The sequence below is a fragment of the Carassius auratus genome, chromosome 48 (genome assembly GCF_003368295.1).
Source record: "Carassius auratus strain Wakin chromosome 48, ASM336829v1, whole genome shotgun sequence".
NCBI classification, from domain to species: Eukaryota; Metazoa; Chordata; class Actinopteri; order Cypriniformes; family Cyprinidae; genus Carassius; species Carassius auratus.
In genome coordinates this window covers 7,042,472-7,290,480 of record NC_039290.1, presented here as the reverse complement: position 1 = coordinate 7,290,480, position 248,009 = coordinate 7,042,472, and the positions used below count along the sequence as shown (strand labels likewise).

At 36.3% G+C, this 248,009-nt stretch overlaps 15 protein-coding genes across 30 annotated transcripts; 9 read left to right on the top strand and 6 right to left on the bottom strand.

The window, feature by feature from the left end:
• The first annotated feature begins 3,005 nt into the window (after positions 1-3,005).
• LOC113065689 (arf-GAP with coiled-coil, ANK repeat and PH domain-containing protein 3-like) lies at positions 3,006-56,137 on the top strand. 2 transcript variants are annotated; one of them, XM_026237154.1, is made up of 26 exons: positions 3,006-3,177; positions 27,216-27,273; positions 30,104-30,223; positions 31,391-31,444; positions 36,003-36,061; positions 36,212-36,395; positions 36,503-36,547; positions 36,632-36,727; positions 37,759-37,833; positions 39,281-39,292; positions 43,523-43,635; positions 44,269-44,320; positions 44,780-44,880; positions 44,987-45,098; positions 45,795-46,003; positions 47,942-48,011; positions 48,125-48,219; positions 48,304-48,521; positions 48,687-48,788; positions 49,728-49,829; positions 49,935-50,155; positions 50,315-50,424; positions 50,919-51,029; positions 51,567-51,628; positions 55,150-55,252; positions 55,457-56,137. In XM_026237154.1, exons 1-26 carry the CDS (start codon positions 3,131-3,133, stop codon positions 55,461-55,463), a joined length of 2,538 nt encoding a protein of 845 aa, XP_026092939.1. In that variant the 5' UTR covers positions 3,006-3,130; the 3' UTR covers positions 55,464-56,137. The 2 variants fall into 2 exon arrangements, with proteins under 2 accessions (XP_026092939.1, XP_026092940.1); XM_026237155.1 differs by having other exon boundaries at positions 3,007-3,177; positions 49,737-49,829.
• A 743-nt stretch (positions 56,138-56,880) lies between these two features.
• On the top strand, positions 56,881-60,913 carry ube2j2 (ubiquitin-conjugating enzyme E2, J2 (UBC6 homolog, yeast)). 2 transcript variants are annotated; one of them, XM_026237153.1, is made up of 8 exons: positions 56,881-57,078; positions 57,589-57,719; positions 58,054-58,094; positions 58,186-58,288; positions 58,838-58,976; positions 59,132-59,212; positions 59,317-59,455; positions 59,543-60,913. In XM_026237153.1, exons 2-8 carry the CDS (start codon positions 57,589-57,591, stop codon positions 59,599-59,601), a joined length of 693 nt encoding a protein of 230 aa, XP_026092938.1. In that variant the 5' UTR covers positions 56,881-57,078; the 3' UTR covers positions 59,602-60,913. The 2 variants fall into 2 exon arrangements, with proteins under 2 accessions (XP_026092938.1, XP_026092937.1); XM_026237152.1 differs by having other exon boundaries at positions 56,882-57,078; positions 59,317-60,913.
• Positions 60,914-62,313: 1,400 nt separating this feature from the next.
• On the top strand, positions 62,314-77,806 carry LOC113065687 (homeodomain-interacting protein kinase 1-like). 6 transcript variants are annotated; one of them, XM_026237148.1, is made up of 17 exons: positions 62,314-62,600; positions 63,516-64,252; positions 65,744-66,117; positions 66,860-66,983; positions 67,299-67,418; positions 67,520-67,606; positions 68,778-68,959; positions 69,076-69,226; positions 69,876-70,080; positions 70,187-70,305; positions 71,445-71,585; positions 73,130-73,284; positions 74,166-74,318; positions 74,459-74,617; positions 75,387-75,580; positions 75,947-76,056; positions 77,127-77,806. In XM_026237148.1, the coding sequence occupies exons 2-17, from the start codon at positions 63,518-63,520 to the stop codon at positions 77,532-77,534; spliced, it is 3,417 nt and encodes a 1,138-aa protein (XP_026092933.1). In that variant the 5' UTR covers positions 62,314-62,600; positions 63,516-63,517; the 3' UTR covers positions 77,535-77,806. The 6 variants fall into 6 exon arrangements, with proteins under 6 accessions (XP_026092933.1, XP_026092930.1, XP_026092935.1 ...); XM_026237145.1 differs by having other exon boundaries at positions 73,127-73,284; positions 77,127-77,534; XM_026237146.1 differs by lacking the exon at positions 62,314-62,600 and adding an exon at positions 62,643-62,725 and having other exon boundaries at positions 73,127-73,284; positions 77,127-77,534.
• A 5,279-nt stretch (positions 77,807-83,085) lies between these two features.
• LOC113065686 (E3 ubiquitin-protein ligase MARCH9-like) lies at positions 83,086-93,253 on the bottom strand. Its single transcript, XM_026237144.1, has 4 exons — positions 91,449-93,253; positions 84,991-85,146; positions 84,669-84,861; positions 83,086-83,640 (listed from the first exon to the last, which is right to left on the bottom strand). The coding sequence occupies exons 1-4, from the start codon at positions 91,788-91,790 to the stop codon at positions 83,306-83,308; spliced, it is 1,026 nt and encodes a 341-aa protein (XP_026092929.1). The 5' UTR covers positions 91,791-93,253; the 3' UTR covers positions 83,086-83,305.
• Positions 93,254-98,770: 5,517 nt separating this feature from the next.
• Positions 98,771-105,717, bottom strand: tspan31 (tetraspanin 31). The gene is made up of 6 exons (XM_026237143.1): positions 105,523-105,717; positions 103,397-103,564; positions 103,197-103,277; positions 102,955-103,095; positions 102,530-102,640; positions 98,771-100,526 (listed from the first exon to the last, which is right to left on the bottom strand). The coding sequence occupies exons 1-6, from the start codon at positions 105,583-105,585 to the stop codon at positions 100,452-100,454; spliced, it is 639 nt and encodes a 212-aa protein (XP_026092928.1). The 5' UTR covers positions 105,586-105,717; the 3' UTR covers positions 98,771-100,451.
• Positions 105,718-108,134: 2,417 nt separating this feature from the next.
• Positions 108,135-127,871, top strand: LOC113065684 (arf-GAP with GTPase, ANK repeat and PH domain-containing protein 1-like). 5 transcript variants are annotated; one of them, XM_026237139.1, is made up of 19 exons: positions 108,135-108,461; positions 116,799-116,857; positions 117,276-117,363; positions 117,475-117,560; positions 119,125-119,266; positions 119,357-119,491; positions 119,582-119,697; positions 120,621-120,764; positions 121,230-121,310; positions 121,509-121,613; positions 122,428-122,611; positions 122,735-122,842; positions 123,410-123,547; positions 123,800-123,859; positions 124,108-124,256; positions 125,234-125,324; positions 125,439-125,661; positions 126,591-126,858; positions 127,121-127,871. In XM_026237139.1, the coding sequence occupies exons 1-19, from the start codon at positions 108,299-108,301 to the stop codon at positions 127,325-127,327; spliced, it is 2,547 nt and encodes an 848-aa protein (XP_026092924.1). In that variant the 5' UTR covers positions 108,135-108,298; the 3' UTR covers positions 127,328-127,871. The 5 variants fall into 5 exon arrangements, with proteins under 5 accessions (XP_026092924.1, XP_026092927.1, XP_026092921.1 ...); XM_026237136.1 differs by lacking the exon at positions 108,135-108,461 and adding an exon at positions 111,897-113,873; XM_026237142.1 differs by lacking the exon at positions 123,800-123,859.
• Positions 127,872-128,629: 758 nt separating this feature from the next.
• LOC113065683 (zinc finger and BTB domain-containing protein 39-like) lies at positions 128,630-134,442 on the top strand. The gene is made up of 4 exons (XM_026237135.1): positions 128,630-128,870; positions 130,115-131,301; positions 132,264-132,588; positions 133,289-134,442. Exons 2-4 carry the CDS (start codon positions 130,148-130,150, stop codon positions 134,180-134,182), a joined length of 2,373 nt encoding a protein of 790 aa, XP_026092920.1. The 5' UTR covers positions 128,630-128,870; positions 130,115-130,147; the 3' UTR covers positions 134,183-134,442.
• Positions 134,443-134,830: 388 nt separating this feature from the next.
• On the bottom strand, positions 134,831-138,737 carry ackr5 (atypical chemokine receptor 5). Its single transcript, XM_026237134.1, has 2 exons — positions 138,564-138,737; positions 134,831-138,070 (listed from the first exon to the last, which is right to left on the bottom strand). Exon 2 carries the CDS (start codon positions 138,065-138,067, stop codon positions 136,991-136,993), a length of 1,077 nt encoding a protein of 358 aa, XP_026092919.1. The 5' UTR covers positions 138,068-138,070; positions 138,564-138,737; the 3' UTR covers positions 134,831-136,990.
• Positions 138,738-142,171: 3,434 nt separating this feature from the next.
• On the bottom strand, positions 142,172-152,281 carry LOC113065681 (phosphatidylinositol 5-phosphate 4-kinase type-2 gamma-like). The gene is made up of 10 exons (XM_026237133.1): positions 151,889-152,281; positions 149,322-149,419; positions 148,971-149,067; positions 148,587-148,733; positions 147,207-147,353; positions 144,935-144,973; positions 144,736-144,849; positions 144,384-144,648; positions 144,156-144,259; positions 142,172-144,050 (listed from the first exon to the last, which is right to left on the bottom strand). The coding sequence occupies exons 1-10, from the start codon at positions 152,048-152,050 to the stop codon at positions 143,970-143,972; spliced, it is 1,254 nt and encodes a 417-aa protein (XP_026092918.1). The 5' UTR covers positions 152,051-152,281; the 3' UTR covers positions 142,172-143,969.
• A 3,571-nt stretch (positions 152,282-155,852) lies between these two features.
• Positions 155,853-158,987, bottom strand: LOC113065680 (insulin-like growth factor-binding protein 6). The gene is made up of 4 exons (XM_026237132.1): positions 158,370-158,987; positions 157,493-157,527; positions 157,018-157,137; positions 155,853-156,626 (listed from the first exon to the last, which is right to left on the bottom strand). The coding sequence occupies exons 1-4, from the start codon at positions 158,737-158,739 to the stop codon at positions 156,513-156,515; spliced, it is 639 nt and encodes a 212-aa protein (XP_026092917.1). The 5' UTR covers positions 158,740-158,987; the 3' UTR covers positions 155,853-156,512.
• An 8,265-nt stretch (positions 158,988-167,252) lies between these two features.
• On the top strand, positions 167,253-205,975 carry LOC113065679 (SPRY domain-containing protein 3-like). Its single transcript, XM_026237130.1, has 11 exons — positions 167,253-167,372; positions 169,109-169,245; positions 173,328-173,403; positions 176,234-176,358; positions 176,561-176,696; positions 177,700-177,888; positions 189,823-189,972; positions 195,527-195,584; positions 203,103-203,222; positions 203,371-203,516; positions 204,328-205,975. The coding sequence occupies exons 2-11, from the start codon at positions 169,118-169,120 to the stop codon at positions 204,460-204,462; spliced, it is 1,263 nt and encodes a 420-aa protein (XP_026092915.1). The 5' UTR covers positions 167,253-167,372; positions 169,109-169,117; the 3' UTR covers positions 204,463-205,975.
• Positions 205,976-207,435: 1,460 nt separating this feature from the next.
• Positions 207,436-223,544, bottom strand: LOC113065678 (LIM domain and actin-binding protein 1-like). Its single transcript, XM_026237129.1, has 11 exons — positions 223,355-223,544; positions 220,395-220,546; positions 219,065-219,107; positions 217,079-217,414; positions 211,444-211,489; positions 211,096-211,202; positions 210,480-210,557; positions 210,102-210,147; positions 209,838-209,881; positions 209,589-209,722; positions 207,436-209,011 (listed from the first exon to the last, which is right to left on the bottom strand). Exons 2-11 carry the CDS (start codon positions 220,514-220,516, stop codon positions 208,069-208,071), a joined length of 1,899 nt encoding a protein of 632 aa, XP_026092914.1. The 5' UTR covers positions 220,517-220,546; positions 223,355-223,544; the 3' UTR covers positions 207,436-208,068.
• Positions 223,545-225,191: 1,647 nt separating this feature from the next.
• Positions 225,192-229,133, top strand: LOC113065677 (uncharacterized). Of its 3 annotated transcripts, none has more exons than XM_026237126.1 (4): positions 225,192-225,287; positions 226,383-226,776; positions 228,000-228,068; positions 228,144-229,133. In XM_026237126.1, the coding sequence occupies exons 2-4, from the start codon at positions 226,407-226,409 to the stop codon at positions 228,422-228,424; spliced, it is 720 nt and encodes a 239-aa protein (XP_026092911.1). In that variant the 5' UTR covers positions 225,192-225,287; positions 226,383-226,406; the 3' UTR covers positions 228,425-229,133. The 3 variants fall into 3 exon arrangements, with proteins under 3 accessions (XP_026092911.1, XP_026092913.1, XP_026092912.1); XM_026237128.1 differs by lacking the exon at positions 225,192-225,287 and adding an exon at positions 225,925-226,017; XM_026237127.1 differs by lacking the exon at positions 225,192-225,287 and adding an exon at positions 225,931-226,101.
• A 3,360-nt stretch (positions 229,134-232,493) lies between these two features.
• On the top strand, positions 232,494-238,863 carry LOC113065676 (cysteine sulfinic acid decarboxylase-like). The gene is made up of 14 exons (XM_026237125.1): positions 232,494-232,640; positions 233,664-233,794; positions 233,884-234,010; positions 234,162-234,252; positions 235,566-235,788; positions 235,894-235,973; positions 236,057-236,111; positions 236,576-236,692; positions 236,834-236,898; positions 237,005-237,086; positions 237,244-237,443; positions 237,574-237,625; positions 237,732-237,821; positions 237,915-238,863. Exons 1-14 carry the CDS (start codon positions 232,625-232,627, stop codon positions 238,086-238,088), a joined length of 1,503 nt encoding a protein of 500 aa, XP_026092910.1. The 5' UTR covers positions 232,494-232,624; the 3' UTR covers positions 238,089-238,863.
• Positions 238,864-239,130: 267 nt separating this feature from the next.
• On the top strand, positions 239,131-246,766 carry LOC113065675 (zinc finger protein 740-like). 3 transcript variants are annotated; one of them, XM_026237122.1, is made up of 7 exons: positions 239,131-239,210; positions 240,248-240,794; positions 241,544-241,735; positions 242,579-242,713; positions 242,816-242,945; positions 243,053-243,171; positions 244,634-246,766. In XM_026237122.1, exons 2-7 carry the CDS (start codon positions 240,750-240,752, stop codon positions 244,802-244,804), a joined length of 792 nt encoding a protein of 263 aa, XP_026092907.1. In that variant the 5' UTR covers positions 239,131-239,210; positions 240,248-240,749; the 3' UTR covers positions 244,805-246,766. The 3 variants fall into 3 exon arrangements, with proteins under 3 accessions (XP_026092907.1, XP_026092908.1, XP_026092906.1); XM_026237121.1 differs by having other exon boundaries at positions 239,167-239,210; positions 240,633-240,794; XM_026237123.1 differs by lacking the exon at positions 240,248-240,794 and having other exon boundaries at positions 239,160-239,210.
• Positions 246,767-248,009: the final 1,243 nt, after the last annotated feature.

The following is a 248,009-nucleotide window of genomic DNA, read 5'->3' as shown; positions in this document are numbered from 1 at the left end:
AATAAATTGGGAGTCTTAGACCTTTCCAACGATATATAGTTTGTCAAGATTAGATTAGATTTGATTATAATATAGTATAGTCAACGTAGGCGTCCCGTATACGGGACGGGGTGACATTTAACAGGTTAAAGCCATTTTTTTCAGTGTGGTTTTAGCATATTGCTATTTGCTATACAGTTGCTAGCATGTTGTTGTCCATTGCTAAGGCATTTCTAGGTTTCTAATTGCTTATTTCTGTTCCCTCCTTCAGTGTAAGTCCGTCCAAACGTTCAGTGATGAATTATGCTCTGATGATTAAGACTTTGAGCTAGGCATTTGTTAGACACTCTCACTATGAGCAATAACGTGACTTAACCTTCTAGCCCACCCCAAACAAACTGTCATGGACAGGCCAAGGGCTATTCTGTCATCTCAAGTGTGGAGAAAAAAAAGGGAATGACATCATTCCAATTTACGGGCTTGGCTTTCCCTGCATGGGAGCAGACTGAACAATAGCATTCTATAAAGGCCTGGAGTAAAATCCGCGTGCCTGTCCCTCCCCCAGGCTGCCCCATTTCCTGTGAATTAATAATGCCCTCTATTTTTGGCTTCAAAAAAGGAAATGCAGGCTGTTGAAATGCTCTAATTAGATTCTTGACATAAAAATGCACTTAGGACAATTGGCATGTTCATTTATCTAAATGCTGGCCATCTTCTCATGAACGACCTTGTGCATTACACAGAACAATAGAGATGATTATTAAGAACCCATGCCAAATGTGACAATTAAAATATGAAGATGCTGAATTGTCTTAGTGGATTTTTTGTTTGGTTTTCAAATTTATGGCCTTTTGTTTTGTTTCTTAACGTTTGGTGTTAAAATGATAGTGTGAACGCAAAGTGAAACAGGACTAATTGTATCATCATCTTTTTTGGTCTGGACCACAAACCAGTTACATATGTAACTTTCATTCTCTGAAGAAGGGAACGGAGACGCCACATCAGTAATGACGTCGAATCGGGAACTCAATTTGTCAGTCATTACCGACATGACGTTGAGAGTGACTCACTGAAAGGGAAAGATTTTTAGATTCCCAGAACATTTTGAGAATGTTAGTTTCAGGTTCCCAGAATGTTCCAAACGTTCTCTATTAGTCAGCCACCAAAGTTTTCTTTACATACTGTAAATACGAAATTCCCTGTTGATTTTAAAAAAGGTTTCCCTAAGTTTCCCAGGATGTTCTTATTTGTTTTTCATAATAATTACCAAATGAGAACATTATGTGATTGCCGGGAAGAATCAAGAGAACTGAGTTGATTAAAATACATACTGTGCATTAAAGGTCATGGGTTTGATTCCTAGGGAATGCATGAACTGATAAAATAATGTCTAACTTGAATGCAATTGATGCATTTAGATTTGCTCTGGATAAAATCATCTGTCAAATGCATTAAAGTAAATCTGATGTAATATTAATGATGCTCATCCGGTTCTAAAATGCAGTGCTTTTTCGATCAATATAAACAACATAATTGCCTTTCCTTTATTTATACTAGCTTGTCCAGTGATAAAATATGGGTGGCTAATGTTTAAAGTTTCATTGAGACTCATATTTGCTTTATATTTGCTCTTAGGGAATATTATTAGACCTCTAAAATGTATTTGTGACTGATTCAGCAGTTTTGACCATGGAGGAAAAATCTAGCAGCTCAATTTTGTTACATTTAACCTGTGGTTTGTGCTAAAGATGGCAATGAGCATTGCAGGTTATCCAAAGTCAGCTGATCAGAATTCATGTCCTCAGTTAATGTGTTGCTGGTGGTCAGCAAGATGCTAATATTCCCAGCTGTTGTCCAGGCATTATATGTGAACTGGTGCTGCTTTCCAGAGCTGGATATGAACTAAACATTTTAAACAAGACAGGAAAGAAAGAAGCTGTCAGCAAAGTTCAAACATATGTTGAAAGATGTCTTCTATGCTGCAGTAAGATTTCCGGAAAGAGAAGAATGGAGAATTCATAATCTAAACATTCTTGTAGGATGAAAAAATGACTTACTGCATGTTTACACGTTCAAAGCATAACTTGAAACCATTCTTCAATGCAGTTCAAGGTTCATTCTTACAGTCTGCATCTATTTTCACACCATTACTTACATTGTCAGACCAGTTTGCACATTTACAGACTCCAAATACATAAATAACATATAAATTTACGAAAATAAAATCATTATATAACATGTAAAATAGCACATGACCTTTTACAAATGACTACCCTTTTCTTTCATGCAAAAACAAGATTGACAAGTGGGTGTGTTGAATCTGAATAGACTAAGGGATCATCTCAAAAGATTGTGTCTGCTCACACAAACGCTTTCCTTATGTTTGTATATTATACATTGATTCTGTTACTTTCATTTATTTTCTCTCACAGACACACATGCACATATACAATCATAGGCTATGTTCAGAATAGCATAATTTTTTTATGATGTGTTATTAACAAAAAGCAGTGATGATCTTTAACATCTAGATTGAGTTCTTATTAAACTTTGATTAGATTAAAAAGTATTCAGATGAACAGAATTTGATTAAAAATTCTAAATATATGTAATGCAAATGGCAACAACAAAAAAGTGATAAAAGATGATGTGTACCCAATTTATTAATACATTTTGAAATGTTACATTATTTATATGGGATAACTCAAAAAGTTATTGAACTAAAAATTCATAAATAACTTCAGTTAGCTATTGAGCTAAAAATTCATAACCAGTATCAGAGGTTGCATGATTTAACACTGTAGTTTGAGTTTGGTATGTTAAAAGTGCATATGAGAAAACGTAAACACATTTATTATTTTATTTATTTATATGTTTATTTGTTGCAAAATTACCAAGCATGATAAAGACAACACCCATGGTCTGGAATCTAACGGTCGCTTCACGCTTTTACGCGTTTTAGTCAGAGTAGAGAAACTGTTGACAGTCCCTTACTGTAGCATTAGGAGCGAGTCTTTGAGCTCCGTGCATTGATTCACTCTCTGCCTGTGGAGGGAAGAGGTTATAGTGCGCGGGATCTCCTACTTTTACGCTCTTGTTTACTGAAGGCGATGAAATTTCAGTTTTAATCGTTGGAAATAAATCGTCCAGGATGACGGTGGATTTTGAAGACTGCATTAAAGATTCACCCCGCTTTCGGTAAGCTGAAATATCTGTTTTTCACTTAAACGTTTGCGATGAGAGGTTTACATTGAGTTAGTTGTGTGACATTAAGCGCTGTGAATAATATCATGTTGAGAATGAAATATAGTTTTCTTATATTTCCAGCAACAAGTCTTTCAGTTATTTACCATTCTGTTGTTCACTCTATTTAATTTTCGGGAATGATTCAGTTGATCAGTGAGTCAGTGCGTTACCATGGATGAATTCATTATGTGCCAGTCCTAGTGAAGCTGAATAATCTATGTAATTTAAATAGAATTGCTTTATTATTATTTTTATTTACCAGTGAAAACCTGTTTGTAAGGCTCACTTAGTCTTCATACAGTGCTTAAAAATCTGGTTTGAGAAGTGAAGGTAGCAGGTTTGAGTCTCAGGAGTGATTCTTCATTGTTCACTATTGTTGTCTTAATCAAAATGATGACATAATCTACTATTCTGTTGCTAAAAAGAGTTGAGTTGATGTTTTCCCCCTGTAAACACAAAATAAGATAGTGAGCGGACTGTCTTGAGTGCTCTTTTCCATGCATTGAATGTTGACTGACCGCAGTGTTCAAGCTGCAAAATGGAAAAAGCACCAACATATGTTGTACACTGTTAAGTATGCTAAAGTGTTTGTTAAATTAAAATAAGTTTTTATTCACTTGATTCACTGCTGTTGTGCTCAAATCTTGTTTACATAATACTTGATCAATGTGAGGGTGAGTGGAATAATATGACACATTTTTAATTTTTAAAGTGGGACCTTAAGTAACTTAGGATAAAGCCTCTAGTAAATGAGTATTTAGTCTGCAATTCATTGCTTGGGTCATTGATTTTACCCTAATTACCTGTGAAAATCGGAGGTTGGTACTTTGGTGGTGCTGAACATTTACTGGCTTAATGACTGACTTAATGGTCAGGATTTACAGAAGTACAAAACCAAATCTGTTTATGGAAAGACCTTCTATTGATGTGATGTTGATTGTAGTTTCCACCATGTGTGAGAGGGATGTTTGGCCAGCCGTCCAGTGCCCAGCAGTCATTGATTTTCCATGATTCACTCAGCGTGGCTCATATGCACTTATGTCCTGATGTTCCTCCCAGAATATTTTTTTGGCTGCGATTACATGGGCACTTAAGGTTGAATCATGCATAGCATTTCTTCATACTGTAGTTGTTTCCTTGTGTTTCACTGAGTTGATGCTCATGGCAATGCCTCTTTGTACTGGCTTTAAAAATGAAGTGAAATTTCTATGCGCCAGTAGCGTCTATGGATCTTTAGCTCATCAAAGCTGCATTTATTTAATCAAAATTACAGTAAAAATAGGAATATTGTGAAAATATATTTTAAATATGATGCAAAGCAGAATTTTCAACATCATTACACACACACACACACACACACACACACACACACAATAATATATACAAATAATAAGTATAAAACAAATATAAATAATACAAATAATTTTTAATAATTGTATTTTCTGGCAGTCCTGAAAATGGTAGTTATATTTAAATAATACATGTTAATTGCAGTTAGTTCTCAGATCATGTTATCTTTGAAGCAGAGCAGCTTTGTGAAGTATGAATGTAGAAGAGAAAATTCCTTCCCATCCGATGGCTCTCTTGGCAATATATTCCGAGAGGAAAGAGATACGCTTGCCCAACATCATAGTGAAACATGGGATCTAAAAAATTCTGAATGTCCCACGCACTGACTCTAACTGTGACTGTGGTAAGCACCGAGATCCAGAGGTTAGACTAATAAACCAGCATTCCTTTACACCCACTCCCCACGTGAGCGTGTGTTTGAGTAAATGCGTCGGAGTGAGAGTGTGTATTTGAGCGGGCGGCATACATAATCCCTGCTCCAAATCAGAGACTTCCAGACAAGCAGCACCTTAATGGATGCCATCTGGCTGTGTGAGTCAGGTCTCCTGAATCTGTTCAGGGATTTCCAGAAACCTTCTGTTTATGAAGAAACTAGATTATTCAATCTTCTCAAGAAGCCACAATATTTGAGGTGGCATTCATTTCTGTAGTACATGCGTATGTTAGTTCTTTGGGTGAGGGGTCTTTCTCTGTGCAAAGGAGCAATTCGATCACAACCAGTTTGTAAATTAAGTGATTTTATTTTTTTCTCAAGGCAGTTGGCTGTTTTACAATTAGAATTATAGTATAATTTATTTTATAAAGAAAAAAAAAAAATATATATATATATGTATATATATATATATATATATATATATATATATATATATATATATATATATATATATATATATATATATATATAAATATATATTAGTATTTGTTTTTATTACAATTTATGTTTCATTTAACTTTCATCATTAGGTATCTAAACATTTTTAAACCCAACAATAAAGAAAACACTCGTCTTCAGAACACAATTTAAGATATTTTGGATGAAAACCTTGAGGCTTGTGACTGTCCCATAGACTGCCAAGTACGTTACATTGTCAAGATCCAGAAAAGTATGAAAAGCATCATCAGAATAGTCCATCTTCCATCAGTGATTCAACCGTAATGTTATGAAGTGACGACAATACTTCAGCCGTGCCACAAGGATGCGCATGAATTTAAGCTTTGATTTGAAAGAAAACAGCGCATCCTTGTGGCGTGGCTGTCACAGAAGAGCGTAGGCAGGTTTAATGATATGGAGAGACACAGAGGAGACTGTTGACAAAGGAATTGTTAAATAAAGTCGTTATTTGTGTTTTATTTGCGTACAAAATGTATTCTCATCGCTTCGTAATGTTAAGGTTGAATCACTGATGGCAAATGGACTATTCTGATGATACTTTTCATACTTTTCTGGACCTTGACAGTGTAAATTACGTGGCAGTCTATGGGACAATCACAAGCCTCCCAGTTTTCATCCAAAATATCTTAAATTGTGTTCCGAAGACAAGCAAAGCTTTTACAGGTTTCGGAACGATATGGGGGTAAGTGATTAATGACAATTTCATTTTGGGGTGGAGTATGCCTTTAATAGCCTTTGTATGGAGGTAAAAGCTAATCTGTAAGATCCCAGGATGTTTCTGTTATTTTCCTCCTTTAAAACATTTAATACCATCTATTTCCTTTAACCTACTTGTTGCTGCATGCAGCGCATTACCTCTGCATGGCTAGTTCCACACACTGACTCTTCACATGGATCCACACACCCTTTACAATTATCCTTCCCTGTCATCTGGTGCATTTCTATTCCTGACAGTTTCTGGCAACCATCAAAGAGCTTGTGCTTTGAACGCAGAGCCATCCAGTCACTCTGTGAACGGTAGTTTGAAAGCTCAAGACAGCAAAAGTGCTAATATGTTTTGCATTAAAAAAAAAAAGTCTAGAATGTGTTATTTTCTTTGTACTCAATAAAAATGTAGTTGATAATGGAGGTTATCTTGATCATTTCTGTGAAGTTATACTGCTAATAAATATAGAGCGTTGAGCAGATTGTAACCACCTGACTAAATATTATTCATCATTCCTGACTCAAGTCTGCTGTGTCACCTTCCTTTCCAACCCCCGCTGAGAGCGAACTGATGCATCCCAGCGCCTGGACTGAAGTAACTAATTTCATTACACTCCAGAACTTTCATTTCCAATCTCCGGTTTCATTTAAGGCCTTTTACCGTCTGGGGAAACACACAGCACTGTTGGGGTGCAAAGCCTAATGGTTCAGTCAATAGCGAACATTACGTAATGAATTGCTACAGAACGGAAAGTTTTTCTTTTAGAGAAGATCCCTCCTGTGATGTTTTTCAAGTTATTTTTACTATTTCGTTTAGTATACTGCTGGCTTTAGCTTACTTATAATAGTTATGAGAGGTCACTGCGGATATATTTGTCCATGACCACTGAAACCGTCTCTAGACTGCATTTACAGTAGCTAGAAAGAGACCTATCATCATAAAAGAGCATTTATTATCATTCTTATAAAAGATGTTGGCATAAAACAATCATGGACAGTGACACAGTGCAGATTATATTTATTTGTGAGTGTTAAATTTTGATCCAAGTCATTTTAATATCAAGGATGCATAATATATCAGCACCATATCATTTTATAAAAAATTATTGCATATATTTTGGCCTACTGTGCTTGCTCATTCTTCCTATATTTACAACTGTTTTTTTATTATTTTACTTACTTGTAATTTACCTGTAGCTCTTGACTTTTTAATATTTTATGCCTTTGTTTCATGTTTTAGTTTTATATTGTACTTCACTCGTCCTGTTGCTGTGACCCGCTGCGTAAGTACAGTTATGATTGGCATGTGTCGTCTCCAGCTTGCTGCAGAATGTTCTCATTGTTCAGGATGCCTCTCTGTCACACTGGCTCCTTTCACTGAGACCGATCAATTGGGTCAACATGATTGGAGACCAACAGCTGGCTGAAGTATGGTGGCTTCTCATGACCATGTGAGGACTGGAAGGCCCAGTCACACCACTTCTGTACACATTTAATTACACTACTAGATCAGCTGAGTTTTGTTCGATTTGAAATTACAAAGACCTACTAAAACATGAATGCATTACACTGTTATTGTACATATTTAATGTTGATACTTCAAAGGCTATCAACAAAGTGAAAAAGTTTGTTTATAACTACCTGTAAAAAATAAATAAATAAATGCAGGCTTGATGAGCAGAAGAAACTTCTTTCAAAAACATTAAAAATAGTCATGTTTCCAAACTTTCGGTCTGTACTGTATATATGTTAATGGCCGCTTAACTGCTATTAAATGGCAATGATTATTTTCATTCTATAACTGATTAATTATATTACAAATCTACATGATTATTTTGTCAATAATGGTTTTCTATATGAATATATTTAAATATAATTTATTCCTGTGTGACCAGAGCTGTATTTTCAGCATCATTCCTCCAGTCTTCAGTGTCACATGATCCCTCAGAAATCATTCTAATATACTGATTTGCTGCAGGGTTTCTTATTATTATCAATGTTGAAAGTGTTTGCTGTTTAACACTTTTGTGGAGTTTTATTTTATTATTTTATCTGCTTTATGGGTCACTTTTTCACTCTCCTTGCCCATTACCGTTTACAGTCTGAACTGTTTCATGTTGAATTGTTGACTTGTTTAGATCCAAGTTTAGACGATGACCTAATTAATCTGTGATTACAGATCATTTTAACCCTGCTTTAGAGTGATTTTAAGCAGATTAAGTGTGTTATTTAAAGGTGTCTGAGATCCTTAGACTTATTACAGACTGTAATTTGTGTCAGGAGAATATACCTGCTGAAGAAAGCTGACCAAAGATGGGGACTGGATTGGCTTTGTACAAGCTACTCTGAAAGTATGAGTTAACTAAAATTAAAACCATAAAAAAATAGTTGCCACTTATAAAATAAACTCTAAATCTAAACTCTAATCATTTGAAAAATCAAACTGTTTGGCTGAATTTGAAAGAAATCTTGCAGCCCGTCTGGCGATTGCTTGTTTTTCAAGTTGTTCCTGAAGAGTTGCTGTTGCTTTGAGCTGGAAGGCCTTCTGTTCTGAATGTGTGCCAGCAGGCCCAACGTCAGACCCACAACATCACAAGCCAGATGGGCTCCGACACCCCTCCCGTCATTGGGCTGGCCGTCAAGCAATGTGGTCATAGCACGATGCATACAAGCCCTTATAGCATGATGCTAATATAGATAAGAGTAGCTGGGCTTTAGTGTTGTCTAAAGACCCGGTACTTCGGTACCAAGGCGGTACTAAAAAAATGTCACGGTACTGTTTTATTTTTTAAAGAAATAAATCACACAATATTTCTTCCATGTTTAAATTTTAATAGAAAATCCCCTTTATTTATAAAAAAAAAAAAAAAAGTTTACATTTCATTAATTACGACAAATGTATCAACAAAAAAAAAACTTTAAACATAATTGTAAATAAGTATAAAGAATGGCATTGGTTTTATTTTTAGTGATAAAAAGTTTTTTTTCTTTTTTTAATTAGAATATTTTTGTGTTTTGCTTTGGTACCGAAATTGGTACCGAGAATCGTGGATTTTCACTAGTATCGGTACCGAATACTGAAATTTTGGCTTATTAAATTAATAAGTACACATAATGAATGCGCAGTTTTGAATTTGAATCCATGTGCATTGCCCCTTTAGCTCTGTGTAATTAGATGCCCTGCACGTCTAGTTTCTGGCTTGCCCTGACTGCCGCCCCGTTAATTTAATCGTCCTATTTTTACATGATTAAATAAGACCATGTGGGCGTGCCATTGAGACCGATGGAGATGTTCTCCTCTTCTCTCTTTAAGTGTCACTGATTTATCCTGCCTTGTGGGACGAGGGGCTCAATGTGAAACAAACAACAGGGATTAGGTCAGCAGTTTGAACGTTTCTGCTAAAAACGGATTAGCCCACACACCCCCCACCCCCGAAACACGGTCCTATAAATATATAGCTGCATATAGGTTGCATTTATTTAATGAAATATTTTAAAAAATTACTACAACTTAAAGGTGAAGTAAGCCAATGCAGACTTGTCACTGAGCTTTTTTTGACTTGGCCAGTGAGCAGCCACCCAGAGCAACATGCTAAAAATCATTCAGAACACCTTAGTAACCTCACGGCAGCTCTAGGTTGTTTGCTGCTGTGATAAACTGCTCCAGTGCCGACCGCATTCCTTCCTCTTCAGGAAATGGGATGAGCCTGTAGATCTTAGACAGTCAGAGTTTCTAAAGCTGGCCAAGCTCAGCACAGCCGTCGGAGGATTCCTTCCACGTGATGATAGGGCTGTGTGAAACAAACCAGTCCCAGGACGTGCAGTTACAGTCCACTTCAGAGGAAGATTGTGGAGGAGTTCACTTGGTCTCTTTCTCAGATCCTGAGCCATAAAAACTATGAGATTCCAGTTTTTTTTCTTGATTTGGAAGGATTTAGATATTTGTAAATTGGTGTTTTTTTTTAATGCATAGTTTGGTCCCACCACTTTGCCATTTCCATCATATTCCAAATCTTCTGTTGTGAACAGCAAAGTGAGATCAGTATCTTTTTAGAATTATTTATATACTATTATATTATTTATTACTATTTTGAAATTCTTTTATTTTTGTATTTTTAGTGTTCATTTTAGTAACTTTTTTCTTTTATATTTATTTTTATTTCAATTTTAGTTGAATTATTTCAGTACTTATATTAATAGAAGTTATTTTCCAAGCCAAATTTTTTAAATCTAAAATTTGTATTTTATTCTATTTCCGCTTAATTTTATTTTATTAACAATAACAACAACATTTGTAATGGGAATAACTGCATACTTTAGCAAAACTAATAAAGAATAATACAAATATTTACCTTTTAATTTGTCTATATTCTGTTAAATTTTTCATCTCAATCTCTTCACTGAATATTTGGTAAAAAAGTACAGTATAATATTTTTTTAAGAACTATTAGAATCAGAATTGTTCATTGAGGTGGAAATGACATATTTAAAGTATTTATTTATAACAATTCATTTTCATGCAATAAATATTGAAATTGTTTATTTCACTCTTTGTTTAGAATATTACAGTTTTAAATGTAATAATTAATATACTTCTATGGTGTATTTTAGACTTTAAGCTGGGGAAAACAATAAAACAGTAAAAGACATTTGTGGTTGCATATTTAAACAAATTCCCAAGACCATTCTACTATAATATAACAAAAATAAAACATTTGAAATCTCTTGAATATAATAAAAATCAACCTAGGACTTAGTTGTGGTGCAAACTGTACTTTAAATATTGGCTGTGATCTTGAAACAGTTAATGTCTCCCATAAATCATCAACAGAACAGCATAAAGGTGAATGAGAGCACTGAGATCCTCTAAGTCATGTTAAATTGACTTCACTTATGAGGCTGAGCTGATGTCATTACAGGCTTTTGTGCGCACGGCTCTGTGTGAATCCTGGCAGTCGTTCCCGTCTACACAAGCTCAACAGCCGCTCCATTCACACCACCACACAAAAGCAGGGCACTTTGAGCAGTTTGCAGATCTACTTTTATGCAACATCCTTGAAGAGACGCCACCACGAGTGACCCTAAGAGAGTGTGAATGTTTTATTAAGTGAAAGGAAATCTAATAACACAGTCGTATGACTCAGTTTGCTTCCTCTGAGCCATTCTGCTGTGGTTTGGCTATTGATGTAGGTTTGTTTTGTTGAATCACTACACAGTCCTTTGTTGATGGATGCGCAGTGCACAGGAAAGGGAAAAATGGGGTGAGATGTAAAGCTGGGAAACCTGAAACCAAAGGTGAATTAGCAAACATGTCATTCTTAAACCTCAAAAGAATGTATGCAATTCACATTTGATCTCAATTTCTGTCTGTTAAGAGGCACTTCCACTATTTTTACACTGTAAATACTGTACAAAAAAACGATTACATTGAAAAATAATTTTTACAGTGTACTTCAAAATGTTACATTTAATTCAATGTTACCTGCAATTTCTTTGTAATTAACTGTAAAATATCTGAGTTTTTTTTAAACACCAAATTTCGTTCAGTACGTAAAAAAAGAAAAAAGTTTTTAAATAAAACAGATTATTAGAGTACATTAGCAAGAAAACAATTCACATCCTATTCAATCAGTGTGTTACTTTGTTGCCGTCTCCGCAGGAAGAACAACATGAAGCCCTTTATTCAGTGCTGGATTAATAGTAAACAACCTAAAATCCCTGAAAACACAGCTAAAGCAGGTAAAAAACCCTACCATGACCGACAGGTGGATGTAATGGTTTTTAATTAGGATTGTCGTCCACACACTCCCATTTTCCCATTCTGGGAAATTATGCCGACACTCTTATCTTGTGTACTTAAAATATGAAGGGACTTTTTGCAGTGTGGTGTGCAGTTCTTGTTAATAAGATTCTTTTTTTTTGATGAATCAGTTGATGAATCATGAGATTTGCTCATAGGAGTCAGAGGTCTGAATCATGGACTGAATCAACTCACTGGACCACAGGATATTGTCTGACTGCAGCTGAGAGCCATTTCTGTGTTATTTGTATGTTTTGAAATGATGAAAGCCAAAACAAACCAAAAATTGTAAGCAAATAAAATACAGAATTAAATGTGTAGGCTTCCAAGGTGTAGGTGACTTTGTTTCTTCAGTAAAACACAAACCAAGATTTTTAGCTCAAACCGTTGCAGTCTATCAATCTTATAATGTAAGTGGATGGGAAACACAGCTAAAACGTACAATAAACCAAAACCATACATTGATGTGTAAAGACACAAAACGATCGGTCTGTGCAAGAAACTGAACCGTATTTATATACTTTTTTACTTCTGATTTATGTAATGTCCGAACTGTTAGAACTTCCCCGAGCATCTCCTGTTGTGCGCATTCTCAGCAGCAGACACGTGAGGCATCTCCTTGTCCTTTTTGCTTTATGGCGGATCACAGACTTATGTGCATTACCGCCACTCATCTCTCAAATTTGCAATGAATTTATTTGGGACTGTGGATTAGAACCAGCTTTAACCGACTGTACTTTTCTGATGTACTTGAAAAGTACCATATAGTTAAGAGGAACCACTTTGGAGGAAGTCCAGAGAGGGAACCTGGTATTAACCAGACTTCTTTATTTTTTTTTATTTCTTCCGCCTGAGTCTTTGTGCTATGTCTAACGCTTCCTCTCCTGCTGGTGTGTTCATGAATCATGGCACTCCATCTGGGTCTGTTTCTGGGATGTTACTGACTCACATCTGGAGCTCTAACAGGAATCTGGTTCTGATCAGCCCCAACCCAGTTGCTTTCTCAGAATGTTTGGGGTCTTTCCTTCTGCACTGCTCCGTCCTGTCCCTTTGAAGCACAGGAAACGCATGTGGATGATGGTGGCTTACTGGAATATTAAAGTGCCCCTATTATGCCATTTCCAATATTGCCTTTCACGCAGTGTTTAATGTAGCTGTATGTGAATGGAAATACTCAGCAAAGTTGTAAAGCTGAAAGTGCATGATAAAGTTATTGTGCCTAAACAACAGCCTAAAGGAGTCGTTAGTAATTCGAATCCCACTTCCGTGACGGCTACACGTCAGGGGTAACACATTTGCATAATTTGCGCCTATGTTCTACGTTGGCTGGCAGACCAATCACAATAGACTAGGCCATCTGACCAATCAGAGCAGGGCAGGCTCAAGGAGGGGTTTAAAGAGACTGAATCTTTGAATTGCTACAAACGAATTGTTTGAGAATCGCTGGAAAATGAGGTGATATTAAATGCATATTTTCGGAAAACAAATGCATGTAATCTTATTGTAGGAGACTCACAAAACAATATTAGGAACCATAAAAATGGCATAATAGGGCACTTTAACGAAGGTTCGTCAAACTCAGCAGGGGGTGTGTGTGTGTGTGCGTGCTTTATTCACAGCACCCAAAACTCCTTTCAAACTGAGTGAGCCAGGTTTTTCAAAAGCAGTACAATAGCACATTGTGAAATACAGTTGTTGTGAACAGCATGCATTAAAGTTTAATAATACAATAGTGCCCAACCTCGAGTGTCCTCTTGCTTTAAGAAAATAATACAAAGTACCAATGTTCAGTAGTTACGAGTATTTCAGTAGTTACAAACAATTTACTAATAGAGTTGTTCCGATTCCGATACTAGTATCGGAAATATCTCCGATACCACAACAAATTCTGGCATCGGCATCGGCGAGTACATGAACCCATATACCGATCCGATACCATTTTCTTAAAAAATACCTAGTTATGACCGCAAGCTTTGCCTAACCGCTGCACGGTTCTTCTTCGCTGCTCAAAATGCATTGAAAACACAGGAAGTTGTGCTGTGTTGCCACAAGCAACCCCTGTTTAGAGCAGCGAAGAAGAAATGAAAACGCGTTAGCAGCCCTGATCTATATATGACTGGATCACTCATCACATTCTAAACTGCCAAAAGACAGTGAAGCCGCTTCTATATTATAGATCAGTGGTTAGCAGTATGTCTCTGTAGTACCGGTAGTTACAGACTCTCAAGTATATTCAGTACCGGCAGCTGCGTTCAGTCGCTTCCGTGTAAGTCAAAACGCAGGGCTCCAGACAGTAGCCGAATATATACTAGTGTCTGTGAATATTAAACTGCAAAATACTATTTAAATATTACTCCCGCAAAATCTACATCTCTGTGGGTGACTGGCACAGATGCGCGAGAGCTCGCTGTTTTGTAGTCTCTGCTGTGTGTCATGAGGACACGAACGCATAAACCGTCACTTCATGAGAATTTACCGTTTCATTTGAGAATACTGTCATATCATAAACACAGACACTCAAAGATCTTCATGGCAGCCCATTAAAATAAATGTTTGGTTTACATGAGTAAATTGACAATATATAAAGCTACTGTTGTAGCCTACAGTAATAATAATACGTCTCTATAATAATAATAATTATGCCTAGATGGTTGCTTGTTTTTTACTTGTTTTGTTGTAAAGAGATTATCTGATTAATAGATCTTTTTTTATATTCCTAGACTTATTTGTTGCAGTTTTTTTATACAGTTATATTGTAAAACTTAAATACCTTTTTTAGTTTGCGGTGTTAGATTTTTGGCTGCATTTGAAGTTCTTTTTTGCATAAGAAAATAAATAATACTGTCAAATTCATGTTAGATAATAAAAATACTGTAATAAATACAGTAGTTCACCATGTATTTGTTCATGTTTTATTGAGGGATCTGTCTGAAGCACACCATAAAAAGAATTCTAGCAATTTACACAGGGCTAGTAGTATATACAGCTGTATATACAGATACACACCCAGGTATCGGATCAGTACTCGGTATCGGCCGATACCCTGAGCCCAGGTATCGGAATCGGTATCGGGAAGAGAAAAAGGGTATCGGAACATCTCTATTTACTAATACAGTCACCACATTTTAATGAGTATTTATAAATCATTTATTTTTACATTTAGTTGTTCAGTGTAAGTATATGCCATTTTCTCACCATTGTTTTATTGTCCACTAAGATTGTATAGAAATTGTATAATTTTTTTTACTTGTTTATTTTTTGTTTGTGTACGCAAAAACCTTAACAGATTGCAAATGTCTTCCATTCTTTGTTTTTTTTCAAAGTGTACATATTTTTCATTTTCAGAATGGGTCATTCCTTCAGAATGTAGCTGGAACTATATTTGTATAATAGTCTGCTTTCATAATTTTTTTTTTTTTTTTTTTTTTTTTTGAAGTTTATGTTCACCAAGGCTGCATTTATTTGATCAAATATACAGTAAAAACAGGAATATTGTGGGATATTACCATTTAAAAAAAAACTGTTTTCTAACATTTCATCAAACATTTCTTAGTGGTGTTTATTTCTTTATTTCTTTATTTTAGTGGAAATTATTATATATTTCCCCAGAATTCTTTGATGGATAGAACGTTCAAAAGAACAGCTTTTTTTTTTTTTTTTTTTTTTTTTTTTTTTTTTTTAAATGGAACTATTTTGTAATATTATAAATGTCTTTAATGTGTTCTTTCTGAATAAAAATATTTCTTTGTTTTTAATAAAAGAAAAATAATATCTTACTGACCTGAGCTCTTGAACATAGTGTAAAATCTAATTAGTGGCATCATATAATCAATTCTGACATTAAACCTCAGTTAATGCTCATGTAAATGTTGAAGGCTTTCCCTTCATCAGTGGTACTGCGTCAGTGTTGCATTGATGGCTTCTGAGTCTCAGTAGAGTCTGTGGTTTACATTTAGGCTCAATGAGGCATGAGGGAACTTCTCTTCCCGCTGCGGGCCTGTTTGCACACTGATGCAAGCTTGAATCCCAAAAGACCTGCTGCCATTTCCAAGACCACTGAATATACACTGTCCAAATCCATCAGTGTAATGTCTTCAAAACATCCTGTGTTGATGTATTTCTTGTTCTTGCAATCAATGACTTAGAGTTTAATATTCAAACCCTTATTTATGTTTCAGTTTTGTCATTCACAGTGCATTATGGAATGAGTAGATAATTTTCTTACAAAAGATGTTCAAAAGTTTGAAATGTTTAAACTTTTAATTACATACTTCCCTGAAATTCCACCTGAAAAAATCCTTCTAGAACAAAGTGGGCGTCCACCGTTGTGCCTGTATAGTCTGTGATGAGTCTCCGTGTGTATAGGATGGACTCCACTAGCTTCCTGTCACGGTGACTGGCGTATGTTTACATCACATACTATGGAAAGTATATCAACATCCTGGTCCTGGTCCATGGTGACGTCTAGAGCTTATTATTGTACCCAATTTTCAGGAAGCATCTGGAGGTAGGAGAGATGAGCATAACCTGTGACCTGTGACCTCGCTCTGGTTTTGTTTGCGCGATTATTTTGGACCGATCATGGTGTCATTATTTGCTCTTCCTAGAATTCGTGCAAAAGCTTTAGAGCCTCAGTCCTTCCACTAATGGAAACCAGAATGACCAGAATGAAGTCTTGGAATGCACAATATATTGAAGCCATGTTGATACATCTACTGATTCAGACATTTTTAATGACATTTGACATTGGCAATTTATCAGTTATTGTCAATAACAAAGATTAACATCTTCAGCTATTTGTGATTTTGCAGTGTGATGTTTTTTTCAGTAAAAGAGATGAAATCTCAAAATGAAAATCTTTTGAAAATGTCGTCATGGCTAAATTCACTTGTAGCATTTAAAAATGATTGTTTTTAATGTTTTGTTTTTAATTTAAATTATTATTCTTGAATTATTATTTTGATATCGGCCATTTATCGGTTATTGGCAATAGCATAAAGCTTATCATCTTGTCAGCTGTTTCTAATCTTGCAGTATGATTAAAAGAGATCTTGGTTCCAGGTGGCGAAGTCACAGCAATGTGCATTTCAAAAGTCATTAGAGATAACAAAATACATATTTTTGTGTCACAGTGGAACTGTTTAACTGCTCAGTTTGTTCTGAGCCCGGTTTAGCAGCTTTTTACAAGATGCATTTCCAGGAACAAAACCTCCCCGTGTCTGGTATGTTGTTCCAGAGCCCATCCAAACTACAAGTGCAGCCCACAAAAATTTAAGCTCTTTCCACATCAATCAGAGCCAAGACTGCTGGAGTGTCAGGAGATGCTTTTTTGTGCACGTTTTCTCTTCTTCTTTTTCTCGGATATGGTCAGAAATGGCATCATAAATCCTCATTCCCTCGTTTTCATTGAGCTTTCTCTCTCTCTTTTGTCCCTCACCCAAGCAGTGACACATTGTGAGGTCTTTTTCCCCAGCCAGCGTCCTCGGTCCATCTCAGCCCAGCCATGAGGAGTGCGTCTGTGTATGTCTCTCTGCATCTCCATTGACATTTTTGCATGCTGGAGTCACGACAGACCACCCTGAGCTAATATAAACCAGCCCGGCGAGCCTAGATGCTTCACATCCTGAACACTCACTGTCTGCCCTCCGTCTTCGCTCCTGGACCTACATTTGAGTCTGATATTTAACTACATCACGTCCTTGCCCCTAGTGTTATATCTAGCTGTCACGAACATCTCACATTCCTGATATTCCAAGTTGCTTGACATTTAAATGAGACGCTGCAATGTGGACAAAAAAAAAAAGATCTGAGCGATGTTTTATTAGGAATGTGCACCGAGTGCTTGTCTGTAGTTGTAGGTCTCAGTGGCGGGAACAGAATGCATGGGGGTATTGTGTGAGAATGAAACGCGTGACCTGAAAGGGTTAATTATACCACTTCTTCCCTGTGATGGTCTTTGTTTGGTTGCTGGGCCTCATGTCTGAAGTGTCTGTTCCCCATCGGGGGGGTCCTAATCGCAGGCCACACGCAAAGAAAAGGCTGTTGGAGGGCCGTATACTGCAACCGCCAAAACTGCAAATCAATGAGTCTAGCTCCGATTTTTTGCCACAAATTTGCCTTTAATGCGTAAAATGCTGTATCCTGGCACTTTTATTAATTATGTAATATCTGTTGATTCATGAGTTAAACACCATATGCAGTTAGTTTTATTAATTTTTATTGTAATATGTTACTTTATAGATAGATATATGTAGAGAGAGAGATGTGTGTGTGTATATATATATATATATATATATATATATATATATATATATATATATATATCTATATCTATATCTATGCGGTCATTTCCATTCTTGACACGTCACTAAACTGCATTGAGCTTGATGTATTGTCTTTTTTCAGGACTTTCTCCTTTCTTTTTCCTGTTTTTATTAGGACCCTGAAAACCACTTTGTCCATTTCACTCGTCATCCACTAATATCATTTCTCAGTAATGTCACATTACTTAACAGTTTGCTGACATTGCTGGAACCAAACCGTGGGATTTTTTTTAAAACAGCATGGAAAATGACGCCTGTTGCTAATTTGTCCAGATTGTAGCCTGGCTCAGGAAGGATGTCACAGGTCAGTGCTTTGAGTCCGGCTGGCGTCTGTCCCTCTCAACCTCAAAAGACCCAAGCCTGGTCTGTGGCCCTGTCCTTCCTCCAGTCAGGCTTAAATCCCAGAGGATTCCCCCATAAGCCCCTGTGCTGGCTTCTTCCAGGGTTTAGCATCGACTTTAGGACAAACATGTAGCAGTAATGAAATCCCACTAGATTGTGGCAGAGAATACATGGATAACAGCCTCTGATGGCTGAAATATAACAAAGCTGGAGAAACAATGAATGGTTTGGTAAAGAAAAAAGTAAAAATTATTCTTTAGCAAATCAAAATTACAACATAAAGGGCACCTATTATGCGAAGGCTGGTAAAAACAACCACCCCACAATGATAAAGATCCACCCATTACTAGTTTTTAAATCCCCAGAAAACACTTTATCAGAAGTTTAAACTACAATGGCTTTAAAACACACAATTTCAGCTTGAGAAGATCTGATATTCACAACCAAACGGATGTTTTTTGAAAGAGTATTTGAGGTGATATTTTCTGAGAAAGAATTCTCACATCTCATACATTTTAATGTGTGGATAAAAGCCATCCACTCCTGAACATTTACAGACATAGTTCAGCAAAAAAAATAAAAGAAAAAAAAAATAAAGTTGTTTCATCATGTATTCACTCCAAACACCGTATGAAGAATTTCTTCTGTGGAACATAAAATAAGATGTTTAGCAGAATGTTCATGCTGCTAATTTTCAGACAATGGAAGTGAATGGAGACTCAGCAAAGCATCATAATATTCATCATAATAGTCTTCTGAATACATATGACAGCTTAAAGTTGTGTAACCTCTACTTTTATGGTGCTTTTCTGTTTTATTTTTTTATTTTATGAAAATGATGGGCTTGGAATGATGTGACGAGATTTTCATTTTTGAGAGGACTGTTCCTTTAAGATGGTAAAGACATTTTCTTTCTGCAGTTTTAGGAAATCTATCTGAAATTCATGAATCAATAAATGCACCTTTTATGTATATATTTTATTCTTAACCCATTTCAGTCTTTGGGACTCTTGTTTAGACTATAGTCGTTGTTGGCTAAACTTTACTCTTTTTCTATAGCCGGTTTTATTGTTTTAAACACTACACATGCACAGAAACTAAACCTTCATATTTTATTTTTCCATAAGCTCAGAAACTTTTGTTTGTTTTATATTAACTCCATAAATCCATTTGACACATTCGTGTTTGAATGCTTAAATTTACCACTGTAATATAGTGTTTACTAGTGTAAAAACTTCTAAGTCTCTGCTGTGTTAGTTAAGACTGTCTATCAACATCTCTGTTTATTTTCTAGTCATGTTGAGGGATGGTTTGGGCAGCTGCTCTCTCTCCAGGGGTCAGAGGTCAGGCTGGAGTCACAGGGTCACGCTGCGATTTTTGGTTGCATCAAAGCCCATTGGTGGCCTGCAGTCATTGGCTGTTCAGGTAAATTACTTGAATAGCATCCATTGCTTCAAATGATGTTGACAGTGAAATAGTTAAAATAGCTTCTTGGTTTATTTTTGCACCAGTAATTTTGATCCGAACAGATCGGGTCAGAAGAGCCAAGAATTTATTGCACTACTTTTTTAGCAGCGTGTTTCAGAAAAGCTGCATCAGTCTGAGCCATAGAATGAAGTGTGCCTTCTCAGCAGTTTTGGTTTAATGTTTTTTCAAAAACATGCGATTCATTCGGAAAATCTCAGAATCGATGTGGAATCACAATGCACTGATTTATTTTCCCAGCTCTAGTTAAAATGTCTGCCTATTTTTTTCATCTGCCTTTGTTCCATAAGGAATTATTCGTTCATTCATTTTTCTCATAGGCATTAATAAAAAAATATTTTTGGAAAAGTTGTAAATCATGAACCAAACAAGCCAGCTGAAAAAGACAATCAACTTAAATAGTTTTCTATTTCTCCATTTATTTTTAATGATGATGATTTATTAAGATGATGAGTTCTTTTGTCGCAATTTTTGTTTTGATTCTCTGATTGGTGGACATTTCACTGCAGAATCATAGTTAATGTAGATCTTCATTAAGAATTGCTAATGTGATCATTTTAATAACAAGTAGAAATAATGCATAATGTTTCAAATTATCATTAAAAATAAATTCCTTTATGGAGAAAAAGAACTCAACTATTGCTGTTTATACTCATTTGTGTGTAATCAGAATTTCTGATTTCTTCGGAGTTGTTCTCCCTGTTTTCTGCCATTGATTCGGTCAGGTTGCTGTCAGGTGAGTTTGTAATTATCCCTGCAGAACCCACTGTGGTCTGGTGTTCAGTGGCCGAGCGACAGGAAGTGACCCAGAGCCTCCTGCCAGTGCTGCTCAGAGAGGGGTGACAGAACATTCCTCCAGCGACGGTTGTGAAGATACTGTGTCTCAGCTCCGTCTGATAACATGCTGTGAGCTGTGTGGGGTTGTGTTAGTGCTGGATTCCCGGCCAATTTGAGAAGTGAATCATTGCGTTCATTCGCTGCAATAAGTAGCTCTGACTGCACTTTAAGTCAAGTATGCATCAGACTTATCTTTAAAGACGACATCCGCCAAGCTGTTTCAATTTGCAGCCAGTTTCTATGTAGATAGCTAGCAGTTTGAATAAGACCACCTTCGAGTCATATACGGAGTCCAAAGCAGCACTTCACATTTCTTGTGTCGACGCCCCCTGGAAGAGAGGGGTGGAGAGAGCAGTAGCTCATTATCATTTAAAGAGACATGCACCAAAATGGGTCGTTGTGAACAGAGCTGATCTTGACAAGGTAACAAGGTTGTTGTTTAACACGATCATTGAGGAATTTTAACAAAAGTATGTTGCAGACATTTCATGAAAACCCTAAAGAATCATATTAAGTTGTGGAATGGGCATCTGATGTCCCCTTTAAGATGTTTTTAACTTGTGACATCTTCATGACAGTTGGTCACTTTTAACTCTTCACTGAGAATATTTTTACTTGTTCTTTAAATTCTCGTTGAATATAATTGATATTTTGTGAAAATAGTGTCAAAGTAGAGGGAAAACTGGCCATACAACCAGGGTTTATTTATTTATGTTTCATTTCGAAAAGCTACTTCTAAATCATTTTTAAAGTAAGTAAAGTTTCCCACAGAGTTGAGGTGTGTATCAGATGGAGTTGAATCACTGAATGACTTCTGATGTTTGTGTCGTCAGGAGTGTTGGCTTCATCTGCTCTGGCCTTAGTCAAAAATCTCCCACACTGCACTGCACAAACCCCTCGGCCCTGGACACATTAGCACCTCAACACGTCTGGAGACACTTTGTGACATCACCTCTCAGACAGCAACAGCTTTTTGGCGGGACAGTGTCCAATAAAGAGAGGAATGCTGTGTTTTCTCACACATGATCCTCGCAGGCCGGTTTCAGAGCGGCGGATAGGGAATTGTTTGCACGCACACGCCAGCTGGGTTCACTTTGCACTGCCAGAATACACCTAAACACAGATAACTCATGCTGTATCTGGCCACGGTGGCCTTGTGGGGTCTGCGTTGAGGAGGGGTCCGGGTCGGCAGCTCTCCTCTCTTTTACTCATGACACATTTCCGATGCTTGACTGCATGCTGACCCCTACAAAACCAACACACATTCGCTGAGAGATGTCTGCGAGCTGACGTCTCCAATGAGCTGAACAGCCCTGTCTGCTTTTGGCCCGTCCTCCACACGCCACACACCCATAAAGCAGGCTAGAAAGGAAGCCCGCTTGGGTTAAATCCGTCTGTGGCTTTTTAGGTTCCTACTCTCACAAGAGACTAAAACCAGACCTGAATTACAAAGCAAACACAGACGCAGGAGTAATGCAGCTGCAGAGAAGTAGCGTCACTGATAAATGTTTAAGCAGATAATGTACTCTGTAGTCATTATCACAAAAACCAGTTCGCCATAAAGCAAGAGTGATACTTGCTATATTTTATTTTATATATTTTTATTATGTTTCCATTCATGCATCACTGCATCCTTGCATGAAATCAGAGGCTTCAAATAAATGAAGAAAAACAGCCAATAATGAAGCAAACTGACACAGTCATTATAAAATATAATGGCTAAACAAAACGTGCAGTAAAAACATTTTGATACTAAAAGAAATTGTCTTTTGAAATGTGATGTATTTTACAATTTATTAATTGTATATGCACTCTGGACATTGATGCAAGCATTGCTCTTTTCTTTAAAATTTTTTTTTAACTTTTTTCAGTGGCCATGAATTCAAACAGACAAACAGATTCAAAATGTTAAAGCAATTAGTTGTTATTATATAGTTATAATTTAGCCCCCCCCCATCCTTACTTTTCAATCAGGAGTATGCAAAAAGTTTTCCACGTCACTGTTAATAAATTTATTCTCAATATTGGCCACAATGATGCAAATTCATGGATCATTGTTTATTAATACGCTGACATTGTTCAAAGCAATAGGTTAAAAAACATTTTAAAAAATCAAAAATATGTAATCATATTTTAAAATCTTCCTGTATAAGACTTTTGCAACCAAAATGTGTAATTAAACCACTGTGGAATTAGCCACTAAATTAAAATGCATTTTAATATGACACTAATGTTGCTTTATCAAATATATTAAAGATTCAAATATATATATATATATATTTTTATGCATTTCAAACAAATGTATGTGATCTTTTTTCTTCTTCTTTTTTCTAAATGCTCACACATAACAATATAAGGTAACAAACCACATTTTAAAAAATGATAAACATATTCACAGAATTTGCTTTAGAATTATAATGCAATTTAATATTCCACAGACTTTTTGTTAATTCAAGTTTTGTTGTGTTTCTGATCACCGGCCATCGATTCGATGACATCAAAAAATGTTTAAAGCAGTTAGTAAAGTACATTCGAAGTCTAATAAAAAATAATTCATGTTTTCCACACTGTTAAAGCAAGAGGAAGTGATTTTTTTTGTTTTTATACACCAATAAGGCAGTTAAAAAAACACTATTTGAAAGCATAATGTGCTTAACTTTTTGCAGTATTCACAATTGTATTTGAATTAATAAAGCAACATTAATGGCATAGTAAAGTGCATTATAATTGAATTATTCTGCACACTGGCCACGCTAATGCACAGTTCGCTCTGCTTTTGGTCAATTGCTGTATAGCTGGAGGCTGCAGGAGAATTAAGGCTTTTACTGAATTTAAAAGGTCCAGACAAGAGCACTAAGAGGCGTACAGTCCAAGAATAGACACACACACACACACACACACACACACACACTTCTCTCTGGATGACTCACTCAGACACTGTTAGAAAAGGACTGTCTCCACTAGAGCACTCTTAGCAATCAATCAATACTCCTCATCATCAGAGTCCCATGCTGACCTAATCCAGATGAAGACCCTTTTAGCAAATCTGTTTGAAAAGGGGTCTCGCTACATGCAGTGAATATTGCTGTTACAATATAAGAATGAAAATGTATTCCCTCTGAAGTGACTGTATGATTTTGAGATACATCTTATCACACTGAGGACATTTGAGGGACTCAAACACAACTATTTAAAAAGATTCAAACATTCACTGATGTTCCAAAAGGAAACAAGATGCATTAAGATTGGGGGGGTGAAAACTTTTGGAATTTGAAGATCAAGGTAAATTGTACTTAATTTGTGTACCGGGAAACATACAAGTATCTTCTGTTGCTTATGGAGGGCAGAACTAAATGGGAAAAAATTATATTTCAACAAAATAAGACAAATTTGGCCATCTTCATCGTGTTCAAAAGTTTTCACCCCCCAGCTCTTAATGCATCAACAAAAACAACAGGGGACAGTTGAAACCGTCTCTAAAAAAATGTATATTTATTTTGCCCTGACCACATATATATATGTATACATATGGATTTGGTTGGGGAATTTTTTTTTTTTTTTTTTATAAAGTGTGTAAGGTTTGATGTTAATGGTTAGTATTTATAAAAAATTTAATTTATGCATTCAGCAGACACTTTTATCCAAAAAACGACTTACAGTAAATTAAGGCTAACATTTTTTACCTAACATGTGCTCCCTGGGAATCGAACCCACAACCTTGCGCTGCTAATGCAATGCTCCACCACTGAGCCATGGGAACATGTTACATGGAACATTCACATGGAGAACATTATAAAGAGCAAATTCAAACATGATTTCATGTCGTCCTTGAACCATGCTTTTGTGTTCTGTTCATTTGCAAGATCAAGTGATCTAGTCAGACATAACAGGGTTTTAAGTGTGGGGTCAGCCCCCACAGCGGTGGCCATGGTTACAGGCCTGGGGGCAAAGTGGGCATCCATCCTGGGAGTGCCATGTGCAGTGAGCTGGCATGATTCACGGGTGAAGGAGAGAACGGGAAACACATCAGGAGGTCAGAGAGCTGCTGGAGCTGCCATCCTGTCACTCTCCACAGAAACGCTCCTCATGAAATTATTTAAACTGGACCTGGGATTGTTGTCAGGGCAGGATTCCCAGAATGAGCAAATGTTTTTGTAGGGATAAGATTGTACAAAGAATGAACAAAAACTGTTGAATTCAATGATAAGTAGCACTTTAAATATCTTTGTGACACCATTTTGTGATAAAAGAGTGATTAATCATTTTCTGAAGAAGTGCTTGTCTGTCTAAAACCCGCCACCACTGTGATGCTGGGAGTTTTAGGTGGTTGCCAGACATAGCTGTGCAGTTGTAAAGGTGTTTAGAGTGGCTTTTAGGGTATTGCAATGTGGTTACAGGGATGTTCTGGAAGCTTTCAAGGCAGTTGCTTACTGGCACAAAAAGTCCCTCTTTTAATGTAAGTTTAGGGGATCTTTTTTTTTTTTAATCTACAAGACAAAATTGTAAGTCAGTGCTTTGTTACTGTCATGTTAATTCTGGACATATTTGGCACTCGTTTCTCACTTGACATGTTTCATGTAGTGTCTTTTGCGTCGATGGTATATCACAAATATAAATAAATAATAATTTTTGAAAAAGTACACATTTTGTGTCTGTGTGTGTATGCTTTTATATATATATATATATATATATATATATATATATATATATATATATATATATATATATATTAGTCAGGTGCGACTTATTTATCAAAATTTATTTGACATGAACCAAGAGAAATGAGCCAAGAGAAAACATAAATCTGCAGCCGAAAAAACGGTAATCGAGCAGCAGAAAGAAAGTTTGGAGTGAGATAGAAACTTGTGAGTGACTGGTGTAAAACAGAGGTTACTCTAACTCTAATGAAATTTGTTAATTAAATTTAGTTAATATGAAATTAACTAAATTTAGCGGGTTGGTGTAGCGCGATAGAAAATACGGTCTGTACAGTATAAAAACCATTACGCCTATGGAGAGTCCCCACAAGGATAGCTGACCAGATGTGTGAGTGTGTGTGTGTGTGTGTGTGTGTGTGTGTGTATGTATGTATGTATGTATGTATGTATGTATGTATGTATGTGGACTAGTTACCAGAAGGTCGCTGGTTCGAGTCTCGGTGCTGGCAGGAGTTGTAGGTGCATCAGTGCAGCCTCCCTCAAACACATCACACACAGAGAGACAGAGAGATGACTGACTGTATAAGAGTCAGAAAAATAGTTCAGATCTCAGTGATAGAGCTTTACGAAAAGCCTGAGGCTTTAAAACAGCCTCACAGTTCAGAGGAAAAGGCTTTCTTATGCAGGAAGACTGCATGATGGAAAAAGGGAGGAGACTGCAACATGTAATTTCGGCATTTCTGAAAAGAGAAGGCCAGATCTGATTGGTCAGTTGTCTTTGCGGAGGATACTGGTGTGTCCAGGTCTCGTCAGGATGACCATAATTACAAGATTAAAGACTTGACCTGTTGAAGCTGCTGTCATTTTGGTCGGTTTTACATGAGGGAGCTGCCTTAAAATGGCAAATTGTAATTTGAGAGATATTAAAAGTTTTCACTGTTCAGAAGCTCATAATTACAGTAAACCTGATGTTTAAACCCCATCAAGTCACACAATAGCCTTATTTGAGTATTTTAGTCGTGCTACGGTATGCACTAAAAAAAAAGTGTACTTTACTGGCGGTGGGAAAGAACATCATTTTTAGTGTGCAGCCAGAATTTGGAGAAAAATAATAATATCCCGATAAAAGTTTTTTGCATATTGTTTGTGTTGGAATCTCATCTTAGCAATGTCCTATTAATTCATACTACACATTTACATTCATACTAATAAAAACTGCAGCTTCAGCCCTGTTTTTTCCCCCCTACCTTTTTACAATTAAAAAATCTGGTTCTTCCCTTTTTATTTTCCAATTAAATATTTAATTATATGTTTATATACTTCAGTTTCACTAAATTGACAAAAAAGCATTGCATTATGGGATACAGTTTTGTATGCAGTGTATACTGCACATTTTAGCAAATATAGTTTTGCCGAGTGTGCATACTATATACTGCAGATATAGTAAGATAAGTGTGACAGGATGATATTGCAACTGAATACGAAATGAAATGTAGATCCCATGAAATCTACTGTTAATCTGTTTCTTTCTTTGTCATTCATCAAGTTACGATTGTCGAGCCAAAATAATTCACATCATCATCTGGTTTGTGTTCCAGGGCCAATATTGATGAGGTGGAGACGGAGGTGGTGGAGATCGAAGCCAAGCTTGATAAGGTACAGTAAGGCGCTTTGAAGCTCTCGCTTGACCTTCTAAACCCTGTCAGAGTGCATTTACGCCGTATGGTTGAAAATCACAGCTTAGATTTGTTAGAAATCACATCTAATACCTTCCAAGACTTTTGTAGCCAAACACTGACATCAGCTGCTTCCACAACAAGGTCAATCGGTCAACCCCAGGCTTTACGGATCATCAGTGTGCAAATGCTGGTGTAAATCCAGCAGAGAAAGCAGAAAGAACATGTGCACAACCATGATCAGAAAGAACATTTCTAATATATGAGATAAGAGGAGTGTTGTGGATTAATGTATAGAGATGGTAATCCTTCTTAAATGCTGTAAAGATGGCTGGACCTCATCGACAGGACGATCCAATACTGTACTACAGCAGTCTAGTCTAGTGCTGCCAAGACACTAGCTTTTGGGCAGTTGACATGACATCAAGGTGTTATTTTATTTTATTTTACACCTGTCACTTTAAAGGTCTGCTTTGGTATTTACTTATTTCTTCCTAAATTATTAAGATTTTAAAACAAATTACTTAAAATGAATATTAGAAACGATTTATTTTTATATTATGTTTTTATGTTTTATACTTGGTGCAATGAACTGATTAGCATATATAAGGGCTGTGCAAAAAATCGAATGCGATTTTCATGCGCATCTCATCAGTAAAGACGCTCCTGTAATTAGAAGTATATATCCAGCACGTGCGTTCAGATCAGGGTTGCCAGGTTTTTACAACAAATCCTGCCCAGTTGCATCTCAAAACTAGTCCAAAACTAGCCCAATCGCGTTTCCAGGAGGTTCCCCGATAAAAAATAGCTTTCCGGGGTTAAAATTTAAGTTTTATGGCATGGTTGCCTTGGTAAAATTAGCATTTTAGGGGCTAAATATAAAGTTATTGGTATTGTCGCTTCGACCCGCGGACATGAAAAACAACCAAAGACTTGGCAACACTGGTTGGCATTTACTACACAGAGCCGTAATTCACTGACAATCTACACAAAATCGATGTTAAAATCGCAGTTGATTCTTTGTCGATTTTGAAAGCGATTTTGTGTTAGTTGTCGGTAGACTACGGCTCTGTGTAGTAACTACCTGAACCAGTGTTGCCAAGTCTGCGGTTGTTTTTCATGTCCGCGGTTTGAAGCGACCCCAATACCAATAACGTGATATTTAGCCTCTAAAAACCCTGATCTGAAATCACGTGCTGGAGATCTACTTCTAATTAAAGGAGCGTCTTTACTGATGAGATGTGCATGAAAATCGCATTCAATTTTTTGCACAGCCCTAGCATATATGTATGCATCAAAGTGTGATATGCATGTTTTTAGGTGCAGTGATGCAGAGAAATGTATTGGTCTCCTCATGCATTTGGTTAAGCTGTTTGTTGTTGTTTGGGGTTTCCATGCAACTTAATCATGACAACGTGCAGCTTTTGATAAGTTCAGCAGAGACCTATGGTCTCATGGGATTTTTCTCCAAGAAAATGTTGGGGAAGTCGCACTGAAGAGGAATCCAAGGAAACATAGACTGGACTAACAGTAAATGATGCATTTCGGTCTATTTTTGCAAGACAATTTCTTGTAAGTTCTTGCATCTGGCTGTTCAGATGTGGGTCTGTTCAGCAGCTGTCTAGAACAAGGCTCTCTATGTTTGTTAGTTTAACTCATGAGGAGTGTGGGAAATTAAGAGATTTTTCCCGAGCTGATATTTTCAGCTGGCTGCATGTGTGGACGCACTCGAAACGGCAACTGAGATTAGAAAGAGGAAGATAAAATACAGAAGAAAGAACAATAGAGGAAGAATAAGGAACTAAACATTGGGGTCTGGTTCGGGCTCGAGTCCTAACACAGGGACAGACACATGCAGCCCATCTGAGTATGTGTCCCATCAGGCATAAAGCAAACACACAACCACATGTGAGAGCCCTCCGCTGAGTCTGGGATGTGAGGCTTGTGTGAAAGTGGGACATTTTTGCCTTGGCTTATAAATGTGGGAACTAGTAATTGGCACATTAGTGAAGAGAATTACTGCACACATGAGACCGCACCTGCTCTGTGTGTGTGTGTGTGTGTGTGTGTTTGTGTGTTTGAGTGATTTCAAGAAATCTTTCAAGTTTTGGTTAACCAAATGTTTATTTAAATGCACTGCATGGATCATTTTGACTCCTCACAGAATTGCGTGAATACAGTAATGAAGTTATAATAAGACCACATGCTCTGAATTATGATTTAGACAACTTTACAGCTTCAGTAACAAGTTTTTTATACTGAAGAATGAATTCCCTTGTTTCCACCTATATATTAAAATTGTAATAAAATGATAAGGCTAATTTATAACATAAAAATACTTTAATTTGTCATTTTTGGCATCTCACTCACTGAATGAATCTTCTGCATGAAGATAAATCAAAATCCCACCACTAATGAAACAAAAATATTAGTTTTTAATAGTATTAACTAAACATTGTTAAATATTAGCATTATTAACTAAAATTTTTGTTTTAATTTTAACCAAAGATGGATGGGAAAGCATACTTTCCATAATAATAATAATATCTAAAAAAAAATATTAAATACTAATTTATAAATTAAGTAAATGTATAGAATATGAGGTAGTAACGCTCAACATGATCAATATTTCATTAAATAATTGTGTTTTGCTGCTAAATGTGAAGAGGTTTTAATATTCTGCTTGGGCAGCACAGTTGAGGTTATGATTAAGACTTTAAGTTTCTGCTTATAATTTAAAACACATTATGCATAGATGATTTATTGTGTCTTATGCTAAACTCTTTCTCTCTCTGGTTGTCTTTTGATAGCTGGTAAAGTTGTGTGGGGGTATGATTGAAGCTGGGAAAGCATATGTGACCGCCAACAAGCTCTTTATCAACGGCATCCGTGACTTATCCCAGCAGTGCAAGAAGGACCAGATGATATCGGTAATATTTTATCATATACATGTGTGTGTTTTGTCTATCATTTTGCTTTTATCCATTCAGATAATGAGGCTCAGAAGGGGAATTGTAATGTTGCATTCACACGGGGCTTCGACATCAGTGCTTGACAGAGGGTGTCTGAAGATTCACGCGAACGTCATTACATTTCTGGTGTTGCATGAATGCGATTGGCTAGCTTCTGCACTAGGGTATTTACACAAGGCGATATGATTGGCTGATGCCTTCGTTGGTGTAAGCAATGCCAGTGACGCGACACAATTTTTTAAATCTATTTTTAATTTAATTATTAATGATATATTAATTACTTTTATTAAAATTGCTTTAATTTTTATTTATTATGTGTTATATATTTATATAATTATAGTAATAATTATTTAATAAATTTTTTTTTAAATAATATTAATAAAATCCATTTTCTTAAATGTATTATTTCATTTATTTATAAGTAGGCCTACCATTTATTTAAAAAAATTTAATTTGCAATAGGCAAATGTATAAAATAGTATTTTGTCACTCACTATTTCATTTGCTGTGTTGCTGTAAAAAAATGATTGTAGTCGTTCAAGATGAACAAATCTGTGCACAATAAATCACTAGTAATTTTTTTTCTTGATTCTCAGCCCTAGACGTGCGTCTGCTTTTAATTGTGAGCTCTTTACTGGCAGGCTCACTGGCATGAGGGCGTCAGACTGCTGTTTTGAGTGTCTCAGACACTCTTTGACCCTGATTAGACATGGATTTAGTCAAAAAGAAGCAGGCCGGGGCTCCGGTACTCTCGCCCTTTCTCTCTGTCAGTAGTGCCTGTAGGGTTAGACTCATTGCCGCCATCTGTAAATGCTGTTAAGAGTCTTTCTGGCTTCTCTTCTCTTGTATCCAGCTGACTAATGTTGAGCATCTTATTAAAACCTGCTGCTATTTGCATTTTCCACTGTAAAAACATCTAGTCAGACCCACAATTACATTTCCATTTTGACAAAAGCCGTTGCGCGCTCAGCGGGACTTGTTTTCCTTGTCAGACGGACTTTACGTGGATCCAGAATATTAATAGATGTTGATAAGAGAACAAACGTGAGATTGAATTACCAGTCCCAGATAATGAAAACCTAAATTGAATTATGATGATTGTGACGTGTTCTTGTGTTTTTACAGGATTGTCTGGAAAAGTGTGGCGAGAGTTTGCAGGAGATTGTCAACTACCACATGGTACGTCTGGTCTTATTCTCACTCGTTTCTCATCACATGAGTGATGGGTCCACATAGTGTCATCATATCGTGAAATGTTCATGTGTTTTCCCTCATGTGTTGCTCTGCTCTGGTGAAGGAAGGTGCACTGGTTGTGATGTGCGTGAATGATTGATGTGCTACGATGCTATGAATCATGAATGATCCTCGTGTTGCATGTAAATCATAAATGATGCTCTTGTCTGTTGTTGTGAATGCCTTTTCTGGTCATCGGAGATGGTTTTGTTTCAGGACCTACATTTTACATCTGACATCAAGTGGCAATGCAAAACAGCAGAATGGAACAAAAAGAGATAGATTAGAAACTTTTTTAATCAATTATATTTTTTAAGAAGATTGCGCTTAAAATGAGTTTTTTTGTAGATAAATATAAATAGTTTTTTGCAAAAATACTATACAATTTCATAGTTTTACATGGAAATGTATATGCCCATTTGAATAGTTAAAATGTAATTTAAAAATTCAGTTTTGATGACTTTATTATTTTGTGTGAATAAAAGTAATAATTTACTCCATCATTTTCTTTAAGTGCGTGCACTATCTTACACGGCTTATGTTTAATGCCTTAAACCATGTTTATTATCAGACTAATAAACAAATAATAGATAATAATAAATGTACATTTTGCTATGCATGTAAATAGCTTTTACTTTTAAAGTTTGTTTCTGCTATATTTAAAATTTCATATAAAAAAGAAAAAGGTGTTTATCTGTAGTACACATTTCTGTATTGTATATTGATAGAAAATACATTTAAAATCTTACTGAATGGCTTGTTTTTCAGCATCAGAACAGAGAATAGAATTAATAGAATTGAACTATGGAATTTACCTGACTTCTAGATAACGTGTTTATTAAGAATAGGAAGAAATGAAACTGGAAAATCCACAGTGATGTGAAATGCTGTGATATATGTGAAGAGGAATGTCTTCGAAAGAAAAAGGGGGGGACTAGGGAGTTGTTTGGGAAGTTATGTCATGAGAAAACTTCCTGAACTCTGTATCCAACAATACAGGAATTGTTTGGAAAGTGGGTAAAGGGTTTGTAGGGTGATTTAAGGAAATAAGGGGCATTTAGCATGTTGGATTGGTTTGATGAACCCCTCGTTGTTTCAGATTGTCCTAAATCTCGTGCAGAGACAAAAGCCACTAACCCACTCACATATCAGTGTGGTTACTTGACATTTTGCTGTTGTGGGTACAGTAACCTTCTGGTTAGCCCTTCATAGTGTTTTGTGAAGAGAGCAGGAAATGCAGGGGAATTTAGCACAAGAAGAGCACACGCGACAGTAAAGCACCGTCCAGACATCATTCAGCATAGCCACATGCTATTGACATTCAGAAAAACAGTACAAGATGAGCAGGAAAAGAAAATAGGACACAGACACATTACCATTACCATTAATGCATGAAATAACCCTTCTTTTAATAATAAAATGTATAATAATAATAATTATTATTATTATTATTATTATTATTATTGTTGTTGTTATTACATTATTTATAAATTATTTTTTATAAATTATTAAAATAATAAATGAATGTAAATTTAAATTAATAATAAATTTGATTTAAGTAATTAATAGGTAAAATGTATTTATTTTGTATTAAATTAATTTTTATTTTCAAACTTTAATTCATACAAATATATACATTTAAAATGTTATTATTAATTATAATTATTATAATATTTAATACATGTTATTATATTGAATAAATGTAATTATATATAAATTCATATATAAATATAAATATATAAATATAAATAACTATTATATTATTTAAATATTACACATTTAATTATTTTAGATAAATGTATAAATTGTTTTTATTATCAAATTAAATTTTCTGGTAACAAAATGAAATGTGTGTTATTAATTTTATTTAGGGGCTATGCATTCTTTTTTGCTTTTGCACTTCTGAAACTGGTATCTGTGTGTGATTTTCATACAGAGCTCAGATTAAATAATCACTTAGCACTTGGCAATGTATTAAACCACAATATGTCAGTCCATGGACCACACACAGGGCATTTCTCTCTCTTCCTGCCAAAGCACAAGACTGGCTTTGCTGCGGCAGACAAGCGGTTGGTTGGGTTCTTGGTTTCCCAGAGCCGGCTGCTTCATTTAAAGGCTGTTTGGATGCAGGATAAATCACTGACATTTATTAGAGCTCTGTTTAGTGATGAGCATCTCGAAAAACAGTCTTGTGTTTTATAGAGGGATTTTTGTTACTGTAGGGGATGCCGTAAACCTTCACATGAGGCACAGAGGACCACAAAAGCATCGCCCTTCATTACCAAGCACCTTATTTGGGCCCTGCCAGCGTTAATGGCCCTATAAACCGACCCGCACTAAGAAAGAGTGAAGTGAACCGCTTAGATTTAAATGTATTCATCTGGGGCGTAACATCAGAATCTGGCTTTACAGCCCTACTGACATTTCAGATCATATTCCTGTGTGTGTTGTCGGAGTAAAACGAGGTAATGGGATGTAATTGTAATTGTTGAAGTGGGATTATGTTTGCATCATGGATAGAGTTCTGCAGGAAAAGCTTTATATTTATTTATATTTTATTTATGAATTTTTTCAAATAAACATTTATTCATAAATGTATTTATATTGTATTGTATTTAGTTTCTGTTATTAAAATTAAATTCATACTATATACACACACACACACACACACACACACACACTTCTATTTATTATTAATTATATTGAATAATAAATGTATACTTTTATTTAGATTTGTATTTAATTTATGTTTTCAAATAATATATATATATATATATATATATATATATATATATATATATATATACACACTTTTATTATGAATCATATTATTTAAAATATACATATTTTTTATGTTTACTTTAGGATAGTAGGTCTGCAGGTGTCTTCACTTTATTAATGTTCAGTCTAGGCCTTTTATTTTGGAAATACTCTTTTGGATTTTTTCAGAATATTTTATCATGTGTATATATTATACCATGTGTATAAATGTACAGTTTTATTGACACACAAAGTGTACAATCACAGTTTAATTTGTTTTCATGTGTAATTTAGGGGCTGGTTTATTTGAAATAGTTGGTACCACAATAATAAATTGACAAAACATTTTTTATAAAAATAATTTGAGTCCATCTGTATAGCAGAAAAACACTTTAAACATTTAACCCTGATCGCCTGATGTGGGTTTGACTGAAGTAATGCACCGATTGACTGCCCGGAGACCAGAATTAGATGATTTTCTACAAGATCGGCACGGACAGATTCCGAGCCAGTATGTTTTTTCATCAGATCTATGCTCGCATCCGCATGCAAGCATGTCATCAGTGTGGAAGTTCTTCAATTTGAGTGAAGAACACTCAGAGTTTACAATTTATAATGCGTGTAGTGCCAAAGTAAACCGCGGGGAACCACAGGGCTCGATTAACGGCTTACTAGATTTTTTTAAAAGGGCAAGAGAAAGAGAATTTTACTTGGTGTTACTTGGAATTTGATGTGAAAGATGACACATTTAATAAGATTGGGGGGGGGGGATTATAAACAATGGGAAATTGCTTCTGTTTGGTTATATACCACAACTCATTTCTACCTCTTTCCAGTACCAGAGCACTCTAGTTTTAGAGTTGTTTAAGTGAGAGAACCTCTGTAACAGTACAGGTTAGGAAAATTGTAATGTTTAATCATTTATTTTATTATTTACATTTTTATTTGTAATTTTTACAATTTCTTTTTTTTTGTATATGCTGTCAATTATAGTTATAGTAAATTACAGTAAAATCTTTATCGACAGGTCACACTTACAAAAAAATCGGCAATCGGAATCGGCCAATAAATTTGCAGTTGGCTGAAGCAAATTATCTTGCATCACCTCCCTTTGTTTTTTGGTTGTTTCCTTTGCTCCTTCTCCTCTCTGTCTCCTCTTTCATGTTGCTCCCACCCTGCCCGAGTGACCTATTTTTCCTCCGCCGCTGCAGCATGGCATATGAGATCAGCTCGGTGTCCTTGTGCAGGATGAGACTCGAGCTGAATCTCAATGAGGTGGAGGGCTGTGAGGATGGTGAAATGTGTGTGTTTGGGAGGTCATACAGGGTTACATCCTCTACAGCTCAGATTAAACAAATCCTGAGCACCATCTAGTGTTGAGAGTGGAGCATTACATGCAAGATTCCCATTTCCCATTTTTCTCAGGGTAATCAGTCATTACTTCATGATTTATTTTTAGGGGTTTGTTCTAAAATAGTCCAAACTTTACCTCTTGAATCATAGTACAGTCATTTGCTATATCATATTTTATAAGAATGCTGTTTCTGGATTATTATAGGACGTTGACTGTTGAACATTTCCTAATAAATGTTGTTAAGCTTAATCTTGAGCTATTGCCCCCTTCAGAAATAGACTTGTTTGTTGTTGCACATACTCAACTGGATAAAGAGATACTCAGATGTCATTGGTTAAAACTAGAGAGGTATGATTATTCATGTTGTTTATTTTTATTTTCTGTTTTCAGATCCTGTTTGATCAAGCTCAGAGATCAGTGAAGCAGCAGTTGCACAACTTTGTCAAAGAGTGAGTTTAGACTATATTATTTACATATACATGTTATTTATATAAAAACTTCCATGAGGTCCCTAAAGCATTCATTGCCTAAAGCCTCCATATCGGCAGCTTTGTATTCATTAGACTACTCATGTAATGAATGTCCATCTGTACTTTCAGTGACGTGCGTAAATTCAAGGACACGAAGAAGCACTTTGATAAGGTGAGGGAAGATTTGGAGATTGCACAGGTGAAGAACGCCCAGGCACCACGAAACAAAGCCCATGAGGTGGAGGAAGCCACCAGCACCCTCAACTTCACCCGCAAGTGCTTCCGCCATCTCGCACTGGACTATGTGCTGCAGGTAACGTATGAACACTCGGCTGCTCCAGACTGAACACACGCCACATATACACAGTGTATGTAAACACATAAGAGTGTTTTATATCAATCTGTTTTCCCCCCATACAGATCAATGTCCTTCAAGCCAAAAAGAAATTTGAGATCTTAGATGCAGTAAGTATATGAAATGTATTTGAATCTGGTGAATGTGGTGATTGTGGAATCTGCAGCATCATTATCTGTCCTGTCTTCTTGCAGATGTTATCCTTCATGCATGCGCAGTACTCCCTGTTTCAGCAGGGCTACAACCTACTGGATGAGATTGACCCCTACATGAAGAAACTGGCTGCTGAGGTGAGCAGTGTTCTCCACGTACGCTATTGATTTCTGTCAGAGCACCGGCAGCCAGATTGGCCATCGATTCGGTTAGAAAAACCGATGCAAATTCATGTATTACTGTATGTAAAAAAAGAAATCCAACCCCATGGGAAGGGATTGCGAAAGCATGTGCACGGATTATGAATTTGTGGGAACTGATTGAAAAACCGAAGGTACGGTTTACAAAATCTGAGTGCATGGATTGGAAAATAATGGGTGCTGTTTATTAATCTGTGAGCATGATTTGTTAAACCGAGGGAATGGTTTAGGAATTTGTGAGTACGGTTTATAAACTGAGGGGACGAAATGCAAAACAGTCGCTGTGGATTGTTTTTGTTTCTTTTACCTACAGGTGACTTCCCGCGCTCCATACTTCAGTGTTTTTCACTTGAGTGTTGTTTTATTTGTATTTATTTTTTATTTAGTCTAGTATAATTTTTTGGGTGATATAGACACTAGTGACAAGAATTATGACATTTCAACAACAACAAAAAATTATCGTAAAAACGTATTTTAAAACAAAAATGTCTTAACGATGAAATAAAATTACTTAAATCGTGATATAAGATTCTGTTTATATTGGCCACCCATAACGTGTGCACTGTGTATATTTATATGTTTTATCACACAAATGTGTTATGCAAGCACAAACTTATTTTGGATGCGAATTAATCGATTTGATAAAAGTTTGAAACAAGTTTTCATGACAGAACCAAATTATTTTCTGAAAAAAGAAGTTTGTTAATCCCAAATAAATTCTTCAGCATCTAAACAACAAAAAACCTACCCTCTAAAATAAGAAAATACTGTAGTATTCAAAATGCACAAATTTTAAGCCACATTACATTACAAACCTTAGTACTACACTTCCCATCCCTTCTGAAAGTGCAGTGCTATAATGGACAGACAGATAGACAGCCAGTGCCTGTGGATAATAAACACATCATGTTTTCTAATACAAGAGATGACAACAAACGTCCAATAACTGATTGTTCATCTCGTCATAGCTGGATCAACTGGTGATTGATTCAGCGATGGAGAAGAGAGAAATGGAGCATAAACATGCCACGATTCAGCAGCGGGTAAGAATACACATACTGTACAAACATGACATACCCTTGACTGTCACTAAAATACTCTGACAAACACCACTCTTGACTCGCGTCTAATGCTAGAATTAGGTTGTTAAAGATAGAAAACCTCCAAAGAAAGTTAGAATTCTGCTTTCTTCACACTGGAGTTGATTGAGGATTATTCATGCTTTAATTGGACGAGTCTAGTTACTAAAGACTATCTTTAATTCCTTTTGGTTGCACAACGTAGTTTGATTCAATTAGGTTAAATTCGAAGAAGTTGAGTCTGAGTGCAAGTTGAGTCTGGCCTGCATTGTATTCCTAATTTCGTCATGTTTTCTTTCCATTTTCGAAACATTAAAAAGAAAGACAGAATGTGGACTTTAGCCCAGAGTTATATAAAGAGACCTTTTCACTTCCCTTCAGTGTTTGTCCTCCTGTTCTTCTGGCAGGAGTAGAAAAGATCTTCTGTCCTCTAATGTTTCAGTGTTTAATGATGTTGAGCAGTGAGGAAGTGGATCTATTTTGGCCGAACAGAAAATAGAGCTCGCTAAAGTTTGGCTTCTGACACCTAGTTCATCATCTATCTGTAAAAGAAAAACAAAAAAACATTTATAGACATATGTCTACATTTATTTGCTCCTGCCTCAAGAGTCCCACAGATACCTAAACTCAGACTTAGCTGCTAAACAGATGTTTGTAATGATTTCTGTATTCTGTATCTGTTGTAATGTAGCATTATTATTATTATTATTATTATTATTATTAATTATTATTATAGACAGCAGTGACATTTTAGTACTATTTACTGTATATACTGTTATAGTTTTTATTAATATTTTGATTCCGCTTTTTATTCTTTCAGATTTAATTTAGATTTTAGTTATATTTTTTTGGAAATGTTGTTATCTACATCTATAATTTTTATTATTATTATCATTATTTAAAAAATTGCTATTCAGGTTTCATTTATTTCATTTATTTATTTTAGTTGCATTTAAGTTTTTATTTGATTTAAAGTTTTTAGTGCTTCTACATACTTAAAGTCATTACTTAAAGTCAAGTTTTTCATCTAATTTTATGTTTTAATTTATTTCAGATTTGCTTGAATTAACAAAAATGTTAGTTTTAGATTTGGTTAAAGAAATTAGCTCTGAAAAAAATGGACTATTTTTAGTTGCCTTGACAGATGCTTTGTGAGAGCAATGCTGCAAAATCTTTTATGTTATTTGTGTAAAAATATTTTCGGGTAATTGATTTTTCAGTCTAGGCAATTAATGGGAAACACTGTGTATCCGCTAAGCACTGTTAAAAACAACCTTGAAAATTCTAAGCACTCTATTCTGCAGTTAAGCATGTTTTTGTCACAGTATAACATGTCGAATTGTTACTAATCTTCATTTTTTTTCTGCTTTCCTCCGTATGGCGCTCTGGGATTATCTTCATCCTGATTTAGACACTGTTACAGGTGAGCCTTTTACTCTAAACCCCATCAAACATGGCTTCTAAAAGTCTGTAAACATTTTATGTGACTTTCCAGATGGAGGCTATAAATAATTCATCTGCACTCTCACATTTCCTGATGTTTTTTTATGAGGAAAAAAGTGTAGCTTGGCTCGTGATTCTGACCCGAATTTTGTGTTGTGTAACGGATGATATAATTCCAGTTCAGTGAGACTGATTGATTTGTCCCACAAACGCATCCGTCTTATGTAACCGCTGATGGCTGTCCCATCATCCTCCACTCAACACAACAATTATTCAGTAGATGTTTCTCCCTCAGTGGATTATTTTCAGCTCCTTATTGTGGTTGATGAGAAGAGCAGACATTTATCTTTGTGCTTTGATTAAGAAATGCTTTCTGGGATTGCTCTGGATGCGGTTGATCTGAAGAAACACTTGCAATCCATCACAGCAGTTACCCACAAACCATTGTGACGGTATTGGGCTGATGGGCAAGAGTGAGGAACGTATGGTCTCAGAGCCACTTTAAGAAGAAACTTACCCATAATTACATAATGTTGTGATTTTTAAACCACAGAATCTTGTTGTGTTTCTGGGTAATTGGCTAAGCTCATATTCTCCTGTCTGTCTAAAATCCTCTGGTAGTTCTTATGAAGCTGGTTAAAGACATCTTTTACACCCATTAACATCAGTTTAAACTCATTATAGACCCACAGGAATCACTGGAAAGGGCAGATCTTGGTTTCTATGATATTCTGAGTTCTCAATTTCAAATAAGCAGAAGCATCATTTCCTGTATTGATTTGGTTGTGACTGAATATATTTGGTAGCACCTACAGTCTTCCTGGCATGATTAACAAACTATTACTAGTGTTTTTGACACATGCACTGCTGACTCATTACCATAAATCAGGTCCGTGTGTTATTTCAAAATGAAAGAGATTTATGTGTGAGTGCCAGCTTGTGTTGCAGGATCGCAGCCAGCCGTCTCAAAGGGAAGAGTGATGTGAATGTGAAGATTAATGAGGTCTCACTGATTGATTAATTATATGGGTTTTCTGTAATTACAGTAGATAGAGATGGTATTTTTTTGCAGTATGGGATAACATGAGCACGACGTTCTTGAAGTCTCCATTGACGCCCAGCAAGTCAAACTGCAAATAAGATTCCCTAAATTAGAGTTGTAATATTTGATCCTGTGATTTTGATGGGCTTTGTAGTTCAAACAGATGATGGTTTTTATAAGCTCCCGCGTCATCGGCTGCTCCTAAAATAGCACTGCTAGTCTTTTCTGCAGTCTTACAATGTTTTGTGAGATGCTGCACAGAAGATTCTTCACCCACAGCTGACAGGTATTGAATTTTTTTGTTTTATTATTAAATTTTTTTAAATTAATGAACATACATATTTTTGGGTTAATTGCTCTTTTGTATGATAATGAGTATAATGTTTACCTTGAGGGGTTAAAAGAAGCATAGTTTAGTTGTGACAGACATGATGGGTCATGGACTGAACATTTATTAAAACAATTGATTTATTAAAGAAAATTTAAGAAAATAATTGTCATACTTTTAGATATAGCTTCGTGACATTTCTAACTGTTTACAAGTACATAATGATTGCAGTTTGCTATAATAATAATACATAATATTATTAAATAAGAATTATATTTTATATAATGTGTTCGATATTTTTATATATTTATTGTATATAATATAATATAATATAATTGTACAATATAATATATATATATATATATATATATATATATATATATATGTATATAATATAATATAATATAATATAATTTTACAATATAATTTTTAAATAGTTTAAGGACATTTCGAACTATTTGCGTGTACTTAATCTGTTTGCAGTTTATTATAATAAGTGTTCTTTTATGATATCAATTTTGTTTATACTATACAATTTTTACACATTTATGTTCTATTTCATATATAATAATAATAATATTATTATTATTATAAAAAGCTCTACCTCCTTTAGTGGACACCAGCATTTTGTGACCTTAGGGTGCGTGATGGGTTGTAGCGTGGTAGAAGGCTAGTTAGGTACGCTGGAGCTAAACCATTTAGGGCCTTATAGGCAAGTAATGATAGTTTGTAACTGATACAGAACTTAATAGGTAGCCAGTGCAGAGACTGTAAAATTGGGGTAATATGATCATATTTTCTTGACCTTGTAAGGACTCTAGCTGCTGCATTTTGGACTACCTGTAGCTTGTTTATTGACGAAGCAGGACAACCACCTAGAAGTGCATTACAATAGTCCAGTCTAGAGGTCATGAATGCATGAACTAGCTTTTCTGCATCAGAAACAGATAACATGTTTCGTAGCTTGGCAATGTTTCTAAGATGGAAGAATGCAGTTTTTGTAACATGGGAAACATGATTTTCAAAAGACAAGTTGCTGTCTAATATAACACCCAGAATTTTGACTGTAGAGGAAGTAACATTAAAGAAGGCGTGTATGTTAATGAGCTGTAGCTCAGGCAGTGGAATCGCACATGATGGATCCTGCTGAAGCTCCACGGCTGCGTGACTCACACAGTGCATTGACTGCATGCTCGATTGGGCTGCGCACCCGTTTAGTTGAGCTCCGCCGCTTCCAGTGGATGCAATGATTTTAAAATACATCAAACATTTAAGGATAAAGATATTCAGCAGGTTGGACCTCACTTTGGTGAGTTGCTGCTTTAATGCAGTTAGCCATTCTCTTTACATTTTCGTTTTGATTTGTACCTATTCATCTTTTGAATATTCATACAATATAAAGGCATGCACTTGTTTTTTTTTATAGTATTTTTAAAGTTAAGCTTCGCTAAATATCAGTCTAAATTGCTCTTGTAGACTGGTGTTTTATATTCACAATCACATTCTGTTATATTTGTTAGATTGTGTGTGAGTTATAGTATACAACGTATACATTTTGTACTATTTTATTATATAAAATATATATGCTGCATGAAACTACAGAAAATCCTATATTTTTATTTTTACTAATTTTATTTGATCTTTTTCTATATGATTTTTTTTTTTAACCCTAATCGTTCAACTTCAATCGATTTAAAGGTATGAGAGCATAACTGCATGTGTATTTAAGTGTGTGGGAACATTGAAGATCAGCAGAGCGAGTGAAAGGGAGGGTGTTTTCTGTAGCATTTAGTCTCTGGCTGTAAGGAGACACAACTGAATGAATGTGAACGTTTGAACAGTCACCCTGCTGTGGATTTGGGTAAAATGAGTGACTATAAGCAAATGTACCACACTACAATGCTGAAGTGCTTTGGGGGTTTGTTAAGCGGTCACTGCTGTATTCTGGATGGTGGTTGTTTGCTTTTGTTTCTTACGTGATTATATTAAAGTATACGCAGTGTCTCGCGTATTTAATCAGGGAGCATCGAATGATGTTGTGCAATCTTGTTTAAGATGCAAGAGCGCAGTGATTGTGTTCAAAGAGCTCTTTCAGCAGAACGTTAATTCTCTGTCAGGCCTGCCGCTGAAGTGTTGAAGCAGCTTTATCTTGAAGTCTTCAGAGGGTTCCAGAGAGAACAGAACACTTTGAAAGTTTAACAATGCCACAGACAGATAGGCAACTGAGGGCTGAAACTTTTTAGGGCTGTTAGTTTGGGTTGTGAAATGATCTAGTGAAGAAGACGTGTTGAATGACTCTGTTTACCCTGGCATCAGTGCATTTTACAACACAACATTTTAGCCCAGCTGACAGCATATCACTCCTCCACTCAATAATCAATATAAATGACCTGAACGGAGGAGGTTGTTGCCATAAGGTCCTCCTATGATGATTCACCTCTCAGATACAAAATTGAGAGCATTGAGTGTGCTGCGATAAAACAGGAAGAGGAACATTATTGTGAATGGTGAGTGTAAATATGTGAAGCTCATCGCTGGTAATCGCTTGGATATGCTCGCAAGCTTACGCAACAGCTTGCGTCACCGTCTCTAGTGGGACATCTGAGAGCGTCGGATGACTCACTCTTAGTGTGTGTTATGGATGCACAGAGATAGTGCTGTGCATGAATTTGTGCATCGGCTTCACTTACACCCTCCTGTTTAATAAGGAAGCATTACCACAGACAGAATGTAATGTATTTTGTTGCATTGGTGGTTTGAGCTTATTTCATATACTGTATATAATATGGCCTTCACTTGATGTTTATCTCTTGTTCTAACGCTATTGTTTTGTCATTCAGGACTTTTCGTATGACGACCCAAAGTTGGAGTTTAACGTGGATGCACCCAATGGATTGGTGATGGAGGGCTATCTGTTCAAAAGGGCCAGTAACGCCTTCAAAACATGGAACAGGTAGGATAACAGATGTGCAGGACTGGGTGGAACCAAATGTAATTATATACACACACATTATGTTTTAATGTATTTTAATCAATTAAATTTGTTCATTGAAATTAATCTGCTTTCGTAAATCCCATATCGCTTGATCATGAGTTTAAATATGCCTGGTTTGCTTTTAATAAGGCATGCAACTAGGTCATGGTTGCATTTTAGATATGCAATGATATGCAAGAAAAAAAAAATCATTAGGGATGCACTGATATATTGCATAAACATTCTGGCCTGATACTGATATTATTTTAGTATTATAGATATTAGAATTATATGACGTTAATGAACTATTAAATATCCAATATCAGTATCCATTAAATAAACTCTAATATTTCAATGAATAGTGTCATTACAATGTTTTTTTAAGATCAACTTTGAGTTTGATGACAGTAGAGGTGATAAAAGTAAAAATTATGGAAATGACCATGCACTATTAAATACCCAATATTGATATACCTATTAAAAATCTCAGTATATAGTCATTATATAGTAAAAATATGTATTATTTCAGTTTATGAAACCTAGCAGGCCAAATATGAGTTATTACATTTTTTAAAGTATTTAATTCATAACAAATTGCTTTGTTTATTTCAGGCGGTGGTTTTCCATCCAAAACAGCCAGCTGGTTTATCAGAAGAAACTAAAGGTGAGTTCAGATCAGCATTTAGCAAGATGACACATAAGTCACAGCAGTTTAGACAGCGTAAGTAATCTGTCTTTGATTTAAACGAGCAGCTTCATTATACAGTACCTCGAGCGAATGTACTGAGTTTGTGTCAATGACATGTATCAGCAGAATTCTTCAGCTCACAGGTCACCGAGCTGTTAGATACACTAGTTGTAGTTTAGCGAGCAAGCATATCTCTTTCTGAAGATAACTAAATCATTCCCTGACAAATCAATGCATGCACACAGTGCTGCCTGCTCTTCATCTGTTTGGAGAATGTTCATTTATTTCTGCCAAAGTGCTTGGTCAGGCTGTCTGTTTAAATTACTGTGACACCGTGCTGTTTAATGCATATCAGAGTGAAATGGCTTTATTAAGAGCACCTATCTTCAAGCCAGCAAATGTACAGGCCTATTGAAGCATCTTCACCTTCCACAGGACTCGCTGACGGTTGTTGTGGAGGACTTGAGACTCTGTTCTGTCAAACCATGTGAAGACATCGAGAGGAGGTTCTGTTTTGAAGTCGTATCGCCCACCAAGTGAGTCTTCTGTCCAGTAAAGCTCAGACTTTAGATGGTAATTTGGCTCTTAAAGACTTTCGGAGCTGCATAACTGGTAGTAATAATGTCTGGATGTATACTGTAGGAGCTGTATGCTACAGGCAGAGTCAGAGAAGCTCCGGCAGGCCTGGATCCTGGCGGTTCAAGCCAGCATCGCCTCAGCGTACAGAGAGAGTCCAGACAATTATTACACTGAGGTTTGTACAGTCAACATGCTAAATCACTATAACATAGGATGGGCCAATACAATATTATGATCAAGAAAAAAAAGAAACTGAGTCACTGTATACTCAAATAAGCCTGTGTAATAAAGCTTAAAAAAATATGCATCCCTATTTTTCAACTTTTTTATGATATTCAATTAGAACTGGCTTAAAAACAACAAAAGCAAGCATAATTCCACTGTTGTCAAGTAGAATAAAAATGCAAGTAAAAACTGTTTAAAAAGAAAGCATCACATATATTGTTTTATAATTTTTTATAATAGTTTTATAATTTTTTACTAATCAAATGTTGCAAAATGAACTGTTGATTGAGTGTTCTGAACTAATTCCTTAAAATATTAGATCATTATTAGACTACAATAAAATGTGTAAACAATAATGGTAATATTAATTATTATTATCACAACAAGTAGTTTTCAAGTGTAGAAAAAAAATTACAAATTATAAAAATAAAAACTAACTGGAGGATTTTTTTTTTTTTTTTACATTTTTTTTATGAACACAACAAAATCAAGTGAATTAGTGTTTTGAACCGATTGGTTGTAAACCACAGTTCAGAAAAACATTCACATAAATGATTCAGACTTCCCGAGCCTGTTATAATTTTTACTACTGACATGTTATATTTCCCTCAAAGAACTCTGTGCTCCTTTGTGTGTCTGTCTGCAGCGTTTGGACCGGACCGCTTCTCCCTCCATCAGCAGTATAGACTCAGCAAATGAGCCCCGAGAGCGTAGCGGCAGGGGCGAGAGCATTCTTCAGCGGATCCTGTGTCTGCCGGGAAACCAGCAGTGCTGTGACTGTGGGCAGGCTGAGCCGCGCTGGGCCAGCATCAATCTGGGCGTCCTGCTCTGCATCGAGTGCTCCGGCATTCACAGGTAAGGCATGGAAGGGAACAGACCCCACCACCACCCCAAAATAAAATGTCTGGGATATCTGAGTTTAGTGTGTCCCGTGAGCAGCCACTGTAAACACGTGGTGTCGTCCATCCTTGGCTCAGCCGGGTTTCCTAGGTGGATTAGATCAGATTTGATTAGATCTCATTTAGAGGCGAGAGTTGTCAGGACAAGAGAGAAAGTCAGCGACTGCAGTTACTCTCCTCCAGACACACAGTGATAAATTAATATCAAGGCATCATCATCATAATAATGATATTAATAGCAAAGATGAAAATGGCTGAATATATGTGACCCGTGCTGGGCTAATTTTGAGCTACAGGCCAAAAAAGTGTTGATTTTGAGGTTTTCACAAAAATTTGCCCTCGTCTAGCAATCCTAATGCTTACGGTATATGATAATTAATGCAATAATTGTAGATATTTAATTACTTTTATTTGCTTCTCACACTGACTGTCATCCGAAGCGCGCATCCGACAGCACGCAATCCTGATAAATATACACATATACACCGAATTACAGTATTTAAGTATTTACACAAACATAATCTGTTATGTCTTAAGTGAACGTTTGGGGAACTGTTGGGGAAGAACTTCTGATGTGTAACATTATATTAGATCATTAACAAATGATATATTAGATGCATTACAGTAGGGCTTAATATAGACTGCCTTATTAATGATAATCTAACGATAAAAGAAAAGAGAGAGTCACTCACTGCTCTTGATTGAAGTGCTTTTATAGTTGTAATAATCAATTTATTTGTAATTAACAGACTAAAGGGATCTTTACATTAAATTATTAGTTTTTCTTACTTGAATGCATTTGCTTAGATGTAAAATGGTAATGCATCATTTGTTTTTTCTTATATTTGTTCTACAGTTTTTCTGCATCTGTTCTTATTTCTAATAACAAAGATAAAATAAAAAAAAATTGCTTTTTTTCAAAAATGACTTTGGATGTACTGGTGGAGCTCAGTCATTTTTCATCTGATTCCAACAAATCATCATTCTGAAGGATTTATAATGGAAAGTGTTAACAAAAAAAAATAACTAATTTTGCCAGCACTGGTCACATATTAATAGTGAAAATAATAATAAATAATTATTATTATTACCAATTTTATGCTAAATTGTTTTACAATTGAAATGGTAGAATTCTAAGAATCTAATAAAAATAATAATTCTATTTAATGTTGTTGTCAAATTATTATTAATATTATAAAATAATGAATATTAGCAAATCATGCAAAATTGTTGTGCAATGGAAATGGTGGAATAATAATCTAATAATAATATTTAAATGTTGTTGTAGTAATAATAATAATAGCAATAATATTAAATATTAGCAATTTATGCAACATTGTAACAGAAATGGTCGAATAATCTAATAATTCAATATTTTTTTATTATGATTAATATAAAATTGTTGAATAATATTAGTAATAGTATAATAATTATTAGCAGTTTATGCAAAATTATTATGCAATGAAAATTGTTTATCATGATGATGATTATTATTATTATTCAGCCAATCTCTGATTGTATATTTAAACAGTTTTGCAAAAAGAAAGTCTGCTAAACAACAATAGAGATAATGATTGTCATTATTTAAATTGTTGTTTTGTAGTCAAAATGGTTGCAAATGTGATTTCATTTTTTTTTAGGTTGTCTGTACAATTATTTAGCATTATGTCAGCATTGCATATATAATTTGTGGAGAAAACAATCCCTAAAATGCTCTGTGAAAAGCATTCAAAGATGGCAGATAGAAATGAGAGAAATATACTTGAAATCTTTACTTTTTATTGATAATGAAACATGTGGATAACAGTTCTTTCTGATTTACATTTGACTGGAGTTGCGGCATTTGTGTTGTAAAACGCAATTTTTTGATGGATGTTTTCCCATGTTTTCACAGGAGTTTGGGAGTTCATTGTTCAAAGGTCCGTTCTCTCACCCTAGACTCATGGGAACCAGAGTTACTGAAGGTCTGCTCAAATGTCTAGATTGTTTTCCTCCTAATATCTTTTGGATGACCTTTATCTGTGACATGAGCAAACACGCTCTGACTATAACTGCTGTTTGTTCTGTTGCAATGCAGCTGATGTGTGAACTAGGAAACAGTATCATCAACCACATCTATGAAGGCAGCTGTGAAGATCAGGGCCTGAAGAAACCGGGACCCAGCAGCTCCAGGTGAGTGATGAGGGACACACATACAGGTGGCTCTTTTTCTGTGCATCTGAATGTTGAGTGTTTAATTGTTGCCTTGATTTTAAGGCAAGAAAAGGAGGCCTGGATCAAAGCAAAGTATGTGGAGAAGAAGTTCCTGAAGAAGATGATTTCGAGTGAAGTTCTGGTCAACGGCGGGAGAAAATCAGAGCGCAGATGGAACTCCAGGAAATGCAGGAGACATAACAGTGCCACCACCGTCCCCAAAACACACCGCAAATACAGACTGGAGCCAGGCAGTGCATCTCCTGCAACCTTTTCCTTAGGTAATCAATAAACATTTTTACTATGCAAGAAAGTACAATGATCGTATCATGTTTTCTTTACCATGCTGTTAATACCATGGTATTATGTGAATTTCCATAGTAGATTTGTTTAATGGTAAGTTTTTTAAAAAGTGACATTTTCCTATTTTTTCCTGCAACTTTCAGCAACTGCTGCTCTGGAGAGAAAGTTCAAACGGGAATCTCTCTTTTGCCCGGATGAGCTGGACACCCTCTTTTCATATTTTGACACTGGTTCAGGGCCTCGCAGTAAGTATTATATTCTGTCCAAAAAACTTTTGGGGTTCAATCTTTGGTTTAATTGCTTGTTCCATGCATTATTTTGCTTTGCTTTTTTAATGTATTTTTTTTATATATACTTTTGTTGTTTATGTGTGTGCATGTGCATGTGTGTGTTTTATTTTGTTTTAAATAGCGTTGGTTTTGTATGCTTTTGTTGTTTCGTTTTGCTTTGATTTGTTTTTGTAAACATTTGTTTATTTGTTTCGCTTTGTTTTCGTTTACTTTTGTGGTTTTACATTGTGTTAATTAGCTTTGATTTAATTTGTTATTATTGTATACTTTTGTTTTGTTATGGGTTTTTTGCTTTGTTTTGTTTAGCATTTTGCTTTGCTTTTGTTTGATTTTGTTTACTTTTGTTTGTGTTTTATCCTGTTTTGCTTTGTATTGTTTTTGTTTACTTCTGTTGTTTTTTATTTGGGGTTTTGTTGTGCTTTGCATTTTGCTTTGTTTTTGTTTACCTTTGTTATGCATTTTGTTTTGGTTTAGTTTTTTTTTTTTTTGTCTTTTGCTATTAGAATAACTTTTTGTGGGTTTGCTTTTTTAATTTGCTTTTTTTTTTTTATGTATTTTCGATTTGTTTTAAAATGCTTTGCGATTTACATTGATTTGTTTTTGTTCACTCTTGTTGTTTTGTTTTGTTATATTGTTTGGATTTGCTTTGCTCTTTATTTACTTTTGCTGTTTTGTATTTGTTTTGTTTTTGCTTTGATTTGTTGTTGTTTACTTTGTTATGATGTTTTTTTTATTTTATTTTTATTTTTTTGCTTTATTTTGTGCTTTCCTTTTCCATTTTTTACTGTTTTTTTTTTTTTCATCTGTTTCATCATGTTGTCATGTTTGCTGTAAGTGCACATTGGGTGTTATTGATGCACTAGAGTGTAATGTGCCCGCGGTGGGCTTGTGTCGGTCCTGCAGGTCTGAGCAGTGACAGTGGGTTAGGTGGCAGCACTGATGGCAGCACTGACATCTTGGTGTTTGAGTCTGTAGTGGACAGTGTCACAGAGGAGGGTGAGTGAACCACTGTGTGACTTGATGCTGTTAACCAGGAGTTCATTTTCTATACTGACTGTTGAAGCAGATGGGTCATGTTACATGTGTTTTTGTAATGTTCAGAGTGTGAGGTGTCTGAAGACTCCAGTAATGAGGCTGAATTGGAGCCGGAGGCGTCAGATCCTGAGGATCTGAGAGAACTGGATCCCGGAGCATTACTCTGCAAGGCCTGTCAGGCACGAAATCTGCCCGTCATGGCTGAAGCTCTGGCACATGGAGCTGATGTCAACTCAGTGAATGAAGAGGATGAGGGGAAAAGCCCCCTTATTCAGGCTGTGATTGGAGTGAGTCTTTACAATAACATGCATTGCACATGCACATATTAAAAGTAACCTAGATAAGAATTGATTGTAAACTTCCAGCTCACTTCAATGAAATGTTTAATAATCAAATGCTGTTTTGAGGTTGTAATGCCCTAATCCTCTGGTTTTCAACATATATAGGGTTCTTTGATAGCCTGTGAGTTTCTGCTCCAAAATGGTGCAGATGTCAACCAAAGAGATCACAGAGGAAGAGGCCCATTGCATCACGCAACATATTTAGGTCACACTGGGTGAGTGCATGTTCACACACTCTTTACAGATGTACATACAGATGCCTTTTGCTGTCTTTTGGTGCATTAGCATGCAAAAAAAATTGTATATGAGTTGAACAGACATGAATGTAACCACAAAGTCATAATTATGAGAAGAATATATATATATATAACAATATATGGTTAAATTTAATGCAGAAATAATATTTTATCTTAATCCAACCAGTTATGTGAATGCACCTGATGTTGTAACTACAACCTCCAAACCCATAAAATACAAACTTCCCAGGAGGACTTGTTATACTTTTATAATGTATATTGTAGTACTGAATATTTACTATATTCATATACTGTGGTATTTATGAGGTACTCTAGATGCTGTAGCATTTTAGCAGGTCTTTTACTGCATTTGCAGCTTTGCATTATGCAAATTATTAAATATTCAATGCTTGAATATTCAAATGAAATTGAAGCTTTTCCACAACTGCATTTTCTTTGTCTTATGTTTTCAGTCAAGTGTGTTTGTTCCTGAAACGAGGAGCGACCCAGAATGATGGTGATGAAGATGGCCAGGACCCACTGAGCATAGCGGTTCAAGCCGCTAACGCTGACATAGTTACTCTGTAAGTTAAAAAAGTTCCAATGCATGTGTATTTGCTTCTGCAAGTTTAACCCAGACAGTATTTCCACTACCGTTCAAAGGTTTGGAGTCAGAAAGATTTGATTTTATCAAAGAAATTAGTCCTTCTATTCAGCAAGGATGAAAATTGATCAAAGAATCCTGAAAAAGCACAACATTTCCACCAAATATATTAAACAGCACAACAGCAAATCAGCAAATTAGAATAATTTTGTGTGAAACTGAAGACTGGAGTAATGATGCTAAGAATCTTTGCATCACAAGAATAAATCACATACTAAATTATATTCAACTACAAAACTGTTATTTTACGTTGTAATTATTTCACAGTAGTACTTTTTTTTACTGTATTTTTGATCAAATAAATGCAGTCTTACTGAGCACGAGATACTTTTTTCAAAAACATTACACATCTTACTGACCACATATGTTTGAATGGTAGTGTAAATAGACAATTGTACAACGTTTGATTCCAAACCAAACCTCTCTTTGTTTCTTTTCTCTATTTCTCTCTTGACAGGTTGCGTCTAGCACGTATGAACGAGGAGATGCGCGAGTCGGAGGGTCCGTTCGGTCAGCCAGGTCAATATTCTAGCAACAGTCCCACAGAGCAGCAGTATAAGAAATGCATACAAGAGTTTATCTGTCTCAACATAGCCGAGTGCTAGAGAGCCCAGCGTAGCGCTTCTTTCCCATCATTCCCACCAAGAACTGATGTGTTTGTGTTCATCTGTAAAGACGGGCCAGTCTTGATGGGAATTCCAGCTAAACCAGCTTCAGGTGGTTTTAGATGGTTGTAATCTGGTTGGACCAAGCTGGTATAGGTGGTTGATATCTTGAATCTTTCTCAAACTGGTTAGGTCTAGTTTTCCATGTCCCAGATCTGGTTACCTTGCTTGACCAGTTCACATGCTGCAGACTTCAGATTAGTCACAAGACTGACTGGCCATCATAGTTTGGCCTAATAAGCAGTGAAGTTACTCATTTCAAGAGTATCACTCTTTATAAAATGAAGGTTACCTGTAATTGTGGTGGTATTGGTCAAATACCAATTACACACCATCACACTCTCTAATCTTACAGAGCCCTTACTAGTGTTTCCTAGTCGTTTAATGAACTAACCTGCAGCTGTCCATCTACTCTAACTGTGTTCTTCTAGTGGCATTTTTCTTCACATGGTTTAAACAGGGATGGGGCGCTTAAAACTGTGTTTTGTGCTTGCAAACGCATGAGAGAGAGTGGGATCAAAAACTGTGATGTATAAAATGTCAAATGTATGTCTAATCTTCTAATCTACTAACTGAACTTTTTGTTGACTGATAGGCCACTGTTATGCACTTTTTCTTCACTCCACTGTCGTTTCTGTTTGCTTTTTTCGGATGATGGTTTATAAAATGCTTCAAAAACTGGATTTTTATGCTTTTTTTGAGAACCGCCCAGAGCAATAGTGCAATGATACAACATGATTTTTATTTATTTTTTATTTTTTTTGTACTGTGGAAACCGATTGTATTTTTGTCATTTGAAATACTTTATTAATTTTACCGTTCACAACCAAACTTGAGTTCAGACACCAAAATCCGAAAGGCCAATTTAATTAATGAGGGTTAAATTCAACAATCACTGTTCAGAAAGTTTGGGGTCAGTAAGACTTTGTAATGTTAAGTCGCTTATGCCCATCAAGGATGCATTTATTTTATGAAAAATACAGTAAAAATGTATGTAAATTATTATTACAGTTTAATATAACTGTTTTGTATTTTAATGTATTTTTAAATGTAATTTATTCCTGTGATTAAAGCTGAATTTTCAGCATCATTCCTCCAGTCTTCATTGTCACATGATCGTTCAGAAATCATTTGAATATGCTGATTTGGTAATGTTTTATTATAATCAATATAGTAAACAGTTTATATTCTTGTGGAAACCATGATGCATTTTTCAGGGTTTTTTGATAAATAAAAAGTTAAAAGCTTTTAACAGCTTTTTTTAAATATAAATCTTTCATAACATAAAACTTTTGCATCCTTGCTGAATAAAAGTATAAAAGTATATTATTAAAAAGAATCATACTGACCCAAAACCTCAATGGCAGTGTATGTTAATGTATTTTAATTTTGTATTGTTATTTCTGTTAGCTTCACTGCATTGATTTGCTGTTGCTCTGGTTTGTTTGGTTTCCTGCAGCTTTTTTTCCCCCTTTATACTCACAGTACAGTCTCACACTACGCCAAAACTTATGAATAAAGGAAGAACTCCCATGATATACATCTTAACTATTGGATGACATCATAAATTAATGTCATATAAACACTATTTATTCCTGGGAGTCATAAATACTCTAGAGCCCAACCATAGACAACAGACAGAAACAGCACTTGTTGAGAGACAATTCATTTCTACATGTGTTGTCTGTAGTTTGTGAACAGAATAGAGTACTGTAAAGTTTTCCCTGAAATGTTTGGGGTGAAAGCTCATTGCTTGGTGCATCGTCTGTCTTTCTGTCTCTGGCCAATGAAATCATAGCACTTTCTGTTTCACATAAACATTTTGTTTTGTGAATATCAAATGAGTATTACTCCTGAAGTGACAAACATACTGAAATATGTTTCATACTTTTCTTTTCATGTGGGTGTCATTTGTAAAATATGTCTGAATATTGTATAACTGTGCATTCTTCTGTAAATTAGAACCACTGCAACTTCTGCTTTTCTTTTAGCTCTGATTCTGCCCTTTTATCTGTTCTCTACTCCTAAACAGAAAAGAGTCCTGACAATAAATGAAACGTGACTGAAGTACTAACTGCTTGTGCTTCTCTTCTCCTGCCTCTTTCTTCTCTGTAGTGCTTTGTCCAATATTATATAACCATCTATATTAACTCTTAATCAGCTTACTGATTTTGCTGCTGTAAGTGTTTCTGAGTCAATTCAGTTTTTCTTGTAATGTCTTGTTTAAAAATTTTTTTTTTTTTTTTTTTTACCCTCAAATTCTGTTCTTGTATTTGGGATCCTAGTGACCCTGACCAGTATTAATTTATTGAATAATTAAATAATTGTAATTAAAAGGTCCTCTGACTGAATCAAACTCCAGATCATAAGGGTTAAAGTTATATATTATTTAATAACTGTATAATACAAACACACATTACTGTTCAAAAGTTAAAGAGTTGGTAAAATTTTTATTTTGAATGTTCCTTATGCTTACAGTACATAAGGCAACATCTACTTGATTACAAATGTAGAAAAATTAGTAATGTGAAATATTACAGTTTAAAATAGCTGTTTTCTATTTGAATATATTTAAAAATTAAATTAATTCCTGTGATCAAAGCTGCATTTTCAGCATCATTCCTCCAGTCTTCAGTGTCACATGATCCTTCAGAAATCATTCTGATATATTGATCTGCTGCTCAAGAAACAATTCTGACTATTATCAGTGTTGACAACAGTTATGCTGCCTAATATTTTGTGAAAAAAGTCACTATTTAATGCATCCTCGATGAATAAAAGTATTAATTTATTTAAAAAAAATTAATATATCATTAAAAAAAAAAAACATTGACAAAAAGGTTGTCCTAGACTTTCATCGTAAGTTTATAAAATCCAATAGAACTTCTGTTTAAACAGAAATGGGACAGAACTCAACTTTTATTTAGAATCTCTCTTTCAATGGTTGTTGTGCAGACACTGGTCAGTACCCATCCTGGGAAGACAGGCACAGTCTCCTCATTGTAAATCAAGCAAGAGAAATTCAGAGTTTAGTAAAGTGTTCAACCCCACTCTTTGTCCCCTTTGAAGTTTCAGTTGTTGCCATGGTTACCCAGACAGTACAAATACCCTATACAGCACAAGAAGGCTCATTTTGATGGGGCTGCATAGTGCTGTTTCTGTCCCTTTCATTTGAACTCTAAATCCCCCAACCCCCCCCCCCCCCCCCCCACCCCCTCCCCAGGAAATGGATTAGATCTCCATACTTGACCATTCAGAGAACTGCTTCTGCTTTAGTAAGACTTCTAAAATAATACAAAAGCATCCATTCACATGACCGCTGCATTTCAGGAGTTATATGTACAGTTACATTAACTGTGTTTGATCCCATTTTAGGTGACACCACATACCTGGATATTTTCCGAGAGTTTTCCCATATGGCATCCCACAATCCTGAGAAGCTGAAACGGAGGAGTGTTCACTTCCGTCACTCCTTCAGGTAGTTAGATGATATCCATTGGGCATCTGTAAAATAAATGTTATATATATATGTTGTATATATATATATATATATATATATATATATATATATATATATATATATATATGTTATGTGTATATATATATATATATATATATATATATATATATATATATATATATATATATATATATAAAATATGTTTTTCTTTTTTTAATCTAGAGTGTGACCGATCAACTTTGGACACCAATCAAGCTGGAGCAGAAGACACTTTGACTGGCTGATATTATAAGTGTAATGTGGATGAGTGTGAAGGACTTTAAACAATAATTTTGGTTGTCTTGAATGTTTGCAATGATTTTAATGCTATTTTGTATCTTTATGGGGTCAGCTGGTCTAGTCCCCAATGTTTGGTGTTTATTAACCATTGACAGTAACTGGCACTTAATTAAGCACTAAATGTCAAAGCATTTGTCATTTATGGTTTCACTGTTAAAACGTATAATCAAACAAATCATGCATGAATGCTTTCTCGTTTTATATTTCATCTCAATGCTATTACAAACATCACTATTATTATGCTCTATAATGAAAATTATCCAGTGCTGGTTATTGTTTCTGTTTTATAAAGCCGTTGAAGTGATAAGGAAGCTGTTTTTGGAGAATCAGCAGTGATATTGTCTGTTGCTGTAGTGATGAATGTACTGTTTTGTATTCGACTATGCTGGTGTAGTCTATATATTTACAGCCACTATAAATCATTGCAAATTCAAATACAGATATTGTATATTGTCTTTTCAGATGCAATTGATAATATATCATAAAAGTATGGTATTTTGTTAAAAAATGCAAAAACATTGAGTGGACCTTTTGTGGTTGGAAATAAATATGTCAGAACAACCTGCTGGTTTTCTTGGGATAAATAAATGTACAATTTTGTTGCATAATAACCCTGGGTTATTACATGTAACACATCAGTTAAGGGAGATAAACTTTTATATAATTGTATTGTTACAGTATATCCTCCATAAAAAATGTCATTTTCAGTTTCACAATTTCATGTATTTTGGCTGAAAAAAAAGTGAGTTTGGCCATTAAGATGGACCAGTCATTTGACAGACAATAAGGACTGAGAGTTGCCTTAGGTGTTCACATGAAGTTAGGTTTGATATTTCAGCTATTCCAGACGAACGAATCACTCTTGTGAACCGATTCTTTTGTAGTCCGATTAACTGTTTCTTCATAGTGAATTAAATACTGTTCGACAAGTAAACCAATTCCAGAACGAATGAATTGTGTGAGTCGGTTCTGAAAGTGAATCATAAAATTATAGGCCTATACAGTAGGATTCCTAAACGAGTGGCTCTTAAGAGTCGGTTCTTTATAATGACTCTAACAAACAGGTTAAACTATAAATGTTATAATAGTAGTAGCCTATTATAAAGTATTACTTATTCGGCGAGATACTGCATACATTTTTTTTCTTATTTCAAACATTTCTTCATTTTAAAATCCCATTCGTAATTCTAAATCCATATTACATTTTACACGTGAGTCCAACTCGCTCATGTTTTTTTATCGGCCCAATCGTTTAAGACATTTATTTTGAAAGGCGTCCGAAGCGCTCTTCAGAACTTTTATTTGCTCCTTTACCTCATCACTTCCTGGTTTTGCGGCCGCCATATTGGCATGGGGAATAGATGACAATTTCACCTTAGCCGAAGAGCTACGTTTTTTGTTATTTTAGAAAGTTTATCAGGAGCGTATTCACTCTGAAATAAAAGGGATATCGATATATCATCCCAGTTTGACCGTGGTGGATCCCGTGGAGGGCGTTGAAAGAGGTGAGACTGAACCGTTAAAAACAAAAATCCACTTCCAGTGTCCGTGCGAGGCTGTGTTTTAAACCCTAGTAAACTATCTACCTAGACAGCATTTGTTGTCATAATGTAAAACTGAACGTTTAGAATGATGATGTCTTGATATGCATCTCACTAGTGTTTAAAACACACTTCTTGTCTATGTTTGAGCGCCCTGTTTACTCCTATCGTTGTTGTTTAGTCATATTTACACCCGTTTTTCAGTGTTATTGTCTTATTTTTGCTACAGATGCAGACTATTAAGGTGTTAATCGCGCAGTAAACACATTTCACCATGTTGTTTTAAATGACAGTTTTGTTAACAATGTGTTTGCAATTCATGTTAACAGTCATGATCTATTTGTTTTTGTTTTGATGTATCTCAGGCTTTATATAAACTTGTAAATCTTCTGTTTGACATATTGGTCTCATTTATGAGCACTAGGAAGTGTTCAGACTGTATTGTGTAACTGAGAGTGCCATGTAATTTTACAGATGAGCAACAACTTAAACAAGAGGGCCCCAACCACAGCAACACAGCGGTTAAAACAGGATTACCTGCGCATCAAGAAAGATCCAGTCCCGTACATCTGTGCTGAACCTCTGCCCTCCAACATTTTGGAATGGTACATTTGATTTGGTACTTTTATTGTGCAGGGACATATTCAATTGACCAAACGTGTCAATAAAGGCATTTATAATGTTACAAAAGATTTTATTTCAACTAAATTATTTTAAATGTTCTATTCGTCAAAGACTGTATAATGGTTTCCACAAAATAGCAAGCAGATAAAAAACTGATAATAATAAGAACTGTTTATAATAATAATAAGAACCATTATTAATATGTACCAAATCAGAATATTAAAAAGGACTTCTATCACATATTATAATCTACATGAAAGACTTTATATGATTAGATACTACGATGATCTCATCTCTGGCTTACTTCTCTTTCAGGCATTATTTAGTGCGTGGCCCTGAGAAAACTCCATATGAAGGTGATTTCTTACTTTCATTTCACATTAGTGCTTCCTTTTATCAAAATGTGCAGTTTCTGCTTCATTTTGACTTGTCTTTTGTATTTCATAGGTGGCTACTATCATGGCAAACTCATTTTCCCACGGGAATTCCCATTCAAACCACCAAGCATATACATGATCACACCCAACGGCAGATTTAAGTGTAATACAAGGTACACAGCCTCAAACTTTCAGTTTCTTTGTAAGACCTTTATTTAAGCACTAAGGTATGTAAGCTTGGTTATTTTTAAGCTTAAGCTCCTTGTTAAGCAAGGCACAGCCGTCAGTGCCTTACTGCTTGTATGAAATATTTACAATATTATACAATTATGTCCTTAAAACATTCCTTTATGAAGCACACTCATTAAGTGCCATGTCCAGGGTTCAATGCGCTGCAGAGTTTAGCTCTAGCCCTGTGATTTTATAATGATCCTGAAGACGTTGATGAGCTTGCTCAGGTGTGTTTGATTAGGGTTAGAGCTAAACTCTGCAGGAAAGTGGATCTTCTGGGCTAGGTTTGAGGATCCCTGATGTAAACTAATGTTGGCGTCTGTGGGTGCTACTGCTTCTCGCGTTTTCCTTCATGGTTGTTACTGTATTGTGAGTTTTTGCTTAGTTTGAACTCTGAATCGATCAAACAGCATCAACATCTGTTTCTTCAGAAGTCAGAAGAACAATACAATTCCTTCATAATGACTTGTGGCTTTCTCTTTCGCTTTCAGGTTGTGTCTTTCCATCACAGATTTTCACCCTGACACGTGGAACCCGGCGTGGTCCGTATCCACCATCTTAACCGGCCTCCTGAGCTTCATGGTTGAAAAAGGGCCGACTCTCGGCAGTATAGAAACCTCTGACTTCACAGTGAGTGTCACGCTGATTTCCAATCACACCGAAGTGCCATTTTTAACTTTTTCTTAAAGGAATAATTGATCCAAGTGAATAAATTATCACAGATTTGTTTTATTTTATTTTCAATTTTTGAAAAGCCGTGTTTGCTTTTAATATGTTCCCTGCAGAAAAGACAGTTGGCCTCGCAGAGTCTTGCTTTCAACATCAAGGACAAAGTCTTTTGTGAACTGTTTCCAGATGTTGTTGAAGTAAGTAGATTGCCAGACTTCCTCACAGATGAATACGTGATCAGTAAACACATTCTTTTAACAAATATATTAACACTTGATCCCTTTCACCCCTCTTTAAACAGGAAATCAAGCAGAAGCAGCGTATGCAGGAGGAGCTCAGGTCCCGCTCGCAGGCGCTGCCTCTCCCCGATGTGGTGCCGGATGGCGAAGCCCACCATGCGCAAAACGGCCACCTTCCCCTGAACGGGCATCTGCCCCCCGGTGCGGCACACCCACCCGACCTCCAGCAGGTCAACCGTAACCATGGACTCCTGGGTGGAGCGCTCGCTAATTTGTTCGTCATTGTAGGTTTTGCTGCTTTCGCCTACACGGTCAAGTACGTTCTGCGGAGCATCGCGCAGGAATGAATCGCCCAATGAGAAACACCGACCTGAGGAACGAGAGGCTGGTGCTGATCTCACGACCAAAATAGGTAGCGAGAAATCAAAAGGGTTTTCTCACAACCAAATAAAATGAAGCAGTGTCCCGTTAATGAAATTGAGAGCTTGGTGATTTCCTCCACAGTGGCGACGACCAGATCTTGTGTGTAACGGCCACCTAAAGGGCAAGGTCACGTGAAATGATGGCTTCATTAACATCTAAGGAAATAAAATTAAAAAAAAAGCAAATTTTCTACCTTACCCAATTCCCAGAAGAAGCCAACTTCATATGACTGAAGTTAATCCAAGTGGGCTTTTTTAGGGCCTGAATCAGTGTTTGTTGTTTTTCACGTTTCTCATTGATCTTTAACATTTTAGAATCTGTGCATATAGGGCACAGAGTTTTTAAGATTGAAAGAGAAAAAGCCCAATCTTTCCTTAAAAACGACACAAGATCATTTCTGAAGTGTCACAGCAATTATTGCTGTGATGAAAATCACTCTTTTATTTAATGGAAATGGCTCAACTGTAAACATGCTTTACCAATAGAAATTTGTTCTTAAATGCATTTGTGCTCGCTTGCGCTACGCCGACAGTAAAAAACAGTTAGGCGAGGAAAGACAAGATGTAAAATGATTTATTTGTCTTTTGTTTGTTTGTGATTCAGCGCTCCAGGTGAACATTAACTTTCTTTTAGAAGGGGGCACTGTTGGCCAAAAGAAAAGCTTTTTTTTTTTTCAGGCCATGTAACACTATAAATTGTTTTTGTGCAATATATAGTATTGTCAGGACTACTTGGCTTTCTTGATACACAGCACTTCTTTTCTTTTCAAGGGTTGTGATTTATGCAATAATTCTTAAGAAATCTAAATATCATTTACATTTTTGTTATTAAGCAGGCGAATATGCATTTAATTCTTACCTTCCCTGTTGTACTGTGAGATCTTTGGTTGTGTTCATTAGGACAAGTACTTTGAGTTGCACAAATAATTGACATCAAAACTTGCAAGTCTAAGTCCAGTTTGCGGAGATCTACATGCACTGCAAAACATCTCTTTCTGGGTCAGAATGGTTGTATTGCTGCTCATTCGGACTGGTGGGGAATTAATGCTCTCTTTGTACCAGTGTGTTCTGGTCTCCCAAATTCAAGTGTTCTAATGCCCCCGAATTCTAGCAGTAATATTTTTTTCAGCACCTCCATGAACAATGTTGATCGATATCCTTTCCTTTAGAGGGGTGTGTTATCAGAGATAGTCATGTTGTGTTTACATTTTGAATAAATAATATTCTGTTAAAGAAAGCAGTCCTTCGTGTGTGATTCAAATCCAGTTCTTGCCATTTGACAGAAGACGGTAATGCAATGTCAACTGCAAGCCAATTCAGTTTTAATAATTGCACTGTCCATGGAGCGGACCTGACTTACATTTAACTTCTGGTTCTATATGCTTTATATAAATGTGTATGGGGAAAATAAAATGATTGAATCTTGAATTCAGTCAAAATACCTCGAGACAAATCAATTCTTAGCCTCATACACTTTATAAACATGTCTTTCATTGAGATTAAATTGCTTTTGAACACTCCTAAGCTCCTTAAAGATGTACAAAAAAAAAGTTTATAAAAATTCCCTAAAACTGTTTTACACATGCATACACATGCAAATACTAATTATCCAAAATTTATATAATGTATGTAATTTTATATTTATATCACTTTAAAAAAAAAAAATTTGAAGAACTTTACCATATGAATACAAAATGCGGAAAACAGTAATGCCGCAGCTACAAGACTGCATCGCTGGCATTTCCCCTAACTTGCATTATCTTGTGAAAGTACATCTCAGGTATAATTCAGCTGTCTGACAAATTCCAAATCGTGTTATTGGAGGTATATCATGGATATTAAGTGTAATAACTCCCATATTAAAAAATGTCTTACTCGTGATGTCATCTGTTTTCCAGAAGCACTCATAAAGGGGAAACAATTTTGTATTATACCTTCCACTGAGAAAATATGGTTGGCAACTAATAAACTTTTACTGCCAAATAAGGCAAAGGAAATACATTTTAAGATACTGCATAGGTACAATCCTTGTAACACATTTATTAACAAGTTTAGAAAAGATGTCTCACCAAAATGTTCTTTTTTTAATTTAGAAAATAAAACGTACATATTTATTTTGTAATTGTACATATTCTGAAGACTTTTAGAAGCAGGTATCTTTAATGGTTTTTACAATAATTAAAATAGATGAATCTATTATCCTTTTTTTTAATTGAAATACTGGATCAGGTGTAGTTGATAACACTTTAAAGTTGATAATTCTTCTTGGGAAGTTCCATTTACATAAATCATAAATGATGTCCATTACTCCCTTCTTTAAGTTTTTTTTTAAAGAACTCAAAATATTTTATGACTCATTGATTTGAATTACTAGGAACAATAAATGTATAAAAACATCCTTCATGTAAAAGAACTTTATTTGTAAAAAAAATAAAAAAATACCGTCCATCATGTATATCTATGTTATATGTATCCCCCTTTTTTGTTTATGTTGTGTTAGATTTTAAGTATCTACGTATGTTTGCTTTTGGAAGAGAAAAATAAAACGCAAAAAAAAAAAGAAGAAGAAGAAGACTGGATCGCAAATTTATGCATCACGTGATACGCGTTCGGCCAATCAGCACTCGATCTCACACCCCCGGAAGTGGAGTCTGTTGGTTAATGTCCTACATTCCTCTCCAGGTCTCAGTGATTCTGTGCGTTGCTCTTGCAGAATATTAATGTGTAACGATGTTGTTGACTGCGCGTTGGACTGTGTCGAACAGTATTAGACACCCGGAAGCTCGTCGGTTCGAATAAAGCGACGTTTTTACGGAGGGACATTTCTATATATGTATATATATATTTAAAAAAAGAGAAAACAATGAGGCCTAATAGGAGAAATGAGAAGCAAGTGTCAAGTTGAGGAGTTCAACACAAAGCAGGTGAGCTGCAAAGATGTAATACTGCACAATGACAGTCGATGTGAGGGTTTGTGAAGCGTGTTGCGTGTATTACAGCGCGTCAGGTTGTGTTTGACACTCAGTCTCGGTTTGTGTTGGCTGCTAATGTAAGTACATGTTAATACATGTTTGAAAGATGAATAGTTTGTTTGTGAAACATTTGTCTCCGCCACACCTCTTTTTTTTTATCACACATTAGCAACCGTTGCCATGACAACCTCTCCCAATTAACTGGCTACATCCATTTCTATAGCAACCAGCCTGGATCAGCAGCTAGAGCGGTTGCTATGGAAACGGAGTTGTCTGGCTTTATTCAGGAATTCAGAAATGTATAATAATTACATGTGACGTGTCTTTTATGATGATCATGTTTTCATTTTTGGATTAAAAGTGATTCTAATATTATTATGGGGCTAAAAGTGCGAAATAAGTTGTTTTATATCTATATTTTATCTATTTAATTAGATATATCTATATCTAAATGGCTAAATGTAAAAAAAAATCTAATAAAAGTAACTGAAAAATGTTATATAAAATGTTTAAAGTTGACTGGTATTTTAGAATATTTGTTATTTATTTAATTAATAAGCAGTGCAGTTAGCTCAGATTGGCTCAGATTGAGTTAAGTTGTCGAAAGTTTTTCATATTTGTATTTTTAATTTTTTATTATTATCTACATTTATAACTATTATTTGTATTATATCACCTTTGCATCAAGTTACAAAAAAACAGTTAACGTTAATGCGAGGGTGTTTCTTAATGCAGCTTCTATGTGAGCGATGGTTATTTATATTTGTTCTCAAAAATTCATAATGGTTTGTAAAAGGTTTTTAAAATGAATTAAATTGATCAAGCCAGGTTAAAAAAAATATATAATTTTCACTTGATCTTTTCTAGGCATGTCTTCTCAAATGCAGGTGTTTTCCTCTCCCTCCGTGTCCTCCAGTGGCATGTCCCGCTCCAAGAAACTGAAGTTGGAAAACCATGCATGGAGCGTGAGCAGCCAGTCAAGTGAGAGCAACTACTACCAGCACAGTCCGAACCAGCTGAATGGCTCCTCCCCCTCCACATCTGGATTCAACCCCAATTACAACTCCTCCAGCCTTGTCTTTCCTGCTTCTGGAGGCTCGCGGGAGCAGACAGTGCTACGTGCTGCAGACAGCACCGGCAGCGTCCCAGAGCCTTCATCCTCCTCCTCCTCATCATCCACATCCAGTCAACGTGGAAAAGATGTGGGCTCCACCTCTCTGAGATGTGAGGGCTATCAGAAGCAGGGCAGCCTGAAGCGGAAGAGCGAGGAGGTTGACAGCAGCGACAGCGTGCAGATTTTGGAGGAGCTGTCGGCTCCTGTGCTCCCCAACCGTGTGGCTGGAGGTGGAGGCAATGCCACGGCTCAGTCCATCGCTCATTCCACGTCCACCACCAAAAGCAGCAACTCCCACAGTGAGGGCGACTACCAGCTGGTGCAGCACGAGATCCTCTGCTCCGTCTCCAACAGCTACGAGGTTCTGGAGTTCCTCGGCCGGGGAACATTCGGACAGGTGGCGAAATGCTGGAAGCGTGGGACTAATGAGATCATGGCCATAAAGATTCTCAAGAATCACCCGTCATATGCCCGCCAGGGTCAAATAGAGGTGAGCAGTTATTAACCAGTATAAAAACCTTTCCCAGTCATTGTGTTTTTGTGATCAAGTGCTGTAAATGACAAATAAGAAATAAATAAGAGATATTAAGAGATATAAAGCTGCAGTTATGAGAATTAGTCAGAATTGTTAGATCAGTCCCTCCAGAAAAACGCAGATTTTTTTTGTGATTGTTGTGGGCAAAAATCCTTGATTTTGCGGCACGTTTTCATAAAAAATGCGATGGAATATGCCGGATATTTTTGCAATTTTATGCGATGAAATTGCGTGAACTTGCAGAAACTGCGGTTTGATGAAAAATAGAAAAAAAGGTGCTTCCCCCAACACCTTTTTCTCACTAGGCTACTACCTTAATGTAAAGAGTAATTTCTTATTACTTTCTATGATAAGCGAGCATACTAAACCACAGAGTATTTAAGTTGCAATGTCTTACTGCAATGTAAATTATTTTACATACTACTAATATAATTACAACTGTAAGTTTTTGGTACTGTTCTGTAACAAAAAAGTGCAATCTTACAACTGTAAAGTTGCATCAACTTCTGAATGAAACTACAACAGTGTTAGTAGCCGAGTGAGAAGGGGGTGTTGGGGGAATCACCTTTTTTTCTCTATTTCATCAAACCACAGTTTTCGCAAGTTCTCACAATATAATTTGGCTCCATTGTCGTGTAACAAATCGGCAAAGTGCTTTGCGCGTTCTTTTTTGTTGGCAAATAAGAATATTTTGCTCGCTTCAAGTTTCAGCCTGGTTTCACCGCGGGGTTTGCAGATGATGTTCATGTCACGTAATGTTGGGATGAAAATGGCGCTTTACTTGTGTGAAGTAAACGCAACATTTTTCAACTTTCTGCTAATATATATGTGAGATTTCTGCAACGAAAATACAGGGATTATGAAATCATGCTAGCCCCACATATTTTGCTTTCTGAAATCGGCAATTTATGCGGCAAAAGAGAGGTGTATTTGAAAAAATGCGACCCCACTTAAATATGTGGCCTTTGGCTGATTATGCATTAAATCCATATCACATAATCGCGTTTTTCTGGAGGGACTGTTAGATATACAGTTGCAGTAAAACAAAAACATACAGTTTTATAAAACAATATTCAGTTGTAATTATGGGAAACCGTTTTAGTTAGGATATAAAGGTGCAATTTAGAGAAATAGTCACATTACAATTGGATGTATGAAGTCACAAATAGCAGTTGTGTGATTATACAATTTCTTATGAGAAAAACGTTTAATTGTGAGATATACAGTCCGAGTTGTGAGATATGATGCTTGCAATTGTAAGATACACAGTCACAATTAGGAGAAATAGTTGCAGTGGTGAGATGCAATCGCTATTTTGAGAAATAAATAGTCACAAATAGTGATAGATGTCTACTGCACGTATTTCTAAGATTTGAATCAATCATTGATCATGTGCTTTATACAAATTTGTTTAAATCTATTGAACTCGATCCTGTCCCGTTAAAGGTGAGCATCCTCAGCCGTCTGAGCTCAGAGAACGCAGACGAGTTCAATTTTGTGCGCTCTTACGAGTGCTTCCAGCACAAGAACCACACGTGTCTGGTGTTTGAGATGCTGGAGCAGAACCTCTACGACTTCCTCAAGCACAGCAAGTTCAGCCCGCTGCTCCTCAAGTGCATCCGGCCGGTCCTGCAGCAGGTTGCCACAGCGCTGATGAAGCTGAAGAGTTTGGGTCTCATCCACGCTGATCTGAAGCCTGAGAACATCATGCTGGTGGACCCCATCAGACAGCCCTACAAAGTCAAAGTCATCGACTTCGGTTCAGCGAGTCACGTCTCGAAGGCGGTGTGCTCCACCTACCTGCAGTCTAGATACTACCGGTAAGGAATGTTTGATGTCAAAAGGAATGGACAAATGGATGTAGGTTTACATTTATGCACTGTAACAATGTACAACAATTCTGAACTGATTAAAGCGAATGCAAGAGAATTATCTTAATGTTACAGACATGAATTTAAATGAATTAACTTGATATTAATATGATACTATTACATGTTTAAAAACTATTATATGTATGAAAAACTCTCTTTAAGCCTAATACAGTTTTATATTTACATTTAGGCATTTGGCAGAAATTTAGTTTTAGGATTTTAGACAGATACAGAGTTTTACATGCTTCCAAAGTTGTATTTATTCATAAATAGCTGTTCCTTTCTCATATTAATGGCTACCAATATTGATCAAATGTTCCTAACAATTTATACAATTGGTAATACAGTGGGTATATGTATAAAAGAACCTCCCCCCTTTAAAATGATCACATTTTGTTGCCTTTCAGCCTGAAGTGAAGACAGACACAGTTTTTGTTTCATCCAACATTTTTGGAAAATGACACAAATAAAAAATTGCCAATAGATTTGAATAATAATCAAATATTAATATATCTGTCTATCACTGATATATCCTTCATCCCTAAATAATTTGTTTATAATAAATCATATCGATCTCATATATCTCTCTACCTGTCATACTTTACATCTTATACACCTCATAAGAAAACCTGTCAGTGCAATGAAGTTCATTTATTAATTCATTTATTTCCCTTTGTCTGTTGTGGTGCAGAGCTCCTGAGATCATTCTGGGCCTTCCGTTCTGTGAGGCCATTGACATGTGGTCACTAGGTTGTGTCATTGCTGAATTGTTTCTGGGGTGGCCTTTGTATCCGGGAGCCTCGGAATATGATCAGGTCAGTAATAAGGTTTTGTTTGCCTGAATTTAATCAGTTCTCTGCTAAATCAATTAGTTTTATTCCAAATTCAATTGAGACGGCTATCAGTAGATTTGGTAAGTGAAACACATCTGCTGAAAAGCCATGCCAGTGGCATTATTCTTAAAACTGACATCATTGGCTGATATATTAGTTTATTGTTAGCAAATAATCTTATAAAGCAACTAGTCACCTTTCTCTGCATACACTACTTGGCTGCAAACAACTGTCCACAATGTGTCCATCTGTGAAGAATGAGTGTATAATCTACATTTCATGTATGTATGTCTGCAGATTCGGTACATTTCCCAGACTCAAGGTTTGCCAGCTGAGTATCTCCTGAGCGCCGGCACTAAAAGCAGCCGTTTCTTCCACAGAGGCCCAGACTCCAGTTACCCTCTCTGGAGACTCAAGGCATGCCTCGCTTAAAGCACTGCTGGCTATTTTATGTTCTAAGGCATCCGCTGTCAATGGATGATAGAACGCTTTGCTCACTGATGTGTTTCTGTTTTTAGACCCCCGCAGAGCACGAGGCAGAGTTTGGGATAAAGTCTAAAGAGGCTCGCAAGTACATTTTCAACTGCCTTGACGACATGATGCAGGTAGTGTTGTGTGTACAATAATGTGTGAAGAACTCACTGATACAAATGATAGAATGAGTAAATGTTTACAGACTGGATTCAAAACTAATGAGGTAAAATATAAAGGTGAAAAGTTGTGTATTTTCAGCCAAGACTTCTGTCTTATTCAACTCAACAACATCACAAAGAATCAGAAAAATAAGCATTTATTCTGTGACCACCAATTTTTAACGGCAAAAAACCTCTTAAAAAAATGGATGAGATTTCATTTTATTTCTAAATAACTTAACATAATAATAATATATATAGAGAATTTGAGTGTGCGGTTAAAAACAAGCCTAGAGTGCCATCTGGTGTTAAAAAACCGATTCGAGAGAGAATCATGATGCATTCTGAAAACCTCAGAACCAATCCATGGATCGTGATGCATTGATTTATTGTCCCAACCCTAGTATATATAGCAGTGCCTATTTAAAAGATACCTATTATGCAAGAATCACTTTTATAAGGTTTTTAACCACAGCTGTGTGGCCACAGTGTGTGAAAACAACCAGCCTATAACGGTAAAAATCCACCCACTAATTTTTTATAATCCCAATAAATCATAAACAGTCTTTCAAAATGAAAAGTTCCTGATTCCTCCCTAAATTGATGTCATGCTAGGGAAAGTCCCACCTAGACCCCGCCCTGCATGAGAAGCAGCAGTCTGCCATTACTGACAAACACAAAAAATGGCGCGTTTTGGCTCATACCCTAAAAGTGGCTATTTCAACAAGCTATAAAAAATGATCTGTTATGTATTTTGAGCTAAAACTTCATATACACACTCAGACACTTATTTTGCATCTTGTAGAAAGGGGCATAATATGTTGCTTTTAATATTCAACACCTTGGTCATCCAATCACAAATTTGCATATTACATTCGAGGTACAGCTGCTAAACAGCCTGTCAGTTTTTTCTAGGTTTCTTTTTCTTCATTATGACTGAAACCTTGACTAACATTATGAGTAGACTCACTGTAACATGTTAACCTAAGTAAACTGGATCAATGCCACTGTGTTTTTTTTATTAGTGACCTAAAAAATAGTGCAGACTTTTAAATACTTCCTTATGTCACATGACGTCTTTTATTATTTATTTATTTTTAATATTTTATTGCCTGGTGTAAGTAAGTTCTCTCTCACACTCCAGGTGAACATGACTAACCTGGAGGGCACAGATATTTTGGCAGAGAAGGCTGATCGGAGGGAGTTCATTGACCTGCTGAAGAAAATGCTAACTCTAGACGCAGACAAGCGGATCACGCCTACCAAGACCCTCAACCACCCATTTGTGACGATGGCTCACCTTCTTCACTTCCCACACAGCTCACAGTAAGCCCTGTTGTTTATTTGTTGATTATAAACATATAATGTAGATATACTAGCCAAATCTCTCCCTGTACTCCTCTGAAGCACTAACACCAGTGCTGCCCTCTCTTGTTTTGTAGTGTGAAGTCCTGCTTCCAAAACATGGAGATCTGTAAGCGCAGGTGTACTGCCTTCGACAACAACAAGAACCTGTTTGCCAGCCACAATACGCCCAGCGCAGCCGCCAACCTCACCGTCACCTTCAGCAGTCAACTCAATCAGCACAGTCAGGTGTGTGCTACTGTACAGATGCATGATGGTCTATTTCTCATAAAGACTTCAGAAGACCTGCACTATAGCTGTGTTATTTTAGTATTATTCCTATGCTGTTGTAGTATTTATATGTAGTTTTTATTCAATTATTTTCAGGTCTCATTTTAATTTGACTTTAATTAATTTTAGTCAAAAATACGTATTTTGTTACATGCTTTTTATGTTTGTTTGTTTGTTTTTTGCTTTTTAAGACTTAAACTTATTTCAGTTAATTGCCAAGGCACGTTTCTGTTTTGAATGTAATTTTTGGTTCTTGATCTAATATTTATATTTCATTTTATTTCAGCTTTATTTCAGTTACCAAAAATGATTATGAATACTTTTAGTTAAAACACTGGAAAATCTGCAACAAGTCGGATGAACTGCTTATATGGGGTTGATTTAGTTTTTTTCGGGGAGCTTGACAGATGTGGTCATGCATGAGTTGTCTGCATAAAGAGGTTGGAAACAACATGATGCTGAGCTGCTTTAAACAACATTAGAATTGTCATTAATAGATGAACTATTGCTTTAAAGCATAGTATGCATGCTATATTAAGGTATTTAGTGATGTTTCTGTGCTTAGTCAATGTTGTTAAGAATCTCCCTCTCTTTCCGTAACTGCCAGATGGCCTCCACGGGTGGCCAGTCCCTTTCTCTTAGCAGCAACGTCCCTTTACTGAACTACCAGCCTGGTCTGTACCAGCAGGCCACTATAAATATACCAGGCTTGGCTCAGCAGAGTGTGCCATTGCAGGCTCGCCCTACTCAGCTGTGTGCCCAGACTGAGCCCTTCCAGCAAACCCTCATTGTGTGCCCTCCTACCATCCAGGGTGAGCCTGTACCCGACCCCTTTTACCCAACCCCACCGCTTTGTCCTTTAGACTCTTGCTGCTTCCAAGTGCATTTGAACTGAATCACTCATGTTTGATTCACCAGGGCTGCAGACCTCCAATAAACACGCTGGATATCCAGTGAGAATGGACAACTCTGTACCCATAGTGCCCCAGAACCAGTCCACCCAGCCTCTACACATTCAGCCCAGCATGCTCACACAGGTAGGCATCATGTTTGTGTGTTATCTATTTTATATGATCCTTGTTTCTCTGTTCTTGTGAGTTCCTCCCTGTTAGCACATTGGCCTTTATGAGTATTATGTCAAAATCCTTTTGAGTCTGTATTTCGTTAGCCGATATTCAGAGTGGGTGCATCATGAACTCCAAACACAGACTCGTTCCAGGAAAATACCGTCGTCCGCTGGCATTTATAGTAAATATGATTAAACCAGGATCATTTCACATGCACGCTGCACTTAACAAACACCAAATATTGAAAATGGGTCATCTGCTCTGTTGAAGTTACAGTTTCTGTTTACGCTAACTATCTTTTGAAAATTCGGGGTTGGTAAGATTTTTTAAATGCTTTTAAAATAAGTCTCTTATGCTCACCAAGGCTGCATTTATTTGATCAGTGATACAGTAAAAACAAGAATATTGTTAAATATTATTTTAATTTAAGACAACTTATATTCCTTTAATGGCAAATATAATTTTTTTGTGATCCTTCAGAAATCATTCTATTATGCTGATTTGTTCCTCTAGAAACATTTCTTATTATTATTCATTTTGAAAGAAATTTTGTAGATTAATACATTTGTGGAAACCATGATACACATTTTTTTTCAGGATTCTCCGAATAGAAAGTCCAAAAGAACAGCATTTATTTGAAATAGAAATCTTTCGCAACATTAAAAATGTCTTTTTAATGTCACTTCTGATTCATTTTTAATGCATCTTTGCTGAATGCAAGTATTTTAAAAAAAATCTTACTGATCCAAAATGTTAGTGTTTTCTTTCAGCCAAGATTTCTGTCTTCGCTTTTCATTACAATGAATTGGAGAGAAAGGTCAAAGGCATGCATTTATTGTGTTTACCAGCCATTTTCAATCGGTGACTTAGGAAAGCCCTGAAAGAAAAGGGTGAGATTTCAGCAAAACCAGTTAAGTTGATGCAATCAGGATGTTTCAGGTCTCTTAGTGAGTCGCTGTCTTTACTGCCAAATGATATTGATCTGTTTTGTATTTGACATAGTTTTTCTTCATTCACAATAATGACGTGGTGGAAAGTCTTGGCGAGTTACTTTCTCCGTCAGCCCAGCCATCGTTTTGTAACCGCTCCACCCTTTCCTCCATTCTCAGTTCCTCCACACATCCCTCTATCCCTTCCCCAACCAGAGCAGCAGCACGCCGCTGACGGTGGCCTCCCTGCGTCTTCCAGTGGCGGGAATGACGCCGCTGGCTTTGGGCTCGCGCGGTCTGGAGCAGAGCACCACCATGCTGGTAAACCTGTGCCCTGCAGTGTGATGCCTTACTCCTCTTCTCCCTTCCTGCCCCTCTTTTTCTTTTGCCTTTTTTCATGTTGCATTTCTAGGTCAAACTTCTGAATTTAATTCGATTTTTTTTTAAAGATAGTGTACCACACAGTAATTTTTTTCTATTGAGTTGTTTTCATGGGCAGCATACTAAAATACTATGCGACCTATACTAGTGCTTTCTGAATCATCTAGCTCACTTAAGCTGTTAAGTTATCATTATTTTTGTTTCATTTTTTAAGAAATCCTATTTTAATAATAATATTTTTATAATAATAATAATGCAACTTTTATCAATTCTGTTTTAATTTATTATTAATAATAATAAAAATACTTATAAAAAAAACAATTATTTTTTAATTAAATTTTTTTAAATATAATTTATGAAGAAGTTTACAGATATGTATAGAAGCATTCACTTGTGCATTTATGTACATGCACAGACGGGGATTCTGACCGAAAGCATCACAGGTCCCTAATGTTAATTCTGTCCACACTGCTGTTACTCCGTGATGTGATTTGAAGCTATCAAATGAATTGATGTGATTTGCTCTTTGCCCTGTTTGTTTTGTCTTCTTTCCTCATCTGTCAATCATGATTTAACAAGGTGGTTTTCCTCTTGGACTCGTGCTGCATCTCTTCTGGGCCCCAGGGCTCTATCCAGTGAAGCATGGCTGCTTGACTCTATGCAGTCCAAATGATTTCTCTTTCCACAGACCCACTCTTGTGGCAACAAATGTCTCCCCATTGACTCATTCTCCTTTTTTCCTTCCACTGCTAACCATTTCCTCTCTATGCAGATAAATGGACTGTCAACTGTAACTCGTCACTTGTTTTGCTTTGGAGTTAAATTCCCTGCGCAGTTGTTGTTTTCTTGTGAATTTTGCACATTTATTCTTCTCTTTATAAACGACTGATCTGCTCAAACTCTTATGATTTTCTGACTCCTGTTTCCCCTTTAAGCATCAAAGATTCACGATTAGTGAAGTAACATAATTGAGATGAAAATTGAAATCGACTTTCTCACGGTGTTGATTTGTTTAAATGAAGTTATGCATGATTTTAAGAGCTTTTAGAACAGGATCTGCTTTTGACGTATGACAGGAAGAGATCGAATGCAGACAGACCGAGACGCTGAATGTGTTTATTATGCATCTGTCAGTCAAAGTGCATTAAAGGCCTGTTTACACCAAAACTCACAGCAAAAAGAGCAAAACGCAACGATATGAAAAGCAGTAATTGACAAAATATTAGTGTGTGTAATCCATATTTATACCGTACCTGCCCAGCACCATTTTATTACAAAAGCCTTGCTTTGATCGCAAAAATTCACCTTTATAGTCATAATTTAGTTTACTGAATCACGGTTCACCTGTGTTTGACAATAAAGCTTGTGACCTGAGTGTGATCAGGCCTTGTTGCACTATATGAATAGAGCTGCTGAAATGCAAGTAGATTTGAGTTTTTGACTAAATGGTTTTGTCTTCGTCTGTGTTTGTGTGTGTTTAGCAGGGCTGGCCAGCAGGGACCCAGCAGATCCTCATTCCCTCTTCTTGGCAGCAGATGTCAGGCATGGCCATGCACAATCCCAGCCAGCCTGTGCTGTCCCACTCACCCATGAGCTCTCTGCTCTCGGACAACACCACCCAACAGAACAGCAGCTGGAGGTCAGAACCGACCCACAGCACTTTACACTTCAGGTTCTGTTGCCAACCTGAATTCAGAACCATCAAGTCAGAGTTGTGTAAAACCTTTACTATGGTGCTGTGCTTGAATATGAATGCATCTGGCATGTGCTGTAAAGGAGAATCTCAAAAAATTAGTAATAAAAAAAAAAAGTAATAATGATATCATTTATTTAAATATAGAACATTTTAAATATTTCTCTGTGTGTGATTATAATATTAGTTGTAGTATTAATAGTAAGAAATATGGTATTATTATTATTATCTATATGGTTATTATTATATAACATTATTATTATTATTATACAACATTATTATTTAAATTATTGTGATTATTGTATTGTTGTTGTTGTTATTATTATTATTATTATAAGTCAGCTCAAGATAGAATTTAAATATTAGTTATATAATTAAAAATAAAAATATTTTATTTACATTTAAAAATATATATATATGTATAAACAATTTGTAAACAATACAGTTAGAATTAAAAATGTACCGTTTTTCCTTTAGATTTGAAGGTGAAATATGACCTGGGACGGTTCTTGACACGTTTTGCTTGATTCACATGTGCTTTGCTGTCTGATTAGAGTGTTAAAAGCTTCAGGTTGTACTTGCGTTGATGACGAAAAAGCATTTCGCAAATGTACTAAGTTTGAATATAACCTAAAAGTGATGAACTGGAATATTGCACCCAGCTTTTCCCGGTAGAAATCTTTGCAGATTGACACTGTGACTATGTTGCTGCGAACTGTTATGTAGAACAACGTGCTGCTGCATTGAAAACTGAATTTTACAAATTGCAAGTAGCTGATAACCAATTACAATTCTCAAAATAGCATGCATTTAATACACTCTGCCAGGGGTCGTGGAGGTCAGTGCGATGGGACGCAGCAGGGCTCTGCTCAGGGGTGTAACGTGAGCACACAGCCCTCCCACACAAAGGCAGCCAGCAGTCGTACACAGCAGAGTGGAGTAAAGAGGTCAAAGGGTCGACATGCTGAGAGCAGAGCCAGGTAACGCTCTTAAGGAGTCTCAGAACAAGCTACCATCTCAAGATTTATCATGAAAACAAGTGTCTGGATAATAGATCGGAAAATGTACCTTTCAAGTCAGACTGTCCAAAATATGGTACTGTTTTCTGTCTTTGTCACAGACCCACATCCTCCCAGCAGCCGACTTCTTCAGTAGCGCATAACTGTGGTGATGTGTCCCAGCCCATCATCATCTCAGACACGCCGAGTCCTGCTGTCAGCATCATCACCATCCACAGTGATACTGAGGACGAGGACGACAGGAAGTTTCCTCCTGAAAGGTGCAGCATCACTTTCACATCCCAACCACAACTCTTTATTTTAGGTGTTGTGTGTGTGTGTGTGTGTGTTTGTATATATAGTTAATTTACTGCAACATTATTTTTCTTGTAGAAATATCTTAATTTTGCATTTGTTTATTTACTTTTTCTATATGGTATTTATATGTATTCCAAAATGTACTAATTGTAATAAAACGAATTACTAATTGGGTAATCTTAGTAAAAAAGATTTATTCAAATAAATGAATGACAATAAAATTAAATTAATAAAATGTATAATTTTATTCAGTAAGGATGCATTAAACTGATCAAAGTTTCAATAAAGACAAAAAATTATATTTCAAATAAATGTTGTTCTTTTGAATTTTCAATTCAGCAAATATTATCGAAAACAATGTATCTCAGTTTCCACAAAAATATTAAGCTGTTTTCAACACTGATAATAAGAAGAAACATTTATTAAGCACCAAATTGGCATATTAGTATGATTTCTGAAGGATCATGTGATTCTAAATATTGGAGTTATGATGCTGAAAATTCAGCTTTGCATCACAAGAATAAATTACATTTTAAATTAAATATATATATATATATATATATATATATATATATATATATATATATATATATATATATAAATAAAAAACTGTTCTTTTAAATGGTTATAATATTTAGCAACAGGTTTTCTTCATTGTTTTTACAGCCTTGGTGGGAATAAGAGACTTGGTTTAAAAGCATGAATTGAAGTTGTTCTTCTCTTGTGTGGCAGCTGTAGTGTGAACCAGCGTACAAACGTCATCAGCTGTGTGACTGTCCATGACTCCCAGGACTCGGACTCGTCCACCAGCACCCCTCTCAGCCCCAAATGCCTTCCCAACTACAGTGAGAACAACACACACTCCAAGTCTCTAGCCGTGGTCCCGCCGTCAGTGAAAACACAGCTCTGGGATGGAGCGTCAGGAGGTCCGTGAGACTCATTCAGACTTTTAATCATCTAAATACCGAGCTTTGATTAATTAAAGGGACCGCATTCTACAATCCAGCCTTTTCCCTTCAAGTCCCTTCATGATAAACAAAGCTTCTCACACCAAAATCAGCCGCAGTTAGTTTTAAAGGACCATTTTAGAATTAACCAGGATTTTTGTTGTTGCTGTAACTGTTTATAGGAAAGTGCCCTCTGTTATGATTGATTCACCTTTTCGCATGTGAAATGAGTAAAAGCAAGTTGCTGAATATTGAAAAGACATGGATATACATATGGAAGTGGTCATGTGATAATGTCATGGTTGTACAGATTTGGTTGTAAAAAAAAAAGTTCTGTACCTCTAGAGCAACGACCTAATGGTTCTGGAAAATCAAAGAAAGGAACGTCCTCACAGTCCAGCGACCGGCATCAGAGAGCAGCATCAAACAGATCTCAGCCTCTCAACCTGAGCCAGGTACATCTCTACAGGTCCACATCACACTGACATCTGATTGAAACTTTTGAAATGTCTGTTAGCTTTCAGGTCATCTAAACTCAAACGTTTAGGAACGTTGTTTTTTTTTGTGTGTGTGTGTGTGTGTGTGTGTGTGTGTTTTTTTTTTTAATTGATACTAATATTAATATTAATAATATTTATTCGACAAGGATGCATTCAATTAATCAAAAGTGAGATTAAAGACATTAATAATGTTATAAAACATTTCAATTTCAAATAAATGTTACTTGAAAACTCTATTAAGTAAAGAATCCTGAAAAAAATGTGTCATGGTTTCAATAAAAATAAATATTTATTTGAATATTTTTTCATTATTATTGTCTTATTATGATCAATGTTGAAAACCATTTTGATGCTTAATATTTTTGTGGAAACAGTGAGACTTTTTGGATTCCCTTATGAATAGAAAGTTCGAAATAAATATTAGAATTATTTATTTGAAATAGAAATGTTTTGTAGTAAGTGCCTTTACTGACACGTTTTTGATCAATTGAATGAATCCTTGCTGAATATATATATATATATATATATATACATATACATACATACTTTTAAAAAAAATCTTATTTTCACTTTAATCAGTTTAAAACATCCTTGCTAAATAAAGATTAATTGAAGTATCTTAAATTATTAACTATTAAGTATTTAAGACTAGAATAATGGCTGCTGAAAATTCAGCTTTGCATTAGAAGAATAAATTACAATTTAAAATATACAAAAAAACAGTTAAATTAAATTGTAATCATATTTCATATTATTACTGTTTTACTGTATTTTTGATCAAATAAATGGAGCCTTAAGCATAAAAGACTTATTTAAAAAAAAAAAAAAAAAAATCAGGATTATTGTATCTTTGACTGGTAGTGAATCTGGATCAACTAACTGTTTCAACTGGAAACACTACATCTCATGGCAACATCACAGTTTCATGGCAGAACTTGGCATATTTTTTTTAATATAGCTTTTTTCCAATCGAGTCATCCAGTGATTCTTTATGCTTTTGATTCACTCTGTGATTCATTCGACAGGCGCAGCAATCAGTGATGTCATCCCACGACCGTGCAGGGGGCGGATCCCTGAGACGCCAGCCCACCTACCCTCCTACAGGCCCCTCCCACTCCTACAGGCTTCATGAAGCATCGCTCTTCGGCTCTGCCTCCAGTCTGTATGCATACCCTGCATCTGCAGCCCTGGCCTCAGTGTCGCAGGCCGTGGACCAGCTGCACAATTCAGCCGCTTCCTCCTGTTCCTCCTCCTCCGGCCGGCACACACGCCCCACCGGCCCATACTCAGCCTCTCTGAGCCTTCTGCAGAAGAACAGTGCCATGGGCGTCATAGCTCCGTACCAGCAACAGCAGCTCTCCACACCGTCCTATCAGCGGCCTGCGGCGTTTCCCCTCAGCCAGAGGAAACTCAACCAGTACCGCTACCTGTGAGGAGCAGCCGTCTGAACGTGCTGTGACATATGGGTAATACCAGAATGGTGTCATGGATGTTTAAGTGGAAATTTCATTTTAGCTTCTTCTTTTAGTGTTTTATTTTCTTTAAAGCATTTCAGTGGATCACGTCTTGCATTTTAGATCATTTCAAACCATGTCATAAACAAATGTTTTTTAAACTATTTCGTGTTTTTTTTTTTTTAAGCTTTGATTGTGTTTACAGTGTGCAATATAACATGTGTTCATGTTTCGCGTGTAAAAAGACAGTATTTTTCACACAATTCACCTATCTGTATACCGCTGTTTTCACTGTCATAAAAACGGGCTGATGACTTCCTTGTTTTATAAAGTCCCTCCTTCAGAAATACTTAACGAGTTCTGATTGGGCCAGCGGTTCCTGTGTTGTGATTCGACAGCAGCTTACAGCACGCTGCCATCCTGGAACCGCGATTGAGCTAGTTTTGAGAAGCAAGTGAGCAGGAGCATGTGCTGGAGATGTATTTATAGTCACAGGAGCGTTTTTACAGACGAGATGCGCATGAAAATCGTTACAGAAACTGTTAAACGCACCAACTTTAATAATAAAATACACTTACCGGTTGTGGTCCATAAACGACGCCTTCTCCAGACAAAGAGGGAACTGCTCCATCTTTCAAGAATAATCTTTGTGTGAATCCGGCATTAAACTGATTGAGATTGAGGAAGCTGTCCTCAGCAAAATGTGCTGCACATAGTTTTACATGTGGATTATAATCTTCAGTTAAACATAATTAATTAATTTAATTGGTTTAAAAAAATAAAAAAAACGTTTAATTTTAGTAATACTTATAAAACTTATTTTATTTTTATTTTTTTCCTGCAAAATCTGCTTATGCTTTGGATAAAAACAACCGTTATCATCATCATCATCATCATTATTATTATTAAGATTTTAATTCTTTTATATTATTTATTTTCTTTAAAACTGAGCACCTTTTGCCCCAGTTAATTCTTAATGCCATAATGCAAAAATATAATTCTTATTACTTTAAGGTAAAAATAATAGCAGTAACCAGTATTGTTTTATTTTATCCAGTAAACAGTATGCTAGTATTCCATTCTGAACGATGTTAAACAGACACCTCTGAAAAATGTTAATGATATTTCAAATAGGCCACTTCTTTAAATAATGGAGGGATGTTATTGAATCTGGAAATCAGAGAATTAAGTTCTGTTTTTTATGTTTACGCTGTCTTTGGGATGTCCATCAGCAGACGGCGCTATCTCCTAGAACTGATTAAATTATAATTGTAAACGTTTCATTGACATCTGCCCGATTATAAAAAAAAATCTGTTGAAATGATACATAAATTGATGTCACTCTGACAACACTAAAGCATTCTGTTGGCAGACTCAAATTTTATATTTGGGTGGTTACGTTTGCAACATTTTTAAGTGGTGGCAGCATGACACAGGATGTCATCCCTGCTGTTTATTAGTGACAAGAAACTGAACTGAAACTAGAACCTGAAGCCAAATTACAGGAGAAAGTGAGCTAAATATGCTACACATCCATTTTATATATCAAACTTATGATGAAATATATTCTTAGTTAAAATGAGATTATCATTTAACGGTCTTGTTTGCTTAATCACAAAATAACCATAAGAACGTAATTTAAAATAATAGTTTTCATATTATGTTTTATAAGTGACATTTTACTACCATATACATTTTGTGTCAGAGTTCTCTGTAGTTGCACACAAAATAAGTAAGTTTCCGCTTTCGAATTAAACTTCTGTTGTGCTTTATTTATTTACTGAATATGTGTGGACTATTAATGATATACAGTATGTCTCTGTTTTTATTTAATCTGATAATAATTGTGCTTTCATTTAAATCTGTTTAATTCTCTTCAATTTTGTATTATTATTGTTTTTTATTCTACTAGCAAATATGTTTATTATTCGATTTGTATTTTATGTGTTTTCTCCATAACTTAAGAGTGAATTTGTCAGTGTGAATTGTCAGGATGGTTATTTGTCATTTGTTCTGTAATGTTGTCAGAACAATATAATGTCTCAAAGATGATTGTGTGTGTGTGTGTGTGTGTGTGTGTGTGAACTTGCCCTGTTCACACAGTGAAGTCAGAGCAGGGCCTCACAGATTATCAGAATATTTAGATAGCGCTTAAACAGATGGTTAACCTGTTAGTTGTTCATCTCTGTTGATCTTAGAGCACTTTGTGTGTCGTTCTGAGCTTGTCTCGTAATGTTGCTGCGGTTCTTGGCTTTGGTGCAAAGATGGCTGTTTATACTGTTTTATCACCGTGTGATGTGGAGTGCAGAGTAGATGAAATCACAATAAACTTTCATCCAGAACACAGTGTGTGTGTCTGAGTAATCTGATGAATGAAGCTGCTTACTACACTCGTAGCGCTGGCTTTATTTTAGAATCTCTCTAAGGGGGATGCATTTTGGTGATAATCCATTGTCGGTGGCATTTTTAGAGCCAGTTTGGCTTTTCTCTGGCTAAAACTTACTCCAAAAAGCATTTAAAATAGCTAATATGCATGCAATAAAACAAGGCAGTGCTTTTACTAATGAGATTTCGAAAATCTTTCTGTACAGTTGTAGTTATTGGATACAATCAATTAAAAAGGCTGTCAAAATGATTCATCAGTGAATTGCATCCAAAATAAAAGTTGTGTCTTATATGTTTGTGCAATGTGTATATTTAATATTTATGTATGTGTGTGTGTATATAAATATATATATATGTATGTATGTGTGTGTGTGTGTGTGTGCATATAAAATATACAGTGTACACACACATATGTAAACAACACAAACTTTTAATTTGGATGTGATTAATTACAGTTAATATAGAAAGAAAGAGAGAAAGACTTCTAAACTTCTAGTTTTCTAGGCCTGAGAAAACCATTTAAAATATATTTAAAAAATTGTGACTGTTGGAGCCCTATTTTAATACTAATTCTCAAAAAATAAGGCCAAATATTATGCAATATGCTTACCAGGATCTTTAACTCCTAAGTAAATATGAGCATGTGGGAAAACACAGCCATAACACGTTCAAATAACACGCAGTATTATCATCACAGAACATGACTGAACAGTGTAGACTCTGGTGCTGCTGTGTGTGGATGTTTCAGCGGTGTGACATTGTGACAGGACTCACAGTGGGCTCCTGGCGTTGACACACATCTCTCAGGTGAAGGCTTGTGACAGACACTGTGACCTCTGCAAGGGCCTCCCAGTGATAGTGGCACCCAGGAGACCTCACGCTTGTAACCTGAAGTCATAATCTATGAAGTACTAAAACAAAGCTGCCTCAGATCAAGGTCAGGACACAGCCTGAGGAGCTGAAGATGCTTGTTGATCTCACAAGTGCAAAACGTTCCTGAGAGAGTACAAACTGCAAAACAGCATAATACTGAGCCATGACCAACAAAAATATTCTGTATTATTACATCATATAAAATACATTGCACCTGTTATGTACAACGCTACCAGTGGAACCCACATGAATTCACCAAGCTGTTCTCTCTAATGCTAAAATTCCAATAGTGTAGCGATTTATGAAGCACAGTGCACTCAGAAGTTGTTTTCAAACCAAGCAACTTTCTGTTGCTCAACGCATTTGTCAAAATCTTTTGTCCTCACACCAAATTCCTGTATTCCTGGATTCTTAAATGACTGGACATCACTGGACAATGCTAAATAAATATGACCACAGCTTTACACTGAAAAAATTAAATGACTTCTTTAAAGAAAATTCTAGGGTTAATACATTAAGCGTAATGGAGGAAATCTGTGGCATTGATTACCATTAAATTAATTAAAATGTCCTTTTTTCTACACAAAAACAATAGAGAGTGGAAATCAACATTGACTTAAATTTTGTCGACTGAGCTTAAAGGGTTAGTTAACCAAAAACTGTGTTTTACTCACCCCCTTGGCATCCTAGGTGTACATGACTTTCTTGCTTCAGATGAATCCATTCTGAGTTATATTAAAAATTGTCTTTGATCTTTTAAGCTGTTTGATGGCACTCAGTGGGTGTTGCACTGCATCAGTCCAAGAGAAGTTTAATAAAAAGCTCATCCATTAACAAAAAATTGTCTCATATGGCTAAGAGGGATGACAAAGGCCTCCTGTAGTGAATCGATGCATTCTGGGGGAATGACGGATGAGGTCAGCTTTGCTAAAGTAAGGAAACTTTGCTTCCTTTGCTCCTGTTAACAAACGTTGCTTTTCACGAGACTCACTGGCGTATGTGCAGTGCTGACCTCCATACGTCATCCTCCCGGGACTGCTTCTGTTTTACAACAGTGTTCGCAAGCTAGATTTAAGTGATTATTACGTTTTGAATATGGATATTTTTCTTACTTTGTTCACCCCCGGAGCCATATTTTTAATGGATGTGCTTTTTATTAAACTTTTCATGGACCGAGTGCCATTAAACAGCTTGAAAGATCACAATTTCTTAAATAACTGACTGCATTTGTATGAAATAAGAAAGTCATATATACCTAAGGTGACTTCAAGGTGAGTAATTTATGGGTTAATAAATTTTGGGTGAACTTCCCTTTAAAGAAGAAGCGCATGAGTTGCATGGACTAGTTTTAGTGTCATTTTTAGAGCATGATATTGTAAATCACCTCCTTCTTTCTGACTGTCAGCGAAACATCTTTGTGTTCAACAGATTAAATAGAAGAAAGAGATATGAGTTTGAAACATCAGAGGGACATTTGTGTGTGTGCGTGTGTGTGTGTGAACATGTTGAAATTGCAATCTATATTTAAATAAACCAGTAATTGTATGCATTCATAATCATATAGATTGAACTAAAAGAAAGAAGAATATAATATGGATCAGTGTCTGCTTTTTGCATACTAAGGTTAATCAGTTGTTCCTTTCAAATTAAGCTGCATTTAGTCATTAGTCTCTTATTTGATAAAATTGCTTGAAATTCAGTTTTGTTCCAATTCAAATGAAAGCTCTATATGTGATGAGCCATTGCTGAAAGGTTACATTCCAAACCGACAACAAAAAAGTAGTAAAGGTGTGTATCTGTAAGCCACTTAAATGAAGAAAAGCCTGTGTGATGATGCATTTCACAAACAGCAGATGAATAGAAGTGTTTATTCAAACGAGCACCATTCTGAATAAAACAAATTCATCATGTCCATGTGTCGAGGAGGCATAAAACTCTACCCTCATGCAAAGGTCACTGTAAAATGTACAGGTATCTTTATTGCGGAGAAGATCAAATTCTTTTAAATGTTTACGTCTTTTTATTCTCTATATAATCTTTTTGATTCTTATTGCACCCTCCCCTTTGATATATTTTAGCATGTAACAATTCATATCTCGTTTCCCTGGTTTTTGTGTCTTGATCGTTTGGTTATGGTCGGCTTTCTTGCTGCGTCAGAAGCATCCGTAAACATCATTTACAACAATAGTTCCCTATTATGGGTTATCATATACATCAAACGTCGATGTCACTTCATGTACCATTCTCTCTTAGAAAATCAAAACGTTTTTAAAAACCGTATCGGTAAAAAAACAACACCGTCGAGGAAACCCAACTTAAAAAATGCAATAGTGTGCTAGATCATGAGAGAGTCTCGCCAACAGAAACTCCAGGAATTAATGGCGCCAATGTCCTACGCATTGTTTGTGTGCATTCTTGTCCGTTATGCAAGGAAAATCGTGATCATTGCGTCTTTTGGAGCCTAAAATTCGTGTTTGTTTCTGTCTCCGACCTCATACGGTCGTGACCCGCATCACCACCTCGCGGTTGGTGGCGGTCCCGAGCCGCGTGTCGCTGGGCCGCAGCTGGCTGAGGATGTGGAGGATGGTGTAGCCGCAGTGGTGGTTGAGGATAGTCCTTAGCCGGCGCACTCGCTGGCGCCCCCTGCTGCCGCTGGCCAGGCCGTGAGGGGTGCTGCGTGCACCGCGGATGCCTGCCTTACTGCTGGAGCTCACCGGGTCTCCCAAGTCCTTCGACTTCTCATAGTTCAGTACTTTCCACTGCTGGTTTACAGCCTGCCATCGCTTGAAGATTCTGTACACGGATGAGCCCTCGTGGATTATGAGGCCTGTGAGGAATTAGAGATTAGTGGATGTTACTGACTCGTGCATAAAAATATGGACATTCACTATCACTTTACAATAATCTTCAGTTTGTCAGTACAAGCTGCAACAACATTTCTGACAGCATCAGTTCATCTAGGTTCGTATTATTTTATAATATTATATATATTACATAGATTAACATCAGATTATACATAACAAACAAATATCAACGTTGTTAATAGTATAATAATGTTATAAACTGTCAATAATATAACATTTGTAAATGTTTTTAAAACTAAAAAAATAAGAATTAGAATGCTGTATGACATTAATTAACATTAGTAACATTTCATTTTCATGCATTATTAATGTACATACAAATATGAATAACATATTTTTTATAACTTTATAATTATATAAAATGTTGAAAATACATGATCTTTTATTAGTTAGTTTTACTTTTATCTTTTTCTTCACAATATACTATATGTGATTTATATAAATGTTATTCTTAATAATACAAAAAATAAGAAATAATAATAGTAATATATTTATAATATACTGAACAAACATTAAGACATTAAAATATTTATAATTTATATATACAAACGCAATTTTTCTAATTATAAAAACCTTATTTTTTATGATATTACAAATATTTAATTTTACATAATAGTAATATATTACACAAATTAAAAACAGTAACAGTTATTGTATTCTGAATAAACATTAAGAAAAATATAAATGTGTTGTACGTTAGTACATTTATAAATTATTATGTTAAAATGCATTAGTATATGCAGAAATTAACATTAACCAAGACCAAAATATGCTTAAGAATTATTAACTAATATATTAACTGTTAACAAACATTTTTGTAAAGTTCTCATAATTTCCCTATAACAAATTTATACTTCTATATGCAAATGTTTGTATATTAAGTTTGTTATGATTCAAAATTCTCATAGTTTGTTTTATAAAGCCAAAAGCATAAAGGAAATCAGGTTCTAATTATTTAAAAAAAATTGATCCATGATGTTTTGCTTCTCACCTATGCACACAATGTCCATGAAGCCGTACATGCCGTAGCAGATCTGGAAGAGCAGGTCCTGGCGCTGCCACTTGGCCGACGGGCTGAGAGAAGACCACACCAGCCACGAGATACTGGCGAGGAGGAAGAGTGAGCCCAGGATAATGGCAGCGATCTGCACCTTCTCAATCACCGTCAGAGAAATCGCCTGCCACTGAAACACACAGCATTAAAAAGATGAGACAGCATCTTCTTGCTTTGCTTGTCGAAGCCTATAAATAGAGACACTGGCCAGTGCTTGGCCCTGACCCAGATACTTCACAGTTTGAGGCTGACGCTTTACCTGCAGAGGGTTCTTGGTGCTGATGGCCAGGACTTGGTACTTGAAGTAGCAGAGCTCACAGCTCCAGGAGCCTCTCTCGCTGATCCAGCGAATCAGACAGGGCTGGTGGGTGCAGCGCACGGAGCCGTCGCAGCGGCATGGGCTCAACAGCTCCCCCTGCAGACAGGGGAGAAATGGTTCATTTTCATTGACTTCCATCAAACATGATAACTGCCTCTGCCTCTGAAATGCCCTGTTTTTTGCTGATGTCACCAAGGCTGTGAGGCAGGAAGAAATAATATTAACCAATTGCAGTAACACCAATCACAGTCGAATCATTACAGTTAAATCCTGATCAATGCGATCAAGTTTCACCCTAAATTGTTTCCAGCTTAATATTTGTTTTACCTTGGTGAATTTTCGTGGGAAATGACATTTTATGTTCTATTTAACCAGTGTTGTTATTGTTAACTAAATCTAAGCATATGAAAAATTATTGGTAATTGAAATAAAACAGAAATAAGATAAAACATCAATATTAGAAAACTTTAACACCGAAATGAAAATTAGAAATAAAATATTATTTAAAATTGAAACAATATAAAAAATAAAGCTATATAAATATTTTTAAAAAGCTGATAAAAATCACAAAAGTGAAAAATTGATTAAAAAAATTGATTAAAATTAAACTAAAATATGAAGGAAAACTCAAATAAAAGCTATTCAAAAGACACTGAATTTGTAACAGCGGAATGTAAGATTTTTGACAAGCCAAACATGTCAGTCTCTGAGAAACATGTAGTTTATTTAAGCCACAAAATAAACTTTGTTCATTCTCTAAAATAAGTATAATGAACTACGCAATAAAGCATTCAGAACATCTCCAGCATTTTTTACAATTCCCAAAAAGCAAACAGTTCAGCACTCGCGCACGTTATCACGTCTGTCAAATACTAACATTTGCAAAATTACAACTAAAAACATCAACATAAACACACTCACGGGCATCAATCACTTCACCGAATACTGGCCAACTAAGAAATAAATAATTATCTTACAATCCATCTGTTTTCAAATCCCCATCTCTTAAATATCACAACTTCTGTGTCTGTCAAAAAAGAACGTGCACAATAAATACTAGTATTTACAAGAAGCAGTAGCCCAGCGAGTACACGCAATTCCTGGAAAGCCCACATTACTGGATGTCTTCACTACAACATTGGTTTCTGAGAAGAAAGGATCAAATGTGGCCTGAGTGGCTTCGACATGCTGTCTGTCAGAGATCGTAACGTACCTAAATCATAATACGTGTGAGTTCTTCACCCACTGAAAATGACAGGTGATCTTGACTTCTCAAAGCAATTTTTTTTAGCACGAATTACAAGCGCAGGGCCCTGGGTAAGAGAACACACACCTCAATATCCATTTATGACCGGACGCTGCCACAAACACACAGTGTTGTGGTCGAGTTGATTTACGTAAATGAGTTATTACTCATGAACCCATCCGCCATTGCAAATGCTAAATCGATGAGGGACACAGCAGGCTTTCATGCGGCTGCTGACGTGAGCTTTAGACTCCAGACTTAAGAGCGTGTGAAGAGGGACTGAAGGATCTGAAGAGTATGCAATTAATAGACGTCCTCTGCTGGTCCAGACACTCAATCAATACACACGTGACAGACAGATACAGCTCTCGCTCTCTGGGTGAACTGACGGGAAAAAAGCATTTGAGAAGTTCAACTGGAAATGCACCGGCTCTTGCGCTCTGTCACTATGGTGCATGTGGATGCTAGGCTGTTGTCAACAAAAGAGGAGCTTTCATTTTAATTTAGATGTATTTAGTGAGAAACCATGAATCAACTAACATTACCGATGCAACGGCAGCATTTCGAGAGCTGCCAAGAGAACATTCAATAGATAGAATGTGAATAACAAGTGGAGTATGAAGAACAGGAAGTCCAACCAGGGGGCAGAGATACAGTACTGTAAGATTGATGTAATCTTTAGAGAAAGACTGCAAACAAAAGAAACACTGAATGGCTTCTGAAGTACTCAGGTACTGCGGCATAACAGAAAAGAGAATAGAGCAAAGCAATCTATGGTCATCAATTGATTCGTTAACTGTGGGACCAGCGTGTCTAAATGCAATTTTGAGGTGTGACTAGAATAAGAACCGCTTTAAGCTTAATAATCACTATTGATTCTGTTGACAAACACAGACTCATAATGTGTTCAGTTTGTCTGAATAAAGACAGATACAGGCCAGTAAAGAGATCAGAACTTTACTCTGCACTACTGAGCAGTCAATCCAGCATGTGAACAAAATATGGGATTTTTTAAATTCATTTAAATGTAATATATATTAGTTTTTTTTTTTAAATACATAAATAAAAATGGTATTTAATAATAAATAATATTAAATCTGTAAATAACCATTAATTGACTTAAATAATAATACAAGAACTGTTTTAAGTTTAATAATCACTATTTATTCTGAGGAGAAACAGTTTTATAATATTTTTTATAATCTTTACAATATGAATAAAAAAACAGGTCAGTAAGGAAAATAAAACAAATGAAAAATTAAATACAATTATTAATCATTATAAATACACTTTATTTTTTTTAAATACACTTTATTTGTATAAATAAAATGTAAATGAAATTAATACAATTTTTATTAAATAATAAATAATATTAAATAGATAAATATTAAAGATTAATTTAAATAATAATAACAAAAAAATGTTTTAAGCATAATAATCACCATTGAATGATGAGTATTCAATTCTGAGGATTCTCAATTTGTTTGATAAACAAAAAAATGGGCCAGTAAAAATGTAACTAAAATATAAATAAATACAATATAAAATGTAATTCTTTGTAATGTAATTAATGTAATATTTAATAATTAATTAAAATGTAAATACATTAAAATGTATTCATTATATAATTCATTGAATTATAAAGTTAATTTATTAAATATAGTTAAATCATACATTATATTACATAAATATTAATATTATTAATAATATTAATTAATTTGAAAAAACTACAGCAACAACAACAGTAATAAATTTTAATTTGAATCAAATAAATTGATATATTTTATTGTGGAAAAAAATAGAAAGTATTAGGATACTGAACATTTTAAAACTAAAAAGTTATTGAATAAGACATATTTAAGACTCTGTACCAATCACTACTTAAATAATTGTGACACTGTTCATTGTACCTCCGTTATACAAAAGGATGTTCTTGCTTCAATTAAGGTACTAGATGCTCTTTGGAAGATCTCGAATGATGCTGGAGAAGAGGATCATCAGATTTAGTCCACATGTGCTTAATTGTTGCTGTCATTAAAGAAGTCATGTCCATTCTTATACTGAACAGATATGCATCAAATTAAAGAATATAAAACACACATTTCCACCTTTAAAGGCCTACTGTACTTGTCAAGTTCTCCAGTACAGTTGACATCACGAGTCTGTCCGATCTGATCGATGTGAGTGTTACGATAAGTGGACCTGGATGAGTCATACTGTGCTTTAAAGTACAGCCTGTCCTCCTCTTGTTGTTTCAGAGTATCTGGCTGTTATCCGAGATCCCAGGCCAGATTTTGTTTAGCCAAAATCATATATCAGTAACAAAAGCTCTCTCCATTTTTACATCTGTAATTAGCGCTCAAGTCATTCTCTGCACATAGTAATCATTGACAAAAAAGCTTTGTTCTCTGTGTGAAAAGAGACAGCAGCATCGTGGCAGATCCCACTTTGGCCCTAAAACGAAATATTTCAAAAAACCTCTCTCAGCTTAATCTGATAAGAGCTCGTATCCAGAACAAGCACATCAAAACAAATCAGTTTTACATGTTTCATAAGCCCTGACAGATCAGAATGCTGACTAATGAGGACTGATATCCCATCTGCCCCTTCAGCACGCCACTCATATTAAAAACAATGAGGACTTTAATTCCTGGAGCTATATGTTTGTGTTGTCATTCATCTATATACTGTAGCTTTCAAACGAGAGTCATCATTATGCAGCTGCATTGTGAGTCAATCACATGAGCCATAAAAGGTTCAGAAATCTGGATAACAAGCGACTAAATAGCAGTGTTATTACAGTAGTTTAAAACAAAAACCATACATATATATATATATATATATATATATATATATATATATATATATATATATATATATATATATATATATATATATATTTTTTTTTTTTTTTTTTTTTTTTTTTTTTTTTTTTTCTTTTTTTTTATTCCCTTTTAAGTAGTATTATTATTCATTTAAATTCTGTTTTATCTTTTTTTTTAAGTGTCTATACACTGAAATTCAGTGGGGTCCAGTGTTGTTTTGAAGTCGAAAACAAAATCTAAAATAATGATATGGGCCTATTTAAATAAAACTAATAAAAATGCACAGAGCAAAATTACTAAAATTTTAATAATATATATATATTAAAATGTTAATATTATATAATTTTATATAATACTATTTAATTGTAATATTCTAAAAATGAATTAAAATATTTCTAGAAAAAATAGTATGTCTATACTAAATTAACACTGCTAAACAGGTGTGACATCAAAGACAGGAAAAAAATATTTTAAAATATTATATTCTAAATATTATACACTATTTATAAAATATGTAAGTGTTTATTGACTGATTTTAAGAACCTCCAAATAGAATCAGGCAGTGGTAAATTATCTACAATAATATAATGAAATATATGAAATTTAGAATGGTGTGTGAACTCCTTGTGTCTTTATTCTAGCAGCTGTTTTTCTTCTGTCAGTCCGGCACTTTCAACAGCTCATTAAACCATTTACCTGAGAGGCAGGTTTACACTAAAATGCATCTTGCATTGAAAATAGACACCGAGGCTGACATAATCAGATGGACTGCCAGATGGATTGTGTTGGTACATCACTAACATCTTTCCATATTAGCTGATGTCTACAGCTAACTTGCAGCAGACGAGCTTGACAGGTTTCGCACATCTGTTGTTTCTCAGCTTGGCTGTTGACCAAACATCCATCCTGTGTTCAGCCTATCCCATACAAATACAAACACACACTGATTTATCCATGAGTATCTGATTATACTCTAGAATAGACATTCAATTCACTGGATAATGAATCAAGCAGGTCATCCATAACAAGACAGAAAACGTCTATCTATCGATCTATTTTGCTGCTTAATAATTTGACAATTAAAAAGTGAACTGTTGCCTATTACTTTAATCGTATGATCTCACTGAGTCTTGTTTTTCCTAACATTTCAGTTTCAGACCATGTGAATCCTGCTCCTGGCCCGCATGAACTCACCAGTGTTTGCATTGCAAATGAATCAGCTTCAGGCTGCCCTGGGCTTTAATACCCACACTAGGATCTATACATTTCCATACAGAACGTCATTGAGATGTCTACTGCTAATAAAAAAACAATAGAGAGGTTAATTGGGTGGGCATATTGAACCTGTAAATCGACAGTCTCCAATGACATACCTGTAAACCCATCAAAAGAGAAATGCATTATTAGCCTACAAGCTCTGGTCTTTGTTATAGACGGTGTGATGGTGAGCTAAACAAGCTGTCTATACTTCCCAAACAATTTCTAGTTATTTACGCAAAATTAAGGCTCACTTTAATAGATTTAACATTTACAGTAAAACAACCAACACTATAGAGCAATGCATAATGCATTAACACAATAGACAATATAAAAACTAAAACAAAATGCATATTATACACATAATTATGCAGTGTTCATGTTATAGTTAGTTTACATAAATATGATAAAACTATTATACAATATTTACTTAACTATGCAGATTATGTTTCTGCTTATAGTATAAATTAGGTAAGTTTCTTGTTTTTTGTTATTATTGTATATTAAACTGTATCAGTAGTAGTAGTAGTATTAGCCACATGTTGGTGTTCATCCAAGTGTTTTACATAAGTACAAATTAATGTCATTAATAATTAATTCATAATACTATTGGACAACATGTACAGTACTTAGCGCATAATTATATTGCTGAGCTGTTTACAGTTATGCTTTGTTGATCATAGTATTAATCACATTTCAGCATTCATGCAAGTGTATTTACATATTATCTAAAAAACATATTGCATAACTATTTAGTGGAGCTGTTTACAATTTATGCATTGTTGTTCATGTCATTATTATAATACTGAACCACAATTCAGTGTTCATATCAAGTTGTATTTACATTTAAAAAATGAGCCATGTTAATGAACAAAGTGTATTTTGTGGAGCTGTACATACTGTAGTAATTCACTACAGCAACAATAACAAGCAGCACGTGCAGCACGCATTATAATGTACCACCGAAATGTACTGTTCAATAAAAAAGGGAATTATGAGCATTAACATAAAGACCCACACAGGCCTTGTTATTGTGCTCACACACGTGATATAAAACAGCGTTTGTGTACCTGCTCGGGCCCTTGGAAGCAGATTCGACACTGAGGTGTTCTCATGCCGCTGCCCGTGCTGCTGGAGAGGCTGACCGCGTCCAGGCCCGCCTGCAGTCTCGGGTCTTTCTCCTCAAACGCCAGACTCCTGGGCCTGGGGTCGCTTCCGTAGTATTCTTCCTCGTCGTCGCGGCTGGAGCAGTCAGCGAAGGGCGGCCAACCGCAGCCGCCCATCCCGAGCCCCCTCATGCTGCTGCTGGGTCTGTTCGGCTCTGCGTCACTGTCGGAGCGTCCAGAACCGGATCGCATGAAAACCAGCACCTTCAGTTCGTTAAAAAACATGCGGATCCGGTTCTTGAACATGTTTGACTACATGAGTATGTCGTATGGCTTAAGTTAATTTTTTTATGGTTTGCGAAAGGGGTGATTATTATTTTTTTCGGAATTTAATTTGTATTGATTTATATATATGTGTGAATATTATTACTAATTATTGTTGTTATTATTATATCATATTATTATGTTTATGCATTATTAATGTTGTTGTTTTTATTAGTATTATTATAATTGTTGTTGCTGTTATTGATCACCTCAGGCCTATTATTAATATTTTATTTGACAGAAACGCAGTTGCTACCCTGAAGTCTCAGAGGAAAGTGTCCAAACCAAAGGTAATTGGACAGAAAAATCTTTGGGCTTATGTATGTGCCTGTTAGGGCCGATGTTGTTTCTCTGATACAATCATGATAGGGCGAGAGGATGACAATAAAAAGCAAATGGTATTGCAATAAATAGCCAGCAATGCATTGTTCCATGTCTAAAGAGATGTAATTTTCATAAACTCCCAGCAATCCAAAGCCTGGACGCACGGATGAGAGACAAGGAAGATGCAAAATGGCATTTCAGAGCATCGCTGCCACATACAGTTATCGTCGGGGGATCCTTCAGCATAAAAACATAATCCAAAAGAGCTGGAAGTTGGCTTCGGGTGCAATCCTATAGTTTTGTTTATTGTTCATCAGAGGCGTCATGACGAAGCTTTCACATCATTTCCTTGTGCACCTTCCAATCGACAAATTCCAACGCCACCTCCCATCCCAAACGCAGAGCTCAAAACAATCCATTAGGTTGGTGTTTTAGAAACAGCAATAATAATGGCAGTATTTTCTGAAGAGCTGGGGGAAAATGCAAGCATCTTGGCTCCATCTGAAGTTCACCACCATCAACCCTCCCGGCCGATATGGTTCCTCGCCACGTTCAAAGGAAGATGGGGCCTCCAGAACGGAAATATAAAAGGCACCGTGCGCAGGTTCGCCTATTTTACTTCTTCGCAGGGTGTAGTAGTTAGTCTGAGCTGCTGCTGCTTTGGATCGTAATGTGATGTTGATGCTGCTCCCCTCTGATTCATCCTCGAAATGGACGTTCTGCCGTCAACATACGGCGCTTGTTTCCAAGGCGCGCTCTCGCCCAATCAAAACGATTCATTTACAAACGTGTCGCTGCCGTGCGCGCTCCTGCTCCATTCTCCCGTGGGAGATTCCAAGAATGCTGAATTTTGACGGGCGCCGCTGTCCAAGGTGCTGATCTCTCGTAGTGACGTTTCCTCTGCGTGTCAAAGGCACGCGGCGGGAAATATAAATGAGCTTTAAGTGTCAGATCTGCTATGCGGCACCTCATGAACTCTGCAACACAAAATAGAAGCATATTTGTGAAGATTAACCCATATTTTCAAGCTCAGGCAACTATATTTACACAATACAGGCCTATTTAAAATGTGATAGGGACATGAAAATGTTTTGCATAACAGGATTGACCCATATAAGGACGCATTCATGGCTTTACCTGATGGCTCAGCACTTTAATGCAGTTTATTGATTGGGATTCTTGTCAACTTCTGCAGCTCTTAAAATTGATGTTTCACACCCTGCCATTGCATTTATTGCACGCTGTGCTAAGCAGCTAGGACCTGCAATAATGAAGTGACAATTCTTTCATTCATTACTACTGTACCTACTTGATGTTCTACTGATACAGATTTACAACTGACACTAAAAGGTATATGGACACTTGATGTTTCAATGTCACTGTATTAAATAACAAAATATAAAATTAAGTGGCATTTATGAAACAAAAAATGATCATTAATGGTGCATAATTTTGGCAGCATTCACTCAAAAACTGAGGTGCATAAGCTTAGATCAATGAGGCCTATGACCAATCAGTTCCACAAAGAAAGACAGAACCTATGCTTACTGAGAGAAAACAAGTTGATACAAAACATGAGGGTTAAAGTGATGATTCACCCCCACCCACCCCCCACCCAAAAAAAATTGTGTCATTATTTGCTCACCCTTGTGTCATTACAAACCATATGGCTTTCTCTCTAATGTGGAACACAAAATACTTCCTGATGGCACTGTACATAAACACATGCCTTCATAACTTTCATCGATCCACTATTCAGTTGTAATGGACAGCGAGTCAGACCCTGGTTGGTACTGAGCTGTCAAAGTGATCCTCTCTGGTAGTACAGATCAATCTCCAACAAATCATTACACATATATTACCAATTTATTGTTATGGCATGACTGTGCTGCACAAAAAAAAGGCATATAGTGTGTCCATTCTGCACATCAATAATTGAACTTGCAAAATGAGTGGACCCTTGCACATACTTTCTGACAGAAACACTACCTGGGAAATATTTAGAGGATAAAATGTTAATACCTTGCTTTCACTGGTGATCAGTGCAATTTTTTTATTTTTATAAAAACATTTTTTCTAAGTAATTTAAGTTACATAGCAAAATCCTGTTTGCTTTATACAACATTAGGATAGGCCCTAATCTTCCTAATGTTGAAGATTACATGCTACACAGGAACATGCTACACAACTCCTGTTTCAAGCTCTTGTACAAATGCACAAGCCAATTCAATCAAACCTCTGCAACTAATCCAGAATGCGGCTGCAAGATTAGACAAACTGAAAAGAGTGCATGTCACACCTCTGTTCAACAATTTGCACTGGCTACCAATAGCCATTCAAGACATTGATGTTTCTCTACAAAACCATCACTGGCTCTGCACCCCTTTACCTAAATTCACTACTCTATAGAACCTTGCTCTCCTGACTCTCTATTCTTACTACTTTTTCCCTTTCTTTTTTTCTTCAAAAAAATGGACCCTCTAACATTAACATTCTATATTCTTTTTCAATTCTATCTACTTATTTTATTTTTATTAATTTATAAAACTATTGACCCTCTATTACTAGAATTCTCTATTCTTTTGACTTGTTTTTTTATTATTATTATAAAACAAAATGACCCCTCTGACATTATTGTTTTTCATTCTTTTTCTACTCTACTTGTTCTTTTTTTTCTTCTTGTACTGCACTAGACTAACCAAGACTTGTCACAGCACTTACATTTTATTACTTCTATTGTCCTCATTTGTAAGTCACTTCGGACTACAGCATCTGCTGTATAACTAAAATGCAAATGTAAAATGTACATAAAAACATTTATTAAAAATATTACCACATGCACTTACATTTTTTATGTTTTTAAATCAAGGCTCTCACTTAAAAAGTCTGCATTTATTTGATCAAAAATACAATAAAACAGTAATATTGTTATAACATTTTAAAATAACTTCTATTTGAATATATTAAATATTGGAAACTGTGATGCATTTTTTTCAGGATTTGTTGATTAATAAAAAAGTTAAAAAGAACAGCATTTATTTGAAACAGATTTTTTTTTTTTGTTACATTAAAAATATCTTGTTTTGTCAGTTGGCCACTCACATGTTAATTTGATCCATTCAATCTACTTGCACTTCACCCAGATCATTTACATTCGCTTTGATCATGCACCCACCTTCATTTCGCTTGAAACTTCTACTTTTTTGTCTGTGGAACACAAACAGAGTTATTATCGTACATCAAAGCTTCTCTTATGCATACAATGAAAATGGATCCCAATCACTGTCAAGTTCAGCTGTAATTTTGCTTGGTCTAAAAAACATCATGTTCAAACAAGAACCCGTGTTCCCTTGCATGATAAATAAAAACCAATAAACCACAAGACTAACACAACCGAAGCTCTGTGACTTACTTTCTTTCATGATGGATTTTTTATTTATTTTTTCGAGCGTGCAGATTTACATTTCACGACATGTTAATTGGAAACTGTGTGATTACAAGTGGATTACTGTGTTGTCATCATCGTTCCGACGGCACCCATTCACTGCAGAGCATACATTGGTGAACAAGCAATGTAAATGTCTCCAGATCTCTTCTGATGAAGAAACAAACTCATCTACACCTTGAATGGCTTGAGGGTTCAATTTTCAGAAAATTTAAATTTTCTGGACAAACTACTCTTTAAAGTTTAGTCTAAAATGAGAGTTTGTAACACTATACCAGCATCTAGCATCTAGTTTGTTCCATTATTTATGCTGCTATTGACCTGCTTGTCTCCTCATTCTGATGGGAAAGATTACTCTTCCTGTTTGTCTGACTGGATCAGCATGAGGAATCGTAATATGCTTCAATATTTAATAGTAAATAAATATAGCATTTGTCATAGATGATACCTTATAGGTCAGAATGCAGAGAGATGTTTTCCCATCGCTGATCATCACACTCCATATGTTGCACTTCTACATTAGGTCTTTGCTAAGGCTGCTTCTCAAAATTCCCATAGACCTTTTGCTATATTGGTCTCTAGACAGGTGGTCAGACCTGTTAGTGCATATTGACCCTTGAGGAAAGGAGTGAAAACTGACAAGAGCCCAAGTGCGCTGACAGGATAAGGGTTTACTTTGCTGAGCATGTCTGGAAATTCAAAGGAACCAGACACCTTAAAGTGCAGATTTTACTTACATAATCACAGGACAGCATAGAAAGACCAAAAGAAGCCTTTAAGATATAAACTTTATTAAATAAAATTCGGCAAAAATCTAAAATATTAGACAAGCTGCATAAATGGTCGCTACATTCAGCTGATGTGTTTATCCATGAAATGCTTTCAGCGGTGAACCATTCGATCTATTTTTTTTGCGGCCACAACAAATTCTTGATGCACTGAAGCTCATCAGTGCAATGATAAGGTGATATTTGACATTATATATGTACTAGTATTTATTAATTTGAATGAGCTTTTATTTGTATATTTTCACTTCATTTTACATTTTTGTGTAAGTTTTGGTAATTTTGCTAAGTGCTTTTGTAATTTTTATGTAACTTTTTTTTTTCCATAATAGGGGTCATGCACAACTTTAAATGTTCTGATTTTGCATGAACCAGTGCTATTTTAGTATTATTTATTATATACTAGTATTTATGAATAATTTGAATGAGATTTTATAGTTCATTTTAAATTGTAATTTAGGCTTTAGTAATTTTGTAATGTGATTTTGTCATTTTTTTACTAGTGTTTTAAAATATTTCGATATAAAAATATTTTTATTTCGGTGTTATATTTAATAAAATGTATAAATATTTTTAGTTGCAGAAACTTTTGTAGTTTTAACATTTTTAGTTCAGATCAAATTTTCTATTCATCTAATTCTCATTTAAATTTTGATCTTATATTTCTATTTTAATTTCAGCAATTTATTTAGAAAGCACATTTTGATAGTTTTAGTTAAAAATAACAATGTTTGAATTGTGGATTACAAACACTATACATACACAGAATAAACTCTAAAAGCAAAGCTTTTACATATTAGACCAAGCTTTGCTTTTTGAATCCTTAACAGTATCTAAACACAGCATTTTGCTGTTTTTGTTCCAGGAAGCAGCACATGAAGTCATATTGAGGCGCAAATGCACTTGCCTAAAACCAGCTTATAATGACTTCACCCATTATATAAAAGCACTACATGATCATGGGCACAATATAAATCAGCAGACACACAGCACAAAGCTTACTGTTGATGCTGGAAGTTAGATCTTTTGCCTCTGAGAGACATTACAACAAATTTACCCTTATAGCAACAGAATGTTTGTCTCTCACATAGGGGAACATTGTGTAAGATAACGTTGTTTACAGAAGAATATTTTTTTAGTACTGGTATGAATCATTTTAGACTCCTACACCTCTACACAAGTTGCATAATATAAATATAACAGCCTAGTGTAAATTGTTAACAGGAAAAAAACAACATTGACACTGAATACAAAGTAAAGAGCTTTAGAAAAAAAAAGTCTTTTTTTAGGATCATCCTTACGTAATAATTATTAGCAGTGGAAATGAAATGCTGTCCCACTAGTGCATATAAACTCAGTATGAAGTTTAACAACAGCTGATGTCTGTGATTTCCAGCAAAAAGCAATGACAACAAATGACAGTTTGCTTTGATATTCTAATCCACTAATGCTAATTGCAAATGATAAAATGTCACAACACACATAATAATAATTTACATTTAAAATAAATGGTAAATAAAAAGGATTATCAACTCTTAAAATGGAGAAGAAATACTTCCCATTTATTTTGATGATGAAGTCAAAGGCTGTGTGTCCCATCAAACTCTATTCAAATTCACTTTGCAGAAGTAGAACAAATTTGACAGACGTGAAACATGGACAAGATTAACAAAATGGCCTGATTCACAAAAGTTATGAACAAAATTATGCAAGGTAAAATAACAGCCCAAAGTACATGAAAGGAATAGTTCACCCGTTTTTTTTTCTTCATCCGAGAACAGAATTGGAGAAACGTAGCATTCCATCACTTGTTCACCAATGGATCCTCTACAGTGAATGGGTGCCGTCAGAATGAGAGTCCAAACAGCTGATAAAAACGTCATGATCCAAAAGTAATCCTATTCGTTTAGAACAGTTTTGGACTGTTTTTACTTGATCGGTTTATATTTCTCTGCTGATTCAGATGAAGAAAAAAAAAAAAAGTTTTACTGGAAAAAACAAACATATGGATAGACATGTTAATGATAGAATCGTTTTTTTTTTTTTTACAAACATGCAGTTTTTCACTTCACAAGTTGTTAACTGATGGACTGGAGTGGTGTGTGGATTATTGTGGTGTTTTAATCAGCTGTTTGGACTCTAATTCTGACGGCACCCATTCACTGTAGAGCATCCATTGGTGAGCAACTGATGTTAATTTCTTTAAACCTGTTTTAATTAATAAACTTTTAAATTGCCATGTAAATTTTAAATGGGGGGTGGGGGGGTGAACTATTCCTTTAAACATGGCTTTGATAAGGTTGAGTCACATTGATGTCAAATGTAAACCTTTGAGTGTTGAAGCAAAACCAGCTAAGGAACACAACTCATGATGAGTCCACAATAAAATAAGAGAGATTTTTCACAGGTATTGATCTAAGAATATTTAATTGGAAAAGTCAGTTTCAAAAATACAAGGCAAATCCAGGGAAAGTGGTGCTTACAGCTCACCGAGTCGGGTAACGTGGCTTTCTCACAACTGGAATAAATAACTACTATAGCACAGACCATTGATTGCACCTCTTCAAAATCCATCAATGAAACACACTCATAATAGTGAAGCAGAACACATTTAAGCTGCACTGAGTGATGGTTCAGTGTTTCCATTTCCTCGATCATGTGGGGCTGAAACTAAAGCGGTTAAGACAGCATAAGCCAGTATGTTCCTCTATTAATATGCATAAGAAAATTAACAACAACAACATACTGGACATATGGAATTAGCATATGCATGTGCACAAAAGTCATTACAAATGATCTATCTACTACAACAACAATGTTCAACATTGCAAAAAATGCACACTTGGCAACTTAACACTTTTCGCACAAAACAAGAAAAAAGGATAAGCGCAACAGCAAAAAGAGAGAGATTTGGCAAAACACAAAACAAGAAGTTTTAAACTGAAATGGCACATTATTCAGTGCTAAAATTATGGACCTGATGCTGTTAGTACTTTTTAAAAATAGCTGGAAGGAAGCGGTGCATGATTGATTACAAATAATAAAAACTGCAAGTTAGTGCATGAGTATATGGCTTAAACCAAGCTGACAGATAACAGAGCAAACAGCTCCCCGAAATTATTTCAACAAACATCCACAAATCAAAGCATAAGATATTAAAACACTATATCCATGAGTAATACTAAGCTTCAAAGGAAATTAAGAACTTGAAAAGTCCAGTGAGAACAGCGAGACCCGGATGAGGTGGTGGGATCTCTGCAGTTTAAATAAGAATGGAAAAGAATCTGTAAATTGGTTGAAAGTCGACCCTGTCGCGGTTAAGACTATGTACAACAGGAGGGCTGCAGTCCATCGGCAGGGGAGAAGCTCCCATTCACATGGCTCAGTTACACACAGTTACACAAGTGTTTTTTAAATATTCACGTTCTATGTCTAATTCCTAAACTAATATCCCATAGGCTGGACTGGTCACATCATCGAGACGGACTTCATAAAGCATAGCACAAAACACAGGTGTTTTTCAGGTCTGCACTGATTCAAAGCGGATGGATGCTGTTTTCCTGGGAGATACTTGACTGATACTAAACAATAACAGTTTATGTGGGTTAACTTTCGGTTACACTGAAACTACAGGAACTATTGCGGCACTCTTTACCTAGTTATGTGTACGTAAGTGAGCTGACCATGTCACAAGAAACATGAGGCTATGAACATGCAGACACCGATGGCTTTACATTGCAGATTTTCGTTTTGCATACAGAAAACAGGAAGAGTTTCTCACATCAAGGATGGGGGGAGTGCCAGAACGAGCTTCCTTTCATATATGATACCTCCTCCTGCTGGTTTAAATTAGCCCTCTGCAGACCTTGTGTGGAAAATGGGTCATCAAAATAGATGTGTGCGGTGTGGTGCGTTATCTAGTGTGTTCTGAAACGGGTGTGTAACTGTGTGTTTGTTAGGGGGATCAGTGGTTGTGTTCTGCGTTTAATGCTTTAATGGTCTCTTGGTGCGCTTCATTCTACCTGTGCAAAAGGGAACTGGAATAGCTGGACTTTTCTAAACATAGTTTAGGACAGACGGTCTGAGGGACTATAAGAAAGCACTGGGGTTCGCCCTCGGGTCCTTTTGGTTCCTGTAGCGCATGGCCAGCCAAACTCCTAAGATCTGAGAGAAAGGACAAAAATATAGATTAGAAACAAAATACTGGAGTACAATAGCTGTAACAAGAAAGAAGTCATTCATGTCTAGAAATTATTCCATCATTTAAGGCAAATTTACACTTGAATGTGTGGCTGAAAGTGACATTTATACATACGCAATATGATACAAGAGATAAATGTTCAACATTAAACATTTTCCTAAAATAGGATTTTATTACAATATTAGATTCACGAGATCTTGCAAGATCCAATGAGATCTCGCGAGATCTGACTGGTGTCGCGAGAACATGATGATATCCTTGCCCAGACCTTTCAAATATATTTGCTTTACACTTTAATGTTACTACACACAGAAGCGCGCCTGACGCTCATTTTTTTCCAGAAGAATGCACATAGCCGGCTACTACTACTACTACTACTACTACTACTACTACAAAAATAAAACAAACATTACTTTTTAATGATTAATCACAACATTTTTTCCATGTTTTAATTGTAATAGTAAATCCATTTTGTTTGCCAAAAATAAATTTTTTAATTTTCAGTAATTAAAAGATATATGATAAATTAAATTAAAGTTTTATGACTTCATTGTGATAACCATAAACACATAATTTCTAAGGGGAATAAAATACATAAGGCTACTTTAAGAAAAAAAAAATCTAGTGAATAAATTAAATTATAAATTAAGAATGTTTATACATTCAAATAATCAAACATGCTAAAACACAGAATTATGTAACAATAATATATATATATATATATATATATATATATATATTTCATAGGGACCCAAACAAATTGATGTGAAATGTATAAGTTTCATGATTCTGATTAATTAGACATGCTTTTTAATTGATACATTTTAATTTAACTATTAAAAAGGAGTTGAGAAAAATTCTAACTGAAAAAAAAAACAAAAACAATACAGAACAATTAAAACGGAAAACAATGAATTTTGAAAAAGAAAAAATCTAATTAAACAGAATTTAGGAAAAAATCTAATTGATTTCATAGGGCCTAACTATCCCTCAGCCTGGCTGCGCCCCCCAGTTTGGGAACCACTGCTTTATTCTTTTAAATGGATACATTAATTGTGTTTATTATATATGCTTTTTTATTAAAGTGGAAATCAGTTTACTAAATAATAAATGTGACTGACTGCTTCAGTTCCACTAATTTCCATTAAAGGGATATTTGTGCGGTTTACTTTTATTTATACTATTTATAATTTGTTTAATTACTTGTCAGTTGAGTTTGTTGGAAAACCTTCTTCAGTGTTTACATGTTTATTACTCCCTAAAATTTATTAAAATAAATGTTTAATATCATAAAGTACAAGTTGATTTCAAAATGCACCTACTTTTTTGCATTTTGAGTTTTTCAGTTGAATAAAAGAAAAATGTTCCCTATATATTTCATCATTGAGGATTTCTTTTTAAAAAATCTCTTCTCGTCTCATTCTCTTGTCTCATCTCTTCTCGTGGGATAAGGGTCTCATCACACCCCTAGAAAAAAATTATTCTGCTAAACAAATAAAATAGTTGACTTGACTTAATATTAAATTCAGCTAATCATGTCTGTACATTTTACAACAACTTTGCATGTGGTTAATTCAATTAGATTTAAAATGAACAACTATCCGTTTTAAAATGAAATATTAATGTCATGTACTTGAGCATGTGGGATTTTCTTTTTCTCTTTTCCACTTAATTACAACCACAGCAGTTTCTGGTTGACCTTATGCAACAAAATGAAGAGTAAAGGACGGAAAGGAGCTATAAATGTGGAACTGATACTTTATATGCATTTCATTTTTCTAATAATGGGAAATGTAGTAGGTCACATTCTTACAACTTTTTTATGATAAATTACAATTTATTTTAAACCATGGTTCTCCAACTGATGAGCCCACAACTCTTAAAGTCAGTCCAGATCTCCCACTAGTTACCACAACTTTGTAGTGCCTTTCACATGTGGCCCGGACAACATGCGATCTGAACTAACCTCTGTAAAGCTGAAAAAGAGGCCGACTCCTCCAAGGATCTTCAGAGCTTCTGATGAATGTTGAAGCATCTTTTCACCGCAGGTGAGGCAGTGGCTATTTGTTATACATGGCTGCAGGAAAATAAAACAGGGTATTCATCTTCATTTTTCACATTTGGTTAACTCAGTATTAATCTATCAGTTACAAATGAACCATTCACTCATCATCTTCAAATAAACTGTAGCAAGGTTGGTCAGACAATTTCTCTCACTCTAAGCGGACCAGAATAAGATGTAATGTGGACCAGATTAAATACTTGTTACTGTTATTGTCACGCCCCCCCCCCCCCCATTCCTACCCAATTTCCCTTTCTCTACTTTATCTGTTCACTAAAGTGTCAAAAATCCTAAATAAAACATAAACGAACACAAGCATATATTCTTACAGCATCACAGAGTTGTAAGTCAGACATAAACACTCCCAGGTTCTGTGTATTGTTGAACAAGCCACAGCAGTCCAGCTTCTTCTCAATGCTGATTCTTGTGTTGTTATTCATTATTCCCCAGGATGAATTCAGCAGCTTCTCCTGTTTTGGGAATGTGACAAGACAAAAACCAGGAATAGCACTCAGTTTCTCAAACAATTGTGCAACAACATCAAGAGTGCTTTAAAGTTAATTAGGATTACCTGTTGACCCTGGTTCATGGCCAGGCAAGAACAGGACACTCCAAACTGGAAGAGGAACACAATGAAGAGAATGACCATGTACTGTGGAAAAGCAGTTGTGGTCAAGGACTTCACAAGATTCAGAAATGAGAATATACAATTGATGTTTTATGGGCATTGGAATACAAAAATCATGTAGTACAAACGCTGCTAAAGGATACAAAGAAAAGCATGACTTGGTGATGATTGACAGCTCCAATGAGTCCCACAATGGCGATCAGCAGCAGAAAAAAGCCCACGGCAATCACGCCACCAATGATGTGGATGCTGGAGACAATGCCAAAGCCTTTCCCCCATGCTGCTACGACAATCAACAGGAGACCCACCAGCTGAGGATGAAGAAAAAAGACCAATCAGAAACATGTCACAACCTTTTGCTATACATAAAATTGTAATAACAATAACAATACATTGTGCTTAAAGTGGCATTGTAATGGTGCTTACAACATGGTTTACTTCCATATTATGACATTTTCAAGTTTAAGAGGATATTTAAAAAGGAAAAATTTGGATTTGTAGATTTGTAGAGTTATTTAAAAGTAATAAATAAATAAATACAAATAAACAATAAAAACACTATGCTGGCAGTGTTGCAATAAACTTTCATTTTAACTGAATTAACTTGTCAACTTAACTTGCAATTATTTTCCCCATAGAATTGACTGAAAAAAATAAAATGAAATAAAACAGTATAAACAAACCAAACAAAATAAAAACAAATTAAGTCCAACCAAATAAAAAAAAAAAAAATATATATATATATATATATATATATATATATATAGAAAATAAATAAAACAAAAGTAAAACCAAACCAAATTAAATAAATTAAATTGAAATATAAAATATATACATTGGCAAAATCAACAAATAATATAAGTTACAATTAATTTGTTGCATGCAAATTTCAATGGCAAGCTATGGATGTTCATCAATGGAAAAAGATGCTCTTTGTTTCCAGCAGTGGATAACCATAACATGTTAACCAACTGTTAGCTGGGCATTGTCTTCATATGACCATGTAGTTGGAGAGAATATAGTTATAGGTTGAAAAATAAGACCAACAACAATTCATAAAATTAATCAAAACTACTGTGACAGAGACATGAAGCACAACTCACATGCTGTTATGCTTATAAAATCTCTATAACTAACTACACATCATTTCTATAAGCTAAACGGTGACAAGGGACAATCTACAGTTCAAGATTTTGTCTGAAATCTATATAACCAAAAGCAAAGGGCAGCAAGATAAAGATTGTAGGTCCAGAGAGCAACATGTGTCTCAACATAACCTAACCGAACAGCATTACTGTCATGAGCAGCATACCACAAAGCCAACCAAATAATGTGCACACAGTCCCTCCTTAAATGGCAGGATGAGGGGTATGATTATGGCATTACACAGAACATTGGACAACCAAACAAACACAAAATGGTCCAAGTGAGGAAGACGCTGATTTTCTGTTCAAACCCCATATTTTATCAATAAATTTACAGTACACCCATTACATAAGCAGACCCTTTAACCACTAGATTACACCACCCAAAGTCATTTAGCAATGCAACTTCATTTACAGCTCTGACTGAGTGCAAAGTACTCTATTTTTGGCTGTGTGTGACTGTGACACCTTGATTTTAACCCATTATTCTCATCACTCCTGTGAGTCAGTCATTACGGAAGTACGATCAGTGACTCAGTCCTGTGTGTATCATATTAAGCAAGCATGCAAACTCACTCAACCATATTTGACACGACATTTGAGTTTTGACAGATACATAAATGAAGCTGACACACCAAAATCTCCCAGGGTATTCAACAGGGAAATAGATAAACCTACATATATGTTTGGGACATTTAAAAAATACACTTATTCAAAGAGAACTCGAGTAATAAAAAGCAGATTACACAAACATAGGGGGGTTATGCAACACTGGATGGCGAAATGTAATTAAGAAGATATGCCAAAAAAACTAAATAAAAAAACTTAATATTAACACCCAACCCTGTTTTTATTGCTTTTAAAAAAGATTTTGTTTAACGAGCTCCGCCTGTGAAGATAAGCAGCTAGCCGATTCATCTACTGATAGCTACAAAACAAATACCTCTATAACCTAACATCAGATACCTTTATATTGAATATAAATACATTAAAATGTTCCTAAGATGTCTAAATATAGTACAAATTATGAAATAAAGTGAAATACCAAACGTTTTAAGTATTTACACCGGATTAGCCGCTGCTAACGGCTAGCTGTGCTAAATATCCATGTATGTGCGACTCACCATATAAACTACATTTAGCGAACAGAGGGCGTTTTTCGAGCACGTAAATCCGCCACAAACCATGTTTAATCTTCGGGCATTTACCGGTGAGATGAAATGATATGCTAGAGATGTTGTTTTCGCTGCTGTGCGTGCGCTATAAACTGCTCTTTTTCTTTTGGTGAGCAATATTACGAATCTTTCACTGGAATCGATTCTTTTAGATGAATCAACTGAACCAGTCCGCAAAACTGAATCGTTCAGTTCGTTGTCCGCATTTACCATCCACCAATGCGATGCTTTTGAGAAACGCAGCACAGACCTGGAGCCAGCGACTAAAAGAAATGGAACACTGTTTAATGCCAATGTAAATTATATTTTGGTTGTAAATAATTGTATGTTTCAATAGCTGAATCACGGCTGCAACTAACTGAACCAAGAGACATTAAATTACCTTTAACTACTATTGTTAATTAAACTGAAATAAAATGTAATATATAATACTGAAATTCGTTTTCTCCATACAGAAACGTTTTAAGAGGATGTTATGGAACTACGTGATGACGCACGTAAGGAAAGGAATCACTAAAAATCCTTTCGTTTTAATTGATTCTTTTTACATGAAGAGTTCCAAAAGAACTGACTCGCGGAAATCGGTTCCCATCTCTTGTTGAACTAGCCGGTGACGTCAATCGAAACCGCAGCCCCTCTAGTGGCATGCGCTTTACTTGTAATACACGTGATTAGACGCTAGGGGAGATGATTTCCTAAAACATAAAACCTACCGTATGAAAAACATACAAATAACAGCCAGGGTGTCCAAAATATTAACTAATTAAATTTTTTTTTGAAGGTGTAAAAAAATAGAGGTCGCTTCCCTCTGACGGAAATTGACGGAAGTGTCTAAAATTGAATTTCTTTACACACACACACACACACATATATATATATAATGTAAAATATATAAAATATTTTTTTTATTACATCAGTGTTTGATTTCACAGTTAAGCCAGTTCACACAGGCCATTGATGTAAATTATTATAACAAGTATTACTATTTCAAAAAATGTAAAATTCTAAATTATCGTTCCTTTTCTTCCTTTATTCTCGCGATAGCAACGCTTATGCCACCAAATAGCACGCCCACATACTCATTTTATTAAAAACCTTACACATCTTAAAGAGATGAAGACATAATCAAGGACGGTTTCATCTATTAATCATTTTGAGTCTAAATTTGCATCCCATAGTTTCACAGTACATTTGCCCACCTGTCCGGATACATGCATGCTTCATTAACGAGAAGGCAAGTATTTTATAGCACACAAAGCGATCATGCCTAACGTGATTTTGTTTATAATGCTTCTGGATATTAGTGTTTATTGAGATAATAATAATAAGTGTTCTGATTTAAGGATTCAGGTAAACAACGAAACGAGACTTCCATCGCTGCTTGTTGACTGATATTAAACCCAGCGCTGAATTGAAGCTTGTGTTGCTTCGGCATCAATGGCTGAGCAGAGTAGCAACAAACTATGTCACTCTACGCCCCGCCCTCTGACGTCACGGGCCTGTGAGCCACAGGATGCTGCATTGAGGACTGATGATAAAGACAGGCCTATATTCCGAATCAGACACAAGGAACCACTTTATACACTGTGAAATTTACATTTAAAACGTTTTTTCGTCTCATGCGAGAAATTCCCATAAATGCCACATATCACTTATAAATGAATATTTTATGGAATAGGGTATAGGGCAGGCTGAGGCTAATTGTCACACTTTTCAGTCAACTGAATGTCAGTTTATGGGTAGGCACGTACATTAAAATATTTGTTACAAAATAAAGCTTCATTTTGATACTAAATGTTACATGTTGTCACAATGGGAGCCTGTTATTATGGCCTATATGAAATATAAAAAAAAAAAAATGGGGGGGGGGGGATTTAAGCATTATTTAAACCAATAAAATATATTATAAATAATAAATGACATGAAATAGCATTTAAAAATAATAATAATAATAAACTTGTAATAAAATAAAAATGTAAAAAAAATACCCTTTTCTGACAAACTGCATGTGACAATTAGCCCCGATTTACCTTATTAGTGTAATCATAATAAAGCTTTCATAATAGGAACCTGCTATTAAATAGCCTTTTGTATGTAATATATATATATATATATATATATATATATATATATATTTAACATCTAACAGTTATTTGGGATACAAATAGAAATCATAATTAATAAATTATAATTAAATTATAAATTAAAAACTACTAATTGATTGTGATCTAATAAAAAAAAATATATATATATATATATAACATTAAAACAGTCTACCTTGACATAACCTTTATGAAAAATACTCTTGTCTGACAAACCTATTTCCCTTTTTGGTATTATAATATATATATATATATATATATATATATATATATATATATATATATATATATATATATATATATATATATATATATATATCAGTTTGAAAACAAAGTCTTATTGTTTTTTTTTAACGGTTGCCTTGAATTTACCACAAAATCCTGTTTGCGAGAAAGCAGCCTATGAGATGGTGACAGTTTTTAAAATCAGGAAGTGAATTCAGAGAGAAAGAAAGAGAGAGGAAATTCATGCAAGCCAAACTACTTCTGCTCTGAGCTGCATACCTAGAATCTGAACAGCTTTCTGCTTCTGTACGTGACACTGAGATGAATAAACGGGCAGGAAATGCTGATGGGTTACAGGAGAAACTCCATGCAGTTTGAGCAGTCGCATTGGTCTAAATATGAATAGCACAAATAAAGTTACACACTCAACTGCAATTAGAGCTGAGGTGAGAAGACATGAAAGCTTGCAAAAGACCATAAACAAATTTCTCAAACAGCTGGAGAGGGTTGAGGACCAGCAGCTCAGGACAGGACTAAAGGTTTTCCTCCACAGCATTCAAGGTGAGCCTGAGTTCCTTTGAAAGGTCTCGCAAATATCATGAAATTGTTTATTTTGTCACTTGCTGATAGATTCCTGTATGGTTTTGCAAGGTGAGATGTTTACGACTGACTTGCACACAAACAGCACGCTGTTTGAATTGAGCTCTATGTTGGAGTCAGATTCTGATAGTATTTCGTATCTAGATCAATCGATTGTGAGCTCCTTATGTAAGTTCAAATGCACATTTGCAAGAAATTAGGCTTTTTCACATGGTTTGTTTTCTATTGTTCTTTTTTTGCAGTATTATGTTTGTTATCTTGAGCTTTTGTAATAATATCATATAAAAAAATGTCCCATGTATATTTTAGGGGAGGCAGACAGATAAAAAAGGAACATAAATGTTTGAACTCATGTAAAATTGAATTATGCATCCAGTAGACGTCTCCAAATGCACATGCTCCTCCATTAGACTGTGATGATGAACTGTTACTACAGTCTGGATGTAGAATCAGAGTCATGGATAATAATTTAAAGAGGCCCAGTTTGAAACATTAGCACCATCTTAGAGACATCGTCATGCTGGCAAGCTTTTGAACACGAAGTGCTGGTCCATTTCCTGTCTGACGCTCTCTTTCTGCCCACGAAAGCCACATCCTCTCCATCTCAGGGAACACGTGTCTATACTGCTACTCTTAATCTCCGTATCTGACCCAATTATTTTTAGTTTACCCTAAGATTACAAATTAAATTTGTTGGGTTTTAAATAATCTGGCATTCATCGAGTAAGGCATAGGCAAGTTCAGTCATTTTTAGATGCAATATCAGTAAATCATGTTAGGAGTGAGCATTGACATGTGCGCATATTTTCAGGTCACAACATATGGTGTCACTGACTAATGCATCTTTAATACAGTGTTTGTTGATACTCCTTATAATTGACTTCCTTCTCACACTTCCTCTTGCGAGTGTTTAATGCATCCGTCACTCTAGATTGCAGCTCAATATAAAGACGTTATGAGCATAATATCAGACCTTATTTTTCTGTAAGCCAGAACCAAAATTAAAACAAGATATTTTCAATACTTACCCGTGTAAAACTTGCCTCAATGATGTTAAGATATTCTGGATGGTAGCTTAGGTATTCTAGTTGCATATGATATTGTTTCTCTCATATAGTCCCTCAGTTAACCCTATTTTATATTTTTGTGTTAACCAGCTTCACTATTGATGTCTGTAAACAAAGTTGCAGAAGATGAATGAATAGGAAAAGACAAGTGGATGCTCTTTGAACATGGTTTATTTCGCCCACATAGTCATAAGATGATTCAAATTATGCTTGATGAAAATAAAATTAAAGTAAAGGGAAATGTTGCTATTGGCTTCTGAGCATAGGGATTTGAGAATAGGTCTGAATGTTGCTTACTGCAGGGAGCCAAGAGAGTGGGAGACAGGCAGAGTGACAGCGATTTAGGGAAAACATATTTCTGAGTGTGAGATCTCCAAGACAGAGATGTTAACATTTTAGCTCAGAGAATATTTAGCAGGATAATAACGTACAATAAAATTAAACAAATTATTGTGTTTTTAATTTTTTGAGAAAAATGTGAGTGGCGTTTGCCTGTGCCAGGATGTTGCTATGTGGTTAATAAGGTATTCTGAGAGGTTTCTAGCGTGTTGCTATGCGGTTGCTAAGGTCTAGTGGTTTATTGGTAGGGTAATTTCTTTCATAATTTACTCATGCCATTCTAAACCTGCATGCATTTTGTTTTTCTGAGGAACACAAAATCAGATATTTTGAAAAACATCATTCTTTTTGGGTGAATTGTCCCTTTAAGAGTTTTGTTGAAATCCCTTAACTATGAGCAATAGTAATAGTGACTAATCCACTAATACATAAAGAAGCAAATCAATAAAAAGAAATGAAAATTAGAGACTTGCAGACACAAAACTGCATGCCCTCTTCCTAAATGTTCAGTTAAATAGTGTTCTATATGATTTCATGATTGATATCAATCAATAGCGTTGATTTGTAAACTCAATACGACTGCCAACTGAAAGGCAACTCCTACCTCTACAAGATTATTTCAATATTATCTATATAAATGTGTGTTTGTGTGTGTGTGTTATGTCACTGACCCATGAACATTACATCAACAGTAACAGGAGGTGTTTCAGTCATAACAAACATTAACATGGTATATATATATATATATATATATATATATATATATAATTTTTTTTCAGACATCTAAGTAGTCTTGCATGTTAGCATGTAGCTATGTTATTTTACTCTCATCCCTGTCACTTTCAAAAGGTACACCTTTGTACCTTCTTTATCCCTAAAGGGTGCATATCAGTACCTAAGGTGTAAATAGTATCTAAGTCTACGTTCCACGAAGCCAGAGCTTTCCCTATGCAATCTTTTTTCCCCCTTGTCTCAAGAAATATCTGCATCTACACAAAAACACAAAACTGACACAATACGATGTAGTATACATGCCAGACCAGTATGTGGTGCTGTAATGCCTGGGTGGCGTTTTCAGATTTATCCACTCTGGAGCCCATTAAAAAAAATATAGATTTCACTCTCCCAAAACGCCGGATCTGTGTGGATGAAATGCCTATACGATACAAAATGTATGCGAATAAAGCTAAATGCGTTTCCGTGTGGATGGGACCTAAATCAGGGGTGTCCAAACTCTGAGGGCTGGTGTCCTAAGTTAGCGATGGTGCTAAACTCCACCGGCCCTGCAGGGCTGAGTTTGGAGACCACTGATCTAAATGGTAAATATCAGTACCTTGTGAAAGGGTACCACAACAGAGACAGCATTTGTATTGTATTTGTGAGTGTATTGAATCAATCTGAGTGTAGTATTTACACACTGTAGTATTTAATCAAGCCCACTTGACAAACAGATCAGTCAATAAATTTGTCAGTATTATTGCATGCCCTCACACAATCACTTACTCATTCATACACACCTTGACAAGGACAGTCCGTGCACAGCGCAGCGGGTTAGATGTGGAGATAGAGAATGGGAGCCAGAGACTAGATGGAATCAGTGCATGAAGGAGGAGGAGTTTAGCCTTGGAATACCTTGGTAACAAGGAAGCTCAGTGTCTAGGAAAGAAAAGGTGGGGGGACACGACGGCTCCTGAATCACTGTACTGACTCAGACTGTGATATGTGGCACGTTGCCGCCCGATACGGCACTGGATTGAGTGCAAAATTTTCTTGATTGATGTGTCAGTGTGATTAGCTTTGCATGTAACCACTCCATATTTGTGTTTACTTGCGCGGTTGACCCTCTTTCCCTGTCAGAACCTCGCAAGCTTTACAGTCTGTCTTTATTCCTCAACACATCACTGATTCTTGGTTTTTAAGCAGAAGAGCATGTGTGAGCGAGAGAAAAGAGAGGGAGAAGGGAGGGAGGGAGGGAGGGAGGAAGGGAGAGCGAGAGGAGGGGGTAGCAGGCTGTGGAAAGCAGGGGCTGGGAGCTGTCTGGCCGGTGACAAGGGCAGAGAGAGAGAGAGAGAGAGAGAGAGAAGCAGAAGATGGAGAGAGCAGGGTATTCCTGCACGGTGCCGTTCTGCGTGGGTTTGAAGAAGACCTTCAACTGGAGAGATCTGAGGGAGCCTTGTTCATGATGCGTGACTCGTCTAAACCTTTACCGTGATATGCAGCTTCCTCTGTAGAATGAGGCATGATTGTCTTGCATGTCTGTTTTATTGACATCCCCGAAGGCTTGACGCACTGATCACTGGAGGCGTGATGGATAGACTCTGTATGGGGACACTGGGATCTCTCTCTATGGACTTATTGTAAACATTTCCACCAATCCAAGTGGCATTTAGACTGACTCCTCAGTTTGACTCTTCATTCTGCCAGCATCTCCTCCACTCGCTGTGGAGCAGGTTGGTGAAACGATGTGCCTTGATCTGAGGTTATCAGTTGTGCATGTCGCTCAAACGTAATTTTATTCTTTGTCATCCTTGAAGGAATTTTCAATCTCGTTTCCATCTCGTTCATTGTAATTTTTGCCTTCAACACTGCCTCTTGTTGAATGTAGTCAATGGAATCAAGAGCATGCTTTTCATGCAGGTGTGGAGAGGTGGGCACATGTCTGCATGCTTAAAATAGGTGTAAGAGGACAAGAGAACAGTGTTATGAAGTCTGCGAAGAAACATGAAGGTGTGAAAGAGCACAAAGGACGTTAGCTAAATTCTATCCCACTCGAAGGGAACAAGGTCACGCTTCACTTCATTTTGACATACTTGCCAGAATTGTCTCTTTCTGTGAATTCTTTGATTTCTTTCCGCTGTAGAAGCCACTGAACAAGCAAAGAAGAAGATTATTTGACTCTTTTAATTTATTTTCTGTTCTTGATCTGCTGAGAAAATTCTGGACCACATGAACCGATCCGGGACCTCACAGTCAAAAACCACCTACCTTATCTCCCTCACCTTGGTGAAGGTAGAAACCACTGAGGAGAATGAGTTGGAAAAGTCTAGGCTGGCTGTGGGGGGAGCAGTGTACGATTCAGATGGAGCGAAACATCTCAAGCACGCTGGATCCAATAATGAGGGCCAGGAGCGCCAGAAAATGGGTGAGGCTGTTGAGCTGGAAGCTGGCGAATCCGTCAAATTCTCAGTGGAACGGGAAATACTCCAAAGCCCAAGGGAGGATAAGGCACTATTTGCAGATGGTGTTCATCCCGGAGATAGACAAAAATCAATGATCTCACCCACCACAGAGAATGGAAGAGCCAGAGATTCCACTGGAATACCCCAAACCTCTTTTCCTCGAGATGTAGCTAGGCATCTTGGTGACATCCCAGTCCGTGCAACCCAGCGGCCTGTATCACTCCTTAAAGCTCATGGAGGTGGCCGTGAATTTAAAGAGTCCAGAGAGAGCATCCATGCCTCCTCCAAGAGCCTTGACCGTAAGGACAGTCGTACCAGGATCCAGTCCCCAACCAGCCCGACTCCTGGATCTTTTCGGGCATCATGGGCTGTAAGTGAGGTGAAACATTGCCATGAAGACCTCAAAGGGGGTGTTGGGATAAGGAAGCCCACTGAAGGGGACGTCATAGCCATGCGACCCCAAAGCCCTCGAGCAGAGAGATTAAAGTCAGGATCTACATCTCTGCCGACCCCTGTCGCCTTGATTACCAAGCCTCAACGCAAAGGAAAGAGTCGCACCCTGGACAACAGTGACCTGAACTGTCTGTCCGAGGACCTCCTGAAGTGCAAAGGTGGTCAAATGGTAGCAGACTTTAGAACAGCTCAGTCCCAGGGGGCTTCAGCACGTGACCGCAAAATGCTAAGATTTATTAGTGGCATTTTTACCAAGAGCACTCCAGTTGCAACCAGTGCAACCGTTGTGACCCCAGTCTATAGCACCTTTCAGAGGGAATCCAGTGAAGAGGAAGGTAGGAAAACATGATTTACTCATCCATATAGAATTGAAACTAGCAGATAAATAGAAGCAGGATTGTTTACCTGGTCATGCCAGGTAGTTTGCACATTTTGTAAACGAGGGCTTCCTTGTGTATGAACATCTGAAATCCATTATTATAAATGCTATATTTACATTGAAGGGATTTTTCACCCCCAAAAATGTATCATTCTAAACCTGTGAAACAGGTTACGTGTTTTTATCCATGCAGTGAAAGTCAGCGGGGTCCAAAACAATATTGAATTTATTTTTATTGTCTGAAGGAAAAAAAAAACTTTTTAAAAAACATCTTTTGTATTACACAGTAGAAATAAAGTCATACAGGTTTGTAATGACTTAAGGACTGATTAAAGTTTTTATTATTTATTTAAATGATTTAGTGTTCTTAGCTTGTTGTTTTAGTTGGCATTAATTAAGAAAACTGACATATGCAAGTCTGTACAAACATTTGAGGAATTCTAATGCCTTGGGATATATATTTAAGACGCTGAAAGCATCCTAGCCTTTTCTTTATAACCACCCCCTACTGTTTCAGTTTCTGCACTGGAAAAATTGGAATGGTAAACAAATTTGATAATACCCATGCCACAGGCAGCATCATTTTGCCTAACATCCTAATCCCATCTTTGATGTTCCACCCACTTCCTGTATTCTGATCTCATTCTTTCATGGAAGCTTCAATCCTTTCATCACCAGCCTCTTAATTTCAAACCATATCCAGCCATGCGTTTAAGCACACTAAACTGGAGGTGAAGCATTGGTTTCTGTAGTGGAGAAACAACTCAAAGACGACGACGGTAATTGTATCCACAGGCATTTCAAATCCACCCAAGCAAAGTAAGTCGGTTTTCCTTCTAATGATCTGCTGTAATGTTGCAGAGATGCCTTCAACTAATTCATATGCAGAGCTTGTTGAACAAAGGATTCTTTTCAAACAACGTCTACGTTTCTCAACACTATAGATTTGATCATTAGGTTCCTTATTTGGTAGGATATAATTGCACAAGTGAAATTCCATATAGGTGTGTGTGGTCTATATGCTACGAGCAAAAGGTCTGATGTGTCTGTACACACAACGCATGCGCACACAAAATATTTACGTATGTGTTCTCCGAGTGAACAGAAGCAGTGGCTGGAGGCGGGGTTGTCATGGCAACAGGGAGGGCTGAGCGAGTTGCCTGTTGTGGGGCTGTATTATGCCAGGGAGCGAGCCACAGATGAAATGAATGGGAGTGAGGGTATGCGATGAGGGATCCTTTTGACAACAAGAGAGGCCAGCTTTAGAATTTAACACATAGAGCGTCCGTTTAGATGGAAGGGGTGGCTGTTGTATATGGCACATAAGGATCGCACTGTCTAAGTGCACTGGCTCGACTCCTGATGTGCCCTGCCATACAATGACCTCATAGATTTGGGCTGAATTCGGAGGGGGTTAAACCTCTTCCGCTGTGTCGTGGGTGGCGCGTGAGCGAGGAAACTGCAAACAACACTAGTGCCAACTCAGATGGTATGCCGATCAAAGCTGTGAACTCTTGCATCTGTGCGTCGTGAGCTGCTTTAATCAGTTCGCGCTGGTCACAAGGGTGTATCGCACCGAAGCACCCCCCCTAAACAAAAGCATCTCATCCGCTGCTTGATGCACCCACAGGGTGACACAGCTGGGCAGGCACACAAAAAAATGAGGTGATGTGCTCGTCTATCACTGTGTGCCGGATCTGAACCTCTGGTGAACAATAGTGAGCGTGTGCTAAGACTTCCAATATAAAGCAGCGAGGGGTGCTGCACTGATACACCTGCAGTCCTTCACGCCCTGTGAATTATCAGCGATTTATAACACCTCCAGATGAACCCGTCATCTGAGGCTAAGTGCAATCAAACTGCACTTCGATGCAGCATAGAAATGTGCAACAGAAGGGCTGGGCAATGCCTGATCTGTGATTAAATGGACACAGATTGCTGTAAGAAAGCTTCCTTAGGCCTGGACTGAATTTGATTGTCACGAAAAATGACATGGCTTGACATAAATTCTGCTGCACTGTGAGTGTTGTGATCATTGTACAGTCATAACATCATGTCAAACTCTTCCTGTAAGTGAGTCATCTGAAGTTTCATCAAGGGCCAGAACAAGGGGATTTTTAGCCATAGATCAATATAAAAAGATCTTTTTTGGAAAACAGGAAATACAGTAGCTGACCTACCAAGACTAGAATATTCATAAATCAACACATATCCCATTCCATATGGTTATATGATTCATTCATCTATTTTTCTTTTGCAGTTTTATTTATATTATACTTGCCATGTAGCAATACAGACTAGAATATTACAAAATATAGAACCCCAGTTTGATCAAAATTAGACATTGCCCTTAGAAGATATGTGACTCTTCATTAATTTAATCCCATGCCATGGCAAAACTTTTCGAGATATCAAAAATCTGTTTGTAATTCAGAATCTTCAATGTCTTGGTGTTACATTGACCAAGTTTGGTGATCACATGAGATTAAAAAAAAAAAAAAAAAAATCCACATTCAATGTAAAATAGCTTAGTTCCTGTTGGAGGGAGCTAATGACTATGATATAGAAAGTTGTTCCAGCTTCATGAGAACAATATATTTACTAGTTTGGTGACTGTACATAAAACTAATCCCACCACTTTAGTCAGATGGGGTCACCTTTTTAAATGTAGAATATACAACATTTTGTATAATATTCAATACTTTTTACTTCAGAAAAAATGATAGAAATTGCATAGCAATTATTGCATAGCACACATAGTGACACGTTAAAAGCTACTCAAATGCCCTACAGTGTCATAGCATGAGGGTGAGGTGTTTTGCACACATATTTTCTTTATTGATGTTAAGTTATGACTTAATGTTGACTTATCATTTTTCAGCCTCATGTGCCAATAGCCAGGAATGGACCCTAACACGTGCTATTCCAGAACTGCGATTGGTGAGAAAACTTAAACACTATAACACTATACTTACACTATACTATACACTTTAACACTATATATATATATATATATATATATATATATATATATATACCTAAAGCATGTAAACAACCCTTTTAAATTATTTTAGTCATACATCTATGAAAACAATATTTCAGTTGGTTCAGTGTGCTAAAAATATTTATTTGTATCTTTTGTCATACTGTTGAAAAAGGATACATCTTTGCCTATAGGAAAGAAAAATCACACATGAGATCTTTTTAAAATCCAAAATGTTTTTTCTAAACAGCAACAAAATTAAAAGAGGATGGAGACTTTTGCTTAAATCCTGCTTAAGCTTCACACCCTATAGTCTCAAATGTGTCCTCAGGAGTTTCAGACGAGAGTCAAATATTATCTTTCTGCTGCATACAGGGGGTTTTGGGTAGCCTTCGCAGTGGAAAATCTGCTCTAGTAAACAGATTCATCACAGGAAGTTATCTTCCACTTGAGTCGCATGAGGGTGAGAACTATTTTCTTTCTCATCTCTTCTATGAAGACTGTCATTTTAACTGTTTATGGGTATTATTGTTAACTTATCTTTTGCTTTTGTCATATTATTCTTCTTTGGAAGGGGGAAGATATAAAAAAGAGGTGTTGGTGGAGGGACAGAGTCATTTATTGCTGATCCGAGAGGAATCTGGCCCACCAAGTGCACAGGTGTGTTTATTTCTGCTAAGTACACTTGAGACAGAAACATACAGTGTGTAAGACAGAAATATTTGGCCAAAGTGTGCATCTTCCTCTTTTTTTAATACAAAAATTTGAGTGGCAGTAACAAACTGTCAGTAAGTTGTCTGGGCCATTAAATCAGAAGTGTTTAACTATAAACTCAAGAAGAATTTTTGCAATTACGTTATAGCATTATATAGCAAAGATTAAGAATGCTGCATTATGTTGTGTTATGAATTGCTTCTGACATATTTTGGACAATGCATTAAATTTAGCTTGCATAGCAAAAAGTATTTGAGTATATTTTGGGGTCTTATAGTGCCCAAAAGATGAAAATTCACAAATTCTTATTTTATTTTTTGTTTATGTTTACTACCATTCAAAAGTTTAGAGTTAGTATGTTTTTCAAATCATTTTGAAAGAAATCAGCTTCACCAAGGCTGCATTTATCTGATCAAAAATATAGTCATATTGTGGAATACAATTACATTTTAAAATTACTGTTTTTATTCCAATACATTTTCAAATGTAGTTTATTCCTGTAAGGAAAGCTGAATTTTCAGCACCATTACTCCAGTCTTCAGTGTCACTTGATCCTTCAGAAATCGTTCTAATATGCTGATTTGCTGCTCAAGAAACATTTATTGTTATTTTCTGTCCTGTTTTGACCCCTCATCTGAAAGCTATGTTTGAATAGGTGTAGCGTTATTTACTCATGACATGTGCAAATCGGAGGGCGGGTCTAAACAGGCAGTGATGTAGAAGCAGGCGTTGAGCTTATTCTGTGGAGGCGGGGTTTAGCAACACTATTACATCATAAAGTGACACATTCCACAACCTACCATTAGACTAAATAGAAAGTTTTGAGTTATGAAACTTACAGGTGTTTTTATAGTACAATGACCTCTTATATGTCAAAAGATCAAGAGAATTTGGATTTCTCAGTCAATGAAAAGAAAGCAATTATTTACTGTCAAGTTTGAACAATTGAATACATTCTGCCTAAATAAAAGTATTAAATTCTGGAAAAATCTAACTTTTCTGACCCCAAACCTTTGAACGGTAGTGCATTCTGCTTTAAAGGAATAGTTCACCAAAAATGAATATTTGTTGAAAATGTACTCACCCTCAAACCAGCCAAGATGTAGAGGATTTTGTGTATTCATCAGAACAGATTTGAAGAAATTTAGCATTACATTACTTGCTCAGCAATGGATTCTCTGCAGTGAATGGGTGCCGTCAGAATGAGAGATCAAACAGCTGATAAAAACATCACAAGTAATCCACAACCACTCCAGTCCATCAATTAATATCTTGTGACGCAAAATTCTATGTGTTTCTAAGAAACAAATCCATAATTAAAACATTTTAACGTTAAACCTTAAATTTTAGTCATGAAATGAGTCTATAATCCATAATAACTGCAATTTCTCCAAGTCTGATCCAAATCCGAGGGTGAATAATTTTAAGCAATTTTTCATTTTTGGGTGAACTATTTCTTTAAATGTTTCAGTTTTTTTGCTGTTTTTCATTTCTAAATTTGTGATTGTAGATCTGCAACTGGCTTGATGGCGTCATCCTAGTTTTTAGTCTGGAAAATGAAGCAAGTTTCCAGGATGTGTACAAGAACTACAGTGAGCTAAGCGCCCATCGTAACATAGCAGAAATCCCAGTTATAGCAGTTGGAACACAAGGTAAGAGCTATACTTGTCTTGGCTTCAGGGAGCTTTTATTGAGCAAAACCATGTTGTGTTCAAAATCGATGTCTGTTTTTCTTCCTGCAGATAAGATTAGTAGCACTAACGCCCGTGTGATTGAAGACAAGAGAGTTCAGCAGCTGTGTATAGATGTGCGTCGCTGCACTTATTTTGAGACCTGTGCCACATATGGACTTAATGTGGACAGAGTATTTAATGAAAGTGAGTTTCATCTCAAAATAGGGGCTAAAAAGCCATGTTACTTTAAAACCAAATGCAAGTGTTGATCGGACAATCTTGTTTCCCACTTAGTGACTCACAAGATTGTCGCTGCCAAGAAGCAAGCCGCCCTTCTGGCCTCCTGTAAATCTCTCCCGAACTCCCCGAGTCACTCAGGGGCCTCGACTCCAGTGTCAGGGCCCGGACAGGTATCTCAGGGCTCATGAGTCTGTCTGATGCTTGGGCGAATCTCATTAAAGCTGTCAAGAAATGTCTAGGCCATTTTCTCCTTTATCCAGTTCTAAGTTTGGTGTAAAAAAATTCTAATTTAGATTACTGTATAAAAAAAAAAAAAAGATTATGTGATTATACTTTTGTGAGATACATCTGTAAATATTTAGAATTTTTTTACTTAAAAATTCTTTTTTTTTTCATTTAAATATTGTGAAATTGCGGAGAAAATTGCCATGAGAACAATGAAAAACACTTTTTTCAAACAACTTTATATAACTTATTATATATATTAAACATAACTTTTTTTTTCTTTATACAATACAATTAACATGTGTAATTATTTTTGTTTTGTACTATGACCCAGACATTTCTTTGTGAGACTGACCCCTTTATCATTATAATTACTGTGGAGTATTTTAACGAATTAAGTACTGTCATGGTGTTGTCCTTTCAATGTTGATTATTGTTGGGGTGTAAAAATTTGCATTGACAAAATATTCTGATCTGATTTATTTTATATTCTTTGCCTAGTCCTATGCTTTGGTCACATTTTGGTTGAATTTCATTTATGTTATTTGACGATTTTTTATTAAATAATAACTATAATAATTGAACAATTATTATTAAGCAAACTTTCGTGGACAAGAAATGACATAGTTGTATTTTACTATAGATTCATTCTAAATGATACAATTCCACATCTCATATATCCATTAAATTCATATTCCATGTGAAATTTTCATTTTCAGATCAATACATTGCACGTTTTACACTCGTTGTTGAGTATTTGACTGTTTTGAGTGATTGTGAAAAGTTTTTGTCTCCATCAATCTGTCTGCACCATTCACCACTCCAACATCTGTCTCATTCTTCTCACCATCCCATCATCCTCTCTTAGGCCAGTAATGGGGGTCAGAGTAGTGATTACCCCTCCTCTTTGCCATCCACCCCTGTGATAAGTCACAAAGACATACGGGGTGGGGCAAGTGGAGATGGGGGCTCGCAAAGAAATCCACCCCGACGACGGACATCTTTATTTACGGTTAGTTCTTTGAGCTCAATATAAAGAGTGTCAAATCTTGCCAGTTAAATTATGTGCGACACCAGTCAAACTGTACGTGGAACGTTTGATACTATATCATTCGTATTTAAAAATAAAACTGGATTTATATCTGAATGATACATCAAAGGTGATTTGATGTAAGGTAATTTTTTATTTAAAATTATTTATTCTATCCTAATTTAACCAATGGCAGACTGGGAAACCTGTCTGAAAACAGCCATTGTGTGGCCATGTTCTTGTTGGTCCAGAAATTACAAACTTCACCTTCAGATTTTATACAATAAAACAGAAGCATGACTGTATCTTTAGTAATAGTTTGTGTTTGTGAACTCTCGTTGTCACTCTAAAACTCACCTCATCTCATGAGTCACATCTGTTTCCTTCCTTCATGTGTTTCAGTTTCCACTTATCTTTACTTTTATTTATTGTGTCTGTTTTTTTTAGAACCGTCGCGGGAGTGACTCTGAAAAAAGAGCTTCTGATAGCAGAAGTGACATGAGTAGTCGATCAGTTCCTATTAAACAGGTACGTGCAAGATTTCAGCAATGACTTGAAGAAATGACGTGAGACTTCTGTGAAATGCAGTGGCCCCGGAAAGTATTTGGACACGTAGAAGATACTTAAAAATATCTGAATCTCATTGCATTCTAAAAAAAGAAGAAATTATTAATAAGTAGTAACAATGAAATTAATAATTGAATAAAAATTTTTTTTCTTTGTTAGGGGACTTTGTGGAAACGCAGTGAACGCTCTTTAAACAAGGAGTGGAAGAAGAAGTATGCAACGCTGTCAAACAATGGCATGCTTACATATCATTCAAATATAAATGTGAGTAACGCACTTTTGCAGCATGCACTGTTTTCAGCAGAGAATCAAAAATGTTCTTGTACCCTTTTGTTTTTATCATTACATTTTGTGTTTTGCAGAAGTTTACCTCGTGCAGTTTTTGTTCCGAAATAAATGCTCAGTATTTTAAGCTTTGTTTGTTGCATGTATTGTAAATTAAATAGCTTTTATATATGTCTATATAGTTTTTATGTATTTTTATTTGCTTGGGAATAATTCATTTCGCAAGAACCTCAACAACATCAGAGTTTTTTGTATTTTATTTAAGCAAACTTTTATTTCAAGTAAAAATTTTTTATGGCTGTAGTTTTAGTTTCGGTTTTAGAAGCTGCCCAATATAATCATATTAAATAGTAATGTTAAGTATTTGATAATATGTAATATATTTAGATAATGTATTGTTAATATAATAATTTGTCATTTATTATTATATTATTGCATTCTATTATATAATTCTATAATATAATAATTTCATATATATATAGTTCCATAGAATTCTAATGTTATAATTACATGTTGGGTGCAGATTTATCATTTGGTAGGAATAGTTAAGATCCAGTGCCAAAAAAATATATATGTTTTTTTGTTGGACTTTTTAATTTATTTATATATTTTTATTATTACTGAAAAATAAATAGTACTTCAATGAAATTGCATTATGGCATTTCTAAATCCACTAAGCTGTTACGTTGTGTTATTTTTAGCTGTAGAAGAGAACCCGCAATGTTTGAGATCCTAGACTGTGTAAGAATAGATCCTACTATAGTATGTTATAGATGTCTTTTTGTGATTGCAGGAGTTTCTGCAGAATGCTCAAGGTAAAGAGATGGACTTATTGCGAGTAACAGTGAAGGTGCCAGGAAAGCGTCTTCATCGTGCTGCTACTCCTGGTGGACCGTCCCCTGGTCCTACTCTCACTCCTGTGTCCGGTGTAAACGGTCTTAGTAAAGACAAGCAGTCATCTGAAGGTGGCGCTACATGTAAATTAAAACCCCTTTTATACGTTAAAGTGACGCATTTTCTTTCAAATGTACATGATTACAAACAGAATAATTTGAAAGATTTCACACTGCCATGATTTCTTTCTTTCTTTCTTTTTCCAGCAAATCTTCTGACTGTGGAAGAGGCATCTAGAACTGGTTTGTCATTTCATAACGATCAAAAGGTGAAACGCTGCCCGTCCTCTGTGTCTAATAAAGGCTTCAGTGTGGGTATGTGAATTATTTGTTTACACCTTCCACTCGTACTTTTCTAGAACAGTGTTGGAGAATAACTGATTAGAAATACTACTAATCTGACAATAACAGTAGTTCAGCACTATTTTCCAACAAGCAGCAGTGTTGCTACTGATTCATTTTAGTTGTTAATTCATATGCATTTCAATTCATTTTGACATTCTAGTTTTTATTTTTTATTTTTTTATATTTAGTTAAATGCATGACTAACAGTTTTAGTTTTATTAGTTTCATTTAGTGTTAATGTGTGTGTTTGATACTGTAAATTAATATTTAATACTATATAATAATAATAATTATATATATATATATATATATATATATATATATATATATATATAAAATGCTATTATATTAATGTTTTTGTAAGATAATTCAATATACTCAAAGTAATTAATACAAATGTAGGCCTAATTGTATTTTAAGAGTGTATTTATCATCAGAATGGTAAGAAATCTGGTGCAGGAAATTATACTGAGGAAATGTTTAGAAATTTCTGACCTCTTTTGTGTGTGTGTGTGTGTGTGTGTGTTATCTTAATAGACTTGAGTATTGAAGGGGCTACAAGTCCTCCTTTAGGAAAAGACCCCCTCCCATCTTCTCCAATGACTGACAGGAAGAAGAAAAAACGAAACCGAAGTATTAACTTGAAAGGAGACGCAGCAGCTGGGCAGGCCGAGGGTAAGAGATCAGATTTATGAAAGATTACCAGACGTCACAGTGATCCAGTTTCACTGATTAAGCGATCTTTATTATCATTATGGTGAAGAGTTGAGGTGAATTTGATTTCCTCTCTTTTCTAATGTGGACCTGATTAACTGCTTTCTCTAAGGTCCTTTTACAATCTCTTTTACTTCTTTCTTTTCCTCTGTCTTTTATTTCTTTCTGTCCTCTTATCCTCTGCTGCCCTGGACTAATTTCTTGCACCGCAAGCCAAGCGCAAAATGTGGAAATTAAAAAGCTTTGGTAGCTTGAGAAACATTAACAAAACAGGTAACCTGAATGTTTGAAATGAGTGGCTGAGCTGACTCTGTCTCGCTGTCTTTTCTGCAGTATGTGTCCATATCCATCTCTTGTCACATCATTAGATTACATCAAATGGGTCTGAGTGTTTCTGTGTGTGTTCCTGTCTCTCTCAAACACATAACTATACTGAGACCATACATTAGACTGAGGACACGATGGGTGTTTTTATTGATCCCTTCCTCTGGTGTAAATAACTGTTGCTCTCGCCCAAACAGAAGAGGAGAGCTCAGACTTCATCATCATATCGAGCACAGGACAGAGCTGGCATTTTGAAGCCCAAAGTCAAGAGGACAGGGACGCCTGGGTTCAGGCCATCGAAAGCCAGATCCTTGCAAGTCTACAGAGCTGTGAGAGCAGAAATAAGGTAAAGAGGGCAATGAAAAATGAAACCAATCTCTATCAGCCTGACAGTATCAGAAATATCTTTCAAACGTTTACAGCACAAACCTTTATAAGCCTCCAAGAACACTTTTACACGTATGTGCAATATCCATTATAAAGGTCCATTCAGTTTTCTGTGGTCAGTTCATCTTTAAAGGGCTAGTTCACTCTAAAATGAAAATTTGCTGAAAATGTCCTCACCCTCAGGTCATTCAAGATTTAGATGAGTTTGTTTCTTTATCGGAACAGATTTCACATCACTTGCTCACCAATGGATCCTCTGCAGTGAATGGGTGCCGTCAGAATGAGAGTCCAAACAGCTGATAAAAACATCACAATCTGTTACATGTAATCCACTCAACTCCAGCCCATCATCTATATCGATGCTTCCTCCAGTGAAAAAGTCCATGTCCTGTTGTCCCCTCACATCAAAATCCACCAACATATTTGTTTGGACTGTTTTCACTTGTAAACAGTCCTTGATCTGTACACATTTCTCTCCTGATTCAGACAAAACGTCTTTTTCACTTGAGAAAAATTTTAGCTTGTTACAAACACACAGCTTTTCGCTTCAAAATACATTCATTGATGGACTGGGTCATGTCTGGACGTGTTTTGATGGCACCCATTCACTACAGAGGATCCACTGGTGAACAAGTGATGCAATGCTTAATTTCTCCAAATCTCTTCTAAAGAGGAAACAAACTCATCTACATGTAGGATTGCCTAATGTAGATGTAAACTTTCAGCATATTTGCATTTTTTGAGTGAACTATTTCTTTAACCTTTTTCTATTGCTAAAATAAAAGGGCAATAATTGGTTCATTTGCTTATTTCCATACCAAAAAGGATGCTGATTCATCCTAAATACATAAATCATATTAGGCGGCAATATACTATACATATGAACAGTTTGCCCTACAATATTACAAAATAATAGACTTAATTTTCAACTCCCAGGCTCGAAGGAACAGCCAAAGTGAAGCTGTTGCCCTGCAGGCCATTCGAAATGCCAAAGGGAACGACCTCTGTGTGGACTGTGGAGCACCAAGTAAGTGCGGTCCTGAAATAATGCCTTGTGATGAAAATCTAAATAGCAAATAGTACTATATGTTGAGATCTCTGTCACTGTTCAGTATATGAAAACATTATGGTCTCCTGTCAGATCCAACATGGGCGAGTCTGAATCTTGGGGCTTTAATCTGCATCGAGTGTTCTGGAATCCACCGGAACCTGGGGACACACTTGTCCCGTGTGCGATCGCTAGACCTGGACGACTGGCCCAGTGAACTCACAAAAGTGCTTGCGGCTATCGGCAACCATACGGCCAACAGCATTTGGGAAACCTGCACCCAAGGATGCCAAAAGTTGACACCTGAGGCAACAAGGTGAGCAACGAGGTGCCTGTTAAAGTAAAGTACATAAATATATTCAGTACTGTTCAAAAGTTTAGGGTTGGTAAGTTTTTTTTTATTATGTTTTTGAAATAAGCCTCTTATGCTCACCAAGGCTGCATTTATTTGATCAAAAATACCGTAAAAACAGTAGTACATTAAATATTAGTACAATTTAAATAACTCATATCTATTGTAATATATTTAAAAATGTAATTTAATCCTGATATGGTAAAGATAAATTTTCCACATTATTACTCCAGTCTTCATTGCCACAGGATTCTTTAAAAATCATTTTAATATGCTGATTTGCTGCTCAAGAAACATTTCTGATTATTATAAACATTGAAAAGAGTTGTTCTGCTTCATATTTTGTGGCAACCATGATACTTTTTTACCCCTGTAGGAAAGTTGAATAGAAACAGCATTAGAATTTTTGTAATGTTATAATCTCTTTACTGTCACTTTTGATCAATTTAATGTGTCCTTGTTGAATAAAAGTATTAATTTATTTTAAAAAGATATGTCATATTGACCCCAAACTTTTGAACAATAGTGTACTTCACTAAATTAACTTAAAATTAATTAAATTAAATTAAATTACATTTTGCCTAACACTTAAAGCAAGTGAACAAATTTCCTAAAAAAAGACGTAACCCTTATATTCAGTTATATATTACATTTATATTCACTTACATACTAAGTCTTAATACTAATTTGCTTCTAAATGCATAGATTTATTTTTAAATCTGGAAAAAAAAGACAAAGATATTAAGAATATATATTTTTTTGAAGTATTAACTGAGAACATACAATTTTTTTACAGTGCTTCAGTCTTCATCATGACACAATGTTAATCGATAATGACTAATGCAGCTAGCCACTATGATAATAATTTGGCCTTTGCTTTGTGTTTGCCTCAGAGAGCAGAGAGAGTCGTGGATCCGTGCCAAATATGAACAGCGGGCGTTCGTGTCACCCTTGCCCGCTCATTGTTCAGAGGACACAATGTCATCTTGGTTGCTTAAAGCAGTAATTGACAGAGACCTTCCCGTACTTCTGCTGCTCCTTGCGCACAGCACCAAGGAAGTGATCAACATCCCACCTGAAGGAGCAGCGCAGCAGCATCACAGCGCGTTACATGCAGCCTGCCAGCTGGGCGACGTGGTCATGACACAGCTGCTGGTCTGGGTGAGTTATTCAGCCCGAGTTTCTTTGAGTTAAAGGAATACTTCACCCAAAAATTAAAATTGGGCTAAACAGTTCTTGATTTGTTCTGAGACAACTTTTTCACTACATTATAAATCTATATTATGGGTAGAGGACACATATTTAAATTTTTTAACTTTTAATTTTAGGAATTTTTTCTTTTGGGTGAATCATTCCTTCAACTGTTGGACTACGGTATTGCATCATTTGCTCATTTCTTATGGATTTTGATTTTGTCCAACAGTACGGCAGTGATGTGAAGTCAAAGGATCCTCAAGGTAGAACCGCACTGACGTTGGCACGCCAAGCCGGCAGCAAAGAGTGTGCTGAGATTCTTCTCCAACACGGCTGCCCCAATGAGACGTCGCCCACCTCCCCGACACCGGTTCTGTCCCGCAAGAGTAGCATCACCAGTATCGGACGTGTCAATTCCAGGAGGAGGGTCTCGTAACCCATGAACATTCATGATCATATAAACATTTTCTCCAGGGCCATTTTTAATTCTTCATACAGAGTTGTGTGTTACGTGTGTCTGTGAATTTCTGTATGAGGACATTGCCAACAACGCTGTATTTATATACTGTACATTTATCCCTGCGGATTCCTCGGAAAAGGGAACAAGGAAAGAGAAAAGAAGAAACTCTTAATTGTCAATATTAGAACAGGCTTAGAATGATAGCTACAAATATTTCGACATGCCTTTTTCAAAAAATCTAAACTGTTTTACCAACTAAAAAGCAATATTATTTATAATATCCTGATTAATATACTGTAACATAGATGCATTATATGATAAAATGTAGCTTGAGAGTTTCCCAAAGCAATCTGAGGGAATGTATTTACCATTATGACTGTCATTACCATTGTTCTTTAAAACAGACATCATCACTGAGGGTAGTGTAATGTAATAACATGTTTATATTCAGAAGAAATAGTATTTGTCATTGTGTATCATTTCTATAAACTATAGACAATAAACTCTGATCTTCAACCTCTCTTTGGCACTACTTGTTAAATCTACATCTTTTTAAATCCAAAAAGCAGATGTTTCTACATTTTAATGCCTCAAAACTTCACTATCATCGAAGGCCTGTTTGATTTCAGATTAATCACCTGGTTACAATTTCGGTATCACAGATGTGTCAACAGAAATATCAAGTGACAGTAAAACGAGTTGAGATATTGTGCGTTATATATTATGTATTATGGGCTCATATAGACTGCCAAATAGCCTACTTCTTGGCTTTATTATAACATATTTTTAAATAAAATGTATATTTTTATTGTAATAATAGATTCACACAATTCAAAATGGAGAGATTCCTGATAGAAACATATTAATCAATACATGAAAATGAACAATTATTTTTTTTTATGTTAAAAATAGGAACATTAACATTTGTAAACATTAAAAACATCAGTTCGTCCACAAACTAAAGTCTAACGAGTGTATGTATATATATATATATATATATATATATATATATGTGTGTGTGTGTGTGTGTGTGTGTGTGTGTGTGTGTGTGTATATATATATATATATATATATATATATATATAGGTGTGTGTGTGTGTGTGTGTGTACACATAATATAACAAATAATATTTTGATTAATATTATATTTTTGCTATATAGCTCTTAAGTGTTATTGTTTAAAACCTTAATCATATTATTAAAAATATTGTGTTTAACAGTGTTTTCCAGAGTAATAATTAATCAGAGGATTAAATTAATTTCAATGGGAGGCGCTCCCTCAGTGCTCAGTGTACAGTTTGTTTTAGTCTTATATGACACAATGGCTTGTTTTAAAAACATAGCGAGCTCTTTAGCCTATATAGCGTATTCTGACCATTACATGCCCGTTCTGAGTTTTCTATGTAGATCAGCTCACTAGGTTTTGAGACACCGCCAGTGTCTATGCAGGGACGACAGTCTGGGCTAACAGCAACCGAGTGAGATTATTTATCTATCGCAAACTAGAAGCACTCCATGGGTAAGGCAACACTTGAGTTGTTATGTGGTGTCTGTGTTCTAGTTAGTAGCTCGTCGGTCTGTTTTATTTCCATTGCGAGAGATGACGCTAAAGTGCTAGTTAGCCGCACTTGCTAATGGAATCCAATGGCAACCGGTTAGCTTCGGCTAAACTAATGATGCACTAAATAAACTAGAATACATCGAGCAGTTTCATTGCACACTAGTTGTGTGCTACACATGCTTAAATATATATTGTCTACAAAGGAGCAGCAAATAGTGTTAATCCAAAAAGCCTAAATATGTGTGTTATTTTGACAGGCTTTGTTAGGACACCCGTTGTTTTGTTTTCACGCATAATTAACGTGTGTTGAAACTATCTGGTGATACATGTAAACATAAGTTAGAGTCAGTGCAATGCCGTGTATTATAGTGAAAATGCATTACAGTTTTTGTAAATATGATTTTATTTGTGGCTTTAAGGAAGGTACAGGATATTGTGTTTACACTTAATTCCAAATAATGTTCGTCTTCAGAAACTTTCATCAAAATGTAATGACTTGCCCAGACTCTAAAACGACTATATGATATGACTGAGGTCACCAGGCACTCTTGTTTTTCAAGTGCTTGTCATATGGGTTGTGTTCAAAATACAGTATTACTCTACTACCTTCTGAATTATGTATATAAGTATATAATTAATACCACATACTGTTTGCATTATTCCAGACAGTATGCATGATAAATCTTTCAAACATTAATCATGCAAAGTGATGAGGTCATGTGACAACAATGTTGCTTAAAACCTATTTGTCACATGACCTGTTGCAACACCATGAATGATTAGTTTAGCCAGTGGTGTCTTGGAAATGATTTAAAATGTTAGTTAAGTGCTAGTAATTAAGTTACGTGCTTTTGTCTTTTTTATCAGTTTTTCATATTTTTATATTTAATTTATTTAAGTGTTAGTACTTTTAATAATAATTTAAATTTTAATACATTATTTCAGTTAGTTGCCAAGGCAATATTTATAATTTACTTTGCATGTAAATTTAATGTATAATGTATAATTTTTATTTATTTACGCTTCATTTCAATTATATATATATATATATATATATATATATATATATATATATATTAGTCAACAATAACAAAACTGGTAGTGTGCTTTTAACACATTATTCCATGCATACAGAGCATAGCACCTTTCTATGATAATTTATCTGAACCTCATCCATTTTTCCATTCACTTTTGTGTTTCAGTCCAAATCCTGGCTTTTGTTGGAATTGCCAGGCATGCGGATCAGGCTGCAGGGCTCTGGCCACGCGGCCCGTCTCCTCTCCGAGCTCAACCGCTGCCGCCTGTCTCGTGTCCTGTGCGACATCGTCCTCCAGGTCGGAGGCCGTTCCTTCCCGGCTCATCGCGTGGTGTTGGCGTGCTCTTGCACACACTTTAGCAGCCTCTTCTCCAGAGGTTCCAGCAACCAAGGTGCCGTTCCCACCACCTTCTCTCTGGACTTTGTTTCTGCTGCCAATTTCGAGAAAGTCTTGACTTTTATCTACACGGGTGAGATTTTCACGGACTTGATTGATGTGGGTGTGCTGTATGAGTTGGCAGAAAGGCTTGGTGTGAGGGAGTTGGTGAACGCTTGCCATGCCACCTTTCCTGACCTGCAGAGCTCCAGCTCTGGAGACCCAGTTGCTGAAGGGGATTTGGAAAGCGATATGGTATCAGTCAATCCCGTGGCTGCGTCTGTCTGCTCGTCCTCTGTAACCTCCTGCTCCTCGTTGTCTTCTTCAGCCGCTCCTACACCTGTAACTCCATCTCCGGTTTCTCAAGGCAGGAACGGCAGGTTGAATCGCTCCCACTTGGCCACCCAGTCGCCAAAAAATGAAGACTTGCAGATACATTTAGGTTACAATCAACAGGTTACCAACAAGCCGAATCCTTTGGACAGTAACCATTCTACAGACGCTCTTCCTGGCCTGACTTTGCAGCTTAAAACCGAGCGGGAGGATGAAGAAGAGGATGGAAGAAGTAACTCAGTGCACCAGCTTGTTGTCAATGGTAGCAAATCAACATTTGGGCCTCAGGAACAATGTTCTGTCCCTGATTCTTCAGCCCAGCTTGGAGGTGAAACCTGCGCACCTTCGTCATCCTCCAGTGATCCATTAGACAGTTTGCAACTGGGGGCCGTTACGGGACCAATCAAAGATTCAGATTTTTTTGAGGAAGATCTTTCTAGCAAGAGGAACCAACTACAAGAGCAGACGGAGGGCGGCGATCATTGGCAAGGACTTTCAGAGGACATCATTGAGCTGAGCGATGAGGAGGAGCACTTCATTGTTGAGGAAGAGGACGACGAGGACTTGATGTGCATAGAGAATGGTGAAAACGAGGCATGTCTCGGACAACTGCCATCATCGCAGCCATGCAAGTCATGTGGGATGTATGGAGCCAGAAGAGTCTCAATAAAGATAAATGCACACACTACAGTCACATGCACACATAGGATTCATACATGCACACACATAATTCATAAATACACACACAGGATACACAAATGCACACAAAATTCACAAATGCACACACAAAATTTAAAAAGCACAGAAGATTTACAAATGCATACAAAATTCAGAAATGCACACAAAATTCAGAAATACACACACAATTTAGAAATGCAAACAACATTTACAAATGCACTCAAGATTCACAAATGCACAGGACAAGAATCAGAAATGTATTTCTGATGCACACACACATATATCTTGATTTACAAACTGATTGCGGTCTGTGAACTTCACTGCATTTGTGTGTGAATTTTGAGACTCCCTTGACTTGCCTCGACACACAAATGCCTTTTTTTAAACAGGGAATGATCTGCAACGTGATCATTAACTCAGCATTAGTTAGGGAATGATCCCCCACGTGGGGTGCATTCTTGTGATTGGCTAAAACAAGGGAGATATCTGATTGGTTGCAGATCATACCGTTTAAAAAAGGCATTTGTGTGTCGAGGCAAGTCAAGGGAGTCTCAAAATTCACACACAAATGCAGTGAAGTTCACAGACCGCAATCAGTTTGTAAATCAAGATATATGTGTGTGTGCATCAGAAATACATTTCTGAATCTTGTCCTGTGCATTTGTGAATCTTGAGTGCATTTGTAAATGTTGTTTGCATTTCTAAATTGTGTGTGTATTTCTGAATTTTGTGTGCATTTCTGAATTTTGTATGCATTTGTAAATCTTCTGTGCTTTTTAAATTTTGTGTGTGCATTTGTGAATTTTGTGTGCATTTGTGTATCCTGTGTGTGTATTCATGAATTATGTGTGTGCATGTATGAATCCTATGTGTGCATGTGACTGTAGTGTGTGCATTTATCTTTATTGAGACTCTTCTGGCTCCATAGGATGCTTCCGGCGGAAAACTCCGTCATACAAACTCACGCTGAGACGCACCTCTCGGAAACTGGTTCATGTCAGGTGTGTGGCGCCTCCTTCTCGGACCGCGCTGCTGCTGTTGCTCATGCCCTCACACACGTGGGCATCTTGCTCTTCTCCTGTGACGTTTGCGAGCATCAGTTTCGGACTGAATCCGCACTGATCCAGCACAGACGTCAGTCAGCTGCTAAGTGCGCCCCTCAAAATCCAGACCAACTGAACGGATCCTCCCAACGACAAGGAGGGGAACTGCAGTGCACCATCTGTGCTAAATCTGTGGTGAATGATTTTAAGGTTAGTGGAACAGGTTTGTTTGTTAGTCGTTGTTGTTGTTTTTTAAGCATTGTAACTCTAATTAATTGAAATAAGGATGAAATAAGATATAAATTTTCAATTAAATAACTTTTAAAACTTGGCCACTTGTTGCAAAAAATATAAAATATAAATTGAAGTAGAAATATAGGAATATGTAAGTATAGGATAGCGAAAACTGATAACTAAATAAAAAAATTAATACATACTATAGTAGTGTGTGTCTGTCATGAATTTTAAATATAGAAATATAGTTAATATGATTCAGCATTAAAATAATATTCTAAAAATCAATTCTGCATTAATTACAGTTTCAAATAATTACTCAAAGAAACAGTAATTTAAAAAAATCTAAGTAATAGAAAAAATAAAAACTGCTGTATTAAATAATACAATAAATAATAAAATCTATTTAATATTTATGTAATTTTATTATTTTGTATAACATAAAAAGCAGTATTCCATTGGTAACATGCTGCTAACTTAATATTATCTTGAGATGTTGTAATATTTCAATATTGTTGTATTTATTTTTGTTTTAATATTCCAACAGAATTTATGTTGACAACACTACCAAATACTGTAGAAAGATGATATAGTTCCATTTACTTTAGTATAAACAATATATTTCAATTAATTTAATTGATTTGGTTATATTAATAATGGATTATTTTCCCCTCAGGCTGTCAGGGACCACGTTCAGAGCCATGCATGCTTGAGTACATTACGCTGTGGAGTGTGCCAGCTGTCTCAGCCCTCTCGATGCGCCCTCCTGTGGCACACACTGACACACCTCTTTCCTATTTACACCTGTCCACAATGCGCCAGCCCCTTCCTGGAGAGCGCGCTGCTGGAAAGACACCTGTCTCTACACACAGAGGAAGGAGCATCGGCGAAACCGGCCGAGGGCAGCCCAGAGACCAGCGGAGAAGGCCAGGCCGAGCTGCGCTGCTTCCTGTGTCCACAGACCTTCCGCTCGGAAACCGCGTTTCATTACCATCTCAGCGTGCATTCGAACGAGCTCCAGGGCAGCCAGGTATGGCCAGCCAAACGCAAGGTGGACCAGATCCTCGAATACTCCTCATCCTCCTCTTCGCCAATGGAAGCGAGCGGCCCAGGTAAAACAGGTTACAACTTAAGCCTAGGCTTCAACTTGCAGGACAAAATGGCTCACGGCGGTGCCCCGTTTCCTGCCGGACTTGTACTGAACGGCAACTCTGGTGGCGGAACGGGGCTTAGGGAAAAATTGTATCGCTGCCGATATTGTGGTAAGCATTTCGCACACTCGGGCGAGTTCACATACCACCTTCGTATCCACACGGGCGAGAAGCCCTACCAGTGCAAAGTGTGCATGCGCTTCTTCCGTGGCCGTTCCACCATGATCTGCCACCTAAAGACGCACTCGGGTGCCCTCATGTACCGCTGCACCGTCTGCGGCCTGTTTTTCTCCACACTTAAGATGGTTTCCTCGCACATGGAGCTCCACAAAGACCAGCTGCCACCTGATTTCAACATCGAGGAGACCTTTATGTATAATGACCACTCTAAAGAGCCCATCCCTAACATGGACACCTGAAACTCGCCCTCTCTAAACGCTCCGTAAAAATGTGTGCCCACGTTTACTTAGTCAGTACGTTGAGGGGGAATGACAGTAGACTTAGAATTTAAAGTGCCCCTTTTATGGATTTTTGAACATTACATTTCATGCAGTGTGGGAAGTCGTGGCCTAGTGGTTATAGAGTTTGACTCCTAACCTTAGGGTTGTGGGTTCGAATCTTGGGCCGGCAATACCATGACTGAGGTGCCCTTGAGCAAGGCATCGAACCCCCAACTGCTCCCCGGGCGCCGCAACATAAATGGCTACCCACTGCTCTGGGTGTGTGTGTTCACAGTGTGTGTGTGTGTGCACTTTGGATGGGTTAAATGCAGAGCACGAATTCTGAGTATGGCTGAATGTCACGTCACTTTCACATTCATACATTGAAAACATCCTGCAAAGTTTTACATTCGAAAGTGCACCATGTATAAAGCTATTGTCTTTCAAAGTAATTCTGAATCACTGGAATGAGTCATTCATGTTGAGGTTGTTGGGGACTCCCTAAACTAAAATTATAAACCTTTCATTACCCATAATAGGGGCACTTTAATGAAGTGTTTAATGTGATCGTCATTTCTGTACAGAATGAGAGTGATTCTTGTTTTTTAAAAACTAATTTAAAGGTAATTTTTTTTTTTTATGTAGTGCTGATACTTGACCACTTGATGGCAAGAGAGACTGAGCAAGGCTGCATTGCCAATCAAATATTTGGACACGCTTACTTATTTCCATTTCTTTTTTTATATTTTAGAATAATAATAAAGTAATCAAAGCTATGAAAAAAAATCAATAAAAATAACAATCTTATACTGTAACTTTTTCAAACATTTGACAAGAACATTATGATATAAAGTGTTTGAAAGAAGTTTAAAGAAGTTTACATGTGTGCCGAGCACTTTTTGGCTGCTTTTCAGTCACTATGTGGACCAGCTCATTTATTTAAAACAAAAATTTAGTTTTGTAAAGAAATTCTTAACTTATGCACCAACATAAGTTATATTTGTCTTCAAAGTAAGTATAAGCAGTTAGATCAGAAGATTGTTAAAGATCACTCCAAACAAATTCAGTCAAGTGTCTCCAAACTTTTGATTTGCAGTGTTTTAATGAAGTCATTTTTAACAATAAGCTTTTCCAAGTGCTGATCTGCGATTTACCTCTGTATGCTCTTCCTGCAACTCTTATCACAATAAGCTAAAGGTCTCTGGATATTCCAGTGCAAATGTACGCTGAGAATATAATTTTTTTCTATGTTTTCTGATAAATAAAGCAGTGCTCTTGTCTAGGTCAAGGATATAAAATAAAATTGGTCCTTAAAAAAAAAAAAGTAATAATAAATATATAACGGTACTTTTATTTTACAGAATAGCTGTTATTTTTATATTAGTGTTGTATATCATTGACAGACTAAATTAGAAATAGTTACCGGTTCATGAGATGTAGTGTCAAACAATTTGGATGTAATACATAAAGCAAAACTCTTCTTACATAAATAATTTCATTTGGAAAAGAGAAGCGATTCAGACTGAGGTGTTAATACATCAGTCAGTTCATATCGCAGTGTTCACTTTCTTCACTTGGGACATATCAGAGTGTTTTGTGCAAATGGTATTGTGGATAAGTTACAGTTCTTTTAGAAAGCTGTGATGGTCTTTTGTACAACTTCCCCAGCAGTTATATGCTTTTTCTTTCTTTCATGGGACAGTTTTACATTGTACATTTAAATAATTTCTTATTCAATTCAAACTGTTTTAGCACACTGGTTCATTCATAATTGATGTCACTGGTCAAACCATAAAGTATACATTCAAAACTGCTGGGACATTGTGGTTGGTATAGCTTTATTTGTAATGTAGCACAGAAAAATACAGACTGAACCTTATAAAATGCCTGGTTTCAATACCCTTTATTTTTAGGAAAGAATGCACATTACCAGGGCTTTGCCACGGTTTGCAGCTGATGTTGTGATCATAAACTGTAAATATCTTGATACTACATTTTATTTTCAACATGAAACATGAAATTGCCTTATATTACTTCAGTGTTATTTATATGTTTATCCATGTTCAGTGTCACTATCAGAAATGTATTGTCTTTTAATACAGCTGTACTTGTGTTCTGAATAAAATCAGTACTTACGAAACTTGCCAGGGTCTTGTCTTTTTTTTAACAGTAAAATTTCGGCCATATTCACATCATTTAAACACAGCACCACTATTTATAAATGTTAATTACAGCATATTTATATTCAACATACATTTCTATAGTGAAAAAAATTTTTTTAGACATTGGAGCAGCACATGCCCTCAGGAAATGGCATTAGCCCACACGATTTGACACTTTCACTCAAACCTTAAAAAAATTATTTAAAACAAATTGTATTAATTTTTTTTTTTCCATTACATCCATAATATGTACAAGTTGCTGAGCTCAAAGGTCATTAAAACAGCTCTAGGTGTTGTGATTGCGCATATGGACAGCTAAGTGAAAGTTTTTGTTGAGCAGAACAATCAAAACTGTCTTTGTCCAAATACTGGCATGTGGACGGATCTTTTATTACTTGTCAAGGAGTTCCTAGATATGACAATGGGAACCGGTGGAAATAAAGGTTACGAAAGGTGGACAATATTTCCTTCCTTGCATTGTTAGCAATACTGAGGTGAGATAAACAGGAGACAATATGGTTGGTTACCAGGCAACTGACCAAAAACAATGGCCTCATCAAAGCCATTCTTTTCGTAGCACATTCATGTGCTGTTTCACCAAATCGCCCTTTAGGAGTTTCCCTCTTTACGCGCCAATGTCGGAGTGACTTGTGCTGGCATTACTGAGCTTCCTCTCTTTTACCGCCGTTGTCCCTGCGTTGTCAGGTACAGCATTAGATGGCGCACTGGTCGGCGGTAAAGAGATTCGACTGATCACTGTGTTTATTAGACTGTTGCGGAAGCTCTTACTGAGGAAGTTGTAGAGGATTGGGTTGGCAATGCAGTGAAAGAGCGACAAGCATTGCACGAGGCTAAAAGAGAAGTACAGCACCCCGACTGTGTTGCAGGAGAACAGGTGTGGGTCCAGGTCGTCCACTGTCAACAAAAACAACACCAAATGGTACGGTAGCCAGCAGGCCACAAAGACCAGTGAGTACACGTGCACCAACCACACGTCCCGGCGATTCTGGATGTCCGGGACTGTGCGGATGGCTCGGGCGATCAGGACGTTGCAGGTGATGATGATAGAAGCCGGACCCAGGAACTGGAATATCAGGCAGAGGAAGGAAACTGACACGAACCACTCCGTGTAGTACTGCTCAGGAACCATGTAGCAGCCTGGTTCGTCCCACTCCAACAAGTCGACGTGGACGTTTTCCAGCAAGGCCAGCACAAGCGACAAAAGCCAGATCCCAGTGCAGAGAAACCAGCGGCGTTTGTGCTGCGTCGGAAAGCAGGCGGGCTTGTTGGGCCGCGTCAGGGAAAGGTATCGCTCCAAGGTCATGAAGGCCAGGAAGAAGGAGCTACTGTAGAAGTTTATGACATATACAAGGTGCGTGACCTTGCAAAGGAAGCGGCCCCACAGCCAAACTTTGTCCATGGTCACCTCCAGCATGAAGAAAGGCATGGTGAAGACCACCATCAAGTCGGACAAGCTCACGTTGATGACACAGAACAGCACGCCATTCGCCGAATGACGCCTTCGCCAGTTTACCCACACCACCAGGGTGTTTTCGGCCAACCCTACCATGAAGAGCACTAGGTAAAGGAGGAAAAGAGTGATCCGTCGGCCATCCTCATCTAGATGGATGGTGCAGTCGTAGACAAACCATGGCGTGCCGTTGTAAAAGTCGTACGACGAGTTGTGTAGATCGTGCGTCATGTTCTGGAGATGAAAAGACAGAAATAGTTGTTAAAAGGATGTTTACAAGGATTACCTTGAGCTTTTGTACAAGTAAATAAGTATTGTTCTTGCTGAGCTGGGAAAGGCAAAACATGTCTGATACAAAATCCTTAAAAAGTGGACAACTGCTCTGTCCTGACAGCTCCATCCCTAATCATACCTACCTGAAATTCTCAAAGTAATCCTGAAGACTAATTAGGGTTGCAGCTAAAGGGCCAGAGTTGTCCATCCCTGCTGTTAGAGGATTACGTGTAATGCATTTTCCCCTAAAATCTGTCTTTTTTGCCTGTTCCCAGCTCAGCAAGTTTTGAGAGTAGACCTTGAAGGCCAGAGTTGCCCACCCCAGCTCTTTTTGCACCAAATTTACTACCCCAGTTTGAAATTTCAAGTCAACGTAACCCCAGCAATTACTTTGGTTATCACCAACAATGAAATCTTTGTTGTTTTGCCCACAACAAAGGCTTGGGAGACATACCTTGCTATGTGGTTACTGCAGATGAGGCTCTGAATGTTGAGCCCTTGGTAGAAGCAGTCCTGGAGAAATATCACCGGAGGCTTTGGTTGACTGGAACGTTGTGTGGGATCTAGCCATACATTGGGCTGTAGGGCAAAATAATCTCTATCCACTCCCTGTCACGTGCCTGGTTGCTCCACCGTCACACTGACAGGACATCCTCACCGGACAGGAGGGGGTTGAATCCGACAGGAAGGATTCCAAGAATTTTTTGCCCACAGATGATAATATCCATGTAATCAGAGAGAATGTTTGTTTTTTTCTCAGAGTACTGGTCTAAACAACACAAGGAGCCTAGAGGGAATTAAAGTAGTTGCACGAGGGTGTGGTGCAACAACAAAATAAGGATCAGAACAAGCTCCGGGGCGCATATGTTACACGTTACCCAAAGCACAGCAAATCTGTACTGATGAGCAGGCACATTGGTTGCTAAAAGTATTATGAATTCAGCCACAATGTTGTGTTAAAAACTTTCAATTTTAGGAAAAGCTGGGTGAGGTCTGCTAATGTGTTTGGAGTGATATTCAATGTTTTAAACAACTGCAGTGCATCTCTTGCATTCTATCTAAATAAAGTGGATATTGGATACATTAGGATGTAAATGTATTCATTAGGAAATTAGGAAAAACAAACAATTTATAATTAAGAAACAATATTATCAATACTGCAATACTGCCACTTTAAGGGTATGAGCCAAAACTCTCTGTTTAACTGTATGTCCCTTCCAGTGTTGCCAAGTCTGTGGTTTTCCTGTGGAATTGGGCCACACTAACACTATTGCTGCAGGTTGCTTTTCATATGTGTGGGAAGGTTTTGTTGCAAAAACAAAAGAAGAGTGTGGAGTTTCAAGAGCTCATGCTCTATACCGGTGTTACGGTGACCGTGTATACTGACCTCACACATTGCTTCCAAACACAATTTTTAACTACCACATTCCTATTCACAATCATTCTGGTAGCACGTGAAGGGAGCATTAGTGAAAACAGGCAGAGACAATGGTTGCTTTAGCAACATTAGCCTTACAGAACCAAGGATCTTTTTTGGATATATAGGATTGTACTTATTTTTCCCAGGGACATTTCCTTCGAAAATGAAAGTTAACCAGCTCAGCGGTGTCCTCAGCGGTCTATGGAGACTCCTATGTTCGTTGGTGCATCCCAATACACACTTTAATAGCCCTTTGGTACTGACATTGTACCTACAGCAGCTACAGCAAGAGAACAGTAATGGCGGACAGCTGCTTCTCACTCAGGGCTGTGTATATGCTAACAAAGCAGAGAGCGTCACAAATGGGCGGCTCATAGTCTGGAACTGCTGGTGTGTAGAGACTGTTTATGATTTGGGATTATAAAACAATGAGTTAGTGGATTTTTACCATTACAGGTTGGTTGTTTTCACACACTGCGGCCACACAACTGTGTTCAAACACCTTATAAAAGTGATTTTTGCATTCTATGGCACCTTAAAAAAACTGCAATAAGCAAACTACAAAAATGTATTATAAATATGTTGCATTGTTATTTTAGGAAACCAGAAACTGGTTGCTCAAGTTTGTTTTATTAACCAAATGTGCCTTTTAGTTATGATAATGGATTATTTAGCTTGCTTCACCACAGCTCAACTGTGAATTATTTAGATATATGTGGATTGACTGCTTTAATCTGAACAGATAAGCATGTATCTTTTTGGCCCTGAGCTCTGTTTTTTTTTTTTTCAGAGAATCTTTTCACAGTTGTGAAAGCCTAAAAGGAAAATCTTTTAGCTTGTGCCTAAAATGCTGAAAAAACACAGCCTCCAGCAGGACAATAGCAGGAAATGCTCTCGTGGTCGAAGGGGCAGTGAGTGGCAGGCAGAGCAAGAGGAGTAGGAAGCCAGCCGTACATCAAACCCCCCACACAACACCCCCCTCGTCCCCCACTGAGAGAAGTACACACACTCAGGAACACTATGAACCGATTCCTAATCTAATCTGATTTAAAGACATCCATTTCTTTTTAGCAGCTTTTGGCTTCAAAGAACAAATGTTTGAAATGTTGTGGTTGGGTTGGCTTCAGTGTTTAGACATGAACACCCTCTTAGCAGTCCTGCAAGACCCCAGTTAAAAATGACAAATTTATAGCAAGTCTGTGAGCAACAAAGGGCATAATTCATGAAATATGATTCAAACAAATAACTTTGTGAATTATACATTAAATAAATCACTTCAATGGGCAATTACGTTTGTATTTACAAATGTAAAAATATATTCCTGTGTATATGGCTGTTCAAAATTAAATACTAGCTTACTGAATAATATGCACTACACACTGCAAACTATTTCAAAATAGTATTTGTTAAACAAGCATCGACTAGTAATTCAAACAGTTGTATGTTACAGTAACTGTTAAGACAGTAAGATACGTTATACAGGTGACCTTGCTATGATACATTTAATTCAGTGAATGTCCTCCAGTTTTAATGAAACGGTTTCAAAGTTGCATTTGTAAACTATTTTCCCTAGTCCAATGAAATAAGAGTAGACACAAAAGTTGTAAAAATCATGATTCATTCAACATATTTGGAAATGGAAGATTGGGCCAAGCACATTGGTTTGTGGGATCATTTTGCTCAAATGCTCTTTTGTATATACATTTTAGCAAATGTACCAAGTCATCTGAATATGCAATGGCATAAAGTGCACATACACTACATTTTTGTAGTATCTGCTAAATAAATCAGGAGTTGTTTAAATAAATCAGACTATTGGTTCACAATGAGGCCTATTTTGTACTTTTCACTGATTGGCTATTACAGTTCTTATTGCTCTGGAAGATGCTAACCTACTTAACCGAGGGTTAAAAATGACCTTAACCCAGCAAAGAATGAAAAGTCTTGAAGAGAATGTGACGCCCTGAACTCTGTGTTCCAGCTAATCATACAACTACAAGAATTTGTCAGCAGTTTGCTGGACGATTAGCTTTTTTCCCCCTGCACGCTCCCCATTGTTAAGAGTACATCTTTTTGCTAGTGAAACAGGAAAGAGTTTGTCAGCAAAATCACAGCTCCTGGAAAGGGCTAGGTGGATCCTGTCCTTGACCTCATGGAGGCCCCGCTAAATTATAGAAACCTCAACTTAAAGTTCAACACATTTTAGTTGCCTCAACAACAAAAAAATCTTATTTTTTATTATATGTTGTAAAAATATTAAATGTTATTGTTATATTATTATATAAATATTAATATTAAATGTTCAAATATTAATACAAATACCAAAAATATTAATAATTAATTAATATATATAAATACATACTTCCATTTACTTCAGTTTTATGACTATACAGTGTGGTGTGTGTGTGTGTGTGTATATATATATATATATATATATATGCACGCACATGTATATATTAATAAAAAACAAAATAGATATACTTTCATAAATGTGTTTTTACCGTTTTTATGACTTAGGGTTAATTCAGAACTATTAATCAGAAACGTGGACAAATAGTAGAAGTACAAATGTTGACTGCAACTGTATGCTACTTTCATGTATATGTATATAAATGTTGACTCAACTGGTTTCATCCAATATATAATAATTCTTTTTTTTTTATTGTACTTAGGAATGCACATTATTGGTAATTACAGTCGTTACATGCATTATGTGAACACAATGTCTTAATGTAACATCTTCATGTTTTAAAACGGCTCTAAAAAAATACCATTTCAAGTACAGTGATTATGGACATAGTGTATTTGTGCCAATTGTAATTGTACAAACCTTAAATGAACAGATAACAGAAACTATGCTTTGGGAAATCTCTGAAAAACATATTTGGTCCAAACACTGATTTGCAAAATAAAAATGCAACAATAAGGCATTTCATACTAAATCAGCTCAGTGTTGGTAGAATATTTCTACTACATAGTACAAAACTCCTCTTGTCTGCATTAAGGCTAACTGCATAAAATAGTTCAAATAAGAGATATGGGTGTGCTCCATCTATCAATATAAACAGTCAGCATTCAGTTCATAATATTACTTTAATCTAGACCCTTATTGTACACTTAGGGTCACTGGCTTGTGTGTCATCCTCCTCACATCATTCTAGTGCTGTGTAATAATTCAAGTGAAGCTAGCATGCACTCAAAGCATCGGACAACATGAGTTTCTGCTTTTCTCTACAATCAGTTCTGCAAGCGGTTAAGGCGAAGGTTTCCCTCTCTGCCAAGCCAAAGTCCATAGAAAGAGAGAGAACACACCAAGAGCACATTATGTCACTGCTACAGGTTTGGAGTTATTCTCCTTAACAGATTAGGCAACGTTCCTATGTTTGTAGGTTGTGCCACGAGCCGATTCATGTGAATCTATTCTAGTGTCATTCATGTGTGAATACATACTTAATGAATGTACTGTAGCTGTAGTGTTTAAGAGAAGGTCTAGTTCCTGTCAACATGTTGTACTTAAATAACAGGTTATGAAAATATCTGAAATATGAAGCATCTAAGAGAGGCTAAAAAAAATCAATCAACCTATGGGACGGCAGTAGACGGAGACCGCAAAAACATGTTGAGGGAATCTGACAAAACCTGTGACGCACATGAAGAACAGTGCATGCCACCCTAGAATAAGAAATAAACTAAAACATTATATTTTGCTTAAAAATGTAATCTATTAAACACTATTAAGATTTTTTTTTCAGACTTTATTTTTATAATAAAACACATTTCCCCTCCAAATTCTCAAATAATGCAAAACGTGTGTATATATACACGGTGTGTATATATACATACATGAATACACACACACACACACACACACACACAATGTAATAGTAAATACATACAAAATATAGAAAAAGAATTACAATGAGACGTATTTCCAATTGTTGTATAAATAATAATATCCTAATATTATAACCTAACAATATTAATAAAAATTACTGTATTGATTAATATTATTGTCTGTGTGTGTATATAAGAAATGCTTCAATTTGTTTTCTATATTCATACTCAATAACAGTACTTTTTAAATAAAATTAATACATCGCTCTCTCTCATATATATACACACACAAATATATAGTTCATAATACATTTGATCTGTGTGCATATGCACACACACACAAACATATATATTAGACAAAAAAGAATTTCATTAAAACAATTAGTGTATTACTGCAATGAGAATCACAAAAAAATACATCTGGACATATTATAGTAACAGGGGCAAATGTGTTTATTGTCATAAAAATAATGTCACAGTGAAAAATAACTTAACAGTCTTAAAATTAGACCTGATTTCTTTACGCAAAATATAATTTCTGTTTTTTCCTTTTGATTTTGGGGTGAAATGTGACCTTGAAGTGTTGCTAAAGACACCCAGTAGTAGTTATGCAAAAATATTGGAGATGAATTCACGGAATCGTTTGGCATACTGCTCGGGATGAACCGTAGATATTTCAGCACCAGCCTGAAAGAGAGAAACAGGATGAGTCGTGTTATTATAACCTCCTCCAACTCAGAATTAAGCAAATTATACTGGACGAGTGTGCAATAAAACTGTTTTTCCACTCACGCCATGTTTAACGGTCTTTGCAGCGTGTGCAGCTTTCTTCTTAGTGTCGTACTGCGTCAACACGTCAATGAGGCCCATGAAATACACCTCCCTCTGCGGCGCTCCTGCAATCCAACACAAACACACACATGACCTCCTTTCCCGCTTCCCGCTTCCATACATGCTGAACACATGTGGTTTCCCTTCCCTATCCTCAACTTCCTCTCCGTGTTATCAGCCAGAGCTTACCTGGGGCGCTTCTGACAGCGTATACATCAACATAAGGGTCAAATTCTCCAGGTCCCAGGGGTTTGAAGGAGTTCATGTAACCGGCGATGCCCTCCGGTGACGTGCCGTACGAGCCCACCTGCACGGCCGGCACAAGGCCGTTTTCAGGATCAGTATCATCTTCACAGCTGGGCTCCTCGGCCTCCTCGTCCTCCCGCTCGCCACGTGCCATGTCATGGATGCCTAACAACAGGCTGTAGTCCATTATCTTCAGCTTCACCAGGAACTATCATCACGGCAACATGAAGAGCAGGGATGTTAGGACCTTTACAGTTCATCATACACATTTTTGGTTTAAAGTACAAGTCTTTACCTCTACATCTCGGTTTAGTTTCTCCATAATCTTCTCTTTCTGCTCTTCGGTGACGTACACCTTCTGCATGTTATTTCTGAAATCCATGTCTTTAAAAGTGGGCAGCTCTTTGACCTGCATTAGAAGAAGTAAGAATGTCTGAACTGTGTCTGATGTTGCATCAGGTAACTTTAGAAAGTGATCTGGACTGATGTCCTACCTTCTCTTTGTCACTGGCCTCACGATCTATCAGGGAGCCCTGAATAAAAACACAACGTTAGACTCTTTTTAGGAGTCTTGAGTGGGTCTTTCATTAAATGGATCAGCATCAGATGCTCTAACAGACCATTTGTTGTGGATTTGTCTCTGTTGTACATTGTGAGTGTAATCACACCCTCTTGTGGCTTAAAAGCAAAATAGCAATAAAACAAGTCATTAAGAACATTTTTATACCAAAAGATATAAACTGTGGCCATTCACATAATTAGGAATAGATATAGTAACATCACAAATATTACAATTATTAATTTATTATGATACAGATACACACTGCAGTTAAAAAATTGTTGGTCAGTTTTTTTTTTCTTCAGTAAAGATAATTAAGATTTTTTTTTTAAAGCAGGTTTTTTTTTAACTTTATATTCATCAAAAAATCCTGAAAAAAAAAATTATATATACAAATATAACATCATTTTTACAAATATATTAAACGGCACTACTGTTTTCAACATAATGAATGTTTCAGCACCAATTCAGCATATTAGGATCATTAAGATGATGATTTCTGAAGGATCATGTGACACTAAACACTGGAGGAATAAAACATCACAGGAATAAATGTCTTAATTTTTTGTTCATAGTATTTCACAATATTACTGTTCTTATTGGATTTTCCAGAAAATAAAATCAGTCTTGGTGAGCAGAAGAGACTTTCCAAAAAATCTTTTTTTTAAATGGTACCAACCGCAAACCTTTGGCATGCATAGTATAAATGGTAGCATAAATATAATATTAAAAAAATGTATAAACATTACTGATTAATTTACCACCAGCCATTGATTTCATGTTGTTCGAAAACGTTAAATATATGAACCAAAACATTTTGACTGAGTTGGATCAGTTCACTGAAAACTTAACTTAAAGTGATTCATAGAAATCAAACTTGATAAAAAAAAAAAAAAATATATATATATATATATATAAAATCATAATAAATTATACTAGTGTTAGGGGTGAAAATACTCAAACTGAATTTTTTTTATTGCTTTTCTATAGTATTAAGCCTCAAATGTCAACTATACATTGATTTGGTTTACAACTGTCACCCCGTCCCGTATACAGGACGCCTGCATTTACTTCACTATATTACAATTAAATCTAATCTAATCTTGACAAACTATATATCGTTGGAAAGGTCTAGGACTCCCAAATATATATTTTACCAATGTTTTTTGTTAAAATGATGTAGGAAAAGTAATAGATTAATTTATGACAAGAGTGCACCCTCCAAAATCTACATTATAACAGGAGTTTTGACCTTTGTTAAAAAAACGAAAAAAAAAACGAAAAAAAAAAAAAAAGACTTCCTCGTTGCCTTTTTCTCCATCACATTTTAGAAATCATCAGAAATTATATATCAGCTGAAAACTTAAAAAAAAAACATTTTAAAATCAGACTGCATTACCATGTAAATGGTACATCAATATCATGTTACATAATGTTTTCATTCAAGAATTATAAAAATTTAAGTTTGAATCGTGAACTATAAAGTCCATGTTCAAAAATGTGAGTGACAGTTAAGGCGTTAAAAAAAAATCCATGGTATTATAATGATATAAATTTTAATGATTTTTCCACACATTTCTGCCATAGGCATATAAACTGAATGTCACCATTGATAAGCTACTACTAAATATTGTAGAAACTTAATTTTCTGTAAAGGTGCTCTGCAATGATTTGTATCGTAAAAAGCGCTACACTAATAAACTTTAATTGAACTGAATATACTAAAACTAAAGCAATGGAAAAACCCTTTAAAATAATCTGTAAAAACGAAAAAAACATCTTAAGCAAGCAGAATAACAGAAGTGGATTTTGAACAATTATTTGCCGATCACGTAATCATGATCACGTAATTGTGGCATTCGTAATTATAATCGTGTAAGGAATTCGATTAATTGTGCAGCCCAAACTAGTATAATCTTAATTAATTAATAGTAATTATTTAATTTTTTTCTTATTTTGTCATAAATATATGATATTGCCAATTCTACAAGATGGAAAACCTTTATTCATCAATCATGTCCACCTAAATCTCTTCAACCAGGTCTAAGGGCATGTGCTGCATGATTTAGGTGCTGTTTGCTCAATGCTCATGAAGTTAATGATGTGTGCAATCACAAATATCAGTCACGCTATGAAAAGTTCAGGCACACATCATCAGAGTCAAAACATCATATCATCTCATCTCAGCCGCGGGCAACAGTTCCTACCTTTAGGTCGTATTTCCTGTGGACAACGAGTCTGTGGCTGAACATGTTCCTCATGACGATCAGGTACGTGTCCTCGCTCTCCACCGTAACCCGGTACATGCCCAGAAACTGAGGGAGGAGTGTACTGCCATGACACTTCACTATATGCTGCGAGAAAAACACAAAACATACTGAATTATATTTTGGCAGTTTTACCCCTTAAAGCTTCACAGTCAAAATGTTCATTCAGTGGAACACAACACACAGTTCATAACCAACGAACCAACTTTGAGCAGCATATGGTATCCGGCACCATAACAAGCCCACAGGCTTAATAAATGACCGTGTTTTCCCTCTCTGCATCACTGCACACCTAAACTCACTTATCATCAGCAGTGCTGAACTAAAACTGCAATATGAAGGAAAATGCATGATTATAGCACTTAAAAGTGGAGTTTAAATTTGTCATTGTAGACTCTGGTACACATGTTAGTGCACCCTCAGGACATGTTGTGAATATACTCTAAAGGCAGTGCAAATGCAGAAGCACAGCTTCGATTAAAATCTGCTCACTCGGCTACAATGGAAACTGAGAAAGCCACTCACACAAACTTATCTCATGGTCATCACAGCACTGTAAACAAAACAGAGGCGCTCAAACGCTACGCTAACCCTACCCTTACACAAGCTAAAAAACAAGAGCTTTAAAAAGATATACATGTATCTAAAATAACTAAAAATACTTTATACTGCTCAAAAGTTTGGAGTCGGTTAGGTTAGTGTCTCGCCTGTGAATATAACACCCATAACTTTATCATGATGCTGTAAAAAGGGGAACACAATCTAAGACTACCGCTGTATCAACCATAAACACAACTTCCCATTCCCACAAGCGCCCAGAACAAAAGCTCACTGTCAGTTATAAAAAGAGCAATTTAACTATTTCAAGGAAGTGTGGTGGAACATGAAAATGACTCTAGTGGCTGAACAAGTTTTGTGTGACAGTGTAAAGAGGAAATGAACAACAGACCCGCAGATCCCAACTGGGTGATTAAACACAAAAATAGCTGGAGTCTGAATAATTTTGTATGATTTTTCTCCAACGCAGGCAAACTTGTGTAACATGTAAACTAATAAACATATTTCAGTTGAAGTGCTAAGCAAATTGAAACACAAATGTATGTGACATAATGTGCCTGAAACCAGCTTTTGAAGCTACAGTTTAATAAATCAGCCTAACAATTTGGATGCCATGCTAGTTTCAGATCTGTAAGCACTTATATAATCATACATGCATGAAGGATACAGCAGTGGAGCAGATATTAATGATCTGTTAGATTAAATATAACTTTTGATATAGCTTGATTTAGTGCATGTCCTGACCAGTGTGTTGTGAGATACCTGGTGATACTCGGAGAGAATGTTATGCATATCAGCTACTTCTTCGCTCGTGATGTGCTTTACTATCAGTGTACGGTCATAGGACGTGAAGAGAAGACCTTCCCCCTGACCTTCACCTCTCATGGGAGCACTGCGGGCCAGGGACACCTGATGGAAAACATCCATGCACGCAAGCACAAAAATTTAAAACAAATTAAGCAGTGATATTATAGTATATGCAAAACAAAAGGAAAAAAACTTTTGACTTTTGAATAACTGCTCATACTTTATGTTCTTGAGAACTTTGAATGTTTGGTGTCCAAATACAAGCCGATTCCTCAATGAATGCAATGCACAAAAAGTTTTTTTTTTTTTTTTTTTAATAAATAAATGAAAAAAGGTCACCTGGTAGTCAAGATCTTCAATTCCGAATCGCTCCCTGAGATTCCTGAAGACTTGTGGACAGTACTCCTTAAATTTAAAATGGCTCGGAAGATTCTCCCTGCAAGATACAGAAGGATCATTTCATAAAAAAAAAAAAAAAAAAGCTTTTAATAAGTCACATTCACCTGAAGGCGGAATGGCTGCTCTGCAGAAAAAGCTGCCAATTACACTCTCACCATCATCACAAGAATTTATTTAAATGAATGGAAACATTCCTGCTTTGAAGAACAAGTTCACGTGCAGCTGTAGACACAGCGAACACACAGTGCAATGAAAATCTGTGTAAAATAATGAGGAGCTTTTGATACATACTTGTTGAAGAGATGGTTGTTGACTTTAATCTTGGTGTTGGCCTTGAAGTCGTCAGGAAGCAGCATGACAGGCACTGGAACTTGATTCAAATCATTTATCTGGAAAAACAGTTTGGGAGAAACAACTGAAATTAACTTCGCACTTGCAGATTTTCAATATAACACTGAATGACATGCCCTCTTCTAACATGTCATCGACAATATTTACAAGCAATCATTTGAAGTGCAAGAGACAGTCCCATTAAACTTAGTAATACTGGAGTTAAATACACACAAGAGAAAGAGAAGTCCTTTCCCCTCCTTGAACAACTTCTATACATATTCTTTAACCCTAACACTAGACAATATATCAAATAAATTGACCCATTTTTATTCTAAATTATTATGTTCACTTAAAGGAACACTCCACTATTTTTGAAAATAGGCTCATATTTCAACTCCCCTAGATATAGCTAGGACTAGAACTCTCATTCAGCATAATCAAAAAATTTGCTAGAGATCCTTGATTATTACACCGGAATGAGAGTATAGTTTCCTAGCCATATCAGCTTAGAAAGTCATGACGTTTCATTTTCCGTCAGTCTTGGTACATGATGGAACTACAAAAGACTCAAGTTTTATATAGGAAAAATATAGAAACTCTTTGGTGTTTTTTGAGCAAGATGCTAACGGTCTAATCAGATTCAATGATCTATGCTAATCTAAGCTAAAAAGTGCTTCCGCCAGACCCGGAGATCGGCTGAATGGATTCAAAAATGGCAAAACTCAACTGTTTTACTCTAACTGTTTTACTAAAAAAAAGTGGAGTGTTCCTTTAAGGCACAATCGACTACGTTTTCTTGAATACCATCAAGCATGCCTAAACTTTATTCATCGCTCTTTTATCGTTGTGTCAAAAATTAAGCAGTCCTGCGAAATTGTCATACCGCCTAGTCAAGAGGATGGCTGAAGCTCACTGTCAACAGTAAAGATTAACTCCTGAAAATGCTGGTATTAAGCTGTTAAGATATTTAGCTGTTAATTCTATGTAGAATTCAGAAACCCTTGTTATAGTGACACTGGTGGCCATTAAGAGAGCTGTGGTCAACAACTTATTGCTCATGCCCTTGCACACACTCCATTGTAATGCGATCGAGTGATGGCCAATGTATTTCACCAACATCACGTCGACAGGTGAGGTTCATTAAATTCCCTTTCCCTTGATTTTCCCAGCAAAACTGCCCCAAATACTTCACATGAAAAGCAAAGTTGTAGAGCAGCACAGCTTTTCCTTCTGTCCTGTAATAACATTCATAGAGCAATATCTGATAGAATATATTTTAGCACATACTTGGCCAGTTTGCACGGAGCACAAAAACAGCTTCTTTCATTGTTTTGTTTTCCATGAACTAATTGATTCACCTGAATCTAGTCAAAAACCAGTGATAGGCTATTGTTAGATTTACTATTAGCACAGGTTAAGCATTTCAAATTAAAAAAAACTGTCTCTCAAAGAATTTAATTACAAATTACTTTTGTACAACAAAATACAAATTACTTGAATGTATAAATACACATTTTAAATACATTTCATTAAAAAACTGCCCAATCTCGGGCAACAACAAAATGCTTCAAAAACATAAAATCCCTCTAAAAGCAATCACTTCCTCTAAGATCCCTTTGGGAATTTCAGTCATAATTAAAAACACTATAATTTTAGACTCACTGCATACCCATATTAATCGTGCATTTTTACTAAATAGTTTTTTCGTGCATGGAACATCTAAATGCAGAAAAACATTATACAGACAAGACAAATTTAAGATATTAAAATCATATTTCGACAAAAATTACTTTCTCAACACCAGTTAGTCATATGAAATCTGACTCATTTGCCAAACGGCTCTTTCGAACAGTGACAAAGAACCTTTCAAATAAACGACTCAATGATTCATTTAACTCAAGACGTTAAGTACATACTACATAATCATGTAGTCCGTCATTCCGGGGTTGAATATCATCTAAAACGTTCAGTCAGAGTTATAAATAGGTACAAATGTTTAAAATGTTTTATATTCGTACGTATTTCATGAGTGATATTGTAATTGCATGTGCCCCAGTTAAATTTGTTGCATACGCAATTCAAATAATAAAAACAACTTCATTGAGAAGCTAAATGTGATTTGCAAGTGAATTAAACAATACTAAAAGTAAAATAATGCCCAGAATCGGGTGAACTGCTTGGACCGATTTAGTCTGATTCGACACTCGTCGAGACTGGTTTACAGACTACCGTTGTAAACGAATTCTATTTCAAAGATCCGACTCAAAAGAACGATTCGTTCGCAAATCGAACGTCGCAAACAACAGCAAATCCGCCTCGTGCAATGAAACAATGTGTCCAGTTTGCGCGTGACCCCACGTGCCAAAATCCATATTAACAACAGTACACACAAATTATGTATTTAAATAATAGATAATGCACTTAAAGAAAGCCATTCCCCAACATACGTACTTGCAGCTAACTGTTAGCTCAAAAAATGGCAGTTGTGTGATGTAGGAAGTTAAGTAAATAATATACCACCTTACCGAATGATTAACGCCCCACATGAACACGCTGAGCATTGGGTCGCTCGCTCGGAACACTTTCACCTTCTGGTGCACGAAATGTTTCTTTTTGGTCTTGGTTTTGGGGGCGAGCATGACCATCGGGCTGGAGGCGCTGCCGGTGTTACCGTGGGACGCCATCATCACGGTCACTCCCCGTAACACAGCGTTCTGTTTTCCTCTCGGATCCGCCTCCCTCTGTTCCTGCTCCGGTTCCTATAACTGACAGTCAAAGGTCGAAATCAACCAAGCGCTAAGCTGCGGAGGCCAGTTTTCCGCTGTGTTTGCAGGCCCAGATGGACCGATTCTTCATGGAAGTGAACAACTCTAGGTTGCTGAAGTGTGGCAGTGATCCAGATGCTCCTCCCACAAGTTCAGAGGAACGGATCTTGATACATTGTGACAGCAGGAATGTGTGTCACCTGAGCCAACGTCACGTAGTTTGCGGACGTAACTGTTACAGGTGAGATGAGACAGTGGAACAATATCAATACTAACCTAACTATTAAACTGATTCGTTCCAGTGGTTGACATGATTGACATGTCCGAAAGAATCGTTGTTTTGTGGTGGATCTTTTCAATGATTCAGTTGAACCAGTAAAAAAAAAAAAAAAAAAAAAACTTAAGGAATCGGACTGAATCGGTTTGAGCGGTTCTCGAATCAGTTTTTCGAGCTGAAACATGCCCAATTTCGTTATGAGCAGAACCAATCGGTGAATTGAGAATTTGATGTAGGCAAACGACGCAGTTGTAAACATGAATACGAAAAACGATGGATTTAGCCTAACTAGACTAAATAAAATGTGCGAAAAATGTTCAGCCCAAAGAGAATTAGTATTATTTAATGTAAATTCGAATTATATTTATATTGTAATGGCTTGTTTGGAATGTTTAGCCTATTTGAGCCAAAACATGGCTGCAACAAACTGAGCTGGGATGCTATAATTACAATAAACAATAATTAAACTAAATTAATAAACTATAAACTAATTAATCTGTATCGAAAGAAAGAAAAAAAAACGCACAGTGCAAGTACGCAAAATAATCATCTGGTTCTTTGAAAATTATTCGAAAGAACCGATTCGCGAAATTGAGTCTGACTTGACTTCCCGCCACAAAGAAGTACCTCTAATAGTGAGGTGTTTTACCTTAACTAGAGTTTACCTTAAAATAAAAACTTTTTTTCCTTTTCTTTCTTTTCTTTTTAAAGCTGCAGTCGGTAACTTTTGACACTCTAGCGGTTAATAAACAGAACTGCTTGCGTCTTGCGGAAGAACATTGTGGCCGGAACTACTTCTCTCTGTTTATGTCTATGAAGAATCACAAAGGTACTGGGTTACTCCGCCGTGGTACCCCGAAGCAATCTAAAATAGTCCGAATATAAACACTTTTTATAGGTGCACCCTAGTGATTCAGGACAAGCTAAAAACACGGTTTGGAAAATGGATTCATGGTGTACTCGCTTATTATATACATTTTCTACATTTTGAACACAAACAAAGTTACGGACCGCAGCTCTGATTGGTTGTTAATTACCGGGAGTGGATGCATTTCTGCAAATGACAATAGGACCACTGGGAGGAGCCAGAGGAGCTTGATATTTTTCCACAGATTATCTGTCTCATATTCTACTATCAGGACATAATGACAGTTTTAGCAAATATGTAAAAAATATATTTTTTACAAAAGTTACCTACTGCAGCTTTAATTACTGTGTATCAAATGTCAGCAAGGTATGTGGGTAAATATACTGCTTACATATATTTTGTCATATCTTTGTAGATTCTTTATCTTGGCTTCCTTAGTTTTTGATAACCAGTGTCGACACAGCGAATAATGCATTCAGAAATGTTGCTTTCGTTACAGGGCGAATAAACTCTCCAAGTGACAGTGGTACAAAGTAGGGCATGATGTAAGCACAGACATATGCTATATTCTGCTATGTTGTTACCTTGGAAACAAGCATATGGATTGTTGTGTGAGTATATATGTGCATGGATCTGTCTTGGCACAAAAGCTTCCAGCAATATTTAATCTTTCCTTTATGTTCATGACAACTGTACTCTATAAATATCATTATATTTAACCGTTTGGCTCTTGAAAAATATATTCTACTCTGATAAAGCATTAAGTTATTCTTAGTAAGCAAAATCTGTTCTGGGTTTGCAAAAATGCACAGTCACCATACAGTGGGGAAAATATTTATTTGATTTCCTGCTGATTTTGTAAGTTCACCCACCTACAAAGAAATGAAGGGTCTGTAATTTTTATTCCAGGTTTATTTTAACGGATAGAGAATTCCAACCCAAAAAATCCAGAAAAAAAAACCCACATTACATAAAGGTTAGAAATGTATTTGCATTTCAGTGAGTGAAGTAAGTATTTGATCTACTATCACCCAGCATGAATTCTGGCTCCCACAGATGTTAGATGGTTATGTGCCCATGTGGAACACAGATTAGTCTTGTCACATTGAGGGGCAAATGGATTGGGCCATGTACTGTAAAATCTTGGATGAGAACTTCCTTCCCTGAGACAGAACGCTGAATATGGGTCATGGATGGGTCTTCCAGCATGTCAATGACCCAAAACATACCACCAAGGCAGTGAAGGAATGGCTCAAGAAGAAGCAAGTTAAGGTCATGGAGTGACCGAGCCGGTCTCCAGACCTCAATCCTATAGAAAATCTGTGGAGGGAGCTGAAACTTCGAGTTGCCAAATGACAGCCAAGAAACCTTAAGAATTTAGAGAGGATCTGTAACGAGGAGTGGATCAAAATCCCTCCTGAGATGTGTGCAAACCTGGTGACCAACTACAAGAAACGTCTTACATCTGTGCTTGCCAACAAGGGTTTCTGCACCAAGTACTAAGTCGTGTTTTGCTTGGGGATCAAATACTTATTTTACTCACTGAAATGCAAATCAGTTTCTAATCTTTTATATAATGTGTTTTATTCCTGGATTCTTTTGGTCTCTATATTATAAAATAAACCTATTGTAAAAATGGCAGACCCTTCATTTCTTTGTAAGTGGGCAAACTTACAAATTAGCAGGGGATCAAATAAATATTTTCCCCACTGTAGCACAAGGCAATATTTGTATTTGACAGTTGTATGAGCATATGGCTGTATTCTTGCAGCCAACAGCAGCATCTGCTCTTTCTATTTGCCTTTGCTAATTCATTGCCTCTGGGAATTTTTTTTTTTTTTCAGTTGTGCATGTTGATAGTATTCATAATTTATCATATTCAATTTCATGCATGTGAGTTTCTAAATGAGATTCTGCAAAGAATCAGTCTTTATATTAACATATGCATTTATTTTTCTCTGTATCTTTTTTTTTTTGTCTCATAGTTCTTGCACACATTATAGTTTTTGCATTGAGTCCATTTTCAAGGGCCCAGAACTACTGGCACATATATTGATACAACAAAATCAGTGTGAGGTACATTGATCAGACATTATTTTGTGCACTTTTTTCTCAATGCATTTTTGGAATGACAAAACACAGAGTTCTGAAAAAAATACACAGAATTGTCCAATACTGAAGGGTCAACATATCAACATAAATAATGAAACAACTGTGACATAAAATAACAAATATTATATATATATATATAAAAAACATGTACAGCAGTAAATGCTCTTAAGGGTGTGTTTAAATTGTATTTCTTTGTTTTTAATCCCTTTTTATGGTGACACCAACGCATGGTACTCACTCTCTTAGCAAATTAAAAAATAAGCTCTGTTTTGACAATGAAAAACTGCTGACAATATAAAAATACATGGCATCGTAGTTCATTAAATAAATCAACAAATTATATGTTTTTATATATATACAGTATATATATATTATATATATATATATATATATATATATATATATATATATATATATATATATATATATATATATATATATATATATATATATAAAATGTATAAAAATATAACAGCCATCAGCATTCAAGAATATTCTACCTCATGACACAACCAACCACGATAACCTCACTTATGTACAAATAATCCACGACGTGCATTTGCAGAGTGTCATATAGGCCTAAACGAGTACTTGCCAAATGTGCACATTATGATAGAGTTTAGATGTCGATTACATGACAATGTGTACAATTCAAAAGCACGCAAGTCTTTGAGGAGAAAATTCAAGGAAATTTAGTAACTCCAGAATAAATTAGACGAGAAAGTATGTTCCATTTTCATAAGTATAGTTTAGTCAGTGTATCACTGAAGAAGGGGAGAGGGGACGGGTTCGAAAGCATCTGCTTAATAGTTAAACCGCCCATTGAAAAACAAACATAAGCGTGGATAGAAGTTGTGGCCAGGGAATTAAATATCTCTCTGTAACAGCTGATCTATCCCAGCTTAAGTTCATGTGGTGTAGTGGTCATTAGTGTTCTGATGCTGTTTATTCGAGTTTATGGCAGTGAATGTGGTTTGGACGTTCTGAGTGAGGGCCCATTCCCATGTCAAGTGGTTTATCCCTGGAGTGTTCTGGTCTGGCAGTGGCTTGCACCAAGTTGAAGTCATCCCCTCTCCCTGTACCCCTCCTCCTCCTCCAGGCTCAGAGCTGTGGGGCAGTCGCTCCCCTCACTCTCCATCACATGGTAAAATGCCATCCTCGCCGGCACGTGATGGCACTGTGTTTCCCATCTCGTCGACGCACCAGCATTGGCCACGCTGCATGCCCTTAGAGGACCGACACTACAAGACAACAGGAGATTGTTCTGGCTTTTTATACGTCATTCTACTGTGCACACCAACATTCACAATGTAAAATGGCTCATAGTGGTGACCTTCAGATATCAAAACTTCCTCCTCAGTTCATTAAAGGAAACTAAGCTGGAAAAACAGCTCATGAACTTCCGCAAGGAAGTATGATAGATACTGTTATTTAACAAATAAAAAGGAAGACCTATCAATAAGAGTAAACAGTGATAAAATGATCCTTCTCATTATTCTAATTGTTTCTAAATGATAAAGTTACCAATCCTTTGGCAATGTAAAACCTTTTTGACCATGACAATAAAGACACTTGAATCTTGAAAATGAAATTTTCCTACAGTAACATGATATAAAATTAGTCAACCAGTACCTGCTTTTTCCTGTAGAAACCACGAGTGTCACAGTTTGGGATGTAGATGTCCCGATCCGACTGGAAAATGGTGAGTTCGAGTCCACGCAAGACAGAGTTGAGCAGCTTACGACATGGAGCCTGGTGAGCAAGTGTTGAAAACGAAATATTGGAATACTATACATAAGCATTTGTTTTATCTATATTTCTAAAAGGCATCCATTTTTTTGTACATAGCACTACCTAGAAGTATACAAATTAGTTTGGTGTAATAATATAAAATAATTATTATATGAAATTCTATAATTATTATAAAATCATAAAATTCTCAGGATCTTAAAACCAGAGTTCCTCTTTAATTTAAGATCCAACAATTGATATAATTAAAAATACAACATACTGTATGTAACCCTTTGTCCAGTAGATTTTTTTTGTATTTTTCATGCTCTGTTTTCATTGTGAGCATAGAAAACAAAAAAACAAAGAATAGACTCACCTTTTCTATTTCACCACTGTTCGAAGGATGTGGCCCTATGAAAAACATGAATAGAATCATTAATACTAATTTATGACTCTGCATTAAAAAAAAAAGCCATTACAAACTGTGATTTGACTAAATATGTTTATCTGTGATTTAAGAGTATATGTTGTTTTATTTGGGTTACTTAAACTGGAAAAACACACATTTGTAGGGAATATTTCCTCAAATCATTCCCATGAATTGACAATATATTATAGGCTCTCTAGTTGTAATGACCTAAAGTAAACAGTAGATGGAGACTGCATGACTGCATTTCACCTTCTACTTGAAATGAGACTCTAGGAATGTTGGTGACACTGATACACACACACACAAACACACATTACTTTCGCTCTTTATCTCCTCTGTTGCTCCTCTTTATTCTGCTCTGAATAGTTGTGATGTCCATATGCATGGCACAATTCATATACTGTCACAATTTCACACAGACATCTGTACTCATATACAACCCTTGCACATTAATACAAATGTCCATCATTACAAGTGATGTTCATGCGTATTTACGATGTGTGAAAGCCTCAAACCACAGAAATGCCTTTACACTCAGAAAGAATTTACAGCCATCACATCAGCAGCTATTCCCAGCACTTTATGCCCATGTCCTTGGTTCAGTTACAGCTTTGTCATTCTACTAAGCCTCTGATATGGCCACTGCAGCACAGCGGCTTGCCAGCACATCTGAACCTGAAATGCATCCTCAAGCTATTTCGCTGTGGTACTTAAAGCAGATTGCCCATTGCATTTTCTCACCGCATGTGGCATGGTACAACGCCGGCGGAGCTACAAGACGGAGGAAGGGACCGCAAAAGCATCAGCTGGCTGAAGCTCTTACCTGTGGGGCGGGGCCTCTCGGTGGGACTCGTTTTGCTCTGTTTGGTGCAGGAGCCTCTGCCCTGCAGCAGAGCCTGAAGGGGGCTGTGTTCACGTGGAGGGGGTACACAGCGAAGCCCCTTGGCGCAGCTCAGTGTGTAAACCCCACAGGGCTCCCCCAACGCCAACACATTTGTGCTGGGCGCCCCTGCCGGGTCCCTGGAGGTCCGGCCCGCAGCCAAGGGGTGCCCATCTTTGCAGGTCTGACAGTTTTTGTTGGGGCCCAAGCGACCCGCCAAAGACCAGGATCCACAGTGGACGATCAGCAACAGGACAACCGGGGTCAAGTTGGAAAGGAAGGACATCTTGCGTCCGGGTCTCAGGTTCTCCATGCTCAGTTGTGTCGTACGTGGCTGATGCTATTTCTGGAAGTCTATTTCTCTTTCCCCTCTCTGTTTCTTTGCTCGCTTTTCAGCTTAGTGAGGCTGAGAGCCGGGAGTCCCCTGCAGTGCCAGAGGATACAAACCGAGAACGAGTGAGAAACGGCAAGCAGCGGCTTTTAAAGATTTGAAAGGCGGTGATAGAGAGCAAGAGGGAGAGAGCACAGTTATGACACCTTCAGGGGCTGGGACTGAGAGACAGAGAGAGAGAGAGAGAGAGAGAGAGTGTAAGGGGGGGTGGAAAGAAAGAGAGAGAGATTATTTTTCCTTTTAGAAATCATCAAGCACTTCTCCAGCTTTCCCTCACCCATTATTGTATCTGGAAACATTCCTTTGCCCAGGATACTTACTCTGGCTATGATGGTTACTTTTTTTGCATCATCTGTGAAAATGTTCTAGTAATCTTTGCCATGATAACAATGAAGGTGAGGGATTCGATTTCTCTGCCGACTACGGTAATTTCCTTGTGGGAGAGTTACACCATTAACCCTGTTGCTTCTAACAATGCTAAAAAGACTGGCCACTTGATAGAAGTCAAGCTTTTTTATGCATCATAGTAGTATTAGTTACTTTTTAAACCTGTCCATGATCTTTCAGATGCAGAAAACTACTTGTGCACTAATGGTGAAGGATCTTTTCTTCCTTATTGTGGTATACTTCAGAACATAACAGATTATCGAAAAAGACTAAATGTAGAGCACGGATTGGGCTGTTGATTGGATATTAACATGTTGGCATGTTGCACTCACAAAACGGATGCAGAAAAACTTGAGCATGGAGTTTAAGCACAAAAAATTATTGTAAAAGTCTAGGATACGTCACGTCAGATCCAGTAATGATATTTTGTTGCAAATTACAAAGCCAAAAAGTAACAAAAAAAGATGAAGAAAGAAACTCATTTATAGACCAAGCATACACAAGAAGATCTACAACACGTTAAGTTGTGACATAAGAAATACAGTTTCTGAGTCCAAGCCTCTACTTGTTTCAGTTGAGAGCACGCAATCTCAACAGCCATTTATTAAGCACTGTTTATTCACACATTCAAACAAAGCTTTAAAAAAAACTATAAACAACAGTCAAGGTGTCCTGGACACCAATATTTGAACAGTTTCTGTCTGGCCATCAGAGATTTCCGTATGGAGATGAAGCTTAGGATCATAATTTTTTTCAGTAGTATTACAGCAATTTGTGAGTGTATATTGGCACCGTTTATTATTTGCTTTTGGGATTTGATGGAACGTTTGGACCAGGTGACATGTGACATCAGACTTAACAAGCACAGTGAATGACCACCTGCATGAGAACGTTGCTTTATGATGGAGTGGTCATTCAACCAAAGGAGATTCTGCCGCTTAATGGTTTATTTTGGAGAAGGGACCATGTGGATAATTGGGCCAGTGTTTTCACTGGAATGTACACAAGACGATATATGCCAGCAGCTAATAATGCAATCCATCAGCCTAGTCAACCAGATAAATCTGATCTCTTTGGAGGACTTCATAAAGTTCTAGTTGTCCTTTGGCCCAGATTCTATTAATTCATTAAGAGTTCATGAGTCGTCTTTCAGTGCAGAAAAGTGTCAGACGATGAAAATTCCATACAGTGGCCAAGGGGTTTATGCCAAGATTTATACCAACAGGATGCACCAAGCAGATGTATTTGATGGGGTCTCTTACATGCAAAAGCCTGCTTACTAGTCACACCCAGCTGAAAGGGTCCCATAAGGACAGAGTGGTGTTTTTTAAAGTTGTTATGAAGCAGGATGGAAGTTAAGATGTCAAAGATGGGCTGGTACACTGTTAAAAATTTATTGTAATTTTACAGGAAATTCCTGGCAACTAATTGCCGTGAATTTACAGCAAGTAATATACAGGTAATATATTGTTTTTTTAATACAATAGAGTCCTGTATTTTTACAGCAGTGCTACTGTGATTAAAGTAGCATTATTACAGTAAAATGCTGTAATTTATTTAAATTTACTGTATATTTACTGCAACTCAGTTGCCAGGAATTTCCTGTAATTTTACAGGAGACAATTACAATATTGTAATTCTTAATAAAATAAAATACTGCAATTTTCCATCTTCCAAAATTAAAACCAAAACAATGGCAACTTTTTATTATTTTTTATTATTAACACACTATGCAACATCACATATTACAAATGTATTTTATCTTTTTTTTTCATACAAACAAAATTACAGTTTCACTGAAGAATCTAGCTCACTTCCAGACAGTCTATCATCAGGGGGAACATGGTAATAAATAACAAAAGGTCCCAACCAGTCTTGAACTGGGGAAGCTGTGGGGTTTGGGTGGGCATCAATACTAGCCCATCAACTCAAAACCCAGGAGTCTTCTTAATAGGGTGCAGACAGGTGCGTTGATCCTCCGTCTCTTCTCTGCTTTGCTGACATCTTGGAATTGATTCCACAAAAAGCTCTGAAAACAGAGAGAGTAAAAACAAGTTTTCATATCAGGTAATGATAAATACTGTGTAAAAAAAAAAACATAAAAAGTAAACTTGCTTGTAGAAAAAAAATGACGTTGATGTATTTATTTAACATCAACACATTTAACAACATAACATTTAGAATTACATTGGCTTTTACATTGTTTTTCTTAAATATATAATGTCACTGTATGCACTGTAAATTCGAATGTCGCTTTGGACAAAAGTGTCTGCAAAATGGGTCATATGACGTTGCTAAAAAGAACATTATTTTGTGTATTTGGTGTAATGAAATGTTTAAGCGGTTTAAGGTTAAAAAAACACATTATTGTTTCTCCTCTACAGGTACTCCTCTCCTCGCCTTCTGAAACGTGTTGATTTTTACAAAGTTCATCGTTCTGAAAAGCAAAGTGTGCTCTGATTGACCAGCTATCCAATCTATCTATCATGTGACTGAAATGTTATGCCACTTAACATACTGTGCCCTGTCCGGCCGAAGCAACGAGACAAACATTTAATTATAATGTTTATTTCATTATAATGTCAAACCCATTATAAATGTGATATAAACATGATTTCTAGTCGTGTTCTCTTTTGGAAGGCCAAACAAAGTAGTTTCCCTTTTTAAAGAAACAGCGTTTAAGAGTGACGCTTCAATTTAAACGAACGAACAAACACATGAGAGCAATTTCAAAAGCTTAAGGAGCTGTCTGTTCTGCTCTCTTTAGCTCTCGATCGACCTGGATGTTTTAGGCAATATTAAAATCCTGGCGGGGACGTGTCCCGTATGAACGGCGCATATGGCCACCCTATACAGATCTTCTTCATTCACCAAGAGCTTATAACACTCCAAAGAGAAAGGAAAAAGTAAAATCACATCTAATGACTTTAACCCCCAAAATTGACTTAATGAAAATTGTAATGTTAAACTGCTGTCTGTCAGACTTCTCTGTGTTTACATAAATGTCTTGCAGGGCAATACCAACTCTATGTTAGACACTTAATAGCAATAGCTTTGTCTCCATCCAGCTTTTTAATGCACATTTTAACATTTTGAAAACAAACAAAAAAATCCTGAATGGAAACGGTTCAAATTCACAAAATATTCTAATGTGAATAAAACTTTTTATGTGGATTGACTTGCTAATAAATGCAACATAAATGCACATTTGTTGCAACTCTATCGGCTGTTTTAAGTTGCCCCTTAAGTTTTGATCCCACAGCGTTTCATGACTACTCTCCTGTCCATTTCTAATTTACATAACAGAGCTGATGGAAATGCTCTCCAGTTATAGGGTTTCTTTGCCAAATTTCTACGAATGCGCTTAAAAGGTGCAAAGGAATTGGATGGAAACTAGAGCTGAAACAACGAATCGATTTAATCGATTAAAATCGATTATTAAAATAGTTGTCAACTAATTTAGTAATCGATTCGTCGCTAAACAAATTTTATTTGCCATAAGCGGCTCATTTCGTGCATATTTCAAATCTGCGGTGACCAAAGTGTGGCAGTAATGAGCCACCGGAGGTTTTACTCAGCCAGTATAGCAGGTGAAGTAGCGAATAGCCAATAGCCGACCTCGTTTTATGTCACGTGCTTCCCGAACAACAGCGTCTCTGCAGCATTCAGTGGGAAGTGGGAGTACTTTACTTTGAGCCTTCAAAATGAAGAGTAACCTGTAAACTCTACACTACTGAACTGTTTAAGGGGCCGTTCACATATCGTGTCTTTTGCGTGCTCAAGTTCGTTATTTCCTATGTAGGCGCGCAGTATGCACTCTCATAATGGAAGCGACGCGGTCGCGACACGCACGCGTGCGATGCGCCCGTTTTTCCAGGCGCGTCCACACCGCATCCATTTATCCTTTGCTGAAATTTCCGGGTCTTCATGGAGATTATAATGGAGAGGGCACGTCATGGTTGCTTAGCAAAGGCAGACGCCTCAGGGGCGCTTCTGCCCGAGCGCTTTGGAAAGAAGGAGAAAGCGGCGCGACTAGCGTTTTCCACGCGTTTTTAGGTGCGATATGTGAACGGCCCCTAAGAATTTTATTTGTGCAGATTCTCCAGTACAAGGTTGTTTGCAAATGTTTAGTCGTAAAAGCTGATAACATTGCTTTTTAACAGTTAACATTTAAAGCTTTATAAACATGTTATGTGATCAGTTTGTCGTTTACCAGTTCATAATTCAGACTTGCAGCCTAATTATGACTGAATGAGAGAGGTAAATGTTTGAGTATATTTAAAATGCACTTCTTTTCTAAGTATTCACTGCTCTTTTTCACACAGCAGGTTTTTTGTGTGTGTCCCAATTTTTTTTTTCTGGACAACCTTCTGATGGATTTTAGCCTACTTTAAATTGTGAGTTCCATTCAGGTTTCATGCCATTGGCACTTTTTTTTCGAAGGATTGTTTATAATTTCACAGCATAAGCTATAAAGCTTTTTCCCAGTAAATAATAAAATACAATGCACTGCAATTTTATTCTGTTTTATCCTTATACTTCGTGAAAATATGTTCTCAAAGATTCCTTAAGCTTTGTTTGGGATGTTAAACTACTTTAGGAGCTCTAAGGACTGCCATGGTGAAAACAATATTTGAAATCTCCTTGTGAATTTTGCTAGAGTATGGGTCAGTGTTTTGATTGCAGAAGAGTTCGACAAAGGATTACTAACATAATAAAACAACTCCAGGTATATTTTTGATGAGGATATGACAATGCAAAATGGTTAAAATCTCTTAAAAATCTATGCTGAATGATAAAGACCCTTTATTAATAATTTACTTGGGGAAAAAATGGAAAAAACTAAAATATAAGTACATAAACCGATTAATCGATTAATCGTAAAAATAATCGACAGATTAATCGTTTATCAAAATAATCGTTAGTTGCAGCCCTAATGGAAACCTGTCTTTTGACATCAATGCATAGAGTATATCGTAGAGTCTATTTTCTTTATAAGTGTGCAAACAGTTTAAACATACCTTTAGTGTTTGAGGCCTCTTTAGGATACTGTTAGTTAAACATGTAGACAGTGAAGGTCGCTGCACTCCATTCAGAAGGTTGTTGTGGGGCCCCATCACAGTTGTCCCTTCCAAAGACATCTTCCATTTGTCTGCACTTAGTGCCTCTCCTGAAATGCATACACAATATGATAACTAAAAGAGCACTAGAACCCTTCACTACACACGCATGAGTGGCAGTATTGGCAGGATGGGCAAAAGTACCAATTTTATCAGGTGGGAGAATAAGTTATGGTATGGTTTTTCCTAATTTAGACTAGGCATTTTAAGGATGCAATAGGATTATGTTGAATTACAGCCTTTCCTTTCTTCTTTGACATATAACCATATGACAATTATTAACAGGGCTTAAAGCAAGCAAACATATGTTCCATCTAGCAGCCAGTGTGCAGCTGATCCTGCGGAGTGTCTACAGCTGTTCCCGCTCAGTCTTTTCCTTCTGCCTTGACCGTTCATGACCGTGGTACAGTTATGACGCGTTTCCACCGACCCCCCCTCATTTCAATAAGACGAAATATGATATCAAACACCACTGCCTCCTTTCGTTCTCATTTTCATTCGTTAAACATATTAATAGACGCAGAAATAAAGTTCAGGGAAATGTGTAACGTTAGGCCTTCATTATATAAAACAAAATATTATACCAAACAGTAGCCTATTGTCTCCTATTTTCATTTTAACATATTAAAAGATTAACTGAATAAAGACCAAAGATTACCTGTTCGGTTCACCCAAAACGAATTATATTTTATGCTTTACCACTAAAGAGACATCACAGCCAGCGGCAAATGTCAGATGTCTACCCGAGTTGAGAGTGCTCCCGACGGATTAATGATCCCTGAGCTCCCGCTGATCGCGTGGAGTTGACCGTCTCCGACATCAGCGAAACACATTTTTTAATAGACGCAGTCTTTATAAATAAACCGCATATTTGAGTTTTAAACAACTACATTCTCGCCTGAAATAGTTAAAACACTAACGTTATACCTTTCATGACACGATGTCAGTAATATTTTAAAAATTATCAAAAGAAATGGTGGTTGAAATTACAATGCTGCATTGCCACTCCCGAAAGTTCAGTAACGTTACCTTTGAACAAGTACCTCGCGAGCAGGGACTTTCTGAGGGGCATTTTTTTTACCCAGAACTTTATTTAGATCATGGTAACTGCGGTGGAAGCACACCGAGTTCCAGCTCAAAGTCCAATAGTTTCTGGGTAAAGTTCTTGCGATGTAAATCTGGATCGAGTATGAAGACGCGATTTTAACTAACTTCACCCTATTCCACTGAATTATACCAAATGAAACAATCAGCACTCACTCAGATCACCAGTATTAATATATAAAGACTTATAAAACAAATTTTATGTTACATACCTGAGACATGTTCTTTCTTCCAAAAAGTACCGTCCGTTGGCCGCGTAATTTCAAAATTCAAACAGCAGCGATCCCACAATGCTATGCGGTTGCTGTAAAAAAATGCTTCTACAGTGTAGTTACAATAATTTTACAGGACTGTCCGTTAATTTCCCATCATGCATTTGGATTTACAACAAAAACATGAATACAGTGCGTTGTTGTAAAATTTATTGTAATTACATCAATTGCTAACAGTGTACGAGTGCAGAAGGCAAACAGGATTTAGATGATTATCTTACAATATTGACATGTGTGGTCATAGTTCTTTTTAACACAAACATGTTTGCCTTCTGAGTGTCTTTCTAGTTCTGTTTATCGGTAACGGATACCATTGAACTACGTATCCCCATTTGATAGGTCTACTATAGTTATTTAACTTCTGGAAACCACAAAAGGTTGGAGCGTTACGGAGACGTCGGCTGGCTGATGTTCGCTTATTAGAGTTGATTAGTCTTGGCAAAGAATGCAGAAAATCACCTGCTGTCTGACATTCCCATCCTTGCCACAGCACGACCCCGTTCTCTGTTTCCACATGTCCTGGCTGGAGAATGGAGAAGTGTGCCAAACTGATGGGGTCTCTCTGCTTCTAGATTCACCAGATTACACGATTTTCCTCCTCATCTCTGTCTACAAGACAGAGTTTGATCGTTCCAGCCCTTGTGTTTCTTTTGAATCCTTGCTGCTTCCATTTGTCAGCAGCTTCAGTGTAAATTAAACCAAAATTAAGATACATGCATCATCCTGTCTTTCAGATGTCATGCTCGCTTACAGTATATAGTAGGCTACATTTAACTCCTGCAGTTGTTACGAGTCACCATTATAAGGGGCTCTTAGATTGTGCCAAATGTTCTGTAACCCACTTTTCAGTTGTGTGAGACTGAGGTAATAAAATGCCAGAAAGTTTTAATAGTCTGAAAATATATCCACACAGTGAATGAACAATGGAAGTATTTGTGTCAACACTTGTGTTAATAATGTTATATTTGTGTCACTTCATGACATGACTTGATTCTTTGTATTTGCAAGTCAGATGTTTCACAATAATAACCATTGGCCAGAGAAATTACGTGTAACTTTGGTTTTTACAAGTAAAATTATAAAATATTTGTTTCATGTCAACAATTAGCTGTGAGATAATGTACAGTGTTTTTAATTTATCAAATGTGACTGTGGCAATTCAAGCGATAATATTCAGTCAGCTGGTCATTATTGCAGAATAAACCCTGATTACCCTGTTAGGTTTATTTTTACGATACTGACTGAATATTGTCCATTAAATATAGCCACAATCGTATTTTTTATAATAATAATAATAATAATAATAATAATAATAATAATAATAAAAGATTCTATGATTGCGATTATAATAGATTTATTTATATATAAAATAGGATCCAACTATAGCCTATATTAAAAAAAAATCTCAACATATTAATTTTAAAATTGATCAAAAGCTTTTCTGTCCTGCGCTGTTCGTAAAAACCACTGCGACTCGCTGCGACGCTTCTCATTGGTCAATTACCTGTCAATCACTGGTGCGCTGCATTCATTCCTCCACTGACGCCATCCAGGAAGAACCGCCCTCACTTCAGCGAAGTTTGTCGGGTAGCTTAGCGAATGGAGTCGAGAGCTAGAAGTAAACACAAGTGGCCTTAGAATGTTTTAAAGTTTTCCCGCTGATGAACATAAGGTACGTACGTGATGACATGATATTTAGATACGTTACACTTTAATGACATTGTAGACATTTAGCGGTTCATTTCATTTCGAGTAGCGTTAGGTCTCAAAGCTAATAATTTGTTAGCTATGTAAGGTGATTAGCAGTGATTGAAACTAACCTGCTAGTAAAAGCTATTGCTTCTATTACGTAATAATTATTTTCCTTCTGTCTCAAAATATGATACAGACTTTTCTTTAAACATACAAGTAATATTTAAATAGTTCGCTGTTTTAACAGAAGTTAAGTAAGAGTTTATTGTTGACACTATATATAGCATTGATGTAGTCAGTATTTATATAACGTTAACGTTACCCAGATGTTTTAGTCTAGACTTCTGTCTGTCCGACTTTTTATGAGAAACAAATAATTTCTGTGTCTGTTGTTAAATGCTTTTTGACATGATAATTACAACCATTTCGAATGATCCTCTGTCATATCCTGGATGTATGAATGACAGCTGACACGTTACATCTGTCGAGACCTTTTAGACTCTTAGATAACTCTTTATAGTAGTGTCATTTATTGCATGTGTGTATAGGCCAGTTATGACAGTAAGGCCCTGTGATAAAATAAAATGTTTTGTGAACAACTGATATTGGGGAACTTGAGTTGACTCAAGGTTATTAAGTATTTATTGCTGAGTGTTGTTCATCTTAGTTGTAGGTGGGGAGAAAAATATGTATCCCATTTCTAAATCATTGCACACTTTAGAGTAGGAGTAATACATTTTATTTTTTAACCTTAGATGTTAAATATTTACTTGAAGCAATTTTTTTATATGATTATTTGTATATGGGGCTGCATGACTTGGTCAGAAAGGACATAATTATTTTGTCATATTGTGATGATTTCAGTGATTAAATTCAGCAGAGTATGCTGGATTTTAAATAGACTTCTCTTTTAGTTCATTACATTCACTCTGGTGTTTTATGAAACTAAGCAAACAGAATATAATAATGTTAAACTTGATATTATCAATCAATACTATTAATATTATTATTAGTTTTGAATATTATTATTAGTTTCTAATTGTTATAAATAAATACATAAATATATTGCAATTATACTGTAAAATAAAACTTGAGGTTACATTAATAATGTTATCCCGTTTTACACTGAAAGTTATAATAGTAATATTTATGTTTTACATTCTTCACTTTAAAACATTCAAACCAGTAAGCTTTTAACATTTCAAATCCTCAAGCTTTTATTTCGAAGGAATACTGGTGAACTTTCGTTTTAAACTTCTGTCCACAAAATGTCTGCATGTTACGCGAATATTTGAAGAAAGTGAATCTAGCACACTTTGCGATTCAAAATGCATAACCTCACTGCATATACAGAGATGGTGTAGAATTTAAAATTTTAAACACAAATTGACCAGAAATGTATGTATGTTGCGATTTCGGTTAATTTCAATTAGCCTAATGTTGCAACTATATCTGTTCAATTTAATTCATTATTAGTTAACTTTCTTCTACTCGTGAACTCTTGTTTGGGAAACCCTGCACTAGAAACATGATTACGAAAAAAAAAAAGTTGTTGGAAAATTACTAAAAGGCATACAGTTCATTATGGCAATTTGTGAACAGCAAGTCCATCATTACTTCCACTTCTCGTGTCTTGAATGAGTTGTGAATCCCAGATGATCAATCCAAAACTTTGAAAGCTTACAGCATCTGCTGTTACTGTTTTCCACTCCACAGATCTATGAGATGGATGATATCAATTTACACTACAGATTTATGAACTGGCGGCGCAGGATCAGAGAAATCAGGGAAGTCCGTGCTGTTCGTTATCAAGAGCGATACAAACGAATGTTGAAGAATGGAGACACGCTAAGGTAGGTTTGCCCATCGAGAGACCCTAGCTCTGTTCTTTTTCCACTGTGTTCAGTAATCAGTTCCTTGCCTGTGTTGACCCCCCTACATGTTTACATGGAAAAATTCTGCACTGCTTTTCATTTATCCTTATTTATTTGAATTTTTTGAACTGCGCAACCATCCACCCCCATCAATTTCATTGAGCTGGCCTTGCGAGCGTAAAGAATCGTGAGTGCGTGTATTTGAGCCACTAAAGATGCAATCAGCCTTGACTCACTTGACCTCACTGATTGAAACAATTATAATTTCAGAGAAAAAAAGTCAGTGGCTATTGTTTTTATTTGATCAGAATAGGGATGAAATGCAAATTCCATCCATCGGAAAAATAAAAAGGCCCACACATGTGATGATATAATTCATCTTTTTTTGAATGCAAAGTTTCCAGCATATTTAGAATTAATTTATATCAGTTTGTTTGTGTAGTTTGAGAATTCAGAGAATGCAAAAAATTTGTTCACTGACTTCAAAGTAATAGTAAAAATATCGTAAATATGTATATTGAACTTTTTTTATTTATGTTTTGGAAGATTCTTATGCTCACAAAGGCTACTTTAATTTGATCACAACTTTATAAAACAACAGTATTGTGAAATACTATTGCAATTTCAAAGAATAGTTTTTTTTTGTTTTAATACATATCAAAATGTAATTTATTCCAGTGATGGCAAAGCTAAATTATCAGCATCATTTACTCCAGGCTTCAGTGTCACATGATCATTCAGGAATCATTTTAATATTCTGATTTGCTGCTCCAGAAATATTTCTTATTCTCATCAATTAGGGCTGGGCGATATATATCGAATATTAGCGGTAATATCGCAATAATTTTGAGGACAATGTAAAATTAGAAAATATTGTGAACATCGAATATAAAAAAAATGTAAGCATACTTTCCCAAAAGAACGTGCCGAATGTCCAAAAACGGAACATGTTACTGCGGACTGCTCTACGCGACTTTACGATGTGGGCTTTCATGAGTGTGGTTGCCAGATATAAAAGTTAAAATTCCTGAATCAGAGCTTTGTTGTTTCATAGATACATTTTCTTCCTGGTGTTTTGCTTAATATATATATATATATATATATATATATATATATATTTATATATACATATACCTATGTGCTTCAGCAAATGGCTCCCCATCTAAAAGGGATTTTAGTGCCAGTGGGAACATAGTTTTATGCCACAGAGCTTCTCTTAAACCAGCGATAGACTTGTGTTCGTAGCTAAAAACTTGTAAAAAAAAATACTTATCCCAGTTTAATCATTTCCCCCAGTTGCACAGTGTAAATTGTGAATTGCATGCTCTAAAAAAGTTGACAGAATGCACTTTCTGTACTAGTTTTGCTCTACTTCAGTTACATATACATGTTAATTTAATAAAAAGCAGTAAGTAATCACTTGGTCTAGAGTTTTTTTTTTTTATTTAAATGCAAATGCAAACATATCGAGATACAAAATGAATATCGTAAAAACGTTTTACAATATCGAGATATCTTTTATATATATATATATATTTCACCCTGCCCTATTATCAATGTTGAAAAATGTATAAACAATAGCCCCTTTCACACAGTAGAAAAGTATTAAATTAGCTGGAAAATTACTGGAACTACTTTACAAGTAAATACAGAAATGCGCTGTTCACACCAGCAATGACGTTCCATCTTTTTACCGATAAAACACCATTCACACATCAGTTTCAAAATACCGGTAAATTCTGTAACCTCGTTTGTAAACTGGTACACCAGTGTTTTTGATGATGTTTTAATACTTGTCAAACGTTCACATTCTAGCAGCTGCTTTTTTGGCCCAGAGACATCGTATTAGACAACTTCAAACCAAACTACACAAGTAAATGTGTCATCTGCGTCAGAATGTTATGATTGACCCTGAGTAGACATCTCACGTCAGCACAATCTGAGCTTGTACTTGCTTTTACCGGGAATCTCTGCGTTCACACAGAGCTTCATAACGGTAATTTACTGATAATGTTACAAATTTTCTTATTGGTAAATTGCTGAAATGAATTTACCAGTATTTTTGAAATATCCTGTTCACACATGATCTCTTAATGGTAATTTACTGTTAATTTAATAAAATAATCAACCACACGCACATCCAAGGTGCAGGTCAGAATATACCAAATCTGTGTAGAGAGGATATATAACCACACGCACTTAAAATAAACTGCTTTATTCCATTAACCAATGTTTTGTCAAAAAGCCCTTGTCAAGGTAATTTACCAGTAAAGACCTTGGGTGGAAGAGGCTGATAATATATCTTTCCCACATGCTTTGATGGATAAAAAAAGCATCTGAAGTGTCTGTGCTGAAAAAAAAACAACCACAAATCTTTGTAAGATTGTGTGTGTATTTAAATAATCTGTGTAAAGTATATAAATGTGTGTGTGTGTGAGTGTGTATATATATATATATATATATATATATATATATATATATATATATATATATGTATATGTGTGTCTGTGTGTGTCTGTGTGTGTGTGTGTACTTAAACCTGAATACACACAGATTCATGGGGACTCGTGTCACGGTGGAGACCTAAATTGAGGTCCCCATGGGTAAACAAGGTAATAAATTACACAGAATGAAGTTTCTTGAAAATCTAAAAATGCACAAAGTTTCCTGTGAGGGTTAGGTGTAGGGTTGGTGTAGGGTCTGTACAGTATAAAAACCTTTACGCTTATGGAGAGTCCCCACAAGGATAGCTGACCAGACATTTTGCTCTACTTTTTATGATGCCTTTAGCGTCAAAAGCATCAAAACATCAAAGTAGTATTGTTGAAGATCATTAGCATTGACAGCTCTGTGATAACTTGATCTTTCTGAGTTAGTTCTGGCTTGAATTCTTGGAAAATGAACTGATGTTTGGTCTTCAAACGTTGGACTCCAAAAGTAGCTCTCACCCGTATCAGTGACTACGTTTACAAGCTGTTAAAATTTGGGTTATTGTCGGGTTAAGGTCACTATTCGGGTTTCTGAAACATTCGGGATAACCCGTTTACATGCGTGAGCAGAGAGAGTTACTCCTGTATACATGGAATGTGTAATCAGTCGCCAATATCCCGATGTAAACGGCGACGCACGGTTAGCGTCTGGACATACGGACAACATTAAGACGCAATATGCTTCATTTCCGATTCTTCTTCCTGTATCCAAAGACAACAACAGCAGCAGCAGGCGGATAATGAATAGTTTGGGGCAGATAGTGATAGTCTTTGTTTGCGCTTTGGCGCTGGTACTGATCCACCAGCAGCACTTGACACTACTGTGCCTCATTATATTCTTAGTTTTCACCACACTAATAAAGAAATTGGTCTCCTCCTCGCTCCAAAAGTGTGGTGCTGTGCTGCGTCTCGCCATGTTAACCTCGACTTGTTTACTTCCGCTATACTGCACGCAGGTTTTTTTTTATACGCCGTCTCTACTCAAAAGACCAAGATTCCTTGCGGATAGAACATGCGCAGAACACACATTTTGATGGGGATATGCAGAAACGTGTTTACAAGACCAAATATTCGTGTTAGAAAAGGGGTACCCCAGGTATAATATCCCGGTTTTTAAAAACCGGGATATGAACATATCCAGGTTTTTGCCGGTGTTTACATGGCCGTGCGCGACCGGGTTATTGCTAATATTCCGGTTTTGAATGGGTTATTGGCTGCATGTAAACGTAGTCAGTGTAAAACAGGGATCCTCAAATCTGGCCCATGAGATCCACTTTTCTGTAGACCTTAGCTGTAACCCTAATCAAACACACCTGAATATGCTAATCAGTATCTTCAAGATCATTAGAAAAACACAGGTGGGTGAGTTTGATCAGGGTTAGAGCTAAACTGTGCAGCGCATTGGCCCTCCAGGGCAAGATTCTAGGAACCCTGGTGTAAAACATGTAGAAACATAACTGAACCTGATTTCAACAACTAGTCCACACATCACTGGACATTTTAATAAAGTAACCTAAAGCAACACTGCTCTGATTATTAGAGATTAAGCCTTTTATTACTTCCCTTCTGTAGTTACCAAGGGAACTCTGATGAAGTTGGCTGCTACGTGGCTCCACGCCCCTTATCAAAGGGAAACTGTTACTTCGAGGTAAGCAGTACACATATTTTGTTTGCTAAAGGCTGCTAAAAACATTGGAATCATTTCAACACCCTTTCTGTTGCCTTTGTTAGGAAATCCATTCACCCAAGTACCAATAACTTTGTCCTATATTGTATGCCCCAGTCACACTATTTTTTGTTTTGTTTTTAGTTTTCCAAATGTTTGATTTATGTCTTGTCTTTGAGTATCATTCATTTCACAGCAGTTTGAGCTAATAATATCGAAGCTCTGCCTCGATACAGTTTGTGTCAAGCAATTCTTTAATCTGGCTGTTTGATGAAGAGAAAGAGATCAAATTTAACATTAGTAGAAATAAACACGTTAAGAATCCATACATAAAAACATTTGTTTGAAAAAATGAAAAATATGCTGATTTTTTTTTTCAGATTTCAAGATTTAAGAAAAAAAAAATCTGCTTTGTGTGCAGATGTAGGTTGTGATAATACTTATACATCTTTATTATTAATATTCTGTTATATTATATTTTTCTTGTCAAATTTTCAGAAACAGTACATACTGTTGACAATGTGGAGTTTGGAAAGAGTTTTTATGTTTTTGAAAGAAGTCTGTTTATGCTCAACAAGTCTGCATTTATGTGATAAAAATACAGTAAAAACAGAAATATTTTATAGAAAATACAGAAATAACTCTTTGGGAATATTTTCTAATTTATTCCCATGATGGCTAAGATAGATTTTCAGCATCTTTACTCCAATCTTCCCTGTCTCATTCTTCAGAAATCATTTTGTAATATACTTATTTGCTGTTCAAGAAACTTTTTTCTTAATTAATACTTTTTTTTTTATTGTTTATAAACAGCTTTCCTGCTTAACATTTTCTTATTTCCTTTGAATGTAAAGTTCAAAACAACAGATTTAGTTTGCATGATAAGACTAGGTGGTATGATCCCAATATTCAAAACCATTTAGAACATTTTCTCCTTTGTTGTGAGCAGAACACAGCGAGACGCAGCAATTGTTACGCTCTGATTTTGGTTCAGCAAGAATCCAGGATCAGGGTCTAATCCATTTCCATGGTTCTTGTCTCAGTAGCTAATCTTTTTTTTTTTTTTTCACCTAATTTTAATTCTCATAGACAATGTAAAGATTAATTTTTGTCAGCAATTATAGGCAATCTAGTTGATTTTGAAAAACAAATATATATATATAAAAAATAATAATAATAATTGTTATTATTATTGTTAGTTTTTTTTGCATACCAATCCTTGTCTCTAAAATCGAGGGGTTTTCTGTAAAAATCTGAGTCAATGTTTTGGTACTGCCCATTTTTGAAGGAATTACTGAGATGTAACATTCTAATTTAAAAATCATCTGTGGCTTGTAAAAAATATTCTCAAAGCAGATGTCTCAGACCAGACTGTATCGCAATCTTATTGACCAACAACGTCACTCAGTGCGTGATTGTGCACCCTGGGAATATCTGCAGCATGTGGGAATGAATGTGACATCTTCAGCAGTGAGCTATGAGTAATAAATGAAGAACTCGCTCTTCCTTTATATGCTCTACATCACCTGATTGTGACGCAGAATCCTTCAGATTGGTGAAGTCTGGGAACTTTTTTTCCTTCCTTCTCCATAAAGGTCATCTGCCAGTCGGGATATGCGTCAACATTGTCCTCCTGTTTCCTCATTACATTTTCACAGGGGTTTAATTTCAGCCCCTGTGGGCAAGGAAGTCAACGCTTCATCAAGATTGGACCGTGTTGCCGCACCTTCAGCGCCTGTTTCAACATTGAAGTGCCATACAGTGATTAACCTCTGCTCTGTTTTCTCAGGGTGCTCACATGTGCATGTGCAAATCAATTTTGTCCATAGTCAAGTGGAAATATCTCTATTAGTGTAATTGATTATTTTCCCTGGAGCTCTGGCATGGAATTTTGTAGCCTCAAGGTTCATGGCATGGTTTTTTGTCAAAGCTGTGGTAAATTAAATGAGAGCCTCTTAAATTAATCATAGTGCACTGATTTTGGAGCAGGAAAGCCTTTTAACCAGCAAGCAAGAGTTTGTATGTAGGTTATCAGGATTTATAGTTGCTTCTCAAAGCTTGGAAAGCAAATCCTCGAAAGAGACAATTAGGAAGATGAGGAAACTTGGACTTAAACTTTTGGTAACCGGTGGGGTCCCTTTTTCTACACCCATGTTTGGTTTTGGCTGAGGGCACAGGGTTAAGTTTAGTTTTGAAGCAATAACTGGGTAACTTTGTCTATGCTTGCCCTCTCCAACGGTATGGCTACAATTGTTGAGTCACATGCAGGAGTATTAATCCATCTTTTTTGCAAGATAGTCCCTCAAGATTAACAAATCCCATTCCATGTTGAGTTTTCAATGAAACTAATCGCTCTGTCTGTCTGAGAATTTGATTTATGAGCATGAGAAAATTTAACAAATGAGCTTTGGCAGTCCTTTCCAAATTTCATAGCTGTATGTTGGAAATTTACTGGCTTCGAGGAGGTTGCCGTGGAGAGGGTGTGGAAGTTGTTCCTGAAATGCTTTGCATACAAAGGGAGAGATAAGTAGTAGCCGAGACGTTAAAATTCTTAATAGCAGGTTACCTGACATTTCCATCCTGTGACTCAGCCAAATGGTTCTTGTTAACTGTTGATTCTTTCACCGTCTGTTATTTTGGAATCATTGCCGCTCATGACGCACATTACCGGTGGCATTTGCATAGAAGTCCCTGAAAGATGTCTTTTGCCCTTTAGTCATTTCAAAACAAACTGTCAAAAAAACAATTGCTTAGCTGTGCTGCACATATACTGGTGCCCATATGTTTTTAATAGTTTTTATGCTACTTCAAGGTGACCATTATGGATACTGGAGTTCGAGGGACCATTGCTGTTGGCCTGGTTCCCCAGTATTACAAACTTGACCAACAGCCTGGCTGGCTTCCACATTCAATAGCTTACCATGCGGATGATGGAAAGTACGTTTTTGTTTTGTTTTGCTTTGCTTTTTACTTGTTTAAATATGTAAGGTATTTTAATCCCATAATCAATAAAATGTGTTTTTGTCAACTTTGCTTTGTTGGTTGCCTGGTGGAAGTTTTTTTAATTCAGGATCACTTCTTCTTTCCATGAACCTTTCCAGTTATAAGTCAATGATGTCTCTATCACTCCTCTTCACAGATTGTACAACGGCAACACTGTCGGTCAGCAGTTCGGTCCTAAATGTAACCGCGGTGACCGAATTGGTTGCGGTATCTATGCAGACACTTTCGATGCCGGACTCGTCACTGTGTTTTTCACAAAGAATGGAAAGGAGGTGAATCTCAGTGCCTTGGTACCAAAGAACTTGTCACCAATTCACAGAAATACTAACGCAATTCTTGTATTGCGTATATATTGTATTGCGTGTATTGCGGATGAACACAGCTGTTGAAATGTATAGAGTCAGTAAGACTCTTATACTGACACAAAAATCTATGCTAATAAATGCAATTAATCCATCTTGAAAAAGTATGGATTCCCACAAAAGTATGGATTCCACAGTTCCCACAAAAACATTTAAGAAAGCACAATTGTTTTCAACATAATATTAAGAAAAAATGTTGCTTGAGCACCAAAAAAACATATTAGAATGATTTCTGAAGGGTCATTTGACATTGAAGGCCAGAGTAATGATGCTGAAAATTCAGCTTTGCATGACAGGAATAAATTACATTTTAAAATATATTTAATTGGAAAAGTTAGTTAAAATTATAATAATATTGCACAACATTACAGTTTTTACTGCATTTTTGATAGAATAAATGCAGCCTTGGTGAAATCTTACTGTCCCCAAACTTTTGAATGGTAGTTATGGTGACTGGTTTAAATGTCAATGAAATTACATTTATAGATGATTTAGGTAAAGCGTCTAAATCCCTTTAAGTCAATTTTTACATAAATAAGGAAATTGCCATGTTTAAAGTAAAACAGCGTTAAGCACATTTAATTAATTGCAAGTGTTAACTTGGACAACCCTATGTAAAAATAATTAGACACTATAGATTTAAACATCCTTTAGCTAATTACATAACACCTGCATGAAACTTTGAGTTCTGTAGTCCATTGTGTGTAACAGTTTTGTTTATTGCTTCATTACACTTGTTAAAAGAATCTGTAGAGATAAAGTCTTTGAACACATAATAGTCTAGTCTTCAAATAAATTATAATATTATATGGTGCTGTAAAAAAATGTTTAACTTATGGAATGCTTTAACAGAGCTCTCTCTCTGTGTGTGTGTGTGTGTGTGTGTGTGTGTGTGTGTGTGTTTGAATGGAAGGTGGGCTCAGTGGTGGTGCCGGTGGTTCCAGATGGGCTTTTCCCTGCCATTGGCATGCACTCCCTCGGTGAAGAGGTACGGTTGGACCTGCAGGCAGAATGGGGTTCGGAGGAGGACGACAGCGTCATGATGGTGGACAGCCATGAGGATGAATGGGCACGCCTGTATGATGTCAGAGTAAGCGGCACGGTGAGTGAGGGATGGCCATCAAAAACCTGACCAAATGTGAAACCAATGAGTTTCTATGGAAAATATGATGATTTGAGTGTCGGCATGGTGAAAAACTGTAAAGTAAACCATAATTTACACTAGGATAATTGGAAGTCATGTATTGTTAGGAATTTGTGGTGCATGCTTATGCAAGAATATATATTCCTGTTGCCATATTTAGGCTTAGGGATTGTAATGAACCCTGAACCTTGGCAGACATGAATGTTTTGTGGCTCATTTCAGAGCTGTTGATTGTACCATTTTTGCCTGGTGAATGATGAAACTGGCTCAGAGATTGGCACTAAAAGAGGAACAGGACTTGGATGTAATTCCCGCCTAAAATATTTTGAACCATCATATCTCACATTACGACAGAAATGATACAAATACAAAAACCACACATCACATTACATCCTGTCAGCCATTTACCAAGTTGAAATCATCTTCATTTCTAGAAAAAAAAAAAAACACCTGGAGGAACACCGTGATAGAGGAGTCAGCGGAACCTTAATGCATGTGCAGTTGTGATTGAGTGGATGGAATTGCTCGCTGGAGGCAACGTTTTTTCACCCATAATTCCTCACAGTAGTGTTTAGATAAAGTTGAAAGGAACAAGCAGTCATGTGTTTGGATTGGTTGTGGAGCAGAGACCTCCCAATAAAGTGAGTCTCTGGTGCAATACATGCAGATGTTCTTTTGAGAAAAGAATGTGCGCTCATCGTGCACACCTTCCTATCTGATGCCCTGGACTTTCGTCGGCCTATTAATGCTTCACTGTGGTCTTGAAAGCATTCAGCATAAAGTACCGCTCTGTTGTTATGCTTCACTGGGCTGATGGCATGAACGGGGCAGCGCAAGCCAGAACTGGCACTAGACCAGCTTGTAAAAACTCAATAAGAGGACTTACAGGGTGCCAAGGAATCTTTTTGCCTTTTCTAATATGTGGTTTTCTCAGTTGTGTGCCTTCTCTGTGAGTCCCGTTGGCTTGGCGAGAGGGTGTCCCAAGACTTAAAGACTCTGCTGATAACGGCGTGTTTTGACAAGAACCTGAAAAGTTTGGTGTATGGAACCAAGTGTGAACGCCCCGTGGTTTAGTTTCCACTGAGTTAGTTTCTTTCAGAATAAGCAATCTTGCGACAAGATGGATTTTGTGTAAAGTACTCGCCGTCAGCGGCATGCCAGTAATTAAATGATTCTTTAGTAGGTTTAATAGCTGTCGTTCGTCAGGCAGCTTTTGAAGATACTTATCTCCTACTCTTCAGGCACGATCTAATGTAAACTAAGACTCAAGAGTTATTCTGCAGTCTGTCACAAGAGGCCATTGTGTGGCCTGTCTCCGACGGATCCAACTTACTGTCTGCGGCTTTAAGAACACCACCAGTCATTCCCTCCATTTATGGAGTAGCTCTCGTCTTTCAGCGAAAGTTGGTTGGGACACATTTCTATTCTGTGGTAAAAAAAAAATTCTAAACATCTGTCTTTCAGTAAGACATTGGAAAAACAAGTTTATTACTGTATTAGTATAGATAAACAACTAATCTTTTAATCTGTTAAGTAATCTTTGTTTATCAAACAGGGCCATTGGGCTTTTCTGCAACTTTTTTGTGATGTCACCATAGAACAGTGCAATGTATTTAACAGGGATGAACCTCAAGCGATCCAAGTCTGGTGAAGTTCTCTCATAATTTAATGGCTTTGAAATGTTTGCTTATTTATACTTTGTGTGTCATCGTTGGTTTGATTTCAGTGACACCAAACCCTCTTGGTCCTCTTGCATCTTGTAATTAATTGTGACATGGAAAGCTTGAACATGCAAAACTGGAAATAAGCAGTATAAACCTTTTTTAGACATCTCCTTATCATACAGGTTTGGAATAACTCAAGGGTGAGTATGATAGAGTTTTCATTTATAGGTGAAGCATCCCTTTAAGTGCTTTGCTCTTGAAGAAGTGCTGGCAGATCCAAATACGATCGCACTAATTTGCCCTGTAAGGCGGTTTTTCTTCTGTTAAGGTTTACATTCTTTGTGATCAGAGAGCCACTCCTGTTTAGATAAGAAGGTATCACATTCTGGCATGCTGCTAACTGTCATCGTAGAAATCGCGAACACGGCTTGGCTTTATTTCGTTTTTTATTGTCTACATGCTTTGTCATCCATCTTCATGCATGCCATAACCAGGAAATATTTTGATGTGCCTAATAGTGCATTTCACTGTTTAATAGATAGCTTGAGATGGATGTATTTTATGCAATGCTTACAACAGCTCGTCATGGCCTTTCCTTGTCCGTCATGTATTTTTCTATGTCGATGCTAAAGTGGTTTTATTTGGAACTCATAAGTCATAATTATAAGTAATCATTAAGCAGATTCTTTTTTTATTAATGCAAGATTTGCAATATGCAAAATTAGTAATTATATCAGAGAGGTGTGCTATTCAGATTTTCTTTGGGAATGCCTTTTAAATTCAGTGCCTTCACTTAAATTCAGTGAGGTGAGAATTAAAGTAAAAGAGAATTAAAGTACTAAAGTAGAATTAAATGAATATTTGACATTTATATATATATATATATATATATATATATATATGTGTGTGTGTGTGTGAGTGACCCTGGACCACAAAACCAGTCTTAAGTGTAAATTTTTTTTTAGGAGATTTATACAACATCTGAAAGCTGAATGAATAAGATTTCCATTGATGTATGTTTTATTTAGATCGGACAATATTTGGTTGCTATACAACTTTTTGGAATCTGAGAGTGCAACAAAATCTAAATACTGAGAAAATCACCTTTAAAAATGTCCAAATGAATTCTAAGCAATGCATATTACCAATCAAAAAATAAGTTTTGATATATTCACAGTAGGAAATTGACAAAATATCTTCATGGGTACATGATCTTAATAATACTTAATAATAATAATAATATAATGATTTTTGGCATAAAAGAAAAACCTTAAAATTTTTCACCCATACAATCTTTTTTTTTTTTTTTTGGCTATTGCTATAAATATACACCAGCAACTTAAGACTGGTTTTGTGGTCCAGGGTCACATATATATAAAGATGTAAAAAAAAAAAAAAAAAAAATTCAGCAGGGATACATTAAATTGTTAAGAAGAACTGTTGTTGTAATGTTACAATAGTTATGTTCATTAAAGAATTATGAAAAAAGTTTCCTGTTTCCCACTAAAATATTATGGCACTACTGTTGATTATAATAAGAAATGCTGCACCAAATCAGCATATTAAAATGATTTCTGAAGGATTATGTAATATCACTTTGCATCACAGGAATAAATACAATTTTAAATGATATTAAAATAGAAAACAAAATGTATTTTAAATTGTAACAATATTTAACAATATTACTGTTTTTATTGTATTAAATGAATCCAGTTTTGGGGATCATGAGAGACTTCTTTCAGAAACAGTACAGTTTTTTGCTCTTTGTGCCATCTGGGTGATCATGCAGATCACTGCTGTCCAGATGAGATTATTACTTTCGCTGGAAGATCCCTTTCACAGATGAACTCTGGGAAACTGAAGATTTGCTGACTCCTTTACTTCTTTTTCCAGTTAGCCTGTGTAAAGCCACTAATTAGCCCATTCCCATCTCATTTAAGTGGTCTTTCTGGGTTATTCTGGAAATTCTGTGTTAACTTCGCATTAGTCTTACTGGATCTGGCGAATTTAAACAGTATGATGTCTGCCACCATTTCTGTTCAAAATTAATGCATGAAAACTACATCACTTAAGTGCAGTCACAACATCGGCCAGAGAAAATTGCAATCAAATGATATGAAAATTGGTGGATTAGTATGCTTTACTCATACTCTTTAGACTAGCCCTGATATATGTTGCCAACATCTACAGCATGAGCAAAATTGAGCAACGAATTGTCACACATAGGTCACCCCTGTCTATGTGTGTGTTTGTGTCATGAGAAGGTGTTTGGCTGACTCCGCTGTGTACGTGCGGTTCTATGTGAACGCACGGCAGAGATCAGTTTAGTTGTTACTACACTCGAGCCTCTGCCCACCGACTAATCTCCCTACAGCCCTGCCTCCGCCAGACAGAAACCTGGACTACCGCTAGCACACCGACGCTGGCATGCACATTCTCACTTCCAGAGCTACATGCTGCTTCGTACTCGTGCATGCACTCACACTGACTCACACGCACACTTATGAGCTGGTTGGGAGTGATAACGTCTGAGAATTTAGAGGTGGTGGATTTAGAGTGAAGATATATGGTCATAAACTCTTTGGCCTTTTGTATATGAGAAGCATGGGTTATTTTACGCTTCAGCTCGGAGTGTTTGTGGTTTCGTCAAGCCTGTCAATGTTGCTGAGTGTCTGAAACTGACAGGGTGACTCAAATGGTTCCAACCCATTACTGTACATTCCCCTGTCCCAGTTAGAGAAATGATTTAGTCTTAATGTTGTACACAAGGAAACGAAGGACAGTCCTCAAGTCTTCTGGCACTGTAGATGTGACTGTGGCCTGGTTAATTCTGGTCAGGCTTTAAGAGCCACACTTGTACAATTAAGCCTGGACGGGAATTCATTATCATTATGGTCGGTTTACCACTAACCGCTGTCAGACGGTCTTCATAGTTTCATCTTGAATAAGCTACCGGAGACATCTGTTCCTGCTCTTCTTTTCTTTTCTTTTCTTTTTTGTGTAACATCCTTACAGCACAGTTGGATAGTTTTCCCTACTTTCCATTTGGTTTGGAGCACTAGTTCATCTGATGAACCTTTAGCGTCCATATCAATGGTATTTTTGGTCAGCCTGAGTTCATCTGTTTCCCACAACAGAACAGTTTCATTTGAAACTCGGTGTGTTAGGGCATTGGAACATCGCTTCATCCATCAAAGGGAACTTGAGAGTGTGAGAAAAAGGAAATGATGACTTATCTGTGGGAGGGAGAGGCTGTTAACCTGCTTTAACTTGTAATTTCCATTGCGTTTGCTTTGCATCCTTTTTGATAAAAATCAAGATATGGAAGTCAAATGACGTGTAGGCCTGATGCTCAATATCTCATCAGAATTTAAATTTTAGCATGTTTTGAGCTCAAGAAACACAATTAATTCTACCATTTGTTGTCACTTTATTGCTTACTTGATCTAATATTATTGAAGCATAAACATTTTGGAGATTTCAGAGAAACGCTGTTTATGTATGTCTACATGGTAAAATGCTTGGTAATGTCACTTCTGTGACCTCTTTGGGTTTAAGTTTAAACTAAGTCTCTACAGAGACCCTTGATTGATTCAGATCATTCCTAAAGTGTAGCCTGTGGATGTTTAGCTGTTAGCTTGTTGTTGTTGGCAATTATGTTCATGTAACCAACTTCAGCAGCGATTAGCATTCAGGTCTAGTAACTGGAGGCCTGCTGGTTTGATACCCAAGAGATCCATTATCAATGTGTTTTTGATCAAGGCATTTAACCACAGGTTAACCCAAGGTTCTCAGCTCCATTCTGTTGTGAAATCATGTAAAAGTTGCAAAAACAAATCCCGAGCCTGTCAGGAACAGGGTTGTTGGATTGTCATTGCAGCAAATGTTCAGAAAAGAAAGTATTTGTGATTGCAAATGTTCACATGTTTGTAAACTTCAGTTAAATTTACAACAAGGTCCACTTCATTAATATATGTTAATGGAGGGGCGGGGGGGAGGTTAAGTCATGGGTGTGCCCAAAGCTTGAAACAAATAATGAGTTCTACGGAGCCACTAAAAGGTTAGCCGATTGCTAGCGGTAGCCTGTTGCATTACAGTACATGAAAGTTCACTTACCATATACACAGATTAAGGAGAAATGACTGATAGGACCATGGCAAATGATTTGCAGGTCCTGATGTCAGCTTAACATCGTAATGTCTATCAGCCTACGGTGATGGTCAAAGGCATTGTCTATCAGCCCAACCCTAGTTTGGAGTACTTTTTTATGATGGATTGATGCACTTTATTGGGCATCTAAATCTCGTCCACCATTTACTGCCCTTATAAAGCTTGGAAGCAGCAGGACTATTTTTTATATAACTAAAGAATAAAGAATGTTGTCATATACACCTAGGCTTGAGGGTGAATAAAGCATGGGGTAAATTTTCATTTTTGGGTGAACTATCCCTTTAAATAATAGAAAGTGTTACCAACTCAAATGTAAGAAATTATTTTTAATATCAATGACCCCTGTTTAGATTTAAGGGTCTCTTTTTTGTGTGTGTGTTTGTCTGAATGTTTCTCACCATTTCTGTAATCTTTATATATATTTTTTCATCAGAGAGCAATAGTTTTGGGGTGTTGACAGAAAGGTCAAGTATGTGGTAATTTATTTTTAACTCCTCGGCCATTTCAGGATGAACTAATCAGAAGGAAACCAAAAAAATGTTGTGGTTGATATTCTTCAATGTGACAGCTGCTTTTTTTGCAGAGCTATCTAAGTATGCAAATGTCTTTTATCACGCTATGTCCAGCAGCATCAGATCCAGCAGTCCTTTGGTAGGACTGGAGTGAGTGATTACTATGGGGCAACATATCTTTCCTGCAGCAACAACTTGTAGTGATGGTTCAATCTATTATAAGGTGGTGAAAGACACCACAGACCAGGCCACCATTGAGATTTCTTTTTAGTATTCATAGTAATTATTAACTTTTTCACCCTGTCTCTATCTACATTGAATTAAACATGTGACTTTAGTGCTACTCAAACACCCAATGCTATTATTTGCTAATATCTTAAGAAATAAGTATGAACACTGACAATGAAGAAAATACTCCGGAATATCTTTGATGGGTTTATAAATCTTAATTCAGATGTTCAATCTAGCCCATGTAGTTTATGGCACACCTTAAGCCATAAATATTAAATAGCTATCATCAGATACTTTATTTATAGCTTGGATGTGGGGTATAGTTATAGTTTTTAACTCCTACATCTTTGATTAACAGCTTCTTCGCAACTATTTCAACTGATTCACTAATAATCTAAGATGAAATGTCAAGCAAGTTTATAATCCCACATTGATGTGGACAGGCATTTTGTGAAATCTCAAATCTGATAATTTACCCAAATTATTTAATTTGTAATTATTTGTCATTATTTTCTCACCCTCATGCTGTTCCAAACCTGTTTGATTAACTAATCATTTGTGGGTGGGGAAAAAAAGATAATTTGAAGAATGTTGGTGTCTGAACAACATTGAATTCTATTTACTGTCCTTTTAGGGGCAAAAAATTACTGGGACATTTTTCAAAAACTATTTTCTTTTGTGTTCCATGGAAGAAAGTAAGTCACACAGGTCTGGAGGCCCTTCCACATGAGTAAACGATGACGAAATGTGCTCTTTCTGAAAGTCATGCTGGTTTCCACAGCCAGGAGCAGCACAATTATCTTAATCTTTTTAACTTGTCTCGGTGTCTTAAAAACGTGTTAGCCAGGCGCTCCGTAACAGTCAAAGACATCCGTCAAGTGCGCATTTCGTAGAAAAACAATTTAAAACAGTGCAGACTGACATGTTTTTGCAGCTAGACACAGCAGAGTGGACGTGCCATGCTGAACATCTTTTAAAATTAAAAACAAAGCACAGAGATGAATGAACATGTCTTGCATGAATGAAGTGAAGTAATATTTTTACCTGAAGTGGTAATTTTTTGTGCAGGAAAAGTCACTTTTCTGCACCCTCTTTATTACTTCTCTGACTGGGCAGCAGTAAACAGGTCAAAGAAGATATAATCTAAACATAAGTAGTGTTTTTGTGGAGGCAATTATGTTCTGTTCAGTTCAGTGAAATGTCACAATGTTGCATAAGAGCCATTTAATAGCAGTTTAATATCAACATTTTGCATACATTGTAAATAGTATAGCAATTTATGAAGTAGGGCTGTCACTTTTAGTTCGAAAATCGATTGAACAATCGATCGGACCAACCAAAAAAAGTTTCGAAAATGAAAATAGAGTATCGATTTTAACCAAATATGTACACTATTCATTTTAAAATAATTAAACAATTAAAAAATATATATGTAACAAAACTCACAAACAAGCAGAAAAAGAAAATAAACAATCCCGAAAGTGCAGTATGCCTTGCGAAAGCTAGACAGAAAATACCAGCAATTTTACGCGCCTATAAGACCCTGTGACATCGAAAGCGACCTCTCTTCGTTCACACCAAACGCGAATAGAGCGTCTGGCGCGAATGATTTCAATGTTAAGTCAATGTAAAGACGCGTTTACGACCGGCTTTTGTGGTGGAAAATTGGCAGTAATACCCCCCACCTTGCGCAGATTGTACCTGAGTGTCCCTGGGACATCAGTGCGGTCGGAGAGAGCGTTTTCTTTTTGAACAGTTGTTTGAAATGGATTGAATCATTATTTAAAATAATCTTGGAGATTTTTGAATTGCCTAAATCATAAATGCAGCCGGGTTGAAGTCGGCAGTGATGTTTTTCTTTTGTTATGGCAGCCATCCCCTCTGCATATATATTTTTTCGAGAATGTTGCTGTTTGTTATTCTGCATGAAACTTCATGCTAATAAATAAGAAATATTGCTCACCTGTGCGTTTCCAGCACTCTCTTTATGTTTGTCCGTTATTTGAAGTTGAAAAAGGAAACGTCTTTTTTTAGACATGGAAAATCGATTTTACAATCGATTCAATGAACACTTATGTCTTAAAAATCGAAAATTATTTTTTCACAAAAGTGACAGCCCTAGTATGAAGCACATCTCACACAGAAGTCACTTTCAAACCAAGCGGCTTTCTGTTGGTTAGTGCCGCAAATTCTCATGAGCAATTTTGGTTGAAATTGGTGCAACGTTTTAATGTGGAAATCTTTAAATCTCTCAAGAAAGTTCTGATCGCATGTATTCCTGAAATGACTGGATCTTGCCTGGTGAAATTTGCTGCACCATTACACAAGGTGTTATTATAGTACAATGAACTAGCAAATTCAAAAGGAAAATTTGATTATCTGATGACCCGTTACTTTTAAAAACAAATGAATGGATGGGGATATTCCTGCCACATCTTGTCTAAAATTATTTAGAAATTGTACAGGTATTGTACCATGATTCTATCATTGATCATTTGAAATCATTTTGTTTTGCTTTTTTAAGACCGTTTTTGATAGTGACAGGAATTCCCAGTGCTCCACAAAACGGAGTCTGCATGTCGAGGCTTTTAATCATTTGTTTTGTCAATTAAACAATCAGCTTAATGCCAAGTGCAACTTAACACTCTGAAGAACGAGGTGAATTAAGGATAAAATGCATTTAGACAGACTCTGAGTAAACGCTAGCCGACAGACAACTAATAACAACATCATCTTCAGTGATTTCGTCTTCGGCTGTCAAAACATAGACCTTACTTTAAAGACTGAAGGCAAACATCTCAGCGGCTCCGCTTGTGGGCAACTCCCACTTTGTGTCTTCAGCCTTTTTCACGTTCTCCGTACTGTGATAGAAGGTTGTGGGACTTGCTCGCAATGTTGCACCTGTTGCCGGGGCAGCAGGTCAACAAAACAAGCTGCCACCCCCACACAGGTCTGGGGATGGTGACGTTCGAGAGCATGTTGGATCTGTCAGCACTGTCATCCAAGCATGCTGGGAGCTGTTGAGAGCCGTTAAGAGTGGTATAAAGGTAGACAACCTCCCCATTACTAAGCATCAAGGAGGCAGAAAGGTGTGACTAGGTGCAATTTTGCCTCCATCCTCAAATGCGCAACTGTCCTGGCACGAAAACATGAAGAGATTTATGTTGAAAAGAAGTGTCCGGTGGAGGCAGAAAAAAAAAACAGTTTTGCATCTATAAAAAGCAACATACGATTAATACCACTAAATGGATATCAGTTCCTTGATGGGTGCATCCACCAGTGAGCCCCAGGAGATGAGAAGTGAATGTCTTCTGTTTGAGAAACATGCATTCTTTCATATTGTACACCAGTCAGTTTAGTTTAATTTATCAGGTCCGCTTTGATCAAAGCAAAGACTGATTGTTTTCAGGATTTTGCATCCTATTTTCTGCACTTTATCAGTGGTTTTGATGTCAGTGGGGGATATTTTTGGACAACTGACAGCAACCGGTTCACGTCGTTTAAAGGCTGCGTTTTACTTTTGCACGCACGTTTCCATGTTTTTCAAAATGTCCAGTTGTTACCAGCATGTGGTTGTACGAGGCCCCCTGTCAGAGTCTCCGTCTGACCTGCAGTCGTCTACTGGCATAAACAAGGATACCAAAGGTTGTTGATGGCACTGGCAAAATCTTTCCACTGCCCCTATAAAGTGCAGATTCTGACGTTGCAAATGGAAATTTCTAAGTAATTAATGACAACCAGTCGAAATCTGAAAGTAATCATGATACTGTGTAGTGAGTTTAGAAGCTGTGCTCGCAGAGCTGTTGGGCCAGGAAAAGAACGTGAGAGAAAGACCGTAGCCTTTTTAGGCATCATAGGCATGTGATTCCCAAAACTGCTGTTGAGGTAGGCAGCTCACCAGGTTTTAACATTAAAAATTCTTTTTTTGATTGTTCAAAAGTCATATGAACATTTGGCAATGCATATGATGGCCAAAAATGTCGTCTAGCTTTTAATCTGAAGTTTAATGATGTCTAGGTAGTGGTGTTGTCAAATGTACTGACTTCGGTACCAGTCGGTACTCAAATTTGAAAAATCCATTATCCGAGAGCTTTTTGAGCGCTGTTGAACGGATTCTTAAACACTGCTGATTGGCCATTGTGTTCACACTCTCAACAGCGATGATCCCTGCAGCCAACCACAGACATGTCTGTTGTGCACAATGGCCAATCAGCAGTGTTAAAGAATCCACTTAACAGCGTTTAGAATGCTCATGGGAAATTGACACTTTTTTACATTTCAGTACAGACTGTTAACGAAGTTGGTATATGATAACTAAAGATGCAATTTAGTTTTGGTCTTTAAATTGATTGTTCAGAAGTGCGTATGTCCAGAGATAAGACAGCAGTCCATTAGGTAAATTGTTTTTTTTTTTTCTTTGATCACTTGAACAGACATATGATGCCTAAAAATGTCATTTATGTAGACCGATTTCAAGGTTTAACCTAAAGTGTTTGACTTTCGAGAGTCCATGGGAGATGGCTCACACTTGCATGAGTGACATTTTTTTGCAACACTGTTGAATGAAACATTTGACCTTATGCCATGTCAACATTGTTCCATTGGTAAATTTTCTTTTCATTTGTAAGGCTAGGTGGGGCTGTCGATACCACTCGCATGTCTGTAGTTGAAAGCCCATGCCCCACCCTCGCTATCCCATGAATTTATTGAAGACAGGTCAACCTTTTTTGTCTTCTCTATTAATCTTATTACATCTTTCTTTGCTAACACACCTGATGGAAAAAGCCAATCTGAGATGTGTCATCACTGCTGTGTGCTTGGGTTTGCCCATACTTGATCTCATTTCTTGTGGATTATTCTTCTAAATATTCTTCTCTAAGTGCTTTGAGCTCAATTTTTTTGTATATATAAACACACTGATATTCAAAAGTTTAGGGTCTATAAGATTTAAGATCACAGAGGCTTTTTATCTGATCAAAAATAAAGAATATAAAACTTGAAACCAGTTTCACAATGACTTGGCATAAATCAAGATCTTCATTTCCTTGAAAGACTGAGCCTTTGCAGCACAGCACATTTGATTTCCCAAAACTGCTCACAGCAAGGTTGCCTATTTTTATTGATACATCTGGTTTATGCCAAGTTAACTTTATACTGACCAGATAATCCACCTGACAAGACCCTGTTTACTTCTACATGAGCAATGAGTTGAAAACATCATGAAAATATTAAACTCTTATAATGCTGTGTAATGCTCTGTAATGTATCTAAATGAAACCTAACTTTCATTAAATCTATGATGTTTTCTGCCTTAGCTTCTGGAATATGTTGGGAAAGGGAAGAGCATCATGGACGTGGGTCTGGCTCAGGCCCGGCAGCCCCTCACGACACGAAGTCACTACTTTGAAGTGGAAATTGTGGATCCCGGAGAGAAGTGCTACATCGCCCTGGGCCTGGCGAGAAGAGTAAGTCGTAAATTTCCAGTGTTTTTTTTGTTATGGTCAAGGCCTGAACAAGAAGGGATGTGTACAGTAAGCTCTGGATATACACCAAGATCGCAAATGCGGCTAAGAAAGTAAGTTTGGCACTTAAAATGCCCTGAGGTGCAGAATGAAAATAGAACAGTGGTTTGAGAGTCACCTCAAACGAACAGTTCACTCATCTGTCGTGATTGACAGCCCATTAATGCATCATAAAAGATTCATAAAGTAGTCCAAATGACTCATGCGATATTACTAGTCTTTTATTAAACCTGACAAAGTCATTGTACGAGCAACAGACCAATTATTTCCTAAAAATACTCACCTTGGGCATATCATTCAACTCTCAATTTTCAGATCTATTTAGAATATAATGTCCTTCAACTGATTTTTTGTGTTTATGGTTGTTTTTGCCATTTTGTTTTGTGGTATGTAAAAGAGCAGTGTGAATTTGTTAGTTTAATATTATTTCATGCATTATATATAATTAATTTTTATTTCATCTCTAGTTTTAGTTTTTATTTCCATTTATTCTTAGTGCAACATTTTCAAAATTTTTTGATTAAGTTTTCTTTTAATATCTAGTTTATTTTAGCTTTATTTCAACTAGCAAAAAAAGTTTTCAATGGTTTTAGTTGTAGTTCACAATAATAACCCTAATATACAAGGTTGAGTAAAATCTTTTTATTTTTTGAGTACTTTTAATCAGGAATAGTTAAGGTGGGAACGGGAACGTGACCACTGTGTTCTTCTCTCTTCCTGACATGCTGTACAAGAACATGAGGAAAGTGTAATTAGTCTCAGGTTGGGAACTACAGACAGTAAACAAGCCTGCCATGTTGAGTCGTGCGAGGCTGCTGGTTGCTCAGAGAAATGGAGAGCAATTTGTTGTTGTTTTTTTTCTAATTTTGACGTTTTCTGGAACTTTGCATCTGTGTTTCATTAAGTATCAAATATCAGTTAAAGCATAGCTGCCTAATTTCTGTTTACTCCCATTGGACATGTACCGCGCTCCCTGCATCCTGTGTCTGGAGAGACATTTACAAACAGTGTGGTTGTTAATTGTTACAGCATCAAGTCTGCGTATCACCAAACAGCCGTGGAATGGCAACCAGCCTAAGATAGGAACCATCAGATAGGCCGAATTATAAGATAGTTTACTCTCTGACAATCCCAGTTTTGGTCTGAGAATGTTGGCGGATGTGGGGAGGAAGAGCTGAGCCCTTATCTGCGATCAGTGAACCCTCACCCCCTGTGAACGGGGACATTAGCTGGCTGTATGAGCTCATAAGCATGCATCCGGAATATACACTGGGTTGCTAGGATGCAAGACAAAGATTTTCTGGGTTCTGACGAGGGGCGGCGGTGTGTACTGGAGCCTCAGCGGCCACGTCTGCGTGAATGGGTTCGACCCTTATCACCTCCTGACCTTCCCTTCTCACACCAACCCTTTCCTCTGCTCTCATCCGGCACCACTGTTTCAGCAAGCTCTCTAGCACTTCCCATGGAGCAATCGAGGGAGTGTGTGTTCCTGAAAACACTGGTGTCCTTATTTATTTTGGAAAAAAAAATCACATTTCAGAGTGCAAGTCAACTTTTGAAGTGTTTGGCAAGAAACACAATAGTCCATCTGACGACTTCTGGCGCTCCATTGTAGTTTTTGGGTGATTCATCAGCTTTGACCACTTTTAAGATATTAACAACTGCCTTGGAAACATTTTGCTTTAAAAAAATATTTTTGCTGCTTTCCAAATGCCTTGTATTGGTAGATTTTATTGTTTTAACCTTGAATTTATCTTTTAAAGGGATACTCCACCCCAAATCCTTCATAATGTTACGGTTGAACACTGATGGCAAATGGACTATTCTGATGATACTTTTCATACTTTTCTGGACCTTGACAGTGTAACTTACTTGGCAGTCTATGAGACAGTCACAAGCCTCCCGGTTTTTATCCAAAATATCTTAAATTGTGTTCCGAAGATGAACAAAGCTTTTACAGGTTTGGAAACAACTTGGTGGTCACCTTTAAGTCAAGTCACCTTTATTTATATAGCGCTTTAAACTAAATACATTGTGTCAAATCAACTGAACAACATTCATTAGGAAAACAGTGTGTCAATAATGCAAATTATAGTTTTGGTGGTAAGTGATTAATGACAAAATTTAAATTTTTGGGTTGAGTATCCCTTTAACTATATAAAATCCATTATTTAAATGGATAATCTAAAAGAAACAAACCATTTCATTATGCATTATGCATAAGTATTATGTATACACTACAGTTTTTATGTTTTTGAAGGTATTCTCTTATTCTCACTAAGGCTTTTTTTGTTATTTAAATAAAATGGTAATATTATGAAGGCGTATTACAATTTAAAATAACTTTAATATTTGAATATATTTTAAAATGTAATTTATTATTGAGCAACAGATAGAATATACCACTTATCCCTGGTTAGGCTTTACTTTTTCTCTTGATTTTTGAGTTCACTTTCATAGTTTATGGTTTCATGATGACAGGAGCTTGCACAAATGCCATGCCCAGGGCCCGTATTGTGGTGGTTGAGGGCAGGTACCCTCTTGGCCTAATCTGCGCACTATATGTCATGTAGAGATGTGCATCTGCCTCCACCGGCAGCCTCTCTGCTACTTGTTGTCTTTGCCATAGTGTGGAAATGCAGGCAGCTCGAGTATCGCACATAAAAGCCCCGGGTGGATCTGATAGCACTCTGCCGTGGACACATATGCTACTGTTTGTGTTTCTTGGAAGCTCGATGCTTCTCTCTAATGGCTTTTGCAGTGTCCTCAGGGGCCCAAAACGTTATATGCATGAACAGCTCCTCTTCTCAAACAGAACTATGTGCTATATAATTTTGAGTTTGACGAACTCAAAAAAAACAAAAACTGATATGTGGGTTTGCTGGGCCGAGTTGGGTGATTGATGGCTTGTGTGCTTTGCTAGGCATGCTGAAGTGTCTGTTTGCTTGTGTGTTTATACACTGTACATGATATGGAACACAAATGTAATGCGCTATCATTTATCATGGTGTCAGGGCGCAGATGTAAACTCATTCGAAATTAAGTAATGTTTGCAAACAGTTTACTCTGTCATGTGTTATTCCAGAGAACGCCACTACATTGTCTCTACATGTTTAGAGCTGTTTGTCAGATTTGCCTAAGGTATCATCATCATCCCCGCACTTTCTGTTGCACAACTTCATTGTCTAGTCCCGACCCGAGTTAGTGCTTCACTACACCAGCGGACCGAGGGATGTTAAATGTGTCATCTTACTTTCTTAGAAAAGCATTTTTTGCTCTTGTTTAAAACATCTTGTCAGTTTTAGGACAGGAGTTTTTGGTCCTCTGGTTTGTTTTCTCCTCTTCTTTATTAGATAAAGAGATTTAAAGATGCTTCTCGACTTGAACCATAACTCAAGCCTCTATTAGCCTTAAACTATTATATTAATACTTTAAATATTAAAATGATGTCATTAATGACTCATCCTCATGTCGTTCCAAACATGTAAGTCCTCCGTTCATCTTCAGAAAACAAGTTTAAGATATTTTAGATTTAGTCCGAGAGCTCTCAGTCCCTCCATTGAAAATGTATGTACAGTATACTGTCCGTGTCCATAAAGGTAATAAAAACATCATCAAAGTAGAATATGTGACATCAGAGGGTCAGTTAGAATTTGTTGAAGCATCGAAAATGCATTTTGGTCCAAAAATAACAAAAATGACAACTTTATTCAGCATTGTCTTCTCTTCCTTTTATTTTATTTATTTTTTATTTTTTTACCCCAACAATATACTATAAGCCTACTACTTACAGAACTCAGGTGATTTTTTTTAACTGGATGTGCACTTGTGGTAGCCCAGTTTCAAATCGCATTTTTGGCACAATGCCTTTCTTGTCCTCACTCAATTTAAAATGATCCCACACAGCTGAGATCACTTTTGGCATGTTTGTCTTCTCTTCCAGATCAAATTAATCATGACGTTCACTCAAGGGCGATACATATTCAAGCGAATGAGAACCGTTTCGTGGAGGTTGCCAGGGGTAAAAAAAAAAAAAAAAAAAAGAACATTTCAATCTCAAAATTGAAAATCAAATGCCAACCCACTGAACGAATATTCAAATAATAAGATATTCTGGTCCAGACCTAGTAAGAAGTCAACATTCTTTTAAGTTTCAGAGCTCAAAACTTCCTTGTTTGTCCAAAAACATCTTTTATTGAAACCAAGATCAGTAAACGACTTTCAGATTTTGTTCCATTATGATGTAATAGTGTGACAAAAGACCGCCTCTGCAGAATCAGATCAACGCCTATATCTGCGTAATCGCATCTTTGGCCCCGCCCACTGAGGAGAGGAAAAGATCAAAACAGGATCACTGGACTAAAAATAACTATCTTCCAAAGGATCCTAATTCTATGAAAGTGGCTATGTATTTTCAATGATGTGGATGTCTCAGAAAATCATGATTTGTTTGCTCGTTACATTTAATTATTTGGATACTTTGGTTAACCAGTAACAGTTTTCAGCACAGGCTTTGTAAACATACTTTTAGTATAAGATATGGATCTGTCAGTAATATCACAACATGTAAGGCCACGTACCCACCAAAGCTCTTTTTCCTGAAGCTAGTGTCTTTTTTCAGTTGTTTTCAACTGTAGTGCCACATTATTTAAAACGACAGATGATGATTAATGATGTTAAAATAATTAACACATTATATTATAGAAACATAATATTGGTTCAAAATTCAGTTAAGAATTTAAGACAGAAAATGTTTTTAACACTTTACAATAAGATTGTTTACTAAAATTACTTAATGCATTAGGCATGAACTAGAAATTAAATATGCTGTTACAAAATATTAATCCTGATTAATGTTTTATTCCACATATACATTTTAAGGTGTGTAAATTAACACTAATGTATTATTAGCAAACATGCATGAACATAAATGACATGTTACAGCATTTATTCCTGCGAGTCTGGATTCAGATTATTATTATTTTTTTTTTTTTTGAAGATTGTAAGGTATATGATGAATGCATTAAGAATGTTTTATATTACTTTACATATACAGGATTCCAGCGATTTGTTGCTACAATTTTGTGTAAAACGTTTGAAAGGTCTCTTCAAATGACAACAAAGAAATACAAAAATATCTTTCCATGTTGATTAACTCTGAGGCATCCTTAGATCTTATCAAAATATTGGCCGCTCCTCGTGTTTCTGCTGGCATGGTGTATCTGTATATGCAAAAACATAACCTTTGAAGCTATGTAACAGCAACACTTAAACCTAAAACGAGCTGTGATGCTGTAATTGTTTTGTGGCTATAGAACTCAACCATCTCTCCACCACATTAATTTAAAAGTGTTGAGTGAGATTGTTAAAAGTAAAACTCTGGCAAGTTAATCTTTACAGTAAATCCATCACTTCCATTGGTATCTCTAAAATCTGACTGTTTTACTTATCAGAATTGTTTGAATACCTTTACTTATTCTTCCTCTCTTTTTTTCAGGATTACCCAAAGAACAGGCATCCGGGATGGAGTCGAGGTTCTGTTGCATATCACGCAGGTGAGCTGTTATACATTTTTAAAGTTCAATCTTTTGTAATTCTAACAGTCTGTATGTTTACATGCAAAGTCATTTTCGTGCTGCAGCAGGCTTTTGCATAGTCGGCAGCTGTGGTTGCCAGAATTTTACTGTAAAAAAATAATTTTAGGTTTAATGGATTGAACATAAGTTTAAAGAATATATAGATTTCTTTAAATTATATATTTTAATACACCAACCTGCTGAAGTACTAACCACCACAAAAACCACAGGTAAAATAAATACTAAGAAATAGAAGATGCACACTGTCATGTCATTCACACAAATACTAAACACGATCACGGTAACACAACACTAAAATAATGCAATAAACATTAATTTAGCAACATTGGTTGTAACATAAATCTCTAATACACATAACTGATATGAAAAACCATCAAATAAAGTGTCACATAGTGAATTCTGTGAATGTTTTATGCCTTTTCACTGTACATTATATTATACATTTTTGTTTTTCCCCTTCCAAAAACTCTCAATTGAAGCGTTTTACTGTGAAATTACATTAGTCATCTTCTCCTTAACAGGTTTATTACAGTTATTACGTTCAGGCCAGTTGTAGGGTTGTGACGGTGAGGATTATTTTTTTTAATTAGTGGCAGTTCGGCGTCAATTGCTTGAATGCAACAACAAAATACAATGGCAAACTCACTTTAGCCTATATGTAAAACATAGAGATTTATTAACAAAACAAATAAAAATGCACCATGCTATAGGGCAGGCTATGCCTAATGTAAAATAACAAACAACTTGCATAAAGTTTAAATAGGTATACAAGACTTGAAATAGGTAAGTAAGCATTTATAATATATAACCAAATAAATAAGAAATGTAGAACATTTATTAGCAAACGAGTAAGAAATCTTGGAGCAATGGCATACACCTTGATGACAAATAAAATAAATGACAAATTTGAAAGAGGTCATATGATGCGATTTCAAGTTTTCCATTCTCTTTGGAGTGTTACAAGCTCTTGGTGCATAAAGAAGATCTGTAAAGTTGCAAAGACTTAAGTCTCAAATTCAAAGAGATGTTCTTTATAAAAGTTAAGACTCGTCCACGCCCCCCTAAAACTGCTTGTTCTAACATGCCCCCACATGTCTACGTCACGATGTGGGAAAATTTGCATAACTAAAATGCAAAACTACTTTGTTTGGCCTTCCAAAAGAGGACACAACTAGAAATCAGTGGATAAGTTGTATTTACTACACCGTTCCGGAACAGTTCAACCTAAATATGTGTGCAATGCATTCTATGGAAGATGAATACTGTTTCCTGTGAGAGTAGCCTACAATGTAATGTTTTATTTATAAATTTTTCGAGATGAGCACGCGCAGATAATCAAGGCGAACAATTCACCATCAGTAATCACATAATCTATCCAACCACCACAAGAGAGAACCAGTATAAATAATCATAGCAGCCTTACCTTAATTCTCTCTAGTCTTTCAGCATCCCTCCACCAGGGACTCCTCACCGTCGACCCACTCCGGTGTCAAATACGGGGCTAGAGGAGAAACAATAATGTACAGTATATAGAAAATGTGTTTTTTTTTTTTTTACCTTAAAACACAAACACATTTCATTACACCAAATACACAAAATAATGCCACAAATGGACAAAGCCAAGATACAACGGCATACATGGTAAATCTGTTACATAACATGATTTCATTCTGACTTAGTAGATTTAAAATCTGAAATGAAACATTGAAAATCAATGTAAAACTACTTCCTCTTTTCCAGCATACAGTTTTATTTGTATACACACCAGTCCACACATCCAGATCCTGTTTACATAACGTTTGTTTTGTTTTCTCCGTTTTGTCATCTCTGGTTGTATTCCTATCACAGTTCATGCGTAGATTACCCAGAATTCCTGCAGGTGTTGATATTTTGTGAAGCTTTTTATTTAGCTCCTCATCTCTTCAAGCCTGCACATCTATGGGCACCATCTCTTCAGTGTGTGGAGGTCCTGGGTGCTGATAAGAGTATTGTCGCGATGAGATGAGCATGTCGATTAGAAGCAAATCCTCTTGAAAATGGCAGAAGGATAAATAGCCATATCTCACTCCACAGTTCCCATCTTTCAAAGCAGCTCAAAGGAAGTTGATATCGGATAAGATTGCTCCTCAATGTAAAGATGGCAATCTTTATAATCAACCCCGTCATGCCATCATGCCACTCCACATAACAGATAAGTCACTGAGTATCATGCGAATGAAACAATGTGCTGCTTTGGTGACTCTAAGCCTATTGTTTAAGGGTGAGGAATTTTCCCCGCAAGCCAGATAAACAGTGACAGTTCAGATTTTTTTAATATATACATATCTGTTAATACTTTTAGTGGTTTATTTTGGTTCTTGGATTTTAGCTGCAAAAATGGAGATGCTATAAACATGCACTCTGATTAATCTTGTTTCATAGCCCAGACATTGATGGATTTGTGTTTTCCATGAGATTTCTGATGCACCTGCTGGCCTGAGTGTCCAGACTTTAAGCACTTCACTATTCAAAGTAGGCAGAAGTATGACGATTAGGTGACTCTCTTCATTGTTTGCTGTCACCATTTAACAGTTCTGTCTAATACGGAAGTCTTTCTAATAATCACATAGAACTGTTAAGCAAAGGAATTAAAAAAGGTATACAGAAAAATTATAACGATTGCTATAATATGATTAGTAATTAAAAGGCAAACATTATAATGATTTCTCTTTTACCTTTAGCATTCAGCAAAAATGCATTTACATAATTTAAACATCTTTGAATGTCTAATAAACAATTAATTTCACAAACTTGCAGACTTCGTCGAATCCAGCCGTAAGATCTTGTGAAGTGTGCATTTTTATCATACATGATTGCTTGTATTCTGTGTGATGGTTAGTCCGTGCAAATTTACTGCAGACAGAAAGAGAGATTTTATATGTAGATGGATAGATCTATAGATCGATAGATAGACATCTAAAAAATACATAAAACTATATTAATTACATTTCTTTGTAAATAGTTGTTTTTGATGTTTTAAAATCTATAAATAAAAAAGCAGTACATATACATGTAAATTTGTTTTTTGGGGGAGTGGGTGAACAATAAAATTGACCATTTAAAGGTTATTGGTAGGGCTATCACTTTTAGTTCGAAAATCGATTGCACAATCGATCGGACCAACCAAAAAAAGTTTCGAAAATGAAAATAGGGAATTGATTTTAACCAATTATGAACACTATTAATTTTAAAATAATGAAACAATAAAAAAAATAGATGTAACAAAACTATCAACCAAGTAGAAAAAGAAAATAAAGAATTCCGAAAGTGCAGTATGCTAGACAGAAAATACCAGCAATTTTACGCGCCCCAGTGACATCGAAAGCGTCCTCTTATAAAAAAAAAAGTGAAAGTGACGTGACATTCAGCCAAGTATGGTGACCCATACTCAGAATTTGTGCTCTGCATTTAATCCATCCAAAGTGCACACACACAGAGCAGTGAACAAACACACACACTGTGAACACACCCGGAGCAGTGGGCAGCCATTTATGCTGCGGCGCCCAGGGAGCAGCTGGGGGTTCGATGCCTTGCTCAAGGGCACCTAAGTCGTGGTATTGAAGGTGGAGAGAGAACTGTACCTGCACTCCCCCCCACCCACAATTCCTGCCGGTCCGGCACTCGAACAACCTTTCGATTGGGAGTCCGACTCTCTAACCATTAGGCCACGACTTCCCACGACTCTTATGCTGCGTTCACACCAAACACGAATAGAGCGTCTGGCGCGAATTATTTAAATGATAAGTCAATGTAAAGGCGCATTTTCGCGCGTATTGAGGTCTCGCGGCGTGGTAGACGCGAATTCGCCTGTTCTCAAGACCATTTAAAGTTAAATTTTTTGAACAGTTGTTTGAAATGGATTGAATCATTATTTAAAATAATCTTGGAGATTTTTGAAATGCCTAAATCATAAATGTAGCCGGGTTGAAGTCGGCAGTGATGTTTTTCTTTTGTTATGGCAGCCATCCCTTCTGCATATATATTTTTTCGAGAATCTTGCTGTTTGTTATTCTGCATGAAACTTCATGCCAATAAATAAGAAATATTGCTGACTTGTGCATTTCCAGCACTCTCTTTATGTTCGTCCATTATTTGATGTTGAAAAAGGAAACGTCTTTTTTTAGAAATGGAAAATCAATTTTACAGTCGATTCAATGAACACTTATGTCTTAAAAATCGAAAATGATTTTTTCACAAAAGTGACAGCCCTAGTTATTGGCCATAATATGACAATTATTGTGTGGAACTAAATTTTCATACCAGTGCATCTCAAGAAGTAATGGAAATTTGTTTATTTGCTAGTCATTTCACCCAGGCCATGTTTTCTTCTCAAGTGTGAAAAATTCCATCACTTCATCACTTTCATCAGGGCAATGTAGTTTGTCTTTGGCACCTTCAGTAGTGTCAGGCTCTCTTGTCAGCTTTTGCGGAGCTGCATTTATGGGGCATGTCTTTTCTGCGCCTCATTGCGGCACCCGCTGATGGAGGTCTGGCATTGAACCGAATCAGAATGCAGATTTTTGGTGCCTCATTTCGGTGCAATCCAACAAATATTTGTAGTAACGTGAGTGTTGTTTTCCCATTCTTACTTAAAAGCAAAACTTGGGAAATGAGCATCTGAGGAGCGCGTGAAGGCAGCAATTACACTTGCTCTGACTACAGCAGGTAGCCTTCTGTTAACTAAGCTAAACATGCTTAAATTAAAATGCCTAAAGCTAAATGTCCCTTGTATTCACATTTTTAAACCTGTTGTCCAGCAAAAGAGAACATCATAACCTTTTTACTCCACCAGTCAAAGGCTTTCTTTTGTGATCTGATGTGGCTTCTTGTCACAAAATGAGGCAGAAAGTATGTTTCAAAGACTATTTTAAAAGAATACATAGATTAACAATGGATTATTAATATCCTTTATTATAAAATACAGCAATGGCTTGAATAACAGATAAACTATATTGTCGCAGTTGAGTGTTTATAGTCTGACTGATATATTGCCATAGTGGATATATCGGCCGATATTTGGCATTTTGAGCCACATTCTGAGCGCACACAGTACTCACACTCTCAGGTTTACTGTCGTTGTTAACAGTTCTGTCTAATACAGATAGAAGTCTGTCTAATATCCAGATAGGGTGGTTAAACAAAGGAATTAATGTATACAAAAAGTATTTCTTTTATATTATTAGTAATAGAAAGGCAAACATTATAATACTTTCTTGTTTGCCATCAGCATTAAGCAAATACGCATTTACTTCATTTAAACAAATCTTTGAATGACTAATAAATATTTAATTTCACAAACCTTGCAAACTTAGTCGATACCAACTGTGAGATCTTGTGAAGTGTGCATTTTTGTCCAGCATGATCGCATGTTCTCTGTGTGACGGTCGGCCCGTGTTAATTGAATGCTTTAAACTTTAAACGTGATTTCAAATTATGCCGTGCTTTATGTATTTGCCCACTGTCATATTTATGTCATTTTCACTGTGTGCTGTATGTAAAATGAGTGTTATCTTGGCTTTATTTGAAAAATATGCTTCCCAATGCACACACACTTCCCAGAATTACGAGTGCCCTGTTGGTTACAGTGGTTACATGCTTTTTCATTATATTTTTTCTTAAATATTTACTTATTTTTTAAAAATACTTCATCATCTAAAGTATGTTTATTTTACACATTCATTTTTTAATCCATTGTCAAATGATTTCAAACTTCTTAAATATGAATAAAAGAATTATATATATATCTTAATATCCGCTATCACCCCCCCCCCCCCCCCCCGCTTTCCAAGATATCGGAAGGGGTTGCACGATATATATCGGCGGATGATAGATGCATCTAGTCAGTAAAGCCAGTATATATATCATGCACCCCTAAAAATTTTATTTATCTTTTAATAAGTATTCGTTCAGGCACCAGAATGGTTTTAAAAGTATCGGTTTGGATACATTATGACCACCGATATGTCACTCTGGGTCGGCTTCCTCACATTCGTCATAGCCAAAGACAACAGAGCTATTTGTGGCTCATTGTATTGGAGAAATAAGTTTGTACTGTAAATAGGGGTGATTAATTTATTTGGCATTTGGAATACGTATACAATATCTAAATCACTATTTTCAGTCTTATTCTTTTTCTTTTAGTGGGGTACGTGACCCTTCCCGTTTAGTTTACTTAAAAATGTTGACATGAATAAGCAAATAGTTTTTTCCGTTCTTAATCAGCAGGCTCATAAAGTGGCCTCCTTGTTTGCGGAAGTGAGTCTACTGTACGTTCCCAGTCTTATCCAGAGAATAGCTCTGATATTCGAGGAAAGCCCTTTCTTCTGTCCGGTGTACCGTTTCCTGTCGGCTCGGGGGCCAGAATGCCTGAAAACTCTTCAGCAGGCTCAGTGAGAGCGTGCAGCCGAACCCCCCAATGTCTATTTTTAGTAGCCTTCCTCTTCCACAGCGGCCGTGGTGTTTGCTGTGTGTGGTATTGGGACAGAGGCCCACATGGGAATCATAATGATACAGTGTCTTCATCTCCCTCCGCATGTTCAGATAGGGATTGTTTAAACAGTATCCTGAGCTGGGAACGGGTCCCATGACAACTCCACAAATATTTACCAGCCACACACTCCAAGAGGGCTTTTTGTCTGCAGGCTACCTTTGCATGTTTTTCTTTCACCTGCTCTTGATTGTTGTTGTCTCTTTGTTTTGTTATCTTATTATATAAGGAGAACTTCAGCTTAGGAGAAAGAAACGTACAGAGGCATGTAAGCACATCTCCTTTCATCCTGTCAGTTTCTGGATGAAGAGTATAAGACTTCTCTGGATCATTAAGAGCAAATGTGTGAGGAATGCACCTTTAGTGCTTAGGTTCACGTTAGGTCTTGACAGCACTCTGATGCAAAGCACTAACTTCAGCATTTCTGCTTTATGTCCTAAAATTCATTCAGATGATGAGTTGTTACCTCCGTCATTGACTCTAAATGGGTCAGCCTCAAGGGAGGCTTTAAAAAAGATAATCAAATGAGATACGGATCACTGTAAATCACTGTAATATGCCGATTTGCTGTTCAAGAAACATTTCTTACTAATGTTTAAAAGAGTTGTGCTCCTTCATATTTGTTTAGGAACCATGATACATTTTTCTCGATCAAAAAGAGCAGCATTAATTTTAAATAGGAATCTTTTAAAACATTTTACATTTTTTCTTTTGATCAGTTTAATGCAGCCTTGCTGAATGCAAGTATTTATTTCTTTAAAAAAATGTCCTCAAAATCTTTAGTGTTAATATACAAACTATAATATAGATATATTGTCCAGTTTAGAGTTGTTCTTCAATTCTTCATAGTATTAATGGCCAGGATATGCAGAGTTCATCATTGCATATACATTGTGATGGTTTATGAATGAAAGTTAGAAACTTTTGAAATATGTCTTCTCTGCTTATAGATGATGGGAAGATCTTCCATGGAAGTGGAGTAGGAGACCAGTTTGGCCCTCGCTGTTTTGAAGGGGACATCATGGGATGTGGAATTATGTTTCCTCGGGACTATGTGCTGGACTATGAAGGTAAGAACACGTGAGTGGTGCTCATTAAAGGAGATGAGAAGTTGTTTTACTACCAATACATACTTGAAAATGCCTACTTTGATCAATTTGGCATGCTGTAGTACAGGTTTTTTAGATGTGCACCCAGCTCAATTGGTTTCTCTGTCAGATGAAATGGACGACTGGGATGCTGCTGATGTACGACCAAAGCGGGGGCGTGTTGAAAACATGCTGTATTTGAATGATGACGATGAGGAAGAGGGAGAAGGAGATGATCCAGAACAAGAACAAGAACAAGAGGGCCTAAAGGTCATGGTGAGTATTTTTGTTAATTAATTTGATTTGTGCAGTTATTAAAAAGTCTACAAAGTATTCAATTTGAGTTTTAAAATACTGCAGAAACCCTGAAATCGAAACAGTTATTTTAAAATGTAATAATGCTTTTCTTGTCTCTTAACTTTTTATAAGCCACAAAACAAATTGTTGCTTATTACTGAAGAGCTCGAAGCCTCAGTTTTGACAGCTAAGCAAATGAATCATCAGTGTTTGTTTTTAAAGCCGGTTTGGAGTTGTTCTTACACTCATTCAGCAAGTCAAATGTTTTAATCTTGCAGAAGATTAATGCATTAAGGTCTCCCGTCAGGACATTATACTATCAAGAGCACTCAGATTTGCACCGCGCGACTCTGTAATCAGTGAGTTTCTGACTGTTGCCTCGACACGATGGTTTAACCACAGTGCTGTTACATATGCATTACTGGGTTAGAGTTAAGATGCTCGCTTCCACACTTGTGCAACAATATGAGGGTATGTCTTTTGAGGGTACAGGATATCCCGGATGCGGTTGAGATGAACTTGCTTGCAAATATTCCAGTCAGTCGCCTGGAAAGGCTTATTAGATATAAATATATATAGATATAAAAGAACACCGAATACCCTCTGTGCATAAAAAAACAGATGTTTGATAAGTGTTATCTTGTCTTTATCATGTGTCCCGGAGTATCAAGAGTTTTAGGACCATCAGACGCCCTGTCTCGGCCCTGTAGCAATGGAAATGCTGACTCACTCTCTTCCCAATCCAGCTGTGGAAATGCTGACTCACTGTCGCCCCTCTGTGCTCATCTAGGTGTTCTTCACCCGGAACGGCAAGATTATCGGCAGGAGGGAAGTAGTTGTCCCGGCCGGAGGTTTTTACCCCACTATCGGGATGCTCAGCAGCGGAGAAAAGGTGAAGGTGGACCTCCATCCTCTCAGCGGATAATAAACCAGGAACTACACATCTCCAATCCCGCCATTAGCCACAAACAGATGGAAAAGACCCCAAAAATTATGCTGAGATTTCTGTTCTCTTTCTTATTATGTTTCAAGGCACTTCAAAATGCAAGTTTAACACGTCTAAAACACGTTCACTCCAATGCATGTTTCGTCTAAAGCATTCGCCTCCGCTTAAAACGGTTTACTGTGAAACCACATAGAGGGCTTTGTGGCATGAAATGGTTAATATTAGGCCTCAGAGGAACCGTTTAACTGGTGACCGAAATCATATTGATACATTTCATTACAAATGAGTAGAAAATATTAAATTATATATTTTTAATGTACATGTACATATGTAAATTTACGTATAGGCTGCTATACAAACATTTATTTAGCTAAATCAATCATGAATATTAATAAACAGCTGGACATCCTAAAGAAAGTTAAAGATAAGGGTGCCGATTATTAATAGAATTATACATAAATATGAACGGTGTAATAATGTTAAAAACAACTTCACAGTTTTCCACAAGCACTCCCCGTCACAAAGGACTTGTGTAGGTGATGAAAGCATATTACGGTTATTTTTCTTATTGTGATTCATTTTGAATCATCATAACAGTTGTCCGAAAATGAATTGAGGGGAAGGTGTTTTGCCAGTAAATAACATGAAGTTATTGCAAATTGTGACATCAGAGGAAGCGAGTTGTATTGTCTCCTGTTGTGTATCATACACTCTCATCCGTCATCAGGAAACATGATTCAGGATCTCCAGACCTGAGAGAGCAAGACCGGAACAGAACACACTCAATATCGGCGACTTCATGTTTATTTGTCAGTGAATGCATCTGAAACCAATTATGTTATTTAGTTCAGGCTTTTCTATAAATGTAGATTTTTGTGAATGTAGAGTTTGTGGATGTTTTCAGGATATTTCAGGGCAGACGGCACATTGGGAGTCGAGTCAGAAAACATGGAGCTGTTTATTCAGGTATTGTCCACTGTAATGTGAACTAGTCTGGTTCACAAATGCCACAAGCACTTTAGAGACGCCTCAACTTAAGCTGATAGTCCGATGGGCGAGCGGCTGTGATGCTGCGCTCTAGACTTCTCAACGGATGCCACTTTGTACACCTCAATGTTGCAATAATGCCCTTCCTCTTCTGTCCTGTTGCATATCACATATGGAACAAAATGGTTTCATATTACATGCATTGCCAAATTTATTGTATGATTGATCCCTTTCAATATTGTTTCTCTTTCATGTCTTATGAATATAGTGTTTGATATAAAATGTTACTCTATATTGCCCTCGTTCAGGTCCCTCAGTTTCTGAAGTTCCATTCTACAGTTGAATGTCAGGACATTTGGTTATGTTCGGAATATGATGCTTGCATACTGCACGGTGTATACTGTATGGCTAAAAAAATTTTAAAGAAAGAGAAACTGCTGAATAATGGAAGCTTGTAATTGTGACCTTTTTTTTTTTATCTAAGAATGGTCATATTAAAAAGTAGCAATTACCTTTATTATTATTATTTTTATTCCATGTCAGAAGCAAAATACATTTTGAAAAAGTCAAAATTAAGAGGAAAAAAAGTTAAATGTAAATTTGAAAATACAAGAAAATAGTTTCTATTACATTTTTTGTATTTTATTTTTTCATTTTGCTTCAATAGAAAATGGACAAAAATATCTTACATTGTTGTCACATGACAGTGCCACATCAATTTTTTTTCTTAATGCAGTGAGTGGAATTCAATAGTTGTATGCACTGTTCTTGCACAAAATTTAAATAGAATGTAAACTTGTTTTAAAATAGTAGTGCCATCATATAACGTGAGTTAGTGTTCATTGAAAATATTATTCTGTGCATAAATGTTAACTCTATGCACAGTCTACAATATACTGCAGAAATCGTAAGAGAAGTATGCTATTCTGAATATAGCCATAGTAATACTTGACAGGACGCATTAGGTTTCAAAACACCTGCATCGAGTAATGAGCTTTGATTTTATTTGAAAGTGATTTATAAAACCCCTGCATGTTTATAATTTTCTACTTTTTTATTTTATATATACATAAAATCCGGTGTCACCTTCTTCTAAAGCCTTTCCATTTAGTGGTGAAATGAATATTCCAGATCATTTAACATAAAGACGTGCTCGTGTTCCAGACATAAATTGACAGCACAGGGAAGCCAAAACCAAATACCTCTATCAGTTAAGCTTATGCAAAAAGCCAAGCGGTTGTCCTCTCCAAGATCATCTGAATTCCTCCAAAGGAATGTGGTTGCTTGGCGCATAAATGGGTGATGGTCGTTTTGCTTTCACACAGTTTTACTAAATGCAGACTCGCGTTGAGGATGAGGTGTTGCTCTAATTGTAGCATCACTATTTTGCTAATGTGTACATAATAAAGAAACGTTATTTCCACACAAACTGTGTTTGGGGTTGCGGTGAAATTCCTTTTCATAAATTTTAGACCTCCAGGGATTTTATTTTTAATTAACATTGACCCATTGCGTCCCATCCGTTACATGAGTGACTAAAATTAGGCTTGTAAAAAGAAAAATTATTTTTTTTATTCAAAATCGGTGTTGAGTTACGTCACCAGAGCAATTTATTTTACGTTTTCCTCACTGATATTGTCTTTTTCAAAGTTCAAAATAGATACGGCTATCATATTTCATAAAGTTAATGTTTAAACTGTCTATTATAATGTTCATGTGAGATTGCTCTGGCTTATAACATGTCACAGTAAATGTATAGGCTATTAATATTTTACAGTGTCATTATAAAACTACATATTTCAAAATGTTGCCTTAAAAGAAATCAAATGACCAATTATGCATTTTTACTTGGTATATCAAAATTGCACGTTAATGATTGTTGTATATATCTCAGACAGTAATTTAATTTATACCTTTGTTTCCTGCTCATTTAGGTGGGTTAAAAAAAAAATTAAATAAAGTATCTCTGGATTTTGTAGCAGTAAATTTATTTGAAACGAAAGTATTCAAGATATTTGGTCCCATGATAAAATAAGTGACATTTAAAAGTTAAATAAAATGTAGCAATAAAATAAAACATTCAAAGTTTGCCAATTACATCATGTGATACAGCCAGGGGTGTTTAACATTTAAAGTACATCCGAGTGCATTACAGTAGTGAGAGATCACTTGTGTGAAATAAAAAACAAAAGACGGGTGCTTGACCTGAACATGCCAAGATTGAATTCAATTTTTTTAAAGCAATAGCAACATTTTTTTCTCTCTCTCTTTAATTATATTCTGCAGCTGAATAAAATATTCCAGCCTATTGGTATATTTATTAAAAAAAAAAAAAAAAAAAAAAACTAGAAAAAGTATCGAATTAATTTAATGAAACTAGGCTTGAACAGACGGTAGGAGCTCTATAGTATCATAGACTAGACAAACCTTCTGGATACCCTGATAACTACTTGGTTTTTAGTTCATTTGCATTTTATAGGCACATGTAAAAGCTGAAAACATTAAAAATTGCACAAAAGACAGAGAGAGACCCACTAACAAAAATACGCTGTTGCTTCCAGGAAACAAAAGTCCATGGACATCTAATCTATCCATCACTCAGACCACATCTTCCTCATCCTCATCATCATAATAATCACGGTTCCTCTTAATGAGGTCCTCCACGGTGACATCAGCTCTCTCTTCCTCAGCTTCTTCTCCATCCCAAAAGCCCACATCTTGTGAGGTCCGGTTCTCCCCGGGATCCAGCCCAGACTCGCTCTCGGGCGACGGTGAAGGACTGTTGTCTGGCGAGCTGCACCGCAGAGAAGAAAGTTCCTCTTCTTGCGCTTCCACTTTTTCCTCTTGTTCCATCTTTTCCTCGTCGTCTTCCTCCTTGGTTTCCGTTTCACCCCGTTCCTCCTCTTCTGATTGGTTGTGTTCGGTCATGTCCTCTGAAGAGATCACCGGGTCAGTGGTGGAAGAAACGGGTGACATTTCCTCCTCCGAGCTTGGCTTCTCAGTTGAAGGAGATCTTTGGCTTCTCTTGCTGGGTGAAGTGGCGGGCGCGGAGCTGAAGATGGAGAAGGGCTTGCTCCTCTCCTTGAGTGAGACGCTCCTGCGAATCTTTGGGAGTTCAGATTGGTCGGGGTTTCTTGATGCCCTGTCGCCCTCTGGAGGCCATCTCGGGCGGATGGGTTTGATGCCACTGCTGTCGGTAGATCCACACTCTTCCCCTTCAGACCGCGGTGGCCAGGAGATCTTGAGTCGTCCCGTCTCCAGTAGCTTCTCCCCCCTCTGAGAGGTGGCTTGGGTTCGGGTCTCTAAGGTGGTCGCAAGCAGATTGACTTTTACCAGTGGAGACTCCTCTACGGTTGGGCTGGAGGTGGTTTCTTGAGGTGACAGCTTCACTTGCTCCTCTGCTCCTTCTCCTCGCACCCCCCAAAGCTCTTTGTGGGGTCGGTGGCCGAAACCCTCATCATAGTTGCCCTTGGCTTTAAACAGCTGGCAGAAGTGAGGCTTACAGTAGACGTTGTTGTGCAAGGAGGCGTAGTTCACCAGACTGACCAAAAGAGGGAGGAACAGCATAGCGAGAGAGATTAGAAACATCTCAAATTAAACATCATTAAATACTCACACAAGTACTGTCCTAAATGGCACCCACTAGACATTGTTACTTACCAAAATGTACTTTTATTTTGTCTAGAATAACGCAGACATGACGAAAAAGGGTTCATCACGGTGATGAATTTAAATAATTAAAGAAAAGTTGATGGTATGAAAATATGAGAGGAAAAATGCAATCCCTGCTGAAGAAATTAAATAAAATCCATTATAATGTCATTTCAGTTTTTAAAGTTTTTTTTGTACACCTGTAATATATAAAATGTTTACAGTAAATATGAATTAGATACCATTGAAAGTGTAAAAAATGATTAAAATTAACATGACAAAATATTGACTAAAACAACATTTTTTCAGTGGACAAATTAGACTGGCTATGGAGTAAGCAAACTTATGATCACCCCACTGCGTCATAAATTGACAAATGGGACACCCCACAGTGTTCTGTTCTTCTGTAAGTCCATGTCAAGGGTTTGAATATAGGATCAGGGCCACGTGGAGTCTCTTGTCCTCACCTGAGTTTAGTGTTGCAGTAGGCACAGCGGAAGCAGGTGTTGTGGTAAATCTGCTGGTTTGCTACAAGTCTCTCTAGCGGGTACACGGTCTTAAGGCACGTCACGCAGGTTTCAAGGACAGGCGAAAGGAACTTCTACCAAGTGCACAAAACACATACATATGTTTTAGCCAAAGTGGAAAAAGACAGAGATAAAACTAAAAGTCACTATACAAAAAAAAAAAAGTCTATATACTGAGTGAATATTCACCCTAACAGCTTTAGGCTGGTTTTGATCAGGACTTGTAACAGCGCCTGTAAACAGAGAGAACAGTGCTGTCAACCTCTAGAGGGCGCTGGCTTCCGAGTGACTGACAGTAATAAAACACTGAGTTTAGTCAAAAAATAAAAGCATGATCAGTTCTCACTGTGTGTCAAAAATACAGTTTAATACAAGATTACAAAATACAGATTAATAACAAGTACAAAATTATTACTCGTCATTTGTATGTTTTTTTGTTTGGAAGAGACTCACCATTCCTGTCTGAATTGGGACTTTTCATACCGTTGGATTCAGAGCCCTGCAGATAAGAGGAGAACCAATAAGGAAAGTGCCAGAAACATTTACTACTAGAAAAAAAGTTGTATAATCTGTCATGTTAAAATGAAACTGCAGCTGTAACACTTCTTGCTTTCTTGTGCGTTTTATTTGTGTCACACGATAAATAATGAAAAATGACTAAAAGAGTCAGGCTAGAAAAATAAAAATAAAGGATTCCATAAGCTGGAAAAGAAAGTCAGATGTGGGGCAAGTTGTTCGATAGATGATTATCATGAAAAAAAAAAAACAGGATGAATGAAAGCAGCAAATAGGGTCAATTCAGTCACAGGATTTCATGTTGTCAGTTCTCACCACATCAGCGGACACTGGAGGCACATTTTCCTTCTGCTTCCCACTGTGACTGCGGACTTCATTGTCTGCTGGTTCACTCTACCAGAACCAGGAACACAAAAGAGAAAAGGTTATCAGTGAGCATGTGATCCCTTAAAGGAACAGTTCACCAAAAAAAAGAGGATTTTGTCATATTTAATCATTCTGAATGCATTACAATCCAAAGCTTAAGGACTTTTACCTTATGCACCAAAAAAGAAACACTTGTAAAACTGATTGCTTGTTGCTATTTTTTCCATGCAAATACAATGAATGGATACTAAAGACTTGAAGATTCAGAAAATGATGCAAAAGTGTTATCAAAATATTCTAAAAGTAGTCCATATGAAGTCCATTGCATGAGAAGTCTCAGTCTCTGTTCCTTTTTAATCAGAAAAGGCATGGAAATGGCCTCCTTTTTGTGTTTACATGAGGGTGAGTAAATGACGACACATCACATTTTGGGGTGAACTATCCCTTCAAACCAGATGCAAATAGTGTCATGTCAGCAGAAAGAATGAACATGTTGCATGTGGTGAAGTCATAAGGAGAGACAGTAACTGAGGGAGTGTTTATGGTGAAGGGGGGTGTCACTCACAATGGGGGAGGAAGGGGAATCTTGCTTAGTCACAGCTGCCTTGTACATGGCCATTCGGTCCTTGAGAGGGGTGGACTCCACCATTTTGACTACAGAGTCAAGGCTTTCTGTGAAGAACGGAAGAAGAATGATTTAGATGAGTCATGGGACCTCTAATAACTCCATGAAATACGAAGAAAAAGCATATGTGCCAATAGGAATTTCCACAGAACTGCCATCAGCGCTTTCTAGATTCTTACAGTGTTGCAAAAAGGAAGCAGGGAGTTCAAGATGTGAGATCATGTAACTGAAAACATACTGAACAAGACTGGTTTGTTTGTGTGTTTAGTGTTGTATTTGATTCTGTACCTTTATTTCCTGGTTCCATATCCTCGGATCCACTGTCTCTAGAGACCTAGACAGACAAAAACATGTGCTAATGAAGTATGCTAAACACAGAACAAAGACAGCATTATTACATCCTTAAAGTAAATGTGAACAGCCATTTGACACCCATTTTACTACTTGAATGCAAAGCATTTCAAGATGAAACATAAAAACAGTCATTTCAAAAATGGTGTTCCAGGAGGTCATAATCGGTCAAAAATTGTGTTCCGAGTAAGGATTTCACTTTAACTCACTGAAGACAAAAAACAACCTGAAGCAACAGTATACAAGTAGGCCAATTCTGTAGGAAAATGACGGACTTGGCAACACTTTGACTACTTCTTCAATTCTTCCTTTGTTATTTGCCGGCATGCAAAAAAAAAAAAAAAAAAAAAAACTAAAATAACACGCCTTATTCGGTGCAGGTGAGTTACATCCCAAAGTTGAACAATCTGGGTAAGGGGTTTGTTCAAATCCCCCAACCCTAAGTGATTATGATAACACTGCTTACTTTAGCAAACAGCACTAATTTGAAAGGTGATAAGAGACATTTAAAGCCATGACAGCAGTATTTAAACATGTGTCGTTGTCTGAGCGGCCAGCTTCTCCACTGGCATCAGTAATCCTCTAATGAGCTCTGAGAGAGCTGCGGACAGACACCAGCGTCTGGCTTGACTGCTACAACACTCCAGCACATACAGCACAGATCACTCCTGCAGTTCTACTGTACACCCGCTGGACTGAGACGAGGAGACCAGAATAACCACGCTTACTGAAGCTACAACATTAACCCAACAGTTGATGTGACAGAATTATATTACCTATAATTCGACTTGAAAAAAATTAGATACAATCAGCTGCTTTTTTTGTCACAATATTTGATCTGTAAACTTTTCTGTAAATTATTAAATGAAACCACAGGCAACATTTTGGCCATTTATAAAGTTCGACATCTGTTATAGTTTGCACCATTACAATATTTTAATTGAATACAATTATCAGTTAAATGGGAGGATTATTATCTTCTTTGCTTTGTTTTCATAAAATGACACTTAAACAAACACATTTACTTTTCAAGTGCCTAGCAAATACTGTTTTACAACAGTGTAATCAATCCAAGACAAGCACATCCTCCAAGTCTGCTGGGTCCACTGTCATTGTTCTCAGGAAAGAAGCAGGGCAGGAACTAAAACTGACACCATGCCACCCAAAAGAGAGTTTCCACATGTAACAATAACAGTATCGAGCTGAAAGCCACATGTCTTACCTATTTAAAATCTTACAGACAACAACGGGCGGTCCGCTGTGACTCCTGGAGATTTACAGAGCAGAGTGTCTGCCTAAAGCCCGGCAGTGCTCCGAGAGCAGATTAGAGACGGTGAGCATGCCAGTGTTTTGCTGGCAGCAGCGGGAGTGATGGAGAGGGGGAGGGCTGAGAGGATGGGGTGGGGTGGGGTGGGGTAGGCAGCTGGTTCAACCTCTAAATCCAACAAGGGGGCTGAAACCAGCCCACCCCCCAATCATGGATTAGCCATCAGCACGGCTGTGGGGCAACCAGCCGCCAGGCATCAGTGCAGCATCTCCAGGCTGGTGTCCCGACACCAGGGGAGCAGGAAATAAACCGTACAAAAGGCCAAGGCAGGGCAGCCGTAGGGGGCATCAGCCCAGACAAAAGGCCCTCTATTAATGCAAACCACACAAAAGATAGGAACATCTGAGCCACGGCCTGCCAGAGATGAGGAGTGTCCTTATATTATCAGAGGATCAAATCGGAGTCAAAAGATCAAATATATAAAGCACACCTACATGACGTCCTCTAAATGTAATTCCAGTGCTCTTTTATTTTATTTAATCATTGAAATAAAGTTGCATAAGTAAGACATTATTAAAAAAAGAAGATTATGCAATATTGAAACTATTAATCTATACATTTACACACTTGTTACTTTAGCATCAAGATACCATTATAATTTATATTAATATTTTGCATAAGTTTATATTTTTAAAAGTTGTAGAAATTTTGGTTTGTTTTTGTCTCTTTTTTTCACATACATCTATAGTTTTTATTAATTTTATTTTTTTTTTTTTAGTTATCTTAGTACATCAAGGTTAATTTAAACCTCATCATCTACACATAAAATTGCTAAATTAAATATAAACTGAAAATACTAAATCAATAATTATATAATTATTCTTCTACTTCTTTCTACAACTATTGACGCACACTGGATGGCAAAACCTCTAAAGTCAAAAAAAAAGAGAGAACTAGAAAGTCAAGTTTCTCATGAAATGTGTCCTAGACTACGCACTTCAATAAATCTAGTCATAGCTGGAACTCTCTTTATTAACTGCTTTTGCCAGCAGTTCATTACTCCTTCCAGCTGTCAAAGTACACCAAATTCAATATCCAGTGACATTCATAAAGAACATTTCTGCAGCAGATTTAAAAATAAATAAAACTGCTGAAGGAGTTGAACAATGAATTCAAATGATTTCCGTCTCTCTCTCTCTCTCCCCTCGTGACCATCCCTCAGGTTAAAGGAGAGAAGTTTGGCTTTGATGGGAGCAGAAAGCTGGAACCCCGCAGTGATCATGTGGACGTTTATCTCATGACATCAGCTCCCCGGTGAGAACAGCAAAGACTTTAAATGAGAGCAACCTCTGTTTAATGAAGGAAATGTCTTTTGAGAGGATGAGTTTGAGATTAGCACAAACAAATTAAAATTCATAATTCAGTGTCATTAGTTATAATCTGAGACATTGCATGAGGAAAAAACAAAAAATGACTAATTTGAGACCGGCTGCAACCAGATCAAGTTCTGAGTTGAACTCAGGAACTGAATCAGTGACCAGTATTGTTTTGAGTCACTTCATGGAAACTAAATGTCTGGTTGGACTAAACCGTTCACAATTTTAAGTCATTTATTCAGTAATTCAATAGCAGCAGCTGAAAGTTTAAATTAGATATGGGAGAAAGTCCCTAACCTCAATAAAGATCAGTGATGTTTGTCATTGCAAGAAGCACTAACGGTGGTGCGTATCAAAGTTCACTGCATGCTGGGAAGCTTTGAGCCAATGGTAAATGTTACTGCATGCTGGTAACATTTTGAGCCACGATACAATGGGAAAAATGCATTCAGTTTCAGTCCTTCCCTCTCCTCCACCCACGCTACTTCAAAACAGCTCACTCTTTTGCAGATAAAATGTTGGGCACGGTTCCCTTTGCAGTTCATGGAACAAACAAAAAACACCCTTGTGTCCGGTGATATCCAAGTACATTTTGAACACATAACCCTTGAGAAAAAATTTTAGATTAAGAATAATTAAATATTAAAGAATAAAGCTAAATGTCAGATAAAGACGAGCTTGACTAAAAAGACACCACAAGAATGTTCTTGTCATCTTCAGCCACACAGACTAGCAGAGAACAATAGTTCAGAAACTCAAATCAGCGGATCTCATTTCAAAAGAAGCTTAAGTAAATCTTCTGACAGAAATGTGATGCTTTCTCCTGTTAAAATCAATACAATAATGCTAGGCTGTTGCAGTTTCTTCAAAACCCAAGTATGAGCAATAGTAAAAGAGATGCTAGGATTAAAAAGCAACACTAACATTTAATGCAAAGTTACAGAACACAGATCAACAATAGTTCTCCTGCAGGCTGCTTAGAGCAGTGACTCTATAGAAACACTTTCTGAGAGGGAGACAGGAGGAGCACACTGGTGCCTTCATGATCACAGACCATGTGACTCACAGCATGACCGGTCTCTCCAGTGTTTTGAATACAAGCAGATCCAAGTGGTCTTGATCAAAGCAATTCATCCAATTATAATATACTTTAACCCTTATGCGGTCTTTGGTCATTTCTGACAGGAGAATTTTACATTTTGAATTTTAAAAAAATCATAACTTGACCAGAATGATATGAAACTTGGCAATTGTTAGGTGAACACACACACACAAAAAAAAGATTTGATGGCATTATTCGAAAAATCTAATTGGTCATAAAAAAAAAAAATAAACAGAGGAACACTCGTGGTCTTTGATCAATGTTTTGATCAATTTTGTGAAAAATCACAAAAATTTGAACAGCAATGAAGGGGTGAAACTCTAAAACATCTAGCATAAAATCAACACACCAACTCACATGCACAGACACGCTCTTGTACACACACATACCTATAAACTGGTGTGACTGTAACAATGCAACTACTGTATGTAAAATAAAATCAATAAGTCGACTACAATGTAGTAAAAAAAGTGGACAGCAAGGAAGGGGTTACACCCTAAAAAAAAATCAAGAGTGTAAAACATGATACATCCACTCACACACACTTACTTACACACACACACACACACACAGAGAGAGAGAATTATGCATACTCAAATGAATTGGTGTGGGAGTAACTTTATAGCCATAATGAGTCAGAAAACTGAAGTAAGAGGTGAAAATCAGCTCAGACCCAGAAGAATTAAGCTCTGATAAAGCAATCCTGTTCATTTTGGTTACACTTTTATAGAAGTGTAATGTTTTGTGTAACAAACTACTTCCTGTGTTCAGGTTTGAGTGTAGTAACAATAATGCAAAAAACTACATTTCAAATCAACACTTAAAACAACAAAAATATAAACCTTGACAAAAAGTTTTTGAGAATGCCTTAATACACATTTAAATCCACAACCTAATAATAGTAAACTATTATGTAAAACAGCTCACAAGCCTCTCTTCAGAGTCCGATACAGGAATCTAGTGGTTACACCGTGAAATTACAGGTTTTTATTTTTCTTGCTCTCATCAAGAGGTCATATTCTGCCTTCTAAAATTTGGATTTTAAAGGCCTGATCTCCATTTTAATCTGAAATACTGCATTAATTGAAAAATTATTGTAGAATGTTTTTTTTTTTTACTATTTTCAATGGGGAAAACAGATAATTATTGCATAAATATTCATTAGTACCATGAAATTCTCTCAAAATACAAAAGAAAAAAATATTATTTAACAAAACTATTGATTGATTTTACTGAAGAAAAAAAAAATGTAGGCGTCCGGTCACTTTTGACCATGAAGACCATGAGTGTGACTCTCAAATGAGGAACACACAAAGGTTAAGGGGACCACTCCAACCAAAACACTTATGAAAATCAAAACGCTCATTCAGAAATTATAACTACCAGTCAAAAGTTTGGAGTTGGTAGTATTTTTTTTTTACTTTTGTCTCTTATGCTCACCAGGGCTGCTATTATATAATCAAAAACAATAATTTTGTGAAATAGTATTACAATTTAAAATAGCTGTTTTCTATTTTAAACATTTTAAAATGTAATCTATTCCTGTGATGTAAAGCTGAATTTTCAGTCAGTTTTCAGTGTCAGATGATACTTCAGAAATCATTCTAATATGCTAAATAATTTGACTGTTTTGGTCCAAGAAGTCTCAATCAACATTTCGAAGAAGGAAAAAATATTATAATTTAAAAAGTTTGGGGTTGGGCTTTTAATCACAGAAACCCTTTTAAACTGCACACACAGACATTCTATTCATTCATGAATACCAAAGTGATGTTATCTACTAAACTGACAAGATACCAAATGCAGATAATAATTAGCTGTACTTACGTTGTTGTGAAGGGTCTCTCCTTTCTCAAACATCTTCTTCAGGCTGTTGAGAGGCACTGTGGGCTTTTCGATGGGCACATCTCTTTGCGTCCACTTCTCCATCGGCTGGTCACTGTCGCTCAACGACTGGCTATCTGTGCTTTCAACAAGCTGGATGTCTATGGACTCCACTGGGGTCTTAACACTAGGATCTAAAGGCTTTCGCTGATGGTTCTCCTGCTGTCTGGAGTGTGTTTTGGCTTCAGGAGATGAAGGCGTTTCGGCTGGTTGTTCCCAGAGCTGCTTTAGGAGACTCAGATTGCCATTGCGCAGTGAAGCAGTCGAGTTCTCTGGAGACTGTACAGAACAAAGAGACTCTCAATAGAGCATTCACTCCTGGTCTTTCTCAACTTTTAAACTCTAATCTTGAAAGAAGACAATTCAGACAATGAACTCTTTTTGAATTCTATTTAAGTTCAAACATTAAAACAACAATGAAATATACAGATTTAGTTATTTCAATCATAAGTTTTGAATAGGGCAGCTTAAAAATACATTACTGATTGAAAGTCTCTGGGCGTTTTATGACAATTTTGTCACAGAAAACCAACAGAGAATAACAAAGGAAAAGTAGTCATGCTTGAGAGTATCTTGTCAATATTTGGATTAGTAGCGATTGGCTAAACTAAATCATTGTTAGTCTGTTAGGAAAAGGTTAACTACAAAAGCTTCAGAAACCTGGCAAATAGAAGGAGTGGCTCCCTCAGACTGTGCTGGAGGAAATGAGGGGAAAAAAATGCAACACCAGATGCTAGTCTTTAGAAACTATCTGCATAAGGGAGCAAGACCAACCCCCGTACACAGACGAACCAGGAAGAACACAAAAAAGGGGAAGTAGTGACAAGAAACAGGGAAAAAAAAAGGACTGTGAAAGATATTACATGCTTATGTATATGTGCACGTCATGTTATATTCAGTACATAAATTTAGCCTAGTGTCAGCTGTCATTGAATCTTCTTTGTGGATGTGCATTTTATTCTTATTGCATATTTTATTCTATTCATTTTATACTTTTCATGCAACTACTCAAAATACAAAGTTTCAGGAAAAAAAAAAAACAATCTAGGTTTTTGAACACAAGCTAGGAGTTTGAACACATTTTACCTTTAGTTTAAAAAGTATAAAATATTTTTGGTCGTGTGCTTACATAAAAAAGCAACTTCGAATTTACCGTCGAACATTACCGTCTACAGCCGCGAGAGGGCGCTCTATGCTGCTCAGTTTATGCTACAGGAGCACAGAGCGGTAATGTTTTCTCTTGGTTCATGTCAAATTTATTTTGATAAATAAGTCGCACCTGACTATAAGTTGCAGGACCAGCCAAACTATGAAAAAAAGTGTGACTTATTCCGGAAAATACGGTAAATCATGCCAATTTGACTCTAGTTTCTTCCAATAAATGGATGCTACAATATCTCACATACTTCTGGCTGATGTTAAGACGTCTTCTGGAGTCAACTATTAAAATTCCAGACAATTATGAGGCCTGACACAAACACACTGAACCAATCGCCAAAACCATGCAAGGCATGCTCACAATGGGACAGAAAGCAAACCCTTTGATTTAAGAAGTTTAACAAAACTTCAATGCAAAAGCTAGGCCTACATAACACGAAGCAGCTGCATTCTCTTTCAAGTACAGTAGTTCATACGTACATCCACAAGAGTATCATCCAGCACATCCTCATTTCTGCAGCCCCTGACAAACTTTTACACACCATTTACTGTTACTTCTGTTTTATTTTATTCATGAGCAAACACAGCCATTCAGAAGACACAGGCTGACTGGACCAGTTATGTAAAGCGCAAGGGAATTACCTGCAGATAAAGACGTCTAAATAGGGATTGAGATGACTGGACACTGAATGCATGTAGGACTAAACAGCAGCAGCAGTTTTTTTTTAGATAGATTGCTAGATAATAAATAGCAAGATGGTGAGAACTTACTTTTTTCTTGTCTGAACTTGTTTCTTCTGCAGCCTTCTGGTACCTGAGAAGAAAAAATGAAGTAGAAGAGTTGCTCACTCAACTTAAGAGTAGCTAGTTTCTATGAATTTAAAAAAACAAATTATCAAAAGGTGTTTGTTATTGCTTGACTTGTCTGTTCTGGGATTTTTTTGACTATCTCTTTATGTCAGTCTAAGAACTAAAAGATCACTTTTGATCACTTTTGATCATTGGTGGCCCCTAGTGGAACTGGATGAACTGGACTGTCTTGATCTTGCTTCCAGTTTTAATTTTAAGGCATGTTAAAAACAAAACTTGAAGGGTAGCCTAAAGGGGTTTCAGTTTCACAAACCATCTATTGGAGAGACTTTAAAAAATTCCCAACCACTGAAAGAAGGAAGTTCAGTCTGATTTTCAAAGGAAATCCACTGCATACCGATTCAAACTAACCTAACTGGCTCTAAATCTAGGTTGTCTGGAAAGAAAAACAGTGATAAAGACTAAAAAAAAGATTATTATCATTGTCCTGCAGGTCTGAACAAATGCAGCAGTTTAAAAGAGACAAATACCAAACCCATGATTTATATCAGAGGTCAGCAGTCAGATCCTAAACCATCTCATCCTTCGCTTTGAATTCTTTAATGCTCACTAATCCGGCAGGTAAATCTACAGTACTTGGGATGGTGAAGTCATTGATGTAGTGAAAGGAAACCAAAAGCACACTGCTGGAAAATACATTAGAAAATCTGACAGATGATGCACTGGAAAAAATTCCTCCACACAGGAAATACACTGAGCGAGATCCAACACAGATGCTTCTAATGAGTCGCGCAGCATATATTCAGCTGTAAATCAAACATCACCAGACTGAAAATGAGGAATTCTCAAGTGTTTTAGGATTCGGAGAATTTTTAAAAAGACATGATTATTTCACATTCTCAAGATCAGTAATTAAATGCAAGTCAATTTGTCATTTATCAAAAATAGTATAATTTGTAATTAAATTAAATGGTATTAAATTGCACTAAAATGAAAAAAAGAGATACATTTTATCAGTGGTGTCACACTTTTGAACCTATGTGAAGTATGTGTCTGGGTGTTGACAGCATCATTATATGATCTGACACCTAACCCTAACCCTAATAATGTTGGAGCAGAGGTCTGAACGTCATAAACCACTTTAGAACAAAACAGCAGCTTTTGAAACAGTGGTGCCTGTTCTAAACAAGTTCTAAAGAGCATTATAAGAGTGCTAAAGTCAAAGCAAATAGGAGAGGTTAAATGACAAGTGAGATTGGTTTTAAATATGCAAATCCTGAAATTTGCTTACTTGGAGAATCGCTCAGCAATGGCCGTGTTTTTGCCTCGCACACCAACAATGGAGAGCTCCTTTGCTGTCACTCGCAAGGACTTTGAGGCCCATTGCCCACGATTAAATGAACTGACTGCCATCTTGGGTTCCTGATGCCTTCAGTAGGATTTCTGTAAGGACAGAGGCATTTAAAATATTAACTTGAAGACAAAATTACTTGCTCCTTTATTGATTATAAAACCAGAACAGGGCAGGGGTTTGCAACCGAGACTCTCACCCAGAAAAACCCATTATATGGAAAAGATTCATTTTGTTCAGTACCACTTATTTAACAAAATCCATTACAAAGTCAGATCATAACTTAATGATTATTCCAATTCATGCTTAAAAATAAAAGGTTCTATATTGGCATTGATGTCCCAGAAAGAACTTTTAAAATCCATGAACCTTTTTATTCCACAAAAGGTTATTTTTTAATAGAAGAACCTTTCACCATTCCCCAAAGAACCCTTCAGTGATCAGTTCCAAAAATAATTTTTACTACCATTTAGAACATTTTAAAAATCGTAAGAACCGTTTTCCACTATAAAGAGCCTTTTGGGTATTGAAAAGTTTCCATGAAAGTTTCCATGAAGTCCTTCATGGAATAACAGATGTTAATAAAGAATCTTTATTTTTAAGAGTATATAGACCATATATCATGTCATACTTCGATATAGAACATGCCGTTTATGTTTTTAGTTTTTCATTTTTATAATACACCATACTTTCACCCACTTTCAACTGAAAAGCTGAAAAACAAGTTACATTTTTTAACAATCTAGTTCTTGCTAAAACACACTGGACATGCTTATTCTGTGCATTTTTTGCACTTTGCACTTGTTTGAAATCATATTTATGTGAATGCACTCATTTGTTAAAATGCACACCGAACAAAATACGTGCTCCTTACGCATGTGGTGTTAAACTAACTGTAGCCAGAGTTAGAAAACTACAGGCAGGTGAGTTTTTGTCAGGAGGAACCAAAAATGATTATTGTATGGCTTTGTTTTTCAGAATGTACATAGATGTGGTTAAGTGAATTTTATTAGAAACCTTTAAACCCTGCAGTCAGACAAAAAAAAAAAAAAAAAATAGCAGGCCATATACAATGCATTGCACACACACAAAAAAAAAAACACACATCCAAACACCTGTGGAACATCCAAAAGTGGGAGAATGGTTGTTTCCCCGTATCACTCTTGAAATGAGTCATCATTCGGCGTCAGCACACAACACCTGTAGCCGCTCACCTGATCATTCTGACATGTTGTGACTTACACCTGATATGATAGGAAATAGCAGAGCAGTGCTCTTATCTCACATGATAAGGTACTGACAAAATTCACAGGAAACCGATCATCAGTGGGAAGCTGCAAACCTCTCCTTACCCATGAATTCATCACATACACACACGTGAGAGTCTTATGGAAATAAAGAGAAACAAACTTACTGCTGGGAAGGATCCATGTGAAGATTAGGATCAAAAAGAATTTTCATGGTTTAACAGGGATTTTCTAAGTAAATAATTAGGTTTTTAAAATACTAATACAAATTCTTGAAATTAGCCAGCATTTTAATGATTAGCTTTAGAAATATATCAATTCAAACATGTTCTCCCACCATGTACAGTCGAGCAAAGGGCTTTGTTTTAGTTCATCCAAAGAAGCAGCAGATTCACAGCTGAAACATCACTGAAACTGCTGATCCAGCAACTGAGTCATCATTACCTCAGATTACTCATGCATCATGCTTTACACTTCCATAACACCATAAACAGACTTTTCATATGCTATAGGTGGCTGTTGCCCGAGAACGAATCTTATCAAAGGAGCCCAACAATGAGATTATTAAGTTAAGTTAAAACTCTAAGAAATCCTAGTTTTCTCAGTGATCTCTGGTATTGAGAGATTTGGATTTGACTAAGCGGATGAGACACTCGCTCTCATTCAGAGACATAAATCAGGACATCCTAAAAGTTAACAAATTACAGTCAAGAGCTTTCCAAAATGACTGATTTTCTTCAAGGAGACACTGTTCCATTTGGCATATTCTATGTGCTTCTGCTTAAATGACAGGAGAACATTCAGATGAATCCAATGAGGCAGAAACATCACACTCGGGTCACATCAGCCCTTCAGCAAGTTTGGACAAGCTTATCCATGTACTCTGCTTTTAGTCATATCTTCAGAAGGGTTCCCACATCTTTTGACCAACTATTTTTTTTTAATACTTCACCCAGTCAGCAGTGTACTAGGTATTTTAAAATCACAAAAGCAACTTATATCTAGCTTTTCAGTATGAAAAGAATTTAATAACTTTCCCAGACCTAGAAATCACAATTTAAAAAAATAAAAGTGAGTGATAAAAATATGTCTAAAGTTATCTTTAAGTAAACTTAATGTTTCAAATTAATGCACATTTCCATCTAGCTTGCTAAGCTTCTTACAAATAAATAAATACATTTAATAATCAATTCTAAATCAAAAATAATCTGAAATGTTGTTGTTTAGTTATTACTTTTATTCTCGCTACAAATTTTCTGTGACAATGGAAGCAATTCACAAGTAATGCTGAAATGTATGTGCTCATATGACATAATACATTAACATATTTAGCATTAAACTACATATTACAGCTCTTAACCTTTGTTTTACACTGAACTAACCTTCTAAAATCAATGTAGGCAGCATCTTCATGCAATACCGTTTTATTCCCATAACATTGTACTGAAAAGAAAACTCTCCTTTTTAGGTGCACTTAGCATGTTAGAAAAATCAACTACAGAGATTCATGGCTGGTGAGAGCATTAAAAGTAGAGGGAAAAGTGAGAAAACATAAAGCATGCATTTAAAATGCCAAACGTGACAAGCTTGTGTTCCCTCTGAACACATCAATACAAACAAAAGCCCATGAACCACAAATCAAGACATACATACAGTGTATCGAGCCTCCTCGTGCAGTCTTTCAGTGGATGTGCTGATAGTTTTCTTGTTGAGCTCTCGGTCTGTCCTCTCAATGCTCCGAACACTCTGCTCACTTCCACATAGTTTGTGAGGAAATATACTGACTCTGCTCAGCCAATGGGAAGAGAGCTGCTTTGCACCTAGCAGGTAAAGCTCCTCCCACTGCTTGTCTCAGAAGTTTATCATCAGACTCTCAGAACAGACAGAGTGAGTCAACAATGCCTCTTCACAAACTGGGAATCCCACAGGGTTCCTGGAAGTGAGCAAAAGTCCCCGCCTCCATGTCCTGCATCCTGCTCATATTTCACCCCGCAATCAAAAGAGAAAAATCCTTAGGACGATAAAGATTGTAAAATGTGTGCAACATTTTTTTTTTTCACTTTTTTTTTAGATTCTTATCTAATATAAAATACAGCTGTGGGAACACTAAGCAGCGATGTCTCACAGAAGAGCGTCTCCAGGAGTCAGGAGGCACTGGATCAGTTTCATTAATCCCAGTCACATGGAAGTCTTGCTTGAGAATGGCACAATATTCCACAGTGTTGGATTTGGCCTTCCAGCACATATACAGATAGACAAATAGACAGATCGATATAAACACAAATACATTTAATATATATTTTAAAAAATACGTTTAAAATAAACTTAAAAATAAAAACTAACAACATGTTCTCTCAGACATGTTCTCTTTTTGTTCCTATCTTCCCTTACTTTCCAAATTTAAGCACATTTACGTCTAACTTGCTTAGCTTATTTAAAATAAATAACTAAATGTAATATTTCTAAATAAAACTAATAATCAGAAATATTTTGATTACACTATATGATATATTTTATTTGTAAATTATTGTATTTTTGGTTTGCAAATTTTAAATTTGTCTACTTTAATGCTTTATTTTATTGATAAAATACTGTAAAAACATTATCATATCCTATCTAGATTAGACAAGCACTTTAGTTCAGAAATTTTTGGTGTTTTTATGTACTGGAAAGTGGGGATGCTACACTTTTTACGCAATTGTGTCATATTGAGAACCAATAAGGAATAAATGAATGATTAATTTTTTTAAATAAATTTGAGAATGGCCATTTATGAACAAATATTATAAGTTGTTTACAGATAATATTTAATGCATTTTTCCTAATTGCCATTTACTTATTTTGCTGCGCATATTTATTCACATTTCTCATAGATACAGATAAACTAGGAATACATGAAAAAGTAGGTCGAATATACATAATGCACTGAAAGAGAAATTCTGTGATGGAGGTTTCCTATCAAACTTTAGTCCTAAGGAAACTTCCTCTTCCACAGAATCATAATCGGCCATGGCTATATCAGGTTATTATCAATTAAAAAGATTTTCCATGCTGCTCAAAGTTTCTTAAAGAATAAACTACTGTTTTACTTTTACACGCATTCTATATTACATGTGCAGCAGTTGTTTACCAGGTCGAAAGTGGACATGAACAAAATGAGACAGAGATGTCAGCAATGCAGAGAAAATGTCATCATAGTTTGTCGCTTTATTACTTCTGTGTCAGCAGTTCGTCACTTCCCTTAGGCTAGATTCACTGAAAGTGCAGAATGGTAGTGATTTCATCATCACACTCCCATTTATGATTCATTTTAGATGAATCACAAATAAGGGCTCAGTTTTAAGGTCAGCATGTCAACTCTCTAGAATAGAATAGAATTCATTAGTAGCCTATATAAAAAAGTTATGGGCATTTGGAAATGATTTGTTCACAGTGACATTTTAAATGACAAAAAATAGCATTAGTTGGGCACATTAATAACAGTCCCTGTCCAGAAGGGGGCGGCTGGCGGCTGCAGTAGTTGTTTTTATATGAATATCATATTGCATGCGGATGAATGAGCCAGCATCAAACGTTCCAACTAAAGGTAAGCAAATTTTGTTGTAGCGTTTAATGAAACGTGATTTCATTCGTGTGTGTAGGGTACTTCCCTTTGGTGTCCATATCTCTGTGCAGGTGGAAAGTGCTGAATTTTACACTTTCAGTTTCTACGCTACAATAATAATACTGAAAACGTGGGGCGCGCGCGAATTTGTAACTGTAACAGTAGTGTGGCGTTATTTCGCTGACAAATTAATGTGTTTTCGCCCTACAATAATGCGCTCTCGACATTTGTCAGTAAAACAACGCCATATAACAGTGACTGTTTTATTTGAAAACGGAAGTCACTCTTCCTTCATCTCAGCTGCACCCATGATGCTTCAGCTGCAGTCTCATCTGTTGATCTGTTATATATATTGCTGCTTCTCACCCAAATACCAAGTATTTTATTACACATTATACTATTTTATTTGTTTTAAGTCACCATTATTTATGAATTGAGTATTTGAAATATTCCCCTCGTGCTATCTAGATCAGTGGTTCAAACAATGTTCCTGGAGCCCCCCCCCCAAAAAAACTGCCGGTTTTCCTCGTCTCCTCAATCAAACACACCTGATTCAGATCATCAGCTCATTAGTAGAGACTTCAAGACAGGGGTGTCAAACTCAGTTCCTGGAGGGCCACAGCCCTGCAGTGTTTAGTTCCAACCCTGATCCAACAACACACATACCATTTAGCTTTCAAATAAGCCTGAAGGACTTGATTAGCTGGATCAGGTGTGTTTATTTGCATCTTAATGCTGCAGGGATCTGGCTCTCCAGGAACTGAGTTCGACACCCCTGCTCCAAGACCTGAAATGGGTGTGTCAGACAAAGGAGAGATGCAAAATGAGCAGTGTTTGTTTTGGGGGGGGAATGAAGTACTGAACCACTTTTTATATAATTTGCTTTAGAGGAAGTGTTGTGCTTATTAATTTTTTGGTAATAACTTAAAAATGTAAAATTCTTAAATGAATCTTTTCCCCCCTCTTTGCAGTTTCCCCAACTATGTGTGACTGAAGCATCTTCATTTTTATTTTTTTTTATGTTGTATATTTTTGTTGATTTTATTTTGTAATTTAATTTAACTGATTTTGTTACAGCCTTGATGTTGGGTTGCAAAGCCAATGTCAAATCTAGGTTTTCACATCACTGACCGAGCACAAGAGGTGATGGATGGGCCAGTTGATGGCACCAAGCTCATTCTGAGACTCAAGCCAGATCTCCTGGAAGCTCTGACGGGAGATCCAGACTTTCTGCTTCAGCATTGCCATGCCAGTGGCATACTGTCCAACAATGAGTACAACAACATCAAAGACATGAACATGCGTTCAAGGCAGGTACGGGACATCTTGGATTATGTTATTCACAAAGACAACAAGCATGCTCTGAAATTCCTGAAGTTGCTGAAAACACAAGACATGCAAGAGACATTTCCTAAACTACAGTTCCTTCAAAAGCTGCAAATCAACAAACGCAAGACACCAAAAAACACAGGTATGATCTTACACTCCGCCTTTGTAAACCATACATTATCAACTGTGAACACCTCTAGAATTTTGGCATTATGACTTTTATGCATGAAATTCTCATTATAGCAACTTTCAATTTTTTTTATGTTGATTCTCATTACTGTAATAGTCATTTTTAGTCTTACAGTTAAAAGTAGTTTTTAAATATATTTTGAAAAGTAAAATTGTGAAACTTATAGCAGTTAATGCAACCATAATGTATAAACACTGTACTTGAAGAGAAAGATAACAAACTTAGTTACAGTAATGAGAATTACTTGCGTTCTTGCATTACAGCTTAATCGTCCAAAAAATCTGAAGAACTGGTATAAGTTCAATTTAAATTCAGTATCATAATTGATTAATTTTTACAACACAAACACTGTTATTTTCCTGTTTTATTATTGTGAAGTTTCTTTGACACTTTCTGGGTTGTAAAAAACACTGTATAAAAAAATTGGGTTACTGCTGATCTTAAAAAGAAATGCCCTTCCACTAATTAGGGCCTAAAAAGAGCTTAAATTTGAGCAGAAAGTCTTACAATCATAAAGGTTAAATTCATAAAATCATGGCATTAAATGTTGCATGCAAAACGTGAATGTCTTTCTAAGTATTTTGTCTTGTTTTCCAGTAGCAATATCTAAACCTCAAATAAAGCTACATTTACTTAAGATACGAATTAAACATGTAAAGTCTTGTTTTCTGAGAAATTGAACAAAATTAAGCTATCTTATGTTTAAAACAAGGACAAATATCTCTCAATCGGGGAATCAGGAAATTGTTGTCCCAATTGAATTAAGAAGATTTTTATACTTACATTTTTAAATTATGTAATGCCAATTATATTTGTTCTTGTTTTAAACATAAACTCACTTCATTTTGAAACTGAATCTTTAGACTTTTGCACTGGGAATTGACAAAAATACTGATTCACTTTTTTTTCTTTCTTCCTCTGTGTGATCAGAAGATCTATTCCTAACTTGATCATAAAAAGGTCTTGAAAGTCTTGCCTTCCTAAAACCTGCAGAAACCCTAAAATAAAGGTCCCTTAAAAATATACATAATTTAAAAAAAGATCCAAATAGTACACTTTAATATAATATTTAATATAATCCTAATATATACGTAATTTATTTCACTCCATTGCCATCAAACTTTGTAGTACATGCAGTAATCTATTTGTAATTTAAAATGATGTTGGTTTATCAGAGACAACAGCAAAAAGACGGCAGGAGATGTTGGAAAACGATGTATGGCAGGAGCAGCAGCATATCATCAGTGAGTCAAAAACACACCTCTGCTTTTTGCGTCTTCTGTAGCAGCTTCATGACCGCATTGACCACTTTTTATCAGGCACTAGGATGGTGAGCGAGAGGGAGATGATGATGGTGGCTGGCTGCATCGGGAACAGCTGGAGGGAGGTGGGCATTCTGGCACTGGATATGAACACCACCACTCTTCAGCAGATAGAGGAGGACAACAGCCAACACAAAATGCGGGTTTTCACCATGCTGCGAAAATGGAGCATACGTGAGAGGGAACAAGCCACCGCAGCTCGTCTCCATTCCCTACTAACCCAAGAGGACAGCGGCATAGACACTCTGAAAATCAACTTCCTGTTGGACAACAACTGAGGCTGTTTTATCTAGGGGTTTTTACATTTGTAAAAAAAGTTCTGTGGTAAACATAAATTGCCAATACTTGACACTTAAGCAGATATAAAAACTTTTTTTAATGTATGTTCCACTTGTTCCAAACCTTTATGACTTTATTTCTTTTGCTGAACACAAAAAAGGAACTTTGAAGAAAGTTGGTAACAAAACAGTTGATAGTAGCAAATTGACACCCAAAGTGTTTTATTTTCTTTGTATACTATGGAAGTCAATGGCTACCGTCAACTGCTTGGTTACCTACATACTTCAAATTATCTTCTTTTGTGTCCTACAGTTGAAAGAAATTCCTATAGCAAAGGTTTGGAACAACTTGTGGGTGAGTAACGGATGACAGAATTTTCATGTTTGGTTGATCTATCCCTTTAAAAAAAAAACATTATAATAACCCATATGAAAATATCAAGGGAACAATTAATCTTTTGGATTTTCAAGTTACAGCTGCAGCACTTTGTTTATAAGTAGCACTTTGCATTCAGAGACATGCAAACATACCACTAGAGTGAGCTATAACTGCTAATCAGTTATATTAAAAATGTGTACTGTTTCCAATAAAGTCAGCTACAAGCTTAAATAATAGGGAAACGTAATGCAACAAGCTATAATGTACGTATTTAAAAAAAAAAAATCTTAAACAAAAATCTTAAACCTTTCTTAAACCTAATTTTCTTAATGTGCAAAAACTTTCTTTTATATATATATATATATATATATATACATATATATATATATATATTTTACATAAAAGTGTATAGCTTTTTTTTTTTTTTTGCAAAAAGGGGCAGGACTGAATAAACTATTACCGTATTTTTCGGACTATAAGTCGCACCTGAGTATAAGTCGCATTTATTTAGAACCAAGAGAAAACATTACCGTCTACAGCCGCGAGAGGGCGCTCTGTGCTGCTCAGTGTGTAGACTACAGGAGCACTTTGCAGCATCTCTGGCAGCATAGAGCGCCCTCTCTGGCTGTAGCCGGTAGGTAATGTTTTCTGTTAGTTCATTTCTCTCGGTTCATGTCAAATTTATGATAAATAAGTCGCACCTGGCTATAAGTCGCAGGACCAGCCAAATTATTTAAAAAAGTGTTACTTATTGTCCGGAAAATACGGTAAACTGTTTTGTTTTATTGCAATGTTTTATTTTTTCATGGCATTATTACTTAATAAAGCTGCAGTCCGTAAGTTTTGCCTCTCTGTTGCCATCTGTTTGAAAACCTGCAATTGCAGCTGTTTGTGGAGTTATCTTCCTTGCGTGACTCCAGCGCGGATGAATCTAATGTTTTGAGGAGTATATGTGGCAGTCAGTCACCGCACTGGTGTGCATATTTACTGTACTTCGCAATCACAGATTCTATCCTACATCTTGGAATGTATGACCCAAATAAGCATTTTCACTGGATATTGTCATCTGAACAAGTAACAAGTCTGCCAAGTTTGTTCTGACACAACTGAGGAAAAAAAGCATAACAATAAATCACGCTACAAATGGTAATTAAAATCTAAAGATCGGTTAGCTCATATCACATCAAACCCTGCAAATTATTGTTATACTTTATTATCAAATTATTACTCTTAACAACATCAGTATTGCGTGACTGTGTGTGTATATATTTTGTATTAGCCTGTATATTTAAATTTCTGTACAATCTAATCTCTAATTGTTACATTGTTCGAATTTCATATTAAGAAATTGTTTTAACCCAAAAAAGCAAATGATGCTCGCTTTGAACTGGTTGTCTTTAAAAATTGGTGTAAACCCAGGCTATCATTCATTCATTCATCTGTAATCTGAAGCACATTTAAAACTAGAATATAATTTAATTTCATTCACATTTGTTTCATAAACACACAATCCTTTCTGGGTTACAATCCGCCATCAAAATTATAAATTTAATTATTCTGCCTGCTGTGAGAAAGGGCTGTAATTATAATAGTAATTGGACTATAAGACTATAAGGGCTATAAACGATCTGCCACCTGCAGGATCCTCACTTGTGATAGCCGCGGGGCAACTTTTTTTTTTTATTATTATTATATTCAGAAATAGGACATACAGTAGGAAAACAACATCTTCTGTACATCTATAAAGTCTATGGACAGATTACAAATAAGCCAAGGAGGTCAAGCGGTTATCAAAAACAAAGAAATGAAAAAAAAAAAATTAAACAAATATCTTGTAAAGCTTACAGAGGTCATATGATCTAACAGCTTTTTTGTTTGTACACTCAGATATTGAGAGAACATAGTGCTTAATATTAGCAGCAAGTTCCAGAAAGCTTGGTTTCTTTTTTAAGAACTTTGACTTGTGCAAATAAATAAATAAATACATTTATCACATAATACTCTGAACATAAACTTTTGTCATGTTGAGTAAAACCAAACAAAACATTTTCCTAGCCGGGCAACTTTATAATAAGTTTACAGACGTGACGTAATGACGCAATAGCATGTTCGAATTTCCCGCGAAAACATACCGGAACCACTCAAATGAGAAAACATTATTGCAAACTAATCGTTTAGAATCAGGCTGAAGTACGGTAGCATTCCATTCTAGAGAATTATACTATTCCTCTTTTTAAGTAAATTAATGTGAAAGCTTTTATAAAAGTCTTAAAACTTGAACCGATTCAATGAACAGATAAGGAATAGTCATGTTTATGACGGAAGTTTAAAAAGTTGTACGTTCTAATAGAGACCGCTATATGGCAACATAACGGCGACCTTTGCTCTCTCGGCAAGTATCACGTTGTTTCACCCTGATGCATTTTCACCCTGGTGTTTCACCCTTTTTTTTTCATGCCAAGCAGGTGATCGGATTGGAGGCGGAGCTTTGTACAATTCCATTGCACATGCCCGTGTCTAGGCGGTGTCAAGGGTCTAGTCTTGCCAGATTTCATGGAATCTTTTGCTTTGGGATTATTGCAACCTGACGTTTTCCCACGCTTAACATTAATTGGACTATTTAATGTTACTCTGTTTTTTTTTATTTTTTTTGTAACCTTTCTATATTTTTTAATCAGTTCTGTTTTGTAAAAAAAATTGATCATGCTTCTGTGATGGGTTATTTTTAAAAACAAAAAAATCTATATAAATAAATGAATCATTATACTGTCACTTTGATTTAAATGTTATTTTATTGTTTTATTACTTGTTTTAGGATTTAGATACGTGTCAGATATGTAGTATCATGTTTATTGATTTATAGGCTAAATAAATAAAAATCTGGCTCCTGGAGAGCATAGTTTTTTTATGCTGAATCTCATCTCTTTGTCAGAATCTCATAAGAATGTGACATAAGGGTGAACAAGATTACATTATCATGAGACTGCTATATATATATATTTTTTTTTTTTTTTTTCATGTGACTCTTTCATTGATTCCAGCAAAATGCCTTAACATAAAATTTACATGCAGATATTCACCAGTCACCTTTTGTTTCCCTTAGGAAAGTTTCTATAAGATAACAGCTCCGCACTGGTCCAGACCCTTTTTTTGAACCCTGTGACATTCCATTCCTCTCTTCTGAGCGAGTGTGTGTGGGATCATTGAGCAACCTAACAAACATACTGTACGTGGAAGGATATGTGTTTCTTTCATCAGCAAACTCTAACAGTCTAATGTGAACTTAGAACACTGCAGAGTCTGGAAGATGTTGAATGTTGTACCCCTGTTTTGCAGCATTCATTGCCTAAATGAACATGTGTGTGTCATTGTATAACATGTAAAGTTGTTGTATTGATTATTCTTATTGGTTGGTTGTGTTTGAGTCACAGTTTTAGCACACTTATCAACTAAGATACAGGACCCTGCAAATAAAACCATCCAATGGTTTTGCAGAAGGTAAGAAACCTGGAGATATTCTCAACATTTTTAAGAAATAAAACTGCTGGAATTATGTTAATCAAATATGTACTTGTTAGTTGCATGCATCTGATAGCCCCGTATGACCTGGGTCTTCAGAAAGTTAAAAATGGATTATTCGTTGGCACACCCATAGCTTTAATCCAATTATAGGATGTCACTTGAATGACGAATCAGGCGTGTGCTTCCACGTATATGAAAGGCTGGATCTTGCAATGAACCACTGAGGGTCTAGAGGCATCTTTAGCACATCAGAAACAGCAGAGTCTCAGTGATAATCAGAAAGGATATTAAACAGCACGATGAGTTCGTCTGAAGGTGAGAGGTTTGATTGTCTTGGATGCACGCGTGAAGTTTCTCTTAAATGCACTGATTTAATAGTTCTGCTAAATCGCGCATTTCTGTCTGATGATGTAATACTAACGGTACGAGACCTGTGCGCGTGCAAACGTTTCACCATATTTAAAAGCGGGCATAAATTACAGGTTTGGATTGCATTTTTCGAGTGGTCGGTGAAAGATGCATTGTATAAAAACTATTGCATAAGTTGCAGGAATTGAAAAGTGACGCCTCTCCGCTCTTTCATCGACCACAGTTGGATAGCTAGCCTACTAAATAAAGAACCTAAACAGAAAAGATATGTTGTTCTATGTCTTGTTCTAAACAAAAGCCAGAAGTTGCACATTACAGCTAAATTTTCCAGAATTTTCTGACAGCCATTTTGCTCTTTGGGATCATATTTCCAGAGCCTTGAGAAAAAAAAGTAATGGGGCGTTGATGACGTTTTCTTCATAAAATATCTTGATGGTTGTCATGGAATTTATAACGCTTATTATAAATCCGAATCTTGAGTTCTGATTGGTTGTGGATTCTGTATTATGCGCTGAGTTGCGGCGCTCCAGTTAGAGTTCATCAAAAGTGCGACGAATGCGTTTTTATGGTCTATTGATTTGTAAATGTAAAGGCATATAAATTATATATCTATATTATAATGCAATGTAGCTCAATTACAATGAAATGTATATAAATCATCCACGTCTTTTAGATTAAATGAACATTTTAATGTAATTTAATTAATCATGTGTGCTATCTTTGTTTTACTGTTAACCAGTGTTGTAATCAGTAGGCTGGTCTAATCTGGTCTACATGAACCAGCTACAATGTTTCATAAACCACATAAAGGGAAATGGCATTGCTATTATGATATATATACACACACAAACACTTGTTGCATTTTTGCATAAACTTAAAATTGATTATTTATTGAACATTGGTTGGTTTCTTTCATCACATTTCTTTTGCTTATTTAGTAATAGATGATCTTTTACATGTATTTCACAGAATATATTAATGGGCACGTCCACCTGGAAGAATCAGACATGTACGAGTCAGATGGCAAGCTGTTCCTCACGGAGGCTTTCAATGTGATTCTGGAGGAGATACTTCACAAAGGAACTGACTTGAAGGAGAAGGTCAAGTCTTTTAAGAACTGATCATCTCATTTAACAGCTGATCTTATCATGTATCTTATGAGATCAGCTGCATGTCTTTGCAATCACAGGTGTGTGAGTGGAAAGATCCCGATCAGCTGAGAGCCCTTCTGGACCTCGATCTCCGAGAACATGGAGAATCTCACGAGCAGTTACTGCAGAGGGTCCAAGATGTGGCGAGATACAGCGTTAAAACCTGTATGTCGCATGTGTTGGGATCGCATCCAACTAATTATTTATATTGGTGGTTGACCTGTATGGGTTTTTCAGTGTTTTATTCGGAAATTTGTTCCTCTTAAATCTTGAATATGTGGTTACATCCTGGTCCAGAGCCTTCTTTCGTTCACAGGTCATCCTCGGTTCTTCAATCAACTGTTTGCTGGCGTGGACTACCATGCATTGACAGGACGGCTCCTCACTGAAACCCTCAACACCAGCCAGTACGTGTGGATACACTATTATGTATACATTTTTAGGTGTTCATGTTAATGTGTTACAGCGGATGTGCCATCCTAGTTCCTCAGATGAGGGTTGTAAAATGGTCTGTATGGCGTTTTGTTAACTGAAGGATTCATAAGTGTTACATTTGGAGTGAACTGTTACACTGTTTCTGAAGTGCCCCATTAAACCCTGTTTTCATAGTAATGAGTAACTTATCAGAGCACTAGAAGTTATCAGATGACTCTGTTTGATAACCGCATGGAGCCACACTGTTTTCATCTAAAAACTGTTTTGATTAGAGATTGATTAAATTAGGATCTGAAGTTTTTTAGACAGTGCAAACAGCATTGTTATCATTAACTAAAACGGAGATTGTTCTTTAATATTATTTGAAAATTTACATGCGCTATGAATTTGAAATGAATAAAATGTATAAAACAACCAAAACGAACAACAACATTGTTAAAAATAAAAACAGAAAATATAAAGATAAAAACTCATTCAAAATCTTAAAGGAATAGCTCACACACAAAAAAATGACATTTTTTAAGTCAAAGATGTAGATGTAGATTAATTTGTTTCTTCGTGGAAAAATATTTGGAGAAATTTAGCATTTAGCATTTAGCATTACATCACTTACTCACGAATGGATCCTCTGCAGTGAATGGGTGCCGTCAGAATGAGAGTCCAAACAGCTGATAAAAACATCACAAGTAATCCACACTGCTCCAGTCCATCAGTTAACATCTTGTGAAGTGAAAAGTTGCGCGTTTTTAAGAAACGAATCCATCAAGATATTTTAACTTCAACCCATCGCTTCTGACCAAAATAGAGGCCATCACTCTTCTTCCAGTGAAAAAGTCAATCTCCTGTTGACCTCTCACATCAAAATCCACCAACATATGTCAGTTTTAGACACCTGTCACCTGTGCTTGATCTGTGCAGAGACTATCTTTCATTGGAGAAAGCAATATTATGTTTTTGTCAGAAGCAGCTAAAAATGTCATTACGATGGATTGTTTTCTTACAAATAGGCAGTTTTTCACTTTGCGGTATGTTAATTGATGCACTGGAGTAGTGTAGATTACTTGTGGATTATTGTGATGTTTTCATCAGCTGTTTGCATTCTGATGGCACCCATTCACTGCAGATGATCCCATTGGTGATCCCATTGGTGAACAAGAGATGAAATGCATGTGATGTGATTTACATTTTTCCAAACTATTATAATAAGATATCGATAATACTAAAATAACACTGATGCAAATACATGCATGTCATGCTCAAAATACTCAGTGTGAAGTTGTTACAGATACACCTATGAAGTGGCTCCGGTGTTTGTCCTGATGGAGGAGGAAGTGCTCCGTAAGCTTCGCTCTCTGGTTGGCTGGTCAGAAGGAGATGGGATATTTTGTCCCGGGGGTTCAGTGTCCAACATGTACGCCATGAACATCGCACGGTACTGGGCCTTCCCTCAAGTGAAGACACAAGGCTTGTGGGCCACACCACGCATGGCTATATTTACATCACAACAGGTAAAAAGTCAGAAGTTACTTTTTCTAATCTTAGATTTAAATAGGTATACAATGGAGTATCATCTAAATTGTACCATCAAATTGTATGTTTTTTATTTCTTTTAGAGTCATTACTCCATGAAAAAAGCTGCTGCTTTTCTTGGGATTGGAACAGATAATGTTTTTATTGTACAAGCGGATGAGAGGTACCTTATCTCTTACACATTTTGGAAAACGATATACAGGTTCACTTTAAATTTGTTTAAAATGTTTCTTTGTTCCTCTACAGCGGCAGCATGATACCAGAGGACCTGGAGGCAAAAATAGTGCAAGCAAAATCAAAAGTAAATATTTAAATTATGTCATTAAGGTGATTTTTTTTTTATGAAATAATATTATAATTTAAAAGGTATTTTTTTCTATTTTAATATATTATAAAATGTAATTTATTAATGTAAAGCAAATCTGAATTTTCAGCATCATTACTCCAATCTTCAGTGTCACATGATCCTTCAGAAATCAAACTGCTGTGCTGCTTAATATTTTTGTGGAAACTTGTGAAAATTATTTTAAGATTTTTTAATTAATGGAAAGTAAAATTGTAAAACATGATAAATGTCTATTTTCACTTATGATCAACTCCCACATTTCTGAGTGTTGGTGTTTATAATTTTTATAGTGAACTAATATGGTACATTTAAAGTGGATTGTGTAAGTGATAATATAAATATAAATTCTGTTATGAATTATCTCATTGCAAATCCATTTGAATTTTTTCCTTGATGTTTAACTAATGTGTCTCCTTCAGGATGCTGTGCCATTTTTCGTTAATGCCACAGCGGGTACCACGGTGCAGGGTGCCTTTGATCCTCTGAACCACATAGCTGACATAAGTGAAAGAAACGGCATGTGGATGCACATTGACGTAAGTGCGGCATGTTTACCTCATGTAACCTCATTGTGCAACATATCTATATGCATGTTGGCCCCCACTTCAGTGTATGCAGTTGTTTGCAGAATTTCACCCGTTCCTAATTGTTACAATCTGGATTTCTCTCCTTTACAGGCCGCATGGGGAGGAAGCGTGCTGTTTTCCAAAAATCACAAACATCTGCTTGCGGGAATAGAAAGGTTTGGACTCTGTGTACTGTGGGCTTAAAGAATGAGCCCTGAATTGAATGTGCTTTGGGAAGAGAAGTAACCCATCTTTGACTATGTTTCTTTTTTTAACACTCAGAGCAAACTCTGTGACCTGGAACCCTCACAAAATGCTTCTAGCAGGATTGCAGTGCTCTGTGATTTTGTTAAGAGACACCACGGTATAAATGCTTATGGAATGTAGCAATCCATCTGTCTTTTCTTCTACCTCTAATCCCTGCAGTGTTTTGCTCATTAGTCAAATGAACGACTTGCATTGACTTGTCCACAAGTGCACTTGACTGTTCTTAATTTGATTTTCCTCATCTCAATCTGTAGAATCTGCTAATGCACTGTCACAGTGCTAACGCAACCTACTTATTCCAGCAAGACAAGTTCTATGATACAAGTCTGGACACGGGAGACAAATCCATCCAGTGTGGCCGCAAGGTGGATTGTTTGAAGCTCTGGTTAATGTGGAAAGCAATTGGAACACATGGGCTTTCAGAGCGAGTGGATAAAGCCTTTGCCCTCGCAAGGTATTTATTTTTGTGACATTAAAATATTTTTTTAAGGCTCACTGATCCAAAACTTTTGAATGTTACTGTATGTATATGTGTGTGTGTGTGTGTGTGTATTTTAATAATCTCTTATTTATGTTTGCACCAGGTATTTAGTTGGAGAAATGGAGAAAAGGGAGAATTTCAAGTTGGTCTGTAAGGTACAGTGTTGCACTATATACAAACCTGAAGTAGTGTACTTATGTTTACGTAAATATAATGCATGTTTATATACTGTATTTATATATGGTTTGTGTTTTCTAATAGGGGCATTTTGTGAACGTTTGCTTCTGGTTCATTCCACCCAGTCTGAAAGGGAAGGAGAACAGTCCGGATTACCAGGAAAGGTTATCAAAGGTCAGCATTGTTTAATGTAGAAGGACAAATAAAATGGCTGAGAATTTAATTATCGAGCACGGAATTATTGTCATGCTCAATGTGTGCCATCAGGTGGCGCCAGTCATCAAAGAGAGAATGATAAAGCGTGGAACAATGATGGTGGGATACCAGCCCATGGATGGACATGTCAACTTCTTCCGTATGGTTGTCGTTTCTCCTCAGCTGACCACCAAGGACATGGATTTCTTCCTTGATGAGATAGAAGAACTAGGGAAGGACCTGTAGTTAGATGAATATCAGTGGTCTACTAATAGACAATGTCAAATTAACCCCTCTCACCTTGATATTTATAATTTGTAATTTGCTAAAGGTTACCTAAAATGCTGACTTGGCTGACTAAGCCAGGAAAAACTCTGTGTCTACAGAGGACAGAGGTCATAAAGTGAATGAATCTCATAGATTCTGGCCCACATTGAATTCATTTGGGAAAACCCCATTTAGATCTTAGGGCTTTTAATTTACTAATCAAATGTATTAAATAAAGGGCAACATTCCAAAATGTGTACTGCTGGGACCTCCAGGACCAGGATTGAGAAGCACTGTGAAATTGTATATCAGCAAAACTGAATGTGCAAAATGATTCACAGGCAGAAAGCGTTTCTGATTGGCTAAAGTGTGGCTGTTCCTTTTACACACTCTCTCTCTCTCCTCGCTCCTTTTCTTGTCTTTTTAGAGCCTAGGGCTGCCACAGAAACAAGTAAGATTTTATTTTTATGACACTTCTTTCAGTGATATCTGAATTTATGTGTGGGGAAAGGTAAAAAGGTCCTTTAAACATACAAAAGATTTTTATTTTAGTAATTGTCCATTATTTAATAAGGATAGCTATTTAATAAATTAGTTGATGATGATAATCACTTGATTGTGTTAAATTGTGACCTTTTGTTCACCATGTTGTCTGTACAATGTTATTTTTCTTACCAAAAATATAGGTCAATATGTGATAGGTTGAACGTTTCAGAAAAGCTGAAAGATTGTATTTTTTTTTTTTTTTTTTCATTTTCTTTTTACTTTGTTTTGAAATTTGTAAATGAAAACGTCCATATTTGTCACAAAAACCTTTATGTATTAAAGGATATAAAGTATATTTTCTCTTTCCAAATAAATAAATAAATATATAATTAGCAAGCATCTCATCATTTTACATATTAATAAAAAAAATCACTCCTAAAACTCATAGACTTTATTTACACCGGAAGCTGCCTTTAATTTGTTGCCAGTGCGGTGATCACGTGACAGTATGCGCTCTCCCCTGAGAGCACTTCCGGTAACGTTTCCTGTGTTTGTAAACTGTTAAAATTGTTCCGACAAGAAAACATTGGGCTACTGTAAACCGAGAAGAGTAAGGTAAAACAAATCCGAACCGCCTGCTTTTATTAAGCCTAAAACATTTTTAAAAATGTATCAAAAGGATTTAAATGTGAAGTTAAACAGACCGTTAACTCACGCCCTGTTGTGCTGCAGGATGAATGAGGAGTTTACTTCAATAATGTGTTTACACTTCAGACTGAACACAAATCAATTTGACTCAGATACTGACATTACAAATATCTTTGTTACTTTCAACCCGTTCAGACCTGAATTCAGTTCCAGACACAAATAATACGACTATAGACTATATTGATTTAATTGTATATATTATATCATCATATATGTTTTAGCCATATATTATTATATATCAGCATTGCAACGGACATTGGTTGTGAACAATTTATAAAATTTATTTTAATAATGCTAATATTACATTATTGTACTTTCAAGTTGTTTTTAAATCACGTTTTTTTTTGTGTGAAATGTATGCGTATTAAATTTGAATAGTAGTTACATTTAAATTAATGTTAATTATGAATAAAATTCTTGGAAGCAAGTAAAGCTAAACATGTATGTTTTTAAACACATTAAAGATCATTAAAAGCTCTTCGTGGTTCAGACATGCAACCTTTCGATTCATGTTGCATATAATATTGATATTGAGAATATTGAGTTTTTCTTGTGAGTTTTTCTTTGGCTTGGTTTGCTTCAGACTGCTATCTGTTTGCCATGTGATAAGACTGATGTGATTTTATTTTTTATCCCCTGGAATTAATTTAACCTTCAGGACCCTGTCCAAATCCCCTCACTTGCCAAAAAAAAAAAATGGAAAACTCAACATACAATATTCACCCACTCACCTGGATCTAAATGTCATTGCAAGCATGCTATGTTCATTTTGTAGCAATGCAATTGCTTTCATTGTCCAGTGGCTTCCGTGCCCTTATTTTATTCATTCATGATTTATAGTTGTGTTTATCTGGATCTTTGATGGTGAGTTAGTCGGACTTATGCACAGGAATAAGCGATGGAAGGAAAGAGGGTGGTTGAAATAAATCTGTTCTTTATTGCAGTGAGTCCCAGAATCTGACCAACCAAATCCAAAGTCAACAGGGCATTAACGCTCGGATGTATTCCTACCATTTCAGTTTGACAGAACCAATGATAATCCACTCCACTCAGTTTCAGTTTGGACCTGGTTTGTTTCCAGATATCATTTAGGGACTCTTGACACCAGTCTGAAGCCAAATTCTTATGGCTTAAAAACACAGCCCCATGAGCCTACATAAACAAAGGCTTGGCAATGCAGACATGGAAAAGGTCTGATTCAAGCAAATAAAAGCTGGGATTTGTCCATGGTTGACAGCTTCTGTTAATGGTGGGGTAGATGTGTGGCAACATCATAGACAGAGATGGATATTACCCTGGCTTTATACCCCCACTCCCTTCTGTTTCCAGGCTTGGGCCCCTGATGGTTGGGGCTTGTGTGGTCTCTAAACACTCTCCCTGCCCCGAGCGAAGCCCTCTGTACCCCACACACACACACACACACATACATACACTCTCACCACTGCGATGTCACACCTTTCCAACAGCTCAGTGAGAGATCACATGAAATGGGTCAGTGAGTTTTTTTTTCTCTTCTTCATTTGCATTTTCTGCATTTGTCCACATTTGTTTTGACAAAGAATGCCTTCATTTTTTGTTTTGCTTGCCTGTTACTGTGTATTAAACTCTTTGTAACTTTACTTCCACAGCGTGACTTGACACAAAATGTAGAGACTGTTTACAAGTAATTGGCTGAATCTTACAAAAGCTGTCAAGAATGTGTCTGGATCATATTTATACCCCAAACTATATTTTGCATGATTAAAAATGCCTAATGCCTAAATGGCCCTGAAAAAAAATTTTCATGACATTTAAGCACGTTACACATTGTTGTAGTATTAAAAATATATATTCTTATATGATTTAAGATTTTATTTTACTGCAGCACATTGACAATAGACTATTTTGCAGTAATGAGAATGACCTTTGTGAATAATACGGTATTGTGAATTGTGGGGAAAATGTGAATAATTGTTATAAAAATTTCATAATGCAATAATCTTAATGTTAAAAAGAGATTTTTTGCTAATTTTTTGCATAAATTATGTATTTTTAGGATCATTAAGGCGACATTATTATTATTGTAAAATGACCTGGGCATGCTCTTGACATATTTGCATACACAATCTGACAGATCGTGACTGTGAAGAGTTAACTGGGTCACATTTGTCAAATTTCAAGATAAATATCCAACTCATTAGATGAGTGCCTTTAGTGCCCTTTTGAACAGATGTGTATGCTTGTGGTTGTATTTCTCACAGGCTGGGTTGCTTGGCTGTGAAGCAGTGCTGTCCAGCATGGCACTTATGCAGGCCAGCTCCATGCCCAGCCATAAGAAGATGGGCTCTCATCTGGGCCAGGGACAGAGAGAAAACAATCACAGCCACAACCAGAACACACACAGCCAACACGGCCTCATGGTGCTTCCCTCAGGAGTCAGCTGCCCACCATTGGTAAGAGACAAAGACATGATTTGTGCCGGGAAAGAAAGTCATATTGGTTTGGAATGAATATTTGGGGTGAACTATTCATTTATATTTTGAAAGTCTTTCATAGAGTCCTGTAGCTAATGCTAAGGTCATGGGTTCAATTCCCAGGGAAAGCATGAAATGATAAAATATGTGACTTGAATGCAATGTGAATTGCTTTATTTGGATAAAAACTACCAAATGCATAAAACTATTGAACTACTGTTCAAAAGGTTGGGATCCGTAAGATTTTTAGACAGAAAGAAAACTTCTTAATACTTCATAAAGGGTTCATTAAATATATCAGTTGACAATAAAGACATTTATAAGGTTACAAAAGATTTCTTTATTCTTTTTAAGAATTTTCCATTCATCAAAGAATCCTTAAAAAAATAAACACTTTCCACAAATATATAAAGCAACATTTCCAACACTGGTATTAATAAGAAGTGTTTCCTGAGAAGCAAAAATGGTTTCTGAGACTCAAGACTAGAGCGATGGCTGCTAAAAAGATTTAAAATAAATAAAAATAGAAAACGGTTATTTCATATCATAATAATATTTCACAATATTAAAGTTTGACTGTATTTTTGATCAAATGAATTCAACCTTGGAATACATAAAAGACTTCTATCAATAAAATTTTTTTTTTAATCTTTCCGATTCCAAACTTTTGAAAAGTAGTATATGTTTAAATTCTACAGGCTTGATATATATTTTTATATATAACTCTGCACAGATTTAAATCAAACATTTACATTTGTTAACTTCATATTTTATGAAATAATTTGCTTTCAAACCGTTGACTTATATACTGTTTTTGAACAGCTCATCCGCAAGGATGGAGAGTTTCACTCTTCCAGGCTTTTGGATGAAAAAGACGTTCAAGTCAGCCAGAACGTGCAGCCAAAGAAGAAGAACAGGAAGTCTGGACTTCCCACCAAAATGAGAGAAAAACCCCAGGCATGTGTTCAGTCCGTCTGCAGAGTCTGCCTGTTTATCACATTTACACACTTCAGCTCGTATTCTGACCCAATCCTCTTTTCTTCTGTATGTGATGTGAAGGTGGAGATTCCTGACGTTAATGACGATAACTCACTCAGCTCTCAAGTGCAGAAGAACTTCATATGTGAGCACTGCTACAGTGCTTTCCGCAGTAGCTACCACCTCAAACGGCACATTCTCACCCATACGGGTACGCCATGAGCCTTTCTGCTCTCACGCCATCTTACGTTTCATACAAAGAGATGCATGAAGTAATTGTGTGTACATCTGTGTGTGTGTGTGTGTGCGTTGATTTAGGGGAAAAGCCATTCGGCTGTGATATGTGTGACATGAGGTTTATTCAGCGCTACCACCTGGAAAGACATAAGCGTGTTCACAGCGGTGAGAAGCCTTATCAGTGTGACCGCTGCCAACAGGTGAGACATGACAAACACAGGCAGCTGTATTCACAGGGAGCTTGCTGTTTGCCGATTACGTGCATAAATGCACGTCTTTAAGATAGTAGAACCGCAATTTATAGTGTCTGGCAACAAATGGGGGCTTTTTATGGTCCGATTTATGACATATTTTGAAATGAAACCGAATATTTAAGGAGCAAAAGCTTGATTGTGAATAAATTGATCATAATTGGTCATTTTGCAAGAATGGCAAGAAGCAGTTGAAGCAGTTTAGATGAAAAATAAGATAGCTAGCTAAATAAAAAAAAAAGAGTTAAAGCACGATATTACATTTTGAACAGTTTTTTATTTTAAATAAAAATGTATTTTCAGTAATTCAGTTCAATTCATTGAAAGCAATTCACACATTAATTTATTCAATAAGACTAGAAATGTGTATTTTAAGTAATACAGTGAGTTTTGCATTCATGTTGATTTTGCCTTTTATCTTATGACTGCTTTTACTGTGACCGCCGATTATTAACCCTCTCAAGGCAGGCGTTGCAGATTTGCAACAGTTTAAAAACTAAGTACCTTATTACTCCAGATACATATTTTATGTATCTGGAGTACTAAAAACTTGGTACTATAACCAGAGACAAAGGACTTTGCTAAAACTTAATTTGAGCCTGAGAGGGTTAACAAAATCTTAATGCATATGCCTTTATTATGTAATAAACTTGACACAATGTTGATTTCAAGCTAGTAAGACATTTCAGCTTGCAAAAATCATGATCCGAGTCTGTTGTGGTCTGCAAACTGGATGTTTATGCCACCATTTAAAAGTTTGAGGTCAATAATATATATATTTTCTTTTTTTTAACAAATTTAATACTTTTATTCAACCAGGATGTATTGATTTCATCAAAACTGACAGTAATATTATGGAAAAAATCAATCAAAATGTTTCAAATAAATGTTCTTCTTTCTATTCATATAAGAGTCCTGAGAAAAAAGCTGTTTTTTAAACATTGATTATTATAAGATGTTTCTTGAGCGCCAAAACTGCATATCAAAGTAATTTCTGAAGGACCATGTGACTCTGAAGACTGGAGTAATGATGCTGAAAATACAGCTTTGCATCACAGGAATAAATTACAGAGTAATATTTCACAGTATTACTGTTTTACTTTTATTTCTGATCAAATATTTGCTACCTTGAACATTACCATAAAACAAATATTACTTTTGTAGCTTTTGAACAGTGGTGTATTTTTATACATACATACACAATGTAATGTATGTACTTGAAAACAGTGATTACAGAAGTATAATGATAAAACAGTAGTCACAACAAGAGGACACTTTCAGTGGCATGCTGGTGCTTTTGGGAAGCTCTTTAGACACTGAGAATCAGTCAATCAGTTCATTAAAAGCATGTCCAAAAGAACAATATCATGTAAAAAAAAGAGGCTAACTCTGAACCACTTCCATCACACAGAACTTTTCCAGAACCGACCGGTTACTACGGCATCGACGTTTGTGTGCCGTGGGCATCCCTAAAGAGGAGAACCAGCCGTGCTGTGAGGGACGGTCGTATTCTCAGGACCCCTCTCAGCACTCGGCGTCCTGGAGCCCACTGCAGACAAACAACAGCAGGCTGGCGGCGTGACAGCCTTCCGATCGCGTACAAACCACTTCCCAGGAAACGCAATGGACTCGCCAACATGACCTGACCGGGGATCTGAGCCTGTAAACTGTTTAAAGACTCCAGTGTGTCCAGCTCTGATCCCAGTGGACTCTTTTATATTGCTTAGACTCTGGGAAATAGTGTATTTTGTATTTTAGATGGTACTGTGATCAGCAGGCTGGTTAGTTGTGCATTCAATACAGGCAATAATGATTTCTGGTAGTTTAGAAATGCTTTCTTGTGTAGATCCCATGCAGGACTGTAGATTGTTGAGATTCTCAGTGTTACGTTGTGCTCACATTTAATTTTGCAAGTAAAATCCAGTCATTTCAATAGGAATCTGCACAATCCCATGCAGATTTTGCTTCTTTTTAAGTTGGTGACACAAATTCGCTGCATAGGCCAACAACATTTCACTGAATTTACGGAGAAGTCAGCTATAGTGACAACAGACACATTCTAATACTTATAGTATACATTTTTTCACTGTGCACATTAATAAATCATTTCCTGTTCTGTTTCCAGATTTGAGGAAATGTAGCATTCCATCTCTTGCTCACCAGTGGATCCTCTGCAGTGAATGGGTGCCGTCAGAATGAGTGTCCAAACAGCTGATACAAACATAACAATAATCCACACCACTCTAGTCCATCATCTTTAGTCTAGTCCATTTTTAAGACTCTTTGACCCCCAAACCATTGCCTCCGGCTAAAATACTCATTTATCTATTATATTGCTTTCTCAAGTCGAAACGTTGTCTCATCTGAATCAGGAAAGAAATATGCACAGATCACCATTTATAAGTTGAAAACAGTCCAAAACCGTTCTAAACAAATATGTTGGTGGAGTTTGATGTGAGAGGATAACAGGAAATGTTTTTATTTTTATTTTTTTTGACTGGAGGAAGCGATGTTATGGATTATGAGCTATTTTGGTTAATAGTGAAATCTTAAAAGTTAAAAATGCTTTCATTAATTTGTTTCTTACAAACACACAGCTTTTCAGTTGACAAGACATTAATTGGTGAACTGGAGTGGTCTGCATTGCTTGTGGATTATTGTGATGTTTTTTTATCAGCTGTTTGGACTCGGAGTCTGACGGCACCCATTCACTGCAATGGATCCATTGGTGAGTAAGTGATGTAATGCTGAATTTCTCCTAATCTGTTATCTGATGAAGAAAAAAACACATCTATATCTTTGATGGCTTGAGGATGTATACATTTTCAGCAGATTTCCATTTTGGGGTCAACTATTCTTTTTAATTCTGTGATAACAGCTCATGGCCATTGACAGTTTTACACAGGCTTTTATGGTTTTAGCAGAAACATCTGGAACATCATCCATCCTATACCCACAGGAGAGCTCGTTTCTTGGTGCGCTACATTGGTGTCAAGCTTTTGAAGTTGGCCTTTCGGTTATCATTAACACTGAATTTTCGTCGAGTATTTGAGTATGAATGACAAATTTCATCGCAGTATGATGCGATTCATGCAGTAAGTCTGCTAGCATCTCACTTCCTCTTCTGAAGTCACTGGATTGACAAAGCCAAGCCAAGAATAACAAAGAAAACCTTTTAACAGGTTGTACAGTTAATAGAAAGACAGATGTTATATAAAACCACCAGTTTTTTCGCAGAGGTCTTGTTATGTTTCTTATCGCGTGGCTCTTGAACACGGACTTCTGCCACACTCAAGCTTGAGTTAATATATTTCTTTAGCATTTTAAATAATTTAAATAGAAACCGTAGTAGGATTAGACTGCTGCCACTGTCAGACGTAGCAGATTCACTGTATTTTTTTATGTGTACATTTGCATGTTCTTTCCGTTATGCATATACAGTAAAAGGACATGAACTACAGGTCAACTTTATTCTGTCCTGTTAGACACTGTTAATGAGTCCTAGGACCTCGAGCTGACAATAAATTTTCTTTTCTAAAAAAAACGTGGCTTCTTCTTTTTTTTCTTATTTTTCCTGTACTCTTACAAGCTTATTTCTATTTATTTGCTGTGTTATTTTTTTATGAACTGGCATAGCATCTCTTCATCAGCAATAAGAGAGTCAATATGACTGCTGGCTGTCTTTGAATTTAGATTTTTTATTTAAAGTTAGAAGTTTGATTCCCAGAGAGTAAACTGATCAAATTTATACATTGAATGCACTGCAAGTCACTTTGGATAAAAGCTTTTTCCAGATGCATTAAATATAAACCGTTCTTTGTAAGAAATACACTGACTACAGTTTAAATGTATGGGTTCGGTAAAATTTGTTTGATAAAAAATATGGTTACAACAATATAAAAATCCAATCTTGAAATAATGTTTTTCTATTTAAATATATATTATAAAATGTCATTTATTCCTGTGATGGTAAAGCAGTTGTGCTGCTTCAAATTTTTTGTGGAAATTGTGATTAATTTTTGTTCAGAATTTTTTAAGAACAGCAACATCTTTCAAAAGAATGGCATTTATTTGAAGTATTTTCTGATTTATAGATGCATCTGCTGTCACTGATTAATGTAATGCACCCTTGCTGAATGCAAGTATTAATTTCTTTAACAAAATAATAATAATTTGGCCTTTTAACAAAATTTTGACCGTTTAGTGCACATTCTTACCAGCAGGTGGCGTAATCCACCAACTTTCAACAGGTGTGCCGAAGCATATAAATCAGATTTAGCCTTTAAAAGCCCTTTAAAATGATTTAACAAAGTTGTTTGGGGGTTTTACTTTAGCTATCATCATTTACTACTTATATTACTAGCATATACGTGCTTACATGTACATATACATGCTACATGCTGTATAAATTACACAGTTGTTTCCATATGATCCAATAGAGGGCGCTGTGTTCTTTGACATGTAAATACATATTTTTTCACAATTTAGTGAAGTTATATTTATTTATTAGCTCTACTTTGACTTCAGACACTAAATAACTCTATCAAATATGTCTATAATGTACTTAAGTTCAACTTAATTGTAGCCCGCAATAGAAGCAACTTCACTGCAATGTGAAAATATTAATAATAATGGTTATACCTTGTATGTATGTGGGAAAAAATGTGTTGAACGAACTGATATTTCCAGCAGAAATGTAATGGAAATGAAAGCGAAATGTTCAAGGCATCTCAAACCGCATTGCCAGCAAGGGAGACAGAGTTAGACAAAGAGTCTGGTTTTGTGTT

Bases quoted from the DNA above. Each gene is read 5' to 3' on its own strand.
- LOC113065689 (XM_026237154.1), top strand. From the start codon at position 3,131: ATGACGGTGGATTTTGAAGACTGCATTAAAGATTCACCCCGCTTTCG. The intron at 3,178-27,215 runs GTAAGCTGAAAT...TTTGTGTTCCAG, and splicing joins AAAGATTCACCCCGCTTTCG to GGCCAATATTGATGAGGTGG. The intron at 46,004-47,941 runs GTAAGGCATGGA...ATGTTTTCACAG, and splicing joins GAGTGCTCCGGCATTCACAG to GAGTTTGGGAGTTCATTGTT.
- ube2j2 (XM_026237152.1), top strand. From the start codon at position 57,589: ATGAGCAACAACTTAAACAAGAGGGCCCCAACCACAGCAACACAGCGG. The intron at 57,720-58,053 runs GTACATTTGATT...CTTCTCTTTCAG, and splicing joins CCCTCCAACATTTTGGAATG to GCATTATTTAGTGCGTGGCC. The intron at 58,095-58,185 runs GTGATTTCTTAC...TGTATTTCATAG, and splicing joins TGAGAAAACTCCATATGAAG to GTGGCTACTATCATGGCAAA.
- LOC113065687 (XM_026237147.1), top strand. From the start codon at position 63,518: ATGTCTTCTCAAATGCAGGTGTTTTCCTCTCCCTCCGTGTCCTCCAGT. The intron at 67,419-67,519 runs GCATGCCTCGCT...TTCTGTTTTTAG, and splicing joins ACCCTCTCTGGAGACTCAAG to ACCCCCGCAGAGCACGAGGC. The intron at 69,227-69,875 runs GTGTGTGCTACT...CGTAACTGCCAG, and splicing joins AACTCAATCAGCACAGTCAG to ATGGCCTCCACGGGTGGCCA.
- LOC113065686 (XM_026237144.1), bottom strand. From the start codon at position 91,790: ATGTTCAAGAACCGGATCCGCATGTTTTTTAACGAACTGAAGGTGCTG. The intron at 84,862-84,990 runs GTAAAGCGTCAG...TGTGTGTTTCAG, and splicing joins GCACCAAGAACCCTCTGCAG to TGGCAGGCGATTTCTCTGAC. The intron at 83,641-84,668 runs GTGAGAAGCAAA...AATTCCTCACAG, and splicing joins CATGGACATTGTGTGCATAG to GCCTCATAATCCACGAGGGC.
- tspan31 (XM_026237143.1), bottom strand. From the start codon at position 105,585: ATGGTTTGTGGCGGATTTACGTGCTCGAAAAACGCCCTCTGTTCGCTA. The intron at 103,096-103,196 runs GTAATCCTAATT...TTCCCAAAACAG, and splicing joins CCATGAACCAGGGTCAACAG to GAGAAGCTGCTGAATTCATC. The intron at 100,527-102,529 runs GTTAGTTCAGAT...CCTTTCTCTCAG, and splicing joins TCTTTTTCAGCTTTACAGAG to ATCTTAGGAGTTTGGCTGGC.
- LOC113065684 (XM_026237136.1), top strand. From the start codon at position 112,853: ATGAACCGATCCGGGACCTCACAGTCAAAAACCACCTACCTTATCTCC. The intron at 122,612-122,734 runs GTAAATTAAAAC...TTCTTTTTCCAG, and splicing joins ATCTGAAGGTGGCGCTACAT to CAAATCTTCTGACTGTGGAA. The intron at 124,257-125,233 runs GTAAAGAGGGCA...TTCAACTCCCAG, and splicing joins GCTGTGAGAGCAGAAATAAG to GCTCGAAGGAACAGCCAAAG.
- LOC113065683 (XM_026237135.1), top strand. From the start codon at position 130,148: ATGCGGATCAGGCTGCAGGGCTCTGGCCACGCGGCCCGTCTCCTCTCC. The intron at 131,302-132,263 runs GTATGGAGCCAG...CTGGCTCCATAG, and splicing joins CCATGCAAGTCATGTGGGAT to GATGCTTCCGGCGGAAAACT. The intron at 132,589-133,288 runs GTTAGTGGAACA...TTTTCCCCTCAG, and splicing joins CTGTGGTGAATGATTTTAAG to GCTGTCAGGGACCACGTTCA.
- ackr5 (XM_026237134.1), bottom strand. From the start codon at position 138,067: ATGACGCACGATCTACACAACTCGTCGTACGACTTTTACAACGGCACG.
- LOC113065681 (XM_026237133.1), bottom strand. From the start codon at position 152,050: ATGATGGCGTCCCACGGTAACACCGGCAGCGCCTCCAGCCCGATGGTC. The intron at 144,850-144,934 runs GTAGGACATCAG...CTTCTAATGCAG, and splicing joins AGGCCAGTGACAAAGAGAAG to GTCAAAGAGCTGCCCACTTT. The intron at 144,051-144,155 runs GTGAGTGGAAAA...TCTCTCTTTCAG, and splicing joins CAAAGACCGTTAAACATGGC to GCTGGTGCTGAAATATCTAC.
- LOC113065680 (XM_026237132.1), bottom strand. From the start codon at position 158,739: ATGGAGAACCTGAGACCCGGACGCAAGATGTCCTTCCTTTCCAACTTG. The intron at 157,528-158,369 runs GTAAGAGCTTCA...TGTTTTTCATAG, and splicing joins CGAGAGGCCCCGCCCCACAG to GGCCACATCCTTCGAACAGT. The intron at 157,138-157,492 runs GTGAGTCTATTC...CTTGCTCACCAG, and splicing joins ACAGTGGTGAAATAGAAAAG to GCTCCATGTCGTAAGCTGCT.
- LOC113065679 (XM_026237130.1), top strand. From the start codon at position 169,118: ATGGATGATATCAATTTACACTACAGATTTATGAACTGGCGGCGCAGG. The intron at 173,404-176,233 runs GTAAGCAGTACA...TGCTACTTCAAG, and splicing joins AGGGAAACTGTTACTTCGAG to GTGACCATTATGGATACTGG. The intron at 195,585-203,102 runs GTGAGCTGTTAT...CTCTGCTTATAG, and splicing joins TTCTGTTGCATATCACGCAG to ATGATGGGAAGATCTTCCAT.
- LOC113065678 (XM_026237129.1), bottom strand. From the start codon at position 220,516: ATGGCAGTCAGTTCATTTAATCGTGGGCAATGGGCCTCAAAGTCCTTG. The intron at 217,415-219,064 runs GTAAGTTCTCAC...TGTTCTGTACAG, and splicing joins CAAGTTCAGACAAGAAAAAA to TCTCCAGAGAACTCGACTGC. The intron at 210,558-211,095 runs GTGAGTGACACC...TGGTTCTGGTAG, and splicing joins ATTCCCCTTCCTCCCCCATT to AGTGAACCAGCAGACAATGA.
- LOC113065677 (XM_026237126.1), top strand. From the start codon at position 226,407: ATGTCAAATCTAGGTTTTCACATCACTGACCGAGCACAAGAGGTGATG. The intron at 226,777-227,999 runs GTATGATCTTAC...TTGGTTTATCAG, and splicing joins CAAGACACCAAAAAACACAG to AGACAACAGCAAAAAGACGG. The intron at 228,069-228,143 runs GTGAGTCAAAAA...ACTTTTTATCAG, and splicing joins GGAGCAGCAGCATATCATCA to GCACTAGGATGGTGAGCGAG.
- LOC113065676 (XM_026237125.1), top strand. The intron at 236,693-236,833 runs GTAAGTGCGGCA...TCTCCTTTACAG, and splicing joins GCATGTGGATGCACATTGAC to GCCGCATGGGGAGGAAGCGT. The intron at 237,444-237,573 runs GTATTTATTTTT...TGTTTGCACCAG, and splicing joins AAAGCCTTTGCCCTCGCAAG to GTATTTAGTTGGAGAAATGG.
- LOC113065675 (XM_026237122.1), top strand. From the start codon at position 240,750: ATGTCACACCTTTCCAACAGCTCAGTGAGAGATCACATGAAATGG. The intron at 240,795-241,543 runs GTCAGTGAGTTT...TATTTCTCACAG, and splicing joins TGAGAGATCACATGAAATGG to GCTGGGTTGCTTGGCTGTGA. The intron at 242,714-242,815 runs GCATGTGTTCAG...TGTGATGTGAAG, and splicing joins AAATGAGAGAAAAACCCCAG to GTGGAGATTCCTGACGTTAA.